The sequence below is a fragment of the Centruroides vittatus genome, unplaced genomic scaffold (assembly GCF_030686945.1).
Source record: "Centruroides vittatus isolate TY-2023 unplaced genomic scaffold, ASM3068694v2 contig_575, whole genome shotgun sequence".
Lineage (NCBI taxonomy): Eukaryota > Metazoa > Arthropoda > Arachnida > Scorpiones > Buthidae > Centruroides > Centruroides vittatus.
Window position 1 is genome coordinate 1581331 of NW_027122344.1, and position 243543 is coordinate 1824873.

Genomic DNA, 243543 nt, shown 5'->3' on the forward strand with positions numbered 1-243543 from the left:
TTTACTTATTTTGCTCGATATCACTATTAATCCTTTGTAAATATAAACTGTAAGGTAATTCAATATTTATTTTGTATTTGTTTTGTATATTGTATTTCTTCAATATTTTTACATAAATTTTAATTACACATAATATGTATCATAAACTGAAATTTTTAATAAATAATATTCAAATAGAAATAGAAATATATTTCTATTTTAATTTTTCTAGATCTTCCAGATCTTCTTTTTCCAGATCTTTAATTTGGATTGCATTCAAGTCACGTGTGACACATGACTGAAGTGTAAATTATTATTTTATGTTCATCATTCAAATCTGCGATCATCTGGCATGATTACTCATTCATCCAATGTCTCTACAAAAGAGTGGAAAAAAATCTTATGAAATGAAAATTAAAAAGTATATGTTTACAAACAAATATTCAACTTTAAAAATATATAATATAGAATGCTACAATAAAAAATGATAATTTATTATTACATACCACAAATAGTTTGACTATAGTTTGTGCGCATTTTAAAATCTATAAAGAATTTCGAAAACTTGAAGATCAAAATACATTCTAAGAATTAAAATTATTACGAAATTTTCTCTTAAAGAGTAATTTAAACTATTTACAAACCGTCTATAATTAATAAAACAGAAAAGATGCAACATACACAACATACAGTACATATAATGAATAGAGTAACAAGACGAAGGTTATAGTCTCATCCTTGATATTCTGTTTATTAAAAATAGATTATTTCTCTGTACTAACTTAAAATATGTAAAACTTTATAAAGAGATCTTGTAGGATTTATGAAAGAATAAAAGGAATAAAACGTAATTTAAAATGATTAAAATTTACATACAATAAAATCACAGAAATTTAAATCGTTACATCAATTTTATTGATATTTATTTTATATGAATATAAATAGTACTTGTTTTCTCAAGGAAACATAAGAACTATATCCATTTGATGTCAAAGGAATACAAAAATAAGTCGGAAAGAAGGATTCTCAATCAGATAGAAAGAGATAATTTTATTTGCAATCAAATGATGAGGTGAAACTGATCGAAAATAAACAAAGAAATACATTTAAGACTGTGTTTTGAAACATTATTTAATCTGAGAAAGGAGTTTGATGTACTGTACGCCTTGTAAATTTATTCATTAATATCTAAAAAAGCAATTCTTATCATTCATAAATATATATTTTAAAAATATTAAATATGTGTATTGTAAATACTTATTATATATTAATTAAATTTTATTTTAAATTCTTCAAATTTTGCAAAAGTTCCATTAAAGATCATAGATATGAACTATTCTGTCACATGAAATCCTCTCATTTGCTTAATTTTTTTCGAATCTTGTACAATACTAATTATTTTTATAAGTTTATTAACGTCGTTATAAACTAACATCTTTAAAAATTTTTGAGAAAACATCGCAAGTAAGCTATTCCATTATAATAGCATATACAGATACAACACTTCAAAATACCTGTGTTTTTACAAAAAATAAATTATCCTAAATGTAGAAAAACTCTTAACAGAACTAATTTTTTTTATTGTTTATCTTGCTACAAGAATTTCAATGTGTTTGTTTTTTTAGTTATTACTAATTGATTTATGTTTGTGCCATTATGTTATATATTGCATCCACATTAAACGAACACTTCAATTTCAATCACAAATCTAATTTCTCATTAACCTTCCTCTAAGATGATAATAATTTCAAACTATTTTCGGTGTCATTAACTCGGATACAATTTAAAAAATTCAAGAGTAGAGATCTAATTGTAATCAGAAAGTTGCTATTAAAATCTAAGTTAAATAAGTTATATACTGTACAGATAGGGATAATGTATAAGATTAAAGGAGGCATAGGCATTTGAATTTCTGCCATGTTTTAAAGGCAATAATGAATAAATCGCAAATACATTAATAAAATTCTTCACTAAGTTGGCTACATCGTTGTTCTGTATATGCTAAGAGAATATTATCTAACGATGAGTATTAAAAGAAATCGCTTCCTTAAATCCATACAAATATCAAAACAAGCGATAAAATAAAAAATATAAGATCTCTATTTTAGTTTTTTCCATTTCTATCGCAATTTCCGTGAGAAAAAACACATTTAATCTAAAGAATATTAGATAAAACAAGGGTAATTACCGACTGACATAAGCTACACACGCATCATTAACCTTAAGAAATTTCTCAAGTATTAAAGGGTCAAAAATTTTTACATTTATTAATTAAAAAATTAATAATAATTTTTATTCAAATAGGTTAATTTAGAAAGGAAAAAATTTCATATTTTTATTTATTTATCGTTTAATTTTACATCATAATTAGTTACATTTCCACGAGAGGGCGCCATAAAGACGCGGAGAGAAGAAGCTCCATCATACGGTCATCTTACGAGAAAACCAAATATTTTTAATATACAAATTTTTAGGCGAAAAAATAAAAATTATTCAATAATTGTCTTTCGTGTTTACGTATTATTCCGACATTTAATGAGTAATAATCCACGCGATTGTAGTTTGCTCTATTATATGACGTAAGGGCACGTCGTCGGGAGGTGGGTGTGATGCGGTTGCTCGTTTGGATCAAGACGGAAAGGTAAGAGAGTCAACGTGTCTAATTATCACCACTTAACGCCGATAAATAAGGTAAAAGACGTTTAGGAATGTGTAGACCACCCGAATTAATGCACATTTAGATTTTTACGAAACCCTACAAGCGTTAAGTACACGTTAGTATGACGACAATCGCGACACTTGACGCGGTCCTACCATTTATTGGAGGTGGAAAAAATAGAATAACGTCAAAATTTATTTAGAAGAGTTCAAATTCTTCACGGTATTTCCGATAAGAGAGTGAAACTATTATAACCGTGACCTTTATATGTAACTGTGATGCGTAAAGGGATGAAATATCGATTCAAACGTCGGACACCTGATCATCTGTGACGTATTTTCAATTAATCCATTAAATAAATTAGTTAATAACCTTCGATTCTGATATTTCACGAGATAAATATCATATAACTTCTGGGGAAAATATATGTCAGTGGAAATTTAACATGTCGTCCCTCATATAATTGTCACTATAACTTAGCATTTTCATAGTTACAAATAATCTTAAATAATATTTAAAATGAGCTTAACCACAATGAAGTATTCTCTCGAAACATCTGATAGAGTAGACTATCTTCTGTGGTTTTGATGTTTCCATATTAATTTAAGATCTTTTAAAGTTAAAAATGATTCATTTTAGAAAGAATACAGTGTTATTTTTGTAAATATTTTCGTTTCAGAAGTTCTAATTGAAAGGGTTCTTATCCCGAAATTGGATTCTGTATGGAGAAAACGTCCCAACGTTTTCTGTCAGTGCCTTGGAGGTGGAACAACCGATCCGAAATAAAGAAAGTTGTGACGTCAAGCATTTCCGTTCTAATTATTCGTACGCATAGATTTTGTTGTCCAAGCTGAGGAATGAAAAGAAACTGAAAATCGAAAAAGAAAATGGTGGAAATGAAAGGTTTAGAGGAAGAATATAATAACGGGTACGGAGCGGTGGTCGATAAGTACGAAAACCAACAGGCACAAGATGTGGAAGCTGGAAAGAAACAAACCGGTTATAATAAAAAAGATATCATTGACAATCTCTGTACGTCTGTCAATCAGGATTTGCTGATATCTAAGACGTTTTACTTCTTTTTCTTTTCGGCTTTCGGTTCTCTGTTTCCTTTATTGGCCGTGTATTTTAAACAGTTGGGAATGAATGCCACTCAGAGTGGTATTCTCATCGGTATACGTCCCTTTGTCGAATTTCTTAGTGCCCCTATATGGGGCAATATGGCCGATCGTTTCAGAAAGGGTAAAATGATGCTGTTGCTTTCTCTCGTATCCTGGATAGTTTTTACTTTGGCTCTGGCATTTATTCATCCCCCGGCATCGTCCTGCGTGACTTTTAACACTACTCATCACATTTTGTATCATCCGGATGCCGAAAGATCAAAACGAAGCGCCGACTTCGACGAATTTTTTGCTCTCAACGATGTCGTTATCGAAACGAATGACGAAAATAAAACAGAAGATGCTGATACCGTGGAGCTTTATCAACGATACAGAAGGCAAAAGGAAAAATACAATCGTGACTCTTCTCCTCCCAATTACGTTATAGGGAAGTCTCCCAATTCTGTCGAGTATACACTCAATTATGACAAGGAACATCACACGTCGTATATTTCACCACCTTTTAGTTCTATTGTTTATAGATGGGAAGATATCCAAGAGGTGTTCTTCTTGCTTCTTCTTCTAGTTATTTTGGGAGAATTATTCACGCGCCATCCATTACTTTAGCGGATTCAGCTACTCTTTCTTTTCTCGGAGATAATACCGATAGCTATGGAAAGCAAAGAATGTTCGGTTCTTTGGGATGGGGTCTGGCCATGTTTTTCGTCGGAATTGCACTCGATCATTCTACTACATTCATAGATCATCCCTGCGGACCTCACGAAAAAGAGAGAAATTATACGATTTGTTTCGCCACTTTTTCTGTTTTGATGGGATGCGCTTTCATTGCCGCCACGCAATTTCGTTTCGATTATGATTCCATCGACGATAACATCCCCTTGAAAGTCATGCAGAATGGGCCTAATCAAGGAAATCCTCAAATTGTTATGGATGGAGCTGTAAAATCGGAAGGAACAGATGCATCTAAAGGACCAGGAACGGCTAAGGTAGGAATTAAATTTTAAGAATACAATATTTTAAAATTTTATGTAATGTATTCCGTGATAAAACTCTTCCATTTTTCATATAATTTGTTTTATAAAAATAAATAAAATGGAGTGGCGGTATTCGTTTAGTGAAGCACGCAAGATAGATAAATCTTCTCTGAAAATTTCTCGCTAAAATCTTTCAAAAAATATGGCATTTAATTAAAACTAACAATATAATCAATGGTAGAGCAAATAATAAACACGAATAAATTAATGTACCATTTAAATTTATGAAATGTAAATAATTGTTATTATTATCAAAGTTGATTTATTAAATCATTGTGCTTCCACTTTTTACATTTATTAAAGATTTCGAATGATAAATATTTTAATTTTTAACATCTCAATATAAAAATTTTGCATCTGTTATAACATTTACAATACTTTCGAGTTCTCCTGTAAATCATACTCTACAGCATGTTAAATGAATTATACAGTAAAACTTTGAAAGGTGAATAAGAGAGTACCGCATAAGTTAACATTTCAATCTTTTCGACGTCTCGAGGTTAAAATTATTATATAAGAAACGTTAAATTATCATTTCTATATATATTTTTATATCAGTTTTTATGTGAATATGCAAAAGATATAAAACAGCTACAGAGAACATTCGAAGTTTTATAGTTCGGATGTAATATAATTATGTTAAGATATGCTTAAGAATTATTGATTATTTATCTAATTATCGAAACTTATTTAATAGGAAAGGGAAATTTTTATATTTGAAAGTTTTGCATAAACTAATATATTTATCTGAAAGTTTTGATGACAATAATCTAAACCCTTCTGTACTTAAATAAGTTATCGGCACGCTAATTACTAGATAAAAAGTTTAACTGAAAAATAAAGTAAAAGTAAATTTCATAGTTTTGCCTGTAGCTGTAGGTCACAAAAAACGAAGTAAATTTTCCTTCTGAATCTTTTTCTTTTAATGATAAGAGAACATAAACGAAAGTTCTCGAAAGACGAAATATTCTAATTAAACAAACGAAATAAACATTTCAGGTAGATCTAGATTAAAGTAGCAACTGTTGGCAAACGTCTTTAAAGATGATGGATGTCATCGTGTCACGTAATAACATTTTCATTGATAATTCTCTAATGCATTCTGCTCTGGGTTTTAACGAGGACGATATCGACATCGAAATGGGAATTTTCACTCCGCTGTATCGCACTTTTCGTGTAGTTGCAGACACTTCTTAATTTTCTCGAATATATCATTTATAAAATTAATATCAAGAAGTACAGGCGAGTGTACATTAAATAAATCTTACAACGTATTTAACAAGAACGTTAAACTGAATTTTTTTTACACAATTTTATATAATTTTTGGCAATATATTTAATTAGACGAAGCTTATTTTTATAACTAATATAAGGTTTATTGAACATCAGTTGGAAGAAATAAAGACAGAAAGATATTAACTAGATTTTAATAAAGCAGAGGAGATTAAAGGCTTAAGGAATTGAAGGAATTTCATTTTATTTTATGTAGATTTATACAAAAGAAGATGTTGAATTTTATTTGTTCAGATTACGATTCTTAATATTTAATTTACATATTACATTATTCTATATTTAAAAATTATATTTTGCTAAATGGTAACAAACTGAATGTTTCAAAAAGATCAATATTAGGAATGGTTCTAAAATCTCACATAGAACACGAACGCTATTAATCAATTGTGATCGATCGATAGGGTTTTATATAAGGAAAAATCAATATCTCATAAGTATAATAATAATGCATCCTGCACAATATCATTAATAGGAAAACGTAATTATTTTTAATAATAAAATAATTTATTTATTTATGTAATAGAGTACCGTTTTTGCTCAAACGACGAGAAAATTACCCGAATGGTTTACCGTCTTAAGAACGTTTGCCACTTTGAGATACGGAGCTTTTCTCTACGTCACATGGTTTATGGGATTCGGGGTAGGATTGGTATTCACTTTCCTCTTTTGGCACCTGCAGGATCTCGGAGGAACACCCACACTGTTCGGTGTTGCGTCCGTTATCAACCACATCTCGGAAATCTTTGCTTATTTCTTCAGTTTCAAATTTATCCGTCAAATAGGGCACACCAAGGTAAGAGTATGACGAAGATAATATTAGTAATGCTGTACTTGTTCGTTAATTAGTTTAATAACTATTATAATTTTTGTAAAATTTAGGTTTATGAAAATGACGTTTATTTGATCAAATTATCGACATCCGATGTTATATTATGTAATGTTAATAAAAATAAGAATTGACGAATTTTTGAAATGACGGCAAAAATAGGAGAAATCAGATAAGATTCCTAGTGTGATTAACATCTCGTGTACGAAGATAAAATTAAAGAATTTAAAATACTTAATTTAGTATAAAAAATCTTCAATTATATCATTACTAAATTACGTGTCCATAAATGAGATGGTTATCACATTAGATGGATCCAGGAAAATCAAGAACTCATTTCTTGTCTTTCTTACCGAAGTTTGACAATAGATTAATCAACTTTTTCTTTAGTGTGATTAATATCTCCTCTCAGGAAATATATTTCAACTTTGTGCAAATAAATGAGAATTTTTATCTTTTTTATTAAGAAGTTTGCCAAAAGATGCATTCTTGATTTTCTTTCAGTTAATATCATTTATGAAAAACAATCTGGTATTTTAAACGAAATACTTTATTAAGGCAGTGATAACGTGTCTTTGGAATCTTTCTCATCTCTCGACGTAGTGCCTTCTCTCCCCATGAAATTTTGGATTAATCTGTTCGCCCCGTCGCATCTTATCTTTTCTAAAAGATTTTGTAAATTCTTTAATCTAAACTTTCAAAGTCTAAATCCTCGAAGATAAATTCTAATCCAACATTTATATATGTATATAAATATAAAAATGATTAAATCAAACAGATCATTTCCTTCATGCTCGTCAGAAACGGGCCATCGGAGAGATCGATGTAGGAAGAAGTTGCTATGGTTACCACAAACATCCCCAGTGAATTTTCTTGACATCTCCGATGTTTTGTTATCAATCACTTCTTTTTCGACTAATATTCCACTTTAAGACCATACCCAGCCCATCCATTAATTAAAAATTTTGTACCTAAGATAGAGTGACATCAATGGTAGATACGTCTACCATCTTAGTATCTGAACGGCAATGCTCTAAATATATATAATTATACATGCGGTACAAAAACGATCGAAACATATTTTAGGATATCATTTGGTGCGCCTAGAAGCGGGTTTAAAGAAATCGAATTAAATCGCGTTTCCTTAGGACCTTAAAAAGTTGTAAAATCTTCACTAACACATTTAATTTTCCTTGCTATGGATTTAATATCCATAGCTCAAATTCTTTTACGAATTGAATGGTATAATAATTATGTTCATAATAACTTTTATTATCATTTCAATTTACATAATTTAAAATATGAGCTTTGAAATTTACGATATTTTTTGTGCGTTTTTTCGCCGTTACCTTTTTTTCTAAGATATTATTTTGTACAAGTAAATGTATATTTTAAACTATTATTACTATGTAATTATAACTGGTTTAATTTTTTACTGCTATTTCCGCAACAGGATCTTTTCTCGGGTCCTCCGTGAATTCTGCTAGACCACACAATTGGTGAGGGACGGGGCCTGATATCCGGGACGGATCACTTCCGAAAATTGTGTAGGATTTTTCTATCTGTGCGGAGGTTCCCAGGTCTCCTAGAGCGGTAGGCTAATGCCCTAACTGCTAGGCCATTGATAAAACTTACAAGGGAGGACACGGTCACGGTGACACGATTTCGATGAGCCTTAAGATTGTGAATGTACGCCGAAAATAATTAACCCACGTTTTAGCGTTTCTTCCAGTGGACTTTAGTGTACATAAATTGATATTCGAAATTGGAACTATTAGCATATCAGTTAACAGATAAAGACGAAACATGACATATGCGAGAGCATAGTAAAAGTTGTGACCAGTGTGGTGGATTCGGTAAATAAATAATCTGACTCCGACCTTTCCTTTTTTTTAAAATGTCACACTATGTTTTCTAAGAAATACAGGGTGAACCAAAGTAAGTGGAATAGGATTTGTGTTAGGGTTATACCGTAACAATGGTGTATATTTAACTTGGTTATGGTTATGGTTATGGTTGAAAAATTACATCAGATATGCATTTCAAGAAATTAATACACAAAGATACTTGTGCAAAAATGTTTGTGAAGCGTAAAATGGTAAAATGTAGACTTCAAAGCTGTGTAAATTGCAATGGACAGCAGTTTGAGCACCCGCGTTGATAAAATTGTATTGTACGTGTTAGAAAATAGAATTGTATATGTAATCTCAATAAATGTTATCATTTACTGTCCATCTACTTTTGGTTCACCCCATATATCACTGAGTATCTGAATATTTTTATCTAAAATTTTTCTATAAAAGTTGTACTAAACTTTATGGTGAGAATGAAAAAATGGATATACTAAATAGGATAACTTTCTAGTACGTAAGGTAGCATATTACATCTTAATCGCCAAAAGAATTTCACTTTAAATCAATTTTTGATAATTAACTAATAAAATTTAATCATTTTAAGGAAGGAAAAAATAATAATAATAAATACGACAGAAACGCAAAACACGATTTGATGAATGACTTAATAAATTAGTCCGTAAAATAGTTTCTCCCGCCCGGCTACAACGTGAATAGTTAATTTCCAACTGATAGTTGACTAAATTCAAGTAAACAGTAGAATTTAAAATTATGAATTTTGGAAAAATATCGATTATCTAGAACCGATGCGTACAATCGTGCCGCAAGAATTTAAACCAGTGAATAATAAGCTGAAACGATCCTATTAATTATATATTGCAGTTTTCTCTCCCTCTTTTGAATTTTTGCAGTTAGATTCTGATCTTTGTTTTACTTTTTCATCGTTTTTCTATTGACTGTTTTAAGATCAAATTAGCCCATCAGTAGCCGAGTGAATAAAACCACTGAACCTGGTAGTTGGTCTTGGACTTCCGCCTCGCCAACAGTCTGGCCACGTGAAATTTTCCGGGTTTTTTTCACGTTTGTAATATCTAAATAGGGTCCTATAAAAGACTCCGGGAGGCGTTAGGGCCAATAGGGTCCTATAAAAGACTCCGAGGGGGGCCTCGGCAAATCGCCCGCGGGTCGCGTTGCCGTAAAACGAATAAAACTAAACCAACCCATTAAGGCCAAATTATGTTATAGAAGAAATAATAAATATTCATAAATAACTCGCAACCAATAGGAAGACAATAAAAAAAATTAATTAGTCAAATTAGTAAAAAAAACAATTGATATCCAAAGAAAAACATTCGAGATGTAAGACGTATAAATTCTCACAGGTACTGTTCGTCTTCTCCATACTACACTATTGGGTAAGCGGATTTGATCTCTAAACACTGGTGGTTGGCTCGGGTTTGCGCTCGAGTTGACGGGCCGGCTAGTGAAGTTCTCCAGGTTTTCTTCACGTCGATAAGGGGCCAGTTTCTCTTAAAAGACCTTCCGGAAGGCACGTTCCTTGATTGGCAGTATTGCGTGCCAGTATCTGAAACCGATCAATCAATACACTCACATTGAAAAGATCATTTGTTTTTAGAGTGGTTCATACGTTACTTAGATTCATTTTTTCGCAAAGTATATGAACTACTCAAAATAATATATAAAGGCTAAGATGTTTTTACAAATGCATAGTCAGTCAAGTATAGAGGGATTTTTCGCAATTTTTGGTTGTGTAATAGCAAAAACACATATGTTATATAGACGGTACTGTACAGCTCTCTTTCCATGCAAATATATTCATTTAAATGAATAAAATATATTTTCTCAAAGTGTAGAACACGTCGCGTGCGATATGCATAAACCTTTGCCATGAAATGGCCTTTATAGATGAATATCTTTTTGATATATAAATTTATGGAAGTGTCCGTTTTCTAAGAGATTTCTTTAGAAACTAATTAAAAAGTATTTTTAGTATTTCACATTTTACTAGTAAAATTCGAGGTTGGGTCGCCGGAGTCGAAAGAATTTTACCGATTCCGAATCCACAACACTTTTGGTGATACTTGTTCTAAAGATGGTTGCTTGATTTCAAACAGTATTACTTTTTATTAAATTTTTATTTTTATGTTCTTTTATTTTAATGTCCTGGTGCACAAATAAGACAAGATACACGCGTTCTATTATAGTTTCCAAACAAAGTGAATAATGTTCAGAAATAAAACAATATATTTTTTAATAAGATAGCCGGTAGAAGTGCCACTAATAACAGATACTTTCATAGGATAAATGAGAGGACTTTGACGTTTCAATGTCGTCGTCTTCTTCTGTAATGTCTTTATGTGACAGAAATAATTCCTCTTCTTCATTTCACTTCTATAAAATTTCGCTACAAATCTAATCCGTAATATCTTCGCTTGTCATCGTAAGTCAGAAACGAGTACTCTTCGTTTAGACGTGACACTCCAGTTGTAGATGCACGCTCACCCACGATTGCAGCCACCGCAAAACAAAAATAAAACCAACAAGCTGTATCCAAAAGTGAGTCTCACACAGCTTGTAACGGAAGCGTAGACAAAATGTCTTTTACAATTGGGCAAGACAATTTTTATTGACTCTAATGAGAAGAATAACATTTTCAAGAGCTTTGCTTAAATATATATATAGCATTTTTGTCCCTTTTCAATAAATACAAGGTCAGGAAGTTTATTATTTATATACCAGATATTAAAAAAATTAAAAAAACATTTAAAAAAAATGAAAAAAAAGTAATGTTATACGGACACGAACCTTCGAACTTAGAGCACGTGTTAAAACTATGCTGCTGCAACTGTCTTGTTTTATTTTTGTCTGATAATGTATATGCTAATAGTCCCAATTTCGGTAAACTAGGTCAATTGGACGAAACGCTGAAACATGGATTAATTATTTTCGATGTACTGTACATTCACAATCTTAAAGCTCATCAAAACCCGTGACACCGTGACCTCCTTGTACTCTCCTCGTTAGTCGAATGTCGCTTTTTTTTTTATCATCAACCGTATTTATAGAAATTTGCAGCTGACTGTATTTGTAATTGAAATTCTGACTCTCCTGATTTTAAGCAATTAATAAGCGCCCGAGGAAAATTAAGAAAAGAAAAAAAAAATCTCTAATACTATCTGCTCTTTAAAATTATTTTTTAAATGCTACATACCATCGTTATCTTGAGATATTGGATATTACATAAGCATCTGTTCATAATGTTCTGTAGATTTTTTTTCCTTGAAAGTTATTTGATTTTAAATATATTACTATTAAATTATATAGAATTTCAATATAAGCGTAAACAAAACTAATTATATTTTCTTAATAGGAAATTATCTTATGTGAGCATTGTGGATTAAGTAACGCTTACAGAAAAGTCCGAAAGCAAAAGATGCTCCGTCCAAATTTTATGAAAACCAGAACATTTTATATTTTATTTTATGGAAAAAACTTCTAAATTACCGAAAAATCGAGATTGTATACACGTTATAGTTCGTGATATTTATTTTTTCTCTGGTCTTTTGGGAGTTTCTTTAAACATTTTAAAAACTGGTTGTCAATTTTAACAAATTTAAAATGTTTTATGATTTTAATTTATAAATCCAAATGACGTTTAAAACCTTCGAGGATTCTGATTATCTGACCTCTTAACAGCCCGAGCGAACGGATCCTGTACGATACAAGATTGCCATTTCGTGAATGTTCCGACGTATTATATCTCAATTAGCAACTCGCAAAATGTATTTTTGCTCGGTGTTACGAGATTCTAGTATATCTACGCAGTGTATTAAATCAAATACTCGGAAACACTGCTATGAATTAAACATAGAATGATTAACTTATAATTATATATATATCAATAATATATAAAGGAATAAATATTGAAATGTCACACGTAGCTAATCAGAATCAACGTTTCGTGTATGGCACGTGATTTATATTCAGCCAATCATACAATTTAACTCCGCCATTATTATTCTCTCGCTTCGAAGATTTAATCGACGATTTCGAGACTTGCGACAAATTTTTATTTAAAAGTTTGTCGTCATCTGGATATATTTTGATATTAGTTAATATATCTATCCGATACTTTAATTAGTTTCGTGTTTACAGTTGTTTGAGACCTAAACGATTCTTATTCCGAATGAAATTATGGAGGCGGTCTGGTTTCGTTACGATGCAATTCTATCTTGCTTTTTAACATTTAATCTATTAAATTTTTAATTAAAATTGTTACATCAAATACATATTTTCCCCACGTATCTCTCTCGCGCATAGCCAATCAACGCAATTAATTGTAAATAATTCTTTGTTTTATAAACATCGGGCTATTCATAAATTACCTAAGATATGGGTGCGTGGGGTGCAGATAATCGTTACGATGCCTTACAAGGAGTGAAGATGTTTACAAAAACATTACGTAAAGCTAGGATCTGGACATTTGGGCAACAGAATGATTCATTTTCCGACAAGTTGCGTAACCATTTGTTACGGCTTCGTACGTAGAATAACATAGCGTTCGATACCCCGTGCTGTGTATTATTCCTTAGTCGATCTAGGATAAGCGTTACGTAATTTTGAGAGTGGGTATGTGCGACGCGTTACGGGGTGTGGTATGATAGTTGAAAAATATAAAAATAGCTTCACGTAACTTATGGAAGATGTCTTATTGATTTCCGTAGATTTCTAAAGATCCTTATAATTATTTAAGTGTAACGAACACAAATACGTTGCACATTGAAACATAAGAGGAATTTAGACTATATCATGTATGATATACTTATATTAGCGGCGCGCTTGCTAGTTATTACAAAAAAGATGATGAATTTAGAAATGATAAATTAAGTTTTGAATATAAAATTAGTAGTAAAGAGGTTCTTAATAAATTTCGAAATGGTATAATAATTTAACTATTTAAGTATGTTTTATTGAAAGCTATATATATATATATATATATATATATATATATATTAAATTCGCATTTAAAATAACAAATAAATATAAATATAATATATTTATAAATATATTCGACATGTTTAGGTTCTGTGCATCGGTTTAGGAGGGAACGTGTGCAGATTCCTATACATTTCTTGGTTAAGGAACCCTTGGTGGGTTCTACCTTTCGAATTCGTCCAAGGTGAGAGGATTTATTATATTACACACTTAATTTATATTGATTTAAGTCGCGTATAGGCTTATATACTCGCTACACTTTATCGATTTATGGATTAGATACAAAATTGAACAAGATTGAAACGCGACCTACGGACAGGGAAACAATTTATAGGAAAATAGAAAACGTGAAAAGATTTACAAATCTTTTAACTCGAAATTTCTCTACAAGAAAAACTAGAAAATTCTGACAAAGCAATAGTTTAATTGGAAGCGTTTTTTTTGCGCATTTTATTGTGGGAAATAACTCAGGTGAATTTAGTGTAGTAACCGCATTCATTGATCCATTCTAAAATGGGAAACGCTTTCTTTTGATCACAAAGGACGAATAAGAATTCGATCGAGAGAAAAAAATCGGACAAATGCTCTCGGAAAATAACCATTTATATAATAAGCAGTTTACACAAAATTTTTATGGTTCGGCAATAAAGAAAAATATATACGTTACATCAGAGGTCCCCAACCTTTTTCCGAAAAGGGCCGTATAACCCGCGAAAGACAAGTTTAGGGGCCATGTACGAACGATAAACTTAAAGATTACGAGTTTTTTTTATTTCTGAACAACGACGAACGTAAATCAGTATAAAATCTGCGACTTCTCTTTCGAAGGAATGTCGTCAGAATCGAGAATAAATTTCATAGTACACAATATTAAACTCTTTTTTAGATTGTTCGATATTTTGATTTTATATACTGTATTTAATTCTCGATAAAGGTTTGTTCTCAAAGCTACTCGAAACATCTTAAAATTATCTCCTGGCGAAGATTTGTAAAAATCTAACAAACTCTTTAAATGGGTTTTTATATAATAATCGAGGTCTATTATGGTAACTCTAGTTGACTTTTCAAACGTTTATATTCTTTGAACTAACTCGTGTCTGAAAACGATAAATATGCTTCGGAGACCCCTATACTATATCGTCGTCGTCATCATCATGAAAATTATCTTTAAACGATTAGTAATTTTTAGAACGAATTACCTGCAATCCACTTAAATTTCTTTAAACTAATTGAAAGTCAATCAATCATTTTAATAATAGTTTCCAATGCCTCTTATATAAATATAATTTTCTGAACCGGAATTAAGTGTCATTAATTTGAGAAGAAAATCAAATAAAAATTGTTTTTAAAAATCCGATTTCGATTTTTTATTCGTTTTCACAGAATTTTCTTCCTTAATTAATGTTATAAAAATTTTGCAATTTTTAGATTTGATTGAACGGTCTTTAATGCTATAAAAATAATTAATTGCTATAAAATTTATTCTTCCGTTATCCTCTGTAATGAATTATACATAAGTCTAAAATAAAAATGAATTATTTTGAATCGCTTCTTTGATATTACCTAAATCTAATGATAAAAAATAAAAAGATGGCAAGAGAATTTTCTACTCAACGTTATCATTAAAAATACGTTCAATAAATTTGTTATTAAACGGAGAACCAAAATTTTGACAACAGATTTTAATTCCTTTTTTAATTTAAGAATAATTAAACAAGAATACAACTTTTTGTTTCAATATTTGGCAGGTGTTAAAATTTATGAATGTGTAAAATATATGCATAAAATGTTTACAAATTTTCCAGTAACCGGATTTATAAATATTTTTATAATCTCCGCTTTAAAAATGAAATATTTAAATTAATAACCTTGTAATTTCAGGCATTACTCACGCTGCCGTTTGGGCAGCTTGCTGTTCGTATATTACTCAGTCCACTCCTGCAACATTGAGATCGTCGGCTCAAGGAGTTCTGCAAGGTCTGCATCACGGGTTAGGAAGAGGATGCGGAGCAGTTATTGGAGGAATTTTCGTCACTCATTTTGGTTAGTATCTTTAATTAACTGTATTATCCAGTACGAGTAATTAAGGTCCTAACTTGTTCTTAAGTGATCATACTCTTTCAATTTTTTTAACTATGCTTAAAATTATCACACGTAGCAATTCTTGCTACTTCAGTTTTATATTATTAAAATTTAAATATATTTTTAGAATGTTCATTTGTAAAGAAAAAAGTTTTAATTAAAGTTAATGTACTCTCGAAAACAATAGATAATAGTTGGGATAAACGAAGTAGCGAGATAGTTATTCTTACGGCCAAATGGAGAAGGAAATAGATTAAGTTTATTATGCTAATTAGACAATTTAAATTTTAATAAAGATTAAGCATCGATTCGTTTCGAAACGTGTCCGATTTAATCGCTAGGAATACATTAGCATAGGAAAATAGTAAAATTAACGATGACCAAAACAAGAGGATTGATGAGATAGACTAAAGCTGACATGTTTCCGCGATAATTGTTTCTCCTGTTTGGATCCACTCCAAAGATTTAATTATTATTTGATTCGATTCAAATTACATTTTCTCCAGGCGAGTTCAGATTGGCATCTTCACGAAAACAATTTTTTTTTTTGTATAAAAAGTCTATGTTGACATATAATTATTTCTGTAAAAAATCTTTTGCTTCCTTCTAATGGAAAAAAATTCGATCGATAGTAGCGGAAGTATCTTTCTTTTTTTAATTCTTTGAAATTTAAAATCACTCCAAACTAAAAGAATAACAGAAAAAAGTTACTGACAAAGAAACAAATGTTAGGAGATCCAATAAAACTCGAGTTGAAAACAAAAATAATCAATCCGTGCCTACTCTTGCAATACAACAGTAGAACTATTTGTAAAAATTTTCTTTGCAGTCATAACGAGCTAAATGTTTGTCTGCTTCAATAAAATAGGAGGAAGCTTTTAGCCAAACCGGTCCCACATTCGGAAGTTTGGTATCAATAATTCAGCAAAGTTTCCTGAATATCTATCAATGGAAAAAATTCAACGGAAATATTTACTTTACTTAAAAAGGAAATATTTTTATCGAATAAGTTTCCAAAATCCGACATGCAAACGAGTTAATACAGCGGCGGCAAGTTCATCTTAATCGCGCGTTATATCCAACGATGGTCGCATATAGTTGTATTTAAAAAGTATCGATAATTTAAAACTTTATTTCAATTTAAAATATATTATTTTTTAAAGTATAATCCTAATTAAACTTAAACCGAATTGATCGCAACGTTAAGTAAACACAAAGCGTGAACTCCTCGAAGTCGACTTCGAACTGGTGACAGAACTGGATTTTGAAGAGAGTGCTTTTTTTTCCTCCTTTAGGGACCCAAGTGACGTTCCGAGGCTACGGCTTCGCTTGTCTGATCGTCCTCTTTCTCTTTATCTTGATAAACTACTACAGAAAAGATAAAGGATTCAGCTCATTTCAAGACGAACAAGAACCCGGAATGGTCATCGAGGAAACCAGCCACTTGGCTCCACACGGGGTTCCCGCCAATCCCATGGCCAGATCTCTGTCTAAACAGAATCTGGAAGATCAAAACTCTATCGGAAACACGGGTCGAGGAGAGTACGGAGCCACAAATCAAGGGTCGGTTACTCCCGGCGGTTTCTTGGGTGTTCCCGGAGGCGGAGGTACGTACGTCTTTTTCTTTTTTACATCCTTGTAATAATATATTTCACTATTTAATTTTTTATAAATTTACACCTATAATTAATTGTTCGTTATAGTAGTACAAATTCGGAACGTTCGGGAGAGATTCTCCGATAGCGCCAAATCTTTTAAATATTTGAATAAAGCAATTTGCATAGAAATATTTGACAGGAATAGACTTTTCAAATTTCTATAATGATTCTTCTTACGATAAAAACAATTGAGATTCCTCGAGATATGCTTAATAAACTGAACTAAATGCCTTTTTTTCACATTGTAGTTAGCCTATTTGTTTCAATTATTATTTATTTATTTATTTTTTTGACCGAAACAAAAAGGATTTTCAGAAAAATGTGAGCAGATACCTATTCTGTCGGAAAATCATCGTAAGATCGTTACATGAGATGACCATAAACATATATAAATCGACGAGTTTATTTTGTTATATTAAATTTAGAGACAATAAAACTTTAAAGATATCATTTTATTCGCATACCGTATTATAATTTTGAAATTTCTAGGAAAATTTAAAACAGTTATATTAAGGAAAAAGAAACGTGAAATAGTTATTTGATAGAAGCTATCGCAACGCCTAATTTAATTTTATCATGTAAATTTACATTTTATAAAATATTTTATTTGAATAACATTCTAAAATATTTAAATTAAGGAATGATTTATATATTTTTATCGTGACGTGGAATAATAATTTTTTGAAAATTTTCAATAAATTTTATAGACGCACAAAAGCGTTAGATGCATGCATAAACCAGTTCCTAATTTCATCTTCTGTATTCATATATTAAGTAATTAGAAATAAAAGAAATCCATTTAAAGCCACAAACGATAGATAATTCTGTATGAAATCTATTCAATTTATTTTTAATATCAATCCCCGTAATACGATTTTTATTCAATTCCCATTTGTTAGAATAGGACGATATATTTGTTTTAACAAATCAAATAATTTAAATGTATTGCGAATTTGTTTCATTTGACTAATTTTGAACCTTCTCGTATAGATAACGAGTCGCCATTTGTTATTCGAGTGAAACGGCAACGTAAAAATCTGCTGGGTTAATTTGGGATTAAAAGAGAAATCTCGTTTGACGTGTCTTAAATCTCGACGTCAGGCGCGTAAAAGCATTAAGTAAGATGGTCGACGAAGTTTGACAAAATCCGATTGGATATTTTAGAAAATAGAAACCGAACTCTTCGAAGATAATGCGGATACGGGAACGGGCGACGTTAATCTAGAACGTCTCTCGGGATTTTCTTTCAAATGTCAAATAATTATTTAGCAAACCAAGTTTTAAAATGAGAATAATTTAAAGAATCATCGGGACTAAAAATGATATTAAAGACGACGCCGGTAAAAATTCCCAATATCGACACGGAAATGTTTTAGTGCGAAAAATCAGATTTATTTCATTACTCTCTGTCGGTGTTTGAACCATCAAAAACAAAACGTTAATGACGAGAAAGGACGGTTCAATCTTCCAGAAACGAAGAGTCGCGTGACGAACGTTAGGATGCAGGAAAAATACAAACAATCGTCTTGGAAAGCGAAGTCAAAACTGAAAATGTCTTTCGAATGCACCGAAAAACGTTTTCCTTCAAATAGAATTAGGTCTAAGTGCATGGAAGGGATTCTTATTTAGAAGACAATAACTCTTGTCTTCACTCGACGGAAACGTCCCACTGTAGTTAAAAGTTTCTAAATCGACATTTATTTATGTTGTTTTATATTGGAAATTTTAAATGACAATACGGAATTTTCTTCTATTAATTCTTTTTCTATTCATATCTTAATCTATTTGTATCAAATTACGCTAGCGTAAAATTTTACTTACATTTCTACCGGATAAAAAATTTCTCGATCGGGTGGATTGACATTTCGGACGTTTTTCGTGTTCAGATTTTCTCTCTGAAAAACTGTCTAAACTCTAGAGTTGACAGATTTGAATAATTCTTTTTCCTTTATTGTAAAAATCCTTACTTCTTGGACTAAATATTATCGATGAAATCATTTCGTAATAGGAAAAGGAAAATAAAATTTTTGAACTCTATATTCGAAATTTTTTGCGGATAAACTATGTTGCATCTTGCGTTTTTACTTTATAATATGGCGATCGGTAAAAAAATGACCTCCAAGATTTTAAAATTTTTGGACTCGGGACCTCGAAACGTCGAGTGATGCAAAAAATTCGGGGGTTTTCCCCCGTATAGCCTAGATGTTAGTGTGTGGGAATGGCACGATTTTGTTCACCCTGTTTGAAGCCGAATAACTCCTGTGCTTTTTGTCGGAAATTTCTGAAATTTTGCAGGTAGGTTTGTTTATTAAGGGGATTGATGCTATTAAATTCTGATGGTTAAAGGTTGACGGGGTGGGGAGTTAAAGGGGTCGTGTGTCACATCTCGACTAGGGTCGGATTTAAATGATGATTTTCGTTATTAGCATTTACAATTTTTATAAAGCTCGTCCCTACCATCAAAATTAAGCTTTTTGCCATTTTATGATAAAAACGTTTTAGATTTTTAACTAATAAAATATCGTAACAGGTGGCGCCACACTCGCAGGTTTAAATGTTGCCGGAAGTTAAGGAGCTCGTTGCTGGCTTTGAATGAAATTGAAAACCAGCGATTTTTTGTTTTCAATCATCAAAACAATCGTAAGGTCCTTCATCGAATAAGCAATCAATATTCGAAATTCTTGCGTGAAAGTTTCACTTGGGAAAATTGTCCGCGATGCTCGATAACAAGATCGTGCATACGAAGAGGGTTTTGGTGTTTATTTCAATTCTTCCCAAATGAGAGGAATTGTGTATAACTTATTGTTTTATTTTGTATCAGTTCAGTGCCGCCGATCTACTGTTTTGTGTTGCTTTACGTACCTGTATTGTAAAATCTGATAAACTAAATTATGAATTTTTAACCCACTCTTTTAAAAATCCTGCTCGATACACTAAGCAGTCTACTTTATACGTTCCCGTACTAAGTTGAAATGTTCTCTGATTCAAAGACTTTGGTGTTAAATACTGTGTATGCATTTGAATTCAAATACAAGAATAGGATTATTGGTAGAAATATATTAATTAAATGTGGATAGCTTTCCTATCTTGGTTAATGTTACCTTAGGTGCCAAGATGGCGGCTCGTCTCTGATTCCAGCAAGGAAACAGTGGGACGCACGTTCTAACCTAACCTAACCTATTCTAATAATTTGGTTGCTAATAATTATGGTAATTTATTAGAATAGGTTAGGTTAGAACGTGCGTCCCACTGTTTCCTTGCTGGAATCAGAGACGAGCCGCCATCTTGGCACCTAAGGTAACATTAACCCCGATCTTAAATACTAAAATTATAGCAGTTTATAATCTTTATTAAATGGCGTTCGGTTTAATAATCATGACGACCAATTTTTTTCACATTATTGATCACATAAAAGAATAAATTGCTTCATATTTTACGGGATTTTCATTAGAATAAAACTTTCTAATTTATTGGATTCAGATAAAAGTTTAAAATTTTATATATAATACTACTATTGTTTAAGTCAAGAATGCCACAGCAGTGTTTCGGTAAATATTCACTTAAATAAACCTGATGGCTTCTTGGTCACTTCCGGTCGCCATCTTGTTTGTGAACGCTATGTCTACAAACAAGATGGCAAACAGCATAAATACTAACAAAACCGTATTGTAAAGATTAAAAAAATTTGTACTCACAATTAACATACTTTTATTTTTCTTCCTTTTCTTCGAACTATGATTCTGCAACATCTTTAGTAACTACATCTTGTATAATCTTACTTGACTCTTTTCCCTTACTTTTAACACACGTTTCTTCTTCCTCTTTCGATTTTCGTTATTCTTGGGGATTGATTTCGGGCTCTTTCCATATCGGTGCGCGATCCGCTCCTGGATAAACCTTACTCAAATGCTGAAGAAACAACTCGAAACGTTCTATTGGTTTTAGTTTTTCCAATTTCAGAATCTTTTTATACATAACGACATATGTCCGATTCGTATTTATTTTTATATCTTCAGTGTAATGCATTGGCAAGTTCTTTGTCTTTTCAAACAACCCCACAACCTTTCAATTTTATGCGTATGGACGCTCGTAACCGGATCAACGAAATTTTCTGCGTGTTTCATCGATTTAGAAGTCGATATGATTATATCCTTTCCATTTGTCCGCGTACACAATGCTTTCTGAATTTACAAATTTACTAATAACCCAGATTACTTCTGACCTGTCATTTACATTACATACAAAACATGAATTATCATCTCGACAAATCCTCCCCTTTTCGTTTTTCCTTTTACTCACAACAGTTCATCAATCTCGACGATCTTTCGGGGTCCACCAATTTTCATTTGGGATATAAATTATACAAGGAAATCATCGTAACGTGTCTTACGAAGTTTGACCAGTCGACAGCTATACGATAACTCGAGCCCACAGCCAAACCGGTCGCGCTCAACGTATACTCTATGCAAATTAGATGCCATACGAAGGAAAAAAATAGTTTCCCATGAAATTTTCCCGAATTTACCTTTAAAAGTTCGTTAAACTGCGAACTGCTCGCCTTGCATTTGTGACATCGAAATAAAATTAAATCACGATCTTTTCTATAAATTAATTTACTACGACCATCGCATTTCATACAATCTGCATCTAGGGGTGTAAACCGAATTTTATGGCAAACTTGACATCTGACGAAATTCTTTTGTAAGCAACTATTTCAGGAAAATCTGATTCTAAATAATGAAAAAATCCTTTGATGTCCTACTTTTGCCATAAAACACTAATCCTGTTTAAAAATTAATCTAGAAACCAAATGATGTTAGAATTGTTGAAAATCATTGACAGCCAGAACTACATTAAAATTCAAAAGAGACGTCGAGATTCCGGAAGTGTCGCCATCAGGTTTACCTAAGTGAACATTTACCCTATATACAATTATTTATTTTTTTTATAACATTACATAGTTTAATTCCACATTCGGTTTTACGCCATTTCGGATGTGAACAAACGGTGGTGCAAAATTGAAATTTTATAGCACGTATGCATTCTGTACTACATCTACATGCTATATTTTAATAGTAAATATCTTTCGGGGAAAATGAAAGTGACACGCTTTATGTATACACGTGCAAGATTCTGTGCGTCTTCGTTTACGAGAAGCAAATGTATGTATATTGTCTGACAACAAAACGTTTTCGGTTCAAAATTCCCTTTTACTAAATAAATGGTGTTTAAATAAAATACAAAGGTAAATGAAAAACGATTAAATTACATTTCTAATATTTTATTTTGAGGCCCCTGTAAATTTGTTCTGCCTTCCCAGAAGTTGACTTTTGGCCCGTGGCCCCAGGTTGAAAAATACTGCCATAGCATGTTGCTTTTATCACAAAATAAGTTTCAATACTTCTCTATGTACAAGAATACAAGTTTTAAAACTAATGTTGCTTTTTGAAATTTTGATATATTCAAATAAAATTCATAATTTTTTTAAAAATAAAGGAACAGATAAGCTTATATGAAGACATACGAGCCTGCGTAAATACCAAAACTTTGAGAAAATCTCGTTTTAATATAAAAAGGAACATTAATATTTGGATAGAATTGAATAAAAGTTAGATATAAAGCCAATATGATGTTCTGGCATCAAATTTTTACTATTTAAATATACAAATCCGGGTCATTTTCTGGATACAAAACCTTTGGCAACCGTTCTCAAAATCAAAACTATGATAGCAAGAATGGCGTAGAGATTATTACTTTGTTAAATGACAATATTTCAAAAAATTTTAAAAGAATTTATATTACATTTTATCCGTTAAGAAATATTTCCCCTTTTTTCTTCTTTACTATATCACAACAAAATTGAAGTTTCTTTTTTCTCGTGATCGAAACCCCTCTTCTGCGGCAATAAATTATTTTTGTTGGAAACTTTTCTATCCATTTTGCAGATGTCTGCCATTATCTTGCTAAGAATTGCTGGCCATTAAAGAAAACTACTTTCGTTTTCCTATTAAAGAAAACTTTTTTGGGATAAATTTTGGCTCTAAAGGCAAATTATAATTACGTTGTAACGATTTAAATATTATGCACAAATACAAAGTTTATTATAAATTCAAAAATAATGGTAATGCTATGCCAGATACTTAGTTTGATGATATTCAGCTCTTGCAATTTAATGGTTACATATTACAAATAAGAAAAAATTCTTTTTCAACTGCTAAAAAGTAAATTGTATGATTAAATTCCATTAATATTTAAACAGAAAATGTCCAAGGAAGCGGAACTTATTCAGATTTTAATATGAACAATACTAGTTCTAACGGAAATTATCCGTTAACAAGAAGAGCCTTAGCAGCAGCGTTTAATCCTAAAGGCATATTAGCGGCTGCTAGTCCCGAAGCGGTATTTGAATATGACACTATTAGAAGGGATTTTCAGGTGAGGAAAATCTTATGCCAAACCTATTTTGAAATTTCAGTAAATTCATTGAGTATTTTCGACAGGCTTACAAAGAAGTTACCATGTTTGTGAAAGACCACGATGAAAATTTAACCCAAAAACAAGATTTATTGGAAGCATACCATCCAGAGACAACTCTCTTTACTCCCCAACCTGCAGTCCACAGAAAAGAGAGTGATTATGATTGGTAATTCTTTACAAAAATTAGTATATTACAAATATTGAACAGTATTTGTTATTAATTTGTTCAAAGATGAGTAAAAATATTTTTAGTATGAAGAAATGAAAGAAAAGGTGCAACAATTTTAAACCATCATTAAATATCTGAAAAACTACTTAAAATTTGTTTCTTTCCAAATTTTTAGAACTTAAGTTGTAATGTTACAAAGTACTTATTTAATAAGTTGCTTAATGTTTTTAAAAAATTTATTTTAAGTAATTGTTTTGTTGATATTTCCAGAAAAATAATTATATATATAATTTAAACAACTCAGGATAACACAGAATAAAACTGACTGCATAAAAATAGGTTTTAAGAATCCTTTTTTTTATTTACATATTGTCTTCTTGTATTTTCTACTAAAAGGTAAATTATTCAAAGTACTATATTAATTCAAAAAAAGTTTTCTTTGAAAAAAATGTTTTAATAGAGTTTCTTTTGCTAATCTTATAAAGTGATGCACACATTAAATTAATTGTGAATGTAATTTGTCTGTATGTTAAGTAATAAGTTTTCAAACACTGTATTCTTAAATAATGAATTGATGCAACTGGCCATTATAACTGTATTGTTAATATAATAAAGTAGGCAATAATTTAATGTAAAAACTATATTAATAAACTAGCATAAATAATTATTGCTGAAAATCATAATTTCAAATGTAAGTTGTGTATTAAAAGAACATTTCTGTCATATGTAATTACAAGCCCCAAAATTGCCTTTATATATATCTACAATACCAATGCTGCTGTTTGTGATTGGTACATATCATTGTTAAAAATGTCTCGCTAGACTGAATAAAAATAGTCCATTCCTGGATCTGTGGTCTCTCTTTTTTTTATAAGCTTATTACTGAATAGTTTAATTTTTGATATTGTAAATAAAAATTCTGTTTTAACTTTCTTCAAATTAAAAATATTAGTGTTCAACAGATTCCATCCTAGAAATCAAATATTGTAAAGTTTCATATAATACATCTTGCAGTATAGCAATTAAATTTGATCATTTTACAAAACTAATGATATTTCTAAAGATATTTTTTAGTTTCAATTCATTATAACTTGTATTTTTAGTTTCCAGAATCTCTATAATGTATTTTGAGAAATCTTATGAACATTGCATATTGGCTTATTTTGGCATGCAATAATTAGTTTTTCCTGTAAATTGCCAAAAAATAACACTATTAGAAATATAAGAGAAGAAACAAAATGTGTAAGACAATGATTTATTTCATGGAGGGAATGTACACTATACATAGCAAATGCACATTGTAGTCCCAAATGTTTTGTATAATCATTGCAGCTTTTCAAAACGTACTGCAAAGTCGATGGGTGATGCAAATGGCTTTCACTATACACATTATCATGCACTCATTCAATAGTTGTGAAAACAAGTCATGGCACTTTCTGCATAGAATGAAGTTTTCAAAAGAGGATGAACAGAAGAGAATGCATAAGGCACTATAATGAATTGGTGCTTTGTTTAAATGAAGGTTATTTACTGTTAGTATCTACTATTAAATTCATTATTAATAGATGACATATGTTAAATTAATACTGATTGAATTTTAAGATAATGACAACACTTTATGTACAATGCAGATTTACTTTTGTTGAATATCACAAATTGATCAAGAAAATACACATGAATCAGTTTTAAGTACAATAAAAATCATATTATGTCTCCATAACTATATATAAAACAACTTATATAACTATAATGAATATAATACATTTGGTGATATAAATATTAGCACCAATTCAAAATAGTTGTCTCAACTCAAGAAAATCATAACATGGCACTGCTGTGTACAAGTACTATCCAAGATGCAGATAGAAAAGAAGTTGTTAAATTTGATATCATAATTTTCTAGAGAAATAGGATCTTCCTCTCTGTTTCTTTAGGATAGTATCTCCGAGTTTCGGGTATAGTTCTATTGTATCATCATCATCATCATCAAATACTGAATTGTTGCAGCATCCACTTATACCTTGAATGCTATGTGCAATCATCTGTATCTTGAGGCACTATTTCTTTCCCTGACAAAAGTTCCCACTTTTTGTAGTGAAACAAGAGTGGAATGGATGTTTTTCACACATACAGAAACTTCTATCTGCCACATTTTAAATGGAAAGTTTCACCCATGCATGAATTATATAACACTGACATTGGAAAACATTTCCTAGTAATTATGGCAGAAAATCACAATTATGAAGTTTGTTGTGTTTGAACTAAATTCCATAAAAGATTGCTTTCAACAAATATGATGATGTTTTAATGGCAACTGGAAGAGGAGGGATTACTCGATGAACCTGAACTGCCATTATTAGTTTGGGCTTGAGCTCTCTTGATATAAATATTCAACAATTTCATCTAAAATAATAACATATTTTAAATTCTAAGCAAAAATTCATATAAAACATTACAAATAATACATTTATTTTTAATTTTGGTAAAACTGTAATACTCTACCCTGCTTCCACTTAATGTTGCCAAATGCGGTTTTAAGGCATCTCCCACAACAGAATGAATAGCTACTGTACAGAATACTGCTTCTTTCCGCACTGGACTTTCTTCATTATCAAATGCCTAAAATTAAACAAACTGCATATTTGATAGAAGTCCAATATAAATATGAAATGAAGTTTTAATAATAATTCTTCAACTGAAAAATTACTACACATACTATGTATACGATATTTTTTGTATTTTAGACCTTTTTGTCTCTCATCAGCAGGTGTTTTATCAGTTATATTTCTAAAATACAAAAATTTTAATTATACAATGAAATTTTTTTTAAACTTATAAAATTTAAACCATAATTATATACTTAAAACACTTCAGACAACTTATTCCTAACTTATGAATAAGTCTTCCACATTGGATGTAAAAAAAAACTTGGAATTATTAAATTTATAGATGGTGTCTTAATAATAATGCTATTTAAACACAACAGCAGAAGAATGAGAGAGGAAGAAGAAAGCACAGCCAATGTTGTTACAAAAGTGAAAGAAATAAAGAAAAGAAAAGAGGAGGCAAAAAGAAATAAACAAGTAAGAAATAATAATAAGAGTTTATAATTAATTAATAAAAAATAAAATTCAAAATGATTTTTCCTTTGTAATTTTTTATTTTTAGCCTGGTTAAAAATTTTTATCATTCAGAAATTTAAAAAAAAAAAAAAAACTTGGAAGACTTATGCATAAGTTAAAATACTTCAGACAGCTTATTTCTAAGTATGTAATTGAAGTTTAAATTTTATAATTTTTTAAAATTGTATAATTAAAAACTTTTGTATTTTAGAAATATAACTTTATAAAACACCTGCTGACGAGGGACAAAAAAGTCCAAAACACAAGAAATTATTATATACAGATGCAAATAAAAGTTTATTCATTTGAAAAAGAGACTGATTCAGTTTCTTTAATCTCATCCTCAAGTTAAATCAGTATAATAAGTTGTATTAATAGGTTATAGTCAGAATAGAGTAATATTTAATAAAATAATATAAAGGACTAGAAGTATTAGGCCATTACATGTATAGAAATAGTGATTATATTAAATTATCATATATAATGGTCATCTGAGACAACTCTAAAGAATTATTCATAAATTTCTTAATTTAAACTAATAATGAATATAAAAGAGATTCATAGAGATATTTATATTGCAGTGGCATGCAGTGACATTTGATGATAAGGAAGATGTGTTTCCATAAAAATTTTAAACAAATACTGGAAATGACAAAAAATAAATAGTTTATTTACTTTAATTCTGAAATAGATAATTGACATGAAACAAAGATATAAGAACTTGTTCTTATTATCTATATATATAAAAACGAATGTATGTGTGTGTGTGTGTGTGTGTGTGTGTGTGTTTGTCCTTCATGCATTACCACACCATTTATCCGATTACCATGAAACTTTGCGAAGTTGTTTAATACATTCCCGCGAAGGTTTGTGGCATATGTGAAGATCACCATTTCCCCCCTTTCAAAAATATATTTATATATGGATTAAGGCTTTTATGTCCAACAGATGGCGCTAACTTCCGACGACCTAAGTTTGCTTTTCTGTGAGGCATTATGCTTTTCTGTGAGAATGGACTGAAGCAGATCATTTTCTACCTATCTATATAAATAAAATACAACGTTTGTTTGTTCCAACCGATTCCTTTGAAATTTTGACACAACGTTGCATTCGAATATGCACGTGTTTTTATATAATATACATGTCGAAATTCTCCCTACGGGGGGGGGAGATGGACGGGATTAAGGCTTACTGTGAAGAACTCGGCTTCTATTTATACTATTTTACATGTGGTTTTTTTGCGTTTTAATAGGTGACGTCAACAGAATATACACTAAAAAGGGATTTTTCGATATTCCCCAGCGGGGAAAGGGACAGGATTAAGGCTTACTGTGAAGAACTCGGCTTCTATTTATACTATTTTACATGCGGTTTTTTGCGTTTTAATAGGTGACGTCAACAGAATATACACTAAAAGGGGATTTTTTGAAATTCTCCCCACGGGGAAGTGTTACACATTTATAATAGATACATTTTGAGCCACAACAACGCGTGGCCGGGTCAGCTAGTTTTTTATAAACTTGTGCCTGTTATCTATTAAACTGTTTTCAGGGGTAAAGTTTTGAATTGAAATAACGTGACTTCTGGTTTGCATTGGATATCATATGTGGTTAATTGGGGCCTCGTGTCCCTGAAATTTCCACACCTGGTCTCGGATTTCATCTACCTAACTCTGTTCTCAAGATTAAAGAAAGACAGACAGACAGAAGTGGGAATTTATAAGTCTACAATTTTTTCAAATTGCAGCACAACAAATGGAAAAAATGATTTCAAGTTTAAAAATATTTGAAGATATTCATTTAATTCAAAAGTCTTGTTTTCATGTTGACAGCATTAAACAGAATAGGAGACAGCCTCTAAGACTAACTTGTTAAAAAATAACTAACATTTATATATTATACTTACTTTTATAAGAGCTGGCATAATATCTGGTAACAACTGCACAATTATGTTCTTTGGATATTGGTCCACCAACTAAAATATTAAATTAATATATTAATAACTGTATAAAATACAAAAAATTAAAAGCATATGTAAGAATATAGTTAAGACTGAATTTAGCTTTTTTATCATTGGATAACATCTTATGTCTTTACTTGGATCCTTCATAACATTATTTCAATTTTTATTTTAACTGAAAATCATTCTTTTTTATATTATTTGAAAGAGTTTATCACATTCTTTTCAACAAAATAAATTTTATTTGTAAAATTTACATATATCCTATGCATATTTTTCTGTTTTATGTGAGTGGAAATAAATATAGGTATTCCTCACTTTATGACCGAGTTCCGTTCCAACGACTACGTCGATAAGCGAGGAGCTTGCCCCAGGAATATAGGATCATTGTAAAATTATACAAATTATGCAACAAACTTCAAATTTATTCATAAAAAGACTATTATAGTACGCTATTAGCCTATTATAGTACTATAAGACTATTATAGTACAGCTTAGTGCGGCATGTCACCATTCGCCACTGATCGACACTCAAGCTGAGAAAGGGGATTCCCCGAATTGCAGGTCGAAACTCGATTGGTCGTAAAGTGAGGAGTACCTGTATTTAACTCTAAAGTATTTTCTATTTCACTCATATAGGATCATATAATTAAAAATATTTTGTCATTGTCACCATATCCAAATAGCATTTGTTCTATTTTCTTTCATACAAAATGTAAATTAATATTTTTTCAATTACAATTAACATCAACATAAGTTTTTGAACTTCTATAAATTATTTTTACTGAAAAACTTTTTAAGTTGATAGGAAAGCTTGTTGTCTGTTATTTTTAAATTTATATACTAAATAATAAAGGTACATTAGCAAAAAATATTTCTAATTATAATTTGATCTTAAAAACTACAAAACTTAAAATATACTGTAATATATCACATTTTATTAAACATGAATTATTACTGAAAGTTATTAGTTCTTGTTCTCCAGAAATTATTAAATTTTATCAATTGAAAATTATTTATATTTTATGATTTGAAACATTTACGGATTAAGAACTAAACAATTTCATGCTTTACCAAAAACTTAAAGACTAGTTAATGAAGCCAAATAAAGTCAAGATCTACATTTTCAGTTAAAATTACTTTAACTGATATAGGCCATATTTTTTTTGGTGGCCATTATATAATTCTTAATTTACTAGAAGCAAGTAAGCAAGATATTTAATAATATATTACTACATTATAATGTAAACATAAATAATTAGTTTTGCCAAATGAATAAATTTTATAATAGTTATATATTAAAATAAATTTATCTATTTAAAACAAATGAATATAATATATATAACACTTACTTTAGAGAGCATCTTGACAGCTGCTAAGCTGATAGGAAATTCTGCTGTAATGATAATAGGTTTTAAAGTTCTAACACACTGTTCAGGAGGAAGAACACTTGCAGCAACAGCTGAACATATATCTGCTACACGTAATACCTATCAAAATTTTAATTTTAAGCATTTTTTTTAATTATTATTATTTTATGGTTTATAACAAAGACCTAAAATCTACAGTCCTAAAAATTAATGTATTACGAATTATCAAACATTTAAGTACATTTTAATAAAAATTGTCATTTGGACATTATACTTTTTAATTTCTCCAGTAATAATTCATAAGTTGATTTTTACAAACAATTATAAATTGACTAATGACATAATGGAATTGCAGTGCATTCTTGTTAATGAAAATTAATTATTGTATAGGTTGTTTGGATTAGCAGGATTATAAAGAAATGGAAGTCAAAAAGGAATACGAAGAATTCATTTTATAATTTATTATTTATTTAAATTAAAATAAAAAGTTTATTCCTCCCTAAGATTTTTTGACAAATTTGTATTCGTAAAAGCAAACATGTTATTAAACTTCAAAATGGCCATTAGTATTCTGCTTAATCCCCCCACCCACAAAGCATATCTCATTAGTATAAAAACACACAACTTCATAAGTTTTATGATTGATTTTTATGTCAGAATACTTACAGTAATTTAACAAATATGTGATGGAATAAACTAGTTTTGATACAAGTTCAGAAACTTAATTATTATTATAAAATTTATTTGCAGCAATTAACATGTTGATTTGCATGATGTTCATTGCAATATGCATGGTTGCACTGCCTGCAGTGTGTTATAGTCATTTTTTTGAAGGACAGTTGTGATAATTTGTTCTTGCTTATAGATGTTGTATTCTCTCTTTGAATAGCAGGATTTTTCTGTAAAATATTTTCTATGAGGAGGATTAATTGTATCTGCAAGGTATGTGATTCTAGCCTTTTCTTCACTCATGAATTCATTTCCTTTGCATGTCCATCTGGTGACTGAATAAAATGAATAATTTCTGCTTGGAATGGGACAAGATGATTGATTAGCAAGTTGTGCAGACCAGCAATAATTAGTCTCCAAAAATGATTATCAGGGGAAAAATAAGTATAATTGCATTCTCTTTCAATAATTATGTCACTTGCATCTTCTAACTCTCTTCAGAATATGAGGTCTCCGGTCTCCTGCACTTACATCTTATGCTGCTGCTAGTGCACCATGGACCCACTATCATTGATGCTGTTAATGGGTTTTGTGAGTTCGTCTTCTGTGTCAGTCATTACAATAATCTTAACTTTCAGGTTCACATCATTTACAGTCCTTTCCAAAATGCTGTTCAGGTTTAAAAGAAATGTTGGCTTTCCCATAGTAGTCACAATTTGCATGCATTATGCATGTCAAGCACTGAATGCTTTGGATGATCACTAAGCTTTCATTTTCATGGCAATGGGGAATAAACGCTTGTGAGAAGGACTAAAGTTTTTCTATCCAGCTGTTTCATTTTGCTGAAAACATTTTTATTTGTTGAAAGACAATATATTAGTACAACATAGATTATTATCGGCATTCTGCAATTTGTTTAAGCAATATTTACCAGAAATACTAAGCAATAATGTATATTGCAGAGTATTGCTTAGTAACTGTGTTAAAGAGTATTGCAAGAAAATTTTGTTTTAAAAGTTTTGGTTGTTTTCAAATTAGAAGTTACAAAATGTACATTGCTGCAGGCCAAATGTCTGTTCATATAAGCTGTATCACAACAGCTTATGATTTGAATTAGAAAAAAACTATTTTTAATTTAATACAATAGAGAGCACTTTATTTTGCTTGCTAATTTTCCAATATGAAATATAACATATTAAAATAAGAAAAGATCACTAAGCAGATGGTCCACTGGGAAATCTGGAGTTTTCTAGTAGCCACTCCATCAATTGCGAGTTCATACCTGACCGATGGGCTGATCATGTAGTTTTCTGGGATTTCTTTACATGTATAACAGCTAAATAGTAGCTATTTCCTATACAAAGTTTTCCCAGTAGGCATCTCCCTTGGCAGATCACTCAAGTGTTGTGTTTGACTTATTCTATCAATCCTATCTGAATATGCATCAAATCTTCGTCCACCTTTGAAACATTTTAAAAGATATCTGCAGTTATTTTTACAAATGCTAACAATGACTTACAAGATCACTAATATAACTAATGTTCATACAATTCATCTTTGTTTTATCAATATGAAATTAAAAAGACTCACTATTTTGTCCAAAAATATGCCTAGGGGAAAGTGTAAGAGTAAAACTAAAATTAATCAGGTAAATTCTAGATTTAAAATAACAACAACAACTGAGACCCAGAAGGCTGTGAAGACAGACTTGAGCAACATCGAGTAAGAATGGCTTTGTAAAGGGATATAGAAACAGCATCACAATGTCAAGCTCTTGATTTTAAGCTCTTCTCATTCTTCAGACTCTACTTTCTCATAAAAAATATTCTGTCATGCTTTACATGGGAATTTCTTGTATATATAGAACAGATACAGATATTACTAAAAAAATATTAACACTGTCTTGTTGGTATAATTATTTTACTTGAAATATTACTAAAAGTACTTTCAAGAAATTCCAGATTGTCTTCTTAAGGTATAGAATAATGGAATCTTACAATTTAAAATATACATTAACATGTTCCAAACAGCAAATTTAAAACATATTCCATAGGATGCATCAATACATTGAAAAAACTATAACAACAACAACAACAACAACAACAACAACAACAATAATAATAATAAATAAATAAAAATTAGAAGTAGATTTAGAATTAACTTGAACAAAAATTATTGCGTTAACTTCTCGTATAACTTGCGCCATATTGCTGGAAGGTTCGAGTGAAGGTTCATTACACAAACTGTGTGTTCTAATGTAAAACAACCCTGCAATCTGAGCACTGTTAAAGTAGAGTGGCAGCCCATAATACATTGTAACCATTTTCTAAAGTGTTTCTAGCAAGTTCGGTAGTGGTTCTGCAATTTTTTGATATCATCTTGATGTTCTTGAAAGTGACAAACCAATTTTCTAGTTGTGGCCCAAATATAAAATATTTTTGGTCTGTGGTTTGATAGGAAGTACAATGCCATGTCTCTTGAAAGCACATACAATACAATGCATAACAACCCCCAAATATGGAATGGACAGTTGAGCAAACACCTGACTCTTCTTTTTGTCATCAGATCTCAAAGCAGTTGGTGGAAAGAGAGTTGTGGACAAGATTATTTACATACTTGAATGTTGTATAACCAGCATTGTGTACTGCTGTAACAACCTGACTCAATTCTTTGTGTCCAAGTGAGGGTGACGAAAGGTATAAATATGCCTTGTGGATATTAGCAGCAATGGCTGCATTTATGTATCTGGCAGTTGGCTGGTATGATGTAAGGGAGTAGTTCAAATTTGTGGTGCACTGTGAACCAGAGTTGTGTAGAAGTCCCATGTATAGACAAATCTAGGAATGTAATCTTACTTTCCTTTTCTTCTTCCATACAGAAAGAAACAGAGGAGTAAACTCTGGCTAGAAATTGAATGAAAGTTAACAATTCCTCAATGTTACCATCCCCTGCAATTAAGATATCATCTACATACCAAATATAGAGTAAGGGGTAACATATTGTAATGGACAAGTAAAACACTTTCTACTCTATTTCTCATAATTAACTCAACCAAAATAGCTGAAAGAGGAGAGCCCTAGGGACCACTTTTTTTTTTTTTTTTTTTTAAAAACTGGCCATTAAATTGGAAGTAATTGTGTTGTGTGACCAGAAGGAGAGCCTCCCATATACCAAGTATTTGTTGGACTAGACTGTGAAAGCTTTTTCTAGCAAAAGGATGTTAGCAAGGATTACAGCCTCAAAATTTGGTATGAATGGATTGAGTGAATTTATATCAATTTTGTAAAACCAAAAAGTTTCTGCTGAGATTCAACCCAATCTGTTAATGATACTTGTTTTGGCTTGTAACATTGAAGAGACCACAAAATTGGAGTTGGGAACAATTGTAGTGAGTAACATAGCTAAGGTCTTCTCCAAATGGTATGATACATTTGTTGACCAATGGACATAGAGACCATCCAGGTTTATGAGTTTATAACTCAAAGAGCCATGAGCAAAATACATTTGTTGGTGGATGAAGATGTCCAGCAAGTCTAGACAACAGACCAAATCATTTGATAACTTTTTGCGTTAATCTTAGTACTGCCAGAATGGGTTCAGTGTTAAATAGAATAGAACCAGAATGCAATTTCAAACATTTTAGATAATACTATATTATAGATCATATTATATTACATTTGAAGACATTTTTATGCATAAAATGCATCTAAAAAAAAAAAAAAACTGTTTTGGGGGTTGGGAAAGGATTAATCTATTTTACATTGTTTCTTATGGAAAAATTTGTTTCAGTTTACAAACTTAATTCATTCCTAAATTTGACTGTTTTATAAATTTTTACACTATTTGGTTTATACATTTTATGCTAAAATGTATGAATCAGTATTCTTGCTAAAAATTTAAAATATAATCTTTGTGATTATTTTTTATTTTTGGCAAGAATACTTATCACAATATTCAAACACAATTAGGATTAAGTGGAGTTCAGATTACTAAGAATGCACTGCATTCAAAAATTATAGTTTTAATAGCAGTTAACAAATTTATAAAAAATAAGAGAACTTTGATTTTAGGTCTGAATATAAGTAGAAAATTTAAGATAAATACTTCTCTTTCTTGATCTCTATGAGCTTCCAGAATTTTTATTATTGTTAATTCAACGTAACCATGAAACCTATGTGCTTGCCTTCTAATGAGTTCACATAATGCTCTTAATGCTAAAGATCGAATACACATCTGAAAGAATTTTACACCAAAAAAAATATTAAAACCCAATATTGAAAATTAAGATTAATGATTTCAAAAATAATATATCTATAATAAAAAACTGTCAACAATAAATGGTACAAGTTTAAATAAATAATTTAATATATTTTCTTAATTCTAAAATGAACTGTTTTCCATTTTAACTAGAGCAATTAATTTAAAACTTCTTTTTAACATTTAAAAAACTTGCCTTTAAGATGGCATTGTTATGTAATATAGTATTAAAATTAAATTTTATTGTATATACAGAAAAGCATAGAAATAAAGTTGTTCATGGTATTTCATGGCATTTGTATAGGTTTTTAACTTGCTATTCAACAAAACTTTAATCAATTTAAAAATTTCTCCCTCTAAAAAATCTTAAAACAAATTTCAACAACTTGTTATTGGTTGTTAGAAATACAGCTTAACAATACATGATGCAAAAGATAAAGCTTAGTGAATTCTTGCTGTTCAAGAATAACTGTGTGGAGTAGAGTTTTAAAGTAAAAGTTGAAGACATCATCTTGCTGTATTCGCTGCCACTTGTGTGCATCATATCCTTTATAATTTTAAATTTACAATAGACACATAAGGCTATGTTAATTTGGTTCATCATCATCTTAATAAAAAAATCAGAAAGTGATTTTCAAGTATCTTTGCAAAAATTTTTGTCATATATAGCATTATTTGTCAGAATTTGATCAATTTTGAACATATATTGTTCTTGCTAATGTAGTTATGATTCAAAGTAAAAAAAATTACTTTATATAAAAAACTGTGTGTTTTCAAGTTATGGCAATTAATTTTCTATTGGTAAAACTATTTTTAACGGTTGTAAGAATTATCAGCCAACAAGAAAGAGGTTCAAAAATCATGATAACAATTTTAGGTTTGACACTGCATTATTATTGCAATGAAGATATTAGAATCTGATATATTCATACATACTTTAAAAAATACAGAAATTTTAAACTATTTGATTCTTATATATATCAAGCATTCAATTAAATTTACTCTTAATAATTAAAATTTTTAATTATGAGAAGAATGGACAGTATTAATCAACAATTTTATCAAACCAAAAATTAGAATGAAGCAACTAATTCAGAAATCTTGCATCTGATTTAGCAACATCAAAATTCCTTCAATAATCTCAGATAAAAAAAATTTCTTTCTGTTGTGAAAAAATACTTGAATCTGAATACTTACCTACAGAATTATTTACATGAAATAAGAAAAGTTATTGTATTCAATGAATTGAAATTTAGTGAGACTAATTTAAAGCAATTTTTGAAAATGGAATAAATAAATGTATAAATATAAAATACATCTTAATTTAAATTATTATTATTTCTTATATTACTGGTGATTTATTATTCAGTTCAGAAAGAAATATTTCAACAATAGCATTTTGTGTATCATTAATAGTTCATATAAAGCAATACTGTAATGAAATAATATCCTTGAACTTTACATATACAGATGGTTCTCTATTTTTGTACACATTTTGTACTTTCAATTTTTATTGATATATATGGCAAAATGCTTGTACTTTTGTGTAATGATTCTCCACTTCTCATGAACAATTAGTCACTAGTCTCTCCCCACCTCTCCGATGTTAATCACATCCATTTTTGGAGTCAGAGGTTCAGTCTTGAGCAGGGACATCTTGACAAATTTTTGACCATAATGGAAAAATGTGATCCAATGGAGATCATATATCATGTATGAAGAGAAATAGAAAAAGACATACCACAACTCTCTACAGAACTCTTTATCAAGAAAAGAAAAGAAAAAGAAGAGTACAATTCAGCTATCTCTTGACAAATTTATAAAGAAAACACCAGATACTAATCAATAAAAAAATAAATATTTTGTAAACCTTTTCTGATGTTTTTTAACATTTGCTCTACTTTCGTACATTTCAACTTTCATATACATTTCAGAAACCAATTAGGTACAAAAGTAGAGGACCACTTGTACTTATATCTTAAGTTAATAACCAAAAGAAATATCAAATTTAATAACAAATAAGTGAACATTTTTTTCATTATCATTTCATGAAATGATATCTAATTAGAGAATCAATCATTATATTAAAACTTATCTCCCATTGAGATATTTTTTAGTTATAATTCCATACTGAATTTCGGTTTTGAATACAAGAAATTTATTTCATCCAAATAAAAACATTATGAAATTTATCTTTATCTTAAAAGCAGATTTTCACTTAAACTTTATTTTATATTATTTCTCATGACTTTTAAAGTTATTGTATAATATTAATATTCTATACAATTACTGAAATACAATCAAAATTAGATTTTACTATTTAACAGACTTGGACTTCTCTTGTAATCACTCTAAATTAAAAATAATCTCATGATTGAAAAATAAACAGTATTTACTTACATCACTATCTTCTATTGTTTCTATGAGCAATCTGAGAACAGTTCGAAAATGTTCTTCCCACAGAATAGAAGATCCTTCTTTTGTTAAATTTATCAAGTGAGATAAGGCTTTTTTTCTCTGTTCATTTCTTAAATTAAAAATAATATTAATTAGCTACTAAATCATTAAATAATTAAAATATTGTTATTTTAAAACAATGTTTTAAGAATAGGATACAATATATAAATATATGTATTTATTAGAATTCTTAAACTGACTATGGTAAACATACAAATATATAAAATTATTCTAAAAATAATGTAATGAATTATGATGAAAAATTTAATATAATCACAGAAATAGTTTATATTTTTGTTAATATATTTTAATTTGTATTCTTCAAACAAATGTACATTATACAAATATAGTAGAGCATCGATTATCTGACCCCCGATTAACTGACTTATCAGTTAACCGACTGCGTTCTAGTCGGCAAATTCAAATGTCCGCTAGTGATGTGGCGCTACAATATTTGGTTATGTCTTGGCTACTTTAATATTATTTTTGTTAAATTTTTGCATGTTTTAGCTGGCAGCACTGGCTTGACCATGAAAGGGAGGCTAGTATTTAAACCAGGCCTAATACACTATACTAATAATGTATTTTTTCATACTTTTCGGTTATCCGACCAACCCCAGTCCCCAATTAAGTCGGATAATCGATGCTCTACTGTACTAAAATTGCTTTCACTTTATAGTTAGAAACAAAAATAAAACATTTTAAATTCCTTATAATACACTAACTCTTTGTAATATATTAAAATTATTCACTTAAGTCAATAATGCTAACTAAAAAATAATATAAAAACATGTTTACTAAATATTAATTATACTTACATATTTATTATTTCCCACAATATGATGCTGAATATTTTTTTCATCATGCTCAATTAGCTACATTTTACAAATTTCTCAGATTTTCTAAATCTAAGAAGTGTGTAAAATGTAGCTAATTAAACACAATCTACTTTATTTAACATTTACTTTATTAAACATGATTCTAGTTTAAGAAAGATTATCATGTAGAACTATTATAACTTAAAAAAACTTGGATACAGTCTTAGTATAGAGTTTAAATTTATGAAATGAAATATGAGTAGGCCTAAGGATAATTCCTCTATAAAAAGGGTCCACAAAGTGGTTGATATAACATTGAGTCAGGTCAATTCAGGCTCAGGAGTTGATTGGAGGGGTCAATGAAAAAAATTAATTAAAAATGAGCAATTATTTATTGTGATATCATCACAATGCTGGACTGCAATTTTTAATCATATTTTTAATTTATTTAATTTAAAATATATTTTCTCCACCTCAAATTAGTAGTGTTTTGAACCTGTACATCATACTCTTCCTTTAACAATAGAGTCATGCTGGTCATCCATCTAACACCTTTCAAGGAAAAATTTTTTAATTGAAATAGCATGACTTCCAGCTTTGTATTGGAAGTTCTTATTTACTTAATCGATGCCTCTTACCCCTAAGGTTTCAATATTTGGTCTCATCTTTCATCTATCTAACTCTGTTCGAGATTAAGGAAAGATGGATGGACAGACATATGAGAGTGAAAACTTATAGGTCTGCAATCTTTTCAAATTGTAAACCTAATCACTCATCACATTGATAAGGTCAGTCAATTTTACTAACTTAAAAGTCGTATTATAATGCATCTAATTAGATATATGTATCAATAATATAAAAATAAAACATGTAAAATAAACAATCTAAAAATCACATAAGCATCTTTTTGTTTGTCCTATTATAATTACATAATAGTAAAGTAGAGGGGTCAAGATCCTCTTTAGAATTGTTTTCCAAAATATTATTTATTAATTTACCTCTGTGATTAAAAAAATATTACATTTTTCATGTTTTTGATTAAAAAGTAAAAACAGCATTTAAAAGCCAAAAACTAAGGCTGGTCAATAAAAATTTATTCCACTGCCACAATTTTTCTAACTTTTTTATAGAACAGTCATAGATTAAGACTAACTTCTGTAATTGATATATCACAGCAAATCTTTGTTAATTTACTATTTAAAAATTTCAATTACTAAAAATTTTTGGTGAATATTTGTATTGTTTAAAAACTTTTTATGGCTTATCAATTGTAATTGAAAATAATTTATTATTTTCAAAAATAAATCACTTTAATTTAAAATATACAAAACAATTAAAATAATTTAATTAAAAATTTTAAACACTTAATAATCGCTGTTAATAAAATAAATTTTATAATTCATTTTTAAAAGATTTTAAAAGAAATTTTTACCTGCTATTATGATTATTCAATTCAGACACAATTGAATAAAATGTATTTTCACCTAAAAAAAAAGAAACAAGAAAATGACATTTCAATTAATAAATGATAAAATAACATTTACCATATATTTCTGTGGATAAGACGATAGTTGAATCATAAAAAAAGGCCCCCAAAATCTGGGGTCATCTTATAGGACAGATACAAAAAAATTAGATTGAAATTTATATAAATTAAAACCATTATAAAAAACGGACAAACCGTAATTATTTACTAGTAGAGAGTAGGGCATGTCCACAAAATAGAATAACCCATATGATGTTTTTGTGAATAGTCAAAGTCATTACCCGAATGCCCGAATCAGTGCAAACATTTACAACAATAGCAAGGCAGAAAATAAAATTTGTTTATTCAAAAAATTACGAATAAGACATAATACTGTATAGCATATACAGAATTATTATCCAGATGATGATCGATGATCTAAACTAAATTCATAGGCCATTGATAGTTTGGGGGTCGTCTTACAGGACAGATATATGCTAAAACTATAAATCTTCAACAAAAATTTATACCTTGTCTTATCTGAAGGTCATCTTATCCATGGAAATATACAGTAATTAAACTAATACTTGACATTTATTTATGACTAATTAGGAACTCATATACTTCAATAAATTATTCTATTCATTTCATATATATATATATATTTTGCAAATATCAACTTTTATAACAAAAAAATTCTAATATTTTAATATATTTTTTGGAAACTGTCAAATGGTTAAGCTGGCAAGTCTCTGGATTTGATCCCAAGTTTCCAGCTTACTGCTCTGGAAACTTGGGATCAAATCCAGACTGGTCAAAAAACACCAGAAATGTTTCAGGGGTGATAAGTATGAATATGTTGGGTCACCCAAATGCATTTGGGCTTGACTGAACCCATAATGGATTGCTAAAAAAAAGCCTTCAGTGCCCACAGTTTAGAGAGAGTTAAATATACATGTCTAAAAAAAATGTGTGTGTGTGTGTATGTATATATATATTACACACACATTATTTTAGAAACTAAAAATATTTTTACAAGTTGTTTTATTACTAATTAAGACAGTGGACCACAAAAAAATAATATTAATGTCTTAGATAACATTTGTATGTATTCAATAAAAAAACAATACATTTATCTGAGGGTGCTTGTATCACATATAACTATATAATAATTGAAAAAATGAATTCCAAAATTCTGGCAATTTTTTTCTAGTACCCATTGAAAAATAGCTGCATTTCAGAATTTATTTTTCACCTAAGCATGAATTTCACATAAATAAATAATAAAGTTAAAAACAGAATGGATATTCCAAATATAGTCTTGGCTAAAAATTGCAATTGATTTGAATTAACTAACCTATGCCAACTTACATATCTAGCATCTACTACAATATAATATAATACAAGGTGCGTTCCATAAGTAATGCGACCAAATTCATAAAAAATCATTTATTGAACATATTCTTACAATTAGTCAAAACTCTTCGAAATAGCACCTTCCTGCGTTGATACACTTCTGAAGGCGATGTTTCCAGGCCTGGAAGGCATTCTCTGGAATGTCCTTTAGAGTTGATGTAACATAAGCCTTGATGTTTTCAATCGTGTCCCAATGTCTCCCGTTCATGGTCCCTTTTAAACGAGGAAATAAAAAAAGTCGGTGGGAGCCAGGTCAGGACTGTAGGGAGGCTGAGGAACCAATGGAGTGTAGGTCCTGGCCAGGAAATAGTTGACAATGAAGACATGAAGACACTGTGGCTTGGCACGTTGTTGTGATGAAGTTTCCACACGTCTTTGATGTCACTTCGGCAGCGCGTGACCCTTCTTTTTCAATTTTTTGAGCACTTTCAAGTAGAAAGCTGCATTCACAGTGGTCCTGGCAGGTACGAATTTGTGGTGAATAATGCTTCCGATGTCAAAGAAGACAATGAGCATGGTTTTGATCCTGGACTTGCTCATGTGTGCCATCTTGGGGCGAGGCGATGCTGGGGTGTGCCACTCCAAACTCTGCCTTTTTGTCTCAGGGTCATACTCAAAGATCCACAACTCATCACCGGTGATAACTGAGTTTAAAAAATTCAAATCATTTTCACACATTTCCAAGAGCTCTTGGCACAGAGCACTCGCATGTCCTTTTGTTTGTCGGTCAAAACTTTTGGGACCAGTTTGGCGCACACCTTTTTCATGTTTAAATCTTTGGTCACAATGCGATAAACGGTTGATTTCGTCATGTTTGCTATCAATTGTGCTATCAATCGAAGACTCAGCCATTGGTCAGAGTTCAAACAATCGCATACATGCGTCACATTTTTGTGAGTTTTGAAGCTAACACCCCTGCCACCTAGTGAAGCAGGTTAGAACAAGTTACAGTGTATCGTCGCGTCATGAAAAAATTGGTCGCATTACTTATGAAACACACCTTGTAGCATAGTTTTTGTCTGTCAAAAGTCAAAACTACATGATTATTTGTATTACATATTACTTGATTATATGCAACCTTAATCATAATAAAAAGAAAATATAGCTTTATTTATTTAGTCTTAAGTTTTTCTAATAATTTCAATTTGAATCATCAATTTAATCAATCAATTAATATGACTTAAGTACATTTTAGGGAATAAACAGTTACCATGCCTCAGTTCTTTGGTACTTGTATTTTGGATCACACATTGAAAGTGAATTAGAATTAATTTTACTTCCACAATTAACTGGAACTGCTTTGATAAAATTAGTAACACATTTAATAAAAAAAATTTCATTTGTCTTATATGAAAGACTGAAAGTAAAACAAATGATAACAATAAATAAACATAAACAAAATCAATGTATTCAACACATCCTCAACAAAAAATTTTCCATTGATTCCCACTATTTTTCATTAATTTTTTCTTCATTCATACCAAATTTTAATTTAATCTACAATTATTTTATTATAAAGAACTTTTCTAGATTAAAATTAAGTATAAATAATAATAATAATAAAAAAAAAGTTAAATAAATGAAAATATTGAGAACAAAGAAAACTAAGAAAAAAGATTGTGAAATTCCATCTTAATGTTATTTATGCAGTATGAGATGTAATCAAATTATTTTTTTAAAGAAATTAATAACAATGCATATTTTTTTTTTTATATCAACTATTCAATTTTTGTTAATATACTTGTATTTATGATTTATATTCTTCAACAAAATGCTAACTCTCATTAATGCAATGTCTTACATCAAAAACAATTTTAGACAACAAACAATGGTGAAACAGGAAGAAAACTTGAAATAAGATTAAAGGAACACAAAGCGGCAATAAGATTGAAAAAAATAGAATATCCGTGGTACCAACATTGTAGTGCTAAAAACTTGTATTACTGACCATGATAATATAAAAATATTGTATAAAATAAAAAAAATGTAGTTATGAGATATATTGTAGAACACTATTGCATTAACAATTATGTAAATACCATTAATTTAAATACCAGAGTCAGCATGCTGGGATGTGTTAATAGAATATAAGAGCGCAGATGATGTAAAACGAAATAACCACTGATGATGCTGAAAAAGCGAAATGCATATGGTGATGAAAAGTTTAAATAAAGTCAGAAGTGATTAGTAACTTCAATTTTTTCCATTTCTGTCTTGAGTTTCTTCGAAGTTGGGTAAAAAAGAGTAATTTTAACTCGTTAGTTTAAAAGAGAATTTTAAGTATTTTTTAGACTTTTTATTAAAAAAAAAACAAAACTACTCTTTACTCTTTATTTTAGAATTACAAAACAATAATAATCTTTTGATTATTTTTACTTATACATGTACACTGTATTTTACATGATTAATCGAGTCTTTACTGTAGTTACATTTTATATTAATTTTTTATAGTTTTTACAATGTAAATTCATTGCAACAACTATATAAATAAAAATTAAATAATAAGAATGAATATTAATAAAATAATTCATATTTATTTGTTTAAAAACATCAACATTATAAAATGTGATATTAGTTACTTATTAAAGCCAGATTATAATTAATTCTACTACATAACAATTTCAGAATAAAATTTACCTTCTTTATTTGTATTTCCATCCTGTAATATTTCTATATCTCTTTCAAATCTGTTTTTTGTATCCTAGAATTATTTTGAAATTTTAATATATAGTAAATTACAATATAATTTTTGATATTTATATTAAATATGGTTTTAAAAATGAATACCGAATGTCCATATAAAATTGGATTGTATTCAATTGGTGATTTTTTGTTAGGTGAAGAATCAGTACTAGATAGGTATTCTAATTTTTCTTCCAATATATCCAACCGCCCATCTGGAACAGATAACTGACTAATACCAGAATCTTGAGACGCAGTATCCCTTAACTGTTGTTGTTCTCCTAATAGACGACGACTATCTTTACTATCTTTTCCATTATACTCTTGTTCTATTCTTTCAAGACTGTATTTCTGAATTTCTGCTGTTGTCTTTTTCAAAGAATTATATATTTCTTCAGGATTAAGATTTTCTGTGTCATCAGATTCAAATGAGTTATTCTGTGACCCAATTGTATGAAACCTGCATTTATTTAAAAGTTATATGTGAATATTTCTTTTTATATTTGTACAAAATATGCTTATAATTATATTTCAAAAGCATTTACTTATTTCCAAAATTTTTAATTATTAAAAGATAACTTCAGTATTAATTCTTAAAAATTTAAGGAAACATAATGTTGATTATAAGTGACAAATTAATGTACAAACTTGAAAAACTAAAATAAATAGAAAAAAATTTAAGAATATTCAAATTAAGTTTTAATATTAATGTTTTATAGTATAATATTTCTAAATTTGTAATTTTATATTTATGCATAAAATCACTACATGTATTTAATAAAAAAATTTGATACAAATGATTATATAGAAACAAAAAATAAAAGCAAATTTTCTTTATTTTCTGGAAGAATGAACGTAGCTGTCTGAAACAGATTCCATCATCATCAAGCACCAGCAGGGAGAAAGATAAAACTGAAGGTCGAGAGAAGAAAAACTTTCAAGTTTTAAGACAATATGATCATGATTATTTGAAATATGGTTTTATACAAGAACCTAGAACTGAACTTAATCCATGACCATTTTATGTTGTATGTTCTATGAGTTTATCCAATGACACCATGAAACCATCAAAACTTACCAGACATTTCCTGACTAAACATCCAAATTTAGCTAATAAGCCAGTCCAATATTTTCAAAGATTGCATGATAATTTACAAAAGCAAATAAATTCTTTTAAAAAACTGACAATTCAAATAGTGAAGTCAAAAAACCTTATACAATTGGAGAGGAACTAATTAAACCTTGCTTATTACAAGCTTGTGAGGAGGTTTTGGGAAATCAAGTCACCCAAAAAATGAAGGCAATTCCTATGTCTGCTAGGTCTGTGAAATGCAGAATTGAAGATTTGGCCAAAGATGTTGAAGTTCAAGTGGTAGAAATAGTCAAAATGCAACATTTTATGCAATTCAACTAGATGAATCAACCAACATAACAAACAAGGCTATTCTTCATGCTTTGTGTGATTTAATTTTGAAGGATATTTAAAAGAAGAATTTCTATGTTCACTCGACTTGCCAGGTAAAAAAATTGGATCTGAAATTTTCAATGTATTGCATGATTATTTTCTGAAACATAAAATTGATTGGGAAAAATGTATAGGAATATGTACAAACAGTGCTGCAAGTATGACCAGGCATCGATCTGGAGTTGTTAAAAAAATAAAAGATGTTGGACACAGATATAACTTTTACTCATTGATTTTACACTGTGAACAACTTGCCGCAAAAAAAAAAAAAAAAAAAACCTCAAGAATTACATGAAGTATTGTCTGATGTAATTAAAATTATAAATGAAATTCAACATAAAGCTCTCAATTATTTGAATCCCTATGATGAAATCGGTTCAGAACATAAAAACTTCTTTTTCATGCTGAGGTACATTGGCTGTCAAGAGGTAAAGTTTTCCCAATTGTTTAATATGCGACAAGAAGTAAAATTATTCTTTCAACAACAAAATAATTATAAATTCCAAAATTTCTTGCTTATTTGGCAGACATTTCTTTGTTAAATGAGTTGAACGTATCTATTCAAAGACAACTTTCAGACGTTTTTACTCTGTGAAGTAAAATAGATAAATTTTAGAAGAAAATATTGTTATGGACAAAACTATTAATTGACAAAGATTTGCAAATGTTTCCAAATCTGGATGAATACATGAAAGAAAAAGACATCAACCGACAGATAATAGGTCTTGTTTGACAGCACTTGCAGTCGCTGAAAGTGTCTTTTGAACATTATTATCCAAAAGAAGAGGATCTCAAAATTGGAAATATGTGGATAGTAAATCCATTTTCTTAAAATATTGAAGAAAGCAATTTAAATGTGAAAGAAAAAGAAAGTTTAGTCGAATTATTGTTGGATGATAGTCTCAAACTTCAATTCAACTCATCTACAAGAATATTCAAAGAGGTAAAAGATCAATGGAATTGGTATTATATCTAAAATTCTTTTTTTAATTTAAAACTCTAAAAATAAAAATTTTTAGGTTAAAATTCAAGTAAAACTACTCTTTTAAATCAGATTTCAAGTGATTTAACTAGAGTGCAAATAATTAATGAAAGATGCTATACTACAATAATTAATGAAAGATGCATGCTGGGAAAAAGTTACCCGGTATAAAAAGAACGGGAGTTGTCGAGGGCCAATTGCCCACTGATGAGGCTTTGTAAAAAAGCAAAATGCATTTGGGAGTTTAATGTGAAGTTTTTTGGTTGAAGTATAGCATCTTTCGTCAATTATTTGCACGCTAGTTAAATCACTCGAAATCGGATTTAAAAGAGTAGTTTTACTTGAATTTTAACCTAAAAATTTTTATTTTTAGAGTTTTAAATTAAAAAAAAAATTTCATCTGCAAGAAGTCATTTTTGGCTTTCTGTAAATGCGAATATCCAATATTGAGTGAAAAAGCCTTAAAAATTTCGACTCCATTCACATTGACCTACTTGTGTGAAAAACATTCTCAACTGTAATAGCTATTAAAAATAAGTATTGCTTTTGGCTTGAAATAGAAGCTCCTTTATGTGTTGCAATGACATCATTGGAGCCAAAGGATTAATAAAATAATTTTAAACCAAGAGCAGCAAATATCACACTAATTTTTAATATATATTATTATTATTTATTACTCTTTTTGTGTTACCATCAAATAAATGCAATTAAAATTATTCATGTATAAATAAATATATATGTATACCATACTCAATGCTCATATTAATTCGTATCTTTAAAAATTTTGTTAGTGATCCGTGAAATTTTAAGTTGCGAATTTAGTGGTCCACAATATCTAAAAGGTTGCCAACTGCTGATCTTTGCAATATACTGACTTACAAGTTTTTCCCATTCAGCTGTTGCATTATTTGCCAGGCAGACTTGGAGTGATTTCTTTACCATAATTGAGCTGCAATTGTAGTAAAAAATTGTAGACCTATAAATTTCCACTGTTGTCCATCCCTCCATCTTTCCTTAATCTCAAGGGAGTTAGACAGACTAAAGATAAGACCAGATACAGAAGCCTTAGGGGCAGAAGGTCCCGATTAACTATATATGAATTTCTGATGCAAACTGGAAATCATGCTATTTCAATTCAAATATTTCACCTAAAAAGAATTAGATGACCAGCATGATTCAATTGCTGAAGGAAAAGTATGATGTACTGGGGCAAGACAATGCTAATTTGAAGGTGGAAAGTACATATTTTAAATTAAGCAAATTAAAAAATATGATTAAAAATTGCAGCCTGGCATTGTGACAATGTCACAATAAAATATTGGGTTCTTTGGAAAATAGTTTTTTTTTACTACTATAGGGATTAGTTGTATTTCTACCCACCAATTTCATACTAAATCATATTGTCATTTTATATTTTGACAGCTAACATTTCAAGGCTTATTTGTAAAACATTGTTTGATTCTTTGCATTTTTTTTTTTTTTGGGTGTCTCATCAAATGTGGAAAATCGAAAGCAGCATTTTCAGCATATTTTGTTTTTTCATTACCGAAAAGGTAAGAATGCTGTTCAAGCAAAAAATAAAAAATAAATTGTGTGACGTGTATGGAGAAGATGTGTTAACAGAACAACACTGCTAAAACTGGTTCGCAAAATTTCATACCAGCAATTTTGATATTGAAGATGCATCACGTTCTGGAAGGCTAGTTGAAGCTGAAGAAGACAATATAAAGGTATTGATTGAAGCAAACTGCTGAATTACAACATGAGAAATTGCTAAGAGATTAAATTTGTTGAATTCCACCATTTATGATCACTTAAAATGACTCGGTTTCATTTCAAAGCTCGATATGTCTGTTGCATTAATATCTGTGATTTGCTTCTCAAATGACAAGAAAATGATCCATTTTTGAAGCAAATCATAACTGGTAATGAAAAATGAATTGTTTATAACAATGTTGAACGCAAGTGATCAAGAAGTAGGAGAGATGAGTTGGCTCAAAGCACTTTGAAAGCAGATATTATGTTCATAAAAAAAAAAAAGCTCTCTGTTTGGTGGGATTTTGAGGAAATTATTTTTTTGAGCTTCTACCAGACAATTCCACAATTGATTCAGAAGTGTACTGATGTCAACTGGACAAATTGAGTGATACCATCAAACAAAAAAGGCCAGAATTGATCAACAGAAAAGGTGTAGTATTTCACCATGGTTATGTCAGACCTCTCACTAGTTTCCTAACTTGTCAGAAGCTGTTGGCTTGGATGGGAATGTGCAACCACACCCACCATATTTGCCAGATCTGGCATCCTCAAATTATTGCTTGTTCTGATCTTTACAAAATTTTTTAAATGGTAAAACATTTACTTCAAATGAGGATGTAAAAAATCACTTGGATCAGTTTTTTGTAAGCAAAGATCAGAACTTTTAATGACGAAATCATGCTACTACCAGAAAGATGGGAAAAGGTATTGGACCAAAATGGTCAATATATAATTCAATAAAATATATATTATAAGTAAGTTGTTTTTTTTTCATGAAAAAAAAACAAGATATTTCTAAACAACCCTACAACTGCTCATTATGTATATATATTCTGTATTTAGAAACCAAATAAAATTGTTTATGAAAGTGTGTATGTATGTGCAGTTTTAATTATTTAAAAAGTCTCTCAATATGTAAAATACACTAATAATATACTCCCAAAAATTTCAGTTGGCATGTGAGAAAATTTTGTATCAAGATTTGTCAATTTTGGCATGCATACTTAAAAGGTTGCCCATCCTTTGCCTTACCATCAGCAATGATAAACTTAAGGTGGATTGAAAATTGAATGCAAAATTTAGTAAATCAAAAGCACCAGTCAAATATTTAATTTTCATAATTACACAAAAATAAAAAAAAACTGCCTACAAATTTTATTTTATTTAACTTTCTAATCTATATCAGAAAAATAATAATAAACTGTATATAAGCAAAAAAAAAAATAACAATAATGTGATAACAACAGAAACAAATATTTTATTTTTTGGAAAATCTGCTATTGTTTATTCGATGATAATTTTTCTGTTTGAGGTTCATAATTAGCCTTTAAGACTTTTTATGACAGTTGTAAGACCTTGCTTTCATGTTATATATGCAAACTTTTGAAATCTACCAAATATTTTTTAATAATTTATAAAAAATCCTAATGCTTTCTAAACATCTAATGCAGATCCTTCGAATTTTTATACAAGTCACAAGACCTAAACCATTATTGGACTATCCCACATGTTTATCTCTCTCCTCTATCACGTGTTTTACATTGAGAAGTATTTCAAAGCTAAAGAATTCAACATGACAATGCATGTGGAAAAAATATATATCTGTGTATTAACTAACCTCTCTCTGGCTTTGCTAATAGCCAAAGATATTTTTCTCTATAGAAATAGAGATGCTTGTCTAAAGACAAAATAAATAAAATACTTTGCAAATGAAAATGACTATAGGAAAAAAAAATATATTATTTTTCATGTACTGTTACTCTAATTCACTCTTATAATAAATACTGTGATCAAATATATATATATTATATGAAATTTAGAAATAAATGTTATGTATATAATGATAACTCATAAAAAGATAAATAATACTGGAGTTTATATTTTAAAAACACTTGCAAATACCTTGAAAAAGTTGATGATTGATGTCGACCAGAGCCAAATGAATTTTTTTTACCAATTAATGATTTTGAATTGTTTTCAGTACTTCTTTGCCTTAACTGTGCATTTAATAACTGAAAGGCACTATCCTACAAAGTGAAAAAATTACTAAATTAATACTGAAAAATAAACATGTTAAAAAAAACATGCTGCATTAATAAAAATTTTTATAAAGAATTAACAATAAATTATTCTCATGAAATAACTAAATAAATAATAGCATTGATTAAATTAATATGAATTTATACACAGTGTTAAAGGTAATTAATAAATTAATATAATACATAAATAATCTATAAATATAATATATAAAAAAAGTCCACAAATTAAAAATATTTACTTTAATGGAATATAAAACTTAAATCAATTTCAGCATTTTCAGATTACATCATTGAAAATGTTTAGGATATGAAATACTGTTATTGTGAAAACAATAATTAGTACAGGATTTGCTAAGGTATAGTTTATATATTCTAGACAACTTAATTAATGTAAAAGGATTTAATACAATGTGGTCACTGCAATCCTAATATATATAAAAGAACTTAAAACTAGTTTTAAAAATAAACTAACAAAAAATAGCATAAGTTAAGTAAATGATAAAAAGTAAATCTAAAGCATTTTAAATGCTGTTAAGATTTGAAATTAAAAACTTTAAAGCAAAATAATGCTGTACTACACACTAATAGTAGTAAATTATAGCTAATTTAATTGAGAAGAATTGGCAACACAACTTGAACTTTTTGTGCATACTTTTAAAAGATCAGCTGATATAATTATTCAAATAAAAAATGCAGCATTAATGCATGAAAAGCATTAGAAACAGAATTCAGTGCAACTGGGAATTTTAGACAGAAAAAAAAAAGGCAAGTGCAAACATTTTATTAGAAGAGAAAAATGATCCAAACATTTAAAAATTTAATTGCAAAATAAGGTAATATAAATTTAAGTTTTATAGTAACTTTTTTTCATACTGTTTTAGTTTTCTTGCATGTCATGACTCATTATTAGGTAAATTCTAATTATTTTTTTACATAAATAAATCTATCTCGAAAAGAATCATAATTTTTCCCATTAAATATATTCCTTGAATAACATGAATTCAATCAGTGCAGTAATACTAAACAGTTCTTATACTTCGTTAAAGTATATATTTTTATTGTATTTTACTACTGTCTACATAAAAGTTCTGAAATAAACTGAATTCCCAATTATGAAGACTGATTATGCAAATATATATCGTAAAATACAAAAATTTTCCATATCACTATTATAACATTTTAAATATAGAGCAATCCTAATTTACATAAAGGTTCAATTTTACAGATTTTTGTATTGTTAATTTGTATTTATGCCACTGATTTAACATAAATCAGTGATACAAAAATATTGGAAATAAATAGTTTCTAAATAATTTATAAAGAAAATAATAAAACTATATAATGATATTTAAAAACATTTTATTTTTATTATTATAACTTATAAACACTGCAATTTTACCTAATTCTATTGCAACCATGTGGATTTTGGTTAAACTTGTATTTAGTAGCTAATTATAAAATACAATGTTTTTCTTAAAGTGAGTTTAAATCATAATACAAATGCTTTGAATCACTTAGGAATAATAACTGATTTAACATAAACCACCAATGGAAAAAATGAAAAAAAAGGAAATAACATTTTTTAATATTGACTAACAAAAGTTTATTTCTGAATTAAGCTTTGTTGGACAGATTTTGGGATTATTTGAAAAGTATCTGTAATGTGATAATTAGATGCTGATACTCAGTATTGACTTTTAGTAAAGGATAATTATTTTTTAAACATTTCATTTGGAGTGTTTAAACTGATATTTGATTTCTTTGAAAACATCAGTAATATATCCAAATAATTAAAAAAACCCAGCAACAAAGTTGCATAACTTTCCAGCTATTATGAGATCTTATTTAAAAAAATAACTTTTATAATTTTAATTACAATAAAATTTAATAAAATTGTGTGAGGTGCCATATGTTATGAGATTTTGTTATATAAACTTTTAATTACTATAAAATGGCAAAAAGCTTAATTTTGAAAATAGGGATGATTTTTATACAGAAGTATAAATATTCATAATGAGTAAAATTGTCATTATGTCTGATCCTACTAGAGATACACACAACCCCCTTTATCTCCCTACCCCCTCAACCTTTAACCAACAAAATTCAATAGCATCAATGCCTCTCATATTCAAGCCACCATACCAAATTTCACTACTTCATCTTTGCAGGTTTGACTCCTGCTATGGAGTGATCTTTTCCCCAGAATATTCTAAATTAAAAGTTTATTTATTTATAATTATTAAATTTAATACAATATAGTGGCTCCATTATCTATCTCTAGCCAAGTTACTTACTTAATAATTAATTAACCTTAAAGCAGCCTGATAAAGAATCTGGCTATTCACTGATCTTTAAAAATAAACAGCTAATACTTAAATTAATCAGTCACTACGACATCCTTCTTTGATACTTCATACTGCATAATATACTTTAATTTTTCAAGATTTCAGATTTTTCTGCTAATGTACTTGACATTCACTTTTGCATAATTTTGTTTTTATGCAAGATGTCTGTTCTATTCAGTTTTAAAAAGTTTCTAAAGCCTTCTCCCTATAGTCCTTTTTCATTTGACAAGGGTCCAATGAAAAAGGACTTGCCAATTACTCAAAACTGTTCAAATGGAAGGTACTCTTACAAAATTCCATTCCAGAACTGTTTTAAAGAGCAAATTTCCACTCAATATGCTTCAAAAGATCAAACTTTATTTTAATAAATGTTCAAAGTTCTTTTCATTTTAAAAGTTTAAATGTTTAATATATTTAATAAACTTTATCAATACAGGTAATGTCAACTGCTGAGTGCATCATGACAACAATAAAAAGATACCTAAAAGTCTAAATTAAATAAACTGTAGTAAATTATTTCTTTACAGATATTTTTATATACATATTTACATATAGACAAATGATAAAACAAGTTATTATTTTTCAGACATAAGATATACAGTATTCAGCTTCTTCATCATCATCATATGAAATTATGAAAATGTGTAATTGTCTACAAACAGATCTTGATATTTAAATTTTTAATGACTTCTGCACATAATGTTTAATTTGAGGAGTCAAATTGTCTGAGTTAAAAATTTAAATTTATATTTATGAATCTTTTGTTGACTACAATATAATTAATTTAATTTAATTAAAAATTGAGTTTGATAATGGTTAAACTATACAAAAGATTACCTTTAAATAGTAGATACTAAAAATAATTAAAATTTTTTCCTTTTCTTATTGCATTCAAAATAACTTAGTTAAAACAGTTATAAAAGTATATTACCTGATAATTTTTTGAAAGTTGATTCAGCAGTATAGAAAATTCTGGAGCATTCAGACTAAACAGAGCTATTAATATTTCTTCTCCTAACTACAAAAAATATTATTACAGACAATTAATAGAAATTACTTATTTCATTATTATTATTATTATAACTAAAAATAGTAACCTTTTTACATCACTACTTTTATGATCTGTTGTCCAGATTATAATTTTTGATACAGCAGCTCTTGTTTCATTATTTGTACTTGAAAACTCACTGGGATCCATTATTTTAATCAATGAATATAAATACTGAAGAAGACAAATTTTTGCCTAATATGGAAAACAAATTTTTAAGGACATTGTTATTAATATATATTCAATAAAAAAATTAGAATTTAATTTAGATTAAAAAAATTTTTACATATGAATTAAAAACTGTTTACACATTTTCAATTAGAAGATTAATTTTGATTATACATAAATTATCTGATGAGACTTTCTTAGATGAAAGTTTCTTAGTCAATATGAAAAACCTGACTATTAAAATGTGTTGAAATTTAATATAGTCATTGTGTAATATTCCATAATATATTGGAATGCAATGTAATGCAATCTATTTAATTTAGCAATTGCACATAACACTTAACATAATATAACTGCCAAATATCATATTGTATATAAAAAAAATTTCATTTAAAATAATGGAACAGGTTGAAAATAAAATATTTTAATTATAATAAACCGAAAACAGAGTATGGTGTAATTCATTCACACCAGAAAATGGAATATAATCTATCTTAAAGTGAATGTCAAATTATAAAAATAAAATATGTATGTATGTATGTACTCCTCAAAAATTAATGTGCTTGTATATTTTGATCTAAATATTTGAATTATACTGGCAAATTTAATATTTTTGGAAAGTTTTATTAAAACATTTGAATTCATATATTGTATTATTTTACATCTATTATGATCAATTCTGTAACTGCACTATCAAAACAACAAACACGGAACCTTAAATTATGCAGTAAATATTTACTAATCAAACATTTTTAGTCCTTTTCATTGACTTTCATCAGGAAATATATACATTATATAATTTAACAAGAAACAACTAAGCCACCTTTATTCTAAAAACAGTTTTACAACATTCCATTTTTGGAACAAGACAAATGTTTTAAAAATGCATGTGGCATTTTTTTATGTATTGCATGGAATATCATATGATACATTACAAAAAAACAACATATATAAAACATATTTTAAACAAAGTGAAATAAACCATGAATAAAAACTCTAAATTATACTGTGAGATTCCAGGCTATAGTTTTTATAAAAGGAATAATAATCTTATAATTTATTAAAATAATTATTAACAAAAGAGAAAATTTTAGAAAAATGATGAGGAAATAACAAGATGATGTTAAAAATAACACTTCCTTTCCAATGACACCTCTTCCTGAGATAGTTACTCAACCTGGGAAGCAAGAGAATAAAAATTAGAATTGGTTATTAACACAGTCTTCATCTGACTAAAATTTTTGGAAATGTTTTAACTCAGGAGATGGACCAAAAGATATAAAGGGTCCACTCAAAGATCATAGAAGTCATCCATTTCTTGTTGAGTGCCTGATTAAGTTGTCCAGTTTCTCTGGACAGTTCCCAGTTTACTAGTCCAGTTCCTGTTAGCAAGCCAATTCAGTCATCATCCTAGCCAGTCCACAATTAATTGATCTTCTCACCATTCTCAACTGGTCAAGTTTCTTGTTCCTCTCACCATTAGAACTGCAACCATTTTCCTGTTTAATACTATAAGGACTGTCAAAAAACTCCATTTATCAATGAGGTAAATACCTACTCATGGTCCATTAAACTCTCTCTCTCTCTCAGTGATAGGATAGTTATACGATAGATAAGGCTGCTTAATTAACGGTTCATCTATGTTGTTATTATGGGTCTCTCTAACATCTAGATAGAAATGAGTTTAATTTTACTTTTTGTGTATAGTTGTAATCAATATATGTTTTAGTTACATAAATATAGTTTTTTGTTACAATAAAATTAGTCATTGAGTGAGTTATTTCTGAAGTTCCTCGTATCTCTTACTTCCATCATCCATCTGCCCACATTCATCCCCATACATGACCACTTGCATGTGTTTTACAATGTATGAAATTAGAAATTATCTCCCGATAAAATATAGGTGGTGTCAGAAGATAATGCACTTCGGTTTCAGCAATCTCACAATACTTTCCATATTTTTAATCCCATGTTAAATTATATAATGTATATATTTCCTAATGAAGGTCAGTGAAAAGGACTAAAACATTTGATTAGTAAATATTATTCTGCATAATTTATGGTTCCATGTTTGTTATGTAATTATGGTATATATTATTATAAAATAGTAAGAAAAGTATTTCTTTTCTGCATAAAAAGAATTATTATACATATATAAAGTACAGCAATAATTTTTTAATTCATTATTTTTATTAGAAATTCATTAATCAGATAAAATAGCCTTTAAAGAATATATTTTATTTTTGGTAAATATAAAAGGAGTTATTCTAAAACATTTTACACAACTCAATTTATCAAAATCATTATAGAAAAAAATATTCTTTTCCAACTTGATTTTATTTTAGATTTAAGTATTCAATTCATAAATATTGAAAAGAACAGACATCATAAAATATATAAAAAGCTAACATTAAAAAATATTTAAAGATTATATTAAGAAAAAATAAATTTTAATTTTAAAGTGTATGTACACACACACTGAACAATATAGACTTTAATTATGTTATTACCTTTGTGTTAGGTGCTTGAGAAGAATCATTAAGAAAACGTGTAATTACTGCAAATTGTTCTTCACATGGAAAGGAATCTCTATAAATAATGATTTATATTGAATTTTAATTGTTGTAAAAATATTAAAAAATAATTAAAACTAAATCATCAAAATCAACATTAAACTTGTTTTTATAAGAAAAAAATCTCAAATAAAAAGAATTAAGAATTTTTGTTGCCATTATTTCAATGTTTTCACTTCCACTGAATATGTCTGAAACATGATTAATTGCAAATTCCCTCTTCATGCCACACCAACATCTACCAAGAATGATCACAGAGCCTGAACAGTATGGTATGAGATATCAGAAACAGCCATCTGGGATTTCTCCCATTCAATGCCTCTCTGCATACAAGTTATTACTGCCCACCCAAGATGGGAACACTCATTGCTGAATACTTTTGTCTCCCTCTGTATCTATGACTTTTTATTTCTGATCATTTATATCTTGTATCATGTGTAATCTATCATAAAAATTTCATTTTGTAACAGAGTATCTTTCTTGGTGTTATAATTTTTATAAACAGCAGTCTACTTATATATGCATGGTATCATTTATACTTTATTTGCTTACAAATAGTGTCATATAATATAAATTTGTTTTCACAGGAACTTTTCATAAAAGATTTTGAGATATATTCCACCACTGTAGTTTAGTTTGTTTGAAATAAGTTTTCAATATATGAAAAAAAGAATCAAAAAATGTAAGATAGTAATAATAATATTAAAGTGTACCCACCTTATCAAATCTAAATTTTTGTAAATTTTGGTTTGAACTGATGAAAGCAATTCTGATCCTGATTTCAAAATAAGACGTGTAAACAATACATACAGCCATCCTATTAGGTCTACTTTATAAATAAGAATTAATTCTGACAGTAAATCCAGGAAAAGTGAAAAAACCTGAAAGAAAAATTATTATTCATTTTATAAAATTAATGTTTAAAATATTGTGTGTAATATGTTCCCTCAAAAACTTAAAAAATTAATTATCAAACCAAAATATAATTTTATTATAACTTCTGCATATATTCAGAAAGTGTATTTTTATTAAAACAATATCAGTCACCAATTAGATGAAGAATATATCTTGAATTCAATATTTCTTGTATACTTTCATTATTATGCATTTAGCATAATGAAAGATGTGCTAAACTGTTAACTCAAACTATTACAGTCATTCTTCAGTTTATTTATAAAAATTACGCATAAAAGCTATTTTTGGAAACATTCATATTAGAAGCATAAATTTTGAGATAATGAAAAAAAATTTTTTTTTAAGTTATTCTGTATAAAAAACAAATGTCAAAATTTTCTAATATATCAAAATCAATAATTTGTTGAATTTCTATATTTTTATTAATTGTAAATTATTATATTATTATTTCTTGATTTCTGTAAAAATAGATTAAAAAATCTGATAGAAAGTGACATATTAACTGATAATCAATCTTTAAATTTTATCGCATGCTTATGAAAAATAACATTTGCAAATTAACTTCTATTTTTACATAAATTGTTGTTTAAAAAGGTAAGAATAACCTTAACTTTTAGGATCTATATGTATTTTTTTGATTTTGATAGTCATTTGTGACAAGACAAATTATAACCTCCAGTAAATATAACCTGGCAGGGTGTCCTAGAAAACATTTATTATTTCTTGTGTTACTGATGAAATCCTTTACTAAAACATAAGAGAGAAATTTTGTTACAATAATCAGATTACTGCTAATTACAGATTAATGTATTACTGCTGTTATTATTCAGTTGTCTAGAATTCTTTACAAATACTGTCAAGACAAGATTTTATTTTGCAACAAGCATGCAGAATAGGCTTCACCACTATAAATCTTTTTAAACTTTTATCATTATTATCTTGTAAAAAATAATAATAATAAAAATATCCATTTAAAATACATTACAGTAGAGAGTCGTTAATCCTAATCAATTGGGGACTGGGGTTGTTTGGATTAGTGATTTGTTCGGATAACCGATTATGTAAGAAAAAATATATTAACCTGTCCGATGTTCAAATTTTTCTCCGTTGCGTGTCACTTCGTGTTGAATTTTCATCGATTTTAAGCCTAACAAAAATTTTTATAATAATAATCGAGGCTATTGTATCGTTAAAAATTATTTCTTTATTTTGTACAAACAAAATAAATATATTGAAGAATATAAAAACATGAAAATTATACTTTAGAAGTAAATCTAGTATCAAAAATCGTTTGATTCAGCACGACACAGTCCAACTGAAAATCGTTCGGATAACCGGCAATTCGGATTATTGGGGTTCGGATTCTCTACTGTAATTATTATACTTACAGTAACAGTCAATATTTTCAAGTGTAAACAATTTTTGCTAATTTATAATGCAATAATATAATCTACAAAATAATTCTTTAATAAAATGACCAGGGTGATGATAATACATAAATATATTCAATAAAATAAAATAAACAATAAATGTCTTCCTAATAAATCCTTTTTACATACCACAGGAAACAATATTTCTACAGTGGAATTGATCTTTTATTGGAGGCTACTTCTCTGCCTCAATGCAAAAAACCAGTAAAAAATTTGAAAGTGATGGCATAATTACACAAAATATATTAAATAAAATAGAACAAACAATAAATGTCATGCCCTTTTTATACAACAATAATTTCTAAAGCAGAGTCAACTTTTTATTGCAGACTACTTCTCCACCATTTTAATAATTAATACATTTTTTTATAATTGTGCCATTGCCATGGAATTTTTTTTACTGATTTTGTATATTGAGGTGAAGAAGCAGCATCCAATAAAAAATCAACTCTGCTGTAGGAACTGTTGTTCTTGAAGTATGTAAAAAGATCATATTAGGACGATATTTATTGTTTATTTTATTGAATATATTATTTATTGAATTTATGTAAAATATATAAATAAACAACAACTAACCCGTTGTATATAAAGACCAACAACTGCCGAATTATCGGGCTAGCAAATGGCTATAGAAATATTAATAATTTAAGTAAATTTGTTATAGTGATTTTGGATTAGTATTTTAAAGATAAAAGAATTTCCAAAAGTAAGCCTGAAAAGAATTGAATTAATTTAAGAAGCTGTTGTATGATATTACAACAACATATTAATATAGTTATAAAAAAAAATTCATATAAATAATATGACCTTATTTTGTAGTATACACACAAAAATTTTTAAAATTACAGTCAAACCTGTTTTTATGCGCTCTTTTTATGTGCGATTTTTATTTGTGCGATTTTTTTAATGCGAATTTTTAAATTTGTGCGGTATAGTTGGCGACTAGTCTCGTGCGATTCGTCGTGTCTCACGTTGATTTATTATAGCTAAATAAACTTATTATAGCATAAATGCACTTATTATAGTAATATTATTGCATGAATATGCGAAAAAATGAAATAATTTACTTTTTAAGTCAACAAAACACCACCTGGACAAAAATATGTAAAACAGACGATAGACCAGACGATGCAGTCGAGTGCTGACATCTGTTGTCAATAAATTCTATTTCGTACGGTTTTGAGTTATTTTCTATGTGAGACTTTTTTTATGCGGTCCCTGTTGACCGCATAAAAAAATTATTTTTTTAATTGTGTTGCGAAAACTATTATTTACAGCCATTCGTTGAAGTTTCGTGAGATTTTTTTTAATGCGTTTTTTTTAATGCGGTCCCTATCCCCCGCATAAAAACAGGTTTGACTGTATTTTTATGAGTTTTTTAATATACCTTTGTATGAGGATCCATAAATAATTTAGTTAAACTATCAGTAATTCTTTTCAACTCTGATTTAGTAAGTAGCCTGGAAGAATGGAAGAGAGCTTGTAGTGTTAGAAGTCCTTCCTTTCTATCAGACCAATGAATACTTGACAGGTTATGTACTATTTCGGCAACATCCTATAACATGAAAAATACATTATTATAGCACCACTAAAAATTATCTAACAATTATCCTTGTAAAATTCAGTAAATTTAACAATAATAATTTTAATTATTATATTTTGCTGAAACATAAAAATATGTCAACTTGTACAATAACCTATATTAAATAATATATCTAATGTTAATGATCTTATAATTTAAGATAAGATTAAAAGAGAAGTTATTAATACTGTTTATAAATGATTTTCTAAATAATATGAATAATCAGAGTATTAATAAGATAATCTTATATTCAAGATAAATTGTAAAAAACTAAACTTTAATTAAACAACACTTTTGTTAATTAAGGAAGGTTCATATATAAACACAATTCAAATTTCCTTCTCTGGAGCAAAAGTTTTCAAAACTCCTCAAAACTAAAGCCTGGAGTCCATATTACCTGAAAACAGAAACTCAGAAACAGAACTGAAACAGAGTTTTCGTTTCAGTGCTGTTTTTGTTTTAACTTGACTCCACTAGCACCGAAATGAATGCTATGTGGAAATGCGCCATCTGTTGATCAGTACTGTAATTGTCATAGAGTCAAAATGGACAACACTATGAATTTTGCCATGCTATCTCTGCATTCATTGTTAATAATCTCTGAATTATTTGCATTTTTTGTCATGCAGACATCTGTATTTTCTAACTTCTTCGATGAATAATTCCAAATCTATTTGTTTCCTCATCTTTTTTGCTACACTTTCTGCCATTACAACAATTCAAACTACATGTGATTAATGCACGTGACTATGCATCACAAATCCTTGTGTTTTTATTAGTTGCAGTATGACAGAAGCATAGAACGAAAACAAAAAATTTAAATAATTTTTAACTCTGCTTTCAGTCTTGTTTGTCCAACTGAACATTCCAAAACTGAAAGTTTCATCAGTTTGACTTTCAGTTTTATGATTATGTCGCAGATTTCAGTAATGTAGAGTCTAGACTTAACTGTCATTGGTTACATGGGGATTTTCAGAATTAACACCCCATGGAAGATTGTGTGGAGAATCTTACATAAAGCACCGGGGGTAAGAGAGTATACAATGGATTTTGTTAAACCATCATGGTGTGAAATGCAATATGGACAAACCAAAAAAGAATACAAACTGAGAAAATATGTACCTTGGCAGCCACTTTGTTTACAACACAGAAGGAAAAAATTAGCAAAAAGTACATGAAACAAATACATTAGTATAATGCATTCTGATGGAATCTTATCCAAAGCGAGGAGGTAAAGAGCGAACAAAAAAATAAGAACTAGAATAAATAGCAAAATGTAAGTTTAGCAAATACCTCTACTTAAAAGATAAAACATCCAATCCCAATAATAGAACTATTAATGTATTTTTACCTTAATTAACCCTTAGCCTGCTGTTTGCCATGCCCCCTTGTTTACGTTTATTTTGTAAAACAGCCAAGGGCAAAACAGGGTGAATCAGGCAATATTATTTTAAAAATTCACCAAAAACTAAATTATTATTTTATTCATATGAAAAAAAATCACATATATTTATCAATATAGTTAGTTTTAAATACCACATTTTTCAATAAAGTTTGTTTGAAAAATTTATGAGAAAAAAAAAAAAATCATAACTGACATTCAAACTTGAAAATTTGTACTTTTTGTCAAAATTAACATTGTCTGCTTACTTCATTCTTATTGTCACTGAGCCAGAAGGATGTAGAATATTGTTCTGTACAATTTGATATAACATTTATGCATGTACGTTTATTCGTTGTGAAATTATCGCACATTATATCAAACATTTGTTTGAAATCTAAACTTTATTCTGCTTTCAACTAATATAATGAACTAATATACTTTATTCATTTCATATCAAACAAGATTATATATTTTTGTAATAAACATATGATTACCAGTAGCAATATATGTAACATTTGCTGATATTTTAAATTTAAAAAAAATTAAAATTAAAAAAATATATAAAATATCAGAACTAAAGGTCATAACTTGAATATTTATAATGCATTAACATATTATAGCTGAATAAACTTATTATAGCATTAATGAACTTATTATAGTAATATTATTGCATGAATATGCTAAAAATGAAATAAAAAATTATCAGAAAATGAAAAATTACGAAAAAAACTGATAATTAAAATTTTTTAAGTCAACAAAACACCACCTGTACAAAAATATGTGAAACAGACGATAAACAAGACGCTGCCGTCAAGTGCTGACATCTGTTGTCGATAAATTTTATAAAAATCGATTGTTAATAGGGTAACGATCAATCGATACCCTGGCCTTTTTGCTTAACAATTAGGGTAATGACAGATTGGTACCCCAGCCGAGAAAGGGTTAAACAAACACTACCTTCTGAGGACAATGTACAAAAATTTCCTCTCTCCCCCATTCTCAAAAACTTCTGTTAAGTGAACAGTACCATAGATAATGTTTTTCTCATAAATATCATTTTAAAAACTGCTATGTTTATCTGTGGTGCTATCATTCTATACAATTTCTTTGTGATCTTAAATTTGATCAGTTTTTTAAAAAATTGGAAAAAAGCATTTTTTTTTATTTAAATCAAACATTCATTTTCAAGACACATTCACATTTTGACTATTTACAATGATACATTTTCCCAAACATTAAATCTATTTTTGCATTCTGTATACAAAAACTTTTTTGATCTTTCCTTAACTCATTCATGTTTTGCAGCTTGAAATTCAGATTCCAATAAAAAGTGTTAAACTTATATTATCATTTTTAACTTTTGGAACAATCAGAAGTCTGGACTGTAAGAAAAATGAAGAATTATCGATGATTTCAGGTTTTTGAAGCATCTTTGCTGTTTGGAAAAAATGGATTAAACATTTAGAACAATATATCCCTGTAAATGGTGATCATGTTGAATAATGAATAATTTATATATATATACAGTCAAACCTGTTTTTATGCGGTCTTTTTATATGTGATTTTTTTATGCGAATTTTTAATTTGTGCGGTTTTTTTTGTGCGATTTTTTATTTGTGCGGTATAGTTGGCGACTAGTCTCGTGCGATTCGTCATGTCTCACGTTGACTTATTATAGCTAAATAAACTTATTATAGCATAAATGCACTTATTATAGTAATATTATTGCATGAATATGCAAAAAATGAAATAATTTACTTTTTAAGTCAACAAAACACCACCTGGACAAAAATATGTAAAACAGACGATAGACCAGATGATGCAGTCAAGTGCTGACATCTGTTGTCAATAAATTCTATTTCGTACGGTTTTGAGTTATTTTCTATGTGAGACTTTTTTTATGCGATCCCTGTTGACCACATAAAAAAAAATATTTTTTTAATTGTGTTGCGAAAACTATTATTTACAGCCATTCGTGAAGTTTTGCAAGATTTTTTTTAATGCGTTTTTTTTAATGCGGTCCCTATCCACCGCATAAAAACAGGTTTGACTGTATGTATATATATATATATGATTTTTACTACTTTTTACAAATGGTCACCGTATTCTATCTCAATCAAACTATTTTTGTAAAAGCTTACTTATCATCCAACTCTCACAGTATATTATAGATATATATCTTATTCATGCTGATTGATTTTGTCTTTCAAATTCTAGTGAGAGTTTTGCTTGCAAGCAGTACTGTACATTCATTAAAATGAACTACAAACATAACAAACAGCTAAAACAAATACTTTTTGTATCATGAACATTATCTGTAGCCGATAAACACAAAACAAAAAAAATTACTTAATATGAAATAATCTTTCAACAAACATTCCAGTTATTATTTCATTTAACTAGAAAATATATTAAAAAAGATTTTAACTTACATCTATATTTCTACCAAATGCACTAAACGAGCGATCGGAACACACACTTGACGTCTCACTTTCATCTGATTGATCTTCAAAAGCACCATACTTCCTCTGAATTGGAGGGGCAGTCTGTATAAATAATATCATATATATTAATATGAAACACAGATTTACATATATGAAAATTCATATAAAAAATATCCTTAACATTTAAAATATGCAAACATTAAAATAATCATTCAAAGTCAAATATAACTGATTATATTTAAAAATTAATTAAAACATCAATTAACAAATTAGATGAAAAAGTAAATATATGCTAAAACATGTTATATTCCATATAAATATAACATTACATTTTTTCAAAATGTTAAATTTACAATTTATACAAAAATGTTTAGTATTAAAAAAATAATAATGATAACCAAAATATCAGGAACTGTAGAGTCAATTTCTTTATTTTGTTGAAATGATCTTCTTGCTGTCATAATATCAGCTATAATTAAAAGATATTAATATAAATGTAAAAAATAGCATTATATTTAATATGTAAACAAATGTGAAAATTCTTACAGTTAATACCAGTAGTGGAATACCTATCACCAGTACCTGAAAGTAATCTAGAGCGAAAACTGCCTCTTCGCTCTAAACCTATTACAAATAAAAATGACAATTATAACTGTTATTATTATTGAAAATAAAATAAAACAAAATATATTCTAAATGAAAGAATTAAAATACCACTATAAGAATTTCGAGTTGGACTTGATTCTCTACTGGTACTAGTAACAGCTGGTATTCCAGATTTTCTTCTTGAACGACCAGTGGTGCCAGTATCACCTGCCCCTTGGTAAGTAGCATAACTAAGCTTAGAAGAAGGAGATCCTGGTCTACTGCTCGCTATAAAAATAAAAATATTAAATCACTTTACTTCAATTTTATTTCTATTACTGTAATATTATTTTTCCATATATCAATAACTTGTGATAAAATAATGTACTACACTATCTACACTGTCATTGAACTTAGACACTAACTAGTAGACATTACACTAGTTCAATGACTTTTCATTATCATAAACAATTATTATAACTTCTTAAGTTCAATTTAACATTTTGTTTGTTTCACCTGCAATTTTTTATATTTAACCTTTCATTAAGTGTACCAAAATTTTGAGTTTAGGTTTTAAAATAAAAATACCAGCTAGAAATCTGAGAGAATCTGATGATTATTATTAGTTGTTTTTGATCAAATAAAATGTCTTTAAATCATTATAATCTGTAAAAAATGTTTTTGAAACAATTTCATATAAAAACTAATGAATGACATTACTAGAAATTTATATTTGTTTGCAAAATAATTAATGCAATAAAAACTTAGCAAAATGGAAATTTAACACTATATGTTTATATAGCTTTACATTCTTTCTCATTTTTGCAAACATAAATAAAATTAACATATTTGGAACACACAATTATTATAGTACATACATCTATATTTACTTGTATAATTTTTATAAGCTAATAGATGTTACACAGGGATTGCAATCCAGCAGTGTTTTCAATCCATCTGGATTTTTGCTGGACCAACATCATTCCAGCTGGATCCAGCACAGATGTATTTTTGGTGCAATAAAGTGTTATTTATCTATTTAACCAGCAATTTATGTTTTTTTTTTTTTAAAGAAATAAAACATTTTTGTTTAAATTCTTAAGAAACTTTTATTATTTAGACTGGTCACTATAAATCAGTAAAACTTCTTACACATTTAGGTAGTAAACTTAACTTTGGTTCAGTTTAACACTTGAGATAGAGATAATTAACTTTAAATGTTTAGTTAGATTATAATTATAATGTAATCTTTAAGTTAAATAATAGCAAAGGTAATTCTACTAATTAATTTGTATTAATATATTATAATAATGTAAGGACGGATAATCAGTGGCTAAGTGGCTATCAGTCTTATAAGTTTTCTTATATAGGCTCTACATGTAAGTCTGTAGTTATTTATAACTAATTTAATTATTCATGTTAGTAAAGTAGTGAGTAAGTAATTAGTAGTAGTCTAGTAGTTAGTTATTATTATCACAATCATGAATCACATACATTCATATCATCATATATCTAAGATACTGATAATCATTCATTTAATTAACTATTTAACTAACTAGGTAGTCACAGTTTCTCACTAATTTTCACAATAAAATTGCCTAGCCTAGCCCACTAACCACTTATAGAATAAAAGTTAAAAACTCTTACTTAATAGAATTAGAGTAGAAGTTTTAAAATAATAGTCTTGTCTTGAATAAAGTATTTTAAAGGATTAAATAAAACTAAATCAGTCACTTCTGATATTTTTTTGACTTTTCTGGAAGTAGGATCTCAAGAAACAAATGGAATTGATGGTGTTGTCTCCCAACCTACTTCTTAATGAACTGCATGTATATCCCGCTGCGGAGGAGGCCCTTTCTGCCTCTATGTTAGTTGGTTTCAGGCAGCGCCGTAACTAGCCTTTTATGCGCCCAGTGTGAGCATCTGTAACAACGCACCAAAACTTGGTCCAGGTAATTTCTGTGCCCCAGGGTCTATTCCGTGTGCCTGGGCACTGCAGGCACCATCCTAGTTACGGCACTGGTTTCAGGGTCATCAAATAATCATAAATCGTTCCGTCACGTGATTCATTGACGTCACAACCGACCGTAAATTAGAATTATGCATCAGGACTAGGAGATAAGTTACTTATTTTATTTACTGCGAAGACACTTTATTTAGCGAGAGTGCAAAGTCAACTGGCAATTAGATCAGCAGAGGCAAAAGAGCGGGAGGTGTGGTGTAGAGAGGGGGTGTAGCACTTGTTGCACTGAACGGCAACGTCACTTTTGCCGCTGAGCGATAGCGCACATAGCAAAGCGGCAACGCGACAATGTAGACTTTTGCAGCATTATTTAGAAAGTTAATAGAGTATTTGCGGATCCAGCAGGCCGAAGAATGCGCTGGATCCAGCTGGATTCCTGGATGAGAGATCCAGCAATTGCAATCCCTAGTTACACAGTACTTTTAGGACTTATTGTGAATGTTCAACTTCTGTCATTGCTAGCTTATACAGTTTTGTTCCTAATAATACAGTTAATTAATAAATAAAAAAATAAAATATATCACACTAACCTTTTGAGGCTTGGCAAAATTTTAACTTATCACGAACGTTTTCGATCCCCTTAGGACCTTCTTCGGGTGCAATTCTAGTAGAGAAAACCTTTCCGTTCTAATTTCTGTTTCAGACGTGTTCCAATTTTTTGAACTTTCTTTTAAATTTAAACATATAACAATGTGCGCATGCGTCGGCAACTATAATGCCAAGTCATACATAGCCTGCCACGCCCTCAAAAGCTGTTTTTCATCCTTAAAATCGATTGAGAGGCCTTAGGGTTCTGCTTTAAAGTTCTCTAATGCCTCCAAATTCCTAAGTTGATGTATCTGCTGAGTTTGCTGGATCATGGTTGCCTGTTGTAATTCATATATGCCTTGGCCATAATGCCGTTTTCACTGGCATATATGGCCAAGGCAGTATTGTTGTTGTTGTTCTCAATATTGGTTTTATGCTCACGGAGGTGTTGTTTGAGTGCTTTCTTTAGCAAGAAAGTTACAGCTAGACAATGCGACAATAGCCTCACCTGTAGTTCCCAGACTTTTTGCCTATGCCAAAAGACATAAACAAGGGATGCAACTTAGACCTATTTTAGACAAAACCAGCACACCCACCAGAAAAATAGAGCAGAAAATCCATACACTCCTAGCTAAACATCTAGAAGGCTATCAATTTACAGTCTCCAATTCGATGCAGGTAATTCAAGCTATACAGAACTGCCTACCATCTGAAAGCGTCTGGATTACTATTTTAGACTTTAAGACACTATACCGATCGGTTAAACTGGAGCCCTGTTTCTGCAGTTCACGAGATTGGCTTATGACTAGGATAGCAAACAGTGCAGACCACAAACAAATACTGGAACTGTCTCATATTCTTTGTTACACATCATGCTTCCAACTGGATGGGAAGATGTTCCTTCAAAAAAAGAGGAGTACCTATGGGTAGCCCCTTATCTGGGGACTTGGCTGAAATTGTGGTGCGTCTTTTAGAAGACAAAATCATCCCAGAGGACCTCTCTAATATCAAAATATATAAAAGATACATTGAGGATGCAATGTATCTTTTATATATTTCGAAAACAAAACCGAACATTGAGGAATTTATGTGTTAGAGAATTGAGGAATTTACGAATAACAATCCGTACGGTCTTACGACTGAGTTAGAACAAATGAGCAATAAAGAAGCGCATTTTTTAGACATTAGTATTACCTTTAATGGCAACGGATGTGATACTAAGGTATACCGTAAACTGAGCGCTATCCCGTTATACACCTCGGCTGACTCTAATGATCTGTGTAACTACGAAATGGTGGCCTTTACAGCACTTGCTAGAAGAGCCCATACGCACTGTAATAAAGAACAAGACAGCGGAGGGAAATAAAAAGAATAGCAGAAGTAGCTAAAAACCATGGCTATAACAAAAAGTTAATATTTAAAATAGCAGACAAACAAGAAAACCGACCTGAAAATCAATCGGTTAGAGCTCCAGAAAATAGTCTGTGGCAAGATGTGTCTCCCCATCTTATTACTATAACATATGTGCGCCATACATTGAGATTGAGACATATACTAATTCAAAAATAGCCTACAGGCGTAAACCAGACATATTCGCCATGCTTAGGAATGGGAAAAATCGAGCAGACATCGAAAGAGTGCTGGAAATGTATAAAATTCCGCTCAGGGATGACAGATTCAATAGGGATCTGGTATATATCGGTTCCACCAGAAGATTGCTCAAACACCACCTCTGTGAGTATAAAACCGATATTGAGAAGAACAACAACAATACTGCCTTGGCCATATATACCAGTGAAAACGGCATTACACCCGAATTACAACAGGCAACCATGATCCGGCAAACTCAGCAAATACATCAACTTAGGAATTTGGAGGCATTAGAGAACTTTAAAGCAGAACGCCAAGGCCTCTCAATCGATTTTAAGGATAAAAAACAGCTTTTGAGGGCGTGGCAGGCTATGTATGACTTGGCATTATAGTTGCCGACGCATGCGCATATCGTTATGTTTAAATTTAAAAGAAAGTTCAAAAAATTGAAACACGTCCGAAACAGAAATTAGAACAAAAAGGTTTTCTCTACTAGAATTGCACCTGAAGAAGGTCCTAAGGAGACTGAAAACGTTCGTGATAAGTTAAAATTTTGCAAAGCCTCATAAGGTTAGTGTGATATATTTGTCAATGCTTTGTTTTTAAGATGGATTTTAAACAAAATAAAAATATAAAATTTTAATATGGTTTTAACAGACCCCTGTAAGACAAAGTACTGTGATATAATACATTTTGTTTAGACATTAACTTTCAAACTATTCAAAACTATTTATCATTGTAAGGAAGCACTTAAACAAGAATCTATAGTTTGTTTCTTAACTTAAAACAATAAATAAATTAAAAGTTTAGCTGCTTATTAAATACCATGTATAGAGCAGAAAGATAAACATAAATCCTTCAAAAATTACAATCATATTCATTATTGTAGTATCATTAATAATTACCTTGTAGTATTATTATTATTCAAGCTCACCTTTCCCATTTTGTTAATTTTTAACATTATTTGATATTTGAATAGTATTATTAAATAGTTTATTTTGCTTATAACATTATTCCAATGAGCAGATTATTAGTTTGTAGACCAAAGATATGAAATTACAAATGTAAATATTAACTATAAATTCTATAATTTTTCATTTAAAAATATCTAGTGATATTTGTAAACTGACTTGCAGTATATTAATGATAGTTAATTAATTAATAACAGTATATTAATAATTGGCTGAACTTATAAGACAATAAATAAAAAAACGTTAGATTTTTTTCTGTAATTTTAATTACTAACTTTAATAATAATTTTATTTATATATTTAATTACATTTGACATAAAACTGATTTAAATATAGTATAATAAATTATAATTTAAAAACATATAAACAATATGGTAATTTAATAGTTGATGCAGCCTAAATTTAAAAATATGTGCAGTGCATGTGCATTAATCAGCAACGCGTTAAAAACTTACCAAGAGAACTTTGAACTTTATATAAAGGAAGAAGTACATCACAAGAAATTGTCTGAAGAAGAGCTGGAAGAAGTTAGTAAAGTAAAGTATGTTTATAATAATTAGAAGAGGAGGAGAAAGGAAAGGAAATTGATGAGAGATAATTAATGAAATGTTAAACATTTATTTAATTTTATTTCTAATTCATGCAGAAGTAAAAAATCAAATTAAATTAGAGAAATCAAAATTTTTGATTTTAAAAGTTACTTTTCATTATATAAAGCTGGCCAAACATTATGCACTGTTTGTAAAACAAATCACATGATAATGCTATTTCAAACTATGCTGTTGTGAATTAAATCTTAATATTTTTGGATAATTATTTTTTCAAATCAGATAACCAAAAAAGTTCACAAAGTTTTGTACAGTTAATATTCAAAAAAATTTTATACAATTCACTGTAGAAAACAACAACAATTGTTATTCAAACTTATTTACTAAGTATGGGTACTAACTTGATATCTAAAAATTCTACTGTGTATCTGATCAAATAACAGATTCATCTGTTTTGAACTTCATTCTCCAGCTAAACAATTATGAAAGACTGCATAACTGCAGCAAATCCATAAATGCATGCTTCAAAAGCAATCCATACTAGTTAAAGAATATTTTCTTTTATGCTTAAAAATCAAGTAACATTAAAGGTTTCATTAATTAGAAAATTGAAAATAAATACAAAATAATTAGAAATCTGTGAAAGATATGTTAAAAACTTCAATTTGTGTTCACAGGAACTAAGGTGACATTTTAACATGCTCATCACAGATTTAGATAAGTCAAAATTATATGGCTAAGTAGTGACAGAATTGAAATCAACACATCTGAGCCAGACCAGACAAGTCTCTTAGCAGCAGGCCTTGATCATCTGATATTTCAAAGTCCTTTATACTTAAAATTGATTCAATAAAAATGTTCTTAATTATTAATAAAGAAATTTAATTTGATAACTTATGAATTAACATGTTTTGGAAATTGACATACACAATGTAATCTTTCTGGAAAAGCAATTTCATATTTTTCATAATGATGTGTTTTATAACACATTTCTAATTTATATATAAAACTGTAAAATTTTTATTTTTGAGTTATTTACAGTGTTTTAAAAACAAAAAAAAATTATATTTTATGTCACAAACAAAAAATTAATTCACTGTTACTTGAGAATGAGCACTGTACTCACGTTTAAATTTTAAAATGCTTGTAATTTAGGCTTCTTGGATGTTTTACGCCAAATATTTGTCTAGCTTTTAGCAAGTAACCCATTTAACAAGATACTGGGGAATCAGAAATAATAGTCATCACTAACACTTTCAGTTCCGCCTTTGTTTCAGTCGTGTTGGACAAGTTAGCACAGTGTTCATTTGTGAGTAGTCTGTGTCCTTTTATTTGCATTTGAAGTTGTGCAATTCTAATTACAAAGTGATATTGTATATATGTATTATCATAAAATGTAATTAAATGTTTCAGAAATGGCTCGATTAAAAGTCAGAAGAAGAAAATGTAGGCTCCTTCCTCACAGACAATGAGAGGGAGGATCTCTTCATGAAAATCTTAGAAGTGTTGAGAAAGAAACCAGATCCTCCACAGTCAACATCAATATCAAGAGAAAAGTGTGCATATTGCCCCCCAAAAAAGAATAGGAAAACAGTATCCAAGAGTGTAAAATATAGCCTACTGCAGTGATTGGCAGATACTGGATAATAATATGCAAACAATGCAATTTTAAAAATCCAGACTAAACAGATTCAGAATGAATAAAAATTACAATTAAATTTAACAATAATTTCAGATATCATATTTGTTTTTATTCATCTGATTAGATATCAATTTTCTGTTTCTACATCAAAATTACTTTTAATGCATTTTAACTGTAGTAAAGTAAAATAAATATTAAAATGTGTATTATTCATAACAAACTTCCTGATCTTAGTAAAATTACTCAAGACAAATCATTAAAGATATGAAAATAAGTAGGGTGAGTGCGATGGTCACTCTTGAGTAATAATGTTATAAATCCAACCACAAGGAGCACCGGGTTAAAGAACAAAATTCCTTTTCCTAATTAAAATTTTGATAGTGAAATATTGTTTCACAAATATTTTATCGAATGATTTATTATTATATTATGATTTATGTTTTATAAGTAAGAATTAGTAAAATACAATATTCTCTCAATATATCTTAGTGAGTATATACTGTTATCCATTTTAATACATTTAAATGTTTGATATTAATTAATTAGTCATACAAAATTATAAAGAACTTTCTTTGCTTGTCCAGCTTTTCTGTGTTGTAACAATATACTAAATTAATTTGTATTTAGTATACTACTTCATTTAATAGACAACTGTTTAAAATGTACTAAAATTCGGCAATTTGATTTTTTTGTACATTGAAAATTATTATTATTATTTATACTTAAAAGTTAAATAATTCCTTAATTTTATAAAACATAATTAGATTAAACTTCTAATTCAATAAAATTATAAGAGAAGTTTATAATAAAATTTTAAAAAATTTGTAATAATACAAAGAAATGATGTACAGTACAAACTTAAATCCAACTAAATAAGTCATTTTGGCATATTCATTTCAGAAAATAAAATAATTAAAGTTATTTACAGAAAAACAAACCTTATCAGAAGATAAAGACAAGTTATCAAATAACTTTGAAGTTGAAGTTTTGATTCTTGCACAATAGAATTTCTCTACTATACAAGTGTTTTCCCCATAGTCAAAAATTGAAAAAAGGCAGATTATGCTCTACAAAAAATGACAAACAACAGTTTTCTATGAGTTCAGCCATCCTTCTCAATGATAAAAATATTTTTATTTTTCATAGTTTTTATGCTTTTTACAAGTTGCATGACAGTGACAGTCTTCACATCCTCCATAAGCAATGCTGAACTTTGCAAAACAAGTATTTTTTTTATACCTTCAGTTTAATTAAAAATGGTCTTTGGTATAACTGTCAAGGAAACATTATGGGATAAGATTCTTTTTACAAACTTCAACAATGTGTTTACTGGAATATTTAATTTTTTTTTAATAAGAGATTACATAGATAGGCAATGATCACTTGAGGTCACTTGAAAAAAACAACAAAATTATAGATCATCAATATTACTCCATGACCATCTTTAATAATGCTATGATGCCTTTTGGATCATTTGAATACAGTCTTTTAAATCCTACTAATTTACTTAATCTTAAATGCACTGTTGAGTTTATATTGTAGAATTTACAAACAAGACAAAGGTTGAAATATGGTACCCTTTACTCTTATTCACAAATACAATCATTTGTCATAACTTATGTATTGAATTATTTTCCATTTCTGGTGTCATATGACACATGAAATAATGGAAAGTATTCCTTACAATTACAAGTGCAAAACGTGCTGATTTAAATGGTTAAGATATTGTTACTAGTCTAAAAACAAGAATTTAAAATTTACACTTAGCAAAATTTTTTTGTTATTTGACAAATATAAATGAAATATGAAAACCTAAGTGTTTTTAAAAATGCACTGCAGTGGACTAGAAGGAAAGGTAGAGTATGTAATAAGCTGGCATCTATAGTTTTTGGCAGGAGACCATTCATTGATCAACTTTCCATATATTATGGAAAGTTGATAGTGCAGATTCTTCTGAAATTATAATTTCAGAAGAATCTGCACTATGTAAAGTCAGGTGAAAATCAGAAATAATTATGGAGAATCCATAATGGCCAGCAATTCTGTGTTAAGTATAAAGCTGAATATCCAAATGAGCAATTTTGGCATGCAATTAGATTTTCAAGCTAAATGAACTTTATTTTGTGAATCAGATGTAGCCAATCAGCAATGAGTATAAACACGATCAGATGCTTTGACATCATTTTCTACAAAATAGTTCAGTAAATGGACACATTAAATGACAAACTAATACATTAAGTTCATAATTTTCTGGAAATTTTTGATAAAAATGTGATCGAAAATATAGAGAGGAAAAAAATAATAATAATAATAAATCAATTGTGAGAGGCCAGACCGAACAAACCCCCTTACATCGGAATGGACAGTCCCTCAACAACCCCCTCCGGTGGAAATCCATATCAAAAGCCATATCAGAAGAAAACGGACGTTCATCCTTCCTCCATCGGAAAGCACTTCCTTTCAATCCGGATCTAAATCTTGAGTCACAGAGAGTTAGTCATCAACAATCGTGATTGGAGAACTGAGATAACGTGACCCAGGGTACATAAGGGGGGTGAGAACAGATAACAGGCCGAAAGCTCGAAGGGAATGTCCGCTGAGTTTCAATAGGGTGCTGAGACCGGAGCCAAATCTGTCCATCATCCAAGCCCGCCAATGATCTCACCCACAACCCTCTCGAACAAGAACCTCCGAAGACCGCTCCGGTGAAAATACATTAAACATAGCAAACAGGTATGATTGCAGAGACTTGTGAACTCTCTCTTGGTGTTTATTCCCCCTCCAGGGTAGGAACCGGAAGTGTTAGACTCGCAAGCTTAGTTGTATTTGTTACTTATGTCTAAATAAACCGCTGTTTCTTTGGTTAAGCGGTGTTGATTATTCGAATATCGCTACGATCTTATCGACGAATCCACTCACTTCCTCCACTCGACCTAACAAACAATTAAGCCCGATATCTCAGGACAGTAATCTCCAGACCGGAAACCGCCATCCTTGACAGTGGGCAGGTTTTACTGACCTATTGACTGAGAAAAAGGAGGTACAACTTCATCCTACCTCCTGGTGATCCCACACAATGTTTCATTTTATTTTTATCCACAAAGAACAGGTATTTTGCCAGAGGCAGATCTAGAAGTGTCCAAAGGAAAGGCTAACTCAAAAATGAAAAATATTTGAATTATTAAGTACCTTTCATTAATACATGCACAACAATCATATTGAGACTGGTGCAATAAATCAAATTTGTCATCAAAAATGATTTCCAAAATAACATTTTAATGCTTAAACAAATAAATTTTATTTTTTGTTGTCAATAGAAAGACTTGAGCACCAGTAGCCCTCTCCTTGCATCCACCATTATATGTTGATAGAATGATTGTATTTGATTTATTCTCCTTCCTTCCTGCCAGATATCATGTAAATAAAGTGCAAATTGCATAGTGGTTACCAACTGTGCAAATCATATGGAAGTTATCTGATTATGTATTGGTTTAGTGTGATGAAATTGTTCATTTGGACATCCAGCTTAAAACAGACAAAAAGAATGTTAAATTAAAAGAAATTTGTAATAAAGAATTAAAAAAAATAGATAAGGAAACAGCTATTTGTTTGCTTTGCTTTTTCCTATATATATATATACAGGGTGGGCCAGCGAAAACGAAACGGCAGAGTGTTCGTGTTCGTCCAAGCAAAGCGCTCGGACAGGTCGATTTGACTCTCGAGGGGACATCTTTTGCAATCAAGTTTTTGCGATTCTGAATACAACAGACAACAAAAAATTTTAAAAACTCATTTATTTTGTATTAACTAAACAAGCATTTATTTCAAAAAAAATGTTTGTTTAGTTAATATTCAGAATCGCAAAAACTTTATTGCAAAAGATGTCCCCTCGAGAGTAAAATCGACCTGTCCGAGCGCTTTGCTTGGACGAACACGAACACTCTGCCGTTTCGTTTTCGCTGGCCCACCCTGTATATTTCCTTTCTCTATAAACATTCATACTGTTTTGACTTAATGCAATTTCTTGAGCTAGTGTTTAATTTCATAAGGTTTTTTCACACATTCTGCATGAGCAAAGATGTATGTAGTTTTTTAGTTTTATATATACTCAGTATTATCACATGTATTATAATATTGTATTGTTTGAAGATCACGCAAAATATCACAGCAGAAAATCACATTTATACTTTATTTCAAGGTTGAAAGAGATAATGATGTCTATTTCCTTCTCACTTGATGATGATCAAGTTTTTGTTAGAATCTCTAGATGAATTTAGATTTTTAAAGATATATAATGTTATATAAATTTATTAAAAAATTGTTTTGAGGAGAGTGATTACATAGAGAAATGCATCTTTATTTTCTGTAATTCTTATCTTGGATTATTATATTATTTTTTTGTATTATAGTTCTAGCTAAACAATCTTAATTGAATATTTTTAGTAGTACCAAATATAAGTTTTTCTTCAATATTGTCTCAAAAATTTATTAATCATCATCCTGTACTAATTCAGATCTTCTATGTCTAGTTTCTAAACAATAATTTATATCCAAATGTATTTCCTATAGCTTCATTGTATTCTTAATCATTAGAAATATATAAACATATACATTTTTAAACTGCCAGTTATAACTTCCATAATAACACATATACTATTGAAATTCATCCAACTGAAATTCAAATTTTACAATTTGCCAATAAAAATTTCCATAAAGCTAACATAGTACTAATACTTTATAAAAAATATTAGTTTTGAAATATGATATCATGATAAATCTACAACCAGTTTTATTTAAAGTTTTCATAAAACTAGAAAAAAGTGTGTTCTAATTTAATGATAAAGACAGCTTTTTGAAAAAAGTTAAATAAACTAAACAGCATGAACTAATAAGTCCTTACAAGGCCAATGATCATTTTAAGGATAAATTTGTGTTATTTTAATAACTTCAGAAAGTAAACAGTTCTTTAATTAAAAAATTAGGAAAATAAATTTATTTTTACTAAATTGGAATTATATGTTTTACATACGGAACATTGTAACTTTTCAAATAATCCAGAAATGATAATTTCCTTCTGTTTTATTAAGAATATAACTTAATTTTAAATGAATTTTATCAAAGTTATTTTCTTGATTGAACCTTGTTTAAAAACTCACATTCTGCAGTTGACAAGTAATGTTTTAGGAGTTTATTATCTTCAAATTTTTCCAAAAACCTACCTCCATTTATCTTAATTTACAATTAGATCAAACAGATAGAGAATTGCAAAATAAAAATACAGCAAGGAGATAGTGATTCATTTCAAAATTAGAGAAATTTTTCAATTCATAAAAATAAGAACAAAAAAATGAAATTGCTTATTTCTTTTCTTAAAATGTTTATCTAGCAAATGCATTCTTCAATAGCTGATAAGCTATTGAAGAATACATTTGAAAAGAAAAAGACTATACATATTATTATTAATTAAATTTAAAAAATTTTTAAATTATTAATATTTCAGCTGAATTAACTAGCAAATGTACCTGCTGACACCATAACAAAATGAATAATAAATTGTTTACAAAATTTTCGAAATTATGTAATGAAAAAAAGCAGAATTGAAACCAAATGAAACATTCTATGATGATAAATGAAAAAAAATCTTAAAATTAACAATAAAAATAAATAAAAAATTATAATAGATCAAACTTGCATTTGCAAAATTTAATTATTTCAACTTTTCTTTTTGAAATTTTACAATATTTTTATTTTACTTTTTTATCTATAAAATTCTGATAATGTCATTCCTCAGAATTCTCCAGTAAGCATTAAAAATTAAATTATAAAAGTTCATAATACTGCATGCAGCAATACATAACGTATATGCTTTGAAAACTAAAAAAATATTTACATTATACATTATTATATACATTACCATTTTAATTTATAACAATTCTATTTAATTTTACAACTAATACTTTTTATATATACATATAATAGTTGCAAAAAAATACAGTGGAACCTGGTTATCTCGAATTCATTGAACTGTTTATCTTGAATGGAGTTTTGATATAGTATTTCTATAAATTCTCCAAAATTTTAATTTTCTATTAAATAAAATAATTAACATTTAACCATCAAAAAACTAACCAGAAACCTTTTATAAAGACAAGAACAATGTATAACTAAAAATAAACATTGTGTCATGTGAGAGAAAGAGGGGGGACACTGTTACATGACTTGTGTGATTTAGATACTCTAAACTGCTATTCAAACCTGCTTTTTTTCAAGCTTTTTTTTGTTTTATTTGATTGCTGATAAATTGTTCCAACTAGATTATGTAATAAATAAATGGATTTTTGATAAATTATTTAAAGAAAATTATCAACTTCAATTCTATGTAAAAATTTTAACCTTTGTGGCAAAATTTTAAAAACAACCATTATAATAGAGTGCTTTTTTTGTGATAAAATACAACAAACAGATCAATTCCAGGAACAAAATATTGCAATACAATATATTTACTAAACACCTTGGAATGAACAGATCAACAATTAGGAAAATAATTTCTCAGTAGCTTGTTTACCGATTCAGTTAAGCATTTTTAAGTTTCAGAAAAACAGAGATTTACATTGACAACAATTCTACATAATAAAACCCACGGAATTATCATATGGATAATTTATTATGGATCACCAAGGAACCAATGCACAAAATCTTGATTTTTAGCTGAACTGTCATAACTTGAAACTTTCTAACTCTAAAATTTTCCCTGACTGATTCAAGTTAACCAAGTTCCAATGCACTGCAAATAAAGATATTTTTGTCTACTTTAATATGTAAAATTATTTTCAAATGTGACTTCTATTCTACAAAAATATTTATATTCCTCTAAGATTAAAATAAGCATTTTTATGAAAATTCTAATCAAAATATTTAAATATAATCATCAAAAAAGTAATTATAAATATACTAAAATTTATATTGGTTACATTATATTATATAAAATATTTTAAAATAACGAAATAATAAAAGTTTCAAAATTATGAATTCTTTAAATATTAAATATATTTTAGTTAATTACTTACGTTGTGACTGTGAAGTACTCTTTAATTTCATCCTTGCTAATCTTTCTGGAGATGTTACACCTCCAGACATTTCAGCACGTTTTGTATTAGGCCTTGCTAAAGAATAAAATGTAAAAAATTTTAATTTTAGGAAAACTTTTATATATACGTAATAATTTTGTAAACTCTTTTAAATGTTTAATTAATGTTATTTAACATTAATTAAACATTTAAAAGAGATTTTTGTTAATTAATTAAACATTAGATGTTTAATTAATTAACAAAATTTAGATGTTAAAACATTAATTAAACATTTAGATGTTTATCAAATTATTCATAGGATAAATTATCCTACAATGTAATAAAATAAAATAATATAATATAATGGAAAAAACTTAAATTTCACACAGGTAAATAATTTCATTTTACAAAACAAAAACTAATGAATAGAAAGATAAAATAACTGTGTAATGAAATATTAATAACTGAATTAAAGAAAAAGTACTCTTTCTCTTAAGATGAAAATAATATAATAAAGGCCAAATCACAAATACCCAATATTCATGATAAGGGGATGTGAGTTGCTCGTCTGGTGTGTGAGTGAACTTTTGAAAGTAGCTGATACTTAGTATACTAAAATACAATTGTGTCAAAGGAAGAGGAATATGTTCGACGGTAAAATAGAGAAATTGGCGAATGGTTTATCCCTGGATTTGATTATAACATTGTTAATAATTGCTGGAGTTGAGCCCAATCCAGGTCCTCTCCCCTGTTCCCCACAACAAATAAGTCATCAGGATATGCAAAAGAAGGGGCGTGGGAGACCTCGGAAGAAAAGCTCCAAGGACGAGGAGAAAGAAAACCAACAAGTAGAAATTTTAAGTATAGATTACCACCAAATAGAAGAAGAGAGTAAACAACCGTCTGTATTCACGAAAGAACCAACAATTCGTGATTATTTTGAACCAGTAAATGAACCGGAATTACAAACTGCAGTTAAATCTCCATATACATTGCAATCTATTTACGAGCTAATCCAGGATAATTTTTGTCGGTTAAATATCGAGATTCAATCGATTAAATCTGAGGTAAATATATTGAAAGAAGAAAATAAGTGTTATAAAGAGGAATTGACGGAAATTAGATATAAGCTACAAGAATTGGATAAAAAATCGGAAACTAATGACCATCTTAAAGGTATGTTCGAATTTGAGTTTGACAAATTAGCAAATGAAAAGACTAAAAAGAACATAATTATTATAAATTATCCATTCGCAACACTAGATTATTTACAAGAAATAAATTCATTTATTAATAATGAATTAGAATTAAAAAATGTTGAAATAGAAGGATTAATTAAATTAAATAGCAGTAATAATAAACCTATTGTTAAAGTAATCCTAGAGTCTGTAAATATAAGGAATTTAATTCTTAAAGAATTTTGGAGAACGAAACCGAATTTAGTTGGTGAGAATGAGAAAAAAATAATTTTTACTGCCGATTTATGTAGGAGATCGAGGATAAGGAAAAAACATTTACAGGCCAGAATTAAACTAGAAAAGTTAAACAGGAAAAAAATAATAGTACGAGATGATTATTACATAAAAGATAACTTAGTATATACGTACGATATTGCCTCAAATAAGATCATCCAATTAAATCATTTTTTAGGAGATGTTTGACTGCAGAGTTAGGAAAGGAAGGGGAAATAAGGTGTAATACATCTAATTCTGATTCAATTGGAAATAATTTACAGTTGGTTCAAAACTCTATCATAAGTCTGGATGATAGAGTCAATGATGTTAGCAATAATAATTTTGCATTTATAAGATATACTAATAACGTTAGAGACAAATTATTTATTAGTTTTTGGAATATACAAGGTCTCCGGGGGAAAATGCATAGAAAGTCAGTAAAAGAGTATATAAAATCTCAAACGATATGTGGCTTCACGGAAACCTGGATTGTTAATCTAAATAAAGAAGACGAGGAGGTGTTAAAACGTGAAAACACGGTGTTGTTCAGCGGAGCTCAGAGGAAGTGTGGAAAGGGTCGTCCAGCGGGTGGATTATTGCTGTTAATTAAGAAGAATTTTGGGCAAAGATAAAGAACATCCAGGTTCATTTCCGGCTGTTTAACTCTATAATAATGAATTCCATTGGCTATGCGGCCCCAATTTGGAGCCTTACGAACTTTCAAAAATTAGAAGTTGTCCAAAATAGGTTTGTACGCAAGATTTTTTTGCTGGATTACAACACACCAGGTAGCGTGTTAAGACTGGAATTAAGCAGGTTTAGATTGAGTGCTACTTTAATAAGGAGATACATGAAATTTTTATTTAAAATAAGAGACGCTCGAAATCTTTCAACTGTATTATTATACCAATTGTATCGAAAATCTTTGATTAAAGTACAAAGCAAAAACTGGGTGTCACAAATTGCACAAATTTTAAAGCGCTTTGGATATTCTATTAAAATATTCCTAGATTTACCTGAAATAAGTGAACAACATTTCCAAATGTTGATACAAAATGTGCTCGAAATCTCTTTATCACAAGACATAGAAGACATATTCACAAGAGAGAAAACTGATTGGTATAACATAATTCTTGAGTATCCATTTATTAATAACTACATGTTAACTAACCTGGCTTTTAATGTTAAAAGATTTTTCATACAACTCAGAATAAACAAAGAATTAATATTAATTAATAATAATTTCATTGAGTTTTCAAAGAGTATTTGCCCAAGGTGCCAAAAAATAATTTCAAAATTTCACATGTTTTGTGGCTGTAAAGATGCAAAGGAACTAGCACACAATCTTGACTTGCATATGTTAACAAGGTGCACTAATGAAAGAGCAATGTATGAAATATTCCATACAGCCAAGATAGACATAATTTATAGACTATATAAATATGCCCACAAATTTTTAATGTAACAAATTCATTGAATACATAAGTAATATAAATTAATGGTATTGTATGTTATAGAACCATGTGTATGAAGAAAGTTACCAGTTGCAGTATAGGTTAAATGACTTTAATTGATGTTATTAAAATATTATAATTGTAACTAAATGTGAATATAATGCTTGGTTTGACTTTGTTGCTAGTGTATTTTTTAACATTAATAACAATTGATTGTTGTCAAAAACATCCTTTGTAACTGGCTATCGCCTTATTACGAATAAATTTTGAATTGAATTGAATTGAATTGAATATTCATGATAAAATAAATAAATACTTCTAGCAGTTGTAATGCCTTTAACAAAATTATCTATCTATTCTAAACTGTTTATGAAAAAACAAATTATAAAGATAGCATTTTAAACAGCCAATATTATTTTCTTCTAGGCTTTAATAATATTACAATAAATACTTTTTAATACCACAGTTTTCTGCAGACAGTCCATGGAATATCTGTATTTAAAAATCAAACAGAAAGCAGATGCATGTTATGCAAGGATGCACGTTATCTGCTAACTTTAACTTGCAAATTTTGAACTCTTCTAATAACTTTTCCACTATCTAAACTTAGCAAATGTATTGATATGTTGAAAACTGAAAAAGCCTTTGCACACTGCAGACAAATTCATCTATCATCACAATATTTCCTGAAAGACACACATGTAAAATTTGCATTTTGTTCTCTCTTGATCATTTACTGTACATCAATCCATGCTTTAATTAATAATCTTAAACTTCAACTGAAAGATAATACTTTTCCAATAATTTCTCCTGTCTATATAATAACTCTCAGGAAACTATTCAGAAGTCATTTTAGAAGTCAACTGCTGATTTTGTTCTGTTTAAGATCTCTTTATTGAATGAAATGTTCAGAAGCTGAATAATCGAACACTCAAACATGACATCAAATAATATTGATATTAAAGTTATTTTTTTATTTAATCATAAATGTTTGACTCTGTTGAATACTTTCCTGTAATCTATGCATGCTATATGTGGATTTCTGTGTTGTCTGTATAACTAAATCTAGTTCTTTGCACCCCATATGGTATCTACAACAGCCTTTTTGTTATTTGTGAGAATATCAATTATTCAATATGCTAGTGTATTTTATTTGTGAGGCAACCCAACAGTTCAAAATTTAAAGGAATATACTAGGAATAAAAGAATTTATTCCAATTTAATAAAAGTCAAAATACCTACAGGGAATTCAACTTAAGTTATTAAGTAAGCCTACTGATGCATTTTGGTTAAAAATTAATAGATTTAGAAGAAAACAAGTTTCAAATGTCAAGATAATAGATATTCATAGTGCTTGTTTTATAAAACATATCCTATCATTCAAACAAAGATTGTCTAAAAATGATGTTTTGGACAAAGAATTTATCATGGATTAACTAAATAGAGTAATTGATTCTCTCAAAAAACTATACTGCAACAGGTCTTGATTTGATTCCAAATAGTTTCTTTAAAGAATTTTTTGGACTATTTATAACAGCAGTTGATTAAATTATTTAACTTATTTTATAAATATTCTACTTTTCCACAAAATAGGAATGAAATTAAATTACAAATGGTTTTTAAAAAAGATAATCCTTTAATTCCTGAACATTACCATCCTATAACCTAGTTGTCTACTACTAAGAAATGTTTTACATCATTACTTGCTGAACATTTTTTCTTCAATTGTAAATAAAAATTTTTTTCCAGAATGCAATTTGTCTTTTATTTAAATAAAGAGATGACTATCTTTTTACATCATAAATTATTCAATTAAATTTAAGTAAAAAATGTCTAATTGAATAATTACATGTTTATCAATGTAGACAAGACCTTTAACTGTTCATGTTCCTGTTTTACATTTGATGATGAATCAGTTACATTTAAGAGAAGCAGGAAAATTATTCTTTAATGCAATATCAACTATATTAGCAGAATATCATACTTTTATCTCATTTTTATTTATCTAGATAATATTATTTGTAATAATGTTGCTTTCTCAGGTAAGTAAGTCTTTTACAATGTTTTAATTTTTTTTTTTTTTTTGGAAATTAGTTGGAATTACTTGGATGAACTGGGAATGAGTTAAATTTATCACAAAATTAATGGAAAACATTTCCTAATATCCAAATTCAATATTTGAAATCACTTTCAGGAATGCATTAACATTTGTATAACAGTATATGCTTGTAGTTGAAATTTTATTAATTTTTAAAACTTAAGTAAATTTCTACTGCATAATATTCCAGGTTAAAACGTCATAATCTCTTAACAATCTTATTTCTAAATAAATAAGTTTTTGGAAGATTTAATGATTCATTTATCAATTTAATTACATAAAAACTGATTATAAAAAATCTTATATTTACAATAATATAAAATAACAATAGTTTAAAAATATGTTCTATAATGCTTTCAAATTCTAAATTGGTTAAAACATTTTTGAAAAGGAAAACTAAACATTAATAGAATTAAACCAAAAACCAAAAAAATTATATTAATGTTGTTCCTTTTGAATGGCATTAAAATAAACTATTTCAACTTACGCAAAGATGCCACAGAACCTTTAGTCATAATTGCTCTTGCTCTCACTTTAGCTCTTGTAGCAGCTGCCAAATCTATAGCACTTGTTGACCTCAAAGGTGACTTTATATTATTTTCTGCATGCATATTACCAAATAAAAATTTAAACAAAAAAAGTAAAATAAATATTGTATAAACAAAATAAAAATTCCCCCACAGAACTTCAGAACTGAATTAGCAATTAAAAAGAAAAATAAAATAATAAATCTCAAAAAAAAAAAACAACTGACTTACCAGGTTCACTCTTTGGACTAGTAAGTATTGGTATACCAGATCTTCGTGCTGAGTTTGCAGATGTCATAGAACGACTATGAATAAAAAACTTGTTATAAAATTTTTATATATTAAGTAAAAAAATAGTATTTAAGATTATTTAATATATCAAATATTATCATAATTTCCTGCATTATCTGTGTTTTAAAGTCAATTTTAAAGCTGGTACAGGCTATCTGTGAAATTTAAATTTGCAATTATGAGCTCATTCCATTGTCTGAACTTTCTAAAAAAGAAAAAATCTATTATGTGCCACCCATATTAATCTGCCATTGTAACTCTTTTGGAAACTATCAAAACATGTATGAGTATGACTCAGTTTTAGTTTCTCCTGTCTCCTCTGTCAATCTATTTTAATTAGTGCCTGAACACTAAAAATTTTCAAATCCAGATATTCATATTTTTGTTACCCAGGCATTTGAAATATTTTGAATAATGTATGTTCTCAAGTCATTTTGTACTCAAAGGCATACAGTGTTTTTGACTTTTCAAACTTCATATTAATTTATATTTTCTCTTACAATTTAACTATGTTTCATTCATTAATTTTTTCCATTACTAGAGTGTAACTTTATATGCTTTGTTTAAAACCTCACAAACACACCTATTGTATTAATTTTAACTTTAATTTTTATTTAAACATGTAATAAAACTTATTTATTACAGTGTAAAAATCATATTACTTTAAAATCACTCAAAATCAGACTGTGTAAATTATGATTTTACTGTGTATATTTTATAAAGTTGTGAGTTCCAGGGCTAGTTTGTTAAATTAAATATTAATTCAATAAATTTGTTAAATGAAAAGCACAAAAAAGTAATCAGATTCTCTCCATGATAACACTTCCTTTCTAAATGGCTCCTCTTCCTGGAGCAACAATCCACCCAGGGAAGTAGAGAGTAAAATACTGAAATGGACAACGAAGAAGTTATCCATCCAACATTGACTTTTTTTGGCAACATCTTGATTTGGAAAAGAGGACAAAAACACATGAAAGGACCAGAAAAGGTCAAAAAGGTCATCCAGTTTGCCAGATGCCAGGTCAGTCCAGTTTAGCAGTTGTCCCTCAGTCCAGTTTCGGTCCCCAAGTCTATCTCCTCACTGTTCTCCCTGTCAGCTCAAAATCCTAATAACAGCAGTTTCCATTCCAATCCTCGTTCACCATAAATTAATCTTCATTGAAAAGGACCAATTCATGAATATCAAAGACATCAGTCATTTTATCAACTAGGTATTTATGAGTCCACGAACATATGTAAACTTGCTCTCTCACGGTTAGGTGGAAATAGTTTATTAGTTCATGAGATAATTTCAGGATTAAAAAAGGGCCATCATTAAGTGTATTTGGATTATTTTATATTGAAGGTTGAATCATTTTGCTTCTATTAGATGGCTTTATCTTCTGTATAATTTTATATAATCCAGTTAAATAAATCTAGTTTATTTTAGTTAATTTTTGTAGTTGAATGCATTGCTTCTGGAGCTCCCTGCCTCTCTTATTTCCCTCCTCCATCCCTTACTTCATAAAGTCCCACATTTTGCTGTTCATGCATGTATAAATGGCTCCCGTGAGTGAAAAGTCACAGGTGATGTCAGACCTGACCCAAGGGAGTGCTGCCTTCCTGTTCAAAGAGTAATAAATTATAATACAGATGTTTATTTTCTTTTACTGAGAATTACTCATAATTTTGAAAATTTAAATTCTATATTAATTTTAAAAAAAATATTCTAATTGATTTTATGGAGAATTATAAAACAACAACAAAGAATAATAATGGAAAACATCAGGGTCAGCCATGAAATTAGTTCAGACATACCCATAGTATAAGAAAACCTTGTTTAAAGTGATTAATTAATCCAGCAATTAATGCAAACTAAGCAAAACTGCACTAATTGAATATATTAAATAACAGAAATAATTATAATTATTCCATTTATATACCTAAATTAATACATGTAAGCTATGTTAGAGGATAAATCCCTTAATTGTAACATTCTCTTGTTTTCACTCCTGCAATGTGTTGTATCACTTGCAGTGACACAATTATACCTTGTCACATTTTCAACAGTTTAATTTCTTTTTCTTCCTCTCAGACTGAAAGAAAATATTACAGCCATCATAGAAAAAAAATTACATTAACTAATTAATTGCCCATTTACAGCATGAAATAGTATCATTTCATTCAATCATGTTAGATGATTATTGCTACTGTATATCAAAGTTGCATTACATGAGGATTTCCTTATAATACGATATCAAGTACCATATTTAAATTTTAAAATATTTTGAGACTTTAGAATCATTTGTAATTATGCAAAATTATGAAGTTTATAAAACAATTTACAATACACTTAATAATCTAATATCAATAAAATTTGAAAATGTTAACTCTTTTTGAACCCCTCAGACTCTGAATTTGAGAGCAAGTGTTAATGAATTGGTCTAAAAATGAAAAACTACAAAAGAAATGCAACTGATAAATTTATCTTTTTATTACAACTTTAAATGATGAATTTGGTTGTCAAAATGATGAATTTGGTTGTCAAAACAAAAAGTTAATTTCTGATTAAGTTTTCTTCTAGTTTATTAATATTTTAATAATTCAGGAAGTTGAGTTACATAGATATGATTTTTATACTTGTTTGAATATTTAATCATACCAGCAATTTTAAAATTGTTCTAGTAGCATTCTAATTTTTTATCGAATGTTTTGACCTGAAACATATCCCAATTAGGATCAAAAGTGCTTATCATTGCACATTTATACTAAAATATATTTGCTAATTTAATTTTCATTGGTATTTACTAAATTCAGGAAATTTATTGTGGAAAATTTTTTTAAAATTTACACTTTTGTAACAGATAAAACGATTTATTAATGAATGAGAAAAAGCAGGTTCTTATTATTATTTTCAGTCATGTAATTTTATGATTGTGTTTTAATATTATTTGATGAAGTATGCATAATTATTAATATTTTTGATACCTAATGCACTTTAGGTGGCACTATCTCAAATACTCTGTTTTACTTATTTTATAATTAATATATAATGAATTGCTAATAAAAATAAAATAAATGAAACAAAGAAAAAAGGAAATGTCTGAGATGCTGTCTTTTAAACTGCATATGGCTTATGGTGCATGTTTTCAAGCATAACTTTGAAAGTTTTTAGCAATTTTCTACAGGTTATATGCAGGAAACTATGATACTTAATATATAATAATATACAATTATTTTACCTCAAATTTTCTGATGATCCTCCATGAGAATATACATTGCTACGCTTTGTTGTGCTGTTTAATGAATTGTTACTGGATGATGTACTCATAGATAATTCACCTTGAAGCATCCTCTGTTTACTACTATCTAATGATGTTAAAAGATTATCTGCTTGTTCCTTAAAATGATCTGCAAATCCCCAAAAAGCCCTAAAAAAATTTTTAGTGTTAATTTAAACAGGAGAAAATAATTAAGCAAATTTTATTTAAATAAAAAAAATTCAAACAAACTTTAATTCCATAAAAATTACTTCAGATAAATTTATAATTAAAATATTAATAACAAATATTTATTTTATTAGGAATTAACAATTATTAATCTAATAAATTTGTTATAGAAAGAATGTAATTTTCAGTACAATACAAAACAAACCTACTTTAAATAAAAATAGAGAGAATTTAATATGAATTTAATTTTGATTTAAATTTTATGTTAATTAATTCTGTACATATAGTCACTAGCTATAATTGTTGAGTTTATGCTTTTTATTTGTGCTTGTTATGCTGTGTACATTTATTATCAATGAGTGTCTAATCTCTGAACTAGTATTTCAGCATGCTGATATATGTGTGGTATAACTTGGTGTTTGGTATGTTCAAGCATTGTTTGTAGAATAATGTTGTGCATAATTGTTCTTTACTGGTCAACAACTTTGCTCTGTAACAGTGAGATGTTGATATTTTGTGTTAATTTGTTATGTAGTTGTTTGTATGCTATGATAAGTTTCCAGTTTTGTGATGGCGTGGAAGGTAAAGATGATGAATTCATTCACTCTTGTCTTGAATCCACTTCATCTACTGATGTTTTTCTGAACTTGGTGGTCAGTGGATGAATTGTCACTGAAGAATTCATTATTGTCAGGTTGGTATATGTTGTCCATTGTGTGTGAGTGAAGTGGTGAATGTATGCATGTTTGTGATGCACTAGCTGTACTTGAACTAATGCTGCATTCATTACTGGTGGCCAAGAGAGATTGTGGTACACTTTTGAATGTGAGCCTTTGTCTAATCCATTGGCATAGAACTTATTAAACCAGGTAAATTCCAAGCTGGTCACAATCATTTTTTCCCCCACAGAAGTTTAAATGCTTACATACCTAAACCAGGTATTTATAAATCAGCTGCAAATGCTAAGGGAAACAAACACTGTTTAGATGATGCCTGCTGTGGATCAAACAATGCTTGTAAGTCAGTCTTCGCTTCATTTCTCTCTATAAACCTTATTAGTATGGATGGTCTTATTGGAAGCCTATGGTCTGCCAGCATTGCTCTAAGGTTTATTATAACTACTGATCTCGCTCATGCTGACAAGGTGACAAGATGACAAGTGAAAGAGTATCATTATCAGCATCATCATTAAATTTGTTTTTGCCTTATTACTGTAGTCTTAGAATGGTATTCAATTAATAATCAATTTTACGTGAAAATAACATTGTATTTTAACTGTCATTTGACTTACTTTCTTGAAAATGCTCTTGCTTCAGGATCAGCATCATTTATTCCTTTTTTAATTGCTTCTTGAAGAAGAGAGGTATGTTTTTCTAAAGTATGTGTTGGCCAAGTATGTAGTAACTGATCTAAAAATTCACAACAAGATCTGAAACATAATTAATTCATTTTAAATATTTTTAAAACACATCTATTTAATAAAACTGTGCTTTTATTATTAATTAATTGTGAATTTAATTAGGAAATTAGTGGTTAATGTAAATTACATTTATGAAATTGAAAACCAGCAAAGCATATTAATAATACAGTAGAGCATCAATTATCCAACTCAATTAAGGACTGGGGTTGGTTGGATAACTGAAAAAACGGATAACCGAAAAGTATGAAAAAATACATTATTAGTATGTATAGTAGTATATTAGTATATCCCATGTAATTAGTATATTAGTATATCGCTATTAACCCACTTTGCGTTGAATTTTCATCGATGTTAAGCCTAAGAAAATTTTTTAAAAATAATAATTGTTGCTATTGTATTGTTAAAAATTATTTCTTTATTTTGCACAAAATAAATACAAAAATAAAGACAAAGTAGAAAATTAAACAGTGTTTAAATACTGTTGCAAGCTAAAACACGCAAAAATAATATTAAAGTAGCCAAGACATAGCCAAATATTGTAGTGCCACATCACTAGCGAACAATTGAATTTGCAGACTAGAATGTGATAGGTTAACCAATGTGACGGTTGATCGGGGGTCGGATAATCAATGCTCTACTGTATTGATTTTCTAAATAAATTCAGTAGAATCTCATTTTAACAGATTGCTCAGGCAGCCGAAAATCATTCGTTGTTCTGAGAATCTGTTACATTGCAAACAATAGCTTTCTCACACACCTAGGAACATATCCATTATTTACCCCTTACACATAAGAAATATCAGTAATTGAAATTATTCAAGCTCTTGAGATCTATATCCTTTATTCTATGGAAACATGTATGTTACAATATCGTACATTATGCCATGTATGTGTACAACAAAGCTGATGGAAATCGTGTAGCATAGAAAGAGGCAGAGTACAGAATGTATGCTCATTAGCATTTCACTTGACTTCATGATTTGTTAAAAAACTTGGTTTATTTTGATGCCACTTTTCTGCCTGTTGTATACAATAACTGCTCGGTATTAGCATTCTTGTACACCTGTTCATTTATGCTGAAAGTCATCAGGAAGGTATTCATGACTTGAAAATACTCAATGGCCTCATTAAATTTCAGCATTATATTTGTACCAGCATCAGAATGTTCATTAAGTGGCTTCTCCTGAATCATATCAGACTGCTAACTCTCTTTGTACAATTTTTCAATTGTATGTATCCCAGATGTAAAAAGTGCATCATTGAATGAACTCTACAAATTCCCCAAAAACACCCAAATATTAAGTATACGTTGGAAAAACACAAAGTTTACAATAGACGAGGCTAGAAAAAAATCCATTATTCTGAGTTACAGATCTGCTAAAAGGAGATAAAATTGGCAGGACCTGGGGGAAAAAATCTGTTGTTCTGCAATCCATTAAAACAAGATTCTACTGTAATAAAATGTTCTTTGTTTAAGGGTTATGTTCCCTTAACAAATAATGTTTTCTGTTTATAAGAAATAAAATTTATAGACTAAATAGAAATATAAACAAAGAAAAAACTATTTAAAATTTATAAGCACTTCAAATTCTTATAATCATAAAACTTATGAAATCAAAAATTTTATGAGAATGATTATTGAATAGAAGATGAGAAAAATATATAACAAAAATCTGTATCATATTCAAAAGAGTAAAAAATCAAACTGTTATTTAAGCAAATAGCCAATTTCAGTGTCTCTTATTTAAACTTTTATATATAGAGTATTGAAAATATTTACAAGTCCTTTGATGGACTTGATACCAATATCTAAGTATACTGAGAAAAACACATCTTTCAGAATTACAATATTTATCAATGAGCACAAAGTACTTTTGGCAATATATTGTTATCTTCACCAGGCAATCAAAAATTCTATTTAGGACACAGAAGATACATATTTGATTTCTGACCAAAATTTAACATTAAAAATGCTTCTATGTAATGTGGATAAAATTTAAAAATTCGAAAAAACTTGCATAAGAAAGTAAACAAAAGACATTTACAATAAAATAAAAAAGAAATGTTACATTAAATAAATGTAATAGTTACAATATTATATTCTTGTTGAATTGAGTAAGCACAGCTCATTTCTTTACAAGCAAATGTCATTGGATTTAAATAAACTCCTCTGAAAACATTTGACCAATCTTAATCAAATTTGGTATAGATATCAAGTCCATGTTTACAATTTGGGTAGAATTTGCAATTTAAATTTTGTAAGCTGTTTGGAATCTTGATTGGATCATGTCCTTGGGAAGTATAACAGAAAAACTCTGCCATAGACTTAAGCTGGGATTTTGAATGCGTATAAAATACATACAGGTAGTTCAGTTCTGTTTACAAGTGTAATCAAACATGTCACTCAATTTTTGCATGACATTCCTTGAGTTTTAAACAATTTAACATGATAATCAATTTTAGACTCCAGCTTAACAGATCTAAATTCATTTGTATATTCATAAACATTACTGGCTGGCAAGACTAAATAAGATAACAAGTAATTAAATATAAATTAATTAAGTTGTTATGAAGCAAATTTCAAAAGGAATTGAGTTTGAAAAATCAGTCACTAAATCAGATAACATTGCTTCTTTTTTGAAACACTAAATTTGTTAAATCTTACTCAGCTCAATTTTTGCAAATGTTGAAACAATGAATGCTCTCCTAGTAAATGTTAAACTTTCCTCATCAAAAATTTTTTGCTCAATTAGAAAGTTTTTTCATCATGTATTTAGTACAAAACAGAATAAGTTTTTTTGAAAATTTTTGCAGAGTTAAATTACACATCCAAAAATGCTAAAATTTTTAAAAAATATAATGTATTAATATGAATATTAATTAATACTAATGTAGGAAAGAGAAAATTTTTATTCTATTCCAATATTTCAAAATTTTGTTTGCCATTCTGCATTTGATTTTCCTGATGCTAACGAGCTTGTACATTGCTGAAAGTATTGGCAAATTTTGTTAATTCATATGTTTTGCTTATTTATTAAAACATTGTGTTAAATGTCTGGAGTCAGGTAGTACTTTCTATTCCAAAGTTCATGAAAACATTTTTTGAAATAAAATTTTATATATTGTTGAATATCAAGCATTGGGAAAGTTGAAATTGTTTTCATAAGTAAGGAACTTATCAGCTGAAGGGTAATTAAGAAAATTCAAACTGAAAAGAGATGATAAACTCAAGATCTTGATTCTCACAATGAAATCAAACCAGACACAAGTTAAATGTCATTGATAGAGTTTTCCTAATAATAATTACTATTAAAACAATGAACACACTAACCTTATATTTCTCCCAGCATGATGATGAACAATTAACACAGAATGAATGCTTTTGGTCTTCTAAGACCTGCTTCAGGTTGTGCTAATTTTTCCACCATTTTGCTGGGAGAAATATAAGGTTAGTGTGCTTTCTTGATTTGTGGAATATAAGAAGAGTGGAATATATTATTATTATAACTGGCATATAAAGTCACAATCATATACTTCCTGAGAAATTGTTTTTATTAAATGTATACTGTCTTTGTTTATGAGTTTAAATAGATAAATATTTGTGTGTGTGTATATATATATATATGTTATGCACTCAGTTAGAAATTGTCCAATTATTCCAAAACCAAAACTTGGTTAGATTGCACATACATATTTTATAAAGTTAGCACTCAGCTATATCTTAGACAGATTTGTAAATAATTACAGTTGTGATCAAGTCAGGTAATGTCCACCAGAGTGCTTTGGAACTATTATCACAGTATCCTATAAAACACAAACAGATGCTCACTGTGTTCATAATTTTCAGTTCAGTTCCTAAATGTTCAGTGTACTTACTGTTTGGGAGCCTTCAAACACTGGACATGTCTATATGACACAAAATAGCACAGCCGACAAAGTTTGAGAAAGGCCACATCATTTGGACTGAGAAAAGAGGATGGCCATTTTATCAAATTCCTTGCCATTTAGGTTGGTCTGACCTAAATATGAGATGTTGAGGGAAGTAACTACATCAGAGCATATAAAGATAGAAACATCAGACAAACCATCAGGAGAGCTGCAAATGATATAATTGGTGTGCTGGTCTGAGAAGCCATCTCATATGACAATCACTTATTTCCAATAGTGATGTGAAGAACACAGCAGTACATCGACGAAATCCTGCATCCTCATGTGTCACCTTTCATGGCAAGGCTGCAACAACCCTTTTCCAGCAAGATAATCCTGTCATACAAGCTAAGGTTTTCCAAGAATATCTCTGTCACAATGGCACACTTCCCTGGCCTGCCCAGTCTCCAGATGTGTTGCTCAACAAGTATTTTAGGAACCAGATGTAATGCTGACTTTGACCATCTAACTTGTTCATAGATGCAACTGCAGTACCTATGGACAAATACATTGCAGAATAGCATACTGTCTGTACACTTTCATGCCTGACCATATCACCTGCATGTATCTAGGCAAGAGGAGCTCCCACAAGGTACTCTAAACAGCTATTGTAAAAGTGCTTTAAATTGTATTATTGTTGCACAAATTGTATTATTGTTCCTTTGTTATATTGTAAAGTTTGCTGACTGTGTATGATTGTCCCGACAATCATACACAGTCAGCACTGTCTCAGTGTGTAATCATGCTCGTGCATGATTTACACACTGAGACAGGTTTTCCATTTACCTTTCCAGTTTAATAAAGTCAAAAAAAATGTTCTTTCAAAATTTTTGCTATAGGTGCCTTTACAATTCTCCTTTGATTGGTCTGTTTGAGAAGAGTGTCCAAATGTTGCAGTGAATGTATTCACTCAGTCTCTTGGTGATTGATCGTCTTCTAAGGATTGAGGACCTTGGGACTCGCTAGTAAGTTCAGATCCAAATTGGTATGTGATGTCAAATGCTGTGTTCTGTTGCAGCTGGATGTTAGATTGCACAGTACAGGAAACCTGGATCTAGCATATTTCAGTAGATCCTGGATTGACCAAAATATGACAGATTGCAGAGAAAGGAAAAAACCTTGAAGCAAAGAACACTGTGTCATAGAAACACAAGCTTTTAAAGGATTTCTCTCCTCTATACTATGTTCTGATTGATCATCCCTCTTCTCCCAGTGACAATTCAAACCTTTTGGGGTGTTATTGACACTTAACCTGATTCTGACCAGCTAAAATACCTCCAAACATTGAAACTCTCTCCTGTAATTTCATCCTTTTGCTTTCCTTTTTGATGGAAAGAACCTCTTTATTGTTTTCATGAGACTTTACATTTTGCTTCGGGTTTTATTTTTGAAAGGTGAGAGTTTAACTGTCCCACCAGATATTCATTAGCTTTAACACAAAATTTAGAGTTCTGTCCAGGACCTCACAATATTGTTATCACTTACTACCATTTTCATTATGTTCACACTAATAAAATTTTATTTAATTTCAACGTTCCCTTCGTAAAAACTCTTTTTGTCAATGAATGTATATATAAGAATAAAATAGTTTATAGATTTCATATAATTTTAATTTCTAAATATATATTTAGTATTAATATATTTGCAAACATATTAGAATTCATATTCTTTACATATACTTAAAAAATAATAAATATGCATTCATTATGTCTTATATATACTATATTTATTTGAATATAAGATGCACCTTAATTTCTACCTGCTCACCTGCAGTTTTTCTTTCTTTTTTTTGGAAAAAGAACAATTTGAAATTAGTGTTTATTGTACAATAAAGTTAGTTATATATTACCATCTTGAGTAGTATCAAAGTTGGAAGCCCATTCACTTTCTATTAGGCTGTTGTGAATCAACACTGGTTTCAATGTTCATATCTTTCCACATGCAATCATCCTCCATGATGTTTAAAGCACCAAAAAAACAGCATTTCTTGAAAGAGTGCTGTACAAATTTTCAACAATTTTTATCCAAGTAGTTATGACATTACCGTAACAGACTAATGAGATTGACCTAAGTCAACTCAAATGTTAACTATTACAAATATTGGTCTAATAAAATCATTAAAATTAAACAATGAAATTAGTGACAGAAAGATAAGATGAATTGCATTATAGGTTGGTAATTAGGATATAATGCATCAAATCTAAGTGCAAGAATCTGGAGTTGAGAGCTTAATTTTAGTTATTTTGTTAAAATATTTAATTAAAATTATTTTGATTGAAAATTATAAACTTAAAGAGAACTTCCTGTTTCTCACAGAGGGAAAACAGCTTAGTTCTCATGAAAGTGATAGTTTGAGTGCAATGTCTCACTCTCTATCTGTGGGAATGCACGATTTCCATCACACGGTGGAAGTGTGGGGTGGATTTTCTAATAATTCTATTGGATGGAATTTTAAAGGTGAGAAGTTACCTTCAAACATGCTTTTGTCCCTCTCACAGTTCTCTATTATTACTAATTCTTATACAGAGATAAGTGAAGATGAAATTTAGGAAAACTTTTTAAATAACTTAAATACATATAGTGGGTGTCACGCCAACAATTATACTGATTCAAGAGAAAAATTCACATAAAAAGGCATTAAAGAATGCCTTTTTATGTGAATTTTTCTCTTGAATCAGTAGGAAGACTAACTTGTGCCTAAATTATAGGGTATCAACTCTCCATGTCAAATATGGATGCACTACAGATATTATAATTTTAATATGTAAACTCTCTCTCATCTGAATAATAATTTGGCAGGTTGAAATTAAAAGTTTTCTCTTGTATAATTGTCACAATAGAAATTTTGTTTTATTTGTATTTTTTATTTGTTTATGTAGAAATATGTTCAGTAAGTATATAATAACTAATATATATATATATATAAGGTAAATAAATATTTGTTTAGTTATAATTTGTCTTGGATAATTTTTGCCTACCTCCATTGTTAGCCCATGTAATTCATATATCCTACATTTTAGCAATTCAATTAAAACTTTCCAAAAATTCCAGTCAAGATTCAAATATATGTTTACCACTCAAAAAGGAATTAACTCACAAGTAAGAGTGTGAGATAATTTATCGTAACTGGTGTCAGGACTCTTGAGAAAGATTTCTCCAATCTTTCTTTTATTTTTACGTTCCATCCTGAATGTGGAACAGGGTTCAACATCCTGGAATCCCTAATTCTCATATAAGATGAATATTATTGCCAGAGATACTAAAATCTGAAAAAAGTGCATCTTCATTCAAGTAAATATAGTAGTTTTACTAGTAAATCATTTTTTCTGAACTAATGAAACTAAAATTTTCCAGACTACCAAATATAAATCTGTAAGGGAAGGAATTAATAATCAAAAACTTATTCTCAATATTTCAGAAAAAAATATATCTCATATTTAACAAAAAGTAAATTATTTTGTAAATTTTACATAATTATCAGAATATGTTTTGCATGTATAAAAACTTTTTAAATACATTAAATCAAAAGTGATAAAAATGAAAAACAAGACTTACCTTCTAATGTCTTTAGATTTTGATGATGCATTGTATGTTAAAATCGGAATTAATCTGTTTGCATGAGTATGCTGTCAATTAATAATTAATCTTATTACATTAAATGATTGACATAATTATAAAAAAAACAGTAAAAATAAGCAATTTTTTTTTTATAAATAGGAAAATTAAATCATTTATAAAATTAATAATTGCTCATTATTGCAAAATACCAGAGATAAAATTAATTTATATTCTAATAATAGAATTTCTCCACTGGAACAATCTTAAATAAAGACAAAAACAAAAGCCTTAACTTCAAAGCAGTTCTTCTGATAAAAAAATGAATATATAAAAAGCCTCATATTTTAAAAAAACTCCAGGAAGCTGAAATAAAAGAGTATCCAGTGTATTCACTAAAAGATTAATCAGATTTCCAATGTACAACTTTTATGTGAGTGTCTTAATTTCTTTCTTTAAATGGATACATAATTTACATATTAAGTTTTCATTTTAAATGCAATTTATTTACAAAAACATTTTTAATGTTTTCCATTTCTATTGTGTAACAGTTAATACATCATTTAATGATGAATAATTTGAGAAATATAATATACCAAAAAATTTTTTAAAAATAAAATCACTCCCTTACTACATTGAAACTGATATTAAATTTCTGTTCTGGATTTGTTGTCTTTATCTTCAGTGTGTTTTAAAAATGGCTTTAATATATTTTATAAAGAGCTCAATATATAATATTTATGGGTTATACATAACATTGCTGAAAATATCATTTACATTATGAAATCTATTTCAGAAATACCATGCTCTATGGATTTTCTGTAGTTTCTACAGAAATAACGTGTAAATACAGACTTACTGATAACCCCCAAAAACTATGGAATGATTTTTTTGGTCTTGGATAAGAATGCTAATGCAAGAACACATGCAAGTATTAGAGCTTTATCTTTATATAATTGCCAGTACGCTGTTTCAAACCAATCAGTCTGTTCAAAACCAATGATGAAGAATGTACAATACTAACAAGCTGATGCTTCTAGTTTGCAAGTAGATGAAAGTGTCAAAATTGTTCCTATTGTAACACACGACCATGCCTGCCCAAAAATAGCTCATTCTTGTGTCTGAAAACTATGCGTACCCAAAAAAAAAAAAAAAAAAAAAAAAAAAAAAAAAAAAAAAAAAAAATTTGCACTACAAAGTTCGACTTATAAAATGACTTACTTTTTCATTATTTTTTCTTCCCCAAAAATGCAACCATATTTTTTATAATACATTTTAAAACATTACTGTCAAAATATATCCATGAAAAAGCATGAGAAATAAAGAAAAATATGTTTATAAAGTAATGATACAGCTTCTATTTAACTATTTAATCAAGACAATTTGGTAAAAGTTTTTAAACACAGTTTGTTAATTTGCATATTTTCCATGTGAGGAATGAGCAAACATTTCATTTTAATTCAAGCCAACACATAATCTAACCCACTTAAACAGTACTGAAGAGTTTGAAATAAAAACTATTTTTTTTTAATTTTTTGTTGGTTCTTTTAAAAAGCTCAGTTTTTCCTAAAAATGTGGTTCAGTTCACTTACACATATGGTAAGTTATATTTATATACATTGTAAAAAAGATAAATATATTATATTTGTGGATAATAAATTAATAAAAAATATTACATTAAGTTTCTTTATATTGTTTAATCCTTATATTTATTAAACTTCTCCAATAAGAGAAAAGAATTCTGAAAGTCTTACTATGTTCCAATAGCACTTGCTTATGTGCACATGTTCTCTGTGCATGTGGTTTACGAGTAATTGATAATAGTAGCTAAAGAGCAAATCATAATGTCTGGGTTGTGTTTAATATTTGTTTGTATTTCATGGTATGGCGCTTGGTCATTTAATGATGTTTTAAAGATAAATGCAAAAGTATTTGGTACTGTGAAGCTTAAAATTAGGGCAATGACATCAAATTCAGAAGTAAAGGAAACAATGCCCATCCACCTGTGCTGCTATTGATGGACCTCTTCTCAAAGTGGCATCTCTGCTATTTTAATAAATATAATACTAATATTCTCTACATTTAATAATGTAAATTTGAGAATTATGTTTACCTGAATAATAAAACGTATTGTTACAATCCCTGCCGTGGACATAATCTTGGCACTATTTGGAATTAAATTAATTAAACTTGGCAAAACAGCTTCTGCAAAATGATCTAGTCTTGTACCTACTTGCTGAGACAGAAAACTATTAAAAGAAAAAACTTGCTTATTTCTAATGTTAACTAGTTAGTTAATTATTAAAATATGAAAAATACTATTTTTTTTTTTTTTTAAATTTGTTAATTTGTATTTGAATTGTACTTGAATGTATTTGAAATTTGTTAATTTCAAATACATTCAAGTAAAATTAAGAATTAAAAACATAATATTTTATAATAAAGAAATATTTGAAAAAGATAATTAAAATATCTTAATTATCTTAAATATGTATTTATCTTCCTTATTAATTATGAATATTAATTATCCCACATGTAATAACTCAAAAAATTGCTGTAATTGTTACTGTATGTACCATCTCAGAATTTCAATATATCAATACATCTATGGGAAAATTAAATTTTTTCATGAACTTTCCTTTATACGGACTATTTACACAAGAAATGTTTTTCTGGAGTACAGTAACTCATGTAAATCACAATCAAAATATATTATCATAGATCACATCTCATGTAACTTATGCAAAAGAATCAGTGATTCTTGTCTATTCAAATGATAAAATATTACTAAACAATAAAGTTTGATTTAATCCACAGATTTATTATAAAATGAAAAATTTTTCATTAGTTAAGGCTAGATTATTAACAGACATATTTACAAATATCTGTAATATGTTTAAATATAATAAGCTGTTATATAAATTGTTTTTTAATATAATAATGAATATAACTCAACTATTTTATAAATACTGTATCCTGTAAAGTAATTGAAAAAAGTTTTTAATTCTGAATGATGTATTTTGAGTCAGAATTAAATTTGTCAAAAAATTCATGGATTGTTATGCACAATATTTCATAAATACAGGGTGATTCAAAAGTCACAGAAATTTTAAAAAATTAATAACTCACAAACTATTTACAGTAAGATGATGCAGTTTTCACAGAAATGCTTAGAAAAAAAAAGCAGGATTTTTTTTGTGAAATAAAAATTTTAGTACCAAAATAGTTACATTTCTTGCCATAGATGGCGCTGTAAAAAACTGAAAAAATTGTAAATTTGTTAAAGTAAGAATAAAAAATAAAAATGTTCTTAGTGTAAGCTCTAGTAACAACTTCACAAATAATGTAATCTTATCAAGTGCCATCTATGGCAAGAAATCTAACTATTTTGGTACTAAAATTTTTATTTCACATAAAAAAATCCCATTTCCTCCTAAGCATTTCTGTGAAAACTGCATCATGTTACTGTAAATAGTTTGCAAGTTATTAATTTTTTTAAATTTCTGTGACTTTTGAATCACCCTGTATATAAAGAATGTGTCATAAAATAATACAAATTTTTAAGATATTGGTAAAATAAAAACTTTGTTTTTTACTTACGCAACTGTAATACATGCTTCTCGAACAACCTGTGAACGTAGATCTTTTATACATGATTGAAAAGGAACTTCTAAGCAACGTAAATGAGAACAAAAGTCAAAATTTAGAGCTCCACCAAGTAATAGACTTCTTAATCTTTTCATCTGTAATATATTAATATAATATATAACAATTTAATGGGTTATAAAATATATTAATAAATACAATCATCATCTAAATGTCTTACTTTTATTTATGAAAAATGTTAAATATTTAAAAATTTTATTTAACATTTTTGTATTTAAGTCAAAGATAGCATTGATAAAATTATTAAAAACAATTTTACACCATTAATTAAACATATAAAACTATTGTATTGTATAAGCAGACTTACAGTTTCCATACGTTTTTCCCAATCATTATTAGGATCTGACAGTACATCCCTGATTTTATTTATTTCTTGTTCTAAATCTTTAGCAGACAAAACCTTGAAAAAAAAAATAAGTTAAGATTAATATTTTATTACAGATTTAATTTAAAATTATCACATGTTAATTATATACTGTACTTTCAAGAAATAATGAGTGCATCTACTTTAACTTTCATAAATACATGATTTTATATGAAGTTTGATCAAATAATAATTGCACTGCTGATTAAAACTTTATTAAGTGAAATTTATTCTAATGTAGTAATTATGAGGGTAGTCCAAAAAGTACCCGACCTAATAAAGACACAAAAAATTTGGGAAAACATCTTTATTTTTCAACATAGTCTCCTTTTGGCTCAATACACTTTTCCCAGTGATGTTCAATAGCTTCAATCTCGTTTATAATGAGAACTGTCAAGCTTCTCAAAATAGCCATCAACTGCAGACTCCACCTCTTCATTGTTGGCAAATCTTTTACCATCAAGCCATTTTTTCAAGTTTGGAAAGAGAAAATAATCTGAGGGGGGCTAAATCTGGCGAATAGGGTGCGTGAGAAAGCAATTTGATGGATGGATCTCATGGATTTTTGCCATCGCAATAAAGGATGTGTGAACTGATGCGTTGTCTTGGATGAAACAACACTCTTTTTCGACAAATGTGGCCGTTTTTTTCCTTCTTGATTTCATCACTCAAGCACTGCAATAAGTTCGGATAATACTCACCGTTGATTGTTTTTCCTTTTTGAAGATAATCAATGAAAATTATCCCACATGCATTCCAAAAAACTGACGCCATGACCTCACCAGCAGATGGAACTGTTTTTGCCTTCTTTGGAGCTGATTCTCCCCTTTCAGTCTATTGTTTTGACTGTTCTTTCATCTCAGGTGTGAAGTGATGGATCCATGTTTCATCCATGGTTATGAATCAGCGCAAAAACTCAGCTTTGTTGCTGCAAAACATTGCCAAACACTCGATTGAAACATCCTCACGATGCTGTTTTTGTCCCAATGTGAGCAAACGCGACACCCATCTTGTGCACAGCTTTCTCATGTCCAAATTTTCAGTCAAAATGTGATGTACAGCACTTTTTGAAATGCCTATCATATCTGCTAGCTCTTGCACTTTGAGTCGACGGTCATCCAATACCATTTTGTGGATTTTTTCACCATTTCTGGCATGGTCACCTCACTTGGTCGACCACTGCAATATTCGTCTTGGCAGCTCATATGGGCTTGTTTAAACTCTGTCACCCAATATTTTATTGTTGTAAACAAGAGAGCAGACTACCCCAGAGTAGAATCTAGCTCAGCTTTAATATTGGTTGGACTGAAACCTTTCAAATGAAAGTATTGTATCACATAACAATGATCAATTTTTTCATGTTTACAAATTCATTGAGATTGTTCACTACTGATGGCTGTCAAACAAATACTAAACAATGTAGCGTCTTCTAACTTCAAACTTAAGCTTTATAAGGTTGATACTTTCGAACACAGTTGTTTTTCAAACAAGTACCACCATCTATATGTCAGGTCGGGTACTTCTGGAATGACCCTTGTACTACTTGAAGTAGTATCCCTACAAAACTATACATTACTGTAATGTCATTACTATTTCTAAGAGCATTCTTAAAGAGCACTTTTTGTAACCATTTTTAAATCAATTTCTAAATGCTCTAACACCTTTTATCATTTGAAAATCAAGTTTCATCACTTGTATGAAAAACTGCAGCCAAAGATGGGCTATGGAAAGCAGTAAATGCTGTTGCAGAATTGTCTGGTAGCATTAGGAATTGATAGTCCTATCATATAGAATCAAATTACCAATACCAGAATATCCAAAACACCCCGACACTTGAATTATGTTTGGAAACTTGACTTCCTGCTTTACAGTTTTGGATGAGTCCTTCATTTGACCAGCAGATGGCTGTTTGATATTTCCATACAGGATTGGAAAGAGCAACTCATCAGACTAAATCACCCCCTGCCATTGAGCTTCTGTCCAAGACAGGTAGTTCCTAGCCATGCAAATTGCTTCTTTCACTGAACTAGCATCAACATAGGCTTTCACTTACTCTTGTACAAACTGTAATCCATTGCTAGCAGTTCATTGAGATATACATTGATTCATTCATTCATCCCACATTTCTACAGATTCCATAAATGTACCAGATTGATATTTCATGACAAAATCAATGCAAAATTTAGTCATTGGTAATCTGCCACTATTGCACCAAAGTGCAATAGAATTGATTTCTTCATAGCATCTGACAGTAGACACATTCAAACAATTCTTGTGCAATCTACCTTATAGTTGTTCCATTTTGTTTTTTCTAGAGGATCTTATAGATCAGGGGTGGCCAACTTTTGTGCACGTAAGATCTACTTTTTATCGTAAAAATGTGTCGCAATCGACTTGTTGTCATCGGCATAGTCTAAGTGGGGAGGGGAAGTGTGAAATACATACTATGTTTATACACTGTGTTTCAGTACGAAGTGCACTCACTGCTTATGAGTCGAGTCACAACTGCATGAATACAGTTGCGTCGGTTACAAATATAATACATTAAGTCAAGATATCGCTAGCGATCGATCAAAATTGGCTTGGCAATCGACCGGTCGATCGCGATCGACTTGTTGGCCACACCTGTTATAGATCATATAGTATACTTGCACTCCTAGTCTCTGTCATGCCATTTTTCACATTTTGAATAATGCAACTACACAAAATTTTATAGTTCCCTGCATTTGAACATTGCTAACTGAGCTGTACACAAAGCAGCATAAAATTTCCATGTCCAGACAAGTAGTATCTGGTAAATTCTGGGTGTACATAAATTTATTACTTCTTACTTTTTGGAGAACTAATGCTTTCAGTATATAGATGGAGATGGCTGTTACAGTGATTAAGCCCGTTTTTTGGTGTGTGTAAACCATAGCTCAATTAGCATATTTTATTTATTAATGCAAATAAGTCCAGTTTTCTTATTATTTATAACAACTATAAATATGAATGATTATGTGTATATTTATTACTATGGGAAAAGTATTTTCTTGGCTTTTGAAAGTTGAAAACCATCTTATCCTTCAATTACCTTTAACCCCTTCTCAGTCACTATTGAATCCAATATGTCTACCTGCAGTAATTGATTTTTTTAGCTTTGATGTATGTCACACATTTTTGTTGTGAAAAATGCTCTAGAAACTTTTGTTTTAACATCTGATATGTTCACTGTTGTTAAATGTTTATTTCACTATTTCTCCAATAGATAGTATTACATTACAGAAGTTATTTTGCTATTTTTAGTGAGAAAATTTAGTTTCATTTTAAAATCTGACAGCATCTATGTAAATTGTTTTTGACAGTTTTTCTTCCAAGCAAATAATCAAAATTATTTTACTTATAAATGTTATTAATAATTATTAAATAAATAATTTATATTATTTCGTTAATAATTTTAAATATAATAAAACAAATTATTTTATTTTTAGAAAAACACAGTGTTAATTTTATGCATATTTTTTCATAAAAATTAATTATATATCAAATATCAATGATTAAAAAAAATTGACACTTTTTGGATAGTCAATATGAAAAAATAAGACTAAGGGTGTACATTGGTGGTAATTAATGGTACAGTTTTTTAAATCTATTATATTGTTCATAACTTGTCTGAGGAATAACTTATTTTTCTTATTTTATCTGTAAATATTTTCATCATATTTATAAGTTTTATACACAAATTTCCTGTTATTCAATTAAATTTATTTTAAAAATTGCAAAGTTATGAAATATCGGTTAAGAAAAAAAATACTTACAAAATACAAAAATCACCATCAAAATAAAATAAAAACCACACTACTTGCAAATGAACATTGTGTTATAGCTCTAATAATAAATGTATATAATAAATTTAATTATTTCATTATTAAACTTTTACCAAATACCTCTTGTAAGATTTTCCAAATATTTTAGTAAGTTATTCTATTTATATTTATCAATCATTTTGTTTGTTCATATCAGTCAATTACTATTATTATCTCAGTTAATTATTATTAACTTTAAACAATAACAATTAAACATTTTATTAAAAAAATTAATTTATTATAATAATAATATTATATAATATTTATAATAATATATTAATAATAATTTAATTATTATTATTATTATAATTATTATTATTATGACTGAACATTTTCATTTACAGTCTGTAAGCTGTAGTAAAAATACTATGATAATAATAATTATTATTATATTAAATTTATTAGAAAATTAATTTAATACAACATACTAACCAAGTAGTTTTTACTACAGCTTACAGACTGTAAATGAAAATGTTCAGTTTCCTTTTGCGCATGTGTGTGGACATGTGCAATAAATGGATCAAATGATTATAATGGAGTGTGCTAAAAATTAATAAGGAAATAGATCAAGTAGTTGTTGTGCATGTGCGTGGACATGCGCAATAAATGGATTGAATGGAACATAACATTTAAGTAACTCCTAACCCTAATGTTGATAATTTCTTGTTGATCGAGTTTAAGCCTAATTTCCAACATTTGAATCTAATGGATCGACAGAGCATAACACTTAAGTAATGAAAGTGAAGTCATTGCATATACGCATGGAAATCTGTCAGACGGACAAAAATCTTAACATAAGCACTTCATTACTGTGAAACATGCTAAAAAGATAATCATAAAAAATTTTATATTAAACACTAACACGAGATAGCAGATTAACAAATTTATCTAATTTAATCATATAATCACAACTATGGAATTCAACTTAAATTTTATTTCTGAAATGCTGCATATTTTCAAAAACCAAGCAAATCCCATCATTCATTTTTAAGGAATTTTAGAATTTTGGCAACTTTTGTGTTTAATCTACAAGTTACTTATTGATAACCATCATATGAGATTAAATAAGATCTAAAATAAATCATATTTTTCACCATAAAAACATTTTCCATGTCAATTTTCATATTTTTTTTATATTCAAAAAAACTTAATTGCATAAAATAACAGATAAATTTTCTCTAAAAACTTTTTTAATGGGAAAATTATTAAGATATATTTTTAAAAAACATATCTTTAACAATATATCGTATAAAAATAAAAATTCTCTGCAAGCATTTTCAATTTTAAGCTTTCATTGTTGAAAACAAAATTTTTATCACTATTAATGACTCTCTCTTCAGTTCAAATTTAAAACCTGAAACAATTCATTATTTGCATTATGCTTGAAATTCTTTTTTATTTTCAAAAGTACTCAAATTTGTTATTCTGGCTAATTGACTTATTTTCATAAACAATTATGATTACTTATCTCAATGAATTTAGATACTTTTTCCTTCATTTTATGTACAGATCTGAAATAAATGAATAATACAAAATATGCACATTCTTCACTAATAATGCATGAATAAAATTTAAAAATATTAAAAATCCAGGAATTCCTAATATTTCCCAATCCTAAATTCTCAAATTAAAAATCTAGCTAGATAAATTATCTGATAAAGGCAGAAATACAATTGGGTTGGGAAAAAATATTTCAATATTAAACTTTTATTTAAAAATTATGATTTTATGAATGAAATTATAATTATTACCTGAATTCTAGATACATCTTCAAAAGATTTTATAAACATTTCTTCATCCGCTGCTCCAGCAGCTGCTGCTTAAACAAAAGTAAACATGTTATAAGGTATATAAATAAAACTAATTTTTTAATTATTTTGAAAATTCAAACATTGGCTCCATGAATGGAAAAAAATTTCTTTGAATACATTATGGAAAGATTGTTAATTTCCAAATAATTAATATTTGCATGAAATTTTATAGTATAAATTTTAAACTATATATAGAGAAAAAATTATATATCTGGGAAAAAATATATATAATCAATTCATAATTTTTATTAATTAAACCAATCCTGTTTAAATTAGTTCTCCTCACATAATTATTGTTACTTCTTATTGTTCCAATATATTTTGAGAAAAGAATATCATTATATTTAGTCTAGTACTATTTGCCTTTGAATGAAAACATGCACTAAATATAATAATAATTAATAAAAAAAATGTACACACACACACTTTTTAAAATCTAAATCCAGATGCATAATATTTCAAACTTTTAAAAATATACTTTAAACATTCAAATTCTATATTAATAAAAGAATAAAAATAATAATACAATATACACTTCAGAAACAGAATTTTAAGAAAAAATATAAATTAGATATAAGAATCTAGCAAAATTATATAGGACGTGTTGTCCTATATAAACACCTTCAATAATAAAAATAGCAATTTGATTTTTCAATTATGACTCAGTAGAAAAAATAACCTTTATGATTTTGATAATATTAAATCAGAAAAAAAAAAATCATTAAGAGAATGTCATTAAAATACAACTCTGTAATACAGCACAATCATATACGACATATAAAGACAGTTTGTTCATAAATGTAACTTTAATTAATGAACATTATATGAATATACATATTTGCAATTTCAGAAAAACAATGATATATAAATAATTTATATATGATAGGCCTAAAGATCTTGACTAAAAAAAAAATTTTATGGATTAACACTCAATAAGTATGATAAAAATGTTTGTGATCTACTAAATGAAGTAAATGCCATCTGTAAATTTCTATCTTTAACTTGTCTAAGTATTTTGATAATATATACAAACCAATAAACTCAAACCTTGGTAAATCCAGTTACAAATTTATTGAAATAATAAGGTTTTCAATCAGATTTCACTGATTGAAAACCTTATTATTTCAATAAATTTGTAACTGGACTTACCAAGGTTTGGGTTTATTTGGATCTCTCCAGATTTTTCACCTCTTTGACCAATAATATATATTTTCATATTTGTATTAAGTGACATACTTAATAATTATATACTAATTATGCCCATGTGAATTATTTGCATGCACATAAAACAAAATATTGAATGTAAAAAAATAAGTTATTTGGGAAATTTATAGTTGCCAACCATCAGCGTTTATATGCTGTCAGTGGACAGGCAATTTTCTCTTTTGTCAGCATTTTTAAAGAATTTGATATTATCACAAATATTTCATTTAATGAGTCTAACATCAATATATACACTAAAGATATTTTAGGTATTTTATTACGAATAACTGAAACAAACTAGAACAATGTTCTCAGATTCCTTCAGTTGGGAACGAAAGATTAATATTTTCATATATGTTGGTATCCATATAAGAATTTTTGTTCAAATATGATAATTTTAAATAGCAAACAATATAAATTGCATCAAGTCTGGCAACTTTAGTGCCATCATGTTGGCAGTTATATCAATTATGATTGACACATCATAAGACAAAAACAAGTTTCTTTTACAGTTATACAAATTATTGGAGCAGCATTACAGTTTCTCTGCCCAAAAAAGAAGAAACATCTGATTCATCACATAGAATATACAGGCCATACAGCATGAAATTTCTCAAGGAAAGAAACTAGATGGTTCTTTGAGATTTGTGGGATTTACAAAGATTACAAACCTTTGTAAGCTTTGTAAAATAGTAAAGCTGATGATGGTTTTATCACATAGCATTGCAGGGCCTCTCCTTCATTGCTGTGTAGCAAAAGGAAAAGATATTCAGTAAGGTAACAAAAAGACAAAGATAGGAAATAAATAACCAGAAAAATTATTGTCTTTAATAATTGCAGTGAAAATCAATAAACTGACTGATATCAACTGCCACAAGTTTTTTGTACCATAACAAAAGAAATTATTAACAAAGCAGAACATTGAACAAAGACATATAACAGGATGCACTCATCATGCAATATTAAGATTCATGACATCATAAAATCTAGGTGTAGATTTATGATATATCCTGTAAAATATTTGACCTTTTCTAAATTGTGACGTTAAAGAGTATGAAATTATTGCCGTACTCTTCACAGTATTTATGGCAGGGGTGACAAACTGGCAGCCCATGGGTCAGACATGGTCTGTTAAGGCTTCAAATCTGGCCCTTAGCCTAGATGATTTCTTTTATGAAAATCAATGTTTCTAACATCTTGTGGAGATTAAAACAGAAAACATTCAAACATCTAACTGTTTACATAGATGTAAAAGCCTGACAACATAAGGGCCTTTGTTAGAGCTTTCCTTTTAATTGCAGTAAATCTTGATTTATCAAATAATACTGAGCATATCCCACATTTAATACACATTTATTTGACTGGCCCTTTGCTGCATTTGAGTTTGAGACCCTGGTTTATGGCAATAAAGCTTTATAAGATGATAAGATTTCATATGCAGAGATAACATTAAATTTTGCTTATTAGAAGTATTTAATATAAGCATTGTGCAATACCAATGTTAATTAATAAAGAATTTTTTCACTTTTTATGCTATTAGCATTTTTATTCAAAAATCAGTGTTTTTCTACCAACGTCCCAGCTATTCCCCATTCTAAAGGTTGGAAAATTATTGTAACTGGAAACTGGGGCAGGAAATTATTGGAATGGAATCTTTGCAATTGAGTTAGTCACAAATATAAATGACATTTGTAGCTCTCCTCAATATCTGTGAGAGTTTACTTTTATTTTTTCGGATTAGATCGATGGAACAAGACAATGCTACATTTGGACAATCTGCCAAGGGGATATCACCCAGGAAGGCTATCTAGGGGAATTGATCTCTATTTAAATGTTAAACATATGAATAAATCCACACTGGCATTAAAAGTAAATCCTAAAGTTTGTAAGAATATATTATTGAGAAAAGACAATAGACTAACTGAAGTTGACAGTGTTGCCTCTAACAGAGAACAAAAGAAGTAAATGTTATCATTTTTGTAATAAAAGTTTGAGAATGAATTAATAAAAAGTAAAGATTAAGGCCAGAATCCTAAATCATAAGCTTTGTAAAAATCTGTATAGTAGTTCAGTGCTCAACTACCTTTTCTCACACATGATACTCCTCAGTACTTCCCTAAATTCCATGGTACACAAGTAAAAATAGACAAAAAAAATATGGGTTACAAAGTACATAACAAAATATAAGTTACAAATACTGATTACTGTTAATAAAAAAAAAACTGATTTACTATTTTTTTTACTTGTGATAATATAAAAATATTTGAAATTAGTTTTTAATTGATATCCTTATTTTGATTTTATTTCTTAACAACCTGGAAACTACCCTGGATGAAATATTGTGCAGTGTAAGCATGAAAAGCAAGCACATGATCAGGATCTTGTGACTAAGTTCACATGACAGAAACATCATCTACTTGTCACTTCACAAAAATTGAGATGGTGACCTTGATATGTGACTGGGCAAAGTTACATTTAGACAGATTCTGTGAAATACAACTGCAAAGGTATAAAGATTTGAAGCTTGTTGAGTTTTGAAGAGTTCCTACTATCGCAAACATTAGTGATGATAATCATGTAATAAGCAAATCTTTGTCCCTTTTGAATCAACAAGTATTTATCATATTTATGTGCTTACCATAAACTCTGTTTTTCCTCCTCTTGGAAGCACTGTGCTAAGGGACACTTAGCATCTTTGTGCAAAACTCCAGTTGTAGAGCTCAGATAGTTTATTAGATTCAAAGAACACTACAGACAATTTCACTTATAATTTCATTTTATATATTATGTTGTTGATAAAAACATGGTGCATGTCAATTACCATAATTTTATATGAATAACTTGCAAATTATCTTCATTTAAAAAGTAATTTGAAAGCAACTGTGGGTTATGCAATAGGGAAGATTATAATGTTAGTCTGAAAAGGAAGTGAGTAGACCCCAGATACTTTTCATCAGCAGAATCCTTTTCATTCCTGAGTTCCTGAGTAATGAGAATGCAGTAGAGCTTCTTTTGTATGCAATCCTAAAGTTGGATAATTCTGCTATTTCTTTGTAGATATCACATACAACTTTGTTGTCGGTGACAGTCCTAAAGGGCCTATTATCATTGTACTTGGAATTCATTTAAGTGTGATAACAATGTATGATGGTCTTAATAAACTTTGGCTGGTAACCATGTGCCATTGCTATACAGAACATACAGTGTATTCCCAGTTCCCGAGTCAAGAGTTGGAACAGAGGTCTTTTAACCAGGACCTTGAAAATGGATCATGCAAAGACGGAGAAATAATGGCTTGTAAGAACTTTTTTGGTAAACATTTGCAGTAAAAGAGCTGTCATATATAGTAATTAGAATATCAAGGAAGTGCACCTGGTAATCACTTGTTTTTCAAGGCAGAATAGTAACCTATATGGATTGCTGTTAATGTTCTCTAGAAACTTTTGGATAGATTGTTCACAAGACTAGATAATTAAAATGTCCTCCACATATATGGTATAAAGCAAAATTCAGGAAGTACTGATACTCCAAATATCATACAATGAGTTCACATAGGATACAACACAAAATGGGGCTACCCATTTTGGGTTGTACCCTATGTGAACTCATTGTACTTTCTAGTTTGGAAATATGTTGGAGTGACAAATGAAGTGCTAACTCATCATTTTGACAATCCTAAAGGACCTACCTGTCATTGCACTTGCATTGGATTCCTTTCATTCACTTGTCATATAATTACAGTGATATTTGTCTGAATGAGTAATGTTGGAAAGGAAAAAGTTATGTGATTCACAAAAGCAAGGTTCATCAATCTTGACAGATGGAAAACAAACAAATGGAAATCACATACCATAAAGTAAACTTGTCCATGTGTAGAAAGGTTTTGTAGCCTCTGAAGTAAACCATTGGGACTAGTAATTACATGTGGAGATTGCTGGAAGTTGACCATAATAAACTGAAGAATTCTTTCAACATAAATTGAAGATGAAAGGATGTATCCATGACTGGTTGAAGTTAGGAGCCTTCCCTATGGACCTTAGCAAATTCTAAGATGCATGGTATAGAAGGAGCCAGAAGGATGCCCCTTTGCAAACATAAAATATTAGCCAAAGGTATATTAATGAGTCACTAGATCCTAGATTGAAACTTTTCCAAGAAACCTTGAGTATATATGTATTCTGTTTCAAATATATACTCAAGGATAGTACTCCTGTAGACAGTGTTCTGGAGTCGAAGTTGTCAAAGTCAAACATTTTTGGGTGAAGTCTTAAAATTTACTATTGGTAAAATGCAAAGTAAGAAAAATACTTTTTAGGGCTACATGTTTACCAAATGTCATTCAAATCAAAGACCCAAAGGTCTGGCCCTCTCTTTTGTAAGTGATAGCTTAATATGTTACTTTTGCTTTCCAGACTCCAAACTGATAAGGCTACAAGCATGTGCATTAATAAGTAAAACTGGTGGCAAAAAAATTTAAAACTGGCAAATGGTTGGTGATATTTTAAATTTTCCAGAGCTTTAACAAGTTTCCTATAATGTTTGACTGGCATAGTCGTGTTGTTAAATGAAAAACTCCAAAAACTGGATATAATTAGGAACTTAAAGTTTTTTTGAAATTAATTTTAATAATTATATCCAGAATTTGGAGTTTTTCATGACATACTTTTGTGACAAATATAATCAAAAATCCTGAAAGCAATTCAAAAGTAGTTTCACTTGTTCATTTTTCCCTTATACAATATTTTTCTCAGTTCCCTTGAAAAACATATAAATGGAGTTTGACTATAAATACTACTGATACTGTATTTATAATATAAATTCATTTAATAATCACAAACTTACTAAATATTTCTATACAAATAATATGACATAAAAGTTCTATGTTATGTTTAATCATGCAAATTTTTAATCTTAGTTAAAATCAAAAATGTGATTAAAAATTTTTGCAGAAATTGAAACATTTTTAAATCAGTACAATAATTTTAAAATATATGTATTCACACTCAAAAAATACAAAAATTTTAATCTAATTTATTAATGATTTTCTTATAAAACAACTCGTTCTATTTTATCATAATTTATTAACAAATTCTTAAATTAAGTCCCTTTCTCTATTTTTATTAAATATATTAAATTATTATTATGTCATTTCTGTAACAACTAATAAATACATTAGCTATTACAGAAATGACAATAATATTTAATGTATTTAATAAAAATAGAGAAATGTTTAGAACTTTGAGGAATCTATATATTCCATCAACCAAATTTTAAAGTGTGTCAAAATAAGGGTCGATTTACACACAACAGTGACGTGTCGGCACAGTGACTGTTTGGTGCATAAACATCGATAAATATCATACATAGCCAATCAAAGTTTCATCTACGACACATGATCTGTATTCTGTCAATCATACAAGTGTCATACACGAAACTCTGATTGGCTATGTGTGATATTTATCAATGCTTACTGCACTGTGCCGGCACGTCACTGTTGTGTGTAAATCGACACTAAAGTTCCATTTACAAACAACAGTGACATGCTGGCACAGTGCAGTGAATGGCATTTCCCACAGGCAGCTTTTGCCTGTGGGAAATTGTTGACCTAGTTTTAAACCACCCTGTCCAGACTCATCCGTCACAGTGCTGTGACAGTGGTGTGACCATACCATAAAAGTACATTTGATGGTAAATTTTGTTTTCCAATGGATGACAAACATTTAATTGAAATCGTGCATCAACACCCTGTTTTATTTGATTTATCTCATTCGAAATACATGGACATTGGGTACGAAATAAATATTTTTTTGTTTTGTTTAATAAAATATGAAATGCATGTTGGGACATTCAAAAATATTCAAAAAATATAGATTTGTCATATCAATTTTTTATAAAGAGTATGAAACTCCCATTCTGTTGATATTTTTTGTCCATGCTTGATGTATGCATTTTTGATTGCATTTCTTTTTCTTCTTCATCCAAAGCTATAGTTATCATAGCCAATTCATCCTCAGAAAAGACCATGACCACTCACAAACAGCATGGTCACGTCACTGTCACCAAATGGTCACTGTGCCAGCATGTCACTGTTGTGTGTACATGGACCCTAAATGTCTGCATAAATTCAGTGTTTATTAAATTTTTGAGATTATGTTCGCTTGAATAATATTCACATAAAAAGGTGTAATTACTTTTTTATAACTACTTAACTTTTTAACATTCATTTGATAACTGATTTGTAAAAATTCATTTAACATAATTAAAGTCTTTATTTAATTGGCATTTATCAAAATTTCTATTTTCTTCTTAATATCAAAAAATAAATATTTCCATAGTTGTATGTAACTTTTTAATTTGTTAACTGTATATATCAGTCTGTACTTCTATTCACAGTTAATTAATAAGTTAAAATCCCTCAAAATATATGAAAAGAAGTCAAAAGACTACTTCCTTACAATAAATAATGAAATTAACTGTTATGAAGTTTAATTTAATTAAGATACATTTTTTTTTCATTTAATAAATGCAATGGGAGAAAGATTAAACTATTTTTAGGATTGTATATAATAAAATATGAATAAAATAATAATAATAATTTTTTTAGTTTAAGAAATAAAAAAATGATATGTGAGATTTTATTTTGTTTATCATATTTTAATTCATATGAGTCCAGCTGAAGATTTTTGTATTGCAATTTTACTTTTTATAAAAACAAATGTATATACCTTATATACAATATGTAAACTCTTTTTTTTTTAATTTCCTCTTGATTTTACTTATTCATTTGTTACATTTTGAATGTTTTTATTGTATTTTAACTTGTGTTATTCTTTTTATTAATGGTATTTAGGGGCAGAAATAATTTGTCTTCAGATTTTTCCACTTGTAAATAAATACAAAAAATAAAAATAAATAAAAAAATAAAAGTAGTTTCATACAAAGTTTGAAGCTGACAATAAAAGTGAATTAAGTACAAAAGACTTTTTATTTTTTGCCTAAGTTATAGCTACAAATTATTTAAGATATCCTGTGTTAATATATTTAGATATTATGTATTAAAAAAACATCATATATTCAAGCTTTAAAAATTATATATTCTAATTTCTTTTAAACAAGTCATAAATAGATTTATTAAATTAAATTAGTAAAATTCATTCAATTCTGAATATTTTAAAAGTGAATGTTAAGAAAAAATTATTAAAATTATTTTTATTAATTTCATCATATCAAATGTGCAAAGCAAATTTATAAAATCTCTTGAGGTTTAGTTTGTTAGTAAAATTTATTTTAAACTTTACATGCAAATAAAAACTGCTATAAATTTATTTTTAATAAAATATTATATATTTAGTCATGCATAAATAAATATTAATATAGTTTCACATATTAAAAGAATATTGGAAAGTGCAGATAAATTTAACAAGTGGCTAATGCTTTGCTACCTGAGGAAGAAGATAAAGCTTTTGTAGAACTGCTCTTCAAACTGCGTTTCCGTTTTGGAGCTTGGAACAAAATATAATTAATTTTTAACAGTATATTTTTAAAAATAAAGCATAAAATATTTTAAAACAGAGATTATAACAGAATTATTGCAAATTATTCCATTATAATATCAAAAAGTTATTGCCATATCATTTTCAAAAATTTGAAATTCTGTATGGCTATTTATATAAGAGAAAAATATTCTTGATAAATTTCATTTTAGTCAATTAATAGTTTTCATAATTAAACACTTAAAATAATTCAAAACCATAATATTTCTTATAGAATAAAAAAGCAATATATAATTTAACACTTGATGTTCAGTAATTATTTTTAAACATTAAACAAAAATATACTATACTGTACATGCTGGTGTACAAGTTGACCTCAACATTTTCAGCTCAAACTGATTTAGACTTAAAAATTGGATTAGATCTCTACCTGTATTTATACAAGTATAAACAGAGTTCTTACTCAAATTTTTAAGTTAAAATCCATAACTTCCCCTGACCAAGTTTGTACAAATTCCCTAACTCTAAGTCTTACAGTATGGCACATCGACCAAATAAAACTGTATCTGATTTACTATGCTCATATGCTATTACTTCTCCAACTTTTTAGTTAGTGTTTTTCTAATTAACAGTTATGTATTTTTATAATTGCTGAATTATTAAAATTAAAAATAAAAATGTTTTATTAAATTATAGTAGTTTATTCTGTTATTACAGTAGAGCGTCGATAAGTGGAACGTCGGTAAGTGGAATGGCCGGAAAGTGGAACGATTTTCAGTTGGACTGTGTCGTGCTGAATCAAATGTTTTTGATACTAAATTTACTTCTAAAGTATAATTTTCATGTTTTTTATATTCTTCAATATATTTATTTTGTTTGTACAAAATGCAGAAATAATTTTTAACGATACGATAGCCTCGATGATTATTATAAAAATTTTCGTTAGGCTTAAAATCGATGAAAATTCAACACGAAGCGACATGCAACGGAGAAAAATTCAACAGGAAGCGATACGCAACTAAGAAAAATTTGAACATCAAACAGGTTAATGTATTTTTTCGTACAAAGTCGGAAACTGGAACAAATCATTAACTGGAAGGACCCCAGTCCCCAATTGGTTCCACTTATCGACGCTCTACTGTAATCCACAACTGTAAATCTATATAGCTTAAAAAAAAAAAATTATTTATTACTCATTAACAAATCCTGTATAATTTGTGTACAAAAGTATTTATTAAATTTATTCCTTAATAAACTTCCTGAACTTTTATAAAATATTAATAAACTAAAAAAATTCACAAACTTTTTTATTATGCAATTAAAATTATTAATATGAAAAACAAAAAATTTTAATTTAAATGATATTATTTATCACATTTTCTACTTTGTAAAATTTTTGGAAAAATTTTGAGTCCTGAAAATATTCGGCACCCTTTTCATAAGTTGTATTATACCATATTACTTCTTGCTGCCTGCGGATGGCTACACTTAGTCAAGCATACTGTCAGCAAAAAACTCAACAAGGCAGCCAAGGAGGCAAATTTCCTGACTTTCCAGGTGTGTTGGAACCTATATAGATCTAACCCAACTTTTAAGTCAGTATGTCAATCTCCACGTTTATGACAGGCTATTGGTGATCTAGAACAAAGATTGAATTTTGTGTATGGTAGCTTATGGCTAAACTATATAAGGCTCCTCTCAGTTTCATCAAGGCTAAAGATATATCTTTCAATTCATGATATATGTACTGCATTATATTGTATATTTAATACAAAGCAAGATGTAGGCAAGTTCTACTTAGAACACCAAACAACCACTGAAAACATGATGAACTTCTTACCAAGCTGAAGTAACCAACCTTCTAAGTAATCTTGGTAAGAAGTTCATTGTATAAAATCTACCAGTAAACAAACTGAAACTAAAATCAACACCTCCAATAAAATATTGATAGTTTATACAGTATAGTACTTTAATAGCATTGCTACATAAGTAACATAATAGAAGAGCACTTTAGTATGCATTTGCTTTGTATTTTTGCATCAGTGACATATGACTAGTGCATTTTGGAAACAGCATGTGTAGTATTCATTCATACTGATTTTTTATTATTGTATTGAACTCTAAGTAAAACAGTTAAATAATTTCACAAAGCTTGAATTAAAAAAAAAAAAAAGGCAACTTACACACCAGCATATTGCATGTATATATGTATATATATTTTTTTCAAAAGTCAAAATAGCTGATTTTGTTAGAAGTGTATGAATGACATAAAATTAAAAATAAAAATACTTACAATTTATTATTACAAGCAGTCAAATATTTTATATGAATTTTGCTGTATAACAAAATTCATAAAATGTTTATTATATACAATATATATATAAAATAAACATTTATACAAAATTTTTGACATTATATATTAATTCAATCTCATTAATACTTTAAAACTAAATAAAAGGTATTTTTCAAAGTTCACAAACTATAAACTCAGCAAATTTTACATTTTCAATAATTCCATAGATAATACAAATACAATTTTATTTTATACTTTTTGAAAACATTGATATCTTTGAAATAGATATGAACAATAGTGAATTTTTACAAATCAGCATTTCAAATTTTTTTGTATGGATTTTATTTAATGCTAAAAATCAAGGAAATAATTTTATTTTCACAATTTGAAAAACAATTATTACTTTTATACAAATATTTAGCTAATTGCTTAAAATATCATGATTAAATTTAATTAGTAGCCTTACAAAAATCTACATCAATTTTTTTAATGGAAATGTACAATGTGTTAATGACTAAAACACCAGCTAAAAGCTTTAAACTTTTGAAAATCTATTTATGTAAGCATGATACATTATTATTATTTAAATATTTACTACAGTGAAGTTAATCTGCTCATAAATCTCTAAATTAAATCTTTAGCATAACAAATAGTAAAATTTGATTAATAAAGCAATAGAAATTATTAATATCTACATTAAAAAAAGAATATATTAATGATTAAAATGAATTAAATTAATATTTATTGCATAAATACCTAAAATGAAATAATATATAACAAATTTTGAAAAAACTAATATTTGTACAAATTTGATATCTTATAATACTGTGTTGTAATAAATGTTTTAGGATGTCATTTTGTAATATGGCAAATGGAATGAACACTACATTTGAATTATTTTAAAATCATCATTCTGGAATCCGTCGTTATATGTATAGTAGTTCAAACCTGAAAATGGCTAGTAAAATTAGCTGAAAACATTTGTCGTTAAAATTAAATGCTAAATTTAAAGGTGTTTTTTGTTTTTCTGACCACATTGTCCAGTTGGATATTCCTTTTGTAACAAAACTATTAATTAAAAGACAAAATTTTCAGAATGAATAGTTAAACTATTGTTCATTATTCATATCAATGATAAGAAAATTTAATTATGAACCAAAACTCATATTTTTTTAATTGTATAGTTTCAATTAAATAAATAATCTCAAAAACATATGCATAGAAATGGGTTTTAATTTTATGTTAACTTTAAACTTTTAAACATTTAAAGTTTATCTTCTAATATCACCGATATTCATTATTTTGCATTTCTAATTATATAATTAAAAAAATGTTTTTGATTTTAATATCATTACCATACTTATATTTATTAAATACAGAAAAAAAAATAATTTTCACCAGAAAAAGTTAATTTACATAACTGAAAAAGCATTATGTAATTTCACAAGTAGACAGATTTTATATTAAAATAATAATAATAATAATAATAAATGCAATGTCACATCTGATTTTAAAAGTTCAATATAAACAATCAAAATTTAAAAGAATTGTTCATTTACACCAAAATGTTTAATTTTTTTTGTAACAAGTATGATTCTATAATAAAATTTACAAAATATCTTGATATATTTATCTGTGACAAAAAAATCTTTACCAGAATTATCCAAACAACAGCATTTTTATAAATTTGAATTTATAGATTTCCCAAAAAAATTCTGTTATAAAATCTAAATAAAAATGTATTTACAACTGATTATATAATGCTAAAATTTTAACAAAGTATATTTGTAATGAAGAAGAACAAAAGAATACCAAACTGGATAAAACAAACAGAAAAACTAAACCTTTTCTATATAACATTTTTTATAAAATTTACATTTTGAACCTTTTTTAAAGTTAATTTTCAGGCTGTACAAAACTGAATTCAGGAAATATATCATGGAAAGTCATTAAATATTTCCTAAAATAAATTATATAACCTGAAGAAGGCCTTTAAAGCAGGACAAAAAACATTAGTTTTTTAAAAATTAAATGCTGAATTGCAAAGTTTGGAATATATATATATTAAAAGTTTAGTTTATAATATCTATATAACTTAAATGTATAACACAAAACATTTAATTCATAAAAAAACTTATAAAGTACTGTACATAATTTTTTAAAAGATTACAAATGCTTTTTCAAATATCTAAAAAGAGCATTTTTTAACATTTTGAAGTTTGTGAATATCTGTAATTGATTTAAGCCTTAAGTAGACAAAAGTACTTTTAATTAATATAATAAGCTTATAACATTATTTTGTGTTATACATTAATTTATACAGGATGATCAGAAAGTCCCTTATATACAGTCAAACCTGTTTTTGTGCGGTCTTTCTCTGTGCGATTATTTTTGTGCGGTATATGAAAGTTTCAATCAAATTGGAACATAATTGACTCCTGTAAAATTTTTAAAAACTCTATTGGTTGTTTTCTATGACATCAGCAGGTTTTTTCATTTTTTATTCAGTAAAATTTTTTTCTCATACGTTTATTTCGGTCCCCTCTTATTTTAATAGCATAAAAACCATAAATATTATGTTATATTTGAACAGATGCGGTAAGTTAGCTCCCCTCCAGCTTTAGACTGCAGGTGTGAAATTTCATGCCTTGTTAAATGAAATAACACTTCCTGCAGCTATATTTATCAAATAAAATCATTATTTAACAATTATTTTTAACTTTTTAATGTTAGATTCGTATTTAAGTGGAAATAATTAATTAATATAAAAATTAAAATTCTTAGAGGATTTTTTTCCCCATTAGGTGTTGCAGAAAAAGGCCCAAGGAGTTAAAAAAGCAATTCCTAGTTATTTCGTACGGTTTCGAGTTATTTTCTACGCGAGACTTTTTTTATGCGGTCCCTACCCCCCGCATAAAAACAGGTTTGACTGTATACAGTAGAGAGTTGTTAATCGGAACGCTGGTAATCGGAACGATTTTCAGTCGGACTGTGTCGTGCTGAATCGAACATTTTTGATACTAGATTTACTTCTAAAGTATAATTTTCATGTTTTTATATTCTTCAATATATTTATTTTGTTTGTACAAAATAAAGAAATAATTTTTAACGATACAATAGCCTCGATTATTATTATAAAAATTTTCGTTTGGCTTAAAATCGACGAAAATTCAACGTGAAGCGACGCGCAATGGAGAAAAATTTGAACATCGGACAGGTTAATGTATTTTTTCGTACATAATGGGTAATCGGAACAAATGACTAATCGGAACAACCCCAGTCCCCAATTGATTCTGATTTTCGACTCTCTACTGTAATAGTTACGTGAAGAAAGAGAACATGTTTGTCATGAAAATTTAAAAAGAGTGGTCATATTTGCTTCTTTCAAATGTGATCTGTATGCTGTGGAATGTGTTGCCTCTTGGTATGACAGAAGAAATTGGCAACAATGCTGAGTGAGTTTTCTTGAAAGGACACAATAGCTAACACCATTAAGGAGTGTTTAGAGTGGTGACTGTGTGGGTCCATGAACATCCAATCACTAGCAAAACAGTGTGTGATATAATGAATGAATTTACTGTGCATTTTGGCAAACAATCACCATCATGGCTAATGTTATTGGGCTGGAAAAAAGAAAACTTTTGCAATATGAAGTGCCATAGAGTGGGAGGCTGAGCACTTTATGGAGATTTGTGCTGCTGCAGAGGAGTCAATCATATGATTGCCAATGAAGTCAGCATGCAAATATGCTGCAGAGTTAAGTATTCAAAGATCAACAAATACAAGACTACATGAAAAAGGCTTGCAAGTGAAGAGTTTTCATCCAGTATTAGTTAATGTTGCAATGCTTTCCAAGAGCAATGGACCTGAGAAAATCATTTTTTATATAAATATGCAATTTATCATAGCTCTTAGAACTGCAATGTGTTTTTATGAACTGGAAAAAATCCTCATTTCTCTAAGAAAATCAAAAATAACCTGCCTCATGTTATGGTTTTTGGCAGGCATAACTGTGGACATCTGTTTGGTCTTCATTTCTTTGAAAGCCTTGTTAATCAGAACAGTTATCTTGGCATGCTAAAGGATAGTTCACAGCAAAGGGAATTGTCAACACCATTTGGTTTCATCAAGACAAGAGTATGATGTGTTCTGACATTTTAAAAAATGCCACAATTTTGTTGAGACCGTTAAGAAAAATTATCACACTATGTCATAGCTGCTTATAATCACAATGCATCAAAAAATTTCTTTGAACTTTATTTTTAATATATACTTATTATAACATATTTTATTACCACAGTGAATTAGTGAAAATTAAAAGAGTTTTTCAATTTTAAAATATTCTTAGATTTAAAACATTAGTAGTTTGAAACCATTTAGTCCATTAGATGAAAATTCACAGTTTATGAATATACATGGAATTACTCTTATATGAAACTGTTTTACATGTAAGCAACATTATTATGAACTAGCTATCTCATTAATAAAGTGTGCAGTAATTTATAGATTTCAAATTATTCAAATACAAAATTTTATGATTCTTAATTTAGATTATAATAAAATTTACAAGCACAATTGTTGTATCTCTATAGGAATCTATATTTACCAGTGGCATGCAGTGCCATTTGGCGATAGGGAAGCTGTGTTTCCATAAAAATTATAAACAAATACTGGAAATGACAAAAATAAACAATTTACAATACAAAATGCTACTCACAAAAAACCTTTAACCGGTGCAAATTAAAATTTAACAGTCACTACAAATGCTTTCAGACCCCTCCTGGGCCCTTCCTCAGGTTAAGAATTGTGTGGAATGATTTTTAAAGATAAAAAAAAAGAATGAAATCATGCGTTTAACAGCATCGAACATAAAAGTCTCTACGTAACATCAAATGCCATTTTAAAAATTTTTCTTCATTATTCATGTAGTGGTCATAGAGTCTTGATGCCAGGCGAAACCACACATCATAAACGTTACCTTACCCTCTTTACACTCCTTTCTTTAGGCATAAGATGCAGTTAATCCTTTGGCTGCATTAGAGCTTACCAAGCCGAGGAAAGAGTGATCTCATCTCTAGAATTAACAATGATGTACTGTAAACCCTATAGATCTCGATCTGCTCCAACCATTTGAGATGGTTCAAACATGTAGTGGACAATTAACTTAGCATTCAAAAAGCATTCAAGTACCTGTACATAGGTTCAACGAAATATGCTGTTGGGCTCAGACTGAAGGAGCATATGCGTGACATTCAACACAATAAATGTTATCCACTTTATTATCAACTTATGCATCTGATCCTGAGATCATAGCGGACTTTTCGAATGCTAAGTTAATTGTGACCACATCATGTTTGAATCATCTCAAATGGTTGGAGCAGATCGAGATCTATAGGGTTTACAGTACATCATTGTTAATTCTAGAGATGAGATCACTCTTTCCTCGGCTTGGTAAGCTCTAATGCAGCCAAAGGATTAACTGCATCTTATGCCTAAAGAAAGGAGTGTAAAGAGGGTAAGGTAACGTTTATGATGTGTGGTTTCGCCTGGCATCAAGACTCTATGACCACTACATGAATAATGAAGAAAAATTTTTAAAATGGCATTTGATGTTACGTAGAGACTTTTATGTTCGATGCTGTTAAACGCATGATTTCATTCTTTTTTTTTATCTTTAAAAATCGTTCCACACAATTCTTAACCTGAGGAAGGGCCCAGGAGGGGTCTGAAAGCATTTGTAGTGACTGTTAAATTTTAATTTGCACCGGTTAAAGGTTTTTTGTGAGTAGCATTTTGTATTGTAAACTGTTTATTTTTGTCATTTCCAGTAATTGTTTATAATTTTTATGGAAACACAGCTTCCCTATCGCCAAATGTCACCGCATGCCACTGGTAAATATAGATTCCTATAGAGAGGTTTCATGTCGACATCACGAGTGACGTCATGAGCATGCGCAATTGTCCAGCGCCATCTTTGTGACTGTGACTTGTTTACGTTTTGTGTGTGTTCACGTGTGCTTTAATTGTAGTTCTTGTGTTGTTTTTTTTTCGTCGCGAATATCACTATGGTGATTTGTTGTGTAATTGGGTGTAATGCTAGTTCACTCAAGAACAAAGGAACATCATTTTTTAAAATTCCCGGCATTATTTGTCATCAAGGATCCCAAACTGAGGAGGTTTCACGACGAAGGCAAACTGCATGGCTCTCGAGAATTAACCGGAAAAATTTCGTTACGAATAAAGTGAATATCAATACAAGAGTTTGTCAGAAACATTTCATTTCAATATTTACATTAATAAACACTAAGTTATATTTTAAAACCTAAAAAAGTTTACTGATTTGCTTATATTAATTTAGCTAGGTATAGTGCATTTATAAACGAATAACTAATGTAATTTCAGGCTTTAGCTAGTGCAAACTTATAAACATTACACGTTAAAACTAAAAGCAAGTAGGCTTATTATATGCTAGTTTCAACTAGAAAATAAAGGCACTGAACAATTTGAATTAAAAAATTTCCACAGCTGTTTTTAATTAGACTTACTTTCAGACAAAAATTCTTAGTTAAGAAATACGTAAAAACACGAGTTTAAACAAACAAAAGAAAACATATCTTTCCAAGCAATATTACTTCACTGTTATTCATTACTTTTACTTTTATATCAGGAGAAACCCAGCCACTTGTTAAATAGTTATGACCTGCTAGAATAGCCCGCAAGAAAAGAATCTTTTTTAACTTAATCCATGATAATAGAACTGCAGTATTTTTGTATGTTTAAACTAAAAAAAGACGTCGAATAACAGATCACGTGCAAGCTAAGCGAGCGAAAACTACCACAAAAATGGCGAATGGGCGGAGCAAACGTGTGTTTTATCACGTGACATGCAACCTTGAAACCTCTCTATAGAGATACAACAATTGTGCTTGTAAATTTTGTTATAATCTAAATTAAGAATCATAAAATTTTGTATTTGAATAATTTGAAATTTATAAATTACTGCACACTTTATTAATGAGATAGCTAGTTCATAATAATGTTGCTTACATGTAAAACAGTTTCATATAAGAGTAATTCCATGTACATTCATAAACTGTGAATTTTCATCTAATGGACTAAATGGTTTCAAACTACTGTTTTAAATCTAAGAATATTTTAAAATTGAAAAACTCTTTTAATTTTCACTAATTCACTGTGGTAATAAAATATGTTATAATAAGTATATATTAAAAATAAAGTTTTAAATCTTCAAAAATCATTTAAATCAAAATAAAAAACTTCTAAATTAGTCAGAACATTATAAGTGCTGAGAAATATATTAAAATATATTTTACAACAAAAATGAATACAAAAATAAGAAATAGAAACACAGGTCATACTCACTATTTGAACTTAAAGGTGGTTTCGGTGTTGCAAAAACATTTCGTCTGACTGGAGGGGCACTACTCGCTCGTTTGGAGGCTGCTTTGTTTGATGACTGAAATAGTTTTATAGACTATTTATTCTCATAATTTCTTTAATACAATAACATTTTTAATATTAAAAAAATATAAAATATTAGAATGGACATAATTTCCTGAAAATGAGAATAATTTTTATAACTTTTTCTTAGGGATTATTCTGTCACTAATCAAATCACCAAAAGTTGATAATATTTTAAATTTGATGATAAACTTCTGAGATCATTTCATCAAAAGATGATCTCAATTTCTCAAGAACTATGCCTTCCAGTATTCTAACTTCTTGGCACTCTTATTTTTCCAAAAAACCAATACTGACAACAAAATATACTGTGCTTAATATTCAGCATTCAATGAAGATATATGCACCAACTAAAACTTATTGGCAGTGGTGCATAAGTACCAACATTTCCTATTTGAGAAATATAGATAGGATTTTTAGAAAGAGGAGCAGCTATAAAATAACTATAATGCATAAGCAGAAAAACTACTGCTCCTGTACAGCAGTGTTAAGTAACATTTCTATTTTTAAAATTCTCTAGAAAATTTAAAATTGAACTTAATGTTTGTAAGTAAGTTGTTTTACGATTCTGTTTTAGTCTCTCTCTTTCCAAATGCATATAGTGTGTAAAAATTAAAATAAAATTTTTAACACTAACAGCATTATGCCTAAAAGTAGAAGAATTTGGACTCTTTTACAGATGTTAAAGTATGCATTTTATATTAGAAAGCTGATTCCGTTGTCAATGTTGAAATAAATTTGACTTAATTTTCGGTGGTGGCATATTGATGGGGAGGTAGTTTACACCAGTTATCACAATATTTGATGCAAGAATACCTCCCCCATCAGAAATGCAGAAGAATTAATTACCTCCATGGCAACTGACCATATCTTATATAAGAGGAAAAAACAATTTCCTTGACCTATGGATGAATCTCAAATTCAATGACCAACAAACAACCTGAGAATTATCCTAAACAATGGACTGATTAGCAATGACAGATACAAAGGAAGGACTACAGTAGCTTAAGTCCTCCCCATTGACAATATATTTGTTCAAACTTCAAAATATCGTTTTAAAAACACTTATAGAGTTTATCAGAGTTTGTAATCATTATGAACATGTCAATAAAAAGTACTTATTATTCAAATATTTTTAATTTTTAAGTTAGCTCCCCCTTTAATTACTTCTGAATCTGCCACTACTGATTAGTTTTTTTTGCAAAAATATCTTCCTCTTGCTATAAAATCCAATGCTACACACATTTAACCTAAATTCAAACAGACTTGACCATAAGCAGTATTAAAAAGTTGCTAAATTCAAACACAGGCATTTATTTTCACACTTGTGATTTTAATATGTATAATTCCAACTCACATCAATCAAACGTACTGGATGAATGTACTTCTTCTAATGTAGCCTTAATCCTTCCAGTTAATTTCTTTCACGTTTTTTCTAACGTTTTCGTCCCACCCTGGGCCATCTTCAGGAATATAATGAATGAACGTGTAGAATTAGAACGTATACATCGAATGCCTTCCGATTCAAATTACTGTGAAATTTTCTAATTCTACACATTCATTCATTATATTCCTGAAGATGGCCCAGGGTGGGCCGAAAACGTTAGAACAAACGTGAAAAAATTAATATGTATATTTTGTTCCATTCATACTATGGCTCTTTTGAAATCTAAAAATTAATCAAAACTAATCTTCAAATAGTCTTTCAACTCTGTTTCGATTCATATAAAAAAAAAAAAAAAAAAAGTCTCTCAAGGAGCCAGAATACATTTAACATATTAATGTTTTTGGAATAAATTCATCCTATCTGCAGATCTAAGTTATATTAATACATTAAGCATTTTCTGATTCCTTGAGACTTTTCAGTACTTTTTGCATTTTCATTTAATCAAAGCATCTGAATTTTTTACCCAAATGTCATTTTATATTTACCCATTAGCATTTGTCTTTAAGAAATTATTTATGACAAAGTATAAATAAGCTATTTATTAGTTAAAAGTCAGAAAATTAGAGACATTATAATCTCAAAGTAAAATCAGCATAATTGTAAGGATACAAGTTAATTACTAAATTAAATATATATATATATATATATATATATATATATATACACACACACACAATACATACATGCATGCATGCATAATATGTATGAGATAATTATAATTAAAGAGCAAGCAATTCAGAGCTCATTGTAGAAAAAATTATTGGGCAGATCTTGACAAAATTTGAAACTTGTCAATATAATGTACAGTGCATATTACATATTTTCTAACAAATTTTGGGAATTGAGAAACAAAGTGCAATAATTTTATTTCAATTGAAATGTGCAATTGACAAAAATATGGCTCTGTGTGCCTTCCACTTCCAATGCTTTATAAACTGCATTTACTGCACAACACACTTGACCTATTCTTGCACTTGTGAAATTCTGTATTTTAAAATAGCTAAGTAGGAACATTGCCTTGACAAATGAGGCTCTTTAGGTAGCCCTACATAGCTGAAAGTCAGTGGTTCCAATCTGATGATTCTGGCAGCCATGTCATTGAAAATGATTAGTTAATCGCTCTTTTGTGCAAAAATGTTACAGTAAGGCCTCCATATTTAAGATGATATGTGTTGATGCGTTGAAGCTACTTGTCTGAGTACCACAATCTTGCATAAAGATTGTAGTACTCAGAGAATTTCTCTGCTGTAGCACTGGAATTACAAAGTTTTAAACATATCTCTGTATCTAGTAATTAACTAGCAACTAACTGAGCACGTTACTGGCACAAATACAGAGTTTTCTTCAAAGAAAAAAAATAATGATAAAGGATGTTATGAAATCACACTAAACCATTATCTTTGGTGAGTGCAATGGAATTTGTTGGTGAACATGTAAATTTTCATCAGATCAAATATGGCAATTATGCATTCACATCACCAGTGGTGATAAAAACTTTCTACTTCAAAGTATTTGACTTAATACTTCTATTCATTTTAAAATCAGAATGGCAGTGGTGATATTCAGCAGGTTCGCACAGGTTTGCCCGAACCTGTTGGTAAAATTTTCAGTTTCCTGAACCTTGTTAAACACACACAACATTTCTCAGTGGTTTTGTTTCTTTTAAAAAATATATTAAAATATACGTATTATACTCTGTAACACTACTAAACTAGAGCCTTATACCTCGTTCGCACCGAGCATTTCAATCTAGATTGTGAGCAAGGTCGGGGACTATGCCTTGGTGCGATCTCTCTCGACCATTTCAATCTCGACCGAAATGAGGTTTAATCGCGATCGATTCAAGAGAGTTCTTGAAACTAGATCCAGTCATAAGAGAGATCCCACAATTGCACGCACGAGAGATAATACAAGATGGCTGTGGAACACGTGTCGGGCTATGCACAGCGAAATAAAAAGGATATTGTATTTCGAGAGATGATGAAATCTGTCTATTATCAGCAGTGCCATTCGGGGTGAAAAATTTCTGTGCCTAAAAGAAAAAACAAAAAGGTTGACAGCATTAATATACTATTGTTACCTGGTCTTCGCCCAGGGCCCCTTACATTCCAAATACGCCACTGATTATTAGATATATCGCAAGAAAAGGTATTGTATTTATTTCTAGCCAAAACTTCCATTTTGTTTGTCAGTGATTGTTAGGGAAAAATTTTCTGCTAGCGAACCCTTTGTTAAATATTTCGAATATCACCACTGCACATCACCATTTAAACACAAAAATGAGTCATCATTCCACAGAATTTGCCAGAGCCATTGCATCATCAACCATTCTATAAACTACAAATCATGGCAAATATTTTCTGCTTATCATTATCATTAGAAACCAATTCTTGACTGTGAGTTATTTCATATGTATAAAAATGCAAGATTTTTCTGTAGTGTTGAACTGAATATTTAGCATTATTCAGAATTCAAGTATATTCAGTCGCAAAGTAAGTAATTGGTATTTAGCAAAATACTAAACACGTGTATTTGATATTCAAACTGATACTTCTTCAAAGTCAAATTATGTGGCCAAATAACCTCTTTTTAGTTTGAGGAGAGAGAGAAAAAAGGAAGAAAGAAAAATACAAGATAAAATGAAAAGAACACTTAAAAAATTCAATATAAAGGATATTTAAAAATATTGTTATTTATTCCATTTCAAAATAAATACACAGTGGAACCTCAGTATATGTCTGCTTTAGAATACGTCCAATTCGGAATACATCCTGTTTGGACAAAACAAATTTTGCTCAGTATACGACTTAATTCAATTATATGCGCCATCTATGAACAAATAGCACTATCGGTGTACTAGACCAGACTAGACGTTCACGGTCCCACGGTTTATAACTCTGTTAAATTTATTCTGATTTTAATTTGTAAGTAAAATTTTATTAATTTTATTAATCATGAATTGCAAAAAGGCAAATGAAAGGCAACAGAAAACTAAAAAAATGACTAAAATTACAATGGAACTGAAAAAAGAGATTGTTGAGAAATATGAAGGTGGCATGCGTGTTCGAGATTTAACTGTTGCATACCGTATTCTGAGAATGACGATATCGACAATCATGAAAAATAAAGACATTATAAATCTGCTAACGTTGTGAAAGAGGTTTAATCAATTTCTGAACAGACTATTAGTATTAAGGAGAGTTTGATTTGATTTGATTTTGATTTAATGATTTAAATAATATAATACAATATACTGTAATAACTTTAAAAATCTATAATAAAATTTATTTTTTTATTAATATGCTCAAACAGTGTTTAAATTATTTTACAACCCCGTTAATATATCATATCAAGAGGAGATTTTTTTTACATGAGAACAGATTAATCATTTTTACATTACTTCTTATGGGAAAGGTTGGTTTGGTATACGTCCTATTCAGTATAAGTCCAAACATCAGGAACGGATTAAGGTCGTATACTGAGGTTCCACTGTAACTTTAATAAATAACCTTGAGCAAATATTTGTTAATAGGATTGTAATGAAGAAACAGTAAAGCTTTTCCATTCATAAGAAGTAAATGATTTTTTGATCGTCAAATGCTTCACGTTTCACTGAACATACTGTATTCACTAAATGCAATACTTTGTGGGACTGTCAAAAAGCATCAGACCTCAATGACAAGATTTTAATTTTTTACTTTTATCTCATAAAAATATCTTTTTTAAATAAAAACATACAAACTTTTTTATTAAATAGAAAATGATGCTTTTTACCTTACAATAAGCCAGTGATTTCCAAAGTGGGCACTACAGCCCCCTTTGGGAGCAGAAGGAGACTCAAGAGAGCGTTAGGGGGCATTAGAAGACAAAGAGGATAAAAACTCCTTTTAAAATAAAAAAATTTTACTATTGAATTAAAATTGGATAAATTGTAAAATCAATTTTTGAGACACATGACTATGTGTAGCACACAAAAAGGGAATTTCTGTAAATGTAATGAGAAAATATACAAGTTGCAATCATATGAATAACTATTGGAAAAATTGATCAATTCATTATGAAATTATTAGAGAAATTTATAGTTGCTCATAAAACTGTCAGTGGCTTTAAGCTCAGTGTAACAGTGTAATCTTATTAATATATAAAAACATATAGGAAAAAGTAGAGTAAGATAGTAAACTTAAGCCTTTTTTGTTTAAATAAAGTTGACAGTGAACCTTATACTTTCATTTTGACAATTTTAACTATTATACTAAAACATGCAATAGCACAAAACTTTCATCATAATTTATATTCAAAAATTTTTCTATGAAAAATATTGTCAATTTCTTCATTACTAGTGTTTGAAAGAATCTGGCTACATAATATTTAAAATAATAAGAGTTTGTCGTCTTACTCCAACCATAAATCATCATCATTTATTATTGTCCATTGGGAATTTATTCCCTGTTACAAGGGGGTTTACATTTACGTTGTTTACTTGTTTTTTTCATAACAATACTTTTTGATTTTTTTAATTTACACATTTTTTTCACAATACATCTCATACATTTGATTTGATTATTACAATTTTTTTGTCATATTACATTAATGATATCTTATTTTAAATCTTAGTTAATGTTAACTTGTTTTGTTGTTATAAATGTCAATTATTTTATTAAAGTAATTATAAATTTTATATAAGTTCTTTTTACTCATTTTATTGAAGTTTATTAACAATTCTATTAGCGAGTTGCAATTACAAATCCGAGCCATTTCATAGTGTTCACGAATATCGTTTAATTTTTGACATTTTAATATTAAATGGTAAGGTGATAAATCGTCGGAGTTACATAAAAAACATTTTTTAGTTGATAAGTTTATGTAAGTATTGTTAACATAAAGCGAATATTTATTTAAACGGAGTTGTACTATAAGACGTTTTACATTCAAATTAACCGAATACAACATATATGATTGAACAGATCGTATTTTAAATATGTCTAAGTACCAAGGATAATATTTACTGCTGTATAGGGAGAGTTGATCTTTGTTTATGGATTGTGCTATAGCTGAGTTCAAAAGTAGTGAGTAACCTGTTTTCCAATCTTGAATGTTATCTTGAAATAGTAGTTCTGATACTCCAAAAGAATTGAAAATAGTTTTTAGTTTGTTATGCCATAGCTGTTTGTTTTTTTGAAGATTACTTTGCTTGATATTTTCATGATATAGAGCAATCAAATTGTTGTTGCTATTGAATTTGAGTCTGTAATAAAATTTAATAATACGTTTTAATATGAACAGAAAGGACCATATACGATTAGTTTCATGACTTAGTGCATATCCGGGTATTGTCCGTTCTAACTGAAATAATCTGCGTAGATAGTAAATATGAAAAAGTTCTAACTTATAGAGATGATCCAAGCTCCAAATGGGACTGGCTTAGAAAATCATAGGATTAATAATCAAATTATAAAGTTTCATGCGTATTCTTAAGTCAGAAGTTTTCAATCTACTGCATAAAAACAAAAGATTATCGATTGCTTGTTTAACTTTATTGTTGAGTTTAGAAATATGCGATTTAAAGGTTAGATTCCAAAGTTAATTCCTGGGTAATTTATCTCATTAACAGATTGTAGAAGGATATTTTCATGATAAATTTTTGTTTCGTTAACAGATATTTTACTGTTGTTCCGGAAAATAATTATTTTAGTTTTACTTGGATTGACTGCTAGATATTTAGACTTAAAATGCGAATTTAATTGATTAATTTTCCTTTGAAGAGAAATTTTTGTCGGTGCTACCAAAACCAAATCAGCAGCAAAGAGAATGTAATGAAATGCTTCATTGCCTATAACTATACCATCATTTGCTTCAGAAAAAAGATGATCTATATCTTTCAAGTAAAAGTTAAATAAATGTGGAGATAATGGATCTGCTTGAAGGATATCACGGGAATGTGTTAATAGTGGAAGAATATTTTTACCGTGCTTAATCTTTATTTTATAGTTTTGAAATAGTATTGATATTGTTCCTATAAATTGATAACTAGCACCACTCTCCTTAAGTTTTTGTTGTAATAATGGAACATATACTGAATCAAATGCCTTTGTAATATCTATAAAGGCAGCATACGCTTTTCTATGTTTTTTTAAGAGGTATAATTGGATAATCATGAGCAAGGTAAATATTGCAAATTCGGTGCCTTTATTTTTTGTATAAGCAAATTGAAATTCTGCTTCTAACTCGATGATTTTGATCCAATGTCGGAATTTTTTAGCAAGTATCGAGGTGAAACATTTTCTAAGGGTGGATAGCAAGGCTATAGGTCTATAGTTTTCTGGGGCCATCTGGTCTCCCTTTTTATAGATCATCGTTATAATAATGGAATTCCAAGATTTAGGATAGGACATTGTGCTGTACATAGCATTGAATAGTTTCAATAATTTTATTTTAGAATTCATTGGTAACATTTTTAAAAATTTGGTTGGTATGTTATCATCCCCAGGGGTAGTATTGTTTTTTGTTTTTTGAATTACTTCGTCGAGTTCATTCATGGTCAAGTCAGAATTTAAATAATTGTCATAGTAGTTAATATTTCTTTCCATTGGAATTTTTAAATTATTTATAGTGAAGCTTTGATAGAATTTCTTCCAAGTTTCGAATTCTATACCAATGTTGTTATCCCTTAGATTAGCTTTTGGTTGAAATTTTCGAATAGTGTTCCAAAATATTTTACTATTATTACTATTATTTATTAAATTTGATTCAATTCTACAAAGGTAGTTTTTCTTTTTTGTCTTAATTAAGTTATTGCAGTTTCGTTTGGCATTCTTATAATTAATCAAATTTTCTTTATTAGGATTTTGCCTAAAAATTTTTAAATCTTGTTGCTTCCGCAGTTTTTCTTTGTAACAGTCGAAATCATACCAGATTTTTTTATTTTTATTTTGCGGGTATTTATTATCCTTATTTAATATTATATAATCATTCATAATATTTATCATTATTTTGTATACATCTTCACTGTTATAGTTAGTTACTTCTGGCATATTTTTAAAACGATTTTCAACATCAGACTTATAATTGGCAAATTTGTACTTTATCTTAAAATTGTTGTTATGAGAATTATCCGAATTCTTAAAAGGAAATAAAAGGAATTTTGCTATTGTAGGAAAATGATCTGAAATATCGAAGTTCATAGTATGAAATTCTAAACAGCAATCTAAAAATGATTCAGAGCAAATTGTATAATCTATGATCGAAGCACCATTATTAGTCAAGCAGGTATATTCAGCTGGGATATCCTGTTGAATTCTACCATTACAGAGAAACAATCTTTGTTCCGTTAACAACTCAATAAGGTTTTTACCCAGTCTGTTGGTTTGTTTGTCTTTCGATTGACGTTTGTTAGCTATATAGAAATTAGCACCATTGTATTTTGAGTCTGTTAACTCACCAATCCTTGCATTAAAATCACCTATTACTATAGTGAGAGGAGAAATATAATTCCAAGTTTCTAATATTTTGAAAGTATTTTTTAAAGTAATTAAATCATCAGGCGGAATATAAGCAATTAATAACGTCATTAGATTATTTGCTTTGTTTACAAAAGTAGGCTTCTGTAGTGAGATGAGAAGTAGCATATAGGTGTTGGATTTTTTTATATCAATTATTTTGCCAAAATTCTTTTTTATTAGGATGCATATACCTCCGCTTGGACAGCCTGGCCCTGTAGGTTTTTGTGCTTGAACCGATTCCACTATAAAGTTATTGAAAAATTTTGTTTTATAAAACAGATTGGAAGTAATCCAAGTTTTGGTAATTGCAAAAATATCCGGTTCATATTTAATGCAAAAGTTGTTTATTAGTGAGGTTTTGTATTTTATTCCTTGGCCATTCCAATTAGCAATGGAAACCATTTGATTATTCTTTATGACTTTATTTTGTTGCGTATTTTTTTGCTTATCGTGATATCAACTGTCTGTATTTATTTGATTACAATAAGGATGAAAATTATTTACATAAACCAATTTACTCAACTTTAGACTATATGTTATTTTTTCTTGGTTTATCATTAATATATCGTTACGGAGTTTAACTTGGTCTTTTTGTTTTCGCATTTCATGAAGTATTGGGAGTAAATTCTTTCTTCTTGTCCTTGAGTTTTTTGTCAAATCTGGGGATATTTGCATATCTTCCCATTCTTCTAGTGAATTTTTTTGTTGTTTCTTTTGAATAAAGGTGTAGAAAAATTTATCACGAAGCTGCTTATTACTGAACGTTATTCTTACTGTTATATTAGGTTGCATTGTTATTAAGTTTGTTTCTATTATATCAGTTTGGGTTATATTGTAAATGTTGAGTAAATTAGTCATGAAGTTGTATACCTCTAACTTAGATATGGATTTCGAGATTGGATATTTGTATACAATTATTTTTTTATAATTATAATCATTAATTAAAGAGTCTATTTTGAATTGCATTAGTTTGTTTTCATTTTTTGGTTTTCTAGTTGTTGCTTTAAGTTTTTAATTTCTTCCTCCATATTTATCTGTCGTTTCTTAGTCTCACGTATATCTTGACGGATTCATTCTACATCTTCTTTTATATAGGCCATTTGTTCTAACAATTTATCATTTGAAGAATTTATTAAATCTGATATTTTAGTCCATAGAAGTGCAGTTGTGGTGTCAAGTTGACTTGCCAAATTAGTTAAAAGACTTGAGTTAATATTAGGTAACTCACCTGTTGAGCCCTGTGAATTCTGCTGACCAGGTTCCATGTTTTGATTCGAGAGTTCTTTTGTTTCTTCTTGTAAATCATTTTTCAGTTGTGTTCCGTAATTCGTAATGAGTTTGGAGCTTGAAGTACATGGTTGAGATTGTTTGTTCTCTGTCCTAGTTCTAATCAGTAGAGGTCTTCCACGCCTGACTGGAGATCTTTGCATTTTATTATTATTTTTTTTGTTTTTTACTTTTTCCTTTACCTTCACTTAGATAATATTAGTTTAAACTTGTTTTAGTTATAAGTTAATCAAACAAATAGTAATACACCACTTCTTTGTACAAATGAAAGGTTCGCAGAAAAGTCACTTGTAGCATCGATGTTCAAACATGCCCCCCCCTACTCCAACCATAAATAGGATGATTATAAACTGTCAAATGGAGTGATTTAAGGATGCTGCTTAATTACTTACAAAAATAAAAACAATTTCCAATTAAGAAAACACTTTCACATCTAAAAATATTACAAAACAACAAAATTAAAAGCATACTCTCCTATATATTTATAAAAAATATTTATGCACTATATAGTCCTAGCAGAACAGATCTGAACACATACATCATAAACAATCTACTTCTTGTTTGTTTGTTTATAGTGGATATTCTAGAACAAATAAAAAACCAAACAAGGTTCTAGACATATTTTAATAAACATCAAATATACACATATAACAATATAAACAAGTTAATATCCTTGTTCCAATAATCCTAATCTTACCATAAATTACATATTGTTCTCAATGTTACTAAGCTTCAGATTCAACTACATCATTATTGTAATTTTGTATAAATAACCAACAGCAACACATATCCTACAAAAAATTAAGAGCTAAAATAAAACCTCTGCATAAGTCACATCATCATATACGCCATATCTGCAAAGTGGATTTTGAAAACATGATACTTACTGATATGCAATTGAAGTTAGAAGGTACTACCTCTAACATTTCATTTTCTCTCCCTTTCTTTTGTTTAATTACTATTTGAAATTCAGCATAGATGTAATTATGAAACAAATGAATATATGAAAAAATTAACAAATAAAAAAATGGAATATTTAAGAAATAATCTCCTAAACTGCAAGTGTTGAAAATATAAATCATGCCAAATGTCAAACTTTTTCATCAATTCTATTTTATTTATCAAATTATATTATTCTTGTTGTTGTTATATATTTTATTAACAACAACAAATGGTAAAATACCCTGAAAAAAATTAAATAAAAGTATATAGTAATGCTGACAATATTCATAGCATAACTGATGTTAGAAGAGCAATCTGGGTCAAGATGAGTCTGAAATGGCAACACAATGAGTTCTAGTGGAAAATGATTGCCGTACTATTTATAATTTACTACTCTACATATATATGTAGTGTAGTAAATTATAATAATTGTCATTATCATCATTGATGATTTTGCTGAGAGCATGACATGCAGTCTCTTCAATATCCAGTTATATGATTTCAAGAGTAAAATTGCATTGTTCCTATTTGCCATAAAGAAATCACCTATAATTATAAATTTCATATCAAATATGTTTTCTTATCATTGCATGCATTACATCCACACATTGTACACTTGATTGTTTATTTTTAACTACATAAGCTATTTGACATTAGAAATTTTTATGATTTGCACTCTGTAAAGAACAGAATATTTTTTCAATAAATGAATACTTTCATATCATCTAGTAAGTTCATACTTTCATGAAATTATCACAATATAATTTCAAACAACTTTTGTAGTTATCACAAAATTTAAATTTTAATAAATACTGTTTATTTCTTCCACATAAAATTACTAATATAAAATATAAAGGAAGAAATCTAATTGGCTTATCAACTTACCATTTCTATTTCACTGCTGTCTGATTGCTATGTCAAAAGCAGAGAAAGTGATATTGGAAAGTGCATTATATAAATTATAATAATTTTTAATGTGCTAATCATAATTCTTTTCTAAATTAAATTTTAAAAAACTCAAGCCAATATCTTTAAACATAATTAAAACTAAACCTAACTTAAAATATTTAAGTAGAGTATTTAATACAAATTAATATTACATTGGATATGTAAATTATTCATATATATTAAATTTACAAAATTTTGCTTACTTGTGATCTGGAATCAGTGTCATCATCAGCTTGATGACCTACATAACAAAACAAAGTTTTAATTGTATCAGTATTATATTTATTTTATTATTATTATTATTATATTTACATTTTAGAATCTATAGTTTTAATTTTCAAACTGACTGATTCTATCAATAATTTTCATTTTAACTAACGTTACACACAACTTTATCTGCCAACTTTCAAAATGTTTTGTTTGGTAAACAAAAATCAAGTCATACATTACTCAAGAAAAAATTTTAAATATATATAAGCATTTTCAAATACTTATATAGCCATTAACTGGTTTAAGAATTAGATGTAGATTTAAATAAATAATATATAAATTTAAAATGAAATACATAATATATTAAATTGAATATGTAAAATAATATTAACTAAAATAAAATAATAATATACAAAAACTTTAAAATTAAATATTTCAATAATACAAAATTTATAGCATGTATTGTATTAAAATGGAAAGTTACTATTTAATGAGATATTTTCACATTTAAAATTATCAATATCTTTAGTATTTGGAAAGTTCAAAATGTGTTTATATCTATACATATGGCATAGTTTGAAAATTTAGTAATATTATCCCTGAAATGGATGTACACTCTTAATTTTTCAAGCTATCTTCATATGAATTAAACCAAAAAAGATTCATATATATATATAAAATTAAAAAATCGTGTTTTCATATTTTTTAATTTTTTCCATGATGGATTCATGTGTATAGTCAATGTATATTAGAAAATAAAAACCTCACTATCTATTGCATGGAGCTCTTGACTTCCTTTAATGGGGCACTTCTATATTATTATATTATTATTCTTATTTTATTTTGTTACTTATTTGTTATTAATTTTTATGTTATAATGAAAATAAACAAAAATAATATATTATATTTTGTTCTATTCTACTAGTATTTATTAAAAATTCTTTTCACTCAAATATGTTCTATTTTGGAATATGCAACTGATGAAGACCTACCAAATTAAGTTGAAAATGTTTTTGTTTCCTTAAAGTTTTTGCTGAAATTGATTTCTAAGGTGTAAATTTATTTTCTGATATTCCCTCCAGTTTCTGTAGTTTATTACATGTCAATATTTTAATGCTTGAGTTGGTAACTTCTAAACTGCAAACTGATAATTATAATGCTTTCAATGTCTACTCCAGAGCAGGGTTGCAGGATGACCTGGTTTTCTGCGATTGTCCTGCGTTTTTTCTGACTGCCATCTAGTGACAGAAGGTCATTAATTCTAGAAAATTTTCCTACAGTAAAGCATCTTTTTCTTTTTCCACATTTTAAATGTATTTCTACATAAACAAACATTATGAAACCCAATAAATTTGTAAAGCTAAACAACCAGTAGATTACATCAGGCTACTTTTCCATGATTATATTTAATTAATTACTAAATAATTTGTCACTAGAGGAGGTGTTAGATGCCATCTCTTATTAAATTTAATAATTGTAAATAAATTAATATTTATTAAATAATTTAGAATATTCTGGAATAAAAGAATTGGCTTGGAGCAGGACTCAAATGTGCAACTACCACTTACTGTGTGAATATGTCGCCAGTTACACTATTCGAGCCTCCAGTCCAATTTCCTCTTCCAGACATATTTAAATATGATATAACTATTCTTGGTTACTTACGGTGCCAACTGGGGATGCCTTTAACACCCTTCTCAGACTCCAACCCATGGCACTCAGACAACCATTGCTCAACACTAACATGATATATATATCATGCCAGTGTTGAGCAATACATGATATATATCATACCAAACATCACAAAACCCAATAAATAGGAGTTTATAGGACAAGGGTGCAAAAGGTGACCCCAGTTGGCACCATAAGTAACTGAAGATGGTTATATCATATTTAAATATGTCTGGAAGAGGAAATTGGACTGATGGCTCGTAGAGTGTAACTGGCAATGCATCCACATGGTAAGCAAGAGTTGTAGGTTTAAGTCTTGCTCTGGTCTGATTCTTTTCTTCCAGAATATTCTAAATTATTTAATAAATATTAATTTAATTATATTTATATAAAATTTAATATGAGATGGCAACTAATGCCTCCATCTAGTGACAAATTGTTTAATAATTAATTTAATATAACACAGTGGTTGTTTGGTTTAAATGTATTTCTGTCACTGAAAGAGCAAAAATACACATCCTGCATCCTGCACAAAAAATACATTCCCTGGAGTCAAAGAATCCCAGTATCTTTCAGGAAGAACTCAATTTGTCTTGGATTTTATCTTCAACTACCTGATAACCCTATACTGAAGGCATGGGGGTATATGATAGTGTATTTTCATCTTGTATTCTTTTGCAGACTTTATGTAATCACACGTTTTTCATGTAAAATTATGATATTGTCAGAATTTGGCATAAAAATAGTTTATTTTTAATTTGTTGTGAAACTGTGTTGTATTATCTTAAAAGTGTTAACAATCACATGGCTTTTTCCACCTTTATTTAGTTGACTTTATTTAGTCAACTAAATAAAGGTGGAAAAAGTCATGTGATTGTTACTAACATGGACCTCGTGTTCAATACTTCTAAAAATAGTGTCATCATCTTGTGTAAAGATTAATAATTAATTTTGAATTAATAAGATAATTTAGAGAATTCAAGAAGAAAACATCTGATATTCTATATTACTGCAACAATACTAATTATCCCTACTGGATCTAATATTGATTGGACCTATTATACTGGTAAGTTCAAATTAAGATGACATGACAGTCTGGATAGCATGTCAAGTTAAGCAAGGAGTTTGGTTTTGTGTAGTCAAGCTCAATCTCTTTTCCAGAAATGTCTGTTATAGAAATTAATTTTTAATTAAATAAATATTATTAATCATTACACAAGATACAGCAATCATCATCTATTTTTAAAGCTAAATTTCAATAATTATTAATTAAATTACCCTTAATATAACCCAAAAATAATTCAATAGTTTTGACTAATGTATGGTGTAAAATTGTTTCAGAACATTTTGTGAGAGAACTGATATGAAATTCCTGAAATATAAATATTTCTAGGAATGACATATATTAATCTTATCAAACAAATCATTTACTTTTAATACTATTAATGGATAAACTTTATTTTATAGATTAATATCAAACTTTAATAACTGCAAAATCATATTGGTTACTTATTAATTAAACCCACATTAAAATTTTTTGTAATTTGACATTACAGATATTACCATGTTATCTGTTAATGGCTTAAAATAATTGAAGAAACAAAAATCTAAAAAAATAATAGCATGAAGTAAAATTCAAATCCATAACTTTTATTTATCAAATGTTATTACATGCCTATACTTCCTCGTCCATCACTGATAACATAGACATGGATTTAGTTAATACGCTCTCACTTATATTTCAGGAAACACTCACTAAATATACAGGAACAGATCCCACACAACGACCACGAATACCAAAAATCAACATGTCAAAGGAAGTAGGAAAAACACTAAATTATGTAAACACTCACTTAATACCACACTACATTCATTCGATTTCTACACTCGCAGACATTCATACATTAGTTTATGCTGGGGCAGTCACAGTAGTGACACACCATGGACTGAAAGTACAGTCACAGACAAATACACAGAAAACACAATTCTATCACAAGCCTGCCTGGCAGAGAAGAATAGAAATACAAATAAATGACATTAGACAGCAATTAGGCAGGCTGACACAATACACTAAAAGCAACATAACACCCAAATTAAGGAAACAGCTCAACAACATTTTCAAGAAAATAAAAACACATACAAAACATGAACATCACAACACACACATTACAGAATACATTGATACACTAAAACAAAAACTTGCTGCCAAAGCACGTAGACTCAAACGTTACAAAACATGTACACTACGAAAACAACAAAATAAATTATTTACAAACAATGAAAAACTCTTTTACAGACAAATTAATAACAAAGCAAACACTGATACACAGCACAATGGCACACCAACAGAAGAAGAACTCTCAACATATTGGTCTTCTCTTTGGTCCAGTGCTGTCACGCATAATGCTGATGCAGGCTGGATCGAGGAGGAGAACAGAAACTTGCACAACATACCAACTATGCCCTGTGCTGAAATAAACATACATGATTTCCAATACACTGTTAACAGAGCACACAACTGGAAGACACCTGGTGTAGACAACATTCACAATTTCTGGTACAAAAAGTTTACATTACTGCACCAGGAACTAGCTAAACACCTAACACACATCATCATCAATCCACAAGACATGCCAAATTTTCTTACCCAGGGCATCACCTACATGAAACCTAAAAACAACAATACCGCAGACCCCACACAATACAGATCAATTACATGTCTCCCAACACTGTACAAATTATTGACATCCTGTATTGCAAACAAAATATACAAACATATTGAAGAACACGACATTCTAACAGAACAACAAAAAGGTTGTCATAGAAACCACAGGGGATGCAAAGAACAGTTACTCATAGATTCAGTCATTCTACGGCAAGCACACAGACAACACAGAAACATACACATGGCATATATAGACTACAGAAAAGCATTCGACAGTGTTCCACACAGTTGGCTGCTACATATTCTACACATGTACAAAATACATCCATCACTCATTGCATTCTTTCAAAACACTATGCAGCACTGGAGAACAACACTACATCTCAGGGCCCATAACACTTCTATACAAACATACCAAATTTTTATTAGGCGAGGAATTTTTCAAGGAGATTCCTTGAGTCCTCTCTGGTTCTGCTTAGCCCTGAACCCATTATCCAACATGTTAAACAACACGCAATATGGTTACAATATCAGACACAAAAAAACAACACAGTTTACACTGTCACATCTCATGTACATGGATGACATAAAACTTTATGCATCCACACAAAAACAACTTCATCAACTCCTACAAATCACACATTCATACACCAAGGACATACAAATGGAATTTGGCCTAGATAAATGCAAAACACTTCACATAGAAAAAGGAATCCTGAAGAAAGAAGATTTTGTGCTTGAAAATGGAGACGTTATTGAATCCATGGAAGAGGGCGAGTTCTACAAGTATTTAGGATTCCAACAGGCCAAACTAACAGAACATACACAAATAAAGCAAAGATTAATTAAAGAATACCAAAGTAGGTTAAATGCTATTCTCAGAACACAATTAAATGCAAAACACACAGTTAAAGCAATAAACACATATGTCATCCCAGTACTCACATATTCTTTTGGAGTTATACATTGGACTCACACTGATCTTGAGCAACTCCAAAGGAAAACAAGAACAACACTTACTAAGCATAAACAACATCATCCTAAATCTGCCACAGAAAGATTAACCCTTCCACGTAAAGATGGCGGACGTGGCCTGATTGACATAGTTAACCTTCACTACAAACAAATACAGTCACTGCGAGAGTTTTTCTACAAAAAACAAGAAACATCACAATTACATAAAGCAGTAACTCTAGCAGACTTGAATAACACACCATTAAACTTACACTCACATCATATGGACACAACACAACATATAAAAAGCATAGACACCATTAAGCAATCGTGGGCTCGAAAGGCACTCCATGGCAGGCATCCTTACGATCTGGCCCAGGATTTTGTTGACAAAACTGCGTCAAACAGCTGGTTAGCTCAGGGATGCCTCTTTGGGGAGACAGAAGGATTCATGATTGCCATACAGGATCAGGTCATAAATACTAAAAACTACAGAAAACACATACTCAAAGATGCAATACTCACAAATGACACATGCAGAAAATGTCACATCATGCCAGAAACTATACAACACATCACCTCTGGTTGCAAGCTCTTGGCACAGACAGATTATTTAAACAGACATAACCAAGTAGCAAATATAATACACCAAGAGCTTGCAAAGAAACACAAATTAGCAGACATCCACGAACCATACTACAAATACATTCCACAGACAGTATTGGAAAACAACACGCACAAAATGTACTACGACAGAGCCATAATCACAGATAAAACAATTTACCACAACAGACCAGACATCACACTCATTGACAAACACGATAAAATCACATACATTATAGACATATCCATTCCAAACACTCACAATATACAAAACGCATGCACTGAAAAAATTAGCAAGTACACAGAACTCGCCCAGGAAATAAGGCATCTGTGGAGGATGGATAGGGTGCTTATTGTACTGTACCTGTTGTTCTCTCCTCTACAGGTGTCATACCACACACACTACACAAAAGCCTGGGCACATTAGAATTGAATAGAAACACATACATCACTCTACAGAAGATCACTATATTGAATACATGTCATAGTGTGAGAAATTCCTGAATACAGACACACACACTGATACACTTCTTTAATTTCTGTTTTGGTTACTATGCCTTGACTTTGGTCTGGCATAGTACACAGCCACCAGTGTTAACCGAGTATATCTCACTTAACCCAACATAATAATAATAATAATAAGCTCCTGGTTGATGTGATACTGAATAACTCATTATTGTATACTGATTTAACATATATATAATAGAATATTCAAATAGCATAAATAACTCATGATGCATTTGCATATTTAATACAAACAGAGGTTTTTATCCTTATCTAGGCCATTATTTCTTTATTATTTAATTCAAGTATTCGAAATTATCTAATGATCAAAATTATAAATAGATGATGCTATACCTATTTGCAGTATTAAATTATTTTCAAATAATTAAATGAATAAAAATTAAAAGATTTGATATTCTTATAGAAACAAACAAATATAAACATGCATGTTACATACTTCATAAACTATAAGTTTGACAAGGAAAATTCAATATCATGTTACTTCAATTATTATCATATAATAGCAAACCTACAATAATTACACCAGCAAAGTTTAATAACTACTAAGATTCAAGACAAATGTTAGTAAAAAGTAAAAAATAATTCTTAAGTTCAACAACAATTATTTAATAAAAATTGTTTGATTGCCAAATTACTTGTTATCAAAGTTTGGTGAATAAATAATAAATGAATTGAAAAATTGCATTTTATTGTAAAGATTTTTCATTCTATTCTATAATATCTTTAAATTAATAGGTATGCATTTATTCATAATCATTTAAAAAAATGTCAATTATTTATCTGTTCTGCTATATCCATAAGACATAATTTAAAACAAGAGCAAAATCATAATTGTAAAAATTCCTTACTTATTCAGAGTTGAATCTACTATAGTTAAATATTTTTTTATATTCATTTTAGAAGAGGTACAAAAAGCATAAAAGGCATTTATTAAAATAAAATCTTTTTTTTTTTTTTCAGATACCCTATTCTGAAAAAACTGGACCATACAGAAATTTTATCTATTTTCTGTTTGCAATAATTCCTTCTACATAAAATAGTATATTCTTAGAAATGAATATTAACTAGTACTTCAACTTACTTATCAATTTATTTAACAAAAATGCACTTAAGTAGCTTTTAAAGAATATTTTATTAGTATAAGAATAATTGATTAGTACATAAACTCTTCCCTTTTTCATTCTCAGATTCAATGTGAAAAAGCTCATTTATAAAGTTATCCTTTGTAAGTAGCATTTTAGAAATTCCTATATGCACTATATCATTATGTATAACAAATCTGATACATTTAATATATATTATCTTTCACAACTATTTATTTTGAGTAAAATTTTCAATAAGACTGAGAGACAATAAAACAAGTCTTTTTTCAAGCATATTAGTATATTTTATTTATTTTGACAATAAATTATGAATAAAAAGTAACCATGAAGCCATTATCTAGTTATTAACAATATTTGTTTCCATATAAAATATCCATTTCAGTTTAATTTATCTAAAAATTTACGTTTGGAAGTTTTCTTATAAGTTTTTATAAAAACCTTATAAAATATGAACAACTAGTTTTATAAAAATTCATATTAATCTTAACATAATACATATAATTAAAACGTTTGTGTTAATAATCTACTACAATTCAAATTATTTTAGTTCCTTCATCCATTTACATTTAAAAAAAAAATCCAAAAAAAAAATTTCATCAATTTTCTCAGTCATCTAGTTTGTCAATTTGTTTTAAATATCTTAATATTTAAATATATGTATAGATAATGTAAACTAATGAAAAACTTAAATAACTTTCTACATTTTTATCTGATATAAAGTAAAACTTTCATATATTCTAACAATTAAATTTATCCATTAATGCAATTTCAAGTTATAAATATTTTCCAATCTATTGGCTTTCATGTTTATTTTAGTGAAAAATAAATATTTTAATATATAAATATATACATATATGCCTACTAGTATAATCAAAACGTATAATATTTATCCTCACAGAAAATCAATATAGTCATATTTTTATTATAGAGTCAACTATATTACAGTTCTATTTAAATTCCAATTTACAGGGATTCAATAGGTAATTATTTACACAATTTTCAAGCATAATATTAAATATAAAGTTAGCAGTATATAGAAGGCGACCTTGATGCGACAGGTTCTATGTCAGTCGTCTTAGACTGCCTGACAACTTTTCTAATTGGCCTTACGCCAAATATCTAGGTACTGGATTCCGTTAGCAACGGTCATCTGCCGATTTAGATGCTTTTCAACTCCATTTAGATATAATAAAGAATTACAATAAGTTCCAAATCATTCCACATTAAATAAACTATTCGAGCGTATAACATAATGCAATTTTATTCGTGTTTAACATAAATAAGTTATACCTAACTAGAAGTAATATATCTTTTTCCTCAATTTTTAAGCTTATTTATTGTGTGATAGAATTTACGATAGACAAACTAAACGTCACTTTCCAAATTTATGATAATATCATGCAATATTTTCATTCTATTACTTCATCAAAAACGTAAAAAAAAATTTTTTTATAGTTTTTATATCTCTAATTAATATTTAAATTTATAACATATAGATTTAATTTGATACATCCGAAAACGTATAATCAATATGATCACCAAATAAAATTATATAAGAAGCTAATCATGAAATTTAAATTCTTATTTGATGGATAATTAAAAGTTAGACATTTCCAAATAACTAATTATCACACATATTCCTACGTTTTCTAGTCAGACGTCTAATTTATTTTCTTGAAAGTTCGCTGTTTAATTACAAATCTTTTTTTTTTTACATGTAAGTTAACAAAAAAAAAAATCTTCATTTGCATACAAAATGCAAACTTAAAATTTTATCTAATTGAAATATTTAAGTTCCTAAAATAAATATATATAAAATATAAAACAGAATATCAAATTTGATGAATATTCAATACTAAACAATATGAAAGAGATAAGAAATTTTCTTTAAACGATTAATGAAAGTACACAGCAATTAGTTATATTACGTTATAACAAAAATATAAATTAAGTAAGCTTATAAAAATGCGAGTATTAGTAATAATTTTGATTCTGAAAATATAAATCAAGGCGATATTAATGAAAATTATTAATTTTTGCGATCAACTGTGAGCACAGATTTACAACGACAGATAAACGAATACAGTACAATGAATACACAATGAGATTGTTTATCTTAAATCGAAATAGTTTTAAGATTAACTTCAAGTAATAGTTATTCGATGTGCTTAATTCCAGGTTAATGCAATTTCGTCAGACTCATCTAATAGATTTACAAATAACTAAATTCAGATGTCAAATCTATGACAAATCTATTATTCGAATTTTCGTAAATGAATAATAAACATTGAAATTATTATTTAAAATAAACATCAAAAAGGAAAAAGGTCGTTTTAGTAATAAGAAAATAGTCACGAAAATTATTTTCGCACGATTATTTAGCGATAACAACAAGAGATTCTTTCATTAGCGAAAGAAAATGCAAGATTGATAGAAGTATGTACATGCTCTTTCTACAAAGTCTTCTTAAAATAAAAGTAGCAACGAACGACCCAAATCTTTTGAACATTTCCCAAGTTCCATTCTTTCACTACGGAATAGAGGACAAAATCTAGAAGGGGCAACGTCTTACAACAGTAAACATAAGATAATCATAGTGTAATTGCATTATTTGCTTTCCTTCCTACATATTTTTGTTTATTTAGGAAACGACTAACAATTGTTTAACTGCTTAATTGATAAAATCCTCTTATAAATCAGCACTTCTATTTATAATCGATAAACCCGCGAAAAACAAGCCAGTTATATAAACAAAATGTTTATTATTTCGTAAGTTTTTAAAATGACCATTTAAAAACGTAAAACTTCAATACTAACATTTTCTAAATGAAAAATAGTTTTCAAATCCGATAAACATTACAAAACTGTTAAACGCAATCAGTCAATATATCGCTAAAATAGAGCATTATTATATAAAGATAGTGATGATTGGATACCGCATGACGTAGTGTATTACCCATTGTTATCGAGCGTTAAAACTATCACGCACTATTAAAAATAGCAGAGATTATAGTTCCTTTAAATAATCGCCAATAGTAACTATAACGATAAGTTACTGAGTATAGAAAAAGCCATATTTTAATGAGTTAAGGTATTTAAAGATCGTAACTGATATAACAACAATGCTAATAACCGACTTTTCCCTCTCAGATATTAAATACTAATTAAATAGAATTCTTGACAGCTGCTTAATTACATCATTTAAAATGTTTGTTCGGATTAAGTCTATAAAAAATGGAGCAGTGTTAAAAATGTTTACATGTTACGTGACACGTCAGATAAAAATGTGACACCCGTAAAAAATGTCATCATTCTTCACAAGTATGATAATTTTTTGCGTACAGAACAATGCACAATGTTAAGTTCAGTGAAATTAATAAAAAGATCACGTACGAATTAGCAGATTAAAGTATAGGCAGAGTAGTTTTTCTTCAATTAGATATCTTCACTTTAGTAAAGTAACTACAAATCTGAGCAAAGCGTTTAATATTGAGATATCACGACAGATCTCCCGTTAAGCTTAAATAATACATTTTAAAAATATATTTTTAAAGTAAGTAAAAAGAAAAAGTAATCAATATGCGAAACTGTTATTGCGCAAAAGAAACAATTGCGTTGTAGGAAATTGCATTTATTTTATAGCTAGGAAATTCTAACACAGTTTAAAGTTTTGAATTAACTCAGCAAATTGCATTTTACAACAAACTGTTCAGCATGTACTGTACTAAATTATAATATTTTTTATTACAAAACAAGAAATATCCTTGCATAACTTTTTAATTACACTATTAAAAGATAAAAATTGATATAAAAAGGAAAAATCATTTTACCAATTCATACAAACTAACTAAATAAAATAGCAATGAATACTAAATAAACAACCAATTATTGTTAAATAATATTTAGCTTGATTCGACTTCAACTTGTTTACATTTCTATTGGGAATATTCACTGATTTCTGTAAACAAAATAAACTTATACTTGAAAATTGAAAAGGATAAACTTAAAACTTGATAAAAATAATGATAATTTCTAAATAAATAAAATTTGATAAAATTGTGTGTGTGATAAACTTAATAATTAAAATAATAATTTTTAAAAAAATTAACAAGAACAAATACTTGATCGAATTCATGCAAACTCGTACAAAAAAATTAATTTCTAATAGAGACTATTTTTAAAAAATGATCTAATAATATTAGCAGAATATTTTTATAATCTGCTGAAAATAGAAATTCGAATTAACAAACGTGCTCCACTTTACTCTTATTTCGTGATTCGTAAACGTTGTTAAATATTTATTTATAGATTATTAATTTAAATAAAGAAAATAATTAATTAATAAATCCTTTAATTTTAATATAAAAATAATAAACATTTTATTACAGTTTCTTTTTATGGAAATATAAGATAAAAATAGCCCAAAATGTTATATTTTTAAAAGGATTTATATATGTTAGAAGGTCGTGTCATTAACGACGACTCAATAGAAAGGATTAGAATCCTTTCAAACTTTATAAAGAATAATTACAGATCTTTCTTAATGCATAATTATTATTTTTTAAATTTTATTCTATTCGCCTTATAATAAAAACATGAATCACGTTGAAAGACCGTCAACTACAACCTTGATTAGTATACTATATACAATAAAAGGAATTTTTATGTACAATACTTAATGTTTCAAGGCCAGATTAATTTTTTGATAATCATTGATAGATGCATTTTATAATTAAAGTATAGTTAATGAAAAGACATTTAATCTATGAAAAATACTACTGTTATTGTGAAGGAAAGAAAAATAATGTATCTGTGAAAATCTTTGCTGGACTGCGGCCAACTAAACTACCAATTCTGGCTTCCTTTTATTCTTGAATCGAAATAATTTACCTCATTTTAATATGATGCTTAAATAGAGCATCTTTCTAAGACGACGATTTTTGCATAAACGGTTATAAGATCACTGTTCCCGCTTATTTTCGCCATTCTTTAAAAACAGGAAATCGTAAAAAATTATGCATCTTAAATATAATTAACTTTACACGGATTGTTTCGAATAACGTTTATTAAAATACGTATAAAATTCGAAAGACTTCTAAAAGTGAATATTCGCATCTGAATTTCATTAATATTTGCATGCGGAGATCGATTTGTACATTGGAATAGTATTTTTCTTAGCATCCTGGCACTCATCCAACAATACTAGTACTTTTACTAGCACATTTTATGAAAAGAACTACAAAAATAAATTCAAATCTGGGAAAAATTATTATTAAAAATTAATACAACCATTATTTTTATATTATCGAAATTTTCAACATTAGTAAATTTCTATGATTTTGAAAAAGATCATCATCTAGGTTTATATATAGATAGATAAATCATCCATTTTTTTCCTTTTTTTTTAAATATGTAAAAATGTTTCTAAATATGAAAATCAACATAACAGACAGGTGTTTGGATAACCGTCAAGACAGGTGCTACACCTTCCTGTTAACCCTGCAAATTTAGAAGTCAAGGTCGAACGAAAAATTGATAAGATGGACTATAACTAGCATCCATCTTTAACAAACAACAAAGTATGAGACGAAAACTGGTTATAATTTCCATTTACTGTCATCAGTTTGCTAAAGTGGCAAGCAAGCTCAATGTAGTTACAAACAAAGCCGGAACATGGCTTTCCTCCTATCGATTTTTTCGCACCCTCGTCCGGCACCATCAAATCTCTCGTTGATTATCCACTCGGTTTCCTAAGATCAAAAACTGCTCAATCCCTTATGAGTAATGGATGACTCCAACAAACAGGGAAGAAGCGTGATCTACGACACCATTGGGAATCAAACTGATCAAAAGCATGAAATGGTCTACAGAAAGACCCGGGGTCGTCGTCAGCAATGGTAGGATAGCAATTACCTATGATAAATACTTGATGTGTTGCAAGAGATTTGTTTCCTATTAATCAATCTAGCGATGATGGAGATTATTCGTTCGTGATACTTTCATACTGAATTTTAAAATATGTAATCCATATTTCACAACCCGGAAATGTCATTTTTGCATTTTTAATGCGTGTTTGGCATATTCGATGATAAGATTATAAAGAATCAGAAATAAATTCGCTCTTCGGAAATAAAGAATAAATGCCATAAGTTTAGTAATTTTACATTTTGCTTCTTTCCGAAAATTATGGAAAAAATTTTATCCAAACATAACATTTGCTTAATGAATATCAAATCGTTTAGTTTATTTTAACGCGTGCAAGCTTAAAGCTGAATTAATTGTAATTTACATTATTCATGAACATTATAGTTATATATAAAATTTTGGCATTGTATTCTAGATATTTGCATGATTACTAAACAATGTTAATCCAACTTAAATTAAGCATAATTCGTTCATTAATTCAAAGAAACATTTTAAATTATAAAACTTATTAAGGTCACAAAAAGCATCGAATATGGAACGAAGCGAATAAACTCGATAGAAAACATCTGGAGCGTATTTTATTCATATTTCATTATTTCCAAAAACTAAACAAGGCTTCAATAATTCATCATTATGTTCCAAATTTGTCTTTGTATTTCAGTAAGTACGGGGATCTTCAATAATTATCGTTGCATTAATTATTGATTCTGTATATATTAAAATTTAAATTTTAAAAGAATTATGAAAGTCAAAAACTTGATATATTCAATTTTAAAATTTTTATAAGATTAGATAAAATGCATATTTTACAGTTTAATGCATTTATTATAAAAGCTAACTTATTAATAAAAAGGCAGAATATCAATTACACCAACAAGTTAAAATGATTTATTTGAATTCGAACCTAATAAAAAATAATAATAATTAGACCATTATTCACGTCGAATTGCATTCTGAAATATAACTGAAATCTATTATTATTATCTGAATAATTAAATATATACATAAATTATTGTAACTCATTCAAATTAAGGTCGACAACATATCTGCATTTTAAAACATTCTCATCGTCGTCCTCCCTTCCAATTTATAACAATAACATACAAACAAAAAAGAAAAACAGGAATAGAGAAAGGAGACGATGTTAATGATATTTCCGCTTCGATACTGCCCAATAGTAAGGTCAAATTAATCATGTAACAAGTTTCAACAATAATAGTGGCAATAAAAATATTGTTAAATCATTTTTCCTCACATCGTTTATTTTAAAATTATTTTTAAGAACCATTCATTTCTTTAACCATGAAAAATATTTAAATTGCATGCAAAATTCATACTTTTTTTGATAAAAATTTTATAAAATTTTCATTTAAAATAATGACCCGTTAACAACTTTATTTCTTATTTATCTTAATAACTAATAATTGATCATATAGTTCCTTCGAGGATATAATACAGAAAGAAAAAGCATTATATATTATAGAAGGATTCGCGCACAAGATTCAGAGACGTTTATTTATACTCATTACGTAAACATAACATTTATATTTAGTGATTTATAAAAACGATAAGGATGACGAGACTTAAATATTATATAATTATAAGATAGAGATTTTTAACTAAATCGTACAATCCAGGTTAACTTTTTAGCATTAACCCCATCTGTTTTAGAACAACAATGGTAATGTTGAGAATGTCAAAGATAAAAACATTATGTACTACTAAACAAGGCATATATATTTAAATATATGCAATTGCACGGATTATATTAGTTATCAAATTATAAAATGATAACTGACACTATAAATGAATATGTAAAAGATGAAATGGTGGAATAATAACTAGACTCAAAATGCTTGACAATAAAATCAGTAATATTCTGGGAATAGATTAATGTCGATCTGTTGGGGTTTTCCTTTCTCTCTAGCACTCAGACATCAATACCATTGTAATAACATCGCATTTCCTTTCATCATTAACTTTTGAAATGGATGAAAGCTGACAAAAATTTCCGATGTTTTCTGTAAACTCTCCTGATGAAATTCCTAACGAACACAAATCGTTAAGTTTTAAAACATTTTTTGGAAGAATTTCGTTTCACACACTGCAAAATGCTGATTCTTCTCAAGCAAGTCTAATTTCAAACTAATTCACTAACGCAATCAACTATAATTGTAAGAAAAGTTTTTCTCCCGTAACGATCGCTTATAGCTAGCTATAGCGTCTATTTGAAGTACAGTAAGAGCCCGCTTAACGCTGCTGCGGTCTGCTTGATGCCTAAAAAACGCTCAAAATTTACGTTGATTCGAATTAACGCGGTATTTCATTGATTCCCAAATACGAACCAATCAGTAAAAAGTGGCAATTCGTCGTAGCGCCGTACATCTCTTAAATCTATGTTTGTTCTGTGCAAGTTTGGAAAAAGTATATCATCATGGATGCCATAAGAAATATCGACTTCGCTTGGCAATTATTAACTGATAAATACATGAACAGAGTGTGGAAGAAGTTATGGATGAAGGTATCCAAGAATTCTCATCGAGAAGAGCCTATCGCTGCATCGTTAGGTTGACAAAATTGTCAACTTAATCGATACAGAAATGTAGACGAGCAGGAGGATATTGGGGAGTTACCGCAGGTTTCTAGTGAGAGCCTTACCAACGTCGACCTTCAAGAACTGTCATAACAAGAAATTCGTGTAGAACTGGAAAACAGATTCTGAAGACGAAGAACCCAAAAAATTTCTCTACAGTTTTCCTTAGTAAAAGTTTGGTAACGATAACCGAAATCGTTGATCAAATTGTACCGAATGATCCAAATTTTGATAGGATGCCAAAGCAAAACGAGGAGTTTTGCATGCGATCTTCTGCTACCGACATTTGCTTAAGGAAAGAAAGAGAAAGCAACCAATGAAACTATACGACTTCATCGCAAAAATAAGGATTTCAGAAGAGCCAGGACCTTCGTCACAAAAAATTAACTTTACATTTCTGTGCGCATATGTTTATGTGTTATTTAACATATATTATTATGCAAAAATTTATATAAAAATAACGTAAAATTATAGTAAAATTTGCTTTTTTTTTTGGTCGCGTGTTCTCCTATCTCTATTTACTCTATGGTCTCGTTTGTCTTCGTTAAAATGGTCTCGTTTAACGCTGTTTCACTTAGCGCTTTGTCGTCTAGGAACGCATCCCCGCGTTAAGCGTGGTCTTACTATATTCACTTTCCGTTAAGTATGTCAACACTTGCTTGCACTTGTATTCACTGTCTTTGTCCGGACAATGACCTTCGATCTTAAGGTCAGGATCATCCAGTCGATGTATTTTGATCGGCATAATGTAATAAAGATGCTTTTTGATAAGTAAAGATTGTCATAGTGATTCAATCTGACTACACTCACTCAGAATATTTATAAATAATACAAATGCCGAAGAAACAAGAATTAATTATTATTGTGTTGAACATGAAATGCAGTTAACAATAGTTACCCGTTTAACAAATACCGTATTTTACGGACTATAAAACGCACTTTTTTCTTCGAAAAATTGCCTCCAAAATTCAGGTGCGTCTTATAGTCCATAGCATCTTATAGGTATTTTTTTTTTTTAAATTGCTTAAAAATTAAGGTGAGTCTTATAGTCCGTAGAATACGGTATAGAATTTGATATTTATTTCAATAAGAACGAAAACTAATAAATAATTATAATATAAAGAATAATTTCCTGAATTAAATTCCATAATTTATTTCTCTGAATAAGTTTCATTGATAAAAAAAATAAAATAACGATCTCACAAATCAATAAAATAAAAGATCGTCGCGAAACTTACAATCCACAAAAATTTAAAAATAGAAATTACTACAATTTTCGATTATAGAAAAATTTTGTTATGATTATTATAACGAATAAAAACTTTTGTGCGCTAATAAATAAAATACAGTATATTACTAAAGTTATTTTGGTATCGCCGTTGTTTATATGTTAAAAATTTACAACTCAAAATTTTGGCTTCTGTAAAAATGAGAATCAAATCTTAGGAGTCTCTAGCAAAGAGTTAAGAATTCGTGCAGGACAGTGTCATTCAAAATGGAAAAAAAGAAAACTATTAAAATTCCTTTGTTACTGGCTTAGTAGTAAATAACTTCATTTTAGAATTAAAGAACGTCATTAATATCTCTTCTCTAACCAATTCAAATTTCTCTTTAATTGATAATCATCATTTTTTTTATATTGTCAAAAATTATTGGAATAGATTTTCGAAAAATTAATTTTTTAACGTGACCTTAGCACTTTATAGTGAATGCCAATTTTATTTTCATTTTAAAACTTCTAGAAAAGTAGATAAACATACAGTAGAATAGCGAAAGAAAATTAAGCATATTTTAACACAGACCCATTTTTATTGCTATTTTAATAAATTTGCATAATTTTATATTAAAATTCTTACCAAACAGTGCAAAATTTTTCTTCTTAACTTCTCTATGATATATTACATTACTGCACTTCAAGGTTAAAAAGAATGTCAGTTTATGAAGACCTGTATAATTCAAAATTATAAATAAAAGCCTGCTTGCTATACAAGGCTTTCTATAAATAATGCAGCAGAAAAATTTCTATCAGACAAACTGTATATAAATAACATTTGAATACATAAAGCTGATACGAACTGAGAAAAATGATTAATGTGCATGAACCGCACAAAACCTATGAAAAATAGAGCTTAAAGCTAAAATTCAATTTAAAGTAATGTTTAAATCTGAAATCTTTTGTTCAAGAAAAAGTTACGCACGAGTAAAATTTAGTAATTTGTGTAATTGAAAAGGATCACAATATTTAAACGAATAAATTTGCTCCGTCTCACTAGCACAATTGATGCAGCTAATGCACGCTGTTCATCACGTGATACGGAAATCGCCAATTTTGCAGCGTTCAATTCAGTTTAAACGAAGCATAGAATGGAGGCCAGTTTTGATGCATTGTTCACCCAAAAGTGATGTTGCCCGATTAACTCCATCGTCGAGTACATCTCAACGACCACGACGCGATCTGACGAATCTTGGAGGTCAGTTTCTCATAAACTTTTATCGATATTAACTATTTAATTGATGCAAGTTATATTTATACCAAACTTTACGCTCTTCTTAACGTTTGAATGAGAATTCCGAATGATATTCTTTTCTCTCGATAACTCGTTCATTTAATATTAACTCGAAACACATGTTAGGTTTAACAAAATCTCGTCTCTTTAGATTCGCTTTCGTCGCATTTAATAAAATAGTTGTTTCCGACAAAAATAACTATAATTTATAGAGAGACGACATAATGGACCACCTATTCTCTGTATAAATATTTCTGACGTCACATTAAATGTAGCTTCTTCAATGTCAACTACTATGAAAATAACTGACGTAGCTGCAGTCAACATTTAGAAGGAATCGTCTATCATTAAACGTTGCTTCATATTCAAACTTGTTTATCGAACTTCGATCATGAAAACAAGTCAATTATCTTTATATTCGATTCGATTAAATAAATAAAAAAAAAACATTAAAAGAATGTAAAGTGTGATTCAGATATAATTTATTTTTCAAATAAAATCTCTGCCAATATTATCATTTGTTTATATCGTGAACTTATTTTTATTAAATAAAACTATTTTCAAAAACAACTGATCGTTTGAGCTTGAAAAGTTGCAACTTCTGGATGCTAAAAATTTGGAAGTAGTTTCAATGTTATTTTTATTTTTTTATTAGCAATTGATAAAAGTATTACAAAATTAAGAATATATATATATATATATTCAATCAAGAATATTTTACCAGAACTTTTTGATAAATGGTTTTTTTACATAGTTAAGTACTCATGCTATCATCATTTTTTAAAGATAAAATCAAGTTAATGCTTTCGTACAACCACAGATTATGTAATAATTTTCCAACCTCTACTTCTTTGGCTTTATTTTCCTTTTTATTTTCGTAACTTTAGTCATTTACTGAAAACGAAATAAGACATCGATAAAAATATTGTGAATTTCGTCAAAATTATAAAGGGAACAATTATTATTATTAGTTTTATTCTTATTTTTAATCTCATTTACATAGTCTGTGGACAAGTTAACATATTTAAACATTATGCCTTACAAATTTTTTAAAATTTCAGTTTTTATTACAGTAAATTTTCGCAATTTTAATTCCCATTCAGATTATAAAGTATATACAAAACTAAATAAATTATTATTATTATTATTCAATCACAACTGCTATTTCGTATCCTGAAGATTCGGAAACAAAAATTATTATAAAACATATTAGAAGCTTGCGAATTCTAGATGAAATATGTCGTCTTCCTCAGACAAGACACAAATGAATTAAGAAGGGACATGCCAACTCTCCCGAAAATAGCGACTACAAAGTATTTTCAGAATTCTTATTATGGAAGGCGAAGTTATGCGCAAATAATTATTCGAAATTTTAGTAAACTATAAAACCTACACACAAATTAATATTTCAGAAACTGAATAAGTTTTAAAGATGTTAATACAAATCAAATATATACGCTTAGAATCTAAATCTTATTTATATTAAATACAGGTTATATTTATCATTGAAATTTACTTTTTATGACATTGTTCTCCATATTAAGATTTACAAGAATGTCAAAAGGCGTCTAGACTATGGGTGCTTTTAGATTAAAGATTAAAGAATAATTACTGCTCTTATCGGCCTCCACTAGTAAATTAATCCTTTCGGTTACAATAAATAAATTTATCACTTTTTGTCATTTTTATCACGTGCTCTCGGATCATCCTTACTATTTCTTATCATCTATATTGTTGATATTATTCTCTTAGAGAACGTACCTATTTGGTGAGCCATCATCGGAAAGCAGCCATCCACTCTCTAAAACATAGCTTAGATAGGCCTAAAGATAGAACTCTCGAACGGGGTCACTGAGACGGTGTTTACACCGTCTGATGGCACCACTGCACTTCAACACGTGCACTAAGAATATTTTTTGACTAGCTTCTAGACATCAATCCGACATATGCATTGATAAAAAAGCGTAAATCGATTCCTCGACGATTCAAATTCGCGAAATAAAAAATATATCTAAACGCTTAATACATTTGTTAAATTCGGAAATAATGTTCGAAACTTTACTAAAAGTGGGTTATTTTTCATAATAAAAGAATTCCCTTAACACATACATACAAAGAATTTCGAAATACATCTTTTGTAAAAAGTTATTCTGGCAGTAAATTTTAAATTCGCCACGTTTGACAGATTACGTAAGGCGACTCATCATTTATACTATTTTAAAAGAAAGAAGGGAGTTAAAAAAAAGGACACGTTTTGGAACTGGGAAACAACAGATCAATTCCAAAAATGTACTGTACACCTAATAAGATCGAATTAAATCCGGGAAGTTGTTCTGCACGTAACTAAAAGTTAGAGAGCTGAAAGAGATGTTCTTACGAATTATCATTGATTTATAACTTTTATTACTGAGCGGTACGTTTAACCCGAGTAATAAAGTCACAGATGCCAAGCAATACAATTTAGTCAATACTAAGCACTTTCCAAAGTAATATTTTAGTTTTAGATTCAATTAACTGTAATAATTCCCTCTAATATTCTTGATTCTGCTGGGTTTAAGAGATGATAACTTTTAATCTTAATACAACTAACTTTTGTATAGTGTTTAATGATTTTTTTAACCAGAAAATTAAATTAGTTCTATTATTAATAAAAACTACAAGACTAAACAATCGTTCTGTAAAGGATATCAAATATATAGCATTTTTACCATGTTCAAGCATTATCTTAAAGTTATGTAAATTATTTTTAAAAAATACCGATGATTTTCTTCTCGTTTTTAATGGTAATGTATTCAGATTTTTAACGATTATATCAAAAAAACTAGGCTTTAGCGAAAAGCGTTACGAGACTTGAAAAGTGAAAAGATTTTTTTATGCTTCTATTCCTCAACAATAATCTTTCATTCATATCGCCAATAAAATTCAATTTTTCCTTCTTTCCGATTATTTGTGTCGTTTCTAAACTTGCATCGACTTTACCATTAAATCTTAGTCTTAATTCTTTGTAAGCAAACAGATTTATTCTATCTTTGATTTAAAAGCTGTTAAAGTGTAATTATTAAACAAAGCCTTTTTACAAGGAAGGTAATCTGATTGACCTTGTGGGTTACCTTGACTATAAAACCGATAACAATAAAATAAAATGTCACCCAAGATTTATGCAACCAGGATGTTTTCGCGATTCCTAATTCTACTATTTTAATAGAAAATTTATGTAAGAAATAAACAGGTAAATAAAATAAACTTGAACTACAAGTTCCCATACTTCCCTTCCACACATTAATTTTAATTATAAAATTAAAAATTATTGCGGATATTCATATTTCACATTAGTTCACGATGATTATTTCGGAAACAAATCTTTATTTAAAAAAAAATAATAGAAGAATGACGTTATATTAAAAACGATGCGTATCATTTGACCTAAAAATATTAGTAAACAATTATTTTGCAACTTCTGAATCATAATTTTCAATATAAATATGAATAATTTAATTATAAAACATCTAAAAAAAATTTCTATAATTATTCTTTCAAGAAAATGAAAATTATTTTTGGATGTAAAAAATTAAGTGAAAAAGTTTCACATAATCAATTTTTTCATTTAATCTCTAAAATTCACTTAATAAATCTCACAACAGCTAGAACTTGAGAGTAATAAATCAAATTTCACAAGTCGAATAAAGAATGAGTGTTGAAAAATTTTAGAGGCACGACAGAAAAACCAATAATCAAACAAACAAACGATTCTGTAACTGACACTGAGACTTTGACAACTCCATAAATTATAATCGTATTTCTTTTTGTAACTAAAACGAAAAGTTTCGAACGGAGAAAACATCGATATATCTAAATAAATCGATTAAATTTCGTACTTTTCCGCGATTTATCATATTAATAACAAAATATATGACGGGAGTTTACCTTTCGTGGGGCATCCACAAGATCTGCGTGGTGATCGACTCTGATTGATCTCTGCCAAATGGATCATATTATCGAAAAGGAGAATCCAATCGGCATTTTCGTCCCATATAATATTAGTACCGTTGGGAGAGATCAAAGAATCGTAATTCTTGCCGCCGCTATCCATATCGAGATTTGGTACGGTCTGACGGGACGGACTACTGTCTACCGAGGACGGCATGGTTAACACTGGCTTAACACTGATACAAAACTGTTCGGACACAAACGCAACTCCTCCTCTTTTGGGGAACGGTGACCAATCGTTGGTGGCCTCGTTCCACGTGTAATGGTTGCTAAGCGACCGTTTGGACAGCTCAAGACGTTAACGGTGGGAGAACATATAGGACACGCCTGGTCATACGCGCTGCTCGGATTCATCACACCGACAACAGGCATCAATCTCTTGGCCAGCGATATGGGCAAATTACTTTGCTCGGCGATAAGTAACCTGTTCGAGAATGATGAGGATCGCTGCTAAATCGTGCTTGAAATTACGATAGAAAAGATTCTTCCTTCGAACAAACTGTCTATATAACATTCTTTTACTCGGAATAAAGTAAACAATCTATAGTAAAAATCTTTTTTTGCTTGATAGTAATTATATTTGAGTACATTAAGCAAATCGATTTTAGGTAGCGAATATATTTAAAATTAAAAACAAGTTTTAAAAAACGTAATAAATTACAAATTTATTTTATCGTGATGATAAAAAGGAACAAATTTCCCTTTCAGATAAATAATTTTATTCAAAGCTTTTATTAATTTGAAATCTTTTAAATATTTACTATTCTATAAAAACTGGAATCTCTCACTATTTTAAACGATGTTTAACTATTAGCAAATAAAATATTGATTTAAAGATTAATGAACTGAAGTTATTCTATCTATTGATATATTATATCTAATAAATTAAATTGATAGCCCATTAAAGTGTTCTAAAAAGTAAACGTAATATTAGAATGCAAATTCTAAACAGGTTTTAAATAAATTTGTTAATCAATAATTCGAAATTGTTTGATGTTTTTTATTCCAAAACGATGTCACTCAACGTAAAAATATTTTCATTTCATGAAGTAGAAAAGAAAAATATATTTTTTTAAACAATACTTCGTAAAATAAATTTTATATTGTGTTTATCATACTGCGTTTTAATTCAAGTAAAATATATATAAAGGGAATATTTATTCCATAATATATTAAATTATTACTATTAAACGATCGAATATATAATATAATTTGGATGCGGAACTTCATTGGAACAATATCAAGAAATTAATAACCCTTTTAAGGAAAACTATCGCATTTGGTAGAGAAAAAATAACTTCGATAGCTAAATTATTCAAGCCATGTATCTGCTCCTCTCAAATATTTCTACCAATAAAATGATTAATACATTTTCCGTTAGATATGGAACTCCAATCTTTCACACCACATGATTCCTTTTACCTGTCATGTCTACTTCATGAAAAAAAACTTTATTAATACAGACTATTTAAAGTATCAAATGGAGAAAAAAAATTAAAATTTGTTTATAAATATCTTCCAAGATAAAACTGAATACGGGTCAAAATTTTAATTTCAATATTAAATTTATTAGATATCTAATACATAATCCATTAAAATTTTATGATAAAAACCTTTCTGTATATAATAAATAGTTAAAGAAAAATAAATATTTTAATTAATTGATGATTAAATGAAGTTACAGGTGTATAGAGATGGGTGTAAATGTAAATGTATTTTTAATTATGCCCAGTAAATTCATAAACTGTAATAATTCATATGTATTATTGTAAATAATTCGTAAAACAGTTCTTTTAACTATATTTTTAATATATAAAATAACATCTACAAAGTTTTCCAAAATGATTTTTTAAATGAATAGAATGTAAAGAAATGCAACTGTAGATGAAAAAACAATATATATATTTTTATACAACTAAATTATAAGGCAATTTTTAATATATTTTGGAGAGATTCTCATTAGATGAAGAATCTTTAATATGTAGGAAATGTAAGAAGACAGTCACAAATTGTTCCCTGTGCAGATTTTCATTAGGCCCACCAGACCCAAGCCAAAAGAAGCAAGAATTCAGGGGCCTGAAGCAAGAATTCAGGGAATTACCAGGTGCAAAAATTCAAAACAACAATGAAAAAATAACTTTATGCGGAAACAAGTCATAAATAAATTAATGCAAATTAAAAGTTTATGCAGGGACAAAATAAGACATCAATTGAGTAATAGTAAAATAAGAATATAGTTTGCATAAAGGAATGGTAGTACTAACCATGAGTTTTCAATAGCAGTGCCATTTTCCTTTCAATATTTAAAAAAGTGTAAAAAATACAATTATCGCAAAACTAAAATTATAAAATAGATCATTCTGTAACACTATTGCTTGTAGTTTGGAAGTACCTGCATATTATGGGCCTAGCAATACCTTACTTCTAAATCCACCATTCATTGTTTCTATATTCAAATATATAAAGTTTTTCATTGACAAATAACAGAAATAAGGAATATATAGTTCTTAACGATATAACATATTTAAGCAATTCCATTATTGGTATATATATTTTCAAAGTACATTTGAACAAAATTTTATTGTGACCAACTTTCAAAGTATTATATAAGGCAAAATAATAATTAAAGAATCAAACAGTTTAGTATGATCAAACTTTATACAATTAATTTATATCAAACAGTCATTAGACAAATTTTGACATAGGTAACAGCATGTTGCAATGAGTCACAATGCTTCTATGCACCATACATCAAAACTTCCTATTGTTTGTCTGATGATGCATGAAAATAAAACATTATGAACTGAAATCTTTTAAATGATAATCATTATTTACTGTTTAGCTTTATCAATTTTTTTTTACCATACATAAGTGATGCAAAACATTATTATCCAAGTTAAACTAAAAGATATGCATGTGCATGCATACATTCTAACAATTTTTCAGAATAATTTTGCTTCATTTGCTAAAATAAAAGTTTAAATTGTCAAATTATTAATATAGTCAGAAACACATTGCAGAAAAGATTATAGAATGATTTAAACTTTGTCCATTTTTATATTCAATTGATAATCAGTAATATTCCATTTAAAATTTTATTTCTAGTCCATTACTTTGAAAATGTTTTGAACACAATAAATTTTCAGAAATATTTATAAGATCATAATGTATATCAATGAATTGGGATGAATCAAAACAAACTGAAATTATCAGATTAGAGAAAAATCATTTTGGAGATCAGTGATTGATCTTTTCAAAGCATTCCCCATGGAATTCAATATGTTTTTGCCATCATTTTAATAAATTCTTGAAGACATTTAGTAGTCCATCCTTTGAAGATGATCCCGAAAAACATATCAATGTTTTGACCACTACTGTTATGGATGATAAATGGATTTCCTATAACTCTGACTTAACTCTGAAGTCAGAAGGTTCCAAATATTGGGTGCATGGTGAATGTGCAATGCATGAGATGTTTTCTTGGTCAAGAACTTGCTCACCACATTAGCAACATATGGGCACACATTGTCATGATATAGCTACCAACCACTGGTGTGGAAATTGGGATATTTCTTGCAATGTAATCCAACTGTGTATGCAGAACTGACTTACCAATCACTAGAAAGTATTGCCTACACAGTGACACAACATACAGTACTGATATACTATTCTTTGGAAACCAAAGTAATAGCTATTAACTTGCCAGATGACAGAGCAACTCTTACATTCTTTGGAGTGGGAGATGATGGTAATTTCCTATCTAAACTAGCTTATTTACTCTCAGGATTGAAGTGATGTAGCCATGTTTCATCACCAGTGACAACTAATTGTGGAAATGCATTAGCAGACCAGCCACTACAAATCATAGATGTCCATACAGACTCCATTTTATCTTAGACGATTAGTAGACAATTTGTTTCACACACATTCTAGATGGGAAGCCAAGCATTGTACTTCCATGAAATTTTTTGGAAAAATACATCAATAATTGTTCTTCATAGTAAAATAAATGTGGAATTTATTAGTGATATATTTTTGACAGGAAAAAATTGGTTGCAATTTATTTTGATTAGCTCTTGTATATGTTATATTTGAATAAGTAAATCATTTTTATTAACAGTATAGAAATAATGATCCTAATATTCTAGAAATTATTTCTATATCTTTATTATTGAAATTTTTTAGTTAGTTTCAGTTTTTTAATTTGATTTTTATAAGAACTACAAAGTAAAAATATTTAATAAACAATCTTCAAGAAAGCAATTTATCTCCAAATAATATATTTTAATATCTTTTAGCATTTATAAATATAAAGGCTTCCTCAGTTAATCAAATGCAAAAAAGATGTATAACAACACAAATTTAAATTAAAAATTGCATTTTATGAATATAGTTTTTGATAAAAATTTAAATAATCTACACATACAATAATCTCACGTGTATATGTATAATATATACACATAGTTAGGTCCTCAGACTCATATAGATGGAGAAACAGAAAACTATTAAACATGTTATCTGGATGCTCTTGCACTTTGAGACCATTATTAAATAAAACAAGGGTTATCTGAACACCTAAAGTTGGAAACTTTGGTAAATTTGAAGGAAGGGTTACCTGAACTGTACATATAAGGATCATATAGGAACAATTTATATTGGAAAAAAGTTGCTACAGGATGGGAACAATAGGTTTACGGAATATTCCAAAATGCTATTCCAGATCTCCAGACAAATAGATCAAGAATAGTTTATACCAGTAGTTCCCAATCTTTTTGACTCGGAGCTCATTTTACAATCAATTTCTATGGCAAAGCCTCTTAGACCTACCCTATGTCTTATAATAAATTAATGGTGTTCAGGAGTAGCATTACAGGGGGAGCCTAGGAGTAGCTCCCCTTGTAACGCTACTACTGTTTCAGAGAGATGTGTAGTTGAGAAAGGCAATAATACAAAATTCAACTTGGCAAATTTCCATTCAGAACATAATTTCTAGTTTTCTTATTTTGATTTTACTTTTTGCTTTTTATTCTTTAATTTCATTCAATTTTTTTTTATTTTATTTTCCTTGAGTGGCCACAGAGCCCTAAAAGCTCCACAGAGAACAGTTGGGAACTGCTAGTTTATATCATAGGTAGGAAACTTGACTTTTTCTGGCTTCTGACAGTCTGATGATAATATAAAATGATATAAGTTTAATTTTACTGTCATGAATTTTGAATTATGAAATTATATTTTCTTAGATATCTTTATTGGAAAAAATAATCTAAATACACTATATGTATATTTTTAATGTATTTATACTGAATGTATGTATACATGCATGCATTAAAAATATATATAAATTATATTTAGATTGTATTTGGATTGTAGACAGAGTATGCAATAAAATATGTAGCATTATTTTTATACTTTTATTCTCTTCATTTGCTGTGCTAAAACTGGTATACTATTTACATGATATTAGGATCTTTATGAACAGTTCAAAGTTGTACAAATCCTCTGATTCAATATAAATACATGATCAACATATTTTAGGTATGATAATAGATATTGAAAGAATTGTTTTTGATTCCTATTTCGTAGTAAACTTTTAGCTAATATTGCTGAAAAAAGTTGCTAACTTGCAACTTATAGATGAACTCACTTTTTCTAAGTAACTCTTTTTTGTTTATTTCAAATCAGAAAAACAGAAAAGTTTCAGAAACTCTGTGACACTAAGAAGACCATTTAATAGAAATACTCCTTGTAGCAGAAAATTTTGCATGTATAACTGCTTGAAATGAAGATACTGAAAGATAAACAATTATTTATTGTGACATCATCATAATGCCAGGCTGAAATTTTTAATCATATTTTTAATTTATTTAATTTAAATATATGCTCTCCACCTCAAATTATTAGTAATGTCATGCCCCTGTACATCATACTTTTCTTTTACAAATAGAGTTGTGCCAGTCATCTATTAACAGCTTCCAGGGAAGTTTTGAATTGAAATAACATGACTTCCATTTGCATCGAAAGTTCATATTTAGTTAATTGAGGTCTCCTCCCCTAACCTTTCTATACCTGGTCTTGGCTTTCATCTATCTACCTCCATTCTCAAGATTAAGGAAAGACAGATAGACAAGAGTGGGAATTTATAGGTCTACAATTTTTTTCAAATTGCAGCCCAATGAAACAATATTGGCTTTTATATAGAGGAAAGGTATTTGAGCAGATCTGAGATCTTCCAACTTCTTCATAGTTTCCATTCCAGATTGTACTATTTTTTCAGAATGTTTAAGTAAGCCTTTCAAGAACTGATAGGCCTGATGAAAAAATAGCATAACCTATGCAGCAAAACCTCTCCAAATAGGAACATGTGGTACAAGCAAAATATATCCCACTACAGAGGATCAATTTACATATTTAATATACTGCCGCAGAAAAAAATCACTAACTAAAATGGAGATGATGTAAGAACCTGTTGTAGTTTTACAGCATTTCATTACATTTGATGGAAAAAGTTAGCAACTAGAGAATGCTTTATATTCACTTGCCTTTAACTGTACATTCAGTTATATTTTTTTCAACACATAATTTCATGTAAAACACCTGCTTCATCATTTGAGCAATTCCATGCTCAAATGCATACAGTTCTAAATAGATGATATGCTGCAATGCATCTTGATGGTTTGGAATGCTGACTGAATTTCTCTCATCTCATCTTCACCACCATCCTCTTATAAGTCTTCAACAACTATGATCAGAATGTTGCTTATAATAGTATTATAATCTTCACTGCTGTTATCATAAACTTCCAGTACATCATAAAATGAAGATAGTGTTGCAGGATCGATAACAAATGTTGCTGACAGCTTTCACTTCCTCAAATTCTTGTTCCAGTGGACTTGTTTTTTTCTTCTTCTTGATCAGATGCAGATCTGAATCCTGTATGAATAAAACATTTTTAATTGTCTTAGCAGGAACAGCTTGCCACAGTATGTTTCAAGCAGATTTCATCAATGACAGTTATGGCTTTCACAAATTCAGCAGCGATCTTGCACTACTTTGCTACATTAACCAGCTTCTGAATCAATTGCTTTCTGTGTTGTGATTTGACGATTTGAATAATGTCCTTATCTAATGGCTGCTTCTCACTTATTAACTTAGGTGGTAAGAATTGGAAACAAACATGTGACAACTTAACACCAGCAAGGCTTTGGTAGCATTATCAATAAACAAGATCTACAGACTGGCCCATTTCACGTTGGAATTAAGTTCTTGGACCCACTCAGTAAACAGTGGCATTGTCATACATGCCTTCTGATTATGCCTCCACATCACAGGTAAAGTTCCATTTTTACGTTGTTATTCCTGAAGGCACAGAAGTACACATTTCCAACCACATAAGGCTTCAGTTTTCCCCTTGGCAGTGCACACATTCAGACACATTTGTTTGATTTTATACCCACCTTTCATGGGTTGCCTTTTTCCACAAATGATTTTGTTGAAAGTTGCAAATAGAAAAACTGTTTAATCAGTATTGAAAACATTCTTTGATTCATATCCCTCAGTTATGCTGAGGAGCTTCTTCCACCAGTCCTCCACAGCAACTTTGTCAGCATCTGCAGAGTTTCCACACACTTAAATGTAATTCAGTGTCTCTCTTTACAATGTTGTAACCAATCATTGCTTGCTTTGAATCCTTCCAATTTAGGATACTCTACAATCTTCCCTATATTATACTGCAGCAGTGTTCCACTTATGGAAATTTTTCTTGCTCAAAAGGATTTTAAAAAATTCTAGAACATTTTCATCCAGACTGTCATTCATGCAACATATAACTCATGTTAGTTTGGATTACAATTGTTTTCCCAAGCATGCCTTATTGCTACCTTATTTTTACTGATATAGGATACTCTATATAACAAACTTTTTTCATATAGAAAATTAAGCCCAAATGATATCAATGACCAAACGATGGTCAGATTTATTATCAGGATATGATTACGCTAGTTAAATGTACAGACATTATGTAATTTGGACTAAAAGGTGAATATGAAGTCACCAACTTGTATTAATTAAATGTAATAATTAGAATTTAATTAATTAATTTAGAATAACCTAGAGTGTAGATCAAACCTACAACTTCTGCATACAAGATGGCAACTTATTCAGCTACTTTTAGTCAAATTATGTAATAACTGTACATTTATTATTGTAATTTATTATTTGGATAATAGCCAAATTATAGCACAATAATAAATCATAATAAAATTTGCTAGGTTTATTTTTGTCTCTATAACCCTTGCTAATAAACCTAGCAAATCTTTTCATTAGTAAAACTTATAAAAACGAATTATTTAGTATCAACTGAATATTGGAATTGTGAAGGTATCTCTAAGAATTTGGTTTTCGATTTTCATTCTCCTGAATAGTCAGAAAATTTGCTATTGGCAAAAATGTTAACCACTCAGCAGTGAGGGAGGTATATATATGTCGAGGGCAATCATGTGGCAGTGGTGAGGGACGTATATATCTGCTAAATTCTTTTGGGGGTATCACCAAAAACTAGCCAAAAACTACTGCGAAAAAAAATTCACATAAAAAATGAATTATGTAACAATAAAAAGACTTTTCTTTACTAGACATAACTGTTTACAAATACTTTTTCTGAAATGGAAATGAGAAAAATTGCGTGGAAAAAATACTTTAAAAATTTTTCAGGTATATTCTCCACTACTAAGGGATAAAACCATACCTGACTCTCCCACTGCTGAAAGGTTAAAGGAATTCTATAAACACAGTATATACTATGATAAATAAAATATCTATAGATTTAACCTCCTTCATTTATTTAAAGAATATATAAAGTAGAACATAATTCAACAATATCAATCATCACCATTGAAATGAAAAATAAAAAGTATTCTTACATTTTTACTCATTAAAGCATTTTCAGAATAGAATTAAAAAAAAAAAAAAAACCAAGCAAATTTTATGTTCCAATCTTAAGACACTTTGTATAAATTGAAAGTACTTTAATATTTGTTTGAAATTTTAATGATGTTAAATACCTAGTAATAACAAATTTGTTTTACACTATGTTATAAATTGTATATTCTTTGGTAATAATACAAGAGAGGCTCCAAAAGTTCTGGGAATGGAACTGGGACATATAGGAGTGTATGTATATGTCCCATTCACAGTGATTCTTGGCTTATGTTACAATACAAACCTCCTTCTCAGGAAAGTAGTTTCATCCAAACTGGTCACGTGATGACTGTGTGTTGCCTACAGGTATTGTGAACAAGATGTGGAGTGCTCAGTGATTAGTGAAATATGATATTTAATGAGCGGCACATTAACATTAAATTTTGGTAGGTTGAAGCAGGTTTATGGCATCAACAGTTCAAAGAAGGGGAGGAAAGAAGATGAAGACAAATGTATTGAATAGTATATTGAATAGTAACCAACAAATGACAACTCTATTGAAAACACTTTGAAGATTGCAGCAACCATCTGTTTCCTGAGCTGGAATATCAAATTCAGGGTTGTTGGTTTTTGAGTGAAATATGCACTGCTGGTTGAACTGAAAGATATCACAAAGAAACAATTCCAGAAGTGTTTCATAATCTTAACATCTGCTGGTAGAAATATGTTGTTACAAAGTTGGCTTATTTTAAAGGAGGCAGTACTGCAGCATTGTTCTAGCAATTTCTAGACTTATGGACCCAGTCCCAGAACTTTTGGATGCTATCATGTATTGTAAGAAGTGGATTTTGACCCATTCTATTTTGTTTGGGGATTATTTTTAGTTGGTTTTCTTATTTATTTTGGGCATTTTATTTTCATTAAGGATAGATTACTGCACCTCACCCAGACAAAATTCAAAACTCACCTTACTTCAACAATTGCTGATATTACATCATCGAACCTGAAAGTAGCATCTAAGGAGAGACTTCATCAGGAAGTTAAAAGAATGATCTCCCACCCAAAGTTGTCACCAAAAAGGAACCACAAAAATTTCTAAAACAATTTAAATGTAAGGATGATGACATGTTTAACAAAGATTACTAGAATTACCCAAATGTTAGCCATTTAAGTATGTAAATAGGGTCAAGTGGGCATAATAATGTAACCACCACCATGTACTATAAAGAGGAGGTAAAATAAAGAATCAAAGAGGTAATGCTAAGAATCAAGCAAGGTTAAGGAAAGGCTTTCAAGTTCCATTGACAATGTAGAAGTTTCTTGATGATGGTTAGGCAACTTTGATGTGTAATATTCATTGCAAATTTTCGATATATTCAATTTTCTTTTTGCCAGTTAATGAGGAGATAAATATAAAATAGTTATAACTCAAGTCCCCAATTATTGATAAAGTTATTGTACTGTACATATTTGTTCCTTGAATTTGATAAATTATCTTTTGTTGTTTTTGAATTTTTCACTAACTTATTTCATTCTTGTACATATTCAGGCTTAAACTAATAGACATTTTTTGTATTACATATAATAATTATTTTGGATTTTGACTTCCTTAACAACTTTTCATTATTCATGCCCGTAAAGTCCAGGCCTGGCCCTAACCAAACCCTCATTTATGTAATGCACAGTCAGGATATTATCTCAGTTCTTGACAGAATCAAATAAGATGTTAAAGTATGTTCATTATATGTATGTAACTTTATGTGTACACCCTTTCCATAAAAGTTCAAATTATCCAAAGTATCAGTAAGTTTATAGATCTAATCCTCCTGAAATTGCTTGGAATGCTTTTTAGTAAAAATTGTTTGCTACAGAACCACATTACAAATATTTCATCAATTATGACACATTATGTGGTAAATAGTACATTTAATGTATTAAATGTACTATTTACCACACAAAAAGCAGACTTTCTAACTTCTATAATGCAAATTCTCTTGCAAGAAATGTGAGATAGTATTACATACTCCTACATTCAAAATTTAATGATTCAGATTTTTCTGTGTAAATATAAAAAACATATTGGCAATTAAAATTTTGAATGGCTATTCCAAATGGCCAAAGGCAAACTGAAAGGCTGGCTTTGGTAAAGCACTGTATTTCAGACTTATTGTAAAGACAAGGAAAAATTCATCAAATAAATATAAGAAATGCACCACTAGATGATGTAACTACATAGAAATATTGATTACAATTTTTTAAATAATGCAAGATAAATATAAAACATTATAAAAAAGAAATAAAATGACAAAAATTTCAAAATTTTTTCTCTGTTATAATAACTCAAATGTAATTTTTTAAGAATAGCAGCAGCTTATAATAGTATAGAAAAACTTCATAATTTATTAAAATTTAATCAGAAGTATCAACACAACATTGTATAAACTCATTAAATTCTAAATACAGTATAGTCCCGCAAATTCAACTTAATGTGAACTAAGAAGGTAATGAGTTACCAAAAATGAAGTTTTGTGGCCTAGCGATAATGCTAATCTAAACAGTGAAATTTTCATAAAAACATCATATATGCAAATTCATATATGTATTAACTATATACCAATAGTGACGTGACTATTTCTATTTATAGTTAAATTTTAATTAAAAAAACAATATTGGCTACTCAGTGGCTACTTTGAAGTTAGTGACATTTGAATAGTAGCAATTTGTAGTGGCATCTTGTACAGTAAAATGATAATATTAAAGAATAACATGTGAAATAAATGCTAACATATGGAATTGATGCTATTATCAAATGTTGCCAGTGAAAAACAATAACTTATTTGATCTTAGTGTTAAGTTTTAAGTAAAAATTAGAATGCACGTTTTTCTTTTGAATAAGAAGAATTTTATGGAATATCAAGTTGTAAAGAGTTTCCAGGACTCTACTGTATATGAATTACAAACAGAAATAACTTTACATGATGTGAGGTAGAAAATATTTTAGTAAAGACCTGAACTTTTTCAATAAAATTTATAGTATTTTCAAAGTCAGTAACTATATACAGTGGGTGATCGGTTAACGAACATAATCCATTCCAAGATTGTTCTCTATCCTAATTGTTTGTTAACCGATTATGGATTTACCATTGGTTTTTATGGGAATTTGATTAATTCGTTCTGGAGACCCCAAAAAATAAAAAATATATACTTTCTTACTACATTTATTTATATGTAATAATAAAAATACATATATACACAGTCTTGCATTTTTATGAGTCATGTTTTTTCTATTTGTGGGGTTAAAGAATATCGATTGCTTTTCTCTCTAAGATTTTCCAGAAGTAATTAATAGCATTGTAATAGCAGAGATCCCCAAGCCTATTAACCTCAACTTGGTTTGGATGCCATTCTAAGACTGTTGTTCTGACATCCTCCCACTTCTTCAAAAGATGTTTAATAGCAGATATCAGCATTAATCCTCTTTGTCGAAAGAAAACATATTTCGCCGAGTTTCTTGGTGTTCTTCATTCAAGAGTTTGTGGCATTCTTCTGTCATCAGATCAGTTTCAGGTTCCATTATGAGCTCTTCAATGTTTTTTATTTCTCAAATGTGATTTTTGTTATTCCATTAGCTGCTTGAGTCTTCTTGATTATACTGTATCTTCCTTAGATAAGATTAAACTGCAGCATACTGTAGACCTGTTCAAGCCATACTGCCCAGCAATAACAGACATCTTCTGCCACTCTCTACCTTTGCTATTATACTCTCACCTTTTGAAAATAAAAACAGACGCAAAACTTAATAAGTGCCCACCCGACAGTCTTGCAAATATTGTAAAAGAATTGTTTCTGTCAGACAAATAAAAAGGCTGGAATTACAAGGGAGAGTTTCAAAGTTAGGAGGAATACTATCCAACTGGGTTGAACACAACTCCCACACTCCAAAAAGTTTCAAATTGTTACCGAAGACAAGGGAAGACCAATTGGTATTCATTATTTTACATCGCTTTTTCTTGTGTTTGTTCTGTGAGGTGTTTATTGTCCAAACATAAAAATCTTTCGCAAAAGTGTTTGTTATGCGATTTGTTTGTTAACCAATCACCCACTGTTCTAGATATGTTCAGAATAAATAGCTAAACAAAGGCCTATTTAATCATTTAAAGAAATAATAATAAAATACCCTTACCTAATATAATATATAAGAAAAAAAGAGCTAAACATGTTTCAAAATCTAAAATTTATAATTCAACTTGTAGCTAATTATAATATTAATAACATAATATTTAAGAATCAGTTCATTGTACAGTACATAAAAGAAAGTTGTAGTTTGTTACAAAATACAAGAAAATGATAATAAAGTAATGCATTTCATTTTCCTTTCATTATTATGTACTATTTAAAACTAAATATCATAAAGTGAAGTCTTAATTTTGTTTTTAACTCTCTCACATGAAGATTTATAAAAGAAAATTAATTAAAAATAAATAAATAAATGCTTTAAAAGGAATTAAATCAATTGTTAAAAAGCAAAATATCAAACACATTTAAACTAATATTACACCTACAAATATTAATTGATTGTAATTATACATTTGTATTAAATACAGACCAAGTAACCAATTTTTTGAATTCATATATTTAATATTTTTATATGTTTAGTAAATTTAATAAAGACAAAAGAATTTATAAAATACTTAACTTTTGCATATGATGCATATGCAAAAGTTAGCATATTTAACATATGATGCATAATTATGTTAATATGATTTTATATTTATTATTATTATTATTATTATAAAAATGTTTTGATTTGATTTCTTACATATAACAATTGATATCTTATCTAATTCATTTTATATAGAATTATAGCAAATTTTACATTAAATGAAGAGTTAGAATATTTTAAATATCCACATATAAAGATTTTTAAAATGTTATATAAACAACTGCATTCTATATTACTAAATTAAAGTATTTTTGAAGAAAAATACAGAATATACTATGAGAATTTACATTATGAAATTATAAAATTTAAAAAGATCTGAAACCCTCATTAGTTTGTAATTGTCATTATAAAACAGAATGCAATATCAAATTGGACAATCAGCATATTTTCAAAAGTTACAGAATTATTCCATAGCATATAACTTTTGTATCCTGTTATTAAGTCATTCATATTGTTTTAAAAAATATATAAATAATTTTAAATTATTAATATATAATATATGATAGAAATATTTTTCAATAATTAAAAATAGATTTAATAAATACTTTAAGATATTGATATCAATATAACAAAAAACTTAAAAAATTTTGTAAGTTAATATACCAAGTATATTCTATTAAAAAGTCTCATTTAATTGATTTTTCATACAGGAAACAAACTGTTTTTATATTAGAAGGAAATACATTATTACTGTAAAAATCAGAAATAAATTTCTATGCAGTATTTATAAAACTTTATTTCAAAATAATTAGCAAAAAATTTTAAAATTATACTACTTACCACTAATACTGTCTCCAGAGGCTGAAGGTAATAAACCAACTGTATTTTGAACTTGATCAAATTTTGCAAACAAACTTTGAACTCTGAAATTATTATAATATATGTATTTTAATATATATATATATATATTAATTTTATTTAATAAACAAATAAAAATTTCAATTATTGCTTTACTTATTGAATACATTGTACATATGTTCATCTAACTGTTTAAGAAGACAAAAGACATTATTATTATTTTCCTGAAATACGTTGAAAAATGTTAAATGCCTGTCTTGAACATAAGATTTTAAAGCATATGAAAATGAGCAGATTATTTGTCATTTCAAATATTTCACAAGAATACAGCAATAATAAAATCCACTAAACATGAAAATAAATTTTGTTAAAAATGTCTATCAACATTTCTTATGTAAAGGTTGCATGGATCAGATAATAATGGCTTAAAAAATATGTGAAAGTATACTACCAAGCATTAAAATTGTGTCATATTTATAGTTTGATTCTTGATGTCTCTTTCTCTAACAAATGTACACACACACACTTATCATTTTCATAGTACTAGACATGACGGCATATAAGTTGATCTCAAGATTTTCCATCAATCTTGTCAGGCAGTCAATGTAGTAATCCGTAAGTTCGTTAGTCTATCATTTACTTAAACTACAATAGACAATTGAATTATACATTTATATCCTAGATAACCTACATTTGAATGCTTAGATAATTGGTCACAAATGGATATAACAGTTTTTACTTTTTATCTGTTCTGGCAATAAAAATGGTCATAATGTACTTATCAATTTTCATTTCGGACTCATTAATCTAAAGGCTTGGTTTGCTATTTAGGTCCCTACCTAATTATCTGATTTAGTAAAGATTAACTAAGTATTTACTTAATCTTAACTAAACCAGTCCTCAAATCTCAAAAAATAAAAGGTATCTATTTAACTGTTAAATAACTTTACTAGCATGATGAATTATACAGAATTCATGTAAAACTGATACTATGTAATAAAATTTATTAATTACTGTTAATTAGATATGAAACATACTGTCTTACAAAGAAACACAAGTACTATGCTCAAATTCAAATGCCATTTTAGGTACATAAGAATGTCACCTTTGTCTTTTTAAGTTTTGATAAAGAAATTACTATTGTCAAAATAAATAAGGATGTGGAATTTATTGAAAAGTTATTCAGTCTGCTTTACATGTTTAGCTTTCAATATTACTTACCCATGATTATAAAAATGTAAAAGAATTGTATAAATAAAAGTAACATTTCTCTGTAAAAATCTGGAAGTAGGTTTGAGAATTACTAAAATTTAAAAAAAAATGAAAATAGAAATAAAACTAAAGTACTGTAATATCTTTTTCAAAGTGTCTTCTATATAAGTATGATAAATAAGTCAACTTAAACCGAGAAACTTTTTATTCAACTGCTGATCAGACAATCATCAACTTGTTATACTTTCTTTCCAATCTTTAACTTCAAAATCTACTTTTCTTAATTTGCTTTCTACCGAAAACTTGTAAAAGACACTTTTCCGTCTATTATAGTAATCTCCCTGTTCATATTTTCATTGGGGCACACAGCAATATCAAATCATTGTTTAATACATAGTTTAAAAGATACACATATCCTCAATTCATACCCATATTGTTTACATTTCATTAGCACCACTACAAAATGTGGTGGCAGCCATATAAAATAAGATCAGATTTCAACTTGATTTTACTCAAACAAAACATGAATTAAAAAAAAATAATAATAATAATATTGGGTTGGCAACTAAGTGATTGCGGATTTTGTCAATAGGTGGCCTTAGCATATTTTTTTGCTTTGTCATCGTGTTCAAAGCGGCTAACCTATATTGTTTTCTTGTTGTTTGGACTTCCACCTTTAATTTAGTAAAAAAATTGTATCAATTAGTTATTTAGTTTCGTTTTTATCCCAATTTAAAAATGGAAGAACAAGACTTGCATTTCAGACATATTTTATTGTATTATTTCCGAAAAGGCAAGAACGCATCACAAGCACACAAGAAGTTATGTGCCGTATATGGGAATGAAGCCTTGAAAGAAAGGCAGTGTCAAAATTGGTTTGCCAAATTTCGTTCTGGTGATTTTTCACTGAAAAATGCTCAACAATCTGGCCATCCAGTTGAAGTTGATGAGACCCATATCAAGGCCATTATCGATTCAGATCGTCATAGCACAACACGTGAGATTACAGAGAAGCTCAATGTACGCATACATGCATTCAAAAAAATTAAAACAGCTTGGCTATGTCAAGAAACTGGATCTATGAGTCCCTCATCAGCTTAAGAAAATTCATTTGACGCAATGCATTAGCATCTACGATTCGCTTCTGAAACGCAACAAAACTGATCCATTTCTGAAACGACTGATTACTGGAAACGAAAAGTGGATAGTTTATAACAACATTAATCGAAAAAGATTGTGGGTGATGCAAGATGAACCAGCCCAGACGACACCAAAAACTGAGATTCACCAAAAAAAGATTATTCTGTCAGTTTGGTGAAATTATAAAGGAATTCTGTACTTTGAACTTTTACCAAGAAACCAAACGATTAATTCAAATGTGTACGTTCAACAACTCCCCAAACTCAGCGATGCAGTTCAAGAAAAGCGGCCAGAATTGGCAAATTGTAAGAATGTTGTTTTCCAGCATGATAATTCAAAGCCCCGCACATCTTTGGTCACTCACCAAAAATTATTGGAACTAGGTTGGGATGTGTTGTCACATCCACCATATAGCCCTGACCTTGCGCCTTCAGATTACCATTTATTTCGTTCCATGCAGAACTCCTTAAATGGTAAAATTTTTAATGACGCTGATGATGTAAAATCACATTTAATTCAGTTTTTTGCTGGCAAAAACCAGAAGTTTTATGAACATGGAATTATGACACTGTCTGAAAGATGGCAAAAGGTTATCGACAAAAATGGACAATACCTAATTGAATAAAGTTATTTTAAGCAAAAATTTTGAATTTTCTTTCTTATTTAAAATCCGCAATCACTTAGTTGCCAACCCAATAATAATAATAAAACTACAGAAAACACATACTCAAAGATGCAACACTCACAAATGACACATGCAGAAAATGTCATATCATGCCAGAAACTATACAACACATCACCTCTGGTTGCAAGCTCTTGGCACAGACAGGTTATTTACACAGACATAATCAAGTAGCAAATATAATACACCAAGAGCTTGCAAACAAACACAAATTAGTAGACATCCACGAACTATACTACAAATACATTCCACAGACAGAATTGGAAAACAACACACACAAAATGTATTACGACAGAGCCATAATCACAGATAAGACAATTTACCACAACAGACCAGACATCACACTCATTGACAAACACAATAAAATCACGAACATTACAGACATATCCATTCCAAATACTCACAATGTACAAAATAAATTCACTGAAAAAATTGGCAAGTACACAGAACTCGCCCAGGAAATAAGGCATCTGCGGAGGATGGATAGGATGCTTATTGTACCTGTTGTTCTCTCCTTTACAGGTGTGATAACCACACACACTACACAAAAGCCTGGGAATATTACAATTGAATAGAAATACATACATCACACTACAGAAGGCCACTATATTGAATACATGCCATATTGTTAGGAAATTTCTGAATACAGACACACACACTGATACACTTCTTTAATTTCTGTTTTGGTTACTATGCCTTGACTTTGGTCCGACATAGTACACAGCCACCGGTGTTAACAGAGTATATCTCACTTAACCCAACATAATAATAATAGGTTAATGGCATTATGTATTCTATTAATAGTATCATATCATATATGCTTTTGAAGGGAATAACATTTTGGTGTGCTGTGTTGAGACATGTCAAGTCATGGGTGTGCCACAAGTAGAAAAAGGTTGCAGAACACTGGAATAGAATTCCATGGTATTCACAGACAAGAGCAATTTCTTGCCTTGGTAGCATTAATGGGCTTTAAATCAGGAGAAAACCTGGAGAATTTGTGTTGGCAAACAGCATCCATCATCAGTACCCCAGGCATCATGGTCTGGTGAAGGATTTACGATAACAGGACCCCCTGATAATTATCTCAAACACAATAACAGCAAACTTTTACATCAGAATGGTGATTGAACACACTGTTCTGCCATTCATGAAGAATATTGAAGGAGGCCTATTTCACCAAGATAATGTTTGTTCCCATACTGTGGCTGCAGTCCAACATGCTCTTTCAGTCAATGTGTTACCCTGGCTAGCAAAGTTGCCAGATCTTTCATCAATAGAGCATTTGTGGGATATGAATAGATGTCAGATTCAGGCTCATCCACAACCAATAACAATCATTGCCAATCTGACTCTACAGATGTGGTAGATATGGAATGCCGTTCTATAAGATGGCATCCAATACCTCTACATTTAAATGCATGCACACATTGATGCCTGCATTCAACATAATGGTGATTACAGTAAGTATTGAGATAAACAATATTCAACTTTCATGTGGTGCTGTATGTAGATTTTGTAAGTTATACTTTAAAAGCTCATATCAATGTAATAAATCATGTAGATAAATATTCTATGTAACTGTCATTCATCTAGTATAACTCCTTGATGTTGGAATTTCCATTTCTGGCAGTGTATCTACTTGATACTTTAAGTCCAAAGTGTAACTAGTATAATTAATTTATTTTCTTCACAAATAAAAAACTCTCCTTTATCAATTATGCAAATATGTAAAAACAAAACTTTCCAACAATTATCATATTTTTAATTACTACTTTTAAAATAATGAAGGACTTTAGTCATGTTTTACCTAAAACTTTAAATGATAATATTTTTATATTGCTTTAAATCCTAACAGAGGATATTTAAACTCTCAACTTTTATTAATTTTACTACTTCTGTACAATAAATCCATCATTGTAAATAATAAGTTCATTAATAATCTATACATATAACATATGAATTAATGTTAAAATGATAAATCTTTCTATAAAACTTACCTTGCTGCTGGTAAACTATGCTTTTTTGTAATATCAATTCTAACTTTTTCTCCAACATGTCTATAAATTTCTACAAGTGTATTAACTGCAGTGTCACGAACCTAAATTAACAATAAAATAATTAGTAAATAATAATAATATAATACTTTGGTATAAAAATAAATAGAAGAGTCAATTATATATTACATTACAGATTTTACAAATTCTTATTCTAACATATATTTCAACTGAATAAGAAGTTTAAAAACACGTTAATAGAGTAATACATAATACCAGTTATGGAAATTATTGCATATCTAATAGTGCTAGTATTGATTAGTGAAAAATGTAGTTTAGTAAACAATTTGTGTTATAGTTTATCCTCAAATTTAATATTTAAAAAATTATTCTATATTTTATTTTTAAAATATTCAACAATATTGTATAACTTTGAATAATTCATAAATTTTGATCAAGCTAATAAGATGAGATTTGAAATTGAATTTATTATGAACCTCAATTAATTTGTAATTTATAAATATTTCAAAAATAAAACTTGATGATTAACCGAACTGATGATGATGATGATGATGATGAAATATTTCAGCAATTTTACCTTTCTGATAAATAAATTTATATATTTAACCACAGAAAAAGTCAGTGAAATGATAGCTTTTGTATTTGGATTCTTACAACCAAATCAAACTAAATAATGCTTAAAAGCATTATTTAGAAATTTTCAATTTTTTTTAAATACAGATTTGCATCTAACTTTTACTTCTTTTTATTACTTTTCAATAATTTTATTTAATCTTTTATTGTTTGTATTTATACTAAAACAAATAAAACAAGTTTTTCTATTAATTTTGACTTTATAAATTATTTTAATATATTCTAAATGGTCATGCACTTGAGGATTTGAGACATTTATCCCCCTTTTGGAAGAATTTTATACAACTATATTTTTTGTATCAATTCAGTTCCTTTTTAGTATATGGTATTTTTTTCAAATAAAAATACTATAGACTACAGTAAAACCTGTTTTCTTTAATGTTAGGGTTACCAGCTATATTTCATAAGAACTAATTCTTTAAATTCTATAATCCTGCATTTTCATACACCCAGTAATTCATGCCCCTACAATTTGTAATAAATTAAAAACTATATTCCCTAAAAATAATCAGAAAAAATTAAAAAATTAAAAAACAGATAAGTCAGGTATAGTTTATAAATTATAATGCAGATATAATAATTCACATCATCACATACGAGAAACAGGCAGAACTTTGGATAAAATATTAAAAGGACATGAAGCTGCTGTACACCTAAAATATAAACAATTATACAACTGTCATACAGAACAAACAGGATGTACAATAGATAAAAAGTATATAAGGATTCTACATTATGAAAATGATATTTATAAAAGGAAATTTAAAGAACATATTAAAATTAGGAAAACTTTACTTAAAAGAAATACTGTAAATACTAGTGAAGGAATGCAAATGTGGCATGACAGCCTTTCTGTAAGATGATTGTGGATAATACTACAAATGTAATAAATTAAATTTGTACAATGATGATGTAATTGGACTTAACATGAAGTTTGATTTCAAATTTTGGTAATTTTATCATGTTAGTCGAAGAATTTTGTATTTTTTTTTTTTTATGTATTAGTATTAATTTCTACTTGCTTTGATGTAACAGTGATGATAATATTTCATGTCATATACTTGCGTACTTCTATATTTAAATTGTAGTTGTTGTAATAAGAAGGAATTTTTTATTATACTTGTTATTTAATTAACTTAGTATTTAATTAACTTAGTAATTAACTTGTATTTTAAATAATTTTAGTGTTACTAAGGAAAGACCATAAAATGAAAGTTAGTCTGAAATACATTTAACAATGTGGGCATGAGTCAGATAAAATAAAGTTTGAATTCTATTTTTGAATCATTGAATTACTGAGAGCATTTTCATACTCTTTCAAATGCAAAATTATGGAATTTAAAATTTATTTCTTAAATTATTTAAACCAAAATTGCACAGTACTGATAAACATTCTAAATAAATATTTATGTTAAATGTTAAAATAGTCAAATTATAGTAATCAATTGACTATTACTTCTAATTAAATCTTAATTTTATTAAACAAATTTTCCTAAATTTCTTTCATTTAATTAATTATATAGCTTGATTTATAACAAAAATTGAAATTTTCAAAATACATATTTATTAATATTTAATATCTTAATACAAAGTTAGTTTTGTATATTTGTTTAATTATAAAAATCTTATTAATTATATTTTAAGACATACTTGAGAATTTGGATCTCCAACTAATTTTATTATTGCAGGCATTAATTTACTCAAAGTAAGAGATTGAGAACCATATCTATTAAATAAAATTATAATTTAGTTACTTTTCATTATAGGAAAATAAATTGTCAATATATATTACTTAATATCTAAAGCAGGGCTTCTTAAAACTTTTCCCATTCATGACCGACCCCTTTTACCAAGAAAATTTTACACAACCCATTATACAGATATGAAAAATAGGTATATAAATAAAATCATTTACTGATGATAAATCATAAAACTTTATTCCAAAACAATTCATTGATATATATATATATATATATCATTTTACCATTTATTAAAGTCACAAGCAAATTAACATACTAATGAGATAAACATGCTTGTTTATTTTTATATAAAGAAGTGGCTGAATATTTGATATTGAAGGATGCAGGGAATCCTCAATGTTTTTCACAAATGACAAATATTTTGATTTTATAATCATTAATGCTGAAAACACTTTCATGAAATCATAGTACAAAATTTTACTGTTGTCAAATTTTTGCAACCTCCATATTCAGTTACATGGCCCTCTTTGAGGTTGCAATCCATAGTTTAAGAAGCCTTGATCTAAAATAAATATGAAAATTATTGAATAAAAATTGTTTATTTTTATACCATAACTCTTAAAAAAAACATTAGTGTGATAATTATGAAATGACTCATAGAAAAAAAATTGATTTACAATCAATCAAATGATCAAAATATTACTACTGTAATACTATATTAAATATGCTATTTGGTTTCTGCCATGCTTAAAATTATTTCATGAGTCAGCATTGACAATAAGATCCAAGAATTTTCAAATTATCACTTTCATTTAATAATTTGAATAATAATCTGAACACTTTCATTAAATAATAAAAATAATCAAAATGCAACTTCTTTTCTAAAAATCACCAAAATCATAATTTCTTAGCTGTGAAAGTCACAAAAATATAAAGTTTTATATTATTTATATTTTTACTTATCTGAAAAGTAAAGATACAACAGCTAGTATTCATTCAAAACATTTTTATCTTACCAGATGTCCACTACACCTTAGTTTACTGGTAGATGCACTAATTTTCTACATAATTGCTGCCATTGTCTAAATACTGGTTAAGTGTAAGTACTAGCTTTTGTATCCCAGAGTCATAGACTTCTACTGCTTTCTGCCAGAACCACATTTCAACTTCATTTTTGATCTCATTGTCATGGAGGTGCTTATCTGAAAAAAAATCTTGCAGGACAAGAAACAAGTGGAAATCACCGGGAGCAAAATCTGGGCTGTATGATGTATGGTCAAAAACTTCCCACTTGAATCATTTGAGAAGCATTTTGGTGACAATCTCTGTATGAACCCAAGTGTTGTCATGAAGCAGGCAAACACCAATAGTCAGCATTCCCCAGTCTGTTTTGAATGGCTCTTTGAAGATGTTGCAAGGTTTGGCAATATGAAGCAGGAGCCAGGAATCAATCAAAAGAATGCCTTTTCTATCCCAGAAAATAGAAGCCATAATTTTCTTTTGCTGAAATTGAAGTTTTGAATTTCTTGGGTTTTGGGGAACACACATGGCATCATTGTACAGATTGTTACTTGAATTCGAAAGTATGGTGGTAAATCCAAGTTTCATCACCCATCACAATTTGATTGAGAAACTCATCTACTGCATGCAAGGAAGTCAAGTGCAAAGCTCATCCATTTTGTTTTGTGTTCCTCCATTAACATTTTGAGTACCCAGTGAGTAAACAATTCCTTGTATCCTGATGTTAGATTTGTGAGACACTGATTGTTTTTATTGTAAGACATTATTTATGAGATCCAACATTATTGTGAGACACTGATTTGCATAAATTGCTTCCTCAATTCTTTGAAGAAGTTCATCACAGATCACAAATGGCCTACCACTCCTGTGTTTGTCACGAACATTGGTTCTGCCTGTAAAGAATGCACAGCACTACGTTTTCATATTTTGTCAATTCACAATATTCTCATAAATGGAAACAAATTGTGAATATCCACTGGCACTCATCATTTGCATTGAGAAAATGTATGACAGAGCACACTTCACATTTGGCAAAATTCTGAATCAGCATAGCCAGTGTAAACATATGCTACTTGAACCAGGCTCAGCATAGCAATGACAAACCACAAAAAGAGCAAGAAAGATTTAAGGTCAAATCTCAGCTTTTATCTTGTATCTTTAATTTTCAAATATCTTAATCTCATGTATCTTTAATTTTCAAATATGTCACATGCATTAATTTTTATAATGTAAACAAAAACTAAAAGAAATTTTAAGTAGAATCCATCTTGCACAGATCTTACAGTACAGAAGTCATCAGGAACAGTGTGCTAAACAGTTCCATGTGCCAGGTAATGCTGAAAGGCAAGTTGTCACAATATAACATATCTATTATTTCTTGCAGCATTGACTTCTCAAACAACTGGATTCTTACCATAGTTTTCATCAATCAAATTTTCTCATCCAATTGCAGACCTCTGATACCATTCTGCAACATTCTGATTGGACATACCTTGATGGGAATAGCATCCAACATACCACAATAACCTGACAATACATTCCAACAGGTGAAAACGTTTTTGTCCACAAAAGTCAAATCAAAATCAAACTTATTCTCAAGAATATGTTTCTAATCTTGTCATCATTTGTAAATGCTACATTAGAAGTATCCTACACTTGTGTCTTTCTAACCATTCAGAGTTGCCCATCTGAGCAATATAATTACTTATCTAGTAAAATATGGAACTGTTATTCTTTCTCAACCATTCTGATCTCCCAACCTAGCTCCTAATACCTTTCTTTTTTACCAAAATTTTAAAAGAATAATGGTTTGGTCAAAAGAATTCATACAAAACAAATCAAAAGAGAATTTTGCAATCCCTGAAACAAATTAATTCTTCTAAATGTTTCCTGAATTGCAAAGATTTTTATTGAAACTCAGGATGAGACTTTTTGGAAAAATAGAGTATAAAAAATTTATTTAACAACACATTTTGATTTTTGACTTATTTCTGCAATTTTTTGAACACAATAAGTGTATCTTGAATCACTATAATAACTGATAGTTTATATTTATTATATTTTGTAAAATCAAAATTAATAAACATTATTATTAATCATTAAACATTCAATACTCATTTAAAGTATTAATTTATATGCAACAAATATATAAATACAATTAACTACTTACTTTTCTAATGTAAGTTGTAAACATTTTAATATTTCTTCCCTTACTCTCCAATTCTTGTGACTAAAAGCTGGTAACAATTTTTCAAATATATGCTGTAAATACAATATACACATTCATTAATCATAATGCAACATTTAACCTCATTTCAAATACAAAACTTTTTATAATTTCTAAAAATAAATACATTGCTTTATAATATCCATCTCGTACCTCAAATTTTAATGTGCTTTGCAATAAAATTAACTTATCGTAATTTTAATGAAATAATGCAAAATAAATTTTGTAGACATTGATTCATGTACAAACTTTTAGAATTAATTCATATCATCATTGATGAGTTATAACAGTTTAAAAATGCAAACTCTAAAAGTGATTTTTATAAAATAGCATTAGTGTTTTGCATTTTACATTAAAATTCTATTATAAAAGGTTATTTTTCTGTATAACATTAATTAACAAACAAACTTATATTAAACTATTTTTATAGCTATAATTCTATTTAATTCTTTTATTTTGTTAAAAAAAAAATACAAAAATGAAAAATTATAGTAAGAAGAAACATGATTATTCAAACTTGATGAAACCAGTGGTCTTTCAGTTGAACAAAATTTTGGATAATCCAGAAACTCATTTGTTTTTGTGTTTTAGGTACAACATGAAGCACTATCTATACTATAATGCAATTATTGTATTAAATTTTGAGTAAACTAATTTAACATCAAACAATATATTATATTTATGACCTAGTTTTGCACTGTTATAACCAACAGATGATGTACTGATTTCCATTAATATGGAGTGTTTGGTCTCTATACTATTAAAAAATATATTTACAGTAGAACCTCTATTATCTGGACTAATTGAGGATGAAGGTAGTCTGGATAATCGAAAAATAATAATAATTGACAGTGCATATAGTATGAATAATTTTTATTTGTCTAGATTTACATATAGCTTCAATATTAAATTATTTTTTATTAAGAAATTCAATTAACGATTTTTGTTTAAAGTAAGCTGTTTTTTTTTAAGCTGCTAAATTGCAAATACTTTTAAGACATATAAGTTGTCTTGAGTTACACTCTTCTTGGCTCTCAAACCACTTCATGGTGACATCTAAGCATTGAAAAGCTTCAGAATGTGTAGGACCAATATCTCTTACTTCGCAAATCTCTTCGTCTTCTCGATCGTGTTCATCTGAGGCAGATATTTCTTTAATTATTTTCTCATCATTCAAAATTTGGAATCCAGGATCGTTTGCATCGCAATTTAACCACTCGGTTACATCTTCTTTGTCACATTCGGCACATATTGAAATTTGTGCTATTGCTTCTGCAATGTCTCCTATACCACTTTCTACTGTTACTGGAATTTACTAATGGTCTTTTCAAAATTTTGTTCCATGCATTCCATCACGTACATACATAAACAATGTCACAATTTGCCAAGTGCAAATCAGCAAATTCGTACAATTTTTGTTTATGTTGAACAATCCGGATAATCAAAAATCTGGATAACAGAGGTCCGGATAATCGAGGTTCTACTGTATTTCTTTTTTAAAACTGTTTTGGATAACTGCATTTTGGACAATCATGTTTCCACTGCATTTATTTCTATTTTTAAATTTAAAACTTCTGTACTTTATAATTTAACTTTTCAGGTAAAAATTTTGAATTAGAAAATTCTATCTATGACAATTTGTTATTTAATTTTGAAAATAACAAATAAAATTAAAATTATGAAAATGCCATAACAGATAATTTAATTATTTCCAAAATTATATTTAAATTTCATTAACAGCCAATTTATAAAAATCTGATAGAAAGAAAAAATATTATGTTAAAATACCATTAGAAAAAATTTGCCTTGATCTGATAATTTTAATGAATTGTCATAATTTGGCAGTTGAAATAGCAAGTTTAAAATTTCATTCCTTTTCATTTTTCAAATATTATAAAATATTTATTGTATTTTAAATATTTAAATGCTATTAAAAATAAAACAAAAACAAAACAGCAAATCAATTTTTAAAAGAATATACAGTCAAACCTGTTTTTGTGCGGTCTTTTTGTGTGCGATTTTTTTGTGCGATTTTTTTGTGCGATTTTTTTTGTGCGGTATATGAAAATTTCAATCAAATTGGAACATAATTGACTCCTGTAAAATTTTTAAAAACTCTATTGGTTGTTTTCTATGACATCAGCAGGTTTTTTTCATTTTTTATTCAGTAAAATTTTTTTCTCATACATTAATGTTAGATTCGTATTTAAGTGGAAATAATTAATTAATATAAAAATTAAAATTCTTAGAGGATTTTTTCCCCATTAGGTGTTGCAGAAAAAGGCCCAAGGAGTTAAAAAAGCAATTCTTAGTTATTTTGTACGGTTTCGAGTTATTTTCTACGTGAGACTTTTTTTATGCGGTCCCTATTCACCGCATAAAAACAGGTTTGACTGTATAATGTAATTACTGAATATAAAATTTTCAGTATGTTTGCTTTATAAAATCAAAATAATTTATTTTCTAACTTACTTGTGGTGAAGAAACTGAATTTCCTAAATTTAAAATAAAAGTTTTGGCCTGTTCTCGCACCTAAAAAATTAATATTAAAATAAATATATATAAAATTTAATAATTTTATATATAAAATATCAATATACTGTCTTTACTCAAACCTAAGATGCACTTTTAATTTCTACATGCTCACCCATGAGTTTTTTCTGTTAAAAAAAAAAAAATAGACAATTCAATACAAATTTACATCAACAAAATCAGTTCTGTTGACATAAATTTCAATTCAGTATTTATTGCAAGTAAAAGTAAGTTCACTTTCTGTGTTAGGTTCTTCTGAATCAACACTAACACTGTTTCAGTCATGTTCCTGAGTTTTAGTTTTAGTCTTGGTTTTCTTGCTTTTAATACTAAAACTATACTAATCAACACTGGATTTAATGTTCAAATCTTCCCTTATGCAATCATACCCAGTGTTTTTTAAATGCATCAGAAATGCAACATTTCCTGAAAGACTACTGCAAACTTCTTCTGGAATTTTCATACAAGTACTTATGATGTAATAGACTGTAATAGATTGATGAGACTGAGCTAAGTTAACTATATATTTTCTATTATGAATATTGGTCTAAAAATATTAAAATGACACAATGAAATTAATGACTTAAAGTGACAAAGAAATACGATGCATGATACTAGAGATCACACACTAATTATGACTTAGGCAGCATTCATTTATTATGACAAAATCGAGAAAGGGGGAGGGTGTCACGAGGGTGTTGATAAATGCTGACACAGGGAGGGAGGGGAGGTAATCCAAGTGTTTACACATACAAAGTAAATGATTTATTTTGGGAATATTCTGTTGTTAATTGACATTTATTATATATATGATTGCACAAATGGGGAGGGGAAGCAGTGGTGATGACAAATTGTATACAGAATGGGGGGAGTAAAAAATGAAGTAAAATCTGTTACAATATGTGCAAACCATCTTATTACAACCAATCTAAGATATGCCCATTTTCAGATACTAAAACCTGAAACAAAGTTTGTCTTACATTTGAATAAATACAAATTTACACCAATACTTATTTTATGGCTTTTGGGAAATAACAAGTTATCTTATAAATTTTGTTTATTATTATTGAACTCTTTACTGGGCATTCACAATGGATACTGGCAAATTTATTTTATATTTGATTAAAAGATAATAAATATAACTATAAATATTTCATTTATTTTAATTACATTATGTCATGTCAATATGGTAAGAAATTGTCTCAAAAATAAACACAAAGAAACATTATCACATTAAAAATATGTAAAAAAATAAAATGATTATAAAAAGATTATATCTGTTTATTAAACAGTAATTTGTTTCATAAAAATAGTTTTTATTTAAGAAATGTTCAAAAGTCATTCTTTCTTTCTTGAGACTACAGATTCCATAAATCTTGAAACACCAAATTTACCTCATAATGTATTTGAAAAAGTCACTTTTAGGTCTTATTCCCATAATTAACATGCATTGCAAGTTTTAAAAAGTTCTATATTCAAATTCATTGCAATATTTGAAACAAAACAATCTGATGATAAGATAAAGACATTTCAAACAGCATTTAATCAAGAATAAGGACTTAAGTGACTTCAAACTTATAGTAAGGTAAATTTGGTGTGTCAGTCATTCCTTACCTTCATTTTAGCAATTATAAAACTTTGAAACAATACATAACAACAGTAACAGCAAGTATAACAAATAATAATAAGAAGAATATTAATAATAATTTTATTATTAATTGTAAATTAATAATAAAATTTAATAAATAAACAAATGTTGTTTGTAGTTATAGTGATTTTTAATAAATATTTGTGAATCTAATTTTTAAACCTAATTTCAGAACAGAGTTGGCTCAAAAGTTTAAAAATTCAAGTAAATGTATTCTCTAATTTGATCTAAAAAATTTATAACAACATAAGAATTTATTTATATGAAGTGGAATAAAAGTTTCTCTACCTCCTTGCTATCTATTAATGTTGACTTTTGTCATATATTTTTCAGCAAAACTGTTTTAAATTCATGCACTTTCTGTGATAAATGAAAGTCCAGTAATGTGGTAACACTTGTTTAAAATGGCCACTTCCATAATACATATTTACAAAGATAAATAACCCAGACTAATTTTCAGTGTCTGGAAGTCCCAACAGTGAAAACATTCTTGTGAACTAATTTCATTATTTGTGAAGTTCTTGGGAAACCTGAGCTTTTGTGATAGAAGGTCTAAGACAAATGCCTCTTTTTATATAAATTTAATTGTGACTTGTTCTAATGTTCTTGCAGTCTTTGAGAACATTCTGAGATAGCTTTTTCTTTATAATGAAATGATAATGAACTGTTTCTTTGTAATGTTATGATAATGAATGTGATTTCTTCAAACTAACATTGGCAAGGTTTCTGTCAAAATTTTTAGAGAATTATAAAACTAGAAATTAAAAAATATGAAATATTTCCAATTTCAGTTGAAAACAATACTAGGTAGTAAGCACATTAAGACACAGTGCTTAATAAAGCAAAGTTTTTCCAAACATGAAATTGCTCAAAACCTTAAAGCAGACAGCAAACTGAGAAAACAGTACAAATCACCTCACAACATTGACATGATTCACAACACAGAGCATAGTGATAGGCCAAGCAAGGTTACACCAAAGTCTAAAGAAAAGAATTGAATGATGATATTAAATAAACTTGGTATGAATATTTTATCTGTAGCCAATAGTGACTTTTTCTGACCATTATACCCAGCAATCAAAAAAGGTTAGCCATGACTCTATTCAAGATATCTGAGAACAGTGTGGGGCAAATATGCTTAAAACCTAAGAATGAACTCAATATTGATGTGCAGACCATATCAAGTTTTATCAGAAGATGGTAACGAAAAGTTTCCACAGCTGATAACCAGATAGAGACGAAAATGCGTGCATACCAATAAATCCCCTTATGAACTTTATCAACTCCTAATGGAATAAATTTTTGAATACTTGTATGAACTTACACAAGAGACCCAGATATCTCGCCTCTTATTTCACTAAAATTAGGTCTAAGACTGCAGTAGCAAGCTACATTTACAGTTACGAATGCATTGATTTGATCATTATTAAAGACTACAGCTGATGGTACATACTATCAACAAAAGATTGTGTCAGTTTATGCCACAATTGCAAAGAAATAACCAGTTTTCCCTAATCAGGAATGGTGTTTTTATGCAGGATGGTAACAATTGTAACACTGCACATAAATGAAAGTGTGTGTTGAAAAAACTTCCCTACAGTCTCCCCTGACTTAATCTGATAGAGCATATTTGAAATAGGTTTCAGAAAAGAGTTTTCAATAAGCCTCACCCAACAAATTATGCAAATTTCAATCAACATGAAAAAAAGGAAGAGAATTTCATTGATTAAAATGAACTAGCAACATTGAAAGTTTCACTGCTCAAATGAAAGTGTCTACAAAATGAAGGTACTGTACTCATACAACTTACTGAAGTGCAATGGTGTATTATAAAGAATAAACAAGTTCTGGCATTGAAATAATATGTTTATACAAGAAACAAGATTTACAGAACCTCAAAGGAGGAATTTTTACACACTGTAGCTAATAATAAAATTTCCACATTAGAGCCTACTATAATCATTCTAGTCTTACATAATTAAACCACAGATTAAATTATTTGTAATAACAGCATAAACATAAATAAAGTATTATTAATTAAAAATATAGAAAAACCTACCAAATCTTTGCTATCACCTAAACGATCAGTTGCTCCTGGTAAAACTTAAAATAAATGAATTTCATTATTATTAATGATTAAATATAAACAAATAAATTTTTTTATTACATTTTACAATTTAAATGATTATTATAAACAATTTATACCTGTGCTAAGATATTGTTTAAAATCTTCCTTTAATTTAAGTGATATTATTCCAAGAACTTCCAGACCATGTTGAGCTATCTATAACATAAGCAATTATTACTTTAAAATAAATCAAATTTTTTAAAATTTTCAATAAATCTTATCATCATCTTAACTTATTAAAGTAAACATTAAATATAATTATATAATTTTAGTAACCATACTCTTATGGCTGCTAAAGTTATACCTGTGCTTGATCTATTTATGATATTTTTTATTTAACAGGTAGATCTAATTCAAGTTCAAAATTTTTTAAATGCATTTTATGAAAACACAATTACCTAGTTTAATTTTTAACAATATTAAATAGAATAAGAATAAAACTATAAAGCTTAAAATAAATTTTTAAACTGCTACTTTATACTATGCAAATTTTTTTATTTTAATCAAATCAATATTTAATGTGTACATATTAAATGCAATATATTAAATTTTAACTGATATGAATTGATCGGTTAACTTATTTATTGTTATGTAAATAAATAGCAAGAAATGAATAAATAATATAACTTTTTGTAATGAATAAATGTACGTGTAAAATTTTTTTATTTATTATTATTTAATTAAACCTTTATAATGTGTAAAAATTTTAGCTTAGTTTTATTTGATTAAGGTAATATGACACATGTGCAATCTGTTGAGGGAGAATGCCTCCCGGGAGGTCTTTTATGGAAAAATGGCCCCCTATTTCAGCCTTACTGATGTGAAGAAAACCCAGAAAATGCTATTGGCAAGGCACGAACCCACAGCCAACTACCAGTGTTCAGTGGTTTTATCCACTCAGCCACTGGTGGGAATAAAGATTCTAGCATAACAGAACTACTTGTATATTATAAACATTATGTTTAAAACAAATTATCTTCTATATAAAAATTTTATGTCAATATGACATTTGACAGCAAAGAATTTAGTATTAGTAGTAACATTAATACTAAATATAAAAAAGAAAATAAAATTTTATTTATTTATAATTTGCCATAATATGAACATAATGTCTAATATATTCTTAAATAAAACTATCAATAATTAGAAGAAGATACTCAATAATTCAAATAATAAGTAAATTGAAATTAACATTAATTTCTTTATTAATTTTTCGAAATATTAGGCTTAAGTTTACTTAATTTGTCATAAAAGTTGTAATAATTAGTATTTACCTTAAAATTACTACTGTTTAACCAAATTGATATACTATCAATAAAACTTCCTAAATCTTCACAGCTTAATGAACTCTCTGAACTTTCCAAATAAGTTAGGATGTCTATTCCTAGTTGGATTCTTTTCTTAGTATCTTGAGTTCCGAGCAAAGGGACAAAGTCCTCTAATCTTGAAGCCATGTTAGGCATTTGCCCAATATTTATTTTTATAGTTTGCTAACAAACATCTTTACATATTTATTACACAGCATCTAAAATAAAAAATTTAAACTGATTATAAATCAATATTCAACTAGAACTGTTTTTAAACATAATCTGTAAGTAAACAGCACTAATTCAAATGCCATTTAATGATTTTATTAAAATTTTTAAAAATTATTATTATTATTTAAAACTTAGTTTTAAAATTTATAGAACAAAGATATATTTAAAAGACAATAAACTACTGTTAATTTAAAGTTAAGCAATTCAAATTTTCAGTTAATTTGAATTTACTTTACCATATAGTCACTTCAAAAAGTTACTAACAGTACATTTTAGGCATTAATTTGAAAGATTTGAAAAAAAAAAGATACTTTTGAATAATTTGAACAAAAATAAATTACTATATTCATTAAAAATGGAATTTATTATGTAAATATAAGAGATGATTTGATCAAATGATCCAGCTGGCTCTGCTAACTGTACCCCATTGTATTTCTTCTTTTTGATCTGTAATGCAATCTACCTGGAATGTTAACTGTCGTTACTCTAGATGAATCTAGAGTTCTGAAATAATTTTATAAATATATCATTCTATTTTAATAAAGATGGTAAGAGCGATTTAAATTTTACTTTGTGTTTTTGTTTAATTTTTATGATTCAATAAATCTGAAGTGCTTACTTGTAAAAAATCATAATGATTCTCAAATTTTTCTTATTTCATTAGATACTTCTGATAGTTCAAATATTAGATAGCTTAAAAAATTTTTTTTACAACTTTTGGAATTCAAATTAATGAAAGTTATTATATTAAATGTAGACAGCATTATTATAAATTAATTATTTGATACATCTATATTTTTTATAAAATGTAGAACAGATTCTTTAAAGATAATTATAGAACATTTTAAAAGTTAAACTGTGTTTAGATTGCTTATTAATAATAAAATTAAAATCTGTACTATCAGCTGAATTATAAATTTAATTTGTATATCAGATCTTTTTTTTTTGGTCATTTTTTCATGTTTTATGAATTTTAAGATTTTATTTAATAAGTAATATCACTTTAATTATCATTTTACTTTACTTTTATATAAAATTAAATATACATTCAATCAATCGTAAGATTAAATTTATTAACATAAAATATATCAAAGTAAACCAAGAAAAAATTATAAATAATAATAAAATTTAAAGTAATCATTTGAAATATATACTTAAGTTGTCAATTTTATATTTCATGTGTACTAACTCATTACACTTGTGACAAACAAATTTTTTTAATTTAATCAGGTCAAGTAAATACTATTTATAAATGGAAGCAATTTAGTCTGTCATATGTTATGAAGAATTCAATTTAAAATATTAAATTATCTTCTTTAAAAATAATGAAAATTACTTTGATATTCTTATAATCAAATATTCCTTTTAAAACTAAAATAATTTGAAAAATTTAATAATGCTGTTTAATTTTTTAAGTAAGTCAGAAATTAAAATATAGTAGTTAAAAAACTTATATTCTTAAATTATAATTGTTTTTACTAGAATACTTTTTATATCATCTTTCTTTTTTTGAATCATTAACTATCTAAATATCTTTTATAACTATTTATCAACATAAATTTGATATAATTTAATTATATAAGTTAATATAGTAAGGAAAAAAATTAAAATATATAAATACAAAGTATATTTAAATAATTGTTTCAATTATGAATTTTATGAATAAAAGTTCTACAGAAATGCAAATATTTTTGAAGAGAAAGTTTTCAGTTATATTACAAGCACTGGCACCTGGCTATAAAATAGATACAAGCAAATTTGAATCTACATGAAGGAAACAGCAGAGTTATATGTGATGCTTTAACATTGGTATCCAATGCTAGTCACTCTTCACAAAGTTTTAATACACAGATCAAAAATTATATCTTCATTTCTCATTTCAATGGGACAATTGTCTGAAGAAGTGCAAGAGGCTAGACACAAGAAATTTGAAAAACTTTGTGAGAGTTATTTCCAGAAAACTTCTAGAATAAACACTAATATAGATATTTTACATATTCTTTTAATTTCTTCAGATCCTGTCATTACAAACCTTAGATCACTTGATATGAAGAAACAAATGCCATTAACGGCTGTTTTAAAATTACTAAAAGCACCAAGCGTGATAATAGTACAGGATGACTATGAATCAAACTCTGAATGTGAATATGTAAATTTTTAGTTGATATATGATATGTAAGCAAAAAAACTTTTATAAAAATGTATTTCACTAGCCCAACATACTTAAGTTCTGTTAGAATCATCTCACAACCCATTGTGCACCAGTTACAAAAATAAGAAAATTAAAAAATTAATTTTACCGAAATCAAACAATAGTAGTAACAACTGATTTATTCAAAGTTATAGCATCATATCAAGTTACATACACAATGGCACAAAATAATAAATCACACACAATTAGGAAAAATCTTATTCCCTCTCCAAGTGGCATAACTTAAATGCTACCATTTGGCAAGAGCTAGTTGGCTACTTCTTTCTAATAACATAAAATTATGGCAGACTTCTGATATACAGAGATATAAGTACTAAAATTAGTTTTGGAACAGTTTGCAGAGCAGAAAATTTAAATTCAAAGATTACATTTTCATGGATGTTTAAATGTGTTTATTGCAATAAAAGAAATTGTATAAGCTTCTAAAAATACAGAAAATTTTAGAACTTTTTGAAAAATTCTAATAAATAACAGAAGAATTTTTTCAAAAACTGTTTTGTTCTTTATTCAAATTTTCTTAGTATTGTGGATCAGATGATGAGGGAAATGCATTTAATCATAATTAAAATACAAAAGGACTCCTTAATTTTATTGCATTTTGATAAAGTTGTATAATCTAAACAAGTACACTATTTTCAAATGTAATACATTCAACAAATATTTGGTACATAAAATATGTAAATAAATGGTTCATCTTTTTGAAATAATTTCAAAAATTCAATAAGTTACAAGCATTTTTCAAAAATAATTCTTCGAAATATAGTTTTATCTTGAAATGTCTCTTGAATTTGATGAAGGTGAAAATTTTCTTTATTTGATTCTTAAAAACAGTCACCAACCAATGCCGAATTATCAGGCTAGAAAACAGCTATGTTTCAATTCTAAAAACTTTAAATTAAAATCCGAGTAAAAAGCTACTCTTTAAAATCCGACTTCGAGTGAGTTAAGAAGACAAATAAGGACGAAAAAGATGCTATACTTTCATAATTTTATTAATTTCATTTCCCAAATGCATTTCGCCACGCCTCATCAGTGGGTAGTTGAGTTTTGGTAACCTCCGTTCCTTTTATGCTGGATGATGTTTTCCCAGCATGCATCTATCTGCATACCGTCATTCAGATTGATTAAATTTGCATATTCTTTTATACAAAAATGTTCTATTATTCTACGTTTTAAACAATCTTCTTCTTTATAAAGTATTTTTATATTATTTCTGTCTATGTTACAAAAATTATTTTTATAATGTAGGTACCACGGCGATTCTTCTCTTTTTAATCTTATTGCTGCCTCGTGCTCTTTTAAACGTACTTCTAACTTCCTTCCGGTTTCTCCGATGTAAGACTTCGTTTGTGGACAAGTACAAGATAATTTATAAATTACACCTGCAACATCAAGTTTGTTTAACATATTGGCATCATCTTTGTTTATGACATTAACTATATTCAACAATTTGTTCTTTTGTTTTGCCACGATACATATAGAATACTGTTTAAAAATTAATTTATATCTCTCATAAAGTTTATGTACATACGGAAATTTAACATATATAATATTATCAATATGATTCTTTACATTATATCTGTAATTTACAAATTGATTGTACCACTTACATAATAAATTCTTTGGATAATCATTCAATAAATATTTTTTAAAAAGTTGTTTTATTTCTTTATCTATGTCTTCTTGTAAGGATGTCCTATTCACTATTTTTTTGAGGTCCATAGTAAAGACGTTTTTTCTTGGTTTCTACGGGACAGTATGATTTGTAATTAATGGTCTTTTTTGTATTACATAATTTTTCGTACTTACGGAATAGCAATCGGTTTTCCTTTCTCAATATAGTTATATCCAAATAATTTAATTCCTGATTTTGTTCTTCTTCACTGGTGAACTTTAAGTTGTTACTCAAACTGTTTGCATAGCTTTCAATATCTTTGGATGAAGTTATTTGTGAGTCATATATAATTAGTATATCATCAACGTAACGTGCATAGTACTCTATACCTGGAGCCTGTGATATATTTTCATCAATCGGTATCATGCAGATATCAGCCAGTTTTGGTCCGACGACCGATCCCATAGAGATTCCATTCTTTTGTCGGTAAAAGTCTGTGTAAATTTTAAAATAATTATTTTTAAATATAAATTCAATAAAAATTAAAATGTGCTCAGGTATATTATATCTATTTATGGTTTCTTTAATCATTTCTAGTGTTATCGATGGATACATGGATTTGATATCTAAACTCATAAGACAATGACTTTTTTTAATTTTACACAGACTTTTACCGTATCAAAAGAATGGAATCTCTATGGGATCGGTCGTCGGACCAAAACTGGCTGATATCTGCATGATACCGATTGATGAAAATATATCACAGGCTCCAGGTATAGAGTACTATGCACGTTACGTTGATGATATACTAATTATATATGACTCACAAATAACTTCATCCAAAGATATTGAAACCTATGCAAACAGTTTGAGTAACAACTTAAAGTTCACCAGTGAAGAAGAACAAAATCAGGAATTAAATTATTTGGATATAACTATATTGAGAAAGGAAAACCGATTGCTATTCCGTAAGTACGAAAAATTATGTAATACAAAAAAGACCATTAATTACAAATCATACTGTCCCGTAGAAACCAAGAAAAAACGTCTTTACTATGGACCTCAAAAAAATAGTGAATAGGACATCCTTACAAGAAGACATAGATAAAGAAATAAAACAACTTTTTAAAAAATATTTATTGAATGATTATCCAAAGAATTTATTATGTAAGTGGTACAATCAATTCGTAAATTACAGATATAATGTAAAGAATCATATTGATAATATTATATATGTTAAATTTCCGTATGTACATAAACTTTATGAGAGATATAAATTAATTTTTAAACAGTATTCTATATGTATCGTGGCAAAACAAAAGAACAAATTGTTGAATATAGTTAATGCCATAAACAAAGATGATGCCAATATGTTAAACAAACTTGATGTTGCAGGTGTAATTTATAAATTATCTTGTACTTGTCCACAAACGAAGTCTTACATCGGAGAAACCGGAAGGAAGTTAGAAGTACGTTTAAAAGAGCACGAGGCAGCAATAAGATTAAAAAGAGAAGAATCGCCGTGGTACCTACATTATAAAAATAATTTTTGTAACATAGACAGAAATAATATAAAAATACTTTATAAAGAAGAAGATTGTTTAAAACGTAGAATAATAGAACATTTTTGTATAAAAGAATATGCAAATTTAATCAATCTGAATGACGGTATGCAGATAGATGCATGCTGGGAAAACATCACCCAGCATAAAAGGAACGGAGGTTACCAAAACTCAACTACCCACTGATGAGGCATTGCGAAATGCATTTGGGAAATGAAATTAATAAAAATATGAAAGTATAGCATCTTTTTCGTCCTTATTTGTCTTCTTAACTCACTCGAAGTCGGATTTTAAAGAGTAGCTTTTTACTCGGATTTTAATTTAAAGTTTTTAGAATTGAAATTTTTTACCGATCCCATTGGTTTTTAAATTTTTTGAACAGCTATGTTGTTTATTTATATTTAAAAACAGTCTTTGAAAAGCATCAAATTGTTTAATAAATCAAATAAATGATGACTTTTTATCTATGTGATTCATTAATTGAATACTACTAATTTTCGTACAGTTTTTTTATTTTTATTATTTTGGTTAGAAATGAAATTTTTTAAAATTTGTATTTACAAATATCTGAGATTCAATCAACAAAAAAACTTTTTAATTGCTTTCTTGGTAATTTTTACAAATTGCATTTAAATTATACCTGGTCAATTGGAAAACTGTATGCAAAAGGTTCATGTTTTATAGAAAGAAATATATACATGTGACATCTGTAAGTGATAAAATGTAACTTAACTTTTGTTAATTTTGTTTTTGATATTGACAAAAAAGAAGCTATTACAGCAAAATTATAAAAAGTTATACAGCAAAATCAAGACAAGTAGTACCAAGTAGTAGACTGCCTAGCATATACAGGGTGGTTATAATTAAATTGAACCTATTCAGACCCTCTGAGCCCATTCTGCTGATTAGATTTTGATGGAACTTGGTATATATATATTATATAGACCATGGGGAAGAAATTTCTTCAATAAAAAAAGTCACCACCAGATTGCATAAGGATTTTGTGAAAAGTGCCAAGTAGGCAGACCTACTAAAAAGGATTGCATTCAAAGCCATTTTTCTTTGAAAATCTCACTCCTGATGGCCCTAAAAGATGTTCTGTCTTGAGTGCAGGTTGCTGTGAATTCCTTCAACAGGAAGTCATTCCTGTAAAGCAGGAATGACTTGCAGGCAATGTTTACAAACCACTGTCTTCATACAAGATGGAGCTGCTCCCCACATTGGACGCAAAGTCAAAATTGCTTCAGGCTAACTTTGATGAGGATTGTGTAATATCCAGAGCTTTTCAAGATACCTAGCCTCCTCATTCACTGGACTTGAATCCCTGTGATTTCTGGTTGTGGGAATTCCTAAATGATAGTGTTCACGGAAAAATTAGGACTCTGCCTAAATTGAAAACCAGCATTACACACCATGTTGCTGAAATTCCTGGAGACTTTCTTTGCACTACCACTGAACATGACAATGTGTTTTGAACACGTAATTAATGTTAATGGAACACGTGTTAAAAAAACATTCTGTGATTGAATAAAGTTTAATATTTCTGACCTGTTTTCATCCTTCTTTAGATACCACATTTTCAACTGGTGGTCGAATCTTGAACTATTTTTTTATTGCAGATATCTCTTCCCCAGGGTATATATACCAAATTTCATCAAAATCATAAGCAGAATGGGCTCTAGAGGGGTCTGAATAGTGTCAGTTTAATTATAACCACCCCATATATCACATCAGGAATAGTAGGCTTCTTTTCATATTTCACATGTATTCCAGAAAGTGTACTTGCAGTTTTATAACTAGCAAAAACAAAACCAAAATTTTGTGTTTCATTTTCACTTATGTTTTCTCCTTTTTATAAAGTCTGAAACATAAATTTATGTATTTGATATGATTACAATTACAATGGAAAGTAACACTTTACAATATAATAACTTTCACAGTAAATTTTCAGCAGTCTTCCCCTATGTTTTGACGATTGCTCGACTGGCAGAGATTCTCAGTAATTAGTATAGTAATTACTAGATTAGTAGGGACTCATAAAAGAAAAAAGTTATCAAAATTTCTGTAAAGTTACCAAAGCTGGCAGTTTTTATCATATTCAACAAAATCAATTAGCTTAATTGTTCAGAAACAATTGACTAAACTGACTAGTCTATTACTTACAAACACTTAATTCCCATGCATAGTTTATGGCATGCAGCATGACATGTTAAATGCCAGTCAAGTTGTGATATCACTAAACATTCAATGCATTGAATTTTAGTGTCAGTTTAACTCTCTGCAATGTTATTAAAATTGAAGAAATGTTAATTGGACTCAAATACAGAATGAGAGCTATTTTATGCCCCCTTAAAACTAGGAAAAAAACAGACTAATATTCAGGCCAGTATTGTGTTATACTTATGACAATAATTTCACAATCCTAACAAAAAAATTCATTTAAAAAAGGGTTTTGATACATCATACTATTAAATTACAAACTTAATTTTCTTATTTTTAAATTTTATTTTCATTTTTAGATTAGTTCATTATCCCCTACATTGAAATCATGAGGTGAGAGATAAAGAAGGTTTGAAAAATTAATATTAGTATTATTTAATTAAAACATCAAATTTACATATATAATGTGTTGACAATAAAAAAATATTCATGAGGAGTCATTTCATAACTAGAGAATGATAGCAACAGCATTTCACTCTTTAAAACTGTTAATGATTTCATGAAAGAAAAACATCTAAAATGATCAGACTATATTTTGAATGTGCATAAATAATGACAGAAGAAGAGTGAATAATAACTGAAAATATCAAAATTACAAAAGTATAAGTTTTAATTAAGCTATCTCTTAGAATATAAATAATATTTTATATAGAAAATTGTTCTAAGTCAGAAATCCACTTAATGCAGAAACAACCTTTTGGGAATAACTGCATAATAATCTAAGTAAAGCAAAATTTTACAGCATACTATATTTCCTCAATTAAACCCTGGGAGTAAAAAGCACATCACTATACAAGTAATATCCTGCACAAACTAAAAAATAATAAAACAAAACAATAATTCATGAATTACAACTGTAAGTTATATCTTATTACTTAAAAAAAATATTTGGTTTTGTCATTATTGATGTTGGCATTTTTCAACCAATGAAGTAAATGTTTCATGTGTTTTTATAGTAACATTCAAATTGTCATGTAGATGTTTGACTGTTTTTAACCCAAACATGATGATTTAAAACTCATCAAACATTTGTTTTATTAATTTTTAGTTTGTGATAGATACTAGTGGTATAGTGACATACTTTGGACTTAATTAAATCCATTATGTAGTTATCATAAACCCTGAAAGGTTTATTTTTAAAATGCAAGTATCCTCCAGTGTTTATTTGAAGACCTGGGTTTATTATTTAAAAGATGAGTAAATAAAAATTGAAAGAAAGATCTTAATTACTCATTCATTTTCTGAACTCTTAAACTATTTAATGACTGTGTTTTTGAATTACAGATATAGCATTTGAAATAATTATTGTTGTAATAGTTAACCTGATTCAGTGTCTTCTAATTCAGTTATTATGGTGTCATTCATGTCTGCTTCAATGTCATCATAGGAATCAAGGTCTTGACTTATCATCTAGTTCAAATTCATTATCTCTATCTGGAAAGAGACGGCAAGTTTGAACCAGTGTGTTCCTAATTACCCTTCACAGCTGATAAGTTCTCAACTTATGAACTCAGTCATGACTTTCCCATACTCAATATCTGACAATGTTTATAATTTCAGAAAAATGTTTCCATGAACCTTGGAATAGAAAGTGCTGTCCAAATTTTAGTTAAACTACTAATCTGCCACTCTAAACTACATCATCTCATATAGTGTAGTACTTCAATATTCCCATGCTTTTCAACCTGGGGTTTATTTTTAACAATACCTTTATTCCCAAGAATTTATTCAAAGACTGAGATTTAATTTAGGAAATATAGTAATTTAAAATTTTGAATTTTTCTACCAAATTCTAAATCACAATTAAAGCTGTAACTTGTGGATAGATTATGGCTGGCTTCTTGATGACAAGAGTTAGTCAACCACTTACCCTCAGCAGTAAGAGTTGCAATATAATGCTCTACTCAAGTCTTTTTGATGGGTTGACTACTTAGCAAATTAATTTGATAAACTAACATGCCAAAATAATGATACTTATAAATTGTAATACTCCATTCTCATTTGCAGAAACAAAAATCTGAAATATTTTCTGTTTGTGTAGCATAGAAAAGGTACATAAAATTAAGAAAAACTTTTTAATCAGAACAGTTAAAAAATGTTTTACTTCTGTTGCTGTAAGCAGAAATAGGATTTAAATAGCAAATAAAAACAAGAACATAAATATAGTTGCCTTACAGTCCTTAATTCTAATTTATCATTAATTGTCTACTTGAACACAACTTATTATTAGGACCTTATACTGGTGTTTTTGGATATTGACACAAAGATGAGATCTGAATCAGAAAAAACAAAGTTTCTTTGCTTATTAGTTTAATCTGAACAACTCTTAATAAAAATGATAATATGCAAGTTTGTATTTAAATTCCTTTGAAATATAATTTTGTTGTACTGTACTGTACTGTACATTGTATTCGGATGCAAATTTACTAATGTCGTAGTAATACTACTGATGAGGGCATGTTAGCCCAAAACACATGTAACATGTGTACAGGAAAAATTACTACAGGTGATATAATAAAGAAATTTTGTTTTTTCTAATTCAGATCTCATCTTTGTGTCAATATCCAAAAACATCAGTATAAGGTCCTAATAATATGTTGTGTCCAAGTAGACAAGTAATGATAAAAACAAGAACAGTTGTTTAAAGTGTCCTTGTCAATAGAACAATATGGTAAATTGATCATTGGTCAAACTGATCATCACAACAAAATGGAAACATTGATCACTTTCAAGAAAATGTAAACATATTGTTGTATTATGAAAGCTTTTAGTTTTCTGTCAATATTTAACTTTTAAAAAGATACATAAACAGTTAGAAATTGAGCATAGATATCTTATAACAAATGAATAATTTGCTATGATTGTACTTTTGCCCATCTTGAAATTCTGACAGCATTCTAATAGCACCAATAATGGATATTATTCTAGACTTTCTATGTTTTTGGTAAATGGAATATATAAATAGAATACATAAACAAAATTTAACAGAATATAACAGAAAAAAATTTTTCTTTATTTTCTGTATGTTTTTGAGATTTCTACTTATGTAATTTTTTCCTAATGAGAATTAGGCCTTTGTATGATGTTTCTCTATTGAAAAAAAAAATTATTTTGTTTTCTGGAGAATGGTTTCCTCTTGGGAAAAACAAGAGGAAACTAGTCTCTATTAGTGCACAATCAATGATTTGTTCATATTAAATACAATAATAGTATCCTGCCTTTACTGTATTTATACTTTAAAGTTAAATAAGCCAGAAAACATTCTTTAGTTAAGAAAGACTAAACTAATAAGCATAGTAGGCCAGTAAAGACAGCAAATCAATAGCAGAATCATTGATTACCAACTGAGGCATTGCAGAGATTGTGCAAAAGTTAATTCATCTCACAGTCCAATATATTTTAAATGAACTTCAATATAATTTACACACACATTGAAGTACATTTGAATTAAGAGCAAGCATTGGGTTGGATTATCCATAAACAAAAAAAAAAAAATATTTGTGTGCAGGATGTATAAAATAAAGAGCAGTATAAAAATAAATAATGTAACATAACCATCACAAATAATAACAAAAAATGGAATTAAATCAAAATGGGAGAGAGAATTGAAAAAATAAAATAAAACAAGAACAGCTAATTTAAGACTAATGAAATTTGCAATTTTTGAAAGCTGGAACTTATATGTTAAAAAAATATATATATATATTTGTAAATCATCTACTACATTGCTAGAAAAATACTTAGGTTGATATTTTTGAGCATAAATGGAATTTGAATCCAAAATTTCAAAAAGAAAACAATGTAAATAATATCATACTGAAAAGTAGACCCATATTATTATATGTAACTAAAACAAAGAATATCAAAAGCTGACAGAGCATGATAAATGCAGTCAAAATAAATGCATTGATGAGATCATGCAAAATGACATACATGAACAAAACAAATGCAAAAATTAAAAGAAATGATGTAAAGAAAGCAATTATTGATGAACTTAAAAAAATAGACAGTAACAGATACTGTCTGAAATGCATACTGTAGTTATAATAAAACTGTTTGCTCATTACTGTTTGATTACTCTGACAAACATCAATAGGATGTGATAAGTCCTCCGTCAATGGTATGTGATAAATCCTCCAAACCTTAGTGCTCATATATCCAAAATCTTAAAAAAAAATAATGTAACATGGCCATATGAGAATAATCATAGAAACAGTCTAACAATATCCATAGAACAGAAAGTGGAGAGAAACAACAACAACACAAAAGAGAAAACTAAGAAAGAACTGAGGAAAGGAAATATATAAAAACTGATGGAGGAAACAGATATCAAGAAAGAAATGCTGGAAATCAAAACAGAGACATCAAATGTGTAGTGACATCAAGAAGTCTGGTATCATTAAACACATTAATATAGGTATCTCCTATTTTACAAAAGTTTACTTTATGCCACTTAGACTTCATAAAAGACAGTCATTAATTATTACCTGTTTTTCCTTACTGAAAGAAATACAAAGAGGGTTTTCACTTTTAAGTAGTGAAAAGCAAAAATAGCATTTACTACAGTGGACCTTCGTTATAACGCTGCTCACTATACCGCGCACTTGATTATAGCGCGAGCGATGTTCACGACGCAATAAGCACAAACACGTATATACAGGTCCATGCAGCGTTAGTGTGAAGTGCATTTTATTGTTACTGCGTATTGAGTAATTGTATATGTATTGAGTTCCTGAATGTATTTTGAATAAAAGCTTGACATTATTGCTAAAGTAAAGAGGTGAACCGTGTTACACCACGCCGCTCAGTATAACGCGGTTCACCTTATAACGCGGGTGTTGTTTCCCGCCCGACATACGCGTTATATCGGGGTCCACTGTACTTGCATACAACAAGCTGTTTTAGAGGCATTCCAAGAAGTAAACAGCAAGAGGTGTCTCCAAGCTCGTTCCATGGGAACTACATTCAGAATCACCTTTGAATTATGTCTATGAGCATCTGTGCCTTATGTTGATTTATTTTGTGCCTCCATTAACAAAAATAAAATAATAAAACAGTCTATAGACAGTTGCATAAAGAATGGTGTTCCATTAAGTTATCTTTACTTAAACAAGAAATTAGCCAGATTTCACTAAGCTGATGAATGATGGTGATGAAAGTATCAGAAAAGTAGAATTTAGAGGTATCATGGATGGTTTGATTAGTTTTTGAGATGAGAGCAGTTTCATACCATAAAAGTTGCTTACTGGAAAGAATAATTCTAGTGCATTTTGCTAACTACATTGTACTTATTATTGTAGTTTTTAGAAAATTTTAAAGGTGTTAAGTCCTCAGATTAGAAGACTTTATAGAAGCTTAATAACCATTAAAATTACAACAAAAATTTCAGGTTCTTTGTTAATTAATCTAGCTTGACAATTATCAATGAACTCAATGCTGACTAGCTAGTAGTACATCCTCTAGAATAAAAAAATCAAAATACATTTTGTTAGTATTGGATTTTTATGCAGATACTGAATCAACTGAATATGTAGTGTATATGTGCATTTTAGTGCTTTCAATGTTTTTGAAATGTAACACATTTACACTGAAGGAGAAGCAGTTCTAAATCTGAGTTATAATATAATTTTCAACTTTTCTCTATTTCTGTATTAATAAAACAGTCCTCTATAAAGTAGAAACCTATCAAACTGCAAAATTCTGACAGTTGCATTCCATTTTAGACATGTTTCACTGTATCTCCTTTTTTTCTTTCCTGTATCAAAATTTTTGTAATAAAATAACTATAACATCATACAAAAAACATCATTTCAACAAAAATTTATATAAGAAGGGTTCAAAAATTTTCCATTCACAAGTAATAAATCAGCAATTAATGCACGAAATTATATATATATTCCAGTATAAAAACTTTAAGACTTATCCCACTCTTGATGAGGAGATCAGGGATACCTTTCTGGTAAAACTTCTATAATTGGGACAAACTATTGAAAATTAACTCTTTAACCATGATATCCAATGCAACAGCCAAGAGAGACAGAGAGCTTTCATTGACCTCTTCATGGGTTCAAATTCACAAAAATCACATAGTGGAAGGCAGTGGCGTGCCATGACATTTGATGATAAGGAAGCTGTGTTTCTGTAATAAGCCGAGTTACAGGGGCAATCAATTAATTGCGCGTCAGGGCCCGTTCGTATTCGTTTGTTCGATAAGCCAGTAAAAACCGTATACTTCTTTAAATGTATTTTTAATAGATTATCCGACGTACTTAATAAATAAGAAAGTTCAATATAATTACCTCCGTTATTAGATTCAATAAATTCCCTATGCCCTCTAAATGCCAATTCTTCGCTTTGAGAAAAAACATATAACATCTATTAATTTAGATATATCTATTAATCGTAATTATCTCGTTATAATTTTCAATATTTATTTTATATTGTCTACCAATGTTAAATTCTATTCTATTTTGATTTCCAAATTGCTTCAATTTTACGAAAGAATCGTCATTCGTCATAAATTTTATCGTCAAAATGTCGAAATTTTTTTGTTGACGTATTTATATTTAATTTAGGCATCGGTCTTTCTCTTTTAATAATGTTTTCTTTTTCATTATATGGTCTTGAGCCAAAACTTTTTTAAAATAAATTTTTGAATCACTAGCCACGATATAAGGGTTAAAATTAAAATTATCAGAAAAACTTACTTGGTAAAACAAAATGTGTGACGAATATACATACCTAGTACAAAATATTCTTCAATTGTATGAATATACTTTTAAAGAAACTTATAATTAATTATAACTTTGTGAAGAAACGTACATAAAAGTAACAAAATATTCTTTACTTTTTAAATCTTAAAACAATCCACTTAGTGAAATACTGTAGCTCCCTACGAGTGGCTAATGAATGGAATCAGAGACGGTCCAGGTAGGTGTGTGCGTGCCAAATCCCGAGGATGCCGATACCGGTCAATGTCAAATGCCTCTTTTGTCGCGTCACTAGTATATATCAAAGGACGCGACGGGGTTGTTGTAGATTTTAAACGTTTCTCACCATAGCTGTAAAAATCTAAATATGTTAAACTTAACAGATTGTCCGTCGTTCGTTTTCTAACTAATTCGTTTTAGGATCGAGTGTTCACGGAAATTTCCAAAATTTACAACTTTTCGGTCACTCTCATTGAACTGGAGAAATTTCTGTCTTTATTACATCTAATATTATGAAGAGATCAGACCCACTGTACTCGGCAAGAGATTGGTTCGGTTAAGCTTCTGTTTAAGTAAAATTTCGGCTCTTTCATCGGGGTTTTATTTATGTTTCTAATTCCCTAATCGCTTAATTATTTAACTACTTCTTAAATAGAAATAAGTCGAAACCGGTTACTTTGTACTCGAATATCTGTAGTCTTGGGAAAGAAGTGAAAAGAAATTTTTATGACACAACCGATACATAAATCGTAAATTTAAGGAAAATAAATTCTAGAGCTTTTTTTGTACCATTGTACGTCTCATTCATTAAATTTGGTTGTAAATGATGCAACCAAAGTAACAGTTAATTTTTTATCACTGTACTAGAATTGTACACGTTTTTTCTGCATCCCCTTACAGATGGGACATACTAAATCGTAATATCACCGGTTTAACATTGAAATCCGTAAGTAATATAAGATGGGAGAGCGATAACGGAATAAATATATCAAATATTTTAATGGATTTTTTTTAAACTCTTGTCAACTATACAGAACTATCATAAAAACATGCCAGTAAATTCCTATCGGTTGGGTTAAGTTATAAATCTAGTCTAGGTGGGCAACCTTTTTTATAACATGGGCCAGAATAAATTTTACGTTTTTTCCGCGGACCGTAGTAGTTAATTGACGCTTTCTTGTGACTCGTAATTTTTTTAGTCTGCAAATATGAAATAAATAAATAAAAAGTTAATTACTACATTTATTTCTCTTATCATTTTCGAAAATTACAAAGAATTGGAAAAATAACTATTAATTAGTTATTTTTCCAATTTAATAATCTATTAAAGATCTCGCGGGCCGGATAGAAACTTTTCGCCAGCCGTAGCTGGCCCGCGGGCCGGGGGTTGTCCGCCGTTGATCTAGTCTGCTCATGATTCACATAATCGGGCGAGGGTGGCCGAATATCTAGCAGGCGGCTATACACCGAGCACGTTGTGGGCTGTTAAAGTCGGACTCTTTACGCGTGTGTCGCTTCTACCAGCTAAACCGTGACGTTGGTGCTCTGTAAAGCGCATGCGCCAATGCCTATAATCTGGCTGCTTGGAAGTTGACAGGCAGGTGGCTAACAGCCCACAACCGCTCCGGGATATAAAGTAGGACTCTTTATGCGTGTGTCGCTTCTACCAGCTAAACCGGGTGAGGTTGGTGCTCTGTAAACCGCATGTGACAATGCCTATATAATCTGGCTGATTGGAAACTGACCCGGTTTCGACACTCCTTCCGCCACCGAATTATTCGAATATACAATAACAATCTTATCGTTTTATTCACATGTAGTATAGAAATTTGTAAAAGATACATAATGCAGTTATAATAAAATATTAATTTTAATTAATGCAAAGTACGTTAAAATATGAAAATTTATATTTTATAAAATACAAGGGAAGGTCATTGGAAGGTGGAATCGGCGCTTCCATCGCTTCCAATGACGGCACGCCACTGGTGGAAGGTCTGAAACTGTAAGAAAAATGTGTTAATGTTTGCCATCCTTACCCCATAACATTGATTGCTGTATAATAGTTTGTTGTATAAGAGATTGAATAATAATACAAGCTGTTGCTTGCATTATTATACAAAAAAAAATAACACTGGAGCTCAGTTTTCTGGGTCACTTTGCTTTAATGGCAATTCACAGATGTTCCAAAGGCGGTTTGCTAGTTCTGTGCATTTATGCTCTAATCAGGTGGTTTGAATTCCAAAAGTAGGAGCCCTCAGAATCGAAATCACATCAAAATGACCCTTCCTGAAGATGCAAGTTTTCTGAATTTTTTTGGGAAAGGACAAGTGTTGCGATCACATAGTCATGTTTTAATTTTGGTTCAAAATTGTAGTCTCACATTTCTTTACCAGTAACTACAGGCTCCAGATTAATTCACCTTCATTATATCAGCATAGATTTTCAACTGAGCAAACCATATGATTATTTTTCTAAGATTCATTTAATGCCCTTTGAATGAAACTGGAGCAGAACTTATGAAATCCAAGACTTTGTATGATTGTGACATATCAGTAGGAGGTGTGTGCACTGTCATCAGACATGCGACACTGCAATTCTGACATCTACAGGTTTCCACTATTGCAATATGCTCATTTGCTCTGGATGTCAGTGGGTGACTGCTTCATGACAGATCAGCTGTCAATTCATAGCCATGTATAAAGTATGAACACCATTCCACTACACATCTTACTGCATTCATGTAATGACAAATGAAGCAGATGTCTCACCTTCTTCACAGAGAAAGTGAATATTTGCCCATTTCTATTTTTGCTTCTATATGTCTTTTCAAACAAACCTTTATGAAAATCAAATATGTAAAATCAAACTATCAAACATTACCATCCAACAAATAACTAAAGAAGACTAATATTGTGTGCTACAAAATTTATCCCTAATTCTGATGACATTCTTTCAAAACACTAATTGCAAAGGGCCTGGCTGAATAAGCATTTGATAAGTGCCCCCAAATCAAACTGAACTTTTTATATAGCATATAATTTGTCTTTGTGTTATATCATAGAATAGCAATTTTCAACCATGGAAAACATAATTTTCAAGTCTTCTAGTTTTTAAAAAGGTTCATAAAGTGACTAAAAATCACATTTTCCTAGGTTTCTGTAAAATAAAAAGAATTAAGGACTTGAAAATTGTAACACCATGATTTAATACCAAAACAAAACTCATATGCTATATAAAAAATTCAATTTAGTTTGGAGGCTTTTTTCACATGCTTATTTGGTTAAGCTCTTTCACACTGATTCAAGTCCATTGTTATTTAAAAATAAAAAACCTTAATCTTTCATTCCTGCCCCATATTTGTCTTTTACAGCCTACTCTCAGCTCTTCTCATAAAAAATTAAAGGCCCTTGTTCTAGATCGCTTATTTTTTGGAAAAAGTTGAGTAGGAGAATACTGATTGCTGTTCATACCATGTCATTGTTGTTTCTAATACAGCATATGCTCAACATGCATTGGATCCATTTTTCCTTTGTTCTTGTCACCCACTTCATCCATTTCATTTTTGACAGGTTTCACTCACATCCGTAAATTGCCATTAATGTGCTTCACTCACCATTCATATACATCTTCATCACAATCTTCAAATCCAGGAATCAATTGAAAGAAGTTTGTAAATTCACTGACTTCTGAGCAGTTTCTTCTGAATCTTCTAGTTCTGAACAGAGATTATTTCTTTCCTTTTTTCAGGCTTTCTGTCATCAATAACACCCAAGTTTTGGCTGACATATAGCAGCAGTTTTTCAAATTAAACTTTTTAGAAAAAACAACACTTTGTCCTCATCATTTTCTGCCAAGAGTAAATAATGTAGAATTTATAGAATGAGAAACTAAAGAGGATGTCCTGGGTATCCTCTTCAGTTTCTCATTCTACAAGTGTCTTTAATATACCATTCACAAAAAAAATCAAAGTTCATTCACACATTTTTTGTGCCTTGCAAGCAGTAGGTACACAGGTAAAATTTCTGAAACAAATGAAGTTTTTTATACTTTCAAATCACAAACAATGGCAATGCATGAGTACAATTAGTATTTATATAAATCAATACAGTGATTCATTTTTTTGCTAACTTTAAAACCATGAACTGCAGATTCCTGTCACAAAGCCAGAACTTTTGGAACAGCACCTTCCAGTTTATCCTCATTTATTCTACACTGTAAACATCATTGGAATAGCCTTTGCTCTTCATGAGTTTTGTGAATCTTTCATTAAATTTGTCAGCAGCCATGTTGTCACAAAACAACAACTTTCCTTCCACTTGAAGTGCTCTTATTCAATCACTGCTGTGTTTTGAAATCAGAGGAGCCTCAACTGTTTATATGCAGTACCTTTTCACATAATAAAAAGGCATAATATTAGTTCTCCATTGCTCATTCTTTGAAGGAATCATAAATGAAGTGTGCAGTCAAATGTGACATCATTTATACCTTTCATCTATTTTTTTCTTTAGATCCATCAGGAGAGTCAAGTCTGGCAGCAAGTTCTAAGATGACTGATTGTTTGGTTTTATGTCTTATATTATCACTTTTCCTATGTTATTGCTTTTGGTTGAAGAAATTCTACTTTCTCCTTTATCTAAACAATTGATAATCTCTAGTTGACGAGACTATGTCTTGTCTATAAAATCGCACTGCTGTCAACAGCTGGACACCTTAGAAGTATGAAGGAGTACATATCAGGAGTTGTAATTTGGCACAGAGTATTTGGTGCCCAAATCATGCACACATAAATAAAACCAGGCTTGTAGGTAGTCAGGGGACCGAGAACAAAGTCAAAATAAAATACAAAATGGTGACACTGTTTCCACAAACAGGCACTAGTGTAAGATTTGCGCATGCATTGCTCATTGGGAATTTCAAAATGCAAACATTGCAAAATCGAATTTTGACAAAAGTATGACACATGTTACACTTGTATTCTCTTTCTCTCGTCGTTTCACCATCCTGCGAAATGAGGAGATCTTCCTGCTTACCATAGCCAAGAACAGGCCCATGACAATGAAACCTGCCATAATCTATGCCAGAACCTCAAGTACCAGTGTTGGCTTTTCCTCATTAGTGCTCATTTTTCTCTTTTCCTTAGAAAATGGTGCACAGTTGAGCCCTTAGTCTCTGAGACATAGTCTCATCCCAAAAATGCCATTTTACTTGTTTTGAATCTACTGTCAGCACATTATACTTCCTTTTAGATAATAATAGCATGAAGATATTTCCAAAATGACTGCCATAATGTCCAGAAACAGCATGCAAAAACAGTACACAACATCTCAATAAAGGTTCTTGAAGGTCCACATCACTTCTAAGATCTCGTAGTGTCTCTGTTGTCACAGTCTTCTCATTGTCATTCTGCAATAGGTCTTCTGCTGGGTCTCTCTGGCCAGTGTGATATGTCCTTGTACATTCCTCACTTTCAATGTATGTTGTGTGTCTCTGATTTTTTCTAAAATCTTCTAAGAGCAATACTTCTTTGTTTAGCTACACTTTGTTTGTGTATGAGTTACCCTTTCATTTGGCATCTTTTGTTTATGGGTATTCTTACTGTTATCATAGTTTGGGACACTTACCAGAAACTTTCTTTGTGTTGGAGGAAAAAAATTGCCTAGTTCAGTTAACTGGAGATTCAGATGATCAGCATTTAGATAATGGGAACCTTACCATTACAACATGTTCTTGTTTGTTTTTGCTTTCCTGAAGATAAGTTTGATAACTCAAAAGTACTTAAAAGCTATATAACTGACGTTTACATACACTCCCATTAAAGTTTTTTTCTATCATAGTTTTAGTTACACTAACTTATTACTAATCAGGAAAAGTTAGTTTGCAGTAATTATAAATACATAATGAAATACAAAAAATGCTATGGTGTAATATAGTATCAGTGTTACTATATTACAAAATACAATGCAACCCTTTAATGGCAAAGTGCATAACTTAATACGTTTATCCATCTCCACTCACACACAATATATGTTCCTGCTGCATGAACTAGGCCTACATTATTGTAAGATGTTTGATATCATCAGGATATTGCTTCACCTGTAAAGAGCATCCTTTTTGGTATGAAACAGATAAAAATTGCTGAAAATAAAAAATTACTTAGAAAATGGTCCAAAAAATATTTTTACAAGCTGAGTATATAGTGCATTATGCAACTCGACATTGTCATGCAAAAAACCAAATTATCACTATAAAGACTAAATTATTTCTCTTGGCTATGTTAGATGTTGACATATGCTATGCTGAAAAGATTTCAGCATAGCATACGTCAACACTAACTACATTTATATTTCCAAAAATTCAATATGAGACTAATTTTCCAATTAAATAATCACATCAAACTGCTGTAACTATGATTATTTGGTGGCATGTTAGCCATATTTATATGAATGTGGGCCTACATGCAGAATACTAAAACTATTATATATATATAAACAATTTTTAAATAATTTAATGTGATTGGACTACCACTTAGGAACTGCTTTTTAAACATTTTTATATACCAAGGTGGATGAGAAGTCTCAATAAAAAGGTCATCATCATCTGTAGAGACTTTGTTCCTATCAATTCATACAATGCATATACTGCTAAAGTTGTAGAGGCTATTCCCTTCTTAATTAAATAAACACTTAAGAAAAATACCCTCCTCCAACAGCATATGTATTGCTATAATTCCACCCATCAATGATTGTTTTGTTGTATCAATATATTCACAATTCTGGTTGTCTCTGGTTGGTGATTGGGATCTTTATATACCAGGTATTCTTGTAGGGTCCTTACAGTTCTTGTCATTTCTGAGAATCTTATAGACTGCGATTCCTTCTAAATTATATTTTGTATACCTCAGGAAAACTATCACAGTGGTTAGAAAAAACAAATATAATCTTCTCTTTGATCTAGTTCACCTAGAAGACAAGTGCTATAGCCAGAGTCCTTATGTGAAGGAATTAATGTTAGATTAGTACTTTTAATACAACAGGCTGATAACAAATTGAGAAGAATGTACTATTGCAAACTCCAATGGATTGAACAACAATAGGGAATCAATAGCAGTAGAAAAGTTTTTAGTGGCCTAATTTGTTGAGATAATATTTCTATATTTCTCCTCTTCATTGTTTAAGATAAGTCACTTGATATGATCCTTTATATGTTCTAACCCCTCCTAAGAGTACTGAGAATATTTTGATGGATATGGAATATATCCTCAAAAGATTATACAACACACACAAAAATAGTTAGATGAAAGATGACATTGAAATTTTGCAACCTAAGAAATCTATCCCAAAAGGATGTTTCTTGCTCAGTGTTAAATCAAGTAGGAAATGATTGAATGATGATAAAGTAGGTACATATAAGTTAAGGCTGACAAGTCCAGAGACTTGGTGCTGATGAACAAGAGTAGTTACGACATTGTAATGTGGGATTGAATTACTTCTACAAGGTGCTTTGTGGTTCCTAGCAAACATCTTGAGCAGTTGTATAGAACAGTAATAAAATTCACAAAGATAAGTTTATCATGTAAGCTTAATTTTTGAATGCCTGTATGTTTTCTCCATCTACTTCATGTCTTTTGCATTTACCAAGGTCCACAAACTAGATATATAATTGAAACCTGTAGTAGACAAAAAGTTCTTCATCCGCTATCAACAATAAAAGGTCTCTGCAGAAATTCATCTGTAACAACTTTAAAAGTCATGATTACAGCATTTCCAGACCTGTGAACCTTCTGGATAAATTTACAAAATCTATCTCTAATGGAAGAGGAGTATGCTACAGTTTTAGACTTTTAGGCATAATACCCTTCAATTTTCAGTCATACTTTTGCCAATTACAGGACTTCTTGTTTGAACATTAAACAACTGCAGAAGTACCACAGGCAGATACAAAAGCTAGTAAATTTTACGTGCTTTTTCTCCTAGTTCAATAGTATTAAGTAGTGTACATTCAAGGTAGGGATGTACTCATGGGCAGATCTCTTTCTAAGGTCCTTTGTGAAATTCTGTTGAGAACTTTATTAGATCAAACTGTACTCCTGGCTTATAGAGAATGTATATATTTATTTGCCAGCTATATTGATGATGTTTTGATAAAATGGCAAAGCAAGCCTAAACTCCAGCACTTTATCAGAGATATCAATAACAACATGTATGGCTGAAACTATGGAGCAGGAGAGCCATGCATAAGTCCATTTCTTAGATATCCTACTCTCATTTGATTAAGGTCAAATATCCACCAAGGAAACAGAGCTACAATCCAAAAAGTCTCACACAATCCATTTCATTTTAAAGTGGCTGCCTTTAAAGCATTAGTACAGACAGCACACATTCATTGTTTCATTGTCATTAACCAACAAAAAAGCTTCACTATTTAAAGGATTATGTAAGAAGCTAGGATGCCTAAATGTTATTAAATAATTAATTATGAAGTACCAAAGTTACAATAAAGGACATTAACAATTACTGGGTTAATAAAAGCAATGTTGGATACAGGATTGTCAATTGTAATGCATGTTACACCAGCAGAAACAATTATTACAGAAGAAATCCCACAATCTATAAAATTCTCAGAAATGACAAGGACCATAAAGATCCTATGAGAGTACCTGATGTATATAGAATCTCAATCACTGACCAATTCTGATTGCCTCTGTAGTCAGTAATCACAGATCATATATTGATGCAGCAAAGCCTTCATTGATATTTAGACTTAAAAAGCATGAATTTTACAATTAAGAAAGAAATGCACTCCATAGCTTTAGTAATGTATGCATTAGATAAAGCAATATCAATAAATTGGGAGAAGGCAAAGATTAACAAACCATTGAGAAACAGATGTAGCCTCAAATACATGTAAGCATTGGAAACGTATACATATAAAAAAAATAAAATCTATGATCCATTGGTTCTTCTTAAATTCCTTAAAATGAATAAATTGTTTAAAGACCAAGATGCAGTTTCCCTGGCCTGGATATCATTGTATGAGATCGTTAGATTGATGTGATTGCACATATAACATGTAATAAATGTAACTGACAATTATAAGTTATCTTCTTCTTCTTCTTCTTCCTCAGCTTTTCCCACTCTATGTAGGGTCGCTGTTTCTGATGAGTCGTCTCCACTGCTCCCTGTCTTGGGCTGCCTCCACATTCAGATGCCTTTCTCTCAAGTCCTCCGCCACAAGATCCATCCACCTTTTCCGCGGCCGTCCCCGCCTCCTCTTCCCCCCCACTGTCATCTGCATAACCCTTCTTCCCACATACTCTTCTTCCCTTTGTACCACATGACCAAACCACTTCAACCTTGCTTCCTGTATCTTTGCTTCTATGTTCGCAACTTTCACAGTCCCCCTCACACATTCATTTCGGATGTGATCCCGTCTCGTAACCCCACACATCCAACGGAGCATCCTCATCTCCGCCACCTCCATCCTTTTGACATGGGTTTTCCTTAAGCTCAGTCTCAATAGCATACAGCATAGCTGGTCTCACCACCATCCGATAAACTTTCCCTTTCAACCTAAGCGGCACCCTTTTATCACACAACACACCTGACATATCCCTCCAATTCCTCCAACCAGCCAGAATCCTGCCTGTCACCTCCTTATCCACACCTCCATCCTCAGCCATAGTTGACCCCAGGTACTTAAAGGTCGTGACTCTGCGGAATACGTCTCCCCTCAACTCCAGATCACTCTCCCGGGCACCATCCACCTCCCCACCACACATATAATTGAGCAGGAGTAAAACAGAGTATAAGTTATCTTTGTGGATTTTAATTTTAAATATTTTGGCCAACCATAGAGTTACATGTGAGTAAAATTCTATGAGACACTATGTTTAATCTACTGTACCATATTCCATTATATTTAAAAGAGCAATCTAATCTATCAAACAGTCTGATGATCTTCAAATAAGTCCAAAAATGTTTGCTGATAAATATTGAAGTGAAATTTTTGCTAATTTGAGAAAGATTGCAGTTTATATTTGTGTGTAAATATTATAATAATTATTGTACAAAAATATTCAAATATTAAATATCTAAATGTGTATTGTATTTCAAAATTATTGTCAAATTAATCAAAAAATCTATAGATGCATCTTAGAATCAATAGCAATATTTTAAACAAATAAAAAAGTGAAAATAAACAAAAAAAAAAAATAAATTATGTTTTAGAATTAAGAAAATACAGTAGAGTACAATCTCGATAATTCAGCCATTTACTAGTTCAACACATCCAGTAATCTGACAATAGTAGACTCAGGTATTATTGGCACTGTTGCCAAGTCATAGACAATCTTCCCATTAGTTAAAACTTCACTTCCCACAAAGTCCAAACACTTTCCTCACTAAATATGGAATGATATCAAGCCCAAGCCTAGATACTTGGGCTTGATATCATCATTAAGCTTGGATGTGATATTAAAGATTGTTATGCTTGACATCTTAAGTTACTCAAAAACAGAATAGCACTTATAACACAATACTATATAAATATGAAAATCAGTCCTCTAATATTTCCCACCAAAAATACCTCCCACTAAATTTAGTAGGAGTCCCTCAATTTGGCAAAACTGTTTACCAGCAAAGGCAGAATTCTTGGATGTTTTGATCAGTAGCCTAACTTGTTTTGCTGCATCATTAACAGTTGACTCCAAGCTGTAAAAACTAATTATGCGCCATTATGTTAAGATTACTTCCAATAATCTAGAAATCTTTAACCAACACTGCTCTGGTTCCATATATGTTAGATTACCAAGACTACTATATTTAATATTATTTAAAATCATAGTATTTCTTTGAAGATTCTTAATTATATAACAGCACTTTTAAAAAATGTTCAAATAAATAAATGTATAGTTATTAATTATCTAAGAAAATACCTTTCTTTCATTCACAAATAAATCAGTTATAATATACAATACATTATTTAAATTCAAAGTGTTGAATAAAACTTTCAACTGAATGAGCATTAACAATGCTGAAAAATTATCAACAACATGAATATAATCATAAAATAAATATATATTTTCTGTAAAAATTTTACTTTTTTTACAATTAAGTTTGAATATGTAGGCCCTATTGTAAGTTAACAAAAATCATCTAAGAAAAACATAATTATAACAAAGTTTTATAGGATTTAAAGTATAAATTCATATTTATATATGAAATATTATATTGTAACCAGCGGGTAGGCCCGGCGTTGCTCGGGCAAAAGTAATGATAGCAAAGATTAAAATTATTACTTTATAGTCACAAAAGAAAAAAAGTAATTTCATCAACAAACTAAGTACAGTAGAGCATCGATTAACCGACTTATCGGTTAACTGACCGTGTTCTAGCGGGCAAATTCAAATGTTCGCTAGTGATGTGGCGCTACAATATTTGGTTATGTCTTGGCTACTTTAATATTATTTTTGTTAAATTTTTGCATGTTTTAGCTGGCAGCACTGGCTCGACCATGAAAGGGAAGATAGTATTTAAACCAGGCCTAATACACTATACTAATAATGTATTTTTTCATACTTTTCGGTTATCCGACCAACCCCAGTCCCCAATTAAGTTGGATAAACGATGCTCTACTGTATTTCTAAAGAAAGGTCAAATTTGAAAATCGAATGTTCTAATATTGTTCGATTTTCACGACATGTTCTGATTATATTGTTCAATTTTCATCAAATGTTCTAAAGAAGATAGGTCAAGAAAAACCGAACTAATGTGTTTGAATTTGAAAATTGAATATGTTCTAACGTATTACTCTTTTTCTTTCTTTCTTTTTTTTTTCTCCAGCGCCGGTAAATCTTGCACATCACTTTCTCTTGTTCTCCATTGTTACGTAACACTTCCATTGTTGATGGAAGTGTTAAGACTTAATCCTGTCCTCTCCCCCGTGGAGAGGTATTTCGAAAAATCCCTTCTTAGTGTGCGTCCTCGTGACGTACTCTGTGTACCAAATTTCAACTTTCAACTCCTAACCGTTTGGGCTCTGCACTGATTATTATTATTATTATCAACTCGTCTCGATTATATATATAGATTAGCATGTAAATTAATTCAATTTTATTAACAAAATATTTTAAAAATTTATCATCTATTACATAAGATAAAATGTATGAATATAAATCTATTTGATTTTTTTTGTTGTCAACTTAAATAATATGTTAACCACAAATTAATCCTTATTTCTATATTAGAAAAAAAATTATATTTTTGGAAAATATGATAACATTTAAAAATAAATTCATAGTAAAGAAATATTTTAACAAAAAAATAATTATAGACTTCATTTAAAAGTAATATTTTAAATATTTTATTTTCTTAAACCATTAAATTTAGAACACAATAGAGTCCTGCTAGTCCGAACACCACTAATCCGAAGATGTTTCAGTCGGCGGAGAGAAAATTTTTTAGATCGCAAAATATACATTTTTTGTATTTTCCAGCTGAATTTAAATGGTATTAATGGTACAAAAAGATTTAAAATTCTACAACAAAAAAAAAATTGTATTTTATTGTAGTACTATATTAATACTGTACAAAATTAATAAATCAGTGTTTTACATGGCCTATTAAAACAGCAGATATATACTATACTTACACACAAAAACAGAAACAAAAGTCATTGACGGTGTTGGATCTATATAAACCGGACCCGTTTTACTGCTTGCTTCTGCATTATTTCAATTATTTGACTAATTTGAACAGGGCTTGGTCCCAATTAGTTTGGACTAGCAGGACTGTACCGTATTTGTAAAATATTAAAAAAGAAAAGTAAAGTAAATTATTAATTTTTATTATTAGGTCATAGAATAATTTAGATGGGTTTGATAAACTAATAATACTTAATTGTAAGTCAATAATACAAAACCATACATTTTAAATGTAATATAAATTTCGATAATTAAATTATTACACAATCTTTAAAATACTTATGGAAGTATTCCATTAAAAATAATGAAGTTTTTAACCTTTATTTAAATTAACAGATATTTTATATTGTAAATATAACAATAAATAACTGTTATTTAATTATGCACAGTAAATTATTTCACTTTTCAAAATTAATTGAATAAATTAATCAATTTTGGTATAGAGTACATTTTAATCTGAAATAAACTAAATATTCTAAAAAGAAGAAATTAAGAATGATTTAATTAAAACAAGCACTTCTTTCATCATTAATAATCTGGTTAAATATTATAAAAAGCTAAAGGATAAATGATATCAATTTAATTCCTCGAAGTACTGTACAAATTAAACAATTTTTATTTTCATTCAACTAAAGTATTCATCGCTGGTAAACTATGATAATTTTAGCTGTCTTTTAATGAAAATTATCATTATAATAAATTTTCTGAGTTAAAACCTCGATAATTTCCTAATATTTAAAAAAATTTTAATACATTTTTTCTTATTTAAAATATAAAAACAAAAAAAAGAAATATCAGTGTCACAATCATTAATAAGTAATGTTAAAAATCGCGATTTGTTCACTCAATACTCTTTAGAATATATTAAAAAATTTAAATAATAATTTGTTGAATTTCTCACACGAAATAAATTATTTATGAAATGTTCCATTACAGCCCAAAGTGATCCGCATATATTGTAGGCAGTCGCTTTCTAAAGTAAACAGCACTTACATAAAAGAATATTCATTTGATATAAACCTATTTATATACATTACTTACAATATTTGATTAAATTCAATCGTTGCTGACGGATCAAACACGAAAATCTCCATCGAAAAAATATAATCTTACGGGAATAATAACCGTAGTCGGTCAGTATATCTAATCTATTGAACGTCTTGGGTTTTGTTTATAAATCTATCGACCATTGATAATGCAGAAGACTGATGTAACCAATGATTTAAATGTGTCTTTTTTTTGATAGATTGCCTATTGAAATTCTGTACAAATCCGTCTAACGAAGCGATACGAACCTTTTTTGTTCTTTCTCTAACGGTCAGTGTTTTCGTCTGCCGACCGTACTTCCTCGCCCGTCAATATAAACAATTATGCTTTTAACTCGTATCGAACGATAACCGGTAAATAATTATACGTTTATAATTTATACTTACGCAAATCTTTCTATATATTAAAATCCTATATATCCTTCTTATTTACGAATCCCGCATCCTATCCCGCGCTGTGCATCGCTACATAGATCGCGTGCAACGATAAACCAATCGCTGCCAAATGACGTCACAAGGGCTTGGCTATTCCAGCGACTCCATTGCTCGAAACCGGCGAACGCTGGCCTAATTTTCATTTCGTCGCTCGGTTATGCGGTTGGCCATACAATAGAAAAAAAGGGCATTAATCAGTTATTAAAGAGATTTAGATGGATTATAAACGAATTTATTAATCATTCTTACTATTAAGGAGTAATGACCTAATAGATTATTTGCGGTATAAGCTTTATTCAGGATGTTATTATGAAATGAAAGGAGGATATTTGTTTTGTTTCGAAATCAAATATCTATAATCTACAGTTTAAAAAGCAAATATATATATATATATATATATATATATATATCGCGGAGATAATATTTAACATATTTTCGCTGTTATGATACTTTTTATCGCATATTTTTTACAGTCGTTTTAAAAGGTTAATTATATACGCGAATTAAGTAACTTGTAGAGTAAGTCATAAATAGCCGATCGGAAATTATTAATTCATTATTTATTAGAAGGCCAATCACTTCGGGAAACTAACGTGACTAACCCGTTTCGTATTTGTTTTTAATCGCCATAAATTACGGCGCCCGAAATCGGACTAGGTTAATAGTTTGAGAGAAAGAAAAAAATAATAATGAATGGATTTTTAATAAGGTGAAAAATGGCGGGTCAATCTTTTTCTTGTACGATCGCCAATTATAAAACTAGAATATATGTAATTAATCTAGCTTTTATAACGAGGTAAATGTCTTTAAAAGAGATTAGCTGCTAAGATGACGAGACAATTAAAACTATTCAAACAAACAGAAACAATTTATTAGTTTTTATAATATGCTATTGGGTTCAAGGACGGCTTTCGTGTTAAATAGTGTAGCTTATGTTTCTATAAGAAAGTTTTTTACTGTCTGTTAACTTCTTATTTTAGTAATTTAGTTAAGAAAAGAATTAATTTAGAAAAGTTTACTCGGATTATGTATTTTTATCTATAGTTATGCGACTCGTGAAAATACTTTTTCATTTGTTGATAAGATTCCAAAATAAAAGAAACTTTATAGTTATTACAGAAATGGTCCAGATTAAATATCATTATTTTGAAAAATTTTATTATTATATTATATAAATATTGTTATGTTCTCTATGATTAACATATATTAATCCTCTGATTTAATAAAGTCTCTCGCGATTATAGTTTGTCTTCAGCAGGTTTATAAAATCTATTACAGATTGAATATAAGCAAAATCAATATCATAACAAATTGTCTGAATATTAAAAATAAATGAAAATTTCAATCTTTTGATCTCTACAGAGATAAATATCTACATCTAGATGGAAATTTTTTAAAAAATTAAATTTTATTGATTTTTATTCTGTAATTTTCGAAAGTAAACCGAATTGTATAATTTATCAAAGTACTACATTTACTTAAATGTATTTATTACTTTAAAGTATAAATTTACTGTTTTCTGAAACGATTCAAAAGTAAAAGTACAAACTTTTGTAGAATTTGGTATTTTTTGCTGTAATATAGGCTGTATTAGTTGATTGATCTTAGGTTTTTTCCAAATCGTGTCATTACTTCATATAATTCAGCAAATATAAATAAATTATTAATATATATATATTATAATATAATATATATTCTGCATATTTTTCTGGAAGTAATTGCTGTTTAATTCATTTTATTAGAATTTCTATAGAGGTAAAATTTCTATGATAATTTTAAAAAATGTCATATCGAATCGAGATTGGTTGCCATTTATCAAGAATTGATTTAAATTGGGTTCCTGTCGTTGTGTGATTTGAATGAAATTACAGAATTTCTTCTCAATTTCCTTGGTCAGAAAGGAATTAGCCTTGTTGATTGTCATCTCTCAAATAATATAATAGACCATAAATTACAATGTTAGTTTATGGGAGCTTCACAAATTTGAATGTACAGTTTCACATCAGGGTATCAAGCGCGTTCATGCGAGGACAATATCTCTTGATTTTGATTGGTTCTGCTCTTCATATGGAAGCATGAAATATTTTTATATTAATAGGCATTTATGGTTGAGAGACAGCCTAATTACTACTGTGATCGAAAAGTATCAAGAACGGTTCCTTTAAATTGCAAGAGGGCACTGTCGACGTTTTTGCGTTGCTTAGTACGACTTATCGACATCGAGAAGAAATCCTATGTCATCATCTGTTTTCGTTTGTAAATAAACGCTGGTTTTGTGCGTAAAAAATTTTTGTGCCGGCGATTTTTCAAAATATTGCTGAAGAGTGTAATTGAGTAAAGTTCGTGCATTAAATTGTTTTCGCAACGGAATTACTGCTACAAAACATTGGAAATGTTGCAAAAGTATTTGGTGACGATATTCTATCCAAAACAATAGTTTTCGAGCGGTACAAGATGTTCCTGGAAAGCAAAGAACGCGTCGATGATGAACCACATTCTGGTAAACCATCCAATTCACCTGATGAACAACACGTTGCTCGATTCAGAGATTTGGTCTCAATGATCGTCGTTTAACAATTAAGGACATTATTGAACATGTTCCAGTATCATTTGGATCTTGTCGTGCAATTTTAAAAGATAATTTCGGCTTGCGGTACATCGCTTCTCGAGTTGCCCGAAAACGTTGATTTTTTTTCCAAAAACAACGTGTTCGAATTGTGAGGATATGCTTTCTCGAGGCGAATCGTTCTTAAAACACATCATTACGGATGATGAAACATGAATCAACGCTTTGACACAGAAACGGCTTAACAATCGAGTGAGTGGCGCTCGAAAGGTAAAGCTAGACAGAAATGACCACGTCAAAAAGCAAGGTCGTGTTGACTGTTTTCTTCGATTGTCGTGGTGTTGTGCATAACGAATTCCTTTCGACTGGACAAACTGTCAACACAATATATATATATATATATTATATATATATATATACGCTCAAATAAAATATATGTATATATTTTATTTGAGCGTAAACGCAAAACGCTCAAATAATATATATGTATATATATATATATATATATATATATACATATATATTATTTGAGCGTTTTGCGTCGTCTGCGTGAAGCAATTTCGTACAAAATGGCCTGATTTGTGACAAGAAACCGCGTGGATTTTGCACTACGATAATGAACCTGTTTACAATGCTCTTGTTGTTCGTGAATTTTTGGTCAAAAATTCAACAAATATGGTTCCGCAACCTCCGTATTCACCCGATATGGCACCGCGTGACTTTTTCCTGTTTCCTCGACTATAATTTCCGTTTCGTGGTCATTGTTTTGGGTCGATTGATGTCATAAAGCAAAATTTATCACGAAGAGGTTTCACGAAAATGACTTTATAGCATATTTCGAAGATTGGAAAAAGCGTTTGCATAAGTGTATTTCAGTGGAAAGGGACTTCTTTGAAGGGGACGAATTAAATTTTGATGAATAAATTCAAATTTTGGATTTTATTGAATTATTTCCAATATTTTTTGGTCACAGGGGTATACTAATTACATAAATTACTTTGAAGAATCGGTTAATTTTTCTGTTACTAATGTTAAAGAAAATTTATTTTCACGTTGCATTTTTAATAAATAAATGACTATTTTTTGACATTAGTTATAATTGAATGTTTATTCACTAAAAATAATTAATAATATATAATTAAGAAATAAAACAAATGTGTTATCTATTGATAAAATACTTAATTTTAATGGTGCTACATAGAAATTTAAAAAGTGCGTATTTTATAAATTTCATTAACATGCCACATTATGAAGATTTTTATCATTACATGAGAATTCTCAAAAATTACGAAGTAGTAATGTGATAGAATTACGAAATAATTACGATCTTAAGTAACTATAGTATTCTCGTACATGTACAGTACAGTACAATTATTTGAAGTGTTTTATTGGCTGAAGTAAGTACCATCGTAAATAATTCGTATAATATTCCAAAATAATTTCGGAATTGCGACTGCATTCGAAACCTCCTCGTTATATTGCCATATTGGATTTTCGGCCAAATTAACTCTTTTTCTGGACAACCGTAGCCGTCTGGCCACCTCTGCTTGGGACTGGTCTGCCTCAATTCTACTGATTGCTCTCCATTTCAATGCGTCATCTAAACGATGATGCAGCGTCATTTTTAAAAAAATTTATTGACCTGACCACAATCACTACTCAAAAACAATCGAATCGCAGTTTCGTGGAACTTTCATTTTTTCTTTGCTTCTTGCATGCATTCTTTGGTTGACACTTCCAATTGATATGATAATTTAACTCGTCATGCATAATATATAACAAGGCAGTTCAGTAGGAGCCGAAATAGGTTTTGCAAAATGCATGGGAGCCGCAGTTCTGTACTGTCGTGGCGGATAGTATGGTAAGGCGCGCGATTTTATTATATAATATAAATATAATATAAAACAAATATTTAATTTTTGTAATAAACATATTTTCATAAAATTATAACAATAAAATTGTAAAAATAAGAATAAAAACAGAAATTAACACTTTCAGCAAGAGCCGCATGTACTCAAAAAGAGCCGCATTTGCCCATGTCTGATATATAATGTTTGCTGAATATAACAGAATTATTCTTTTCATCAGTTATCACAAAAAATTAATTTATAAAATTTCTGTATGGTTATGTTAAAATAACCAACAACTTTAATAAAAACATGAAAACGCTTTTTGGAATTCAAATTATACATATTTGGTGCAAAGATAACAACATGGTTTATTAAAACGTTTCCTTTCCTTTGCACACTTTTACACAACGAGTCAGAATATTCTAGCTTGTTGCCTTTACAGAACACAAATGCCACGCCCTCTTGACTAAAAGGAAAATGGTGGACGTGTATTCAATTTTTTTCTAACGTAGTGTTGCTACAGCTACTCTATGTAGTATATCCTAACTCACTGGCTTCAACATACATACTGTATATATTACCTACCAGTGCGGTCCAGAATGTGGAGCTGGGTTTACAGAAAACTTAGAGGTCCGTAGTAGCTTCTATCTCTCAGGGTCGGCGCGCCAAAAATTGCCGCTTGAGATGAGCCAAGTTTATGACATCCTTTATCGCAGTTGCTAGTAAGGTAAGGACAAAGGAAAGGCATTAACACTTTTTCTTTTTGTAGATATGTGACAATAGAAATGAAGTTGTTTCTAGTATCTTATTTGCAATTATTTATTACAGATAGGAAACGAAAACTATTCTCACAAAACTACAAATGTATAAATGCAATTGTAAAGAGGGAAACATTATGTAAATCGACTTGTAATATCGTCGAAATTTTCTGTTCAACCGATAATACAGTTAGTTAGGTTGACCTTTCCTGCACCATTGTTGAGCGTAAATCATTTTTATCTATTTTAATTTTGAGAAAAATCGTTCTCCACTAACAACGGACACGGGAAGATTTAAAAGAATTCTCAATGATATGAAAACATTTGGAAAATTTTCAATTAATTTATTTTTGTCGTTATAATTTAAAACTTTTAGTGGTGATATTTTGTTTTTTAAAATATTTCTATCAATTAAAAGTGGATTGAATAAATTGAAAGGCTCTATATCGGAATTGCTATCGACCGCCAATCCCGTATGTAAAACCCGACAATTTTTTTTAAAAATAACTGCAGAATCTTTAAAGGCTAACAGTGGAAAACCAAGTATTAAATAAATTTCAAGAAGGAAAATTTTTCTTTCTTGGAATTTATACAAATATTCACTTAATAATTAAAAAGCTTATTTCAAAGTTGGCGAAGTCAAGAATTGTTATATCTTCTCAATCGTAGGCTAATCATATTGTTTCTTTTTACGCTCAATTCTGATTCGAGGTTCGAGCTCGAAATCTGGAGATATTTCCATGGCAATAGCTATTTCTTTGGCACAACAGAGCATTTTTTACATTCCATTGAGAGGACATTCCCTAAATATGAACTAACGCTTTTTAAAATTCTGATGCATTTTCATAAGACTGTATTTGAGCTTTTCAATAATTTTGATACTATGTTAATTTTAGGTAACACTTCGTATGAAAAAACTACTCCGAAAAAAATTTAATCTCTATCACTCTGTTTATTCAAATAAATTTCTATAGGTGCATCATACTTCTATAGGTTCTTCTAAATTATATCTCGTTTGTTTTAATGCATCCATACAACTTTCTCATCTCGTATCACTTACACTTTTTCTGGTTAATATTTTTTAAAACACTTCATCTGTTAGAGAAAGTTGTAAAAATACAAACACTTCTTACACCGGTGAAAAAATATTAATGATTTCTTTATAAACTGCCGCTATATCACTAACAACAAGGTTCTAAGAATGGCTTGAACAGGGAACAAAAAAAGGCTTCAGGATTTTGATTTAAAATTCGTCTTTGACACCGAAATGGGCATCTTTTGCATATACTTCATTATCGTAGCTCCGTCCACGCATCTTTTCAATTTTTAGGACTAATAATTCCTGTTCTTGCAGTGTTGCATATTCATATACTGCTTTTCATTCATAATAAAATCCAACAAGGAGTTGCGTAATTTTCCTGGCTGTTATGAGTTTTTTTTTAAAAAATAACTTTTATAATATTAAGCACAATAATTAAATGTATGGCGCCATCTATTAACATTTTTTGTTCTATTAATAAAATCTTTCTATATTTTTAATTACCATAAAATTGTAACTGGCTTAATTTATAGAAGTTCAAGGAATATATGTTGACGTGAATAAAACAATTATATCTATAATCCACAGATTGAATAATAATAAAGATATTTTTCAACAATACAGTGGAACATCGCTTAATGAGCATAATTCGTTCCAGTCTTATTCGTAATGCGAAACACTCGTTAAGCGAAACAAGTTTTTCCATAGAAATTAACGTAAAATACGATAATGCGTTCCACGCCGAAAAAATTCTCAAATGTTTTATGTAAAACGTTTATTCAAAAAAATTATACAATATTACACTGTTAAGAGCATGAATCATCATCATCTTTTTTTCTAACGCGGAACGAACCATCCTGGAATCACATTTCAATTCGCAGAAACAAAAAAAAAAAAAAAAAAAAAAAAAAAACACAGCTAATATGTTTGATAAACACTCCGAACGATATGCCAAATTCTTGGGTTATGTAAAGGCTATAATTAAATATTAGAAATTAATTAATTTGACTAGAGGTAGGCAGTTATGTTTCCATCTTGTATTAAATTTAATAATTATAAATAGTTAATTTTTAATTCAGACATTTCTAAAATTTAATTTGGAATCGGTCATTAAATTTAATGACCCAAGAATTTGGCATATCGTTTGGCGTGTTTATTATATAACGGGCTATGGTTGTTGATGTTTATAAGTAATATGTGTGAACTCAAGTTCGGAAAAATATGTGATCGCAAGCGACAGTAAGATGCTAGCGGAACGAGTGCTAAACACAGACTGATGGAGCATGCTGCATGCGCACAATTCGGGACTTCTCTCCTCATCACTCGTTATGCGAAACATCGCTCTTTAAACGAGGCATTTTTTTACAATTTGTTTTGCTCGTTATGCGAAATACTCGTTGTGCGAGGTGCTCGTTAAGCGAGGTTTTACAGTATTTCTCAAAAGATTCGTTTTTCGTATTTTTTGTCTTGCTTTGGCTTTATTAGGTAAGTTTATTTTGTGCATACTGTAAAGACCTGTTTCACGTGCACGAAATTGCAACAGAAAATACGCCAATAACGCTGACAAAAAGGTTCTGATCATCCCCGTGAAAGGAAAAAACTCGGCCTGTTTGAATCTATCTTGTCTCAACTTTTCCGTCGCGGTAAAAATTCGCGAGTATTTGATTAATTGCATCTCTTTCGGTTGATAATTTTTTGTGTTTTAATAGATTACGCTAACAACTGCATTATTTATTTTTTATTTATTTATGCATACTGGTTTCACCCATAATGCGGGAATACGAACTTATAAAAAAGAATTACAGAGATCAATATACAACAGTAAAAAATCACCGCGATTTTATAATGAATTATTACAGAATATAAATACACAAATACAAATTTCTCAAAACCGACAATAAATAATCAATTAAAGAAATTATTAACATAAATCAAAATAATCAAAATCACGGAGAGAACTATCCGGAAAAAATTCATAAAAATAAAGTATATATAATTACACCCACCTAAAAGCAGAAGAATCGTTAATTATCACGTCAAGCAAACTTCTTTCTTTCTTTCTTGAATTGGTTTTATATGGAGTGTATGGCTGTTAAGCACTGTACTCCGAAGAGCCGGCCGTACAGAATGGCCAATGCGCACGCGGGAAAAGAATGCCTTCCAGGAGGATTTTTGAGGGAAACTGACCCCTATTCAGGCATCATTGACGTGGAGAAAACCCAGAAAACTACGCTGCTAGCCCGCCCGAGCGTGGCGCGAACCCACGACCAAACTCCCAGTTTTTTTTTTCTTTGTAACTCTTTTCGCGCAGTGGGCACTAAGAGGGCCTCTTATATCAAGCCCGTTATGGGTTTGGCCAGGCCCACAATGGGGCGGCCGGGTGGTGAGGACGGGGACCGACATATCCGGACGGACCATTCCCCGAAAAATTCCTGGGGATTATACGACCCGTCAGGATTCGATCCCGGGTCCCCCAGGGCGGCAGGCTGCTAACCTTGACCGCTCCCAGTGTTCAGGGTCTAGTCCACTCAAGTACGGGGACGAAGACCGCTCCCAGTGTTCAGGGTCTAGTCCACTCAAGTACGAGGACGAAGACCGCTCCCAAGATTCTTAGGGTCGAACACACATTTAAAGGGGGGAAAATGACGCCACCTACGAGAGAACCAAATGATTCCAAATATCAAGCAAAACAAAATTAAGCGCCAACTATTCAAATGACCAACTGAAAAAATAATCATAAAGTTATTTGAAAAATAACTTAGCTTTTTGGATAAAAAAAAAAATAACTCAAAATTATACAAATTACCAATTAGGTCTAGAAATCTTTCATAAGAAATTGTAGAAACACCAAAAGTACTTTCACGTAATTTTGAAAAGTTAACACATTTAGCTATCGCGTGATACGCATCTAGAGACTGATCTCCTTCGCAATATATGCAAATATCTCTGCAATAATTCTGCAAAAAATTAAGAGAATTACCTTTCACTTGCATTAAAGTAGAACTACATTAGAAAAAATATTATTATTGTAAACAAAACTATCAAAAAACGATTTATAAGTATCTAAATAATACTTATACCAAAAATTGTAAGAACTTAAATGAATACATCTATTCAAATCCGAAATATACAACTGCATTAACAGCAAGTGCTTTCTGAATGTTGGAATTTATTTTGGACAGAAATAACCATGTGCTTCCGTAAAAATTTGTCATACAAATTTAATTACTGTACCTACTTTATACTGTTTTTGTCTGTGGTACTGTCACGTAGCAGACTACGTGCAGTATTATATTTCACATGATTTATTTCACAAGTTTTATGTTAGCAAAATAAATGTATTTTATATTTGTAAAATCGTAACTTATCATTTCTTGTTATTCTCTATATACAGAATTCTCCTATATAAAACACACAAAATTTGGTCTCCCTTAATTAGAAATTTCATGTATATTTTTAAGTGCTTAGTTGTGAAAACTTAAATTTGTAATGAAGTGCAGTATTTTTAACCGTGCAAAACACGTGTATATTTGAGTTCGACTCGGTTCAGCCATAGATATCAATCGGCAAAATCAGCCTCCATGCTTCCCAATGGAAATGTCTAATTACGGTTCTGCCAAAGATGAAAAAGTTTATGAAACCTTCTTAACTTAATGCTACATATACATATCGCCTTCAACCACTGAAAAATCTTAAAGTTGTTATCTTTTTACATTTTTTGTAGAATATAACTACAGTAGAGCGTCGATAAGTGGAACCAATTGGGGACTGGGGTCCTTCCAGTTAATGATTTGTTCCAGTTTCCGACTTTGTACGAAAAAATACATTAACCTGTCCGATGTTCAAATTTTTCTCCGTTGCGTATCGCTTCCTGTTGAATTTTTCTCCGTTGCGTGTCGCTTCGTGTTGAATTTTCGTCGATTTTAAGCCTAACGAAAATTTTTATAATAATCATCGAGGCTATCGTATCGTTAAAAATTATTTCTGCATTTTGTACAAACAAAATAAATATATTGAAGAATATAAAAAACATGAAAATTATACTTTAGAAGTAAATTTAGTATCAAAAACATTCGATTCAGCACGACACAGTCCGACTGAAAATCGTTCCACTTTCCGGCCATTCCACTTACCGACGTTCCACTTATCGACGCTCTACTGTAATTCATAAGTACAGAAAATCTTCAGAAAGTACTGTACATAAAAATCTTCATCTCGACGGCCAGATGGCCGAGAGGTTAAGGTTAAAATGGCATCCTGCCGCTTTAGAGAACCTGAGACCGATTCCGAATGGGTTCGAACTACTCCAAACATTTTTTAGTGGGTGAGTCGTTTATATATCGGGCGCCGTCCCTTACCATAAATTGCTCTTGCCATCCATCGGGTTTTGATGAATAGCCCCGGGAGGACAGACTTTTAGTTTCTTCTCCGTCTATCCTAGTGTGGACCTGACGAACCCATCCATAATGAGCTTACTAAAAAGCTCCTCTTAGTACCCACAGGACGGAAAGAGTTTAAAAAAGAAAGGAAAACATTATTTCACAAATATCTTATGTACTTAAACTCTATTTTTTCATATTTTTATAACCTTTAAATAAGTTTATAAATAACTTTATGAGCTTTTGTAGTTTGATACTCACAAAGATTGTTTACAAATTTTTAATTACATATACTGAAATACTATATCAATAAAAGGAGATAAAGTCTATCAATTAATAGGCGGATACAATTACTTTTTATATAAGAGATATGTTTTAATAATTTGATGTTATTTCCTTATTTAAAAAGTTTGTTTCATTATAATTATTTTTGTTTCTAATTAAATAGAATATAAACTGTAATGATTACGCAAACTTAATCGATTTGAAAATAATTAGATTTAAAATTTTTAAAAATGTAAAATCATTATTTAAAAGTATTAAATTGAATACAGTATTTGAATTCCAATTGGTTAGACTAGGAATTGAATAACTTAACTCACAATGAATATAAAATTATATAGGCCTATTTAATGTAAAAAATAATAAAAATATCATAAATTTTTTATTGCGCTCTTTTAAAATAATGTATTTTCTATAAATAAATAAAACGAATGTTTATCTGCTTTACATTATTCAATATATTGAACGTCTATAATATCTATATATATATGCTTTCAATATATCAAGTAGGATTTTTTATCTATATGCATTAAAATACTTATTTATTTTGAATATATAAATATCTGTATAATTTAATTTAATTAAAGCGGTTATTAAAAAGATTATAAAATTGGTAAAGTTAGCCGGTTTTATAAAATATATATTTTATATATTTAATAATTTCTTTGAAACAATTTGTGATAAAAACAAAAACAATTCGTATTGTAGTTTACCATGTAAGACATTTTAAAGCATGGCTTAAACAAATTGCTTGGATGATTACTAATACGAAAAGAAAATTACAAAATTCATATTTTCGTACAAGTATAAAAAACTGTATTATTATTTTTTAATTAAATTCATAATAAAATTTGAGTTTTCCCAATGATTATACATTTTTTAAAAAGAAGAATCAAACGTCTTATTTTAATTCAGTTTAATAATTATTTATCAGTTGAAAACTAATTTAAATTTGTACGAAGGTTATCAACAAGGAAATAAACACAAATTAGAAATTTATTGATAAAAGTTCAGTAGAAAATGTATAATTATTTAACATAATATGTTTTGTTAAGTATATTATCGTATATAACACGCGACAACGAAATGCGTCATCGGATATATATAGGCTAAGTTTAAAAATAGTATGATAAATTTTAAATCAGTTGTAATAATATAACTATATCAATCTTTTTATAAAGAAAATTATCCTTTAGTTGACGAATATAAAGCACTTCCTTATAGTAAATCTACGTAAACGAGGAAATCATTTTAAAAACAAAGTAATTTACATTTTCATATTCCATTTTGATAGCTGGTAGCGTTAATCAAATAAAAATTTTAGTTGCATTCCTATCAGCAAGATAAACGAAATAATAAACAGATAATAAATAATGAAAATTATACATAATATCTGATATAACTTTAATGATATAAAAATATCAGAAAGCTATGCAATACATTTCAGTCATTATTCTTGTTATCTCTAGGCCTGTTATTATTATATATAAATAATTATTTAGAATTATGAGAATTGATTTTTTTTACAGTGAAGAAACAATAGTATTGATTAGAGGTTTAAAGACCTTTTTATCTATGAACAGTCTTCACAGAAAATGTGTGTTATGAATGCGGAAAAATTGCGATAAAAAAAAACTGCTTTATAATGCAGCGAAAGTGGAAATGCTATTTAATTAATATGTATTTATATTTCTTAAATAATACATTATATTTGCAGGTTATGAATATGTTATATTGAACTTTATTGCTAAATTAAGTTGGTAAAAATTTAAACTTTTTTTTTAATTTCGCTAAATAAATAAACAAGAGGAATATTTAAAATAAAGAATTATTACAGTAAACTATAGAAAAAAATTGAGAATATGATCTGTATTCATTCTTAAGTTTTGATCTTACATGTTTGAAATATTTAATTTCTCAAGAGGAAAATTATCTTAATTAATAAGGAAAGTTTTAAAAATGGCATCAAACTAAACATTTATATTGATATTGTGAGGCCAGGACTTCACATCCCCCCGTCGGGAAACTGGCTATCGAGTTAGAGCCATTAAATCGGTGACTTATTTCGTAAACAGGACCGGTGTGGCCGAGGAACGGGGTGCGAGACGATTTAATTGTCGCATTCTCCACCTAATTGACAGATCCCCGATCGTACTATACATCATGAGAAAGACTGAGGGATCGTCCGCTGGAGTAACTTTGGACGGTCACCTTACAGAGCGTTCAAAGCGGGACCTGCTGACACTCCTGTGGAGGGCGGCAGCCTGAACAGCTGCATCTTCTCCGAGACAGAAAAATACACATTAGAGTAAAATTTACGGGACCCGACTCCGGAGGGGAACGACCCGGACGGGGGAGGTCGGGGATGTTCGGCGACCCCGCGGTCCGAATCGCGCCTCTGGAAACAGACGAGGAACAAATAGAATTGCCGGGGACCATCTTTCGGACCAACCAAAACCTCGGGATTTCGGGTAAAAATGATATAAAAGCCCGAGATCCCAAGAACACAGGAAGGTTGAAGCGAGAGATCGGGACCCAGTTAGGCCGACGTAGCGACTAAAACCAGGACTACGGAGAAGACCCGAAAACTTGGATAAGTGCGGAAGAGTGAAGGACTCAACTTCCCCCGAACACACTTCGCTACCAAGACTGAACCTATCTCCCGATGTGGATCTCTGTTCTCTCTGCCTTCAGTAACAACTGAGATCGAGGACGAACTTTCTTCGGTTTTGCAGGAAGCTTCTCTTCCAGAAAGAACTTTCAACGATCTACTTCATCGTTGGTAAATCGATCGATCAGATTGGTAAATCGCCATCACTGTAAGCATATCTTTGTCTAAATAAACGCGGTAAAATTTGTAAATAAGGTCTCTGTGTGGATATCTTTGCGTCCAGCAAACCACTACCCCCATACGTTAAAAAGGCTTTCTCGTGTCATCCTGACAGATCGCGAGCAAAGCGAGGGTCGTAACCTTTTCACTTAAGGTCGACCCCTAAGCGAGTAGGGTCGGACGAGCAAAACCCACACCCACACCCAAACCCACACCGACCTCACACTGGTGTCGGTGTGGAGTTAAGTCTCTAGTCTCCACCGGGCAGGGACTCCTGTATATTACGCATCCTCACAATATAACGCTAAATTATATCAATATAAATGGCACTTTTGCTAAATTAGCTAAAATGTAAATATAAAATTTTCAATTTAAAGCAATTAAACAAAGTAGTGACGTTCTTGTAGGCCGGATCTATTGTGAAGAGATGCCAAAATGATCCCTCTAAGGATAAAAGGCTTTATATTTTATTTAAAATTTTAAAGTTTTAATGGCCTTTTAAAACATTTTGCCCCATTCGACACACTTTTGCAGCACGTAGATTTACAAGCTTTACCTTCGATTAGTTTGCGAGTATGCTTTTAAACGTTATTCAACGTACTTTCTTAATTACATAAAGTCGTGTCTGCTACACGTTTCTCAATTCATATCATGCTTATAAGAATGGCACGAAATAACTTCAGAATAAACAATACAGTTATTTTTACTCCAACATCGACAGCTAAAACTGAGTCCCATTAACAAAGCATCTTAGGTTGACGTCATGCCAATGGTTAACAATTTCCACGTAGTTAGTTTTGAAAAATAACGAAGGATCATTTGATTCCGGGAGTATCATTTTGGACACATTTCTATATATTTTTATGAATGTATGTCTATTTGTCCACTATAGAAATTAAAGAAAAACTGTCTTCAGGGAGTAAAAGCGTCTAATAGATAACTTTTCACGAAGAAGCTAATAGTATGATTTAAAATTACTAAAATGGAGCTTCTACTTAGTTATTAAGTAACATGTACTGATATACGATCAGTGACGGTCCTATTTCTACCCGAAAGTAATACAGAGTTAGCAAGAAATAAATTTCCCACTTTAAAATACTCTGGAGTGCGCTCTACTGCTCGAAATGAGACAAAATTTGGACTACAGATAATCCAAATGATGCGCTTGACATTCCTTATATAAAAAAATAGTACAAAAATCCGTCGATAGATGGCGCTGTAACATTTATGTGCATGTTTTAGTGCTAAAACTGCTCAATATATCCTCCTTCATTTTGAACAATGTGCTATAATTGCAAAACCATATTTTCCACAGTTGAATGCAGTAAGTCTGCTGGAATATCCAGAACATGGCGCCGAATGCTGTCTTCCGGATGGCACAAATGCAAGTCTTCTACGGTAGACATTGTTCTTATTAAACCCCCATAAACAAGTCTTCAATATGTCTGTGTTTCAGCGCCACCTATTGACGGATTTTTGTACTATTTTTTATTTAAGAATTATCAAGCTCATTATTTGAATTATCTTTAGTTCAAATTTTGTCTCATTTCGAGCAGTAGAATGTTCAAAAGTTTAACGTTCCAAAGTTCCAAAGTTCTTTAAAGTGGGAAACTTATTTTTTGCTAACCCTGTACATCCGTTTGTTTGTCGGATGGCCGAGCGGTCAAGGTGGCAGTAACCACTCTGGGCTCTGGGGGACCCGGGTTCGAATCCAACGGATCGATAAATCCTCAGGAATTTTTAGGGGGATAGTTCATCTGGATATATCGGGCCCTGTCCCTCACCACCCGGCCGCCCCATTGCGGGCCTAGCCGAACCCATAATGGGCTTGCTAAAAGAGGCTCTCTTAGAGCCCACAGGGCAGAAAGAGTTAAAAAAAAAACACTGTACATCTTCCCCGCTATTCATAACTTTTGGGCATTGGGGACCGAGAATTAGGATACGTTTTCATGAGTGACTTTTAGTCGCTTTGTCGCTGCTACAAAATAGTCTTTGAAATTAGAAAAACCGTACTTCAGGGAGTCGACCACACAAGAGACTATTTAGTAGCTGCGACAAAAATAGAAAAAAAAAAAACGCGACATATTCTGTTCTAGTAGCTGTCGCTAAGAGACTAGAACACACGATATTAATTTAAAAAAAAAAAAAAAAATCCGGCGATTATTTTGTAGTAACTTCAAGGTGCACTTATCGTGTTTTTTGTTTGTTTATTTGTTTGAGTAAGATGTGTTCATGTCATCACAGTCACGTGATCTAGGGAATAATATGTTTATCGTTTTTCATTTCTTATTTCTAATTCTGTTCATTTCTTAAATCGTAATATATTGGTACTTTACGAAACTGTCCCTTCAATCAGCCTACCAACGGGTGAATTCGATATCCGCATTGTATTATTTTCGTACAAAGCTTCTTAAGAAAATGCGAAATACATGCAAGCGGTACAAAATCCATTTTCATACTGAAAACTAGAATTTGCACTGTGACTAATAAAAAATCGGGCAAAACTCGAATCCATGACAATAAAAAATTATCTGATACATGTGGACTCATTGGATACATTTATCTTCGTGACTCGAGGAAATAATGTAGTTCAAACAACTTTGGACAGGTTTTTTTTCTGTAAGCAATACACAATAAATGTAATATAAATGAAGAAAAAGTGATAGTTATTATTTCGACATTCCTATGCCGACATGCCGTTTTCGATAAACCACTATCTCACCTTTCCACTATGGACTGAAAATCAATGATGACAGTTTAAAGGGGGTTAACTGTACTTCTGTCTCGGTTGCATATTTGTCGCTCGTATAGATGGGTATTTGATTAATCGCGAGAAGTGGCTACTAGCAAAGTTTTTATAGTGCGACGAAAAGTCGCTAGTGTGAACGTGCTCTGAAAATAGAACTTGCCATGAAAATAATTATAGAAACATCAAAATTGTGATTTGATGTTTCTTGTTTATCGCGTATCGCCTTAATAACGGAAAAATTAAATATTTTATTTCAGAGGAATATTAATGAATTAATTCAATTCAAACCATCTTTGATATATCATGTTAAAGTTTCATTATGTATACAGCCTAATACGTAAGCCTGTCGACAGCCTAATGTATACAGCCTAATACGTCAGCCTGTCGACAGCCTAATACGTAACGAATTTGTCTGTGTTAAAGGCTTGACTTGGACTAATTGTATAGGTTTATGCACTGACGGCGCAGTAGCTATGGCAGGAAACAATAGTGACCTCCAGAGCCGGATTTACATAAGGGCATTTGGGGCCGGTGCCCAGGGCCCCCCACAAAACTATGTTTAAACATAATTCTTTTTTCTATTACCGCGACAGCCTAGTGTGGCCTAATCATGAGAGCTACAGGCAGAGAAAACCAAACCCGGAAAAAACCTATGAAACATATCAAAAAATTTCGGGAAAAAATTTTACATAGGTATTTTTCAATTAAATTAAAATAATTAGTTTTACACAATAAAATATATGTACGTTTACAATAACCTTATTTTTAAATGAAATTTACAACTTCCTAGTTGAAATGTAGTTGAAAGTACAGTATTTTGTGTAAATTTTCTAAATCATCAAATTTGCCTACTCTTGAAGGAGGGCCTCCACCGTATTTGTGCCCACGGGTCTCTGATTGTTAAATCCGGCCCTGGTGACCTTGTAATTCGAGTGAAAGTTGTAGCTATGGCAGTAAAATGGACTCATTGTATGATACATCGCGAAGCTTTGGCTGCAAAAAAAAAAAAAAAAAAAAAAAAAAAAAGAAGAAGAAGAAGAGAGAGAGAGAGAGAAAATGTAACCAAGCTTTTATAGTGTTCTTACGGATACTGTTAAGATTGTTAATTACGTCCAATCTCAGCCAATGCAGAATCGTTGCTTTACTGAACTTTGTGAAGAAATGGGATCTGAACATAAGCATCTGTCTTACTTTCCCAGTTGTTCTGTATACAAGAAGGGAAAGTATGGAAATCGTGTCTAATTTTACCCTCCTAGTTTTTTGCAAATATCCGCATTTCGAGAATCCTGAACCTAAAAAATAAATAAATAAATAAAGGAAAAATTCTGTGGATATGAGTGTGTTGACGTCTATTTCGTTTAATATCTCAGGATGAGGTAATGATGAAATAACAAAATTTGGCATGGTAACTTGTATATAAGGGACCTTGATTTTGGTGGTTAAAGGTCGAGGGGATGAGGAGGAAAAGAAGTATCATATGTCTTATTTCGAAAGTAGTCGGACTAGATGAAGATGTTATTCATTATTAGCATTTACAATTTTTTTATGAAACTCATCACTACCCTCAAAATGAAGTCTTTTGCTATTTTATAATAATTAAAATTTAAAAAGTTTTTTATAACAAAATCTAATAACAGGTGACGCCACACACAATTTTATTTATTATAATTAAAAATTATTGTAAAAGTTATTTTTTAACAGCCGGGAAAATTACGAAAATCATTGCTGAATTTTTTCATGGCACTACGAAAAAAATTCATCAACGAGTTGCGTATTTTTCCGGCTTTGTAGTTGTCATGTAACTGTTGTATGGAAGAGTTCTGCAGTGTCTTTTCGAATTACGTGATGAATTTAGAATTTTTCTACTTGGGAAAACAGCATTAACAAAACATTTGTGTAGTGTTGCATTTCTAACAATATTTTAATATGATAGACATTTTTGTAAAACTAAACAGTTTGAATGTGTTATTGCAAGGAAAGAACTCAAATATTCTGGATACGCAGGACAAAATTGAAGACTTCATGAAGGAGTTAGATTTTGGAAAGCTCATAAAGACTCTAGGGTTGCTGAAATGTTTCCGTTGCTTACAAAATTCATAGCAGAAACTGGTGCTAGGTCTATTATAGATTCCGTTGTAAAAAGAGTGGTGCTGTATCTATCAGCCCTGAAAAACCAGTTGAAAACTCAGATTGACAGCCACACCCACGATTAGATTCGCGATTCATTCTTTTTAATAGTGAGTGATATGACAGAATTAAGTTTGGCCAATCAAAAGCAATTGCTGGAACTTTCGAGCAACAAGTCACTAACAGTAATGTTTCACAAAACTCCACTTTCGGAATTTTGGTTTTCAATTCGAAGCAAGTATAAAGAAATTACAAAAAAGGGCTCTGAAAGTTTTCCTTTAATTTCCAACGAGCTACCTGTACGAAGTTGGATTTTCGGCAATGGCTGCAGTTAAAATGAAATACAGAAATCGTCTTAATGTGGAGAATGACCAGCGTATGGAACTGACATAGTTATAACCAAACATCGAAGTTTGTGCCATTCAAAACAAGCCCAAGTTTCACATTGGCATTTACAGTTTGTGAAAATATAGAATTTTTTTTTAAATTTACATTATTGTAACTTTATTTAGAGGGAATAAACTCCTGGTTGAACACTACGTACAAATATTACACACTTTATTTGTGCAAAGTGCTGTAGGTAGGTATATTTGTATTTTAGTAGTGCAGTTGTATTTTTGCTTCGTATTTTCAATCACACTTTACCGGTATCATTTAGTTTGTAATAAAAGAAAGTAATACTGATTGTATAGCATTGAATACTTGTACTGTACTGGAGGAAGATACTGTTGCACGCTAGCCCCGATTAGGGAAGAATACTGTAGAAAGGTTAGAAACCGCTGATCTAGATAGCATTAAATAAGGTACTTTACATACGATCACCTAATATTTAGTTAACACTTAATTTATTTTACAATATTGGGATTAAAAAATATTTGAATCTCATTTTGTTGTGTATTTATTGTTATGATAAGAAATACCTAACAAGTAAATAGACTAAATATTAATCTATATATATATATAATTTGTTCTAAAATAATAATTTTTTAAGTTATAAATAAAATTTATATCCTAAATGTCTTTAATGTAAAATAAAATAAAATAATTTAACAGATTTTTTGTTTATTTAAAAATGTTTAATACTGTATTTTAATTAATAGTACTTATTAGTCTTTTTTACATAAATGTAATTAATTTATAAACGTGTGGATTTTCCTAAGGTTTGGGGTTGGTAAGTTATAAAATTAAATTTGTAGAAAAATTAAATGACCAATTTTTATATGAGAATATTAAATTATTAAAAATTACATCATTTTGAATTGTATAAAATGAATAACATTTGAAAATATTAAAAGACAAACATGTTTTAATATCCTTTTTAATGAAATATAAGATATTCGTAATTTGTAATAAATACAATACTGATATATCGTAGATATGATATACTGTATGGCCAGATATACAAGCGGTCACAGTATATTTCATTTATCTGCTAAAACGAAGAAAAAATCATACATCTTGTAACATTCTTGTATAGTCGTCTTTAAATTTTAATTGTGTATACAAGACATAAAAGAAAAAAGAACTATATAAAACACCAACATATTTTTCTTTTTTAATAAGTTAACAGGACATGATTAATATTCAAAAAAATTCGATTATTTACAAAAAGGAAAACTTTACAAAGTATAATCTATCTTCGTAACATTGATAAAGGGACCTTATGGAAAAATGACAATAGCAAAGTCCCCATATGAAAAAAGAGCCGTTACACCATTTGTTTGTAATTGGAACAATCGAAAGATAATTTATTGATAGAAAAAATTACAATCAGCCAACTTATGTGTTTTTGATTTGTTTGCATTTGTTAAAATTGTTATTCTCTTGCTGATTACAACATAATGATAATTATTTAACGTTAGGCTCACCACCGTGTGGAAACTAAAACACACGCTACATAGCTCTCAAGATTAATTATTGGTTTTCTTATTTTCCTTACAAAAACACACAAAACATTTAACAATTTTGTGCTTCTTTGGCATAAATAATAACAAATTGTTAACGTTGAGAGCCAAGTTCTTTAAACCTCATCGCGTCATACGACACGAAAATCTGCGAGACTGTAATAGTTAAGAAACTAAATGATTACCAAAATTATAATGTATTTAAATTAACTAAATAAATTATAACGTTTTAACAAACACAAATACAAATCTTTCGAATAAACAAACATTTTTATATTATACTTATATATGTTTTTCTTTTATTGAAATTGTTGAGTAAAGACAATCATTATTGATATACATGCATTGAACCAACCATCGATCATGAATGAAGCGGGACAAGAAGATATATATTTGTCAATAGGGATATAAACATACATATAGAACAACGTTATTTTTATTTTTTTGAAGTTTAAAGGTGAAACATTTCTCAATAAATTTTTCTTTTCAAAATTGAAATATTGTACGGAATAAAATAACCGAGAAAAAAGAATTTTTTTTCTTATATTTGCTTAAGTTTTTTGAAATTGCAATATCTTTATGTGGTTTTAATTCATTTAAATTAAAACTTTTATATAATATTTTGGGGTTTGCACAATCGTCACTAGATGGAAGTAGGTACGGTACTTTGTACAGATCAATACCGAGTATTTTTAAATACTTGTTTATTCATTCGAAAGATAACATTATATATTATTGCACATTTTAGATTTTGAAGTCATCTTAATATATTTTAATATATCTGGAAATATATTCAATTCTCGGTCAAATAGGCCACATAAGGATATGCTTCTTTCTAAATTTGCTATCACAGTGAGCTATTAAGTACATTATCCAATCTTTTTATTCAGTTTGAACCATAACATTTAATTATCATTTAACCATAATTTTAACCATAACAATTAATTACCATTTAACCATAATTCATTTTTTTAATTATCAAGAAACTTATTAACATT

The 243543-nt window shown here is 29.1% G+C and overlaps 2 protein-coding genes across 13 annotated transcripts; one reads left to right on the plus strand and one right to left on the minus strand.

Moving 5' to 3' along the window:
- Positions 1-2622: 2622 nt before the first annotated feature.
- On the plus strand, positions 2623-25016 carry LOC136979042 (major facilitator superfamily domain-containing protein 6-like). Its single transcript, XM_067274918.1, is given in 10 exon segments — positions 2623-2670; positions 3318-4342; positions 4345-4745; positions 6610-6879; positions 13869-13965; positions 15663-15824; positions 17159-17470; positions 23781-23956; positions 24022-24164; positions 24251-25016. Coding segments are annotated over 9 exon segments (2391 nt in total). The 5' UTR covers positions 2623-2670; positions 3318-3525; the 3' UTR covers positions 24264-25016.
- Positions 25017-25406: 390 nt separating this feature from the next.
- Positions 25407-222155, minus strand: LOC136979043 (CLIP-associating protein 1-like). 12 transcript variants are annotated; one of them, XM_067274919.1, is made up of 42 exons: positions 222014-222155; positions 193298-193548; positions 192101-192179; positions 191955-191998; positions 188188-188247; positions 185659-185750; positions 182419-182494; positions 180118-180218; positions 175066-175148; positions 138107-138144; positions 137841-137867; positions 125682-125775; positions 115955-116014; positions 107250-107314; positions 101597-101689; positions 101224-101366; positions 99737-99872; positions 97624-97694; positions 90013-90150; positions 88515-88703; positions 85234-85307; positions 84963-85076; positions 79470-79565; positions 65230-65388; positions 65062-65139; positions 64914-64984; positions 64504-64617; positions 60493-60660; positions 57478-57641; positions 56698-56776; positions 54070-54214; positions 53903-53991; positions 50500-50614; positions 44488-44858; positions 44338-44401; positions 40252-40303; positions 37945-38071; positions 35392-35520; positions 30601-30738; positions 29195-29263; positions 26670-26786; positions 25407-26570 (listed from the first exon to the last, which is right to left on the minus strand). In XM_067274919.1, the coding sequence occupies exons 2-42, from the start codon at positions 193484-193486 to the stop codon at positions 26472-26474; spliced, it is 4410 nt and encodes a 1469-aa protein (XP_067131020.1). In that variant the 5' UTR covers positions 193487-193548; positions 222014-222155; the 3' UTR covers positions 25407-26471. The 12 variants fall into 12 exon arrangements, with proteins under 12 accessions (XP_067131020.1, XP_067131023.1, XP_067131021.1 ...); XM_067274922.1 differs by having other exon boundaries at positions 44488-44842; positions 50490-50614; XM_067274920.1 differs by lacking the exon at positions 222014-222155 and adding an exon at positions 221876-222002.
- Positions 222156-243543: the final 21388 nt, after the last annotated feature.

Coding starts and splice junctions, on each gene's coding strand:
- LOC136979043 (XM_067274919.1), bottom strand. CDS start 193,486: ATGCCTAACATGGCTTCAAGATTAGAGGACTTTGTCCCTTTGCTCGGA. Junction 64,618..64,913: donor CTACAGTTCCTGATATTTTG/GTTATCATTATT, acceptor TTATTTATACAG/ACTGCCCCTCCAATTCAGAG. Junction 38,072..40,251: donor TTGAATAATCATAATAGCAG/GTAAAAATTTCT, acceptor TTTTAATTTAAG/AAATGAACAGAGAAAAAAAG.